Source organism: Urocampus carinirostris, chromosome 16 (genome assembly GCF_059441175.1).
Source record: "Urocampus carinirostris isolate Australia breed hairy pipefish chromosome 16, RoL_Ucar_1.0, whole genome shotgun sequence".
Taxonomy (NCBI): Eukaryota; Metazoa; Chordata; class Actinopteri; order Syngnathiformes; family Syngnathidae; genus Urocampus; species Urocampus carinirostris.
Genome location: NC_142364.1, coordinates 30,309,907 through 30,598,264, shown reverse-complemented (window position 1 = coordinate 30,598,264; position 288,358 = coordinate 30,309,907). Strand labels below are relative to the sequence as shown.

Sequence of the window (288,358 nt, the reverse complement as noted above, 5' to 3'; positions counted from 1 at the left end):
CCACCAGAGAGCCTCAACCGGGGTTTGAACTGGACACAGGTGTATCCAATGACCACCTGTGCAGAATTATCCGGAACCCTTTAAAAGGACACCGCATCACTGCAAACTGTCGGGTCATCGGGTCATTTCGTTTTCACCACCACGTCAGGTTTGTTTTCTTTCTGGTTTCTTTGTTACTTTGATCCTTGCATTTTCCATTTCCAGTTTCAGTCATTGTTGTAGTATGAACTTCGTCAAGGTGGTTTTTTCGAATCGAGTTTCTTGTTTGGGCATTTTGTCAGTTGCTTTGTGCCCACTTCTTTGTTTGCCAATTTGATACTGGTTTGTTTCCTGCTACCCCCACATGGGCCAATCATCTTCCGCCAAAATGTAACAGAATGACATCGTTGCCGCTGTTTCGAAATTATGTATATCATTTCCGGCTTTTAGATCCTGTCTTGGTGGTGATGAAAATCTCTTTGATCAAACCTGGTTTCACACCAGGTTTCCTGGCGTTGAGGAGAAAACACTTTGGCTGTGCCTAGCTTCCTCTCCTGGGAGCGAGCAGAGGGCTCCACCCTTGTTTGCTGTCCTAGGGGTGAGGGGAAGGCTCCCCGGCCGTGCCCTTGTTTCCTGTCCTGGCGGCAAGGCGAAGGTTCCTCGGCCACACCTTAGTTTCCTAATAGTGTTTGTGTAGTGTTTGTGTGTACTACTGACTTCCATCCGTCCATCCATCAATTATCTTCACCGCTTATCCTCAGTAGGGTCACGAGGGTGCTGGAGCCCATCCCACCTATCTTCGGGCAGTAGGCATGGGACACCCTGAACTGGTTGCCAGCCAGGGCACACAGGGACAGACAATTCGCTCGCACATTCACACCTAGGGACAATTTGGACCGGCCAATTAACCTAGCATGCATGTTTTTGGAATGTGGGAGGAAACCGGAGTGCCTGGAGGAAACCCACGCAAGCACGGGGAGAACATACAAACTCCGCACAGGAGGTTCGATCTCATGACCTCAGAACTGTGCCGCACACGCACTAACCACTGCGCTGTCGTGCTGCCCTCTACTGACATTATTTTCAAAATATTGTGCAACTGTTGACAAACAATATTTGTATATTTGTTATATTGGTGTTATTTTTTGGGTTTTACTCTCTTTACTTTTGTTCTGAAACACGTTGTAATAGAAATATTTTGTCATACTGTTAACTTTGCATTGTAGTTATTTCATAAACACATTTTCAGTGCCTAAAATCATTGTGCGTGTTTATCTTAATTATAAACTAATTCATTGAGAGTCACTGCAGTGCCTGTTTTCATCTGATTAATAGCGTGATAATCACCAGTGCTCAATTGATCTTTCAGAAAATCTGAAATCCTTGACCATGCTCCATTCAATCCAGCTCTTTGTTTTCCATCATGCACTGTCTTTGTCAGCAGCCATTTCAAAGGAATGATTGCAAACACACTTTCCGTGAAATACGTGATGATATGAGTCATTGAAGGATGTTTTTGGCCGAACAGAACACACAGATGACGATGATAAATCATCTTTTGTGTGTTGTTTTTCCAAACACATGACCTTCATTTGGGACGGATGAATGCGATAACTAAATCTTGATCAACCTGCATGCGCAAACGCAGCTGGAGCGTTTCATCCCAGCATTTTTTTTTGGTTTATATAATCTCATCCAAAAGCGACAGATTCAGCATAGTCAGCAAACGTTGAAGCCCAGCTTGACGTTTGGCATAGGGAGAAAAGATATTGGATTCATAATTGAATTAGTGTGATGGAGGAAGTTTCAGGAAATTATTTAGCAAACGCATTTTGGGTTGCTCCTTTTTCATTATAGAAAAATGTATGTGCATGTGGATGCCAGCTGTGATTTTTCATGATTAAAAGGTCTCTAAAATAGGGCCACATTATAAATAAAAAATAGGGCGGTCATAGTAGAAGCTTAAAAGCAGAACTGTCCAAACTATCGCATCAATGGCTATTTTTGGCCTGTTATCCACTGTATAATAACATTATATTTCAAAATTATGTTTCATAAACTTTGCAGCATTTTCCAGCATGAAAAAAACACTTTTTTCTTTGTAAATGTTTTGTAATATCTTTTATTTAACAGGGGTGGGCAAACTATTTGATTCACATGCCGTATTGGGTTTCAAAAAATTGGGCAAGGGGCTGGGCCAGGAGGGGAAAAAAAGGTCAATTCTATTTATTAGTACCTACCAATACAGTCAGCAAACCGATACTTCAGCAATACATGAGGGGAAAAAATTTTTTTTGACATCGTTGCCGCTGTTTCGAAATTATGTATATCATTTCCGGCCTATTTTTGTAAACATTCTATTCATGCGAAAAATGAATGTCTTTTTAGAATACTAGCAATAGTAAACTGTACATCTCCATTTATAAATAATACATTTCATCAAATTCGTTTTGAAACACATAATTCATATAAAGTAATAAATCATTTCCATTTTTGTGCATTTATCTTTATATTTTGCATTGAAAAACTCAAAATTAAACACAGATATCTCAGAGGTATTTTTTTTCTTTATTAAATCTGCTATACATCTTGATAGATAACATAAATATCTCATATCAAAAGTGAATAAAGAAAAGTTTAGCCAGCTGTTTGAATGTCGTTCACAATGGGGAGAGGAGTGGCACCAAATCTCTCTCTCTCTCTCTCTCTCTCTCTCTCTCTCTCTCTCTCTCTCTCTCTCTCTCTCTCTCTCTCTCTCTCATTCTCGGTCTCTTTTCTTTCTTTTCCCTCTTCGTGGAGGATCTGCAAATAATGCACTTACTTTTACTCAAGTAATTATTAAGATAAAGAAAATGCTTACCAAACAATCAGATTCTCCTGCTTGCCTGTTTGACTCTCCTGCTTGCCTGTTTGACTCTCCTGCTTGTCTGTCTGACTCCCTTGCTTCCTGTCTGACTCTCCTGCTTCCTGTCTGACTCTCCTGCTTCCTGTCTGACTCCTGCTTACCTGTCTGACTCTCTTGATGATCGCCTGTCTGACTCCCCTGATGTTTGCCCGCCAGACTCCCCTGCTGATCGCCCGTCGGACTCCCCTGCTGATCTCCCGTCGGACTCCCCTGCTGATCGCCCGTCGGACTCCCCTGATGATCGCCTGTCTGATTCCCCTGATGATCGCCTGTCTGACTATCCCGGTTGATCGCCTGTCCGACTCCGCTGCCAATCGCCTGTCAGACTCCGCTTTCGATCGCCTGTCCGACTCCGCTGCCGATCGCCTGTCCGACCCGCCCTGCCGAACGCCAAGTGCGACCCGTCCTGCGTGTTTGGAGGAGGGAGCGGGGTTGCCCTTATCAGGAGCGTCGACCCATTCCGAGGTGCGAGGTATTTATTTTTCTTTTTGGGACCTTAGGAGCTGTCCCTTAAAGGGGGGGCTCTGTCATGTCCAGCATGGTCGCCGTGGCGACCGGCGGGCCCCGCCCCCTGGGCACCGGCTGTAGCAGATCGCCTAATTTGCGTGTGTGCTTCTTAAGGGGGGTTTTGGGTATTGCCGGTTGCTGGTTCATTGCGTTTTCTGACTTGAGGAAACCTTTGTTTACACGTTCTGAGTAAAAGCCTGTTTTGTGAGTATTCTTAGTCTGAGTTACTGTTTGCCTGTAAGCCTGTTTTTGTTTTGTTTTGTCCCTGAGTGTTGGACGACTTTTATTTCCTTAATAAAAGTATCTGATCGTTAACGCGAACGAGTTCTCCCTTCCTGCCTCCTGCCTCTGATCCGGTCCGGTCTCGTGACAATTCAGCATTTGATGATTGCATAAATTGTATTCACAAAAAGGAATTGATGGAATAACACAGCTAATTTTTTTGGCCAGCCTTTCGCGAAGTTTCTGTTTTATTTTGGATACCCGTAGCAGCAGGACAGCAGACAATGATCTCAGCTCCCTCTGGGTAAGGCTAATGGTATGTAAAATAAATGCAAAACTCTCAGCCTCAAGTATTTAAAACATACATGCATTTATCATACATATATTATATTGAAATTAAATTGTGGCTGTAAACTTGGGTTTAAGCAGTACCTTTTTTTACTACTACTTTAAGTGATACTCTTGAGGTGCGACAAGGTACAATATATTTTCACTTCTTTTTTAAACTAAATTAATTTTTTTACAAAGGTGCCCTCTGGAATTAGAAATGTTGTTACTCTCTACTGCCATCCCCTGGCTTAAAGTCATGATCACAGCCTCAGTCAGGTACACTAACAAAAAACTGCGATGACGAGCATAAATTCACTCTCCAACCTAACCCCCTGTTCCCACCTTTCTCTCTTCCTGATGTGTTGCACATTCCAGAACAACATTTCTTAATGTAAGAAAAAAGCAGATCGGCTTGTTGGTAAAAATAAATAAATAAATAAATAAATAAATAAATAAATAAATAAATAAATAAATAAATAATATATATATATATATATATATATATATATATATATATATATATATATATATATATATATATATATATATATATATATATATATATATATATATATATATATATATATCCTAAACTATTGAAAATGCTTCATGAAGCTTTATTTTCCCCATGTATTGATGAAGCACACAAACAAAACAACTGCTCCACACCATCTTATTTCATTTCTTCATTTTTCATTTCATTTGACTGTACAGTATATGTGCTCCCTGGAAATGCGGATGACCCACACCGTTTCCTAACGGCTTCATTTAGTTCCAGGCATGGTGTCTGGCTGGGTGCCTTAACCTGGCGGGGCCCTTAGTGGCTGGCAAGCACCACAGCACCAGTCTTATTATTCCCATCCTGCTTTGACTGTGTAATTTGATCAAGTTATTCATAACATTTCAGCCCATGCCTTTCCCCGGAGTTAGCGTGACATTGGTATTTGCAGAGGATAAATGCATTATAGGATGGCCCACTGCTAGGAAATTGAGCATTAATATTTGCTCTTGATATGATGTATATAAACAGACAGATTTGCGGGCCCTTGGCTCCACTATTGGCAGCCCTTGGGGGCAGATTGCTGAATATTTGTCAAGCGTAGGGAGCTCGGGTAATAATAATAACAACCATTCATGTTAGTGCGTTTATTTCCTGCGAAGGAACCCTGCTGCTCTACGTTTCGACAGTTGGCTTGGCGTCGAAGAGGCTGGCAGCTATCAGTGAGATCCCGGTGGCACATCACTCATCACGTTGGGCTAATTTCACTGTGAATGTACGCAGATGCGGGCAGAAGGGGCGAATGCAAATGAAAGCGGCAGCAGGAGAAGAAGAGACCGTTGGGAACGACCTTATAGCAGTCAGGACTCGTTTCAATCAATGAAGTGTTTTTGTTTTTTCTCTGAACAACAAAAAACCTACAAGGCTCTAGCATGCTTCCCTCTTTCAAGGCTTTCAGACTCTGTGAATCGAAGCCAATGTAACAATAAAAGCCAAAATATGGGCGCCATAGAAGATCAAGGCCATGGAAATGCGATGCTACAGAAAACTTCTCGGAATCGGCTAAAAAACTCAGCTTTCTAACCAACTGATGATTTATATCAGCTGAATTGAGGAAGAGAAACCTCCCAAAACATGAAGGCCATGCGGGCCCCCGAGGACGAGGTTTCCTACCTCTCCTTTAGAATCACTGCAAGCCTTGGACTACCATCGCCAACTCGCAAAGTCTTCACAAAGCACACGAGATAATGCTGAGTAAGGAGTTGTGGGAAGTACTTCAGCCATATCTGTACTGTGCTGTGACAAAAAACGATAGTAGACTAGCATTTTATATGACGTAGACCAATGGTAAACTGGAATATTAGAGACGTAACTCATCATACGCACAAATACCGCAAAGTTAGAATTTTCCAAGTGTTTGGGTACATAACATTTTCGTTGTTGATGTTGTACAGTCGGTAAAAGGCTGTTGTAAGGAGGGGCCAAACAACATCTTCTCCCATACTGTAAAGTGAAAACATCGTTAGGTAAGGATGATGTATCCGCGATTCTGCTGTAATTAAATATGACCTCATTAGTAATTTAAATGAGTTAAAACTTCTACCATCCATGTTAACTACATTTAACTAGAGATATTTGTATGTCTATTAAAATAAGGAAAAATACAACACATTTTTAAGACAATTTTCATTTTATTAGGGCTATTTAAAAACATGATTCTTCAAGTGAAATAAGACAATTTAGATTTAAAAAACAAAAACAAAAGACTTTCACAATAATATCACTCATGGACAGAGCAGCTCCGACATGTTTTTATATTTTTTTATATTTGCAAAAAATTCTACAATTCTAATAAACTCATACCTGAAAAGTAGTGCTGCTTCTGAATACTATTGCATTGCTCTGAGCGACCGATGAAATGTGACTTTTTTGGTTTGTTTACTGATCGATAATTGATATAAGGCAGATTAGGGCATAAAAATTATATAAATCTGACAAAATCCTAATTATTACACATACACAAATGGATACATTTCTTCTATCCATATCAAAGTTGAGGATAGGTTATGTTCAAGATATCACTCCTCCAAAGTTTTTGTAATACTTCTTGCACATGACAAAGTTTCATCGCAGAAAAAGAAAAGGCTCATGTAAGTTAAAACGTTCAATTTTGATGAGTGACATTCTGAAAGTTCAAACAGATGTCCTGCAATAATCTGCAATACAAAGAGAATCTGAATTGAAAAAGGAATATTTAAAAAGTAAATCACAAATATTTCTTTAGTCTGGGCCATTAAAAAAGCAAGAAAAGTGATGCATGTGTGACCACAAAACAATCAGATGAAGCATAAAAGGTGGAAGAATTGTGTGTGTTTTAAATTGAGAAACTCAAAACGCATGGAATTATTTTGAAGTTGCAAGGAGAACAGGGTAGAATCAAAATCTCAGATAAGAAATTCCAACCTCTTCTAAAAGTCCCCCTCTAAGCCATTTCTTATTATTATAGCTCCTAAGTTACAAAAACCAGACCTCCCCTAAAGGGTGTGGGATCAAAGAACAGCAACATGATTGGCCAACAGTCACTATGATGTAAACAATGCAAATTAGTCCAAACAACAAACATCAGTGAGGTATCGTAGTCAAAATAATGAACTGGCATCCAATGCTCTTTTGCAGGTGTCCAATACACAAAGACCAAATAAACCTATCAGTGTGCTATGGAGCTTTCCAAAGTATATAAATAGTGCACACAAACAACAATTCTGGCATCTTTTTGTTGTGTGTCATTTGTGATTGGTGGCAGTATACATTTAAATTACAGGGAGCTGACCAACAGGACTGGAGGTACAGTAATTGGCACATGGCAATGCTTTCTAATACTCTCCTCCGTTAAATCCAACAGTAATGTAACTTGACACTGGGTTTAGAGACGCTACACAGCCTTCAGCCATCGGCACTAATGGCTGTGTTGCTCATTAATGTGACAGATATAGCCATAAATGCAGTGTGAGGTCTGCGGCTCCATATTTCCTTCATTACAGCGCCCGGGTCTCAGGAACTATGTAACATCTCATGGGTGAAGCTAAGCATTGTCCAAGGGTCATTACATCCCATCAGATGCCGGCTGCATATCTAACACTTCCCTAATGCGTCCCACTCGACCGCTAACGTTGTTTGGATCAGCGTCAATAAAGCAGAAGCAGGGGTCAAGGAGGTTCAAACTTACCGGCAGGGATATTACCAGGCAGGAGGGAAAGACACTTTTGAGATAGGGGAGGTTTGCAAACAATCTGGCAAGCGTCATTTGGAGGGAACGCGTTTTCATTTCAAGTAAGTGGATTGTCAAAAACACAGATTCCGTGAAGTCATTGAGTTCAGTTTCTTTGTAGAGTAATGCAATATAGACTAAATAGGCTATGCATTTTACACCCAGGCCTCCAGCTACAGTCTGAACTAGTGTTTTTTTCAAGCGAACCGCCGACTCTTGGAAGTGACAATTTTTTTATTTGTAAGGACTCAGGTGTAGAAGAGGTGGTTTGGGCTGACCCTGGCCCCCGCCACACAGACTAGGTGAGAGAGGGGCTGGAGGGGGGGTGCGCAAAGGGCCCCTGCACCGCACAATCATGCGACACGTCTAGCCTGTTTTTGAAATAAAATCGAAGTTAGACAAAAAATTAAAAATAGTCAGCAAGAGAGAAGCCCAACTTGGCCCAAACCGACCCAAATGTTATGACTGACATTTCAGGCCTGGCCTCGGGCTTAAGATTTTACCTCAAGGCTAAAAGTGGTGCTAAAAAACTAATCTGTGACCAAATCAATTTTTCTCCTCCTTACAGCCATTGTTGGTTGACAAAAACTCTATTAAATCAACACAACAATATATTTCCTTGGACGCTCGTTCTATTCAAGTATTAGTGCATTACTGTCTCATAGTTTTTCGAATCAGAGAAGTTTCTTTACGCCTTACTGAAGCCTAATTTCTACCAACTTGGAATCTGAATGGCTAAACCAACAGCTTTATCGCACACTGATGTTACGTTGCACAGCCTTCAGGGTTTTTTGTGAAGGTCACCGGGTAGATTTCTGAGCCTAGCAACAACTAATGAGCACATATCTGGAAACGGCTCCACCAGGGAGACGCAATGAACGGAAGTTGACGGACTAATTTGAATTAACTAGTAAAAAGTTTTGATAGACAATAAACAATTAACATCACGTCATTCAAATTCTTTTCAGGCCAGCAGAGAAGGCCTTGCAGGCCCTAAAATCCCACCACTAATATTATGCACATTTTAGAAGCTGATAACTCAATTATTTATCTTTTCTTTGTAGACTGAACGCATTGAATGTCAAGACTGAGCGACTTGACATTGAAGAAAGAAAATGTATTCTAAAATGCTACTGGAAGTAGGAAAACACAGTAGAAATGCAAAGACAATCTAGGAGGGAATTTAACAAAGATACGCCATTGTTCGAGTAAATTTTGAGGCTGATAGAACTGTTCAGGACTTAAAAAAAGCGTTATACATCGACAAGCCCCACAAAAAATATTGCTGGAAACATTTCAACAAAGTCCAATGAAGTCTAGCCGACAAGCATTAAAAGCACTTATCTTGGTAGGTAACGTCTCTATTGACAATCTTTCATCATACATTGGACAGATGATGTTAAAATGCCTACCTCACAGATAACTTGCCGCAAATACTTTCTTGCTCTACGTTGAAATTATTTCCAGGAGCATAGCGTGCCAGTTTCCCAGCGCACCGATTACACAGAATGAGTGAATCACCTCCTGGTATTTAATTTTTTTTTGGTACGGGTGAGCAAGGCCTGCCGTGTCCACTTCTTCATGTCTATGTGTTTAACAGTATTGACCCTTTGCAAACACGTGAGCTAACCACGTGACGCCACTGTGGTGGAAGGCAGTAAATCGTAGTAAACAGTGGGGGAGGACAGCAAACCGTAAACAACAACAACAAAAACTATACTATTCGACACCATTGGCAATTACTTCAAATGAATATTGCGCAGCTGTCGGATGAGGTAGCTCACCTTGTCGGAAACCACAGAGAGCGTTATTTGGAGAAACAGTTCATTTTGGCATAATAAGCATTATGGTAGAGAACATAACAGTTTTCAATACATGTGGTCAATGCCGGAGAGTCTAATTGGGAAGAGCAGGAGTTATCCTGAAGGGCTGGCACATGTCAATGTCTAGTTTGGGGTGGCTTGATGAGAAAAAAAAAATAATCTAACGTTCCTTGTGCATTCATTTTCTAGTTAGCTATTTGGCCACATTCAGCACAACCTGAACATTGTTCCAGATAGAGTGAGTTTTTTATCATCTGGGGGAATTCTCCCCTCCAAAATTTTAAGTTTGTTTGGCCTACCACCACTCTTCGTTTCTGTAGTGGTAAAATGAACACAGAACAGCACGAATTATATGAGTCAAGTACGATGGAGGGCAGAAATGTGCTAGTAAGAGCCGAAAAAGGTATCACTGCTAGCCATTCAGTCGGAAAAACACAGGAAAAGAGAAATATGAGGTGGGCATCAATCATAAGCTATTGAATAGAAGTGGGTCTAAAGTCTTAATTAAAAAACTTCCACTGAAGTTGCATATCTCATCTCCCACATTCCTCAGCACAGGGGCCCGGATGGAGAACACTCTTGAGCCTGCAGACTTCTTCTTGGCTCTTGGGGTAGCAAGTAGACCGTCATTTTCCGAGCTAAGGCTCCATGCAGGAACATAGGGAGAAATCAAATCAGAGAAATAAGAGGGGGCAAGTTCATGCAAACATTTGTATGTTAGAAGGAAAACCTTAAAGTCACATCTTCAGCGGACCGGGAGACAGTGCAAGTTAACTAATATTGGAGTGATATGGTCAAACTTTTTTGTCTTAGTCAAAAGTCTCGCTGCCGAATTTTGAACCAGTTGCTTACGTTTGTTGCTAGACAAAGCAATACATTACAGTAATCAAGCCGAGAAGTAATAAACGCATGAATTACAATCTCAGCATCTAATTGAGACAGCATTGGGCAAATCTTCATAATAAGATAGAGGTGGAAGAAAGGTTTTTTAGTAATATTTTTCACATGCAAATGAAATGACAGATTAGGATGAATATAAGACGTAGATTTTTGACCGAGTCACTATGGGTCAAAAGGATACAGTAAAATTCAAAATTAGGCTCACATCCTTGCTGGTTAGCACAGCCCACCGCTTAGCAATAAAATCAACATCGTAAAACGTTGTGGATGTATTCTTCTCTCGTTATTGGTATTTGTTTATCTAAAATGTTCATACATGTGCTTTTTGCTGTCCGTCATGGCTCTCATTCTGCCAGGGAAGGGATTGTGACGTCACAATCAATATGTGGTAAAATAATAGGCTTTTGCTAATATACTTTTGTTATGTTTTTCCACATAACATTTAATATTAACGGGTTTTTGCGTAACCAAATACCAGGTGTCTCTCCATTTCACGTGTATGCAATTAAGTGTCTGACACAGTGACAGAGTGACAAATGTTTTTAAATGTTTTTATAGTCTCAGCCACACATAACAGCATCGTTCATAACAGTACTGCTCATTCCGAGTTCTCCTGACTGGGGCCCTGTTTTGCCAAAAATGATTGCCTACTAAAGTTTATTATGTTTTTAATATTGGACACCTACAAAGGAGATTGCATAGAATGACAGTTCATTATTTTGACTCTCATTCCTCATTGTTGTACGTTATTTTGACCGTTGTGCATTGTTTACATACTGTAATGGGCACCTTTGGCCAATCATGTTGTAAATATAAAGACAAAAATTAGAACCCAGTCGATACCCTTAGGGCCATACTCAATGCCAATAAGTTTTTTTCTTTGTCTCTAGCAATATCCTAATTTGCACTTAACCATTTGTATTGGCCTGGATAGGGATGGGCGCCACCAGGCTGTACTTGCCCAAAATAAACCACAGAGTGGTGCCCCTACTATCCTAGTGGTTAAGGGTTCCATCCCCCAACCAACCCCCAGACGTAAAATCATCAGAATGTTCGGACCTTAATTGTCATAGATAAGAAAAAACACATAGACACCACGTTGTGAAAATGTTGCCAAGACTTTTTAGACTTCTCTTTGATCTTATTTAGTTTTTTTTAAACAAAAGCCTCTTACTGATCTGTAAACTAGAACTTCTGCATGTCTACAAAATAGCAGGTCGGTTGGTTTTTGAAGTCATTTGAGAAAAAGGGCCATAAAACTCCATTTAACCAGACTTGTATTTGAAATGTTCATAAAAGTAATTAATTAGAGAGCTACTCAGCAACTGTGGTGTCACATGTCTTTTCTTTAACAATTTCCAGGTTCTTAGTTACAGAATTCCTTAAACACGACATAAAAAAAAGCAGAAAAACATGTAATCACCAAAAACCAGAAGCTTTTTGACCACCGAGCACCTGCCATTCTCGTTGGTTAGAGAGGCTGCACGATTTGGGTTTGCTAGAAAGTGACCTCACAAGTAGAAGCCTGTTGTCCTGGTTCAGCAACACCCTATAAACCAGGTTCCCACATCCTTTGTTTTTGGCTAGCCTTGTTCTCTTGATCTGGTTTCCGTTTTGGTTTCCAAAGGTCTGGAGATTCACCAACTGTAGTTAGGACAAAAAATGAGATTTAAAGCAGGAACAAAGATTGCAATTAGGGCTAACTCAAGTAGCATATGCTCTGGCAATTTGTCATAAAATTGCCTTTTTGGACTTTTTGTCCCCCTCATTTGCTGTGCTTCTATGTTTTTATGAAAAAAAAAAAAGAAATATTGGAGGAAAACAATTTAGACTTCAAAAGCGATTTACATCTAATTTCTCGAGAACTTACCCGATAATTGTCCAAGGTTTACTGGCTGTCAGAAAACAGTAATAAAAAGAAAAAACTGAAAGATGGCCAATGAAGAAGAAAACCAAGGAGAAGACGGTGGCCATGAACAACAACAGATCTTGCTGTTCCTCTGACCAGTGACAAGACTTTTATTATTTTTTTGCAAATCATGATTCAACTTTTTTTAATCTAACATTACAATACCAATTCATTATAATTTGGGGCGTTTTGTAAAAGTTGTGCTATATTCTGTGAAACTGATCTTTCCTTGTTTGTGATTTTTAGTTTATAATTGATTAAAAATTAGAAAGAATTTAGATCCTAGTAATCCAAAATCCTGCGGTCAGATTACAATGAGAGGACACTTCCTTTTCCCCTTCTACCAATCCCACTTAGATGGTGTGGATCAAATTCAGAGACCTGTGTAGCTTTCCTGTGAATTTTAGGGACACAGGTTTCCTTAGGAATGACAGTTGTAGATCCATGTTTCACCCTCAGAGGCAGGGGCCTCTGCTCTTGAATCATCATGCGGAGAGGGCAAGAGCGGGTATTTCAATGACAAAGCACTTATGATACTGTAGATATCGTACCTACATTACGGTTGGCGTGCATAGTCAGGTTACCGGGGGAAATCTCTTAATCAGTCATATAATCATATTTCCATCATTTTATTTGTCTGTCTGTCCATCTATCCTACCGACTGACCGATCAACTTACCTACTAACCTACCTACTAGAAGTTAGATCGGGCCTAAAAAACCCAAACTGCCCCGGACTGGCCCGCGGGTATAAAAGCCGGACCGGCCCGAGCCTGAACAATTAACTAGATTTGAGGGACAGAGCCCGAAGTAAACCCAAATTTTCACATTTTTGCAAGGAGGATAGGTGATTTTGGCAGTCTCTGACACCAAAACCTCCTCCCTTGACCCCACCTACTTTCTGTCTCTGACACTTTCGCCGAACAGCGAATGCCGCACCGTCACAGATTGAACAGTGCGAGCCGGATATGCGTTGAGCATCACATGCGCTGAGCAGCACATGAGCAAAGCAGCACATGCGCCGAACAGCGCTCATCCTGCCCAGATCTTCCATGAAAAAAAGAAACATAAAACAAGTGTTTCCAAAAAAAGGCAGCGAGAGAAAAGCCAGGCATGGCCCAACTGGCCTTAAATTGATAATTGACCTTTTATGGCCGAAACCCAGCCTGAATTTTGGGCCTAAGATCTTACCTCCCCTACCTACCTACCTACCTACCTACCTACCTACCTACCTACCTACCTACCTACCTACCTACCTACCTACCTACCTACCTACCTACCTACCTACCTACCTGCCTACCTGCCTACCCGCCTACCTGCCTACCTACCCACCTACCTACCTCCCTACCTACCTACCTACCTACCTACCTACCTACCTACCTACTTACCTACCTACCTACATTTGATACATGTTAAGAAAAATTAAACTGCGGGCTTAAAAAGCCATTAGAACGAACTAATTCACGTACATTTCTTACATTTTAAGCCTGGTGCACACCTAGTGCCACTCGCAAGGGGAATTTAGCTTTGACCCCTTTGGCTGCGGAATGACAATGGCGCTGTGACACTGCACACCTGAAGCCGTTTCAGTCATTTGATTTTGAATCATGTGACCATTTAAGACAGTAATTACAAAAATGAGCACACAATTACTTCTTGGACAAAATGAAATGTGAATGAGAGATGCTTCTTGTAAGATGACAACAGTGCCAGGGCAACCATATTGTGGAAAATAGTGGCACATTGCAACATAGATGTGTCTTTTATTCATGTCATTGTTGGTTCCTGCAGCAATGGACAGAATTGCATTTACTTGTTAACGTTCCTTGAGGAGTAAATTAAACTTCAGCGTTGTCGCTGATAATAAAAAAAGAGAAGTGTACATCTGTTCAATCAAGAGGATTTGAACTGTGGTTAAAAAGGTTGAACACATTGTGAGTGTGTTTTAAATATTGTATAAAGTACTGTTGAACCTCCTGTTTTGCTCCTGTTATGTATTATATGAATAAAGAGGCCAAAAACAGAATAATTTCTCTGGAGGGGCCTCTTAATTGTTTCCAGACGGACAGACATCACCATGGTTCTTTTTGTATTTAGAGCGCATGTGCAAAAGAGGAGCTTGCCGATTTCGTCGCTGCCACCTTAAAAGATAAGCTTCACCGCATTTAAAGCCGCAGTGTTTAAAATGTGGCAAAAAAGAAGAGGCTTGTTGAACAGTATTCAATTAGAGTGAGCTTCTATTCAATTTGCATGACAGCAATGCAAACGCCCACACATGGTTTTCTTGCATAAATAGGAATTTACTTGCGCTTAACCTTTTTCTTCAGTCGTGTCTCATGAGTGCATCAAATTGATGATTCAAGGTGGAGAGGCGTGTCAAAAGCAGTGAGAGGTACAACATCTTATCGCATGTTGTCTCCCAGGAGATGTCAGCTTTGTTCTGCACTTCTCAGCCTTCATTTTCACAGATAAATAATTCCTTTGACATGTAACACATGGCTGTTATCAGGTATGCCACCCGGAACTTTGCAAACTACAAAGGCAGCAATATTTGTTCAGACATATGAATGAATAGGCAAAATAATGCTTCCTTGGTTACAATTGTCATAGGCAAAAATAAGTAGTTTTAAACAATAGTTTGGATGGGGTGATAACTGTAAAACAGATCATTTTCAACACATTTCCACAGAACAGTAAATTGGGGTAAATTAGCCACTCCTAGTAGTGAAAAAAAACTCAATTAATGTAAAAAAAAAACTTGATTTAAATAATAAACAAAAATACATCAACATTACTAATAGTCGACCCTGACACATTTTTATCTTACCAAATCTGGCCCGCCTTCTGAAAAGTTTCAATACCCCTGCACTACACCACACAGCAAGATCTGGTGATCAACACTTAAATTTCGAACTGTATTTCAAGCATGAAAAATATGTATTCCAATTGGATGCAATAATTATAATCAAACGTCAAAGAATGCATCACATTAGGAAAACCAGCAATCATGCATTACAAACCATAATCCTACAAATTAGACCAGGAATAAAATTTCTAGGGGCAGTGAAGAATATTTGTTCAAGATTCAAGGAGGATTATTATTGTGAAAAGCAGGGCAAAAATTGAGGAGAGAAAAATGGTGAGTTTTGGTCACTTTAAGTTCCCGGAGTTCGTATTTATACTTGTGCTTAGAACTCATTTTAGGTGGCACCACACAATGTAGCGACTCCATCATTTAGAGCTGCTGGTACTGAGTCGAAAATGAAATGCACTCTTTATGACTACGTTTTCAGATACGCTGCAAAGTAGGTTGCTCAGTGTGGTAAAATGGAGATATGCTCGTTTAATAGCTAGCGCAGCTTCATTTCTCTGGCCAAATTATCAAACAGACAAAAAGGAACCAAAATTTAGGTTCGCCTGTTTCCAAATTGAGTGCACTGCCGTCAATCAATACAAATTCGGCCCTGCTTTAAACTATGAATCAATAAATGAAAGAACTTCCTATTCCTATAGTAGTCTTTCAAATAGATGCAAATTATAAGAGAGTGCTACAATCCCTTTCAACCTAATAATAATATTAAACCTTATGACAAAGCTTCACAAAACAGAAAAAAATGACTTGCTCTTATTCAAATCTACATAAGCCATATGTATTAAGTGAGGCACTCTACCAAGAACTCACTCGAAACATTATTTTGTGTATCTTTTTGCCATTTGTTGCTTTACGCACGCAGCAAAGGGGAAGAAGATAGGGGCGGGAGGAGGGACACATTACCTGAAAGATAATGGGCTGAATCCCTTTCTTACTTCTAATGAGAAGCTCGGTTAACAGCCCAAACATCTGTAAAAGTAATTTGCAGTGCATTCTCAATTTCAGGATGCGCTCCCTCATTACCAAGCCCAATTAAACAGAAATTGCTAAGAGTATCGTTTGAAGATTTTCATTAAAAATCTGAGATTATGACATCTGCCACTCATGTTTCATGAATGTTGGAACTAATGTTCAAAATGTGATGATTTTATTAAATTAGGACTAATGTGGAATTTTATGGCTGCAACAAGCTGAGAGATGCTCATCATGTATCGGATGCACACTTCGAGGAGGGGCAATGATAAGTGCAGTACGTTGGTTGAAACTGGTTTTAATCCTTTTCATTCGTAACAATTTTCTTAACATTTGTCATTTATTTTCGCGCACTCTCCCGTTCGTCTTTCAAAGCGGCGCTGCCACGAGCGGCTGCCTTTTCCAGCAGCTGCCCTATTGTTTTATTGTCTGCTCCTATCTTCGGTGTTTTTTCTTCCCGTTTTGACAACTACACTTTGGATCACTTCTATCCTATGGACATGGGTTTAGCGCACAAAAAATGTGTGTATTCAAGGGATTTCAACTCCTTGCCCTGAAGAATTCTCGTGCCGGCGTGATGAAGGGGCCTATCGGGGAAGAGGAGCCGGAGCTAGCGAAGCAGCTAGCGGCGTTATAAGTCTTCGGTACCATCCGTAAGCATGGTAAATGCGAACTCACGACCAAATAAGATCATCGAGTGCTGGTGGAAAACATCGACGCGCACAGGGAGCGCAGTTGCTGTGTTTTGCGGAAACGTGGCTCACGTTTAGCATTCCGGACGCTAACGTGTAGCCACCCGGAGCTACCCGGAGCAATCCGGCTTCAACGCCGCTAAACAGAGACACAAAGCCGGGGGGAATCGGAGAGGAGGCGGACTTGCTAACACGAGGTGGGGTATCCCTGGATTGCACAAAGAAAAGTTTTCCATCTGCCGCAGGGATGTCGAACTTTTGGACTGGCGTGACGTCATCCAATCCGCTACAAGCACCCGACAACATTTTTGAACGGTAGTGTCCATGGTGGAGTTACTCTGCTACTTATTGAATGCTGGTTAAGAATTTTTGTGTTTTCGGATTTCTGATTACATTTGCATTTTCTACATCACATTGGTCAAACTTGTTGCCCCCACATCATTTCATGAGGCCCGTGACAGCTTAATAAATTGATAAAAAGAGTGCTTTAACCAAAAACTACTTTTCCCACAATGCTTGTCAACAACTGTATCTGCCAAATGACGGCCCATTGGCACTACACGTCAGGATATCTGCATAGATGAATGGAATTGTGAAATAAATGAGCCTCTATATATATATATATATATATATATATATATATATATATATATATATATATATATATATATATATATATATATATATATATATATATATATATATATATATATATATATATATATATATATATATATATATATATATATATATATATATATATATATATATATATATATATATGTATGTTTTTTTTTTTTTAGATACAGTGATACGTCTACATACGACATCAATTCGTACCCAGATTGTGCTTGTATCTAGGATTGCTTGTATCTCACACTTTCTGAAAACTGAAAGCAGATTAATTTCCCGGTCCCCAAAAGAATTCAGGTTAACCCTGAATAGCTATAAAAGGAATACTCCTGATAATAAAACTCAGTCAAATAATAATTGAACATAAAGATACAGTAATGAGATAAGTAAGATAATAAAATTACATTAAAGCCCCGGTCTTCCATTTAGTTACATTTTTAAGTTACCACAAGCATTTCAGGGCATCAGTTACATTGATTGTTAAGGGTGGGTGGATCGATCCATAGATCGATATTTTCAAATATGAGCGAGTACTTGATCGGATCAATACTATTGTCTCAAGATGGATACTGTTTTCCTATGATAAAGTTTTTAGTGAGTCATTAGATTATACATACATTCTAACTTTCAAATTTAGTCCAATCTTGGTTTCCCTATATTTGCACTGCAGAGTGTACCGTATTTTCTGTCAAAGGCGGCCCTGACGCAACTTAAAAATGTTCCTTGTGAAATATTTTTTTCCATCTGTAAGGCGCAAGAGATTAAAACAGAAGATAAAAAACAAATTTATTTGTTTATTTATTTATTTATATTTATATTATATTTCATTGAACATACATACGTATTGCACACCTAGGGCATCATGTCAATCTGTTAATAAACAACGGGGTAGACTGCTGGAAGTGTGAATTTCCCTACGGGGATGAATAAAGTATCTATCTATCTATCTATCTATCTATCTATCTATCTATCTATCTATCTATCTATCTATCTATCTATCTATCTATCTATCTATCTATCTATCTATCTATCTATCTATCTATCTATCTATCTATCTATCTATCTATCTATCTATCTATCTATCTATCTATCTATCTATCTATCTATCTATCTATCTATCTATCTATCTATCTATCTATCTATCTATCTATCTATCTATCTATCTATCTATCTATCTATCTATCTATCTATCTATCTATCTATCTATCTATCTATCTATCTATCTATCTATCTATCTATCTATCTATCTATCTATCTATCTATCTATCTATCTTCATTCGTCTCTTTTTCATTCTACCTCCAACGAGCCAACACTCTCTATTTTAGGACCCCTTAGCTGGCCACGGGGCCTTATCACAAAAACAAGACTACAAGTGCAAAAGTTTTGCCCAATAAACAGAAAAGTGCTAAATATTTAAAGTGCAACAAAATGAGACAACATTAACAACCAAATATTAACATGTGAATGAAATAAGATGAAAATGAATAAATAATGCAAAAACATGCCTGGGGGTGTTACAAGCATCCATTCAACATTCATTCATTCACTTCATGCACTCAATTATGTGGGTCTCACACATCTGTTTGGAACAGGAGAACAGATTTATTGGAAACAGGCAAGTGATATTACTGCAGCGATATTACTGCAAGTAAATACCGGGCAACTATGTGAACCAGTAGTAAAGTATTGTGTGGTCTGACGAGAAGAGACGAGTAGTAAATATATGCCAGAGGGCTCCCAGTGGTAGCAGTAGAAAAGCAGCAATGTGTTCCTATCGAAAATAACCCAATCTGGATAAACATGGCGCCGCTCTGACATTGCCTTTAATTTAACATTGGTTTAAGCATTCACACACAGTCTGTGAGTATTTGAGCGTGTGGTGACAAATGGAATTATAACATATGTCCCAAAGTCAAGATCAAACAAAGTTCATCATGCTAGGTTTATGGCAAAACTATTACAAGTAAATCATATTTAATCATAATCATAGCTGCGTATTTGGCCACACTTTTTTGAAAATATAGCATGTTTGATGTGATCAAAAAATAAACATTGACTTAGCATATGCTTGCAAATTATTTAAGTGTAACATGAAATTTATATGCAACAAAATAAATGGTATATTCTATTACAGGGGTGCCAAACTCATTTTAGCTTGGGGACCAAATGATAGGGAAACGATATTCACGGGGCTGGTTGAGTAAATCAATGGCATTAAATGTGTGCCTTAGCTGAAAAGGGTTTGGGGGTTCTTTTTGGAGGCTCAAAATTGAATTAAGATTTAAGGATGTAAGATTTGATTGTAAACGACTATTGAGGGTTTTTCTTCCTCAACGTTCTTGTTCATTTACTAAAGTTTAATCTCTTGTAGTGTTTATCAACTCTGTATTTTGCACATATAAAATAATGTTTGACACATGAGAACTATTGCATATAATGCAACTCAGTGTTTCCCAAACCTTTTGGAGCTAATGCACACCTCTTTTTAAAAAAAATGTCAAGGCACACTGTTCATCAAAAATGTTTAAGAATGCATTTCTATTGGCAGTGTTCTTTTTTTTAAGCTTCAATTAACGGTAGCTTAAATCGACAGTATTATATTTTTCTTATCATTTGTGGTCACCATGGCTCAGGATGTAATAGGAGTAATTCATTTTGGTTAATACATTTGCTCTACATTCAGATTTTGCTATATTTTAACCAGTCTATTGTTAAATAAAACCATTAGGAGCAACTTGAAGCTCTCTGCCAATTTCACACCTCCTCAGTTTGGCTTCCTCCACTGTGAACATCTGCGACAAACACAAATTCAAGCACACATGCTGCTGAATTGGCCCCGGTGCGCTTTTACCAGAAGACACCGTGTCATCTGTCCGTGACTGACAGAACGACAACAGTGTACTGCCTAAACTGGTGGTTCACAGCTGGGTACCTCCTCTTCCACACCTGGACTCCTTCAGCTGCCAGTCCCCACCAAGCGAAGTAAGTACGAAAAAGGCAAATGAGTGGCTAGGCGATGAGCAAGAGAGATTATAAGAAGGGGGATGCTGAGAATGAATTTCTGCCGGACACCTCAAAACGTAGGTTTGTGAGGCAGACTTGCAGCCGCACACCAGAAGACTGAAATTCACACCAGTGAACCATTGGTTTGGAGAGAGAATCAAAGAATGACACCAGAGTTGAGACTAAAAAGTTACAAAATTACTAACAGGTACTGTAGCGCGTACTGACAACATTTTATAACTCTACTGTTGGTACTACACCACAGTTCAAAAGTTTGTGGTTGCAGGAAAATATCTTTATTTTTAAAGGAAAAGCACCCCATACATTGTTGACCTGGTAGTTGACTATTTTATGCAAATTTCTGTTTTTAAATCAATCTATACATAGGTGTATATAGGCCCATTTTCAGCAACCAGCACTCAGATATTTTTCTGGTTCATTGTGTTTGCCAATTGCCAAAATCAATTATGTATGCACGGCTAAAACAGTTAAGTTTGGTTAGAGAAGTTAAAAAACTGACCTTCATTTGAGCTAGTTGAGTATCTGCAGTGTCAATTTTGTATGTGTGATAAAACTTTTAGAAAAAGAGAACTTTCGTGTGAAATTTGTTCTTGGGAGTAATTGCCAAGAAAACGGAAGAAACAGTGTGTACTACTCCCTTCAAGGAACAATACAAACGGCGGATTAGATAGATTAGATAGCGAAGTAGCATGATGACAAGTGCATTAAAGTCTGTAGTGAGAGAAATAGACGCCTTACGGGTCTTCACCTAGGAGCATCATTAAATAGTACCCGGAAAAACCACAGCTGTCTACAGTGAAGAGGTGACTCTGAATTGCTGTCCTTCAAGGAAAAGTGGCAAAGAAAACGTCATATCTGAGACTGGCCGAAGAAAAAATTAAAATGGGCAAAAGAACACATATGTTGAAGAACGTATTTTATAAATAAAGGTGTGATTTGTTCATGGAAAACACAAATTCGTCTGGTCGACAACATTTTTGAACGGTAGTGTCCATGGTGGAGTTACTCTGCTACTTATTGAATGCTGGTTAAGAATTTTTGTGTTTTCGGATTTCTGATTACATTTGCATTTTCTACATCACATTGGTCAAACTTGTTGCCCCCACATCATTTCATGAGGCCCGTGACAGCTTAATAAATTGATAAAAAGAGTGCTTTAACCAAAAACTACTTTTCCCACAATGCTTGTCAACAACTGTATCTGCCAAATGACGGCCCATTGGCACTACACGTCAGGATATCTGCATAGATGAATGGAATTGTGAAATAAATGAGCCTCTATATATATATATATATATATATATATATATATATATATATATATATATATATATATATATATATATATATATATATATATATATATATATATATATATATATATATATATATATATATATATATATATATATATATATATATATATATATATATATATATATATATGTATGTTTTTTTTTTTTTAGATACAGTGATACGTCTACATACGACATCAATTCGTACCCAGATTGTGCTTGTATCTAGGATTGCTTGTATCTCACACTTTCTGAAAACTGAAAGCAGATTAATTTCCCGGTCCCCAAAAGAATTCAGGTTAACCCTGAATAGCTATAAAAGGAATACTCCTGATAATAAAACTCAGTCAAATAATAATTGAACATAAAGATACAGTAATGAGATAAGTAAGATAATAAAATTACATTAAAGCCCCGGTCTTCCATTTAGTTACATTTTTAAGTTACCACAAGCATTTCAGGGCATCAGTTACATTGATTGTTAAGGGTGGGTGGATCGATCCATAGATCGATATTTTCAAATATGAGCGAGTACTTGATCGGATCAATACTATTGTCTCAAGATGGATACTGTTTTCCTATGATAAAGTTTTTAGTGAGTCATTAGATTATACATACATTCTAACTTTCAAATTTAGTCCAATCTTGGTTTCCCTATATTTGCACTGCAGAGTGTACCGTATTTTCTGTCAAAGGCGGCCCTGACGCAACTTAAAAATGTTCCTTGTGAAATATTTTTTTCCATCTGTAAGGCGCAAGAGATTAAAACAGAAGATAAAAAACAAATTTATTTGTTTATTTATTTATTTATATTTATATTATATTTCATTGAACATACATACGTATTGCACACCTAGGGCATCATGTCAATCTGTTAATAAACAACGGGGTAGACTGCTGGAAGTGTGAATTTCCCTACGGGGATGAATAAAGTATCTATCTATCTATCTATCTATCTATCTATCTCTATCTATTGAGGAATCTGGTTTCACAACGAAAATTAATCAATAATTACAAAAAATGGTTACCAAATCGTTTTGTTATAATTATGAATTGCCAAAATTTCTTTACCATATTTTAATCTTTATAAAGGCGCACTGGATTATAAGACAGTTTTTCGAAAGTTCCCCGTGCAAAATTGTTCGGGAAAATGCAGTAATTTAGTTGTCTTATTGACATTGTTATACAGTATTTGTATTTTTGTTACATTGCAGTTCTTTGGTTTGACTCATTTAACTTTAGTTCTGAAACAGTTGTTGCTGTTGAAGTATTCAAATTTGGATACTGTTGTAGGTTTTTACAAGGTAGTGTTTACACTATTTGCACGTTGACTTCATTTGAAAATGCCGTGCAATTGATGGATACATTTGTCAAGCTAACTTTGTTACATTTGTATTTTTGTTACATTGCTGCTCTTTCTGGTTCAACTCTCTTGACTTTTGTTTTGAAATCCCTGTAATATTTGTATAACTTTTTAAAATACTGTTTTAAGTTTGAATTGTTGTTATTTAATGAAATTGTATAGAAATTTAGGCTGTTTTTGTCATAATAATATACTTAATTAAAGGGAGAGGGGTTCAATTATTCAGTAGTGATTCTAAGCGAAAAAAGTATCTGTATAGGATTGGTATCGATCGGTGCTACCTTACATTTACGTGGATCATATCGATGCCAAAAGAATTGCCCAACCCTCCTGAACCCTCTTTAGAAATTAGTTTGACTCCCCTAATCTACATTGCCACATACAACCCTCAATTTTGCTTTTTACTGTCTAAAAAAATTATAAATCTCCAAACATGAGACGATTGAGTCTTGGGAATAATTTGATTGGTTATGGAACACAGTCACCTTGTCAAAAAAGAAAGTTTTTCAGTGACTTGGGTGACCAAAAGCAGCTGCATGTGCGGTGATGTGATGAGCCCTGACCCTTTCGGCATACGCTCGGCGCAGGACTCAGATGCCGCAAATATGACCACCTCACCTAACCTCACATATACAACCTCACATAATACTCACAAAGACACAAACAAGGACACACACTGAGACACACACAAAGAGACACACAAGGACACACACAAAGATACACACATTCTCGTTCTCCTTTTTCTCTGGATGTGCTTGTGACCCAGCTGGGAGCAAAGCCACCCGGACACAGCTCACTGAAGCAAGGAGCAAACCAGCACCTGCTCCTGGCCTGGTGCAGAGTACTGCACGCACATACATACACAGCAACAAACACATTGTCGCACACAGTCGCACACATGCACACGAGCGTGCACTAAATTCCCTGTTCTCATGATATGACCTTCATCCATTTATATTCTCCCTTCCTGTTTTCCTTTTCAATTTGTGGTTTAATTCTCATGGCAAAATTGTATTAGCAATACATGTTATCGCTCATTTTTTTGCTTTCCAAACAACACCTGCAATGGTCAAAATCTGCGGAGTACTAAGCTTTATTTATCTAATCGAAACATGGTTCAATTGTTGTTTCACATGTTACAATGGCAATGAACTGGTCACTGTAACATGTGTCATGCACAATCAAATTACTATTCATCTCTGGTACCGTGACTGAAGATAATATGATAATGATCTCATCTCATCTCATCTCATTAGCTGCACCGCATATCCTCAGTAGGCTCGCGGGGGTGCTGGAGCCCATCCCAGCAATAATCGGCCAGTGGGCACTGTGTATATATATATATATATATATATATATATATATATATATATATATATATATATATATATATATATATATATATATATATATATATATATATATACATATATGTCGCAATCATTGGGCAGGGGACACCCTGAACTGGTTGCCAGCCAATCGCATATATATATATATATATATATATATATATATATATATATATATATATATATATATATATATATATATATATATATATATATATATATATATATATATATATATAAAATGGATTTTATGCATTAAAGTATGTCCCCCCATGAATGAAAAACAGATCGAGTGGAGCCAACCACAATAGTGTAGCTCCAGCTGTGACTTTGTGTTTTTTTTTTTACTAATTAAGGAGCAGATTGCCTGGCCGTGTTATATTGTCAGTTAGTGATGCAAGAAATAGGCTGAGATGGATCTACTGGGTACCCCTATCGTGTTCACTTCCTGTGAACCGCAGGCACTGAAACCACAAACTGAGACAAACAGCAGTCAGCCCAGTGCAAGAAAATAAACACTTGTTGCGAAAAGAATACTTGATATCCTGATATCATAGCCAGGGTTGGGTAGGATTACTTTAACTTGATTACTTTCAATTACTTTTGGATTACTCCAATACCAAATATGCTAATGAAAGACAAAATAAACTAAATATGAATAAAATGACAAAATTTTGTGCAGGCTTGGGGAGTAACGGAATACATGGAACGGCAAAAATGACGTCGGCAAGCTGTTTGGATTTATTTTCATTAGGTTTCTGTCGCATTTCATGTCAGTTTTGCCAGAGATCAAAGAGATCAAAGCCAGGAGAGAAAGCTTACCACGTGTTGTGAGTCATCATTTTATTCATATTTAGTTTATTTTGACTTTTATTTGCACATTTGGTATTGGAGTAATCCAAAAGTCATTGAAAGTAATCAAGTTAAAGTAACCCTACCCAACCCTGAGCATAGCCATATCATTCTTCAAACTTATCTCGAAAGTCAGAAGAAAAGGGTCTCAGTTATTAAATGCAAGGTAATATTCATGGATCAAGGTATCCAAAGATGCTACCCTTGTAAGGGAGGATGCAAAATGTTGGCAATCTACCAACTACATGTAGAAATATATTCAGATTTGTGAGAGATAATGGTATACAGACGATATACAATGAGTGATCCTCCATATCAAATTTTTGAAATGAGTGGTGTAATTTCTATTAGTTCCGAGTCTCTGGCAAGGATCATATAGAAATGACATCTCGAGTGTCATAAATTGGATATACAGGATCATGCATATGTTATTTATCCCATAATTTACTAAGTTACGTTAATTACGAAACGCCAGCTTTGCTTGTATTTGTTTTTGTCATATGTTAATGAGGATATGGTCACAGTATATACTCAAAGAAATTTCATGTAAAGCGGCCGCAGTAGCTTACAAACTTCACGCCAGCTTACGTAGATGGCACTGGTTACCATGACATAAATCTAATTACTGAAAAACATATATAACAAAGTCATTCATTAATTTGAAACAAATCAGACATTTATACACATCAAATACTGGGATCCTTTGCGTACGCCACTCTCGGACAAAGTACATGGCCCCGGTATCACATTCTCTCACTCACAACTAACCGACGCAACAGCAGCTTAAACTTCAATTTAGTAAAAATAAAACACTAATTGTAGAACAAATAACTTTGTTCCGATTCCCATCAATCCTTTGCACGTTGAGTCATTCGTGAGAGAGCCTGCATGCTTTTTTCCATCTCAAACATTTCTCCAGATTAGTTTTTGGCTAAGAAGAAGGGACAAACATCACCCTTACCAATCATTCTGGATACCTCTGATCTACATTACAAGTGCCCCAGACACATCGTCTAACCATTTTGATACAAAAGACTGTACAAGCACGTGAATCCCATGTGCATTGTTTGTGATACAAAGACGGCCGACCCTAACCGACAACCAAGGGTTGTCGTCTGCCTCACGTTCTGATTGGCTGAAAACAAGTAATGTCTAATCCATTAATTAGCCTCCTTTAATATGTCCCCATTTGCAGCAATAGTCAACTAGAAATAATTGAATTTTTATATTAGGCGGAAAGAACAGAAAAAGGAGCCGCCACCCATGGCAAAAATTTGCTCTTTCAGCCAACACTCTATTATAATGAATCACGGCTGCACCAATGTAGTTCACTTTTTGGTGGACGGCAAAAAAGCTGTCATGAACCGGAACAGTAGGAGAACCCAAACGCGAGACGTTTCTCACACAAACTTTTATTTTACGGGAAATGGGGCAGTCATGCACATTAACCCAAACGCCAGTGATTTGGCGATCGTTAGGCGGAAGACATAAATCAGCAGTCTGGCGTGGAATAACAGGTAACCAGCGCCCGACGAGATCAATACCAAATGCACGAGCAGATATCAGACAGATGAGGTCGGTACCGGACAGCATGAGACAGAAAGGATTGATATCAGGTACTGGAGACTGGAGTCCGATAACAAGTAGGACGAGATACCAGACACTGGAGATCGATATCAATCAGAACAAAATAGCCGGGAACGAAACTGGAGATTGATATTAAACAGGAAAAATAGACAGGAACAATACCAGGCAGGACACCAGCAAGAAACAAAACCCACGTCTTGTGGGTGCACAGGTTCGTTGACGGACTGACAAAGGGTGAGTGAGAGCACTGAGCTTAAATAGAAGGGAAGCCAATCTGTCAAGGAGCCGCAGCTGGTGCCACACGGGCGGGGCCGATTGGGCACGATGGCAACTGTGACAAAGCAGCCTGGCGGAGCAAACGTTTTCCACTTTTCCGGTTCATGTTTTGGATTTCATTAGAAATGAAGCTAATTGAGCATCGATTTTGTTTTGTTGTTCCTTCAACAAGCTTTTTACATCTTACTGTATATACTCTCATAGAAGCCAACCCACTGAAACTGCTCTAAAAAACATAAAACAAAAGAAATGAAAGAAAACGTGTACACCATTCTGTAGACGCCGTGAAGTCTTTATACTCCTTGGCTTGTACAATCTTGTGAGGTTGCAAATGAACACGTAGACAAGACACTCCAGGTCCGGTTTGTGTCTGGGCTTCAAACTATTTAAAGATCTCCTTCTCCATTCCTAACTCCAGGCATGGTGTATTGTAAAGATAATTTGAAAAATAAAAATACAAAAATCAGCACACTTTTACCCTAAATTAATTTCATTTCTGGTTAATTTTTTGTTTTATCATAAGCTGTGCCCCCACTCCATGTGCTGCTTACCATTCGCTAGTAGTCACACTTGACCAAACATGCACATATAAACTGACTCCCTGATTACAGTATTTTATTTCATAGTTGTAAATTTCGCATGGATGCTTGGTATACCGTAGGAAGCATACCAATATGAGGAGAAATTCAGCGTCCGGTGCTATGTCCTTGCATTCAGTTGTATTTTGTAGGTAAACATAAACAGCATTCAGAAAGGATCTCTAGAGGATCAAGGAAAATATGTGACAACGTAACAAGCAAGAGCACTCAACAATCAGAGGACATACTAGAAGTACAGAATAGAAATGCATCAGGAAGTAAAATAGTAGTTACTAAATAAAAAAAAATACGCCTTACAGTACTTGTTACTGAGAAAAGTAATTGCGTTCATTTGTAAGGCGTTAGTCCCAGCACTGCAGACAGACATATTTTTACAGCTCAGGGATACATTTTGGTCTTTGTTATTTAGATAACAAAAAAAAAGTGCAATCTTCTTAGCTGTGAGAAGCAGCTACCATTCAATAACTGACCAACCCATGATTGCATGTGCCTCAGTAATAGCGCAATCTTCATTATTTCCTTCTGCTGTATGGTTCAAGTCAGGTCTCTTTTATTTACAAAATCGCAACATCTATTAATACAATGCATTTCGGGCCAACAAAAGAGGTTGGTGACATAAGAGAGTTTAACTAAGACAGTGGGGTAGCAGCCCTTCATCACACAGATGCAAAAAATTAAGCAGAAAATGTCATGGCTGTCCATCATTACACAGGTAAATAAGAAAATGCCTCAACTGTCAATCAATAGAGACACAGAAGGAAACAGGAGATAAATATAATGAAAGTCCATCAGAAGAAGTAACACACATAAACCATAAAAGGAGAGTATGCCCTGTCCATCATGACGGAAAAAGTAAGCAAAAAATTTCACAGCGAGCATTATCAACAAAACAATATGTCAGAACCGTCCGGATTAATTTTTTTCTCAATCAGTCGAGATTTTCAGCTTCGTTAAAGATAATGAATGCGTCTCAGGCTGCTCTTAATACATTCACTGCCCAAAAAAAGGGATTTTGGACCTCTATTGTCGTCGCTAGAAGTCAATGAAATATTGCCTTTAAAAGAATTTCATAGCGAGTTTGCTTAACTATCCTCACTAAACACTTTACCATATACCACAATGGTTACATTACAAAATGTTCCAAGCCTAACTCGGTTTAATGAATGAATGATTAAGTGTGTTGAAATTGCTCAGTCACTTTTGCCCGAGTTCCTTCTCCCTCGGCTATGAGGAGATTAGACCAGGATCATATCCTGCCATGGATAATAATATAAGTCGCCTGAATATATTCTTCCCTTTTAATATGATCTGACAATGAATGGTGGAATAAGACCTGCAATCATTTATCACTAATCAAGTTTATCTCGACTCTAAAAATATACGTAAGGCTTTCTTTAACATATTACTTAATTCCATCTAAACCACATTCTTTGAAGCACATGGTTTTGGGACCTATAGGATAGTGATAAGGGATAGTCTTTTTCCTACTTCCCTTGTTTGAATCAACATCCAGTTGACAATAATTTATACACCAGAGGGGCGGAATGCGGCAGGCTATCACAAAAACAAAACAAGTCAGTGGAAAATTGTCAAAATCCCAACATCACACCAGTCCTTGTCATTGTTCTGCAGGTGGTTTTATAAGACTCAAGGGATCCCTCTCAACAGAAAATCAGAAAACCACTTGGAACAATGTAGAGACTGTTGTCTGAATACAGTAAAATGTCACCCAAAATATTACGCAATCATATGACATTTAAAGGTATATTTGACTATTTCGGTTGGAGTAATAATACATCATGATTAACTATGCATTTGAGTGAAGCATTTACTTATCGTGTGTGTCTGGACCTTTGCCAGAACACTCTGAATTCCAATGAGTGAATTTATCTGCCCATGGTTGAACATAAGAACAATTTGGTAAACTTCCACCTTACTCAGGCTCATCTTTGCACGGAGGTTTATATTTCAGACCACATTCATGTCTTGTGGAATACGGGCCTGTTCTAAAAATCGACCTAATCACGAATTATCAATATCTAAAATGTGATTAAATTGTGCTGCGATTAAAAAAAAATGCATTTACAGTGATGTGAATGGAACACAAAAAGTATAAAAAATATATTAAAACCTAAAAAATATAAAAAATATCAATGTAGCAGAGTTCAATAATCAGAACTCTGACGTGACACGGGGCATAGGCGAGTGCACATGACAATTGATCTTGAGCATCGCGAAGGGGTCAAAATCGGTTTCTACTCACATAAACATTATGAGAAAAGGAATAAACCTTATAATTTTATAATTAACTTGATTAAATTATTGATGATTTAAAAGGATACAACTGGAAAACTCACATAATTATGACTACGCAGTGACACATTTCAATATTCCAACAACACGATTATAAGAAAATATTATTGTGAATGAGAACAGTGTTCCTCACAAATGACAGAATCAGAGCAAGTAAGTTCTTCCAAATGTCAACTAAGGTAACTAAACAAGGTAATAAAAAAATCATCCTGCAACAAAAGCAATAAAAAACAAACCTATTATGACAGTCTGTTTTTTTTATTTTAGGGTCAGCTTTATGCATATCATTTGTGTACCTGCTCTCCCCACTGTGCACCTCACTAACAATTCACACAAGAGACTAAGTGGAATAAGAACTGTTCTTAATGCAACCATATGGTGCACAGCATCAAGTCCTGGACTGTGTTCTACCACTTGGAAAGCTACTTGCCAACATATGTTTTTTTACAGGCCCCTGTAGCGCAGTCTGGTGTAAGCCTACCTGACACCTGATATTCCCAATGACACCTGGGATATAAGGGCAAAAGGCTTAAAATTAGTTTTGGCAGTGTGAATGTCCCACTTTTCTGCTGATTTTGAATTTGAATGAACTAAAATATAATTTCCCGGCTAATTCTAATTCTTAAATTCGAATTTAATATGTAATTATTGTCATTGATGAACATGGTTTACAACAGGTTTTATATCTGTGGGCCATGTTGTGTTCAAAGGTCTGGCAGAGGGGCCGGGAAAGGATGGTGTATGACTATATATATATATATGTATATATATATATATATATATATATATATATATATATATATATATATATATATATATATATATATATATATATATATATATATATATATATATATATATATATATAGTCATGAATCGGGTCGGGAATCAGGAAGTTGGAACTCATTTGCATAGACGATCTGTCACTTTAATTGAGAAAGAAAAGTTGTCCAACACACAAATGGACCAAAAACAAAACAAAGCTTGCTCAAAGGCAGGCAAAATTACAATCTAGGCATTACTCAGATCAAACAGGCATGAACAGGTTTTCAATAAGGGTAAACAATGATCTGGCCAAGGGCAGTTCCAAAGGGCACGTTTAAGTACCCATAGGAGTAATCAGGAAAATGCAGGTCAGTCGGTGTCATGGGGCGGGGCCAGCTGGGCGCCATGACAACCGTGCAGGATATGACATGACGGAGTGCCCGGAGGAAACCCACGCAAGCACGGGGAGAACATGCAAACTCCGCACAGGAAGGTTGGTAGCTGGATTTGAACCCATGACCTGAGAACTGTGCCGCACACGCGCTAACCACTGCACCGCTGTGCTGCCCCGCAGCAAGATTAATTTTCAAAATATAATTTGACAGGGAGCACGGCGGGGCAGTGGTTAGCGCGTGTGCGGCACAGTTCTCAGGTCATGGGAAGCTCCTGCGTGGGTTTGAATCCAGATACCGGCCTTCCTGCGCGGAGTTTGTATGTTTCCCCCGTGCGTGGGTTTCCTCCGGGCACTCTGGTTTCCTCCCACATTCCAAAAACATGCATTTCAGGTGAATTGGCCGGTCCAAATTGTCCCTAGGTGTGAATGAGCGAGCGAGTTGTCTGTCCCTGTGTGCCCTGCGATTGGCTGGCAACCAGTTCAGGGTGTTCCCTGCCCACTGCCCAATGATAACTGGAATGGGCTGCAGCACCGCCGTGACCCTACTGAGGATAAGCGGTGCAGCTAATGAGATGAGATGAGATATAATTTGACAGTACAGAAGTTATTTGTAAAACAAAACAATAGTCTATTAAGAACATTACGTTTATTTGTTAAACAAATGCTTCAGTCTGTTTATAAGGTTAGTTATTTGGTTTTAAGTTCTAACAATATTTAATAAAAAAATAAATAATTTAAATGATCAATAAATCAAGGTTTCAATGCTGCAGATTTTGACTATCCCAGGTGCTTTTTGGAACGCAACCCTTTGCCAAAAAACAAAAGATTAAGTCGTCATGTTTATTTGTATAGCCCTTAATCACAAAGAGTCTTAAAGGGCTGCACAGACCACATAATATTGCAAACCACAGATTACTATTAAACCCTCCCCTGAAACCTATATGAGGGCAAGGAAAAACTCAAAAACCTCAACATAAGGAAAATGAAGAAACCTTGAGAAGGGACCGCACATGTGGTAATCCCCCTTTCAGGATGACAAGGCTGCAAAGGATGTTGCAATAACAAATAATACACAGATATTGTCAACAAAAAATATAGGTTATTCATAAGCTCTAGAGTAGAAGTGTGTTTTAAGCCTAGATTTAAACAGTTCCACTGAGGTTGTATATCAAAACTCAGGGGGAAGAGCATTCCACAACACCGGGGCCCGAATGGAGAATGCTCTCGAACCTGCGGATCTCTTCTTGGCTCTTGGGATCACTAGTAGACCAGCATTTTCAGAGCGAATGCTCCGGACTGGAACACAAGGCGAAATTAAATCTGAAAGATATGAGGGAGCAAGTCCATGCATGATTTTGTATACTACCAACAGAACCTTAAAATCACATCTTAAGCTAACAGGGAGACAATGCAGGATAGCGAAAATCGGGTAATGTGATCAAACTTACTTGTCTCAGTTGAAAGCCTTGCTGCAGCATTTTGTACCAGCTGAAGGCTCTTTTGGACTTTGGACTTTTTTGGATTTTGGACTTCGGGAGGCCAGAGAGTAGTGCATTACAGTAATCAAGACAGGAGGTAACAAACGCATGAATTATAGTCTCCGCATCCGACTGAGAGAGCATAGAGTGAATTTTAGCAATGTTGCGAAGACAGGAAAAAAAGCTGTTCTTGTAATATTCTCAATGTGTATTTTAAAGGACAGATTGGAGTCAAATATGACACCTAAATATTTGACTGAGTCACTCTGGGTGATATTACATTTGTCAATGTTCAAAACAGTTTTTGAGAACAAGTCACGGCATTTAGATTGACCAATAACTAACATTTTGGTCTTTTCAGAGTTAAGGCTCAAGAAGTTGAGTGACATCCATTCTTTATTCTCAGTGAGGCAGGCCTTCAAAGATTTCACTAATAACATAATGTTAACAAAAAGACAATGAACAGCCATAAGGTTCATGTGGGGTTTTGGGGTTAAAGGTTCATGTGTTATTTCTGTAATGTGCGGTAGACTTTTATACTAAGCAGAAGGCAACAAGCAGCTTTCACTCTTAAAAACTGTTAGTGCTGCTTTGAGTTCTGGGAAGGGTTGTGTTAAAAAAAAAACATGGCTGACCTATTAAATAGTTACATATCATGAAAAGTGTCTACTTCCTAAGCTGCAGATCCATTAAAGCAGTTCAACCTGGGTTTACAAGACCCAGGGACTTATAAAGTTCCAGCATGGCCCCCTAATGGCTTTCTGTGTTTAAACGGCATGAGTTGAAACGTTTGGATGTATCTGAAGAATCTGACAAGCTGATTTCTCCGAGGGGAGATGAGAGTCAATTTGTTTGCCCAGTAGGATTAACTGCAGCACTCTGTGATGTGATAGGGACAGTCCAGCTGTCAGTTTCGGTCTAGAAGTCGATTGATGATGCAACAAGAATAACTATTGATGATTCATTAATGGTGCTAGTATTCCTTTGTGACATTACTCCACCATTGTTCTGTGTATTTTTGATGTATTCCAATTATAGTATTTACCACACTATAAGATGCACCTAAAAACCCCCAAATGCGTTATGTTTAGAAGGGGGACTCATATGGTGGGAAGCAGGAACGCTGAAAAAAAGGACGGTATTTATTAAGAAAATCGGGAACAAAGTAACAAACAAAGGGGCACAAGAGAAATGATATGTCCAAACAAAATCAAACCTGAAAAAGTTTAAACCTGTCATGATTACCAATTTGATGCACCTGTGCCCGCTCCTTTGGCGCCAACTGCCTCGGACTCTGATTGGCTCCCTGTCCCTATTTAAATCTATGTCTATCTTTCACCTGTTGTCAGTCCGTCTGCGAACCTCAGTTTACTCTAGGCAAGCTTTTTTCGACCCTGACTCACACCTGTTTTTGCTCCCATCTGTTTCCTGGCTTCAACCCGTTTTTTGATCCTGACCACGTCTACTCTCCTCTCCTGGCTTGGAACTCATTTCTGATCCCAACCATGTTCTTTGCTCTCCTGTCCCGGCTACTGACCCATTTTTTCAGTTCCCGACACCGCCATCGCTCGCCACGGATGTCCCACTTCCGCATTCAGAGCGACCTACTTCCCGCGACCAGCGTTCACCGGATTGTGGGTGCAAACCTTTCTTTTCTTCTTGTCTCTGTTCTGGTCCTGACAAAATCAGAAACAAAGAATGCAACCGGAAACGGAAAATGCAGGGAACAAAGTAGAAAATATACAAGTGGGCACTAAACTACTGACAAAATGTCCAAACAAGAAACGAGACACACAAGAAAACAAACCTGGTGCGGCAGTGGAAATGCAAAGAACAAGGAAACAAACGAAAAGTGGGTGTAAAATAACAAACAACATGTTGAAATCAGAAACAGGAAACAAAATTCATTTCAAAGGTAGCAATGACAGTGGAAATGATAACTTTTTTTTAACTGTCAATCTAATTTAGTTTCTTCCCATCCAAGGTCATTTTGAGCACTGTTGATAAGGTCGATTTATTTTCCATCCTCAAATTATCTGATACGGGGTTGCTTGGAGGATATAAGTCAGGTTGCCAGTAATAACAGTTTAACTGGCTCCCTGTGACTTCAGACTGCAAGGTCTCCTGGTATGTTGGGGAATTTAAATAAAAAAAGGCATGTGACACCCTACACTGATAAAGTTAATATAAAATGAGGGGCCAAGGAGAAGAAATGTATTTGAAGGTCACTCTCCGAAGGTTTATTAACATTTACAACAACAGACATTTATTACTAGCAAAGCGTTTATAGTCAACAGATAAGGTCACTTTCCTTTTTAAGAGATGCAAGCTACTTCTTGGCTACTGAGTTGTGAAAAGAGCTGCCAGTTTTATACACGAGACGTGTTATTGATTCATGTTAACAATATGTTTCTATCATGTTATTACTATCTTGTACAGGGGTCTCAAACTCAACTTCCTTGGGGGCCACTGGACCTAGGGTCTGGTTGAGGTCGGGCCAAGTCAGGTTTTTCCACAGGAAAAGCTGTGATAAATCATTCCATTGTTTTGTAATTTTTTTAATAAAATGGCTAGACAAAACAAGATAATTAAAAAAAAAATCAAGGATTGATATGAAAGTAAATCAGTAATAGATAAAACAGTAATTTGCTTGGGCTGCACTAACATTAAAGGGACAGTGTGTCTCAATGTGTCCACATTCGTTTATTTCATTTCATTATTCTATTTTTCATTAAATTAACAAATTGAGAAATATATTAAATTACTCATGTACTTTACAAGACGTTACGCTCACCTGGAGGAAGCTGAAATAAATGTCTGCCAGCTTGCTGTTGAGGGTATCCCAAAAAACCCTGTGAAAGGCTATGTGGAAAAAATGAGAAGAAAATTGTGAGTTTGATCACTTTGAGTATTGGTAGTGTTGTGTCTTTTTCGGTTGACAACTTTGGTGCTCACGGACCTGTTCTGAAAAAAATCTCACCAATGCTGGGTCATTGTAAATTTATAGTATGTTTTTTTTAAATATTTTTTTGGGGTTTATTCAACTTGAGTTTATTCAACTTTATTAAAAATAATGAATATGGTTGTAACATAGTAATAACATGCTAACTTCTTACTAATAACACGATATGTTGTTATTTTAGAAATGCATATCAAACTGGGTGCCCTTTGCCCTAATCAGTAACAAAAAGTAGCTTTCTGCTTGAAATAGTTAAATATTACACGGGAGCCCTTTAAAGTCGAGTTTTGAGAACTCCTTTTACTTCAAGGTTTAATCCTCCAAATTTTGGGAGAAAGACCAAGGAACGTATCAAAAAATTCTGGATGGCTGCACTTGAATTGCCGTTACCTCGGTAATACTACTTCTACTATTGATTGGCCCAAAAGGACTGCACCAAACCAGAATCCTTGGTCTCTATCGCCCTCTGCCATGAAGCAAGAGAAGTGAGTGCCTCATTCTGCATCTGCAGGCGCTCAGCACAGTAATATGTTACATACTAATTGTATTAATAATATTCATTATTTAATAAGAAAATTCTGAAATTTTGTCAACCAAAATCCAACATCCTGCAGCACAATGAAGATTAACTTTAACACTAAATAAATATAACCATTTAATATGATTTAAGTCTATATTTCCATGAGGACACACAGCCTCACACAGACTGCACGTCATTGGACCAAGAAAAAAAAAATGGTGACAGCCTTTGCTTTTGTGAAGAAATCTCATGAAAATGTAAACTATTTTGAAAGAAATATACAAATGAGCACCAAAATGCAACTATATAGATATCGCCCAAAACATTTTTTTTCCTTTTTTTTGTTTTGTTTTGTTTTTTGTTTGTTTTATATGTTTTATATGGGAGATTATTTGATTTAATTGTGATGTTTTACTGTAAGCTTTCCTGTACACTATGGTTCTCTTTCAGGGATCAAATACTATTGGAGAACAAGTTTGGAAATCCCCCAAAACAATAAGCGGAATGCAACACAATCCTGAAACAGAGAGTGTTAAACCTTTTAAAATTCCCCTATACACATAAAGAATAACCCCAGCGTGTATTTTTAATGTAGTCAAGTAACAGAGTAATAACAGCATATTTATTAAGACTCAAAAACTGAATATTAGATTCAAGGTACAGTAATTCTTCGCTAGGAGCAAAAACATTTTTACTGGCTGATGTATGAAACGTAATACTAAATCTGAGCACGTAGTACAAAACAGACCATGGAGTAGGAAAATCAGACCACACAAACTGAAATTATTGAGTATTTAAATGAACCATAACCGGGAAGTCTACTGCGGTTTTTATCAACCAGTGAATCGGAGCAGAGAAGCCTTGTCTAGTTTGCCTTAAGAAATTGCCCAGTTTTATCTAATTGGTGACAACAAATTGATAATTATTTGCCTACAGAAAAGCTTGCTTTTTTGTTAACTATCCCGGATATCTTCCTGTAGTCAGCATAGTAATTGTAACATTCATTCATATCAGTAGGTGGCAACAGTCCAAATTGTCCCTAGGTATGATTGAGCGTGTGAATGGTTGTATGTCTTCGTGCCCTGCGACTTGCTGGCAACCAGTTCAGGGTGTCCCCTGCCCACTGCCCGGAGATGACTGGGATTGTCTCCAGCACCCCTGTGACCGTAATGAAGCTAAGCGGCGCAGACATTTGATGGATGGATGGATTTATTAATACTGTTCTAAGCAGATGCAATTCTCTTGTCTCATGGCAGAGGGTGGTCCGGCCTCAAACAATAGAATTAGGGTTAGGGTTAGGGTAAGGGTTTTTTTTCTTCTCGTTACATGGACGGTGTATTGATGCTTTTATTTAAAAGGAGCAGCGCAAAGACTTCATTGATAAGTTAAGGTAAAACAATAACATGTTTTTTTCTTTTGATAATATGTGTATTATTTGCCCTCATGTAGGTTTTAGATGAGGGGATGGTGTTATAATAGTCTGTAATAATAATAATAAATAATGGTCTTTGATCTGTGCAGGCCTTTGAGACTCTTTGTAATTAAGGGCTATACAAATAAACATGACTTGACTTGACTTTACTTTTATGCTACAGTTCATATATTGCTTTCTTGCTCTGCCAATCAAATGCTGAATAAGATGTAAGTTTAGTTATTTGTAAATCTGCTTGTGCCGCATGAGACATGAACCATATATCGCTTTAAAAGCATTTTCAACATTTTCTGAAAAAAGTCTGTATTATCGTAAAGAAGGTTGAAAACCACTGATTTCATGCAACCGTCCGCTTTTTAAAATGTTGTTACCTAAAGAGCTCAAAGACAAATTTCCAATTCTATCCTGGATGCTAATGTGGCAGTACTCTTTAGGGACGGACAAACACGTGAGCAACATTGGAATGGATTAAACAAATCTTTGGGTGCCCTCAGACAACAGGATTATCGATCAATATTACAAATATGCTGACTGCATTTCAATAAGGTTCATTTGTCAGATGACTCCGCCCGCTTACAAACTGGCTTGTTAATGGTCGTCGTTTATGCAAGTGTGATGCACTGGTGGGATTCCTGTTCATTAGGGATGTATAGCTGATGTGCGGGTGTGTTTATACAAAGACTATTACAAACTAGATCATTAATTTGTGAAAGTGGGACTATGTGTGTTTAGGCATCAGCGACGTGTATCTTATCATGCATTTATCAATGCTGAGCGGTGGCGTTCAGTGGAGTGAGTTGCCCTTCGGACTTGGTTTTGAAACTTCTCAATCACGTTTGTCTTCTATCTTGGTTCTGGGACCTTTAAATTTGGCTTATTGTGGTTTCACATTTCAGGCTCACTGTTATCAGTTATGCGATATTTCTATTGTGTTTCATTTAAACACAGTGTTGGGACTAACGCGTTACAAAGTACACAATTGCTTTTCTCGGTAAAGAGTACTGTAACGCATTATCAATAAAGATTTGTAATCCAAATGTTGGTACAACATGGTTTGTTACACAGCTAGTTATTAAGAGCAGAACTTTAATTACTATGTCCTCTGATCACTAACAGTCCTTTTTCGCTCACAATGTAACAGAAAAACATCAATCAGGCGTGACTATATTGCCCTACCAAGTACAACCGAATACAGTTACACTGGTGTCATCTCAAGCACAGAGTACAAGGTTGCTGCTCATCCTCTATTCGTGTAGATATTTTCCCTACTGTATATACTGTACATGGTAATGTGGGTGGAAAGTTGTTGGAAGCATTCAAGAGTTTTTTTTTAACAGCAGAGCATGTGTAAGAGTAGGAAGTGAGACAAGTGAGTGTTTCCGGATGTTGACTGGTGTGAGACAGGGGTGTGTGATGTCGCCATGGCTGTTTAATATGTACATGGATGGTGTGGTGAGAGAGGTGAATGCAAGAGTATTTGGCAGAGGTGTAGAGATGATGGATAACAGTGGAACGGTGTGGCAGGTAAGTCAGTTGTTGTTTGCAGATGACACAGTGCTTGTGGCTGATTCTGAGGAAACCTTGAGAAGGTTGGTAATGGAGTTTGGAAGAGTATGTGATAGGCGTGAGTTATGTGTAAATGTTGGCAAGAGTAAGGTGATGAAGTGATCACATGATGGTGTGGGTATGGCGTTAAAAATAAGGTTACATGGATAGGTGCTGGAAGAAGTTGAAAGCTTTAGGTACTTGGGTTGTGATGTGGCTTCAGTTGGTGGAATGGAGTGTGAGTTATTGCACAGAGTGAATCACAAAAGCAAGGTTTTGGGTGCTCTGAGAAGAGTGATGAGTAACAAGAGTATGAGTATGGATGTTAAGAGAGGACTAAATGAGAGTGGGATTGTGCCGACTCTGTTGTATGGTGCAGGGACTTGGAGCCTGAACACATATTTGAGAAGGAAATCAAATGTTTTTGAGATGTGTTTGAGGAGTATGTTAGGAGTGACAAGATTGGATAGATCGAGAAATTAAATTTGAGTAGTAGTGGAACTGAGTGTGTGGATAAGAGAGTACTTGGTTGGTTTGGACACATGGAAAGGATGGATGAGGAGCGAATGTTGAAGAGGATCTACAGAGCAGAAGTAAATCGAAGGAGACAAAGAGATAGGCTGCGATTGACGTGGATGGATGTTGTTATGAGTGCACTGGAGGAAAGAGGTCTGAATGTAGTGGAAGCTAAAGCTCTTGTTGGTGATAGGAATGAGTGGAGAGGTGCTGTGAAAGGATAGTGGGATGTTTGGACACGTTCTAAGGGATGAGCAGGGCACCTGTATGATGCAGCAGGGGTAAACCAATAAAAGCTGTCGGGCCCTGCTGTTGAACAGAAGAGTATGTTGTGTCGCCCTGACCCGAGTGTCATTGCCGCTTTGTTTGTCCTGTTTCATCTGGAGGGACGAAAGTATGATCAACTTGGGTGCCGAGGTGCTTAAGTTGTTTGAGTGTTTGGACATTTGAGTTGGCCATGGTCAAATTCTTTGTGTTTTTTGCTACTTTTTCCTTTTTTCTTTTCTTGTTTTTGTGTATGTGTTTGTCTTGCTGTCGGTCACCCCTCTCGAGGGATATGACCAGGGTAGATAGATATATAGTATACACTCACATCTAAGCCGTAGTTACAAATGAAAGACTGAAATGCTGAAATGAAGGGGTCAGTTTATATGCACATATTTAGTTGTGTTTCAACAAAAGCAAACCTTAGGCAACATTTGGGGAGAAGGCGTGGCTTATACAGGAAGGACGAAATCATTAGGGCAAACGTGAGCACAAAAAGTCGCAGAATTTTGGTGTTTTGATTTGTAAAATGTTTTTGCAATACACTGTTCCGGGAGAAAAAAACCCCGTCTGTATCTACATTTCACAATCAAAAGAATGGGCCTTCAAGGGTGTCCCACCCTGAACTAAAACACATTAAAGGCCTATATTTTTCCCCCACTTAGAATGAGTCCTTTTTCCTTTGAAGTGTCACTTAACAAATGATAATTACAGTGGTTAGCTTACCCAATAACATAAGTAGCATCTAACTCTGTTATTTTCTGCAAAGATCACTGCAGTAAATCACTCTTATAGAGTTTATCTCACGCTTTCTACAATAAATAAATTATATGAGTAACACAGATTAATGACGAGGCATTGGGGACACTTAAGGATATATAACTACACGAAGTGTCATTGGATTTAGTGTTTTTTGTTCTCAGGTCATCAGAACTCCATGTTCCTGTTACATGTTTTATTTACAAAAAAGGAACAGAATATAATCACAAAATAGCTGATGCATACATTATGTTCCACAGTGTTTAATGATTCTGCCGGTTGCATTTGCAAATTTCATTAGTGGCAACATTTTTCTTTCAGTGCTGAGTAGTTGCCTGGCGAATTTGAATATTAGAAGTGAGTATGCATACGCATGCTCTCTATCAGTCCTCTCTTGTTTTCCGTCACGCCACCACGGCGCATCCGCTACCGGGATTAATTCCCACTTTTATTATACTCTCAGTATCTTGTGTGTTTTTGTTTATGATTAGGAGTGCTTCGTTTCAGTTGACATCTTTGCTGTAAGACCCAGGGGAGGATCGTATGATGTGAAGATTGAAGGGATTATATTGCTTCCTAAAATGTCTTATCATATGTGCGTTGCATCTTGTGTTTACTTTTGACATAAGTAGATACTAGTAGGAATACATGATCATCATTTTCGATGACAAAAATTGCTAATGTTCCGACCGATATTTGTACCAATAGACCACGAGGGTTATAGATGACACGGGATTGACACTGAATCGGTTTTTGAAAGACTAGATTAATTCGTTGTATGTTTTATTTTGGTATTGTGTGTTAGTTTATGTTGTCATTAAATTATTTTAATCATGGCCACACACATTCAACAACATGGTACTGAGTAAAAATAGTGTGATGATGAAATAGAAGTTGAAGCTTTTTCATGTGTCGTGTACAAGCCTAGAATAGAATAGAATAGAATAGAATATACCTTTATTGTCATTGCTACAAATGGGCTAACATATTGTGACAACGAAATTGGGCATGACACTCCAGTTTTACACATTCATAGTGAGGTATGAGCAAGAAGATAAAGGAACAGAGAAGATAATGTTATAAGACAAGGGGGATAAGGCTATAGTTATAATTTACATGGTATTTACACAAGAAATGTCGGCATGTGGGATGTTACATACAGGGTTGTCGTGATAACGTTGGTATCATAACGGTTGTGCAATATTGCATTTGGTGCAAAGTCATCATAGTGCAAAAATAGTCAGCATATGCATTGGTGCAAACATAGACATCATAGTGCAGAAACAGGAAATGGTCAGACATTGTGCAATTTGAGCATTAAACGTAGTGCAGTCGGCATGTGCAAGAACAAGACATGAGTAACATTATATTCGTATGAGGTAGTGTTGGCACGAGTTTTCAGTTTTTTTGTGCGGTGTCTGTTTGAGCAGTGAACAAACATAGTGCAGACAGCATGTACGTGAGTACCATTTTACATACGTGTGAGGTAGTTTTTTGCAACAGTTTTCAGTTTTTTGTGCGGTGTCTGTTTAGGGTGGTAATGGCTGTGGGGAAGAAACTGTCTCTGAGTCTGTTCGTTTTTGCTTTGTGTGACCTGTAGCGCTTGCCGGAAGGCAGCAGGTCGAAGAGATGGTGGCCGGGGTGAGAAAAGTCCTTGATGATGTTTTCTGCTCTGCTAAGGTAGCGAGAGCAGGCAATGTCCTCCAGACTGGGCAGAGAGCAGCCGACGATTCTCTGGGCTGTTTTGATGATCCTCTGGAGCTTTTTCCTGTCTGCTGCTGTGCACCCAGCATACCACACCGTGATGCAGTATGTTAGGATGCTCTCCACTGTGGCTTTGTAGAAGGACACCTGCAGCTGCTGTTTTAGGTTATTTTTCCTGAGCAATCTCAGGAAGTGCAGTCGCTGCTGGGCCTTCCCTACCACCGCTCTGGTGTTTGCAGACCAGGAGAGGTCGTCGGAGATGTGCACGCCCAGGAATTTGAACGAGTGGACTCTCTCTACACAGTCTCCCTTTATGATGAGTGGTGCTGGATTCCTGCCATTCCTTCTGAAATCCAGAATCAGTTCTTTTGTTTTTGTGGTGTTCAATATGAGGTGGTTTTCCGAACACCACGTTGAAAGTGACTCAACCTCATCCCTGTATGCCGCCTCGTCCCCTTCAGAGATGAGGCCGATCAAGGTGGTATCGTCAGCGAACTTAATGATAGTGTTTGTGGGGTGGGTCGGTGAGCAGTCGGAGCTGAAGAGGGTGAAAAGCAGGGGGCTCAGTGCACAACCTTGGGGGGAGCCAGTGTTCAGTGTTAGGGTGGGAGAGACGTGGGTACCGAGTTTCACCGACTGTGGGCGGTTGGAGAGGAAGTCCATTATCCAGTGGCAGATGGAGGGAGAGAGTCCTAGGTGTGCAAGTTTCTCCACCAGGATCTCCGGGATAATGGTGTTGAAGGCTGAGCTGAAGTCCAGGAAGAGCATTCTGGCGTAGTTCCCCCGGTGATCCAGGTGTTTCAGCACGGTGTGAAGTGCTGTGTTTATGGCGTCGTCAGTGGAGCGGTTTGCCCTGTAGGCAAACTGGTGGGGGTCCAGTGTGAGTGGCAGGGAGTTTTTGATGTGCCGGGACACTAACCTCTCGAAGCACTTCATGACCACAGGCGTAAGAGCTACAGGCCTGTAGTCGTTGAGGCTTTCCACTGCTGACTTTTTGGGGATGGGAATGATGGTGGCGGTTTTGAGGCAAGGTGGGACGGTCGCCTGTGACAGGGACCGGTTGAAGATGGTGGTGAAGACCCCAGCCAGCGGATTGGAACAGTCCCTGAGTACCCTCCCTGGTACTCCATCCGGGCCAGTTGCCTTCCTGGGGTTTATGGTATTCAGCGCACGCCTAACTTCGTGCTCCTGAAATGTGAGGGAGTTGCTGCTGGTTGTTGGTGGGTGTGATGTGGCTGTTTGTGGCCTACCAGCTTCAAAGCGAGCGAAGAACTGATTAAGGTCCTCAGCTAGTGAAGCCTCAGCCTCAGCCTCAACAGTTGCCAGGTTGTGGCCTCTGAAGTTGGTGATGTGTTGGAGGCCCCACTAGAGATCTAGTGGTCAAGCATCACCGATCTTACTGCCACAACCCGGTTTCGAATCCTGTTGTGCAAATGTTGTCAGCGATAATGTACCACGATTAAACCTCGTTTAGAACGTGCACCCAAATTTTGAGTTTTTGAGGTACAAAAAAGCGCGCCTTGTACAAGAATACATTCGGTAATATAATGTGTGTGTGTGTGTGTGTGTGTGTGTGTTTGTGTGTCTGTGTGTTGCACGTATATATTTCTTGGATATTTTTCCTATTTCTAATTTTCCCATTTTCCCATCTTACTGTATTTCTTTTTGTTCAGAGTAAAATTAGTAAAATCTAGTCCCCAAAATGAACAAAATAATTATTTTTCTCAACTCAAACCCCTAACCCTAAACCTAATGCAACCCTAACATTTTAACCCTGGCACAAAGCCTAATCCTAACCCCCCGACTAGAGGTATGATCAAGCCCGAGTCTGACCCGAAACCCGAGTCGGACCTAAAGTATCAATAATTATGTTCGGGTTTGGACCAGAACAATTTTTTTCTTCAAATAAAAATCTTTATTTTTATCGGTGTTAATGTCCTTACTATGCTTTCTATTTATTTAGTAACTTATTTGATTAAGTCAAAAGAGTGTGATTTTTCATCGAAAACACCATTGCCAGGGTGATCCCAAACCTTAGAATAGTGGTTTACAACCGTAAAACGGTGCTACTTATTAAAATGCTGTTGTTTTGGTGCCACTCTTATTCACATTGTCTTTTTGTGTTGGACTTGCTCCCTCATATATTTCAGATTTAATTTCCTCCTATTTTCCGGTCCAGAGCCTTCGCTCTGAAAATTCTGATCAACTACTGATCCCAAGAGCCAAAAAGAGAGCCGCAGGTGCGAGAGCGTTCCCCTCGGTGTTGTGGAATGCTCTTCCCCTTGAGATTTGATCTGCAACCTCAGTGGAAATGTTTAAATCTAGGCTTAAAACACACTTCTATTATATAGCTTATGAATGACCATTATTTCATGTTGACAATATTTATGTTTTAGATAGATAGATAGATACTTTGTTCATCCCCGCAGGGAAATTCACATTTCCAGCAGCATCCCTGAGCTAAGAACAATACAATAATAAAGCAAAAACAATACAATATACAAATACCCAATGTGACGTGCAAATGCCCACTGTAGCGTGTTATATAGAGTGTCTAGATATTGCTACACAGAATACATATTGCAATAAAAAATACGCTAATATGCAATGTAGGGGGGTGTGGTTTAATGTGGGCCTTTACTCTGCCGGGTAGAGTTAAAGATCCTCATGGCATGAGGAAGAAAAGATCTCTTCAGTCTGTCCGTAGTACAAAACAGTGACAGCAGTCTGTCGCTGAAACTGCTCTTTTGTCTGGCGATAATGCTGTGTAGTGGATGCGATGGATTGTCGATGATTGACCGCAGCTTTTCCAGTGCCCGTCTCTCAGCTACTGTTGTCAGGCTGTCCAGCTCTGTGCCCACAATAGAGCTCGCTTTCCTCGCCAGTTTATTGAGACGAGAGGCATCCTTCTTCATTACGCTGCCTCCCCAACACGCTGCCGCATAGAAGAGGGCGCTTGCCACAACTGTCTTATAGAATATTTTCAGGAGCTTTTTGCAGATGTTGAAGTAGGTCAGCCTTCTGAGGAAGTAAAGTCGGCTTTGGCCTTTCCAACATAGAGCTTCTGTGTTGGCAGTCCAGTCCAGTTTGTTGTCCAGCTGCACAACCAGGTATTTGTAGGTCTGGACAAATTCTACACATTCTCCTTTGATGGTTACAGGAACCGGGTGAGTTCTTGTTCTCCTGAAGTCCACCACCATCTCCCTGGTCTTGGTGGTGTTCAGGTGCAGGTGGTTTGCGTCGCTCCATTGTACAAAGTCCTGAATCAATTTCCTGTACTCCTCCTCCTCCCCACTTCTGATACATCCCACGATTGCAGTGTCATCAGCAAACTTATGCACATGGCAGGACTCAGAGTTGTACTGAAAGTCCGATGTATACAGAGTGAATAGGAACGGAGAGAGCACAGTCCGCTGCGGAGATCCTGTGCTGCTAACCACAGTGTCCGATGTACAGCCCCCCTGTTTCACATACTGGGGTCTGCCTGTCAGGTAGTCCGTAATCCATTCTACAAGGTGTGAGCTAACACCCATCTCTGTCAGTTTCCTACCCAGTAGCAGAGGCTGTATGGTATTGAAGGCACTGGAGAAGTCCAAAAATGTAATCCTCACAGCCCCCTTAGCCCTATCCAGGTGAGAGAGGGATCGGTGTAACATGTAGGCTATAGCATCCTCCACTCCCACCTTCTCCTGGTAAGCAAATTGCAGAGGGTTCATGGCGTGACGGACCTGTTGCCTCAGGTGGTGCAGCAGCAACCGCTCCATGGTTTTCATCTCATGTGATGTCAGGGCGACCGGCCTGAAGTCGTTGAGTTCCTCAGGTCTTGATTTCTTTGGGACTGGGATGATGCAGGATGTTTTCCACAGCTGAGGGACCCTCCCCTTTTCAAGGCTCAGGTTGAAGATGCGCTGTAGAGGGTCTCCCAGCTCAAACGCACAGGCCTTCAGCAGTACTTAGGGGTGAGGATGAGGCGAAGTGGTCAAACCTGTTGAAAAAGTTGTTCAACTGGTTGACTCTCCCCACATCTACAGCCACACCCTGCTTGGTGCTGCAGCCAGTAATTGTTTTCATCCCTTCTTACACCTCCTTCATGCTGTTGTTCTGCAGCTTTTTCTCCAACTTCCTCCTGTACTGCTCCTCTCCTTCCCGGAGCTGGACTCTGAGCTCCCTCTGTACTCGTTTTAGCTCCTGCTGATCACCATCTTTAAAGGCCCTCTTTTTTTGGTTCAGAAGGCACTTGATGTCGCTCGTGATCCAGGGCTTGTTGTTGGCATAGCAGCGTACAGTTTTTATAGGAACAACATTGTCCATATAGAAGTTAATGTAGTCAGTAGTGCAGTTTACCTTCTCCTCAATGTCCCCACTGCTGGACCCTAGCAGGACATCCCAGTCCGTACGTCCAAAGCAGTCTCTCAGAGCCTGCTCTGCCTCGGTGGACCATTTCCTGTCTGTTATTGCAACATCCGTTGCAGCCTGGTCATCTTGGAAAGGGGATTAACTCTTGTGCGGTCCCTTCTCAAGGTTTCCTCATTTTCCTCATGTTGAGGTTTTGAGTTTTTTCTTACCCTCGTCTAGGTTTTAGATCAAGGGATGTTGTAGTCGATAGTTTGCAATAATTTGTGGTCCATGCAGCCCTTTGAAACTCCTTGTGATTAAGTACTATACAAATAAACATGACTTGACTTGACTTGGTGTGCTCCGGGCCATTGTGAAAATAACTTCTTCTGTACTATTTTGTTTTTTAGCGTGTACAGTATGTCTCAAAAGTGAGTACACACCTCACATTTCTGTAGAGATTTCAATTTAATGTTTAATAGAACATCGCTTTTACACAATGAAAAGAAGTCTGTCAACAAAGGCAACGGCTTTCTGGAAATATTTCCTCTGGTCTGATGAGACAAAAATTAATTTGTTTGGTTAAGGGCCCAGTCACACAGCCTTTTGCGTCTGTATTTCGATTTTTTTTTGCCCGTGGTTGCCCGCGGTAGAAAATGCGCAAAATTGGCCAACCCGCTGTTCATCCGTGGTATGCCCGCAAAACAGACGCCGGCGACTGTTCCGCTTCCTCATCGCGTCAGTTCCACGTCATTTCCGCGTGTGGACCATGGGTATAAAAGCTGCCGAGCCGGGCTATAGAAATCATAACCGCTCAAGACACAGTCCTGTGAAGATAAAGATTTCAAGCTATGGCACCGAAGAAGAAGCCAATGTTATTATTGTAATAGTTTTTCATTTTTATTTTATTATCTTGTTATGAAATGAAAAGAAATGTCAAGAAATAAAAATGGATTAAGACGAGGTCACTACGGTGATGGGGATCCATGTTCACCCCTTGACGTCTCGAGCACAACTGACGTGTGCTCGGCAAATCGCGCTGCATATACGCAGAGAAAGGCGTTTGACCGTCACACGCATTACACACGCTAATTCACGTGAGAACACCGCGATACAGGCGCAGAACAAACATGCTATCACCGTGCTCCACCCGCGATTCCCCCTAAAATTTCGCGTCCTACCCGCGTGTAACCACGCCCTGGCTGCGGCCGTAGCACGTCGTTCTGCGTCTGTACTGCGTCATTACCTCGTGTGTACCACGTGTGCCGCCCGCGGTTACCCGTGGTCTAAAGTTTTGAGCAGCGCAAAACTTTTTTGCGTTTGGTTTTAATCAACTGGTTGATTTGCCAACCCATAAAGATGGAAACACGCTAGACTTGATTCTGACTCGAGGAGTTTTAACCTCAAACATTATGGTGTTACCGTGTACTACCGTTATCTCGGATCATTATTTAGTTACATTTGAAGTGCTAGCTAAATGTAGTGTTAAAAAAGCTGTAGGATTTAGCGGACGCAATATAAGCACTGGCACAGTTTCTGAGCTCTTTAAACTCCTTCCTGGAGCAGTTGCGTCCTTTCCTTCATACAATGGCTCGATTGACACACTCATAAATGAGTTCAACACTACCCTGACTAGTGTCCTGGATTCAATAGCGCCCATAAAGCTAAAATCACGTCCTAAAAGACGCACGCCTTGGTTTACTGATGAAACTAGAACCCTTAAACAAGAATGCAGAAAATTGGAAACAAAATGGCACGCTACCAAGCTTGAGGTTTTCCATCAAACCTGGTGTGACAGCTTGTTAAAGTATAAAGCGGCCCTTGCCTCTGCAAAATCGGCCTACCTTTCGAAGGTGATTGCGTCTCAAAAGAACAATCCCAAAGTCCTTTTTGACACTGTAGCATCGCTTACAAGGAAACAGACTATCGCAGATAGTTTGACGCACTCTGCTCATGACTTAATGGTCTTCTTTACTAAGAAGATTCAATGGATACAGGAAGAAATTGCTAAAGAAATTATTAATACCACACATATAAAAGGGCTGAAATCTACTGATGCACGACAGGGTGGCTGTCCAGGGAAATTGTCCAGTTTTAGTGAACTGTCACTTGATGATCTCAAACAGGTGGTGAATGTGGCCAAACCGACAACTTGCCAGTTCGACCCGCTCCCAGGTTCACTTATTAAAAGTCTTTTTGGCGTCCTTGGACCTTCAGTCCTAAATATTTTAAACATATCACTCTCCTCAGGTGTAGTTCCAGTAGCTTTTAAATCCGCCGTTATTAAACCCACACTGAAACGACCCAACCTTGATCCAGAAATCTTAAGTAATTATAGACCCGTGTCAAACCTACCTTTCCTTTCTAAAGTACTTGAAAAAGTAGTGGCACAGTAGTGGCACAGCAGCTAAATGATTTCATATCTGAGAATAACCTTTTTGAATCTATGCAATCAGATCAGTTCAGATCCTACCTCTCAGATAGGACGCACTGTGTTAAATATGGCGAAATGACATCTGAGCCCTTTAATGTTACCTGCGGTGTTTCGCAGGGTTCAGTGCTTGGCCCCCTTCTTTTCAGCATGCTTCCATTAGGTGATATTATTCGCAAGTACAATATCAGCTTCCACTGCTACGCAGACGACACTCAACTATATCTTCCGTTGGAGGAATCTCCCTCACTAAACTGTGGAAATTTGGAGGCCTGCCTCATTGAGATAAAAGAGTGGATGACACTCAATTTCTTGCGTCTTAACTCTGAAAAGACCGAAATGTTAGTCATTGGTCCATCTAAATGCCGCGACTTATTCTCAAAAACTGCTGTGAACATTGACAAATGTCACATCACACAGAGTGACTCAGTTAAAAATTTAGGTGTCATATTTGACCCTGATCTATCCTTTGAAATGCATGTAAAGAAAATTACTAGAACCGCTTTCTTCCATCTTCGTAACATTGCTAAAATCCGTTCAATACTGTCTCAGTCGGATGCGGAAATTATAATTCATGCGTTTGTTACCTCCCGTCTCGATTACTGTAATGCACTACTCTCTGGTCTCCCGAAGTCTAGAATCAAGTCTCTTCAGCTGGTACAAAATGCCGCAGCGAGGCTTTTAACTAGGACAAAAACGTACGATCACTTAACACCGAGTTTGGCTAACCTGCATTGGCTCCCAGTTAGCCTTAGATGTGATTTCAAGGTTCTCTTAGTATTATACAAAATCATACATGGACTTGCTCCCTCTTATTTTTCAGATCTGATTTGCCCCTATGTCCCGGTCCGAAGCCTACAATCTGAGAGTGCCGGTCTACTGGTGATCCCAAGAGCAAAGAAGTGTTCTGCTGGTTCGAGAGCGTTCTCCATCCCGGCACCGGTGCTGTGGAATGCTCTTCCCCCTGAGATCCGATCTGCAACCTCAGTGGAAATGTTTAAATCCAAGCTTAAAACTCACTTCTACTCCATAGCATATAAATAACCTACTCTTCTCGTCGGCTGAAAAATAGTCTGTGTAATATAGTGTAATAATCTGTGAAGCCCTTTGAGACTCTTCGTGATTTAGGGCTATACAAATAAAAATGACTTGACTTGACTTGACTTGAATTTGAGAGTTGCATTTCATTAAGGGGAACACAAACTCAAGTTTGTACTGTGAAAAACTGGAGCAGATAATGACTCCTTCCTTCCAGAACTGGGTCGCAGGTCAGTGTTCCAGCATGACAATGACCTCAAAGAAACCTCTAACCACGGCTTTTGTAAAGGGGCTAAGGGTAGGGGATGACCTGGCCAAGCATTTCTCCAGATCTAAAACCAAGAGAAAACATCTTTGGAGTATCCATCCATCCATCCCTTATCTGTATCGCTTATCCTCAGTAGGGTCGCGGGGGTGCTGGAGCCCATCCCAACTATCTTCGGGCAGTGGGCAGGGGACACCCTGAACTGGTTGATCTTCAGAGCATTATTAAGCAATATGTGGAGAAGCACAAGATCTTCAATATTCCCATGCTCATTCATGAGGAGTGGAAGAGCATTCCAGTGGCAATGCGTGAGGCTCTGGTGAAATCCATGGCAAGGAGAATTAAAGTGGTTCAGCGAAATCATGGTGGCCACACCAAATATTGAATTCGGGAACATTTACTTTAAGGTGTACTCACTTTTGTCACCAGGGGTTTAGCTACTAATGTGTATATTTTAAGTTTTTTGAAAGGAAAATATAAATTGACACTGCTATACAATATAAGCTTTTCACAGACTACCCTTCATTGTGTCAAAGCCATGTTTCTTCAGCGTTGTTCAAATAAACAGTATGATGAAATCTTTGCAGAAATGTGTGGGGTGTAATCACCTTTATGACATAGTGTATTTGAGTTATTAAGATATTTATCACGTCATGTCATAAAACCACATCTGAGCTAAACTCTATTGCATTTGTTATATGTCAATGAGTATGATCAAATCTTGTGCCTAAAAAGGAATGTGTTTTTATTACTGAGTGTTTTAAAAACAATTTGACTGAGTGGTGTATTTATAAACAAATATTAGGTGAAATATAACGTTTACATGTAGATGTCAGCATGTAGATGTATTCATAAATGTGTTTAAGAAAAATATGATAGGTCTCCATTGTCATTATTTTCCTATGGATTGCCAAGGTATCGGATTCAAGACTGTATGGAGAGATACAAATTAAAAAAAAAGTTTTTTTTTCCTCTTGGCCAGGCCTCTTATGCTCAATTTTTTTCAACCCAATGCTGCCTGCAACTCATAAGGTTTGCCCACACCCTCATTTAGGTTCAACTCATGTACCATTTCACCTTTGACCAGTCGCATGGTCTTTACAATGATTACCCCGCAAAACAAACGTTTTATTCACTCTGATCTTTTTTCCCACCAATCTCAGTCATTCTTTCAGGTAACAGTAGAAACAATAATAAATTTGAAAGTTGATTCGGAGAAAAATTTCGTCCCACTGCTTGCTTATGCTAGGTAACTTCATACTTGTATTGACATTCTCGCCGCTCAGACTTATTAATTTTTACTCTTTTTTGATTTTACTTTAGCAGTTTCCGAACTCATGAGATGATGTAGAGCAATGGTTCTAAAATGGAGCTCCGTGTACTCCTGGGGGCAACTTCCGGCTCCTTGTAAAAAATAAATCATATTAGATAGAATTACCACAAATACGGAATCAGGGAGCGCACTTGGTTAAAAGCCGCATACTTAAATGTAAGAACGAAACTCAATTAGGTCTTCGCACCCAATTTTTAACCGCAAGTTTAAACAGATGTAAAAATGAAATGAAATGATCTGCATTTATATAGCACTTTTCAAGTCAATGACTTCCCAAAGCGCTTTACATTGTGCTTCACATTTCCCAACAGCGGTCGTGATCTGTGAAGCCATGTAAGGCGCTAACCTGCTTATTGGGGGTAATTGGGGGTTCAATGTCTTACCCAAGGACACTTCGACATGTAACACGGACAAGCCGGGATTCGAACTGGGATCCCTAAATCCTAAGACGATCGCTCTACCTCCTGAGCTACTGCCGCCCCTGCCACAAATACGGTCAAATGTCCTGTATAACGCACACCCAAACATTGGGTTATTTTTTCAGGTGCATAAAATGTGCATCACACACAGAAATAAGGTAAATAAAAGTTTCTTCATTACGAATTTTGATTATTAATGTAGCTCCCGAAGAAAAAGAGGGATTACTATATCTTCAAAAAAGGGAGAAAAAATAGGGTTGGGGTCTGTGGCTTGAGTTTAAAGCCCCTGGCTTATCCGTAAAGTCATGTCCCTCTCCTCGGCTCTAAACAGAGCTGAGTGTTAAGGTTGAGTAAACTAATAGACTCTTTCAAAATGTGGCTTTAGATTCAATCACCAGGATATAAAACGTAACCAAGGTCCTCTCATGGAGCTAACGAAAGGCAGGCCACGACCCCTGACCTCCTTATTCCAAAGGTCATTACGCTCATGTGAAATTAAGAGCTATTAAGAGAAAAGTTAGTGCTAATGAGGACCCCCTGTTTGGAGGTCCGCGGTTTGCTGGAATGCGGACTCCTCTTGTGCACTGGAGGGAAATCGCCCCAGCTTTGCTCTGATGACACGAGATAAAGTGACAATGCATTATATCTGTCCGATTTCACAAGCTTGGAGGGGAAGGGAGTTCATCTGATATCATTTGACAAACAGCAGCCGATCACTGTGTGATCGGAATGTGACATTTGGTTACCCGTTTTCAGATGGTTACATTGTTATTTGTTTGAGCCTTCAATTGAAATATTGAATAACATAGGTCTGACACTCAATTTACTTGGGGGCTGGCAAAACTAGTATTGATGGGAATTCCAGCCCTATTTAGAAAACCGTTTCTTTCGGCTCGGTTCACTGAAAATCCTCCTAAACTGATCCTTTTTGTTGCTTTAATCGATGAAAGTCCCAATTATTTTGTACAAAGCAACTTGATAATTAATGTTCAATATGTTTTTGTTGTAATCATGTAATCAACTAACTCATGAGGGAAAGGGTTTGATCATAAAATGTTCATGACATTTCCAGGCAAAAAGTATTGGTATTGGATCGGTATTAATCAATACTATCTTGTATTCAATTGGATCGGATCGATACAAAATTTTCCAGTATTGCCCACCCCTACTAAATACGGAGTGTGATTTTATTAAAAAAAAAAAAATGTAATTGGTCTGCCGGATAGTCTTCATTACCTACTCTTTATTCTTTTCCTCCCATTTGCTTTCAACCAAAAATGGATTTCACATGTGCCCTTCCACCTATTATAAATATATAATTGTATTTTTACACTTTTCAAAAATGCAAATAATGTAAATTGTCCTTAAAGGGGCAGTGTGGAATATTTTGTGCCTCCTAATGGTATGAAAAAAACTTTCATTCAGTAAAAAAAAAAACTACAACATTGATTTGAACAATGAGGCAAAAATACATGAAATGTTGCACCAATGTTAATATTTATAAAAAGGTCGGAAATTTTGTTTTTCTTTTACACAGTGGAATCCGCACTGAAGTTGCCGCCATGTTTGTCAGGAATCGTACCGCCACCCTGTGCTATTTATCACTGGCCAACAACACCAGACAACACAGTGCCATCTAATGGTCAAATATTACCCACTGGGGCATTAACAAAGTGATAGTTGTAGTGATGGCAATTCCAGCTCTTTTTAGCAATGTAACTTAAATACTAATACTGTTCAACAGTGTCAACAAGATAACTGAAATACCTCCAGGTACACAATATTTTGAAAATTAAGTCAGAAAGTGCAGATAGTGTAAACAATACAATTAATCTTTACATTATTAAAAATAAAATACTTCTTGCCAGTTGCATTAATTAATGCATACTCATATCGTATTTATTGAATTATTTTGTTGTAGCTGCAAAATGTTATTGTAATAATGACTCAAAATATAGAAATAATATATATATACATATATATATATATATATATATATATATATATATATATATATATATATATATATATATATATATATATATATATATATATATATATATATATATATATATATATATATATATATATATATATACATATAAATATATCCATCCATTATCTGCACACTTATCCTCAGTGGGGGTCGCGGGGGTGCTGGAGCCCATCCCAGCTATCTTCGGGCAGTGGGCAGGGGACACCCTGAACTGGTTGCCAGCCAATTGCAGGGCATACAGGGACAGACAAATCGCTCGCTCATTCACACCTAGGGACAATTTGGACCGGCCAATTAACCTGACATGCATGTTCGTGGAATGTGGGACGAAACCGGAGTGCCCGGAAGAAACCCACGCAAGCACGGGAAGAACATGCAAACTCCACACAGGGGGTTCGATCCCACGAACTCGTGCTGCCCTTATACCAAGCACTACATGGGAATTTTTTTTGCCTGTTTATTGTGATAATCCTTGATGTTACTTCTATATTTTGAGTCATTATTACATGTTTATCCTGAATGCCATTTCTAATCTTTTAACAAAGAAATTGTCACTACGTTGTTGTCAATAACAATAAAGACAATTCAATTCAGTTGATCCTATTTTAGATGACTTCCAAGCAAATCAAATGTGCAAGGATTCCATATGTTTCAACCAAACTACATACTATGATAATAAAACAAGAAAACTGTATCCTTTGGGGCTCTTTTAAGTATCTGTGTTGTGTTTATGTGTGTGTACGTTGTCAATGCAACAGTGTGCTGTTTGGGAGCATATGTGCTTTTGATCTAATTCTCTCCATCTGACAACGCCTTGTTGATGCAAACCCACGACGTTCCATGTGTTGTACTTTTCAAATTTTTATTGTGTGGTTTTGCAAGCTTCGTGTATGGAATTTATCACATAAGTTTGCTACAGAAAACCAAGTGATATTCTTTCATTTTGGTTTGAAACTGCATACGCACATAGAGAGACTGGTAGTGGTAAAATAAGAGTGACAGTTTGTTTGCTTCCTGTCTTTTTTTATAATAAGTTAGTGTGACACATGCTTAGGGATTAGATGTTTGGAATAATTCTGAAAAAAAATTGGTTTAAATTTACGGTATTACCGTAAGTTACAGACTACAGAACGCACCCTGTTAAAAGCTACATGCTCAAATTTAAAACCGAAACTCAACTTTTGTCTTTGTACAAAGCCGCAAGCTTAATTAGCCGTAAAAGTGAACTAATTCACATCCATTTCTTACATTAAATGCTCTGTGCTCACCCTCATCTGTATTGATACGACAGCGACAGGGCAACCTTGCTGTGGAGTGTAATGCCAGATTGTAACACAGATGTTATTTTTTTTTTTTGTTGAAAGTGGCGGTTGCCAACTGTCCAAAATCGTTCCTGACAAAGACAGCGATGATGCAGAAAAAGAAGAGATGCGTGTTTGATAGATAACTTTTACTCTTGGTTAATTTGGATGTAAAAAATGAGGTCATGATTTGTGGGTGAAAAGGTTTAACTATCTAGAGTACTACGGAAATATTCAATAAAGGACTGTCAAACCTCCCGTTATGCTGCTCTTATATATTATATGAATAATGTTGGCATAAACATGGACCAATGTCTCTCAAAATGCGTCATAACGACACAGCGGTGTGTTGTATTTAGAAAGCATGCATTGTGGAAAAGAGCAGCTCGCCGTTTTCCTTGGTGCCCCCAAAGAAAAACGGAAAAATAAGCTGCACCGTATTTAAAGTTGCAGCGTTTCAAATGTAGCAATAAAATAATAGTAATTTGTAGTCTGGAATTTGCGCCTATCATGACTTGGTGACATAGTCAACAACAAGTTTGGGATAGGTTGTGTCAAATTGCACATAGACACAGCGGGCTGTAGATTTTCCAACTTACACTCTTTACTTAAATTATCAATACCTGGCTTAATGTACCTCATATACTGTACTTGCATATACAGTTAAATTAGAACTATAAAGTACAATACAGTAATGCCTCATTTTTTTGCTAGAGTTGCATTCCAAAAAAGGGCCCGGCGATAGTCAAAATCCGCAAATTTAAAATTATTTATTTCATTATTCATTAATTACTCTATTCTACATTTATGTCAAAGGTCAAACCCCATTAAAAGGCTCAAGCATTTGTTTAACAGATGAAAGCATTCTACTTGATAAACATTTTACTTTTTTTTTTATGAATAATTCCTGCAGTCAAATTACAATTTTAAAAATAATCTTGCTGCTTTGTTGTACGATTGATTCCAAAAAGGGGTGGAAATGGGTTCAGCTAACATTTAATTCTTTATTTCAGATGACATTTCCTCGCCGTCATGCGGAAGTTATTGGAAAACGAAAAAATTGGCTTGGAGATCCTTTAACGTTCTTTTAGCATGTGGAGAAGTCCAGTTTTGTTGGCAATAGAAAGCATCTTTCTCTGCTTTTTGGTGCTTATTTCGGTCCAAAGTGTTTTGTTGGCATGATAGCCTTTAGAGAAACCCAAAATTTAAAAATAGTTTTTTCGGTTATACCTATAGTAATGTTTTGCAGTGCACTCAAATGCCTGTGAATTAAAAGCACACATATTTTGAATGTAAACTACTAATATTTAACATCAAATTACAAACACATTTTATTTATTGTAATTGAAATATTTTTTCATGGAGAATTATTGAAAACTATCATCCTTGGTAGCATTAAAAAAATGCTCCTCACGAAATATGGTACAATGCTAGTTTAATGTTTTTTTGTGTTGTTTTTGTCTTTGGCCGTCATTTGAAGGAGCCTTTTTAGACAAATATCTTACCCGTCCCAAGTGAATGAAAGTCAACAACATGTTGAATCGGTTTCCGTTGAACCTTTGAGTGAGTTTATGGCCTGTTGGATAAAGTTAACACGCTGTCTCTATTCAAAGCAAACAAAAACCAGTGATTTAGTCACTTCAGGTCTAGTCAATGAAGGCAGCAGACCATGAAAGCTCTCATCCTATAAACAGCAGACAAGTCAATATTTGCACTGTCCAATTTTTAGTTTGTCCCTTTTTAGAGAGGAACGTTGCCCCGGTTATTGATTTAACGGTAACATCCCGGGACCCTTGTGAAAATTAACAGTTGGAAAACGAATGAATAAAATATATTTTTTCTTTCATCAAGTTTTCTAAAAAAAATCTTGTATACCAGTTTCATTATTCTATTGAAATTGAACTTTCGACTCAAATAAAATGTTCATTTTAAGTACATTTTCCCTATTTAGTAGCGGAAAATAAGACAGATAAGTGTTAAATCTAATAACCATGATAATTTCAAAAAATGTGTTTTGAATAAAAGGGAATTCAGTTTGGTGTACACTCTGCTGCAATGGATTACAATGTATAACCAGATTATTGATTCATTTAAAAGATTATTTTTCGCATTTCGCATTTTATTTCCATGGAACAATATCTAAAGGGACAGTGACAGTATTTGACCACTACATAACACTGTGTTGTGCAGAGCAACCGAAGACGAGTGCTAATTAGCACAAGAAGGAAGTCCCAACTATGGAGACTCAAAGTGACACAACTTCATCAAATCTTTTACAGGGTTTTTGGCTTTAGGGATACCCATAGCTGCAAGATGGCAGACAATCATGCCAGCTCTCCATGTGAGCCTCATTCTATGTTAAAAAAATATATATATATTGACCTACGTGTCTTAAAAACCTGGATGTTTATGTCATAGTTCATGTACTTTTGTGTATTATTCAAATCAATATTGGAAAGGCGCTGAATAATACTAAATAGCCCTTTAATGAAAAAAGTTTTAGGAAACACCGGCCTAATTGACTGATTGTCGCCAGCAACAAAAACTATAAGTAACAATGAAATGAAAGGGAATTCAAAAGTTTGCTTTGCCCCCTATCTGTTTCAATTTTCCCATAGTGGATCCTCAGGCATTAGAGTAAACAGTTGAGGGCGAGCTGAGTGCGCGGGAGGTCAGACATGCTGATTTATGGCCCATGTGATAAATCACCTCCTATTTCTGGGAGGAGGCAAGCATTGGATCCTCCAGTGTTGAGGAACATCTGTGGATTCAGCTGTGGCCTCCATGACCTGAGGCCTGTTGAATTCTCTTCCTCCCGATTGTCATTCATCTCCTACCTATCGGTTTATGTCATCTATCCTTCGCTATTCAATCTTAAATTACTGAAGTAGTCATTTTCTCACATTTTCTTCTCCTTTTTTTGCTCTCATATTACAGCTAAACTTTTTTTTTCCTAGCTCTGTATCGTTTTACGGCGTTTAATCTTACCTGCTCCCAGGTAAACCTTTTCCTCACTATTCATGTGCTCTTCAACCTCCAATACATACTACTCTTAACCTCCATCACTCTTCCTATCATTCTCGTTGATCTTGTCAAACACTATTTTTCATATCAAGGTTGTCAAAGTCAAACAGAAGGAAAGACCGAATAGAAAAATGAAGTAACAAGCTGAGAGCCGGACTGATCGAATGTTGAAAAGTTTTAAAATGACACATATACAGTTAATTTCAGACTGTTTGCAGCTCCACCGCAAGTTGTTTACGTCACGTGTTTAGAGCGCATGCATTGTGGAAAAAAGCTGCTCTGTTTTTCTAGGTGCCGCCATGAAAAAAATGAAAACGAAGTTGCACCGTATTTAAAGTCCCAGTGTTTAATATGTAGCGGCTTGTAGTCCAGAAATTACTTTACACCAATTAACCAGCCACCAGATGGTGCTAAAACTGCACACACGCAATATAAATGCAGCTTGTTGTCCATCTGGTAGATCTGAGTAAGTCAGGAGTGGCACATGTCTGACTGTGATTTGAAGCCAAAGGGCATCACCCTCCTCCCAAACCGCTTTGTATGTTTGTGTGTCACCGAAGCCTATCATTGGATTACAGGTCACACTAATCTAATCGTCCAGCTGCGAGCTCAGCGAGAAGACATTTATGAAATGGACAGCAGCCGAGGCCGAGGCAGCTCCCCGTCTGTCACCGTGTTCCTCCCTGACAAGACGGGCCTGGCCTGACTATGATAGCCCCGCCACTGCCCGATCAAAAATGAAAAAGCTTGGACAGCACCTGTTGAATGGCATCTCTTAACACGTCAATATGTCTGGCAGGTTTCTCATTAAAAAAAAAAATACAGGTCAGCTTGACACCAGGGTAATGGAGTTCAGAAATGTCTCAGAGATAAAGCTGTTATTGGTGTGACATAAAGGACTGGAAGGTGCGAATGACTTCTTGTCTCTTTTCCTTGAAATCATGACAGGAATTGTTGCTGCTTTTTGGTGACCCAGGCATGACCATCAGTATTGGGACTAACGCGTTAGAAACAAACTTTTCCTGGTAAAGACTATTGTAAGTCGTTATTAATAATATGTTGTGACTCTGTCATTACAACATGGTTCAAAACTGCATATTTATGATACTCATCAAATGCAGACCATGAATTTAAGTGCGCTCTGATTGCTGAATGTTTCTGCAATCACACTGTGTCATGCAGCCCTCGATCCTCAAAATCGTTCTTTGACGAGTGGGACAGTTTATAATTACCGACAAAGTACAAATAATTACAGTTATGATGTCACCATCTCAAGCACAAAGTACAGGAGCGTTGAATTTCTCATCATGGAGATATTTTCCCTATCCTATATAATTACAGGTAAACCGCATTTACAACTATGAAATATAACACTGCAAACAGGAAGTTAGCTTATATGCGCATATTGGCCTGTGTGTCACAATTGATGAATTGTGGGAAGCGTGAAGGAAGGGAAGGTGGCTTTTACAGGAACAACAAACCAACAGTAAATCAATTGGACCAGCACGAGCCCGGAATATATAGTAGAAATCTGCTGAATTATTTTTTCAATACACCATGCCTGGAGAACAAGTTATCATCATGGACAGCATACTATGGAGAAAGTGATCTTTGAGTGGTTTGAAGCCCAAGGACAAAATGGATATTGAGGGTCTCGGCTAAGTGTGTTTGCAACCTCTCAAGTCTGCACATACCAAGAAATATGAAGGTTTAATTCCTTACACATTTTCTTCTTTTTATTTTACTATCTGGGTATTTGAAAGCCGTTTTGAAGGGTCTGCATCTATGCAAGTTTATACAGTAATTTGTGACCAGATACTTACACCCAGAGTAGCACAATACTTTTTGGTGTCAGTAATGTAGTGAGGGGCAGGGGCCGGGGTCATCGGTGGAGGGTAACTGAATTACTTTATAAATGAAGTAACTAGCAACTGTAACTAATTACTGTTTTACAATAACACACACAACACCACTGACCCTACATTATTTGTAATCATTTTGTAAAGCCGGGAAACAGAAAGTACATTTTCTCGGCTCAAACAGTTGTGAAGCCTGAGGTGGAAAAAAAAGCTCTTCATTTTTAATACAGAGGCATAGTGCGTGGTTCAAACAACCTCTACAGCGTATACAAAGGCAGTTTGTACCACACTGAAAAGCATTTTGTTTAAATCATCCTTATCTATGCCTGTTATCTGCTTATGGAAACGTTGTGAAGAAGGTCAGCTGATGGGATTTATTTAAATGATGTTTTATAGGCCCTCACTAGCATACTGTCCATGAAAACTACATTATTATTATTATCTCATCATCTCATCTCATCAGCTGCACTGCTTATCCTCAGTAGGGTCGCGGGGATGCTGGAGCCCATCCCAGCAATCATCGGGCAGTGGGCAGGGGACACCCTGGACTGGTTGCCAGCCAATCGCAGGGCACACGGGGACAGACAACTCACTCGCTCAGGCACACCTAGGGACAATTTGGACCGGCCAATTCACCTGAAATGCATGTTTTTGGAATGTGGGAGGAAACCGGAGTGCCCGGAGGAAACCCACGCAAGCACGGGGAGAACATACAAACTCCGCACAGTAAGGCCGGGAGCTGGATTTGAACCCACTCAGGAGGTTCCCACGACCTCAGAACTATGCCGCACACGCGCCAACCACTGCGCCGCCGTGCTGCCCATTATTATTATTATTATTATTATTATTATTATTAATAATATTATTTTCTTTAACCTACCGGACTGTGACGGAAGATTACAGGACTTTTTTAACAACTACTGAATAAATATAGCAAAATACAAATCTACTTCTACTATTACTAACAATAATATTAATACATAATCCAAGTGAAATTTATTCATATGTTCAGCAAAGAATTGTACGCCCCTGTTTATTTTTTTCTTTTCAATCATGTTGCAACAATTATCACATCACAAAATGAACAAATCACTTGAGAAGAAAATGGAATGACGGGTTAAAGCCAAAGTCTAACAAGAGAATTAACGTTGGTCCATAAATTATTCAAACTTGTTTTCATGTCTTACGCAAATATAACAGCCATTTGTATGAAACACAATGTACATTTTACAGTTTCTGAGGGATGTCCCCCCCCCCCCATTCTTCTCCCCCTTATTCTATAACAGGGGTTGCTAAGCTGAGAAATACTTTTTGTGACTGATTCACGTGAAGGGCTGCCAGTTTGAAACGCATTTCTAAAATAGCAACTTATGTTATGACTTTGTTCTTACAATGCTATTTATTTGTTATTACCTGGTTGTAATTATTAGAAGCAGAGTTAAAATAAGCATTGTCAACGGCAGAGATCATGTCAATGATTTCTAATGCCATTTAGATATCAAATTTCCTGGAAAGTCACTATGACACTTTACTGGTGAGCTATTTCAAGAATGAGTCTGTGGGCTACTCCGGTGCTCTCATGGGGCTACCTGCTGCCCTCTTGGTAACAACAATTCAATGTATAAAACATGAGACAAATAGGAATCTCATGTCCATTTTGGATGTGTGTTTAGTTGTTTACGAATTTGTCCAGGTCTCCAATCTTCTTAATCAGCCGTGTTTTCATTGGATGTGGTTGACTTCATTTTGTGCTTTTTATCAGTAGTTTTTTAATTTGACTTTCCTTTTGGCAGTGTATGAAACTCATGACAAAAGGTTCCTGGACACCAGGCCAAACAACTCTGAAAAGTTGCCTGCCCAGCCATAAAGTTGCCTGCCCCATTTTTCACAACTTGAAACACAATAAGACGACTACCGTAAATTCCGGACTATAGAGCGCCCCTGATTATAAGCCGCACCCACCACATTTTAAGAGGAAAACCGATTTTCTACTTACACAAGCCGCACCTGTATATAAGCCGCATGCGCCCACATTAAAAATATGAAACACAAACACAAAATTAACCCAAACCTGACCTTAAGTCCCGCAATTGAAACTGAATGTCCTTCATTTGAGTAAACAGTCCAAAAGTCACAGCCGGCAAAATGAACGGAAAATGATACCGGTACCTAAGGTTTGATGCAGACCTGCAGAGTCCGGGTCCCGTTGAGAGTAATCCAAGGAAAAAAGTGTATATTTCCAAAGATAAGGGTAGGAAAAATATATATCCACTATTGTCCGCAGCGTCCACAAACAGGTCTCACTTTTACCCCACTTCCCATCACCCCGCGTTTTTTCTGCCCCTTCTTTCTCATTCGCCCATGCAAAACATATCAGAATAAGTGTCTCAAATAAATACATTACAAAAATATACAGTTGCAAATACATATTATACATGGTTACACAAATTTACAAAGAAAGACGGTACACCGAGAGAGTTTTCAAAGCTTTATTAATAATAATATAACTTTCATCCCAAACGGTGCCTGTGACAGGGCAGTTAATGGTAGCAACACGCTAGCAACACGCTCACAACACAGTAAACGGGTCTGTTAAAAAAACATACCGTACTTGTAAAAATCACGGTAAACTGTCCTCATCTTCCTCCTTTGAACTGAAGCCATCAAAGTCGTCTTCCTTAGTGTTGGAAAGAAACTTTGTCATATAGACGTTGTCCCACGCTCCCGCAGCCTCACTCGTGCTGTCACTGTCGCTGGAACTCTCATCCACTCCTGATTCTGTGCCCTCCTCCCCGTCATGCAGCAAACCAGCTTTTCGGAACCCGTTGGTGATGGTGGATTTTTTGATGTGCCTTTCTTTTTGCATTTTGCATGATGAGGGTATGTTTACGCTAATTTAATTTAGTCACAAGCCAAGAAGTTACAGTCTTCCTCGGTGCATATATTCCACCGGTCTAAATCTTACCTTTTGTACTTGAGCGCTGCTGGCGGCCGTTAGAAAAATTACATAAATTGGCCGCATCACTAAATATGCCGCAGGTTTGAAAGTTTGGGAAAAAGGTAGCGGCTTATAATCCGGAATTTACGGTAATCGCAAAAAAACCCATTGTTGCAAAGTATTAAGGCTTGATAAGCAGAATATATAAATCTACTTATAACATTAATTCCATGAATATGACATCGCTGTTTTCCATCTGCCATCAGTATGTACCTGTATTGACTCATCTTCATTCATGCAATGTTTGCGTTGCGTCGTCTGCTATAAGCCACGTGAACTCCTCTTTCCAAGATGCCTTTAATGTACCTTTACGTTTTGTAGCGTCATAAATGTTGTTAGCTTCTTTTGAATATTTCTTATGGGGCTGAGGTTTTGGCTCAATTCCTAAACACTTATCCGTTTTTCTTGTGTTCTCTGTGCGTCTACTTTGGAAAATAATATGCAAATGCAGGAGCTTATAACGCACGTGAAAGTCCGGAAGCACAAAGTTATTCTGCAGGCTTCTGATCGGCTGCCGAGTATGCGTATTGCCAAACGAACCAAAATTCCGAAATTTACAAACCGAACGAAAATAACGAAATTGGAATAAAGCAAATGTTTGATTAGAATTTTATTTTTTATTTTTTTTTATTTTATTTTATTTTTTTTCTTGAAAAAGTTGTCTGCCACCCGTTTTGTAAGTTGTATGCCCGACGTAAACGATGCACGGGCAGGTGTTATTTCAGACACTACTTTTGGGCTATTTTAGCATTCGTTTTGATAAGATTTTTGTTGATGTACTTGAGATCACATGTTGTTACAGTATCTAAGTTTTGGGTTTGTGTTGGTATTTCTATATTCCTGTAATGATTGAATAATTGTGATTAGCACATTGCTTAAAATCATCTAGTATATGTTGTAGGATTTGAAGCCTCAATTCCAATTCTTTGCTTTGCTGTTGATTTTCTTTCTGTCGATATGGCTTGATTTCCACTTTGACTTCTTAAATTCTTTCTCCATTCTCACCGTGATGTTCTTTAGTCCCTTCAAATCTCTATTGATTCCTGTCATTAATTTCCACACATTGTCCAGCTCCTTATTTTGTTTCCGTCATCTTATTCTGGATTTTCACCATTCCGTCCATCTTTTGGAATCCTTTTTTTTCCGTTTCATTCATCGTTTCTATCAATGTCAAGAACCGGAACAGGAGGAGGACCCAGATGCGTGACGTTTCTCAGACAAGCTTTATTTTAGGGGAAATGGGGCACGTTAACCCAAACGCCAGTGATTCGGCGATCGTTGGGCTGGAGACATACGGCAGCAGTCTGGTGTGGAACGACAGGATGCCAGAGGCCGACGAGACCGATACCCATTGCACGAGCAGATATCGGACAGATGGGGTCGATACCAGACAGGACGGGACAGACAGGATTGATATCTGGTACTGGAGTCTGATAACAAGCAGGACGAGATGGACGGGAACGCTACCAGACACTGGAGGTCAATATCAAACAGAACAAAAAAGCCGGGAACGAAACTGGAGATCGATGTTAAACAAACCAAACTAGACGGGAACGCTACCAGACACTGGAGATCGATATAAAACAAAACAAAATAGCCGGGAACAAAACTGGAGATCGATTTTAAACGTGACAAAATAGAAGGGAACGATACCAGACAGGAAACACACGCAGGAAACTGGACAGAATCAAAACCCATGTCATGCGGGTGCAGAGGTTCGTTGACGGACTGACAAATGGTGAGTGAGAGCACTGAGCTTAAATAGGATGGAAGCCAATCAGTCAACGAGCCACAGCTGGCAGCAAATGCACGGGGCCAATTGGGCGCCGTGGGAAACAGTGACACACAATTCTTATAATACCGATCTTATCAAGTCCATTTCATCAGCTTTACTAACTTTGGACATTTAACGTTGTTACCTGATATGTAAAGGTGCTGTCCGGATTTTGAAACGTTGATAATATCTGCCCCCATCTTACGGCCTAAAGTTATGATTGCAGCCTCAGGCAGCTCACTCCTTTAAGAACGCGCTTGGATAAACTCTCCTTTTTCATATTTTTGGTGTTGGTGTTTAGACTATATTTTAAACAAGCCTTTTCTTACTTTTTAACTAGAAAAAGGGATAAGCATGAAGTCACTCTCCAGCCCAACTTCTCCCCTTTCCCCTTTCCCGCTTCCAAATGTGTTGTGCATCCCGGAACAGTGTGGTTAAAAGTAAGATAAAAGCATATAGGCGTGTTGAAAATCTATTTTGTATAAAGGTTCTTTAAACTTTATTGGGTAACACGTACATAAAACAGAAAATATTTTACTTTTGACTTTTTAAGGACACCTCAGATGACCCAACTTAACTTTAAGTTTGGTGGAAAACAAACAAAAATTCAAAGTGATGGAACAAAGGAGTGTAGAAGAGCAAATTATCAGAGCAAGTATGAAAAGCGTCTATACTCATGAGACTCCTTTATTAACTGAAAAGAAAAGTCACTAATATTGATTAGAATTCAAGCGACTTTCTTTATTTGTCTCATTCTATTCAAGCCTCTTTGTTAGGGGTAAAGGTTAGCCATGCAGCTTGCACGTTCATTCGGATGGGGTTTTTTTTTTGTCTTCGGGACAAAATCTCCCCTTCCGAGTTCGTGAATTCAAGCTGGATTCATCCATTTTCATTTACTCCCCCTCAAACACAGGAACAAAAGAACAGAACAAAAACTATCGATGATGTCAGGAAATGTGTTGATCAAAATGCAGCACCTGTTTCTGCATGTACTCAATACTAAGACCAATTTTTTTAATGTCCGGAGTATTTTTAACATGACACCCAATGAGAGGAAAATGTGCAGCTGACCCGATGCTTGGCTGCAAAGCGCATGATAACATATGGTGCCCAAGTTGGTAAGCTAAGCAGAGATTTAACAGCTTGGGCGCTACACAGCCCCTGTGGGTCAATGGAAAGGCTAACACATCACAAACGAGTGACTAGAAAAATGATTTGCTCCAAATGCCGATAATCAGGGATGTTTGAATAATTACTTCAAATAAAGAAGTTCAAGATCAGTGTTCAAAGTCAACAACACAAATTAAATATAAAGTGTACAGTTCACCTGAGATATGTTGTAGAATCTAGAATAGTTCTATACAACTTATGAATTTACTAACTGCTGACTAATGAAATTGTTTTAATTACGGCTCTCTGAGCAAGCCTTTTCTCCTGTTAAGTTTTTGCTTCCATCAAGATAGATTTTAACTAGAGCGGGAAAAAGATTTTTTTTTGTAGATAATTTACATCTTTTGATTTTGAACTGAGACAAATTACTCTGATGTTAATTTCCAGGCTGTGGCATCAATTTATATGCTGGAAAGATATTGTAAAGTGGTATACCTATGCACAAATACTTTTTACCAGTGAATGTTTATACCCAAGCTTTTTTCATGTCAAACCTCTTTTATACAGTATAAAAATATTGTTGTATTTGTTCAAAACCTGTGAAACCATTTTTGTATTATATTAATTGCCATGATTTTCCTTGAGGAGAACCGAACCTATTAGTTTATCTCTCTACACAAATAAAGTGCAAAACGAGTCATCTTCTTCCGTGTCACTGAAGTTTATAGTTTGGTATGGTATAATAAGGAGAGAAGATATCATTCAATGGATTTTGAACTTTCAAGGAGAACATGAGAGGACTGTATAAAATAAAACTGATACGAAAATACCAATCTGTTCTAAATGGTCCTCCCCTACGCCCTTTTGTTTTTAGAAAATCTCCTGGATTACAAAAAGCACATCAGCCCCTAAGAGAAAACAAAGAACAGAAACATGATTGGCCAAGAGTGACAAGTTAAACAGTGTACAATACTCAAAATAAGGAACAACAGTGGAATATAAGAGTCAAGGCAGGGAACTGTGCGCAATAATAGTAAAAACTAGACAATTCCCGCGGCAATTGTAAGAGTTGTGATTGATCTGGCAGATGTTGGTAGAGAACCGGTAGCATTGAGGTGTTAGCATTATCAGTTAGCATAAAGTTTTTAACTCAGAGAGATGTATTTGTAATTTTTAACTTGGTTCTGTGGGGGGGACTCCCCCGCTACTGGCAAGTTCATTTCAGATTGGCCCATAATCGTTAGCAACACGGATATGGCTTGTGGAGGTCTAAAAAAAATCACATTCTTGGTAATAACATAGTAATAACACTGTTATTACACTTTAAAAACTTTTAAAATATACATGTTTAAATAGAATAGGCCGTTCGATTTGAATTGGTCCACCCGGAATCCATGGAGCCTATTCATTTTGCTGATTCGTTATCATGTGGCCATTAGCATACATTTCTAGCATGAAGCAGTTAGCATTTAACCAGTAGCATCACTTTTAAGCCTGTAGAAATTAGCATAACTCATTAACATGTATCCATTAGCATAGTTTGTAAATATGAAGTTGTTAAAAAAAAAGCCATCACCGAAATTTTTTTGCATTGAAAAGTTAACATTTAGCTGTTAGCATCACTTTTTAGCATGTAGCATGATTTGTAAATATGAAGTCGTTAAAATATAGCCATTACCAACATTTTTTAACATTAAGCAGTTAGGATTTAGCTAATAGCATCACTTTTTAGCATGTATCCGTTAGCATAACTCATCAACATGTACCCATTATCATAAATTGTAAATATGAACTTGTTAAAATATTTCCATTACCAAAATTTTTTAGCATAAAGAAGTTAGCATTTAGCCGTTAGCATCACTTTTTAGTATGTACCCATTATCATAAATTGTAAATATGAACTCGTTAAAATATTTCCATTACCCAAATTTTTTAGCATAAAGAAGTTAGCATTTAGCCATTAGCATCACTTTTTAATACGTACCCATTAGCATAACTCATTAACATGAATCCATTAGCATAATTTGTAAATATGAAATTGTTACAATATAGCCATTCCCAAAATGTTTGGGCATGAAGAAATTAGCATTGCCCACAGTGTTTACAGCTAGCTTGCGCTAATACTTGGGCTGGCTGTGCCAGCCCAACACCTTGCTAGCGGCGCACATAGCTGTTAGCATCCTCTCTCTAGCATCCACTCTTTGGAATTCACCATTTACCCATGGTTAAAGGTAATGTGGGTCGAGCCACCCTGGACAGTCCCTGCTTAAGTCCCTACTAACCTCTGAAAAAGCCCTTGTTTCCATGACTACCCATAGAAATGAATGGGCCCATGTATTCCGGATGGGAGATTCGCAAAACCCATTATTCCGGAAGGGGCCCCGGTGACTCGTATCGAGAATCTGTATTGTCGCAGGAAAGTCCTGATTCGGCCGGAATTTTTGGTATATGAATCGTTGGGCTACTCCAAAAGCTCTGGGAGGAGAGGCCCGTCAAAATTCGGCGGAAGAAGATAGATATAATGATAACCAGACCTCAGGGGGATTATAATAGTTACAGCACTTGGCAATGCAGTTGTGCCTTGCTGAAGCAATCACAACTAATAACCACTAACACACTCAGCAAACCTCTTTGCAGGTGTCCAATTGCAAAAACAAATTTAATGATTTACTTAATCCCCCCTTTTTTAAGTCCCAAGAAAAATAAATTATTAGGAGTTATTCATGTCTGAAAAAAAGAACAACAAACATTATTTGATTTACTTAACAGCCACAAACTTCTAGCAGACTTTTTAACAACTCTGCCAGCTAACCTTCTGTCTGCCAGGTATATCTTCTCTTTCTCTGGCAGAATGGAAACCATAGCACAAAACAACCTGCCAAATTAACAAACAAGCACAGCAAGCCTTACACCCCAAACAGGGAGATGCAGACATTTCTTCTTGCACCATCTGCCAAAATGTTGGTAAATCCTGAATTCCGCTTTGTATATTCTTGTGGAATACCTGATTTGTCCCAACCTCAGCCATACACTAGCTCCGGCGGCCCCAGAGTAAATTGAGTTTGGACTCGTGTTTCAAACTGCTTAGCCAATATGGTTACTCAACGTTCTACAGTATGTATACTGAGAGAAAAACAATATACTGTATCTACTATATGTTTAAATATGATATATTTTTATCATAATATGGGGGAATAAACCCTCAAAATTAATTAATTTAAATATTTGTCATTGGGGTTTTCAAATGATTAGCTAATGCAGTTACTTAACATTATATACATACTAAAAAGAAAATCATATATGTTAGATTGATATATAATATTAATACTGATATAAAACATATTTAACAATAATAATATAACACTAATAATACTGGAAAAAAGGAAAAATCAATTTTAAGATGATTATTGTGGGTTATTATAAAACAAGTTGTTGTTGTTGGATCCCAGTTCGAATCCCGGCTTGTCCGTGTTACATGCCGAAGTGTCCTTGGGTAAGACACTGAAACCCCAATACCCCCAATAAGCAGGTTAGCGCCTTACATGGCTGCACAGATCACGGCCGCTATTGGGAAATGTGAAGCACAACGTAAAGCGCTTTGGGAAGTCATTGACTTGAAAAGCGCTATATAAATGCAGATCATTTCATTTCATTTTCATTTCATTTTACTGGGGTTGATTTATTTTAGAGTTTAAAACAAAAAGACCAATTCTTAATGATCTTTTTTAACTAAATAACCCTATTTCTAGTATGATTTATAAGACTGCATAAAGTTGCTCCAAATTAAAGCTAAGTATGAGGTCCTGCTCATCTCTGAACAGTGGGAGGACACTTGACACCGTCAACAACAGCCACCAGATGATGAAGGTTGTGCATTTGAGTCAGAGCAGGAGACTTCTCCTGCTACTGGTAACCATGGATCCCAGTACTATATGTTTCATGTTTCATGTGGGGGAGCAAAGCCCTAGGAAGGAAGCCTTGATTACCCTGAAGGTTAAGGGTCATCGGGGAACCGTGATAGCCGCATATGTGTGATCTGGTTATGTAGCGAATTTGCATTTCTGGAAGAAAATAAACATCTGCGTATGACCAATTTCCCATTTGAAATAAAGGGGAATTAATTAAAAATATTGTATTAAAATCTTCACTGATCAGTTGTTGAATTTCATATAAAATTTGTACAAATTCAAAATGTAATTACATTCTTAAATTTGAACATGCAGGCTTTTAAGCAAGTGCGTTCTGTAGTCTAATTTATGCTAAGTAGGGATTGAGACTTGCCAAATATGTCATGGTTGCCATGGCGCACACTTGGCCACGCCCGTGTGTGTCATGGTTGCCATGGTGTCCAATTGGCCCCGCCCGTGTGTGTCACGGTTGCCATGGTGCCCAATTTGCCCCGCCCGTGTGGCGCAGCTGTGGCTCGTGAAAAGATTGACTTTCTGCGTATAAACAGTAAAGCTCAGCGCTTTCTTGCTTCAGTGTCAGCCCGTCAATAAACTTCTGCCCCACAAGACGTGGGTTCTGTCCTGTTTTCCTGTGATATCTGCAGTCCGGTATTGTTCCCGTTTATTTTTGTACTGTTTAATTTTGGGTTCCAATTTTGTTTTCTGTCTATTCTTGTTCTGTCGGTTATTTCGTCCAGTTTTTGTTCCCCTCAAGTTTCTCCTGTTTATTTTCGTTACCCTGATCCGTTATCGATCTCGTCGGTCTCTGGCATCCTGTCCTTCCACGCCAGACTGGCTTCCTAACGTGCATGACTCCCCATTTCCCATAAAATAAAGAGCTTGTGTGAGAACGTCACGTGATTGGGTCATGTATCTGTTCACTTCTGACAAAATGGGAATAAAAACACAATGAGTGTTTTGATTTTTGCAATAATGCTCATCATCATTATTCTTTTTTACCTAGTCAAATTGCGATCTCAAAGATTTTGAAAGTTTCCAAACACATGAACAGTTTGAAAATTCCGGGAAATTACTTCTTAACTCAATGGAGGAAGAGAATAAATATCGGTGTTTTGGCTGTGCTGCGCTGCTGGACTGGCAAAGACAACTGTGATCCATCATGACAACCCACAGCTCATGCCCATCAGTTCAATCTCACACTTCACTGCAGGCTGCCTGCTAATTAGAAGAAGCACAGTTTATCTGCTTTACTTAGGAAGCCATCGCCAACCAGGATGTGCGATCAAAAAAGTCCAGGGATGCTATGGTATATTTTACAGTTTTAACCTTCATCTTTTGTTAGCTTTAAGGCTAAATGTTAGCGGGCCGGTTAATTTGTCACTCTTGCTGTAAAATACATTAAAAAAAATAATAAATCATATTTTTCCCAATTTCTTGGTTACATTGTTAGGCTTCCCTATCCATAAAAATATCTTTTTTTTTGCTGCCAGTTTGTCAATTTCAATTTTCAAATTGGTAAAATAAAGTTTGAGAGAATAATATCAATAAATACAAGTTTTTTTTTTGTTATTTGTTTATTACTGAGGGGTATCATTACACAATTAATAGATATGTATTTATTTTCATTGTAATATTATGAATTTCATTTTCATTAAAAATGCATTCTGATAAATTCAAGAAGCCTTGATGAAATAAATAAATGTTGTATGCATGTAATAAACAAATGTTGTATGCATTTAGAATATAATCAGCAACCCTAACATAAAAAGAGGGTTAATCAATTATAATTATAAATAGAATTAGAATCAGAATTACAATTAGAATTAGAATTGTCTTTATTGTCATTGATATCAACGTTGTACATACCTGTTAACCTCCAGGGCTCCATGCCCTTACAAACTGTCATATAAAATACAAAATAATCCTACACCATATTTTTTTTCAAACGTGTTTATTTATGTAGTTTAACATGTTATACTGTACATGTGTTTCGTTACATCATATATATTGTTAATAAACATTTTGTTGTGAGATCCTGAGTTGCTCGACATGAATGAGGTTTATTATAAAAAAAGTTAAAAATAAGGTAGCTTGGACGTTCACTGTAGAAGGAAAAAATACATGCAAATATGATTAAGTAGAATAGTAGATTTTCCTATTCAAATTATTAATTCATTTTCTGCATTAAATTATTGTTGATAATATACTGATTAAAGGGATAACCACTAACCTGTCTTTTTTTTCATTTCCTCCTTTTATACTTCCTTTATTTTCTTAACTTCTTTATACAACATAATATTTCGTAATATAATGCATCAAAGCAAGTGAGCCATTTGAGAGACGGCTTTCTTTAATGAGTTGAGCCGAAAAAACCCGGTTCTCTAAAAAGAGACGGACTTCCTTTCACTACACAACTACCACGGAATAATGTATGATGGGAAATCCCGGGGCGGCAGACGCATGCGCACAGTAGCATCTAACCGCTCGCTTCGTTTGCAACAAAAAAACAATACCGAGATAGAGGCTACCGCGGTGAACTCGTTTGACTTGATTGATTTGCCGTTTCGTGATAGTCGGTGTATACCGTATGGTACCCATAATTGACAAATTTGCGTTTTCCCGTACAGATATGCTTGTACGTCGTACACATCTTAAAATGCATAATAAACATACTTTGTACAGCAAAAACGTACAGGTTGACAGGTATGGTTGTAGACATGGCACTTCAGGGTAAAACATGTTATAGAATAGAATAGAATAAAATAGAAAAGAATAGAATATACCTTTATTGTCATTGTTACAAAATGGGTTAACATATTGTGACAACGAAATTGTTATATAAAGACTATGAAGACAAAAAAATATAAAAGACTATAAAAATAATTGCAACTTAGGACTTGAAAAACTGGCCTAAGTAATAATTTTAAGAAGAAGAAGAATGCAAGGAAGAAGAATATTGCACCGTAATAATAGTGCAATGAATATGTACAATAATATTGTACAATGTGTCTTTCATTTGTTTTGCTGTATCTGCAATTGTCCACATGCTAAAAAGTGTTATTACAATAAGTCTGAAAAACTGTTGAGGTCTGACGAGTCCACATGTTTTTTTCATTTTTAATAAACACCTTGTTATGTCCAAAGAATTTTGTATCAATGCATGTGTGGTTGGGTAATAGGAATGCTACTGCTAAATTGGGTAACTTTTTCCACAACAAACAGTTGAACCGTACTAGAATTTTACCACATGAAGGAATTTAAATTTCTACACATGCCTGTGTGACATCATTGTGGTCTTCATTATTGGAGCTCTGGAATATTCGCCCGACTTTGTTGATCACTATTCCACACCATTACACACTTCAAAAGCAGCAACTGGATTTTCTGCATCGTTGGCAAAATTGTCACTGTGTCATAATTACTGCACTACCGGTCACTCTGAATTTTAGGACAACACAGCATCATCTGCATAATAGTCTTTGTGTCATAATTACCGCACTGGCCACTTGATTTTGCCCTCGTTTCTTAACGTCATTTGCATTTTTGCACTAATAGTGTCCTTACATTGCTTAATATCCCAAAAGTTAATTACTGATACATTTTATTTATATTTGAAAAAAATAAGACAATTCTGCATCAAAGATTTGGTGTGGTTCATTGATGTTCAGTGAGGTTCATCTTTGGTGAGGCACAGTCTGTCACGACCAGAACCGAATCAGGACCCAAATGCGTAGCGTTAACCACAAGTTTATTGATAGAAAGAGGAAGGGCAGCGCTCGCTGGACGCTGGAAGCAAGCCACTCACACAATCAGATCGTGATCCGAATATGGAAGAGGATCTTCCGAAGCGGTAGATAGCGGTGTCAAGGATGGAAAAAACAGGTCAATAGGAGAGCGAAAAAGTGGTCAGGATCAAAAACGTAAGCCGGGATTAAAGAGCAAACGTGCTCGGGGTCAAAACAGGTCATAACCGGAGACAAACGGGGAGATCAGGAACGGACGGGTGGAAAAACGGGTGCAAAAAGTAGGACTGACGGGAGTCAGAGTCAATGTGCTTGCCTTGTAGAAACAGAGGTTCGCTGGCGGACTGACAACAGGAGAGTGAAAGGACTGGGCTTGAAAAGGACAGGGAATCAATCAGGTAGCCCGCAGCGACTGGTGCCAAATGAGCGGGCACAGGTTATCCAAATCAGTCATCACAGTCAGATTTACAAAAAAAATAACATACATATTTTTAGCTTTTGATTGGCAGAGCAGGAAAGCAATATATGACTATTGGAGCTCCGGAATATTGTCGAGTGAGTTGTCTGTCCCTGTGTGCCCTGCGACTGGCTGGCAATATATGAACTAGCATAAAACAAATAATTTATTGTCTTACGAAATTAGTTTATGCACTGCCTCTTTTGAATAAAAGCATCAAGCATAGGGCATCACCCTGTGGTATGCTGGTAGCATGGCAACGGACAAGAAAAACATACAGAGGGTAATCGATACAGCCCAAAAGATCATTTCTTGCTTTCTGCCCAGTTTAGGATGAGAATGCTGGCTTGTGATACCGTAACAGAACCATTAACATTATAAGACAATTTCCTACCAGGCCATAACCTCTTTGACCTGTTGCCCTCTGGTAGGCACTACAGGTCCCTCACAACAAAGACAAACAGGTAAAGAGACAGCTTCTTTCCCAGGGCCATCACCACCCTAAACCAACGCAAAAAACTGTAAGAAAATATCTTGCGACTTATTTTAGGTTTTTTCTTTTTCAGTAATACGTTACATACTAATTGTATTTAATATTTTCAAAATATATTGTGTAAATTCATTGTTTTCAAAAAAGAAAATCCCCAAAAGTGTGACATTAAATGAGAGAGAAATTTAACACTGACTAGATCTAACCATTTAATATGTGTTTAATTTATATTTAAATTTCAATGATGGCATGTGATGCATGGCCTCATCTGCCTCCCGTGACTGCACGTCCCTGGTGTGGTTCCACATTTTAAAGCAGTTGATCTTCAAAACCAACCCGATTTTATCAAAAAGTGTCAGTTATATTTTTAAACAAATCTTCCTGGAGTTGGATTATTTTTGCGTTGCAGCTACACTGTGGTTGAGATCTTGACCCATCACAAACATGGGCAGATGAGTCAATAGAGACTCAAATTAATTCCTAACAATAATAACAAAATGGGTCAAAACTTTCCTTGTTTTTTTTTTGTGCCAAAAATACCTAACTAAAATATAGAACCAGGTTTAGGCAGGTGTTATATTTTTATTTTGGACATTGGAATTGGATTTTTGTGGTTGTATAAAACAAATTCGGGCAGCATGGCAGCGCAGAGGTCAGCGCGTGTGCGACACAGTTCTGAGGTCTTAGGATCAAACCTTACTTTGCTGAGTTTGCATGTTCTCCCCGTGCTTGCTTGGGTTTCCTCAGGGCACTCCGGTTGCCTTCAACATTCCAAAAAGGTTAATTTGCCGGTCCAAATTATCCCTATGTGTGAATGAGCAAGTGAGTTGTCTGTCCCCGAGTGCCCTGCGACTGGCTGGCAACCAGTTCACTGCCCCAAGATAGCTGGGATGGGCTCCAGCACCCCCGCAACCCTACTGAGGATAAGAGGTGCAAATAATAGGTGGATCCATCTAAAGGCTGATTCATATCTCATTTAAAGTTTTATTTTTGCTTTTCTTACTCTTAAGCAGTACGGATAATGAATGAATGAATGTATAAAACAAATTCAACTGAATTTGATCATACATTGTGTCCGTTTTTTTAATGATTGTCCAGAGCATATATGTCAACTTTGAAGTCCGTTTCGTATTTCCCGGCCCAAAAGGTTTGCTGGTTTTAAACAATTTACCCAATTTTTGTTAGCTGAGGCAAACATGACATGAATGAATGAATGAATGAATTGCCTTTATCAGACAAGAGATTTGATTGATATTTTATTTGTTTCCATGGTTTATCCAAATACAGGGTTACAATTAATTCCTTATGTACGAATTTGTAAAACAATTTGGAAAATAAAAAGGAAAAATATGGGTTGACATTAATTCATTCCCAAGTTTTGCAACCAGAAAATAATTTCCCAACAATCAAAAGGACATGTAGAGATTGGATTTGGACCACATTAGAACACTAAATGGACTTGGCAACTGGGTCCAAAGAGTCACACGCTGCTCCAATTGGACACGGACATATTCTGCATGCCAGAGATAAAATTGTACCAATCTGGTCAAGCTATGCTCTGCATAGTTAACATTCCTCCAGCGGTAATGACGGCACGTTTTGTGTTTCTTTGACGTTACACAGCTACAAAAATCACAGCAAAATCTTAGAAGAGGAAGCTCATAAAGCACCACATGAGGCCTGTGTGGGCTTGTGAGTTTACTCACACTCTATAGCTTTTGTGTGAATGTGTGCGTTTGGATGTTTGTGTTTGCAGGAGGTCATATATACAAAAAGAGTTCAACCAGGTGCCGATCACAGTCACACAAGTGCAGTTTGAACCAGAATATCTCAGACCTCCCACAGTTTTCGCTTCACACCCATCTTGAGGTCCTTCATCCTGTCACCAATTTACTAGGTCTCATTCATCTAAATCAGACTTAGGTAAACACATATTTAAGGCTTTATAATCTAGCTTGCCAAACAAAAATACAAAAATATATTAAATATAACATACAACTACTATATTTCCTGTACTGTTAGGTGCACCAAAAAACCCAATTTTTCCAGAAATTTGTAAGAATGCTTTATTGAACTAAAAATACAAATACATAAAATTGGAAATGCATAATTGCAATGGATTTCTCCTGCACAGAGAGAAGTGTTGGCTACCAAAAATGTTTAAAGAGCCATAATGGATCTGTTTGGAGCTGCAAAAAATAAAGAAACGATTTATAAAAGCATTTATAAGGAGGCCAAAAACACAAAATCATTATAAGTGTTTTTGACAGTTTTGTGCGTTAGTTTATGGTATTTATGGCCCTCGAGAGAAGGCTGTCTCTAAGTCTGTTTTTTTTTCATTGTTTTGAGGGACCTGCAGCGCCTACCGGAGGGTTAAAGCTCAAAGAGGTGGTGCCCAAGGGGGAAATTACTTTTACAATGTTGATAGCTCTGCTACTGTGTCTAGAATAGGCAGAGAGCAGCCAATGATCTTCTGGGCTGTGTTGATTACTCTACGTTTTTTTTCTGTCCGCTGCCGTGCTCCCAGCAAACCACACGTTTACACTATATGCTGGGATGCTATCCACTGTTGCTTTGTAGATGGACACCAGCAGCTTCTGCCCCAGGATGAGAACCCCTTGGAAGAGGAGTCGCTGCTGGGCCTTCCCCACCTAACAAAACACTGCCTTATAATCGGGTGCGCCTTACAGTCCTGAAAATTATTATGCACACGCGTAGAGCCCATCATGTAGCTTGATGATTCCATTCTGTTTTTATATTACATAAAACATCAGGCTCACCTAGACAGAGCTGACATATTGTCGGCCATATTGCTGCTGTACCCCCAAAAATCTCTTGTTTTTTTGTTTATTATATTCATTTTCTTTTTAGCAGTTTTCTTATTTTCTCTCTTTCCTTTATTCTTTTCCTCCACTTTTCCCCATTTTTGACTTATTTTCTTTTCCTTTGTTTTTCATTTTTTTATTGTTTTCTGTTCTTTTTTTCTTTGGTCACTTTAAGTCTCATTGGTTTGTAACCTTCCTTGTGCTATGTAGGACTCGTTTTCGGTTGCACTATATAATACAGCGAAATCTTGTGGTCAAATATTACACACACTGTCTCTTTTCAATCAGGGGTCTCCAACGTGGTGCTCGCGGGCACCAGGTAGCCCCCTAAGAGCACCTTAGTAGCCTGCGGACTGTTTCTGAAAATAGCTCACCAGTGACAGGTCATTGTAGGTTTATGGAAATTTGATTCCTAACTGGCATGATAAATCATTGATAAAATGAGTGTCCGAAAATAATGTTTTAGTGGTTGACTGTGTTCATTCAAACCTGACTTCTAATTATTACAAACTGGTAATGGCCGCTATTTTCATACCTGTCAACCTCCACGGCTCCATGTCCATACAAAATGTTTTATTTTCCCTTATAAAATACAATATAATCTTACACCATATTTTTTTTTTCAAACGTGTTTATTTATGTAGTTTAACATGTTATATTGTACATGTGTTTCGTTACATCATATTTATTGTTAATTAACATGTTTTGGTTAGATACATAAAAAAAAAGTTAAAAAAATAAGTAGCTTGGACGTTCTTTGTAGAAGGAAAAAATACATGCAAATATAATTACGTAGAATAATACATTTTCTTATTCAAATTATTAATTCATTTTCTGCATTAAATTATTGTTGGTAATATACTAATTAAAGGGATAACCACAATTGTCTTTTTTCATTTTCTCCTTTTATACTTCCTTTTTTCTTAACTTCTTTATACAACAATAATGATTCGTAATATAATGCATCAAAGCAAGTGAGTCGTTTGAGAGCCGGCTCTCTCTAATGAGTTGAGGCGAAAAACACGGTTTTCTAAAAAGAGACGGACTTCCTTTCACTACATAACTACCACATGAAATCCGAAGCGGCAGTAGCATCAAACAGCTCGCTTCGCTTGCAACAGAAAAAAAAAAACATACCGAGATAGAGGCTACCGCGGTGAACTCGTTTGACTTGATTGATTTGCCGTTTCGTGATAGTGTATACCTGATGGTACGCATAATTGATTTGCGTTTCTCCGTACAGATTTTCTTGTACGTCGTACATGTCTTAAACCTACTTTGTACGGCAAAACGTACAGGTTGACAGGTATGTATTTTAGAAATCCATTTGAACTGGTAGCCTTCTGCACTAATCTCTGGAAAAAAAGTAACTCTCAGGATAAAAAAAAATTGGTGAACCCTTCTTTAAATGTTAACCTTCTTTTTTTCCTCATTAAGATAAGAAAAAAATAAACCGTGACACAGTGGTTAAAAAACACTGATTTAGTTGACCGTTATTCTACCAGAACATGATTTGAGACCAGCTGGGAAGTTTAATGCTGCAGTTTTGGACATGAGCTCAAGAAGAGAAATGGAGGGATAAACCATTCCCACGTGAGCGAGATGCACGTTTACTTTTCCACGAGGAGTTGGCAATAGCGTCCCGTACAATTGGAAAACGGGAAACTCAATACAGATGAGAAAATATGAGGAGAGTAAAATAGACAGAAAAGGAAACGTGTGACTCATCAGACCGGAGCAGACGTGCAGTCCCATTCAAACACTTTGATTTGTTTCATCTTGGAAGCAGTCTACATTAAGTCAAGTGATCTTTGGATTAGCCTGGAAAACAACACAGATGTCTCCGTGGAAGGCATGCAGGCAACAATATTTTATTTTGAGTTGACACTGCTTATGCAGTATTCTCCCAGGGTCAAATCCACTCATAGATAGATAGATAGATAGATAGATAGATAGATAGATAGATAGATAGATAGATAGATAGATAGATAGATAGATACTTTATTCATCCCCTAAGGGAAATTCACATTTCCAGCAGCATCCCTGAGCTGAGAACAATACAATGATAAAGCCAAAAGAAAACAATATACAAATACCCAGTGTGACGTGCAAATGCCCACTTTAGCATGTTATATAGATTAACTAAATAGTGCTACACAGAACACATAATGCAGTAAGATCCAATGTAGGTGGTGTGGTTAATGTGGGCCTTTACTCTGCCGGGTGGAGTTAAAGAGCCTCATGGCATGAGGAAGAAAAGATCTCTTCAGTCTGTCCGTAGTACAAGACAGTGACAGCAGTCTGTCACTGAAACTGCTCTTCTGTCCGGAGATAATGCTGATAATATAATATATATAATAATAATATATAATAATAATAATAATAATATATATATATATATAATGATATATTGTCTCAAATTCTCGCTTTAGCCTGTATGAGATGAGACTAGATTTGGTAAGTTTTGTTCTTTGGTATAAAAAAGTAACTACTTGTCATTTTTGGTGAAAAAAATAGACTGTTCAGACTAGATAAAACCAGGTCTAACCTTTGGTGCAGGTGATTGAATTTTGATAGAATTCATCAAGTCACACACAAACAAATTCAATGTTTGATGGTCAGATTTTGTTGTTTTTTCTTTTAGAAATATGACAAGAGAAAGAGACAACACAATAAAGATTGTAGAAAAACAATGCATATAATGAATGATCATAATAATTTTGGTCATCTAAAGGCTGATTTATATCTCATTTAAAAGTTTTGTTGCTGTTCATACTCTTAAGTTTCACCTTTTTCGCCAGTTAGACCGCTTGTAAACAACGTCCAGAATGACCAGACTTATTTTAGTAACTTTTCATTCAGACAGAGGCAATAAACGTTACCCTTATAAGGTACATGTAAAACTAAAAACAAACTACAAAAAGGTGACGTTTGTGTGCTAACTACAGACTTATGCTGAGCTCAGCCAAGACATGCTAACAACAATTCAAACAAGAGTACGTAATTTTGCGTAAAGCTTTACCATAAACAAACATCTTTACTGTATTTGAGTAATCTTCAAGTAATCACAATAAGTTTCATACTTGGGGACAATTATTGTCCAATGCAACAAGAAAAAATGCAATGAAGATTTGAAAGTTGGCTGGTGCTGCTGTCAATGTTCTTCCTCTTTGTTCCTCCTTCTCTTCAGCAATAAACAACTAACATGTTAACCCCTAAAAGGAACTCCAAGGCTATTCTATATCTTTCTCAAATGCAGAAAAGTTTTAAAAATATAAGTGTGAAAATGTTGTTTTGGATATTTATTTTATATCGGAATATTTCTCAGATTGGAGTTTTTGTAAAAATGTTTAAATGTGCATGGTAATTTGAATAGGTTCTTGATCGAATTGCTGATAGTGAGACTATAAGGGTCAGGTTAATTCGTTCTCAATCTGATTTATTTTTCAACCCAAAATAATTATTTATATCAATAAACATGTGATGAAAAACGTTTAACAGAGGTAGTTCACCGTTTAGATATAACATATATCACATTGCCGATACTAGCCTTATTTCAAGTGAGGGGGCTAGGGGGAAGATCCAAATATGAGTATTGTCGATACTAAACAAGAACTTGGATCAGATCCATACTATTGTCTTGGGATTGATACGGTCCTTCCATTTGAACTATCACTTATACAATACAATAATGTTGTGACTGGGTTGTAGGCCTGAACATTCATGATGACTTTCAAGTTTGATCCAATTTTGTTCACACTTTATTTGCATTACTGACTTTGTTTTCAAAGCACTGTGGATTTTAGGGTATTTTAGTTGTCTTGTTTACATTGTTATATCGTTTTTTTATTTGACTCTCTTGACTGTTGTTAATAATAAGTTCTTAAATAAGAGTATTTTATTTTACATATGGTCTGATTTTATTTTCAAAATATTGTGCAATGAAGGGTATTATATTTGTCATGTTGACTTTTCATATTTAATTTTTTTAGGGCGGCAGTAGCTCAGGAGGTAGAGTGCTCGTCTTGGGATCAAGGGATCCCAGTTCGAATCCCGGCTCGTCTAGGTTACATGTCGAAGTGTCCTTGGGTAAGACACTGAACCCCTAACACCCCCAATAAGCAGGTTAGCGCCTTAGATGGCTGCAAGGCCGCTATTGGGAAATGTGGAGCACATTGTAAAGCGCTTTGGGAAGTCATTGACTTGAAAAGCGCTATATAAAATGCAGATCATTTCATTTCATTTCATTTCATTTCATTTATGACATTGTTGCTTTTTTGCTTTGACTATCAACTTTTGTTTTGAAGCAGTAGATGTAACAAAAGCATTCTGTTTCATACTGTTGAAGTTTACATTAAAGGTATTCCAATTTAAAACAAAAACATTCAAATTAACTAAAATCAGTAGTTACAAAATGTTATCAGAAACGCGCTACCGAGAAAAGTAATTGCGTTCCAGGAATGCATTCCTTTATAACACGTTAGTCCCAACGCTGATCTTGACACATTATGTACATCATCTGTTGGTCTCATTGATCTGGTAAAGCAATCATAAGGCCATGAGAAACAGTGGTTAGCGCTTCTGCGGTTTGCGCCCGAGACTCGCTGACCCTAATTCATAACGACTCCATTGTCTTGAGTAACACAGACGTGCATGGGGCATAAACGAAGTAGGACATCCACTTTAGCGAGGGAGATGAGGGCGATTATTGCTCATGCAACAGCCGGCCCTATTGAGCCGGGTGATGGGCACCCAGCAAACACCCCGCCACAAAAGAATCACGCATGCCAGCTCATCATGTGTCATTGCCGCACGCTCACCATCGCTCAATTTATGCGTTTACGTGACACGCGCTCGTCTGCGAGCACACGAAGGCTTGCTAACACCCAAACAGACACAATGAGGAGTGCGGTTTACTGTAAACAAAGCCCACAGGGGTGATCGAGATGGCTTGGGGGTCAGCTCAGGACTTTTTTTTTGTTTCTGCAGTTTAAATTAATCCAGGCTGTTTGGGGTAAGCTGGTTCCATGCAAGACAACCTGGTACACGTTTGTGTTCACAGGCAATTACAAAAATGATCACCTTCTTTTTTGGGGGTAGTAGAAAATAATATCACTGGGCTACTAATGCCGAATGTTTTAATCTAAATGCAAATATCTCAGAAATTTCTTGATGGATTCTAATTCAACTAAATTCACTTCATTTTAGTTTAATTAGTTATATTTAGAAAAGAAAGTACAAATATGTGTTGGTTCTAGGACAGATTTTCTTAAATGTTTAATATGTAATAAACTCAGACTACCCAATTTTGTGTTTTTCACACTTATATTTCTTAAATGATTTGTCCAATCTCTGTTATCCTTTGCCCATATTAATCTCTTCTTTTTGGTGCCTGGTATCAGATATGGCTTCATCTTTTTTTTTGACACTGGTGTTTTGCGGGTACCATTTATCCAGGCTGCTGGTTAAGGACCTGTAAGGCATCTTTTTCTCAAACTACAGACTCTAAACTACTTGTCATCATGCAACAGATCTTCCTACTCTTGTTAAAGCCTGTTTGTGCTGTGCTTATTTCAGTTTCTTGCACGGAATAACCTTAATTTCTTGAAACAAGAATAGAATAGAACAAATTAGCTATAAAATTAATGTTCAATTATATCCTTTTGACTTATTATAATATAAACTGTAGTCCTAGAGGGACAGTGTGTATTTGACCACTAGATGTCACTGCATTGTGTCGTGCTAAAAAACACCAGGAAGAATACAAACTACGGACACTCAAAGTGACCAAACTGTACTATTTTTCTTTACTTTTGTGCCTAGCTCTTCACCAGATTTTTGGGTACCAGTAGCAGGAAGATTGCTGACAATTATGTCAGCCTCTCAAAATGAGGCTCATGTTATGTTAAAAAAATGCAAATGTCTCAAACTACAAGTATTTTGAAAAATGCAAGTTTGTATGTTGTTGTTGTTGTTGTTGTGTTTTGATGTCGATGTTTGTGTAGTTTTGCTTAATATGTAAATAGTGTTTTTTTTCTTTTCGCACTTGAGACAATGTCCCCTTAATTAGGTAGGATATTTCATTTATTTGAGTATATTCCAAATGTTATCTATATGATGGCTCATTTGCACATTTTAATGATTATTTGTTTTTTCTACTACATTATTTTTGCACGGTACATACATTTATCTGCAAATGGAACAAGAATTTTTCAGTGTATCGTAAACATAATTCTTACCCCGAGAGCAGTAAATCTTACTCTTTTTCAGAATAAGTTTTCTTATTTTCTCAGATATTTTGGTTGTTTTTTTTTTCATTAACTTGGGAAAATAATTCTGAACATAAGAAAATTGTCCAATCAGAGTGTCCGTTTTTATACCGCTTGTCCGGATTACTGTTAAGCGTGAGCTAATTTGGATGGGCAATGGGACACGCCCTGGATTTGTTACCACCAGTGGGATTCACACTCACATTCGCATCTATTAGCGGTTAAATTAACAGACAAGCTTCTGGAATGTGAGAAGACATTGGAATCCCTGGAAAAAGTCCACACAAGCCCCGTAGGGGGCGATGGCTTAGAGATGGTCTCCAAAAAAGACCCTAAAAAGTGCATGTTTAACCACAAAATTTGGTTCATCGTTAATCATTCAAAACCAAACACATTTTTGCTGTTGGGTTCTTGTTACAATTTACTTAGTTGTGTGCCTTCACTCACCAAAAAACAGTGAGCACAAAACAGCCAAGCACTAACTAAATACTGTAAATCAGGAGTCGGCAACCGAAAATGAAGAGCCATAATAGTCCGGAACCACAATTAAAAAAGGCATATATGCCTTTTTTTAACCAAAGTAAAGGGAGTCATACATAAGCTACTCATTTTATCTTTTTTAAACATTTTACAGCCTTGAAAAATGTTAAGAAAGTTTATGTTTGTCCTCCTGCAGGAACTGGATTCAAAAACATGTATTTCCTTGCCTCTTTTTTTTTTCCAAGCATTTTGGGAAATAAATAAATAAATAAATAAATAAACTCCAGGTAGCCACGAGAGAGACACTATGGTGCTTCATGTGGCACTAGAGCCGCAAGTAGCTGACCATTGCTTAAAAATGATAAATAACGCAACAATACTTTATCAATTATTCGATGAACCCAACTTTTTTAGTTGAAGTACAAAACACACCAAACAGCGTTTGTTTTCCAAATAAATAAACAAAATTGAATACTCATAAAATAGTTAAGTTACAACAGACAAAAATGATGTAGGTAAATCTGGTGTGGAAGTAATTTACCGGTAAAGTAATAATGTATAGGTGTAACCCTCACATAGTTGTACTTGTAAAAATGACTTGTAGCAAAGCATACTCTATATTTAATCGTGTATAATGCGCACCCCTAATTTTTTAAAATTAAAATTCTCGTATACATTTTTAAAAAATCTTTTCTCAGGTCATGAAAGCATTATAAAAGACAAACATTGTTAAATGTGGTAATTATTAAATTAATTTATTGACAATGTAAACTACGAACACAATACAAATATAAAATTCACAATGTATTTATTGTCCTTTAAAATAAAATTCATCATCAGATACACCAAAGAGGTTTTTTCCCGTCGTGTGCTTTTTTTACATGTATTCATACCATTCAAGGCGACTCTTCATTCTCTAACATTCATCTCTGGTACCATAACTAAAATGGTGTGATAAAATCCAATGTTTTTTCATTTGCCTTCTGACCCCGATTCGATTCCCTTTGCATCCAATGATTTTTGATTGTGGTCAGAGATATTTTTCATCTGATCAATCATTGTACACGTATAGTACTGTAAAACCTTGTGTAAAAAAATAAGCAAACTATACAGGTAAATACAGTGCTTCTGTGAAAGTAAACAGATTTTCTACTCACATGTATTATTTCACACACATTTTTGCGTTTTTAGTTCTTTCTTTTTCAGATTCAGAATTGATAGATTAGCAACCCAACTCGGGGTGTTATTTTGGCACAAAATAACAAAGCCATTTGGGTCAGGTCGACCCAAGGAGTGTGCAGTCTATTTTGATCTAATTAATTGAAGAACTCTGTGACCAGACTGTTTTCAGAGTGAGCTGGACCGAGGTCAGATCCTGCCATATGTGGAAATCAATGTATAAATAATTACCAACAAACATATGCCGGGCAGCACAGCGGGGCAGTGGTTAGCGTGTGTGCGGCACAGTACTGAGGTCATGAGAATCGAACCTCCTGTGTGGAGTTTGCATGTTCTCCCCGTGCTTGCGTGGCGCTCCCCCGGGCACTCCAGTTTCCTCCCACATTCCAAAAACATGCATGTTAGGTTAATTGGCCGGTCCAAATTGTCCCTAGGTGTGAATGAGCGAGCGAGTTGTCTGTCCCTGTGGGCCCCGCGACTTGCTGGCAACCAATTCAGGGTGTCCCCTGCCCACTGCTCGAAGATAGCTGGGATGGGCTACAGCACCTCCGCGACCCTACTAAGGATAAGCGGTGCAGACAACTGATGGATGGAAATATATGCCAATATTACACACAAAAAAATCACATAGTCCCTACGATTTATTACATGAATGCAATTCATTTATCTATCCCTGCAGTTTGTCATTTATTATGTAATTTATTTATTTCAGTATTTATTTTGTCACAATATAATGTTATTAAAATGTGGAGGCGGGTCGAACTGGCAGAGCTTTTTACCGATTGGTTAATTGACGAGCATGCCGACTAACTGCAAAAGCAGCAGATTCGTTCACCACTGATCAAAAAAAAATAGATGAAAAGCTTGAAAAGCTAAGACAACTGCACAAGCTCCTCATTTCATTTATATCTTGTTGTGCACGACACGACAAAATACATGAAAAAATAAATGATAAAATACAGATCAATTTACACGACAAAATGTGTAACTAAATGCTTGGATATTTGAAGACATTTCAATTTATAATCATGATATTTATTCATGTGTTAATTTATATATATATCCATCCATCCATCTATTTTATGTACCGCTTATCCTCAGTAGGGTCGCGGGGGTCCTGGAACCCACCCCAGCTATCTTCAGGAGTGGGCAGGGTACACCCTGACCAGCCAGTCGCACACAGGGACAAACAACTCACTTGCTAATTCACACCTAGGGACAATTCGGACCGGCCAATTAACCTGACATGCATGTTTTCAAATGTGGGACAAAACCGGAGTGCCCAAAGGAAACCCACACAAGCAAGGGGAGAACATGCAAACTCCGCACAGGAGGTTTGATCTTATGACCTCAGAACTGTGACGCATACGCGCTCTCCACTGCGCCGCCGTGCTGCCCCTATATATATGTCCCCTGCCCACTGCCCAATGATTGCTGGGATGGGCTCCAGGACCCCCGCGACCCTACTGAGGATAAGCGGTGCAGCTAATGAGATGAGACAATGATATATATATATATATATATATATATATATATATATATATATAAATATATATATATATATATATACATATATACATATATACAAAAATAAACATATTCAGTAATTTATTTATTTATTTTCAATTTATTTATAAATATGGTCCTTCGTACAAACCACTTTTCCTCTTTGCAGCATGTCTTTAACTCCTCCTCGTCACAAAATCATTATTTATTCCACTTTTGGTTGAGGCGATTGAATTCATGCGACTCGAGGCACCTCGCTCTTTATGATGATGTTGTTTCTATGGTGACCACAGCGCGGCGCATTGAGTCGCAAAAAACATCTGCGTGACAGACGCTTTTTCACACTGAAGACAGACCTGCAAAAAAAAAAAATGTTCGGCAGATCGAGTTGTATTTCGCAAAAACGCAAACATCTATTAGTTTACGTGGCACAAATACAAGTAAAATCAAATAGAACTTGTGATATAGAGTGCATCAACTCCCAAACAACTAGAAACATGTTATTTAGAAACACAAACAGCATCTAATCTCCCTGTAAAATGAGGCTGTCAGAAGTTGTGTGATCAGTTGGGCTATATGAGCTGCAAGGATATTGTTCTTGTAAGCCAGGGTTGTAAAACTTATTTCTGCCAGGGGGTAGAAAAACACATCAGGGGGGCAGACTACTAAATTAATGGCATAAAAAGTGTACCTTAGCTGTTAGGCTGGGGGTCTTTTTGGAAGTTCACAATTAAGCGATTATATTGTAAAATTATTGAGGGCTTTTTTTACAGCACCATTTTTTACCTAAATATTGAAACGCCACTGTTAGATTTCATATCTGTCAGAACCAGAACAGGAGGAGGACCCAGATGCGGAGCGTTTACTCACAAGCTTATTGAGATATAGAGGAAAACAAATGCCAGCGATCTGGTGCTCGCTGGACGAGGGAAGCAAGCTGCTCATTGGATCGTAACGTGATCGGAATGCGGAAGTGGATCTCCCGGAGCGGGAGATCGTAGCGTGGTCAAACAGGCAAAACGTCTCGATAGCTGGAGTGGAAGTTCAGAGCGTGGTCGGTGGTCAAAAACGGTTTGTTAGCCGGAGCCAAACGGGGAATCAGGAACAGACGAGTGGTATACGGTTGAAAACGGGACTGACGGGAGCCAGAGTCAAAGTGCTTGCCTTGCGTATGCAGAGGTTCGCTGACGGACTGACCGGGAGAGACTGGCGTACTTGGTACAAATAGGAGGGGAATTAATCAGGCAACAAGCAACAGCGGGCACAGGTGAGGGCAATGAGTAATCATGACAATATCTTTATAGAAAGTACACAAAACTTCTTTAAATTCCTTTAAACACACATAGGTTCTATTTTTGTAAATTGTAATTTGTAAATTTTGTATTTTTTATATTGTCTTAAAGAATGCGTCTGTGACTTTTATATCAAGTGATATAACAACGGGATTGGTTTAGTCAACGGTCTCTGATTGATAAACTGTAGTCAGGAAATAAGACTTTGGGAGTGGCAATCAACTTTGGCAAGATCCAGTGAACATCTTTTAAAACGCAAGTCATTGTTTGACAGTCATTTTTCTCTCGTGCTTCTCTCAGCACTGTCTCTCGGGCCATATCAAACCATGTGGCCTGGTCGACTGAAAAACACACGGTGAGCATGCAGGCTAACCACGAACCGACAACAAAAGCGGTAGCCAAAAAACACACTGTGGGCAGCCAATGAACACGAACCGGAAGCAAGCTAGTCGGGGAGCTAATCGGACAAAATTATACCAACCACGACAAACTAAAAGCTACAATCGCCTACCTAAGAGGAGGCATAAGACAACACGGAATGTAAGCTGCAATGGCGACAGGTGAGCAAGCCCGACGCAGCCTTTGAGAAAGAAGCATGCAATTCTGTCAAAACAGCCAAGAGGCCCACGGCGAAAAGGTAAGCAAATTTCCAATTTTTCCAAACAGAAATGCACAGTATGCAATCGCTGTTTAATACAGTCGCTGTCTGTTTCAGAGCTGGCCTTAGATGTTGTGTTAATGAGATTTGCCATTTTGCAAGTGTTGTGTTCCTTCAATGACGTCGCGGCTCTAGAAGAAACACGGCAGATGGGTCAACTTTGAGACTTAATTTCTGAGTTCACTGGTGCATGGAATATTTTGAAACATATAGAGACCCCTCGCTACTCCGTACATTGGTTATCGCAGGTTTACTTCTTTGTGGATTTTAAATTGAATTGCCTTTATTGTCATTGTCAATGTACGGTGCATTGTGGTGTGAGCAGACAGCAAACAGAGGACAGCAAATGCTATCTAGGGGGCTGAGTAGGCAGGGCTTTATGGGTTGGGTGAGTGTGACTGTGTGTGTGACTGTGATAGGTTGGTGTATGCTGCCAGTCAAAGAGTAGGGCAGGGGCTCTATTTAATGGGTCATCCAAAACAAACAGCAACAGCTAGCTTTTAGCAGCATCTTGTTACATTGAGAATAAATTAAATCAAATCAGACTCTGAAGATAGTCAGAAAAGCCTAAAAATGATGATCACTCTCGGGCACTCTGTGATTATTATTGGGTTCAGGAAGCAACTAAAGCAATGGCGGGAGAGAAGGAAATAGCCAGGCTGTAGGTCTGGCTTACTGCAACGGCTAGGCTAACAACTCTCCTAAGCCATCCCTGCCGAGCCTGTATCTCATCATAGCCAGATCCATTATGCACAGAAAGAATGACCTGGGGTTAAAACTCAGGGGAAACAGCTACATTTGGGACAGTTGTATTTTAACGCAGACCTGGCTCAAATTTTGGACAACCGATGCTAGCGTGCAGGTAGCCAGCTGCTCTTTAAATCGCTTCCTTTGACTCAAAGGAGAAGCCCTCCAAATATGTTGTCCTTTTTTATAATGACCATACACTGCAGTACTGTTTTTTTGTATATATAAAGTGGACATTTTGTTACAGTTTTATGTTTTCAGTCGGTACGGATGTTATCTTAAGGCAAGTTTGACCCGTGGGCATTTTAATGAATGTGCAATGCTACTTTGCGGATTTTCATTTTTCGTGGGCGTTCTGTTCCCCATTAACCACAATAACCGAGGGCTTAGTGTATTTGCCTAATTTGGGGAGGAACATTGCACGTTCTGTGCCTAAGTGCAACAAAATTCTGTTTGGGAATACATTTAAAAACGGTGTAAGGGTGGACACTTTTTGCAGCGGGCTACGGCTGGTACGACAGTGAGCTAGGAGAGGGAGTACAGGGGTGGGTGTGTTGGTTGTGGGGGTTGGCTTGCTCCGGGGGAGCATGGCTGCAAGATTCAAGGCGCACACTCGTTCCGTTTGCCCTCGGTCACTAACGCCGCTTCTCCCGCTTTCGATCCCGGCACACAGTGCTTGGACGTTCCGGTGCTAAGCCCACCCGCGTGTCCAGTACACGATCGTAGCGGGAATTGTTTTCAATCGGCATCGCTTTCCGGACGAGGAACTCAATCGAGAGGAAACCATCGTAAGGACTTTATTCGAAGCCACGAGCTCTACCGGCTGGGACTTTTATTGTGTTTTGACGTCATTTTTCACGCTCAGTGCCTCTTTCCCAGTGAATTTTGTTTAGAGTTTCTGTTATCTGGATTTCTCTTGAGTTTGAGTGAGGACAATTTATAAACTAACTTCTGAAAAAAAGACACCACTTGATTTATCAGAAGCTTTACACCGAACCTTTCAGCTCGTCGGTTTGTTTTATAACAAACATGCTTCAAGTGGGAATGCTGTTCTTTTTCGTCTTCGTTTTGGGGGTCTGCGTGGACGCTCAAGACCCGGCTTCCAAGGTGGTCTCGGACCGCTACGCCGTCTTCTGGAACCGCACCAACCCTAGGTATGAGCTTCATCTGCTTACTGCGATTTCAAAGTTAAACTACTGCCTGGTCCTCAATAAAACTAACTTACAACAACTCAAAAGAAGTCTCTCAAGACGAAACATGCGAATAAACCCTTGATACCTATGCTTTTACCCACCCGTATCGATCCATTAATCATTTCCCAATCACTGCCATCCTTGAAAAGTGAGTAATGTATTATTGACAGCTTGCTCACAATTTGTCTTATCTACCCGTAAAGACCCTTTTTTTGTCCATTTTGCTTTTCCCCGATTCAAATTTAAAAGTTTAAAGACGCGCAACTGCAGAAAACTTACGCAAGTTGACAGTAGAGTAATAATGTCAACTTATCTATCTATCTATCTATCTATCTATCTATCTATCTATCTATCTATCTATCTATCTATCTATCTATCTACAAAATAAATAACGCAATTTTTAGATTTTTTTTTTTTTTAAAAGAAGGTAACAAATAATCATCATAATCTTTGAAATTATAATTTCCATGACAATATATAAGACACGTGAACATAGTTTCAGAACGTTAGCTATTTTTAATTTATCATTATGGATCATTACTGAATGCCAACTATTGTGTAGTCATCAATACCAATGGGGATACTCATACCATTAGTAGATATTAGCTTCCCTCTGATATATTCAACAAAAACTTTTGACACTTTATTCTTTTGTCACTTCCCTACTATGACCGCATACATACGTTCGCTGTTGTTTATTTTAAAGAACACATGTCTGTCAGCTTATACATTTTCCTCATATTTTATCAGATTTTTTTTATCATATCAAATTGTGTATGCCGTATAAAAATTGTATATGTCTCTGCTAATTTGGCTCCAATTCGGATGGTCTCGGTCACTCGAAGCAGACGACAACGTCTTCACAGATTGCTGTGAGTAAATATGAGCCATGTTGTGTTTGTAAGGTTTATCATAGCCTAATAAGGGGAACTGCAATCATTGAGGAAGGAATTGGCTGAGGTTGACAGGAATGAGAGCATGAAGTGTTTTTAAAGAACAAGTACCAGATCTGATAAGATCTTCCGTCATCCTCCCTTGACACATATTGACAGGATGTTGGAGACACAAATGCAAATGTATTGGAAGATCAAAGGTAGCCGTCGGGCTGCTCAAAGGCAGATTAGATATCAGGGGCTGATAACAGCTCTCGGTTCCCCTCCCTGTCTCTCGTCCCTTCTCTTGGCCTTCAAACTGTTCCCAAGTCTGTTTTACACCCCCTTGCCCCAACTGCCTTTACCCCCCTCAACCCGTCTGAAGGAGCAGACAATAAAGGAGGATTTTAGCAATGGCCAAGACCCAGCATGACGTTGGGTCTGGTGAGAGATTCACACATGCTGAGGTCACACACTTTGCCAGTAACCAGGCAAGTCCAGGTTAAGCAGCTCGGAGGGGACCCGTTGTCAGGGTCAAAACCGGGGCAGTACCGCCAAACGCGGGTGTGGGAGGCCCTGTGACGGTTTCGGCACGGCACCCCACTTGGGCTTTGTCCCGGTCGAACGGCGGCGAAATAAATGAGTAACTCTAAATGACTGCGCCTTCTTTTCTCATTCATGACTTTAATGGAAAGCCGACCCGAGCTGCATTAATGTAAGCGGCGTTCTTAAAGGCCCGGTTCCCTTCTGACCTTCTGTATTCCACGCATGCTTGCGTCGCTCGTAACCCCGCTGCTTGATGTAACTGGCACGGCTGGAGAACTGAGAACCTGCTGCGTTTCAAGTCCCAGCTTGGTTCCTGCCGCCGCCTTTTGCTATCTCCATCGAGTATTTGTCTAAAGCGACGAGCATCCCAAACAGCGGTCCATACTCAGCCATTCATGAAAATCCCAACAGGAGCTCTTGAATTGTTGGGAAGCGACTTGAGACGGATGAAAATATATTTTTTTGTTGTGTTATATGGCCAAAAGAAACTCTTTCATTGTACTTTTGATCAGGGCTGCAACTAACGACTACTGTAATTGTCGACTAGTCTCTGACTATTAGTCAAAAAATCATATAGTCATTATTTTTATTCTTAAATTTAGCATGGAATTTGATTTTTGTGGCAATTAATAGTAAACATAAGAAAAATTGGTACAATGAAAAATAAACCTTTTGATAGACAAACTGCGGATCTAAAACCAATTAGGCACGGTGCTTGGTCAATAAAGGCATATATATGAAAATCTATAAATAACCATCTGTCCACTTTGAGGGTAAGGGAAATAAATAATAAATAAAAATCAGGTAAACATTTGTTATCCCTTAAACCAGACCTGGGCAAATTACGGCCCGCGGGCCACATCCGGCCCTTTGTACGTCCCTGTCCGGCCCGCGTAAGACCAATCATAAACACCATAAATAAAAAAAAAAAATTAAACTTTTATTTTGAAATTTTATTTTGACTACATATACACGTCATAGACGTAGCGCCTTCACGCGCGTATTCACTTGAGTGAGTGAAGGTGATACTGTTCGCCAGGGTACCCTCAAGATGTCGGCACACCCCAAGAAAAGAAAAGTTGATAACGAATGCCGTATTTTCAACAAGACATGGGCTGCCAAATATTTCTTTACAGAAATTAAAGGTAAAGCAGTGTGCTTAGTCTGTGGTACACAGGTTGCTGTGTTTAAAGAATATAATTTGAATCGCCACTACACGACCAAGCATGAAGATGAATACAGAAACCTGTCTGGTGAAGAGCGTGCAAGGGAGTCTGATGCATTGCTAGCAAAACTACAAACCCAACAAGGATTTTTCACTAAACTTCACACTTCCAGAGATGCAGCCGTCAGGACAAGTTATGTAATTTCTCATAAAATCGCCAGAAAAAGTAGGGCATTTTCCGACGAAGAGTTTATTAAGGAGTGTTTATTGGACTCTGCTGAGCTGATGTGCCCAGAAAAAAAGGGCGCGTTTGAGAACGTTTCACTCTCCCGACGCACTGTAACGAGGCGGATTGAGGAAATCACGGGAAATTTAGAGCTTCAGCTGAGGAAAAGAGCGGCGGACTTTGACTTTTTTTCTCTGGCTTTGAATGAGAGCTGCGATGTACGTGACACCGCCCAGCTGCTCATCTTCTTACGTGGGATAACCGCAGACTTTCAAATCACGGAGGAGTTGGCATCCTTGCAGTCAATAAAAGGGACAACCACAGGTAATGACTTGTTCAGAGAGGTAAATGCATGTATGGATGTATGGACATGTTAGAACTGAAATGGAACAAGCTTGCAGGTGTGACAACAGATGGTTGTCCAAATCTGGCCGGGAAAAATGTTGGACTTTTAAAGAGAATGCAGGATAAAGTGACAGAAATGAACCCTGATCAGAAATTGACATTTTTGCATTGTATCATACATCAGGAAGTGTTGTGTAAGACAGTGTTAAAAATGAAACATGTTGTTGATTCTGTCACTAAAATAGTTAACTTCATCAGAGCGAGAGCTTTAAATCACAGACAGTTTGTTGCTTTGTTGGAGGAAAATGAGGCTGAATATGGTGACATAAGCTATCACTGCACTGTTAGGTGGCTCAGCCTTGGCAAAATTCTGAAAAGTGTCTGGGACCTGAGAAACCAGATTCAGGAGTTCTGTGTTCAGAAAGGTCATGACGTCTCAGAACTTTCAGATGAAGACTGGTTGGCAGACCTCGGATTCACTGTGGATGTGACCGCACTAATGAACGAACTTAATGTCAAACTGCAGAGCAAGGGCCTTTTTGTGCATGAGATGTACAGTGCAGTGAAGGCTTTTATGAGAAAACTGTAGCTTCTCTCAAGCCAAGTGAAGGACAACATTCTGACCCACTTGCCAACACTTAAGGAAGCAAAAAGATCAGGCGATCACCTCCAAAAGTACTCAACCATGTTAGAAACATTGCATGCAGAGTTTTCAAGGCGATTTCAAAACTCTTGAGAGTGAAATGCACATGGTCTCTTCTCCCTTCAACTGCAGTGTGGATGATGCCCCAAGTGAAGTTCAGATGGAACTCATAGATCTGCAGTCTGACACACTTTTGGCAGATCACTTCAAGTCAGTCTCACTGCTGGATTTTTACTCCCTCAAAGAGGAGAACTTTCCACACCTGAGGAAGCATGCTCAGAGGATCCTAGTCCTCTTTGGATCTACCTATCATTGTGAACAGACATTCTCAGTTATGAAGTTTAATAAATCCAAACATAGATCCTCTATGACTGTTGACCACCTCTCAGCTGTCCTTCGCATAGCCACTTCAGACATTCCGCCAGATTCCAATGCCCTTGTTCAAGCCCAGAACAGACTGGATTATTCTCACTGAAGAGGTAACATGAGGTGGAGAACGTTACAAGTTATTGTTTGTGGAAATTAAAAAGTTAAAAATAAATTGCACTGGTTCAATGATTGTTTTTCTTATTTAACCAATACACCACAATTTCACATAGCCTAATATAAATATTTACAGAGTGCTATATTCTTCTGATTATCAGCATCAGCTATTCAAAATATTTAATTTGAGCATTTTACAATGAAAGAAAGTTGGTGGCCCTCTGACACAATTCAGGTTTCTCATGCGGCCCCTGATAAAAATTAATTGCCCACCCCTGCCTTAAACCAAGAACATGCACTTTATCAGTAGTATAACGGTCAATAAAATACATGTGATGTCCATTTAGGTAAGTAAATTCAGTGGTCGACGCAGTCTGAAACAAACAAAATTTAATGATATTCAGCAGTTGTAAATCAGTATTAAAGCTTACAGTATTAAACACTTGACGTTTGTAATTTGTAATGTTTGAACATCTCATGTTTGTTCTTCGAACTGCATGCATTTAATTTCAAAAGCTTTTGTCAGGCACAACCTGGCATAATGCTCACGCTCTCTCTCTAGCGAAATATATGTGTATTAAATGAACAATGCATATCATCGAAACCATATTGGCTTGAATGTTACTTGATTCTTACCGAGGCGAGTCAGACTCAATTTCATCCAACGGGCTCTTTGAATGTTTTTGTGCCACCGATCTATTGCCCTGATGCCCAAGGTATTCTTTGCAAACTTTGAAAGTATTTCTTTCTTTCTAAAATGCTTCCAAGTTTTGGTGCACATAGTTGATATTGATTCCACCATTTCCATATGTTTTACATTACCGATTGAGACAGAGACACTATTGCGCATTACAGACTCTCAGCAGAGATTATATTTATGTAGAGATCCCTTTCTCTGTTGGAAAAACGTGTCTGGCGAAATAAGTCGACAAGTAAATTAATGACACTTGACACTTTTTCTTTTATTGATTTTTGTCGAGAATGTCGACTAATGATTGCAGCCCTACCTACTTTCAATCGAAACAGATTTAAGCTTGTGATGCTTTGATATGCTGAACCATCGCTTATTTCATGTTGCTGATAAGATCCTGCCATGCACGACTCAGCATGCAGAAAAGGAATTTACCTAAGGATGAATCAGCTTTGCCCATCGCTTGACAAAGCTTCAACAATGTCAATAGAGCACGTAAAATTGTAGGACTTTCGGTCACAATGCAACTTTTGTCTGGGTTTCGATGCAAAACGAGTGAAATTTACACTTATTTGAGTTTGCAGAACAGGTCGCTCAAGTCCGGGTGCGAAACGAGAGCAAGATTTTCAAGTGTTTGCCATTGTTTACTCCCATCAGAGTTGATTTGCCGTTCGAGGAATGCCGCGTGCATTGAGTGGACCGGTGCTCTGGTTCGATGCGAGTTGCTATGCAGATTTAACAAACCTAGAGACGGGCTCTTCTGCTGATCTTAGAATGTGGAATGCCAAGAATAGCTCCTGTTAAAAAGCAATTATGAGAATTTCTACTTTAGGCTAAAAACGTAAAATTATATAATTTTACCCCTCCCCCCCTTTTTTACATAATATTAGGTCAAATAATTTCCTTTCTAAATTTCGTTTTCCATTGATTTCAAACATAATTTAAAGAGCATACCCAAAATAATATCTATAGAAAACAACAACGTCTTTTTTAACAATACTTTTTGGCTGCACAACATCTAGTGGTCAAACAATACACTTTGTCCCTTATAAGTGCCCTTATTAGGGCAGTGGGCCTCAAACTATAATCGTGAGGGCAGAAAATGTTGCCCTGGTTGCGAGTTTGAGACCCCTGCTGTAGACTTTTGTAAAGAGTTATCAATGAGTGGTCACCCGTAAGAGGAAATTAGAAAGCTTCCTGCTGCACACTAGAGAAGGTCTCTTGGCTGCTGTAGGATTCCAGGTCAAACAGCCCATCCCAATCGTTAATATTTGTTCTTCTAAAACGGAACAATACAGATGACAAAAAAGGCAAACATTTTTGTCCAAACAGCCCCAAAAAATCATTAGTTGCTCATGCAGCAAGCGTCTTTCTCTGCCGACGGATCACAGAGAGCCGTAGGATCAAAAACGCGTCTTCGATATCTGACCTAAAAAGCGCCTTTTTTTTATCCATCGAACATTTTGTCCAAGTTCCATTCGTCAAATTAACTTCCCATTGTTAGAATTTGCTCCAAAGACATAAACATCTCAATCAAAGCGATGAAAATGAAAAAAAAAGTGTTGCGTTTTGCAGCGAGAATGTTCATGTGAGAAAAATGAGTCGCAGATGTTCCCTTGTGTCAGTGTCGCCGTCTGTTTCAGTCACGCGGTGACGGGAGGAATTGTGTGAGTCGGGTATTTACTACTGCTCTGACAAGGAGCCATTAGCGTTTACCCCGCTCGGCTGATATTTAGCCACATTATTTAGACCCACCTGAGTTTGTGAGGTGCTCACAAAGGCAAGGCCGTGGTCGGCAACCACCAGGTCGTAGGTCGTTTGGTACCGGGCTGCACAGGATTGATTGACTGATTGAAATCTTTCTTTTTTTTTCCACTGGTCATTATATACAAGGTTTCAAAAGTTGAAAATCAAGAGCTATGATTAACAGTTGTCAGAACAGATAGTATCTTAGTCCTGTCTCTTTGACAACCAAAACACCTTTCACTTTATTCTTGTCATGTATTCAGATTTTTGCAACAAAGCGTTTTAAGTATCATAAATCACATCTTATCATCTCACAAGATAAATGATCCATCCGTTATCTGCACCGCTTATCCTCAGTAAGGTCGCAGGGGTGCTGTAGCCTATCCCAGGTATCTTCGGGCAGTGGGCAGGGGACACCCTGAACCTGTTGCCAGCCAGTCGCCTAGGGACAATTTGGACTGGCCAGACAGCCTGACATGCATTGTTTTTGGAATGTGGGAGGAAACCGGCACGCCCGGAGAAAACCCACGCAAGCACGGGGAGAACATGCAAACTACCCACAGGAAGGTTCAATATCCTGACCTCAGAACTGTGCCGCGCACGCGCTAACCACTGCGCTGTTGTGCTGCAAGAGAAATAATCATAAATGTAAAATCTCAATCAGCATAATTTCTTTTTCTCATAATATAAACTCTTTGCCTTTTCTTTTTGCTTGCAGTTTCGTTTTACGTTAAAACACTTCAAGTTTTATGAGGTTTTATAGAGGTACATTTTAGCATACAAGCAAGGATCAGCTGACAAATACTAATGACCACTTTTGTTCAACATTGGATGCACCGGGAATTGATCCGAAATCGCGACAGCGAGGGCGCTGTTGATGACAAAAGAAAAGGCAATTGATTTTATCTTATCATCACACTATCTTTACTCGCATTATTTTGCCTTTTTTATCTTGAAGATGTATTTGATTAGTCAATCGTTTTACAAAGTTGTTTTGGCTGAATTTATTCCCATAATGTTTTATGACAACGTGGCACTGTAATGGAGAAATATGCGAATGAGTACAGCTAAAACAATGTACAACGATTGACCATTCGCTTGCGCCTTTAGGATAAAAATGACAAGACAACATAAAAATAGTGTGAGGATGAGATAAAATCATTTGCCCTTTCCCATGTCATCCTTAGTGGTCTAGAGATAACACAGTGGATTGGGGCTTATTATCATTATTGTCATTACAGACGCTCCCCTACTTACAAACATTACAAAACAGTAGATAGGATAGATTTTTTCGGGATGTCGAAAAATATCCGGACATTGCTGTAAGTTAAAATTTTGTATTGTGTGAACCTTTTTCCGATTAGAAGACAGTACTGTAGTGCTTCTTCCTGCCGCGTGGCGCTGTAAACGCTTTTGTTCAGCCTCCTTTTCCCACAGAGGAGGACTTCTTGAAGCGCAAGTCCCAAAAGTAAGTAAAAATTCACTTTATTTATCTTTATAGAGCATATCATTTTATTAAATGTTTATTTTTTTTAGAACAAAACTATACAGGTTACTTATACAAGCCTTAAACATACTTGTATAAACCTTAAACATACAAAATATAGCACTGAAGCAACTTACGAACAAATTCAACTTACGAACGACTGTCCGGAACCTAACTTGTTCGTACGTCGGACAGCGTCTGTATTATCATTGTTATCATTACTAATATAATTAGTGGGCCAGGCCGCGAGAATATTGTCAGACATAAAACCGTTCTGGTTCGCCGACCTCTGGCCTAATGTGTTGATTTGTTGTTGAGAGGTGGGATAAAGCGGGGGAATCTGGAGCCGGGTTCCGTTCCTAATCTCTCTGGATGTTTGTGTCTTCGACGCTATGGTAACTGATACCCGCTCTCATCAAAGAAGCTCATTGGGCGGGACTAACAAGGTGACAGCTGGGGAGGGAAGGTATCCCACTATTCTGCCAGAGAACCGTCACCCCTGGGATTTTTCCTTTAATCCGTGACAATAGTTGTCCAAAGCTTTCCGGAGCAGATCCAATCCAGATCACCAATTATCATCTTTTCCGTGGCACGTTTTTATGTTTGATTAGTGCACTTATGTACCCAAACCACCTCCAAACGCATCCTGTTTATTCCAACTGTAAGTCTTGAGGTTTGTGTTTACCGTAAATATCGGACTACAGATCCCACCAGATTAAAAGCCTGGGGCCTAAAAAGCCATAAAAGTGAAGTAATTCACGTCCATTTCTTACGATTTAAACCCACCGCACACCTGGTGCCAACTACTATTGGAATTTGGCACGGCCGCCTTTGGCTGCAGAACACTAACTGCTCTGTGCCCCTGCACACCTTACGCCATTTTCAGCGGTGTTGTTTTTTAGTTCTGCCCTGAGTTGTTTACGTCACGTGCTTGCGGGTCATGCAACAATTGAAGATAGTGAGTACAAAGACGAGCACATCATGTATTTACTACTGCGCCGAAAGAAGATAGATAGATAGATAGATAGATAGATACTTTATTCATCCGCCCTATATTCCTAGATGACAGCGCTAGAGCAACCATAATGTGGAGAATAGTGCCAGTTTGCGTTGTGTTATTGTCATTGGTGGTAGCCGCAGATATGGACCAAATTGCATTCGCTTGTTATCATTCCTCGAGGATTGAAGGAAAATCCAATGACCGGACATTGTTTCATATGACATGGAAAGAAGTGAATCGTTTTTGATAGATAACATTCTGCTTTTCAATTTGTATGTACAAATTAAGGACTTGATTTGTGGGTGAAAATTTAAATATTATGAATACGTTGTGAATGTGCTCGTGTTATTTATTATTTGAATAATATCGGCAAAAACATGCAATCGCTTCTCTCAAAGGGCGTCATAAATGTATCCAGACATCATCGCAGTGTTTTGTATTTAGAACAAGTGTTTAAAACGTACCAAAAATATATTGGCTCCTAGTTCAGTATTTACGGCATTTGTCTGGGAGCTAATACCCCTGTGATGAGAGCACCTCAATATGCCACGGGTTCACTTTTCCTCTATTTGTTTTCTCTTTTTAATCTTCACTTAAAGGAACAATGCTCCACATTTTACAGGGTGACAGACTGATATTGTGAGTTGGCTCGTTTGCATTGTGTCGAGTATTTACCCTCGCGTCCCCCTTTTTGGCCTTTCCTCGGCTCCCCGCCGTTTGGTTCCGCTCGGATTAAAAACGGACACAAAAAGGCAACCGCGTCCAAATATTGACTGGGTCTCAGGACCGAACCTCTCTCCCAGGGCTAGCACAGTTTTCTTGAAAGACTGGTATTGTTGTTTCAGTGGCCTGTAACTGCCGTTTCAGAGAGCAGAGTGGGAATGTGTTATCTGAGGTTGTGGGGGGGAATTACAACAACAAGACAACATGGTTAGAGGGGAGAGAAGTTTTCTTGGAAGAAGCCAGAGGCTACACGATACGGGGGTCTCAGGGTGTTTATAGCTATGTTGGGTGAGTTACTGAAAAGTTACAGTTACTAGTTACTTGATTTCAAAAGGTTTTGCTTTTTGGTCGCGTTGAGTCTCCGGATTTGTATTTTCCCTTGAGCTTTTTAGCACTCATTTTCAGTTGTACAATACAGTACAACACAACGACATTTAGTGGTCATATATTACACACTGTCCTTTTAATATCAGTGGATTCCTTTATCACTGATTGATTTTTACGTTTTTTTTTTTACTTTTAGATCTCATTCTGTATAAGAAAATTTATAAAATATAGAAAACAGTGGAATGGTTTTATTAAGCTTTTCTTGTTGAAAACTCGATTTGGCCCAGCGTCACCCAGACTCTCGTTCTGGTGGCCCCCAAGTAAATTGAGTTTGAGACCACTGCTTTATAAGGACACTTTGGACAGAACACGTTCCCGTGCCATTTGTATTTCCAATGCTTTGCCAGGTTTGTTTTATTTTGTTTTGGGTTTCTTGTTCGAACATTTTGTTAGTAAGTTAGTGTTCACTTGTTAGATTGCCAACTGCATTTTCCATTTCAGATTCAATTTTTGTTTCCTGTTCAGACGTTGCCACGTTTGATTTTCTTAGGACATGTATTTGTTTTCTGCCCCCTCGTTTGTTTGTCACTTTGTTTCTGGTTTTGTTAGAAAATGCCATCCTCATTTTGAGCACTTCTAACTTAGTTCCTGCTTTCCTCCCCATATGCGTCCACACTCCTACTTGAGTGGCCTCACAGTGGAAGTGTCAGTCTCACAAGGAAGATCAAACACATCGGAATGAATGTGATTTCCTGCCCAGGGGGCTTAGAAAGTATTCATAAGTGCACCTTCTAAAGGATAAAGTGTATTCTTTTTATTTTAATCCAGGGTTATCTTCCGTTTTATTAACTTAGTGAAGCACCATTAATACGCCTCACTGGACTCGGTTGGTGTAGGCCCCCAAATTAAAAATATCACATCCCACTCATGAGCTTCAGTCGAAGAGACTTCAATAACCGACCTGCGAAACAAAATTGGTCACAGGTTTTATCAAGGACTGAAAGATGTTTCTAACAGGAATGTTTTGTACACCTTTCTTCATACTGATACTGATATTCAAATACTGAAAAATGATATAAAATATAGAGGGTAATTAACACCCGGTAGAAGATCATTGGCTGCTCTTTTTCAAGTCGGGAGGACATTGCCGGCTTCTATCACAAGAATCGATACACTTAAATACATTGTATCACCACCATTTCTGATCTTTGACCATCCCTAGTTTTAATATGGGATCATAGTCCAGACAGGACGTAGTACAGGGTTCTCCAAATTGGTGCCATTGGGCACACGTGTGAAGGACAGCTAAAGACCCGCAGACCTGTTCCAAAAATTGCTCACCAGTGCTTGGTCATTGGGATTTTCTGGCAAAATTATTTTTTGGGGTCATTGAATGAGTCCACCAAACCATACTACCAATAATTAACCTAGTAATAACATAGTTACAACAGAGTAATAACATATTGTCATTTTAAAAATGAATATAAACCCTTTGCACTAATTAGTACCAAAAAGTAGCTCTTAGCTTGAAAGGGGTTGGATACCCCCTGAACTAGAACAATTACAGTTGGACCTTGCAACTTCGCGGTTCCACGTTTACGGGTTCAGAGCTTCGCGGGTCTAAAAAATAATAATAATTAAATAAAAATAAAAAAAAATTAAGCATTTTTGAAGGGGCGTTGCTACTTCGTGGTTCCACTTTCGTGGGTTCAGAGCTTTGCAGGTCTAAAAAAAAAAAATAATAGAATCAAATAATTAAAAAAAAAAAAAAAAAAAAAAAAAAAAAATATATATATATATATATATATATATATATATATATATATATATATAAATTTTTGTAAGCATTTTTGACGGGGCGTCGCTGTTTCGTGGTTCCACGTTCGCGGGTTCAGAGCTTTGCAGGTCTAAAAAATTATAATAATAAAATGAAATAATGAAAAAAAAAAATCTTTTTTTTTAAGCATTTTTGAAGGGGCGTCGCTACTTCGCAGATTTTCACTTTTTGCGGGTGGTTTTTGTCCCCATTAACCGCGATAACCGAGGGATTACTGTATAAGGTAGATCTCAACATTTTTTGCAAGTCCCAGAAAGTGTGGAGTCATTGTGAATGATGACTGAATAAATAAATAACTTTCAAACACTTTGTCTGTGTACCAATGCAAGTAAAACCTCAATAAGATTTCAGTTCAAACTATAACTGGAGGCACACCTAAAAATGTTGGCGTGGGCCACAAATTAGCACCAGAGGGTATCGTTTGGTGTTTATCGGTGTTAATAAATAAACTATTTTCTTGTTTTTTTGGATTACTCTTCTAAGCACTTTATGTGTTTTTGCTTTTTGTTTGTTTTTATATGTTTTTTTCTCTCTCTCCAATGCTTGAGTCTGGTAAACAAATATAGTCAAAGAAGGAAAGTATTTATAATGTCTTAAAACCGTAAGAATATTACTTGGAATCACTGATGTTCTCTTCCAAAATAACTACATTTATTTTTTATTTTCATGGTTTAACTTCAGTTTTGACCTGCGTTGGCATGCATGCACCTTGACATCACCTTTTCTCTGGTTTGCGATTAGCATTACTTGGTTATCCCAATTTTCATGTGTGTACACCGATAGGAAACACATTTGGCTGGGCTGGGTCTATGCCAGGCCTTGGCGAAATGAGTTTGCTGGGCAGCTTTTTCACCGCCAAGGAGGTTAAATGACTGATTTGGGAAAGATTGTCCACGTGTTGGTCCATGCTAGTAGCAAGTCAAGCGTGTCGCTAGCTAGTATCACTAGCCTTCAACATTCTACAATTTATTTCTAGTCCTTTAGTGATGTAAATGCTTTTAGCTAACCTTTACAAGTGCTCTCCTATTGTCAGTTTTGCTGTTGAACGGGTTCCTAAAAAGTGTAAAATCCAAGTGAGAAAGTAATGGTTTACAGTTACTTCATTTCAAAATTAACTCAGATTACTGACACAAAAAAGTAGTGTGTTACTCCGAAAATATCTTTCTAGTCACAATTTACTCCTCTGGTCCCGTTCCTCACATGGTTAGTCTGTCCCTTGCCATAATTGTATTTGATTTTCTTTTAAGTTTAACCATTGTGTTCCTGCTTTCCCCACCGTATGCGTCCACAGTCCTACTAGCGTGTTCTCGAGTAGTGATGCATCTAAGCACGTGCGGTGTGGAAATGCAGCGGCGAAATGTGTTACCCAAGTAAAAGTACAGTTACTTCAGAGTAATATGATTCAAGGAAAAGTAAAAATTAGTCATCCAAAAAATTAGTTGAGTGAAAGTAAGTGCATGCTGTGCAGATCCTCCACAAAGAAAAAAAAACAAAAAAAAAACAAAACGACGATAGACAACCCAGACCCGGCCCGCCTAAATGATTGGCCATAGATCTTGGCCCTGTACACTCAATCAAATATGCGCATATAAACTGACCCCCTTAGTTAATTTCATATATATTTTTAAATCGGCTTGGATATGAGTATATACTGTAGTTCTCATATTCTCTGCTTGAGACGACGCCACCATAACTGTATTCAGTCAACCCAAGAGTATTCAGCAATTCGAGGACACGGTCATTCATGATCTGCATTGAATCAGAATCGCAAATACGTAGTAACGCAACATTTGTAGTGACGACAGTTGATTTACAGTTATCATTACAGAGAAAAGTAATTGGGTTCCTTCGTAACGCCTTATTTACAACACTGATAGTAAGTGTAGCTTTGTAGCACAATAGCTTCTTCCTAAGAACATGGTGTAGCTAAGACAATAGTCTCTATATTTACTTGGCTGGAATTACACACCAGATGACTTAAAGTGTTCTATTTGAAGAGTCTGATTTGTAACTCCTTGCAGAGCAGCTATCAATGGTCCTGCCGAGACGCCCGTCATTCCTCATGTTCTCGCTGACCCTGCCTGCGGAGAGGGACGACCCCGGCCCTATTTTTTTTTTTTTACGCTCTGACTAATAAGGCGAGGCCCTCGGGGGCCCAGCTTTGATTGACAGCCACTAGTGATGAGAGGTTACTATCATGCGTGGCATGGGTGTTGGAGTACTTTTTGGGTCTCTTTGACAGGATATTTTACTGGTTAAACTGTTTTGTAATTGAACAAAAGCTTTTGTTTAAAATAGTACATCATTTTAAAATCATAAGCTGTAGGGGCAAATTACGGCCCGTGAGACACATGCTGCCCGGCAGGCTTTTTCATCCGGCCTGCCGAATGAAAATGGTCAAAGTATAATGATAATTTATATAAAAGTAAATAAAGTAGTACTTATAAAAACAATGCAGTTTTTTGTTGGTATCAGTTTTGGCCCCAATGTTCTTTTGTGCGTCAAATACGAATTCTTAATACAGGAATACAACTGAAATACTACAAAATTACTTCATCACTAATTTTCTAATTTGGTGCTTAAAACAGAGACCTGATATATATTTTTTCGCTTTCATTCTGAAAACAAAATACTACAGAACTACTACAAAAATACTACGGCAGAAATACTACCCAAATCTTACTACAGAAACAGTACAAAAATACTACTACTTGTACAGAAATACTAACAAATCATACTCCAAAGAATCTACATATACACAATACAGTAATACTACAAAACTAAATATTAAATTGACACATGGACCTATTATATTATTTAGCTTTAATTTTGAAACAAATACTACAGAATTACAACAAAAATACTAATACAGCAATACTGTAACACAGAAATACTACTACAGAAATATTACAAAATTACTACGCCTCTAAATTTCCAATTTAGTCCTTAAAACAGGGACCTAATGCATTTTTTTGCTTTCATTGGGAAAACAAAAAAACTACAGAAATACTACAAAAATACTGCCACTAAAATACTACACAAATGTTTCTACAGAAATACTAATAAAACCATACTCAAAAAATACTACAAGAACACAATACTGTATTACCACAAAACTAAGTATCAGAATTGTTTCCTATAACAGGGACCTAATTACTGTTTTCTTTAATGTTGAAACAAACACTACAGAAATACTAGAAAATACTACTATGGAGATACAAAAAAAAATCTTACTACAGAAATACTATAAAAAATACTATTACGGATTTACTGAAAAATCTTCCTACAGAAACACTACCAAAAAAACGCTCCAGAAATATTACAAAAATATTACTATGGAAATACTACAATATCCTGCTACAGAAATACTTTTAATGAAACACTGCAAATATCCTACAACAGAAATACTATAAAACTCATTCATTCATTATCTGCACCGTTTATCCTCAATAGGGTCGCGGCGATGCCGGAGCCCATCTCAGCCGTCTTTGGGCAGTGAGCAGGGGATACCCTGAACTGGTTGCCAGCCCGTCGCAGTACTATAAAACTCATACTCCATAAATACTACAACATTACACAAAAAGTAATACTACAAAACTAAATATCAAATTTAGTGCTTAAAAACAGGGACGTGATATTTTGCTTGCATTCTGAAAAAAAAGGATACTACAAAAACTACTACAGTAATACTATACTATAGAAACATTCCTACAGAAAATTCCTAAGGATGTACCACTACGTAAATACGACAAAAATATGTCTAAAATGAAACTACAAAAATACTACTAGAGAAATGCTGCAAAAATATATCTACAAAAATAATACAATGGAAATACTTAAATTCTATTAGACAAATACTACAAAAATAAAACTACAGCAATAGTACAAAATCTAAAGTTAAAAAGTGTGACCTTATATCTTATTATGCTTTAAATGTAATAGTTTCAAAACCAATTTGATGCAAATTAATCTTATCAAAAACAAGTACAGAAAGAAATATAACATGTAGATCTCTGCATGTATATTTAACCAAATGAGGCCCACCACTCAAAAGATTTGCCCAACACTGATCTAAACTATTAGTTACCTGCAAATGGAAAGTGACATCATGGCAAATGTGTGAAGTTCCTTGACCTTTTCTGATGTGCGAATGCGCCCCTTATAGTCTGTAGAGATTCACAGCTAAAGATAAAAAATGTCTGCGCCACAATAAGAGCATTGCCGATCTACAGCAAAACTGATAATCTCATTTGTCTCTGTAAGAATTTAACAAAATCATTTATTGGCAAAACTGGACATTTCTATTAATTTATATTACTCCTTGCTGTTCACTGAAAATGACACTGGTAACAACCAATCACAGCTATCTTGATTTTGGATACAGAGTCGTGATTGGTTACTGCATGAGGCCTGAGCAAATGTGATGTAACATTATATGATGGCATGTGTTAAAGTAGCTTCGATATTGCTGCCTTTTCACACACCACAAAAAAAATTACAAAATAGATTATTAAATTATGATTTTGATGTTCCTGTATAAACAGTATAACAAGTTTTTATTTTACTATACTAAAAATATGAAAAGGATTTTTTTTAAATTAGTATTTAACTTTAACTAGAATTAATTAGATATTATATTAGAATTATTTCATCCTTAAAAGAAGCAAAAGTACCTGCTATCCACTATACAAGATAATTAGAGAAAAGTATTAGAGAAATATGCCCTGTGACTGGCTGGGTGTCACCTGCACACTGCCCAAAGATAGCTGGGATGGGCTCCAACACTCTCGCGACCCTACTCAGGATAAGCGGTGCAGATAATGGATGGATGGATGGATTAGAGAAATATATTCAAAGTGTTAAAACTTATCGTCGAATTAAAAAAACCTTAGTTTGTTTTCATGATTTGATACATCTTTTCGTTATTTTTCCATAGAAATATATTTTAGATATACAGTATCTGATAATGAATACGACTTTAAAATACATAAAATAAATACGTTGATATTGTGTTAATAGTTGTCAATAAATGATTTTAATAATGGCTGCATGTGTTCAGCAATATCTGTCAATTTTAATGCTTAGTTTGAGCTGAGAAAAAGTCTAACGAAATTGTTTACCGGTTTTTCAATAAAAATTTAGGGGGTGCGCCTTATACACAAAAATATCCGGTATTTCCTCCACACCCTTTTCCATGCCACATACAATGTGATTATGGTATGTTTTTCGATTGACCAACAATTGCACAAATAGTAGTATACTGTACAACCTCGTGTAGTAATGCACATGTATAAACACTGTATGCGTTTACTACCTTATCTACCATATTTTTGCAGTGTATACGGCGCAGCAGGTTACAGGGTACACTTTTAAATTTCCAGCCAATTCAGGGGTTTTACATGTGTATTATATTCCGGAAAATACGGTGCATGCACTGTTTTCTTACAGTAAGAAAGAAAATGTACTTTTTTATTTTTAAAGGAATTTCCCAAAGAGGTCTCCCAAGTGCCCCAAGTGTTATGATAAGACATTGTGTGCTCTCAGCTTTGTTGTGTTTGATATGCGCCCCAGTCAATGGATTAAAGGGAGGCCTAATCTCAGTTTCACTCTACTGCACAGAGATTCACTTTTCTGCTTTCGGAATTCTCCTTTTTTCTTTTTCTTTGCGTGTGTGAATGTTGCTTAAATGCGAGTGCTGAAATGGCATCCCCTGTGTCTTTGTAGCCACCGGTGAGGGTATTAGCAAAGAGGCTCTAAAGGGCTTAAGAGGTCAGACCTCCTTTTGTGCAGGGACACAAAACACTTCCTGCGGGACCCTTCACCCCTCCGTGTTCCTCCTTCAGAAAGCAAGCTCCTGCCTGACCATTCACATTAATCAGTTTTACCTCCTAATGACGCTGCATAATCTCTCAAAAAGTGCTTCCTGAAGTAAGTCGCTAACTGTTAGCGTGAGCGTAGCGGACGACGAGGCGCTCCGTCAGCCTCAATTTTAAGTTTCTAAAGTGGCAAAAAGTTCAGAAAGTTTTAAAAATGTTTGAAAAATCAAATTGGTCAGTACCAGTGTTATGATGTTGTGTTTAACTGTCATAGTATTTATTTTATCATCAAAGTGTAATAACTAAACATTATTATAGTTTCCGAACAGAAAAGCGCACCTAGTTCTGCAAGTGCGCCCTATAATCCCGTGCACTTTATGTACCGGAAAATACGATTGTATTGTATAGTAAATACTTTTATCGGAAATGCATACCTGTCAACCTCCACGGCTCCATGCCCTTACAAACTCGTATTTTCCCTTACAAAATAAAAAATAATCTTACACCATATTTTCTTTTCGGAATGATGCATGATGGGAAATCCCCAGGCGGCAGACGCATGCACACAGTAGCATCAAACCGCTCGCTTCGTTTGCAACAAAAAAAAAAACGATACAGAGATAGAGGATACCGCGGCGAACTCGTTTGACTTGATTGATTTGCCGTTTCGTGATAGTCGGTGTATACCGGATGGTACCCATAATTGTCAAATTTGCGTTTTTTCCGTACAGATTTTCTTGTTAGTTGTACACGTCTTAAAATGTATAATAAACGTACTTTGTACGGCAAAAACGTACAGGTTGACAGATATGGAAATGCATGGTTACAATGAAATAATTTGGTAACTGTTCTGCCCTTTTGTGGGTAACATATTTATTGTTTGTTGCTCAAAGTTCGCTTGCACATTCTAAACAAGGTTTTACGGTAGTTCATTACCATATTTGGCAATAAATGATCAGTTGAAAAATATCGTTGACTGCATTTGCACATTTGATGCAACATTGCTATACTCTTACAGAAATACTCCAAAAATATTATTACAGAAATACTCCTACAGAAAGGCTACAAAACTACAACGACAGTAATACTACAATATTGTGACTCAAATACTACAAAACTAAATATCAAAAATGGTCAAAGTATCATGACAATTTATACAGAAGTAAATAAAGTAATACTAATAGAAACAATGTAGTTTTTTTTTTGTGCCAGCTTTGGCTCCGTTGTCCTTTTTTGTGCATACAATGCTAATACCTAATTCAGGAATACAACTTTAATAACACAAAATTACTAGATAACTAATTTTCCAATTTAGTGCTTAAAACAGGGACCTGATATATATATTTTTCCTTTCATTCTGAAAACAAAAGGCTACAGAAACACTACAAAAATCCGACTAAGGAAATACTACACAAATCTTACTACAAAAATACTACAAAATACCTACTACATGTACAGACATACTAACAAAATCATAATCCAAAAATTCTACAAATAGACATTACAGTAATACTACAAAACTAAATATCAGATTTGTTGCTTAAAACAGGGACCTTCTCTATTATTTTGCTTGAATTCCGAGTTTCAAAACCAATTTGATAGATCAAATCTATCTAAAAACTAATACAATTATCAAAAAAACGTTAATGTGTGCATGTTTATTTATTCATAAATGAGAAAAATTAAATAGGTCTCCGGGCCTGGGGCCCTGGCCACATTTTTTAATTCAATGCTTTCCCTGTATACACAAGTATGGCCCCCCATCTACTAGACAATACGTTCACATTTGGGAACCGCAAGAAAATAAATAAAAACTTCAGGCCTTTAAAATGTTTCTTTTATATATTTAGGAATTTATAGAATATATTTTGGGGATTTATTTAAATTTGAGCATGTAGATGTTCTCATGGCTTTTATTTTGAAAATACACTAAAATGGTTTCTTGAGTAGGCCTACTGTATTTATTCGTGAGTAACGCGCACCCCTACTTTTTTGTAAAAAAAATCTTTATAAGACAAACATTGTTGAATACGTGCGGCCATGATTAAAATCATTTATTGACAACATTAATTAAGAACACAATACCAACGTAAAATGTACAATGTTTTTATTTAATGTCCATCAAAGTCTGATTCATCATCAGATACAAAGTGTCTTTTCCTTTGTCATGTTTTAATTATATCTTCTAGGTCGACTTTTCTTCATTCTTTAACATTCGTCTCTGGTTGGTTGGTTGGTTGGATCCCTTAACCACTCGAGTCGTAGGGGTACCATTTTCTGTCGTGTGTCTTAGGCAAGTACAGCCTGGTGGAACCCATCCATCTCCAGACCAAAATGAGATACAAACTGATGGCTTTTCAGATATCATCTATACCTCCGCTGTTTTAGCAGGAAAGATGCGGCTTCTTTACCAGGGTGACCAGGGTTCGATTCCCGTTGCATCCAGTGTTTTGCGATTGTGTTCAGCGATGCTTTTTGACTGATCAATCATTTCATGAATACAGTAATATACTACCTCATTTATAATGCGAATCTTTTTTAGTTTAATATAATCTGCGTAATACACGAACAAATACAGTATGTATTTCACACAAAGAAAAATCAACCTGATTTGGACCGATTCACTTTTATTAAACTGGGTTTCCTTCTCAAAACAGTGAACTACATTCAAATATGAATTGTCTCATCTCTCATCTCATCTCATCAGCTGCACCGCTTATCCTCAGTAGGGTCGCGGGGATGCTGGAGCCCATCCCAGCAATCATCGGGCAGTGGGCAGGGGACACCCTGGACTGGTTGCCAGCCAATCGCAGGGCACACGGGGACAGACAACTCACTCGCTCAGTCTCACCTAGGGACAATTTGGACCGGCCAATTCACCTGAAATGCATGTTTTTGGAATGTGGGAGGAAACCGGAGTGCCCGGAGGAAACCCACGCAAGCACGGGAAGAACATACAAACTCCGCACAGTAAGGCCGGGAGCTGGATTTGAACCCACTCAGGAGGTTCCCACGACCTCAGAACTGTGCCGCACACGCGCTAACCACTGCGCCGCCGTGCTGCCCAATAGATGAGATGAGATGAGAATATTAATTGTAATAGATTAAAAACTGCATTCAGATTATTGTGTTTGTAAGGTTAGGAAGCAACATCCCTTTTTCCATCTGTCTCAGTGGGCGGCCATTTTGAAATTATCTGTCAAGAGAAAATGACGGCCATTTTGAAGCTTTCAGTGGCCAAAAGAGTGCTTCCTTTTTTTAAATGTTTTGACTTTGCGGAACATTTTGTGTGGGGACGTCGCCTCCTAGAGGATTTCTGCTCACTCGGTGCTTTGGGACTTCTGCAATATTTAAAAAGCTGTTTCTGATCACACTTAAGAGCTAGCGAAAATGTTCTTCACACGCAACCGAAAAAAAAATCCCGGTCAGCGGGATTGAATTGGTATTTTATTGTTAATCGACTTAAAGCAACTGTTCGGTTGATCAACCTTCAGATTGTTTGTGGCAACTTTGAACAAATCAGACCTCTCCTTTTTGCCTTTCTTTTTTGCTACACTGTGCTGTGAAGCGCCTAGCCAAGGCCACCATTTTCTGAATATGACTCCATTTTGTCTTAAAGGAAGAAAAGTGGGTTACGAAGCTTAAGTACTGACATGAGCAGTTTTAGATACAACTCTCAAGTATTGCCACTTTAAGTTATGTATGAAAACTGTTATTTGGAAAAGTACTGCAAATCTGTCCTTTTAAATGTAATTTTTATACATACATATAGATACACTTTAACGCTTTTATGTTTGATTTAAATAACCATCAAAATATTTTTTTTTAAGCTAAAATCCATTTAGTTGAGACAAATTGGTTTAGTTAAAAGGTAAAGGCTATAAGTTTGGTTCACATTCCCCTCAAAAAGTCAAACTAAGTTTAATCATATAACAATTATCAACAACATTACTACTAATACTACTATCACTACTACTACAACTAATACAACCACTATTTAGACTTCTATTACTACTACTACTACTGTTTTGACTACTACTTTTACGATCACTACTATGACTACTACTACTACTACTACTCTTATTTAATTTTACTCCTAATCCCATTATTATATTAGATTAGTTGAGATTAATTGGTTTAGTATAAAGGGCTATGAGTTTGGTTATCATTTCCCCCAGAAACGAGCAGTTTAATCATACAACAGTAATTATGCAACAATATCACTGCTACTACTACTACTACTACTACTAAAACTACTATTATTAAAACTACTACTATAACAACGATGACAACAACATTATTATTATTATTGTTATTATTAGAGAGCGCCTAATCCTAAACAACCAGATCACCTGTGATATCGATGAAAAGACATTGTCACACCATTTTTTTAGTCACAGTACCAGAGACCAGAGAAAACAGAAAGTTGTCCTGAAAGATATAAATAAACGCAAAAAAAAGTATGATGAGGGAAAAGACAGTTTAAAACTAAAAAGGAAAATATACTTTGCAAATAGAACAATATCTTTATTTGTTATACATGAGATCCATGTCTTTTGTCCGATCTGTTACTGCAAAAATTTTTTTGCTGATATTTGAGCCGAAACCTCCACGCTCACATCAGCAGTTGCAGCGGCACGAGGGCCGGCACTACGAGCGCTCTCGTCCATGATCCCCTTTTATGTCTTGGCCCCATCAGGGCCCGGAGTTATTCTTGTGCATAATTGATGGAGGAGTTAGAATAGCAGAAGTAATGCGATGAGAGGGTGCAGCCAAGCGAAGCGAGGGATCGCGTGCGTGGGGCCGCAAACATTGCAGGGGACGAGAGGAGGGCATCTGGCCGAGCGGGCCAAACGTAAAACGTGTCATGGGCCCCAGCCAACCGCGGCCGTCCCTCTTCTGCCAATGGCAAGCCGACAGAGTACTACGGCCTCGAGAGAGAGCCATTCACTACTGTTGGGTGTGTTACTGAAAAAAAAAAACAGATTACTGATATCAGCTATTACGAAAGTAAATATGTAGTTACAAATTACGCTATGTACTCTCATTGACTGCTTTAAAACAGCTTTATGAAATGAAATGATCTGTATTTATATAGCGCTTTTTAAGTCAAGACTTCCCAAAGCGCTTTACAGTGTGCTTCATATTTCCCAATACGAAATGAAATGATCTGCATTTATATAGCGCTTTTCAAGTCAATCACTTCCCAAAGCGCTTTACATTGTGCTTCACATTTCCCAATAGCGGCCGTGATCTGTGCAGCCATGTAAGGCGCTAACCTGCTTATTGGGGGTATTGGTGGTTCAGTGTCTTACCCAAGGACACTTCGACATGTAACACGGACAAGCCGGGATTTGAACTGGGATCCCTTAATCCTAAAACGATCGCTCTACCTTCTGAGCTACTGCTGCCCCCATTAGCGGCCGTGCAGCCATTTAAGGCGCTAACCTGCTTATTGGGGGTATTAGGGGTTCAGTGTCTTACCCAAGGATACTTTGACATGTAACACGGAGGAGCCGGGATTCGAACTGCGATCTCTTGATCCCAAGACGAGTGCTCTACCTCCTGAGCCACTGCCCCCTTTATGGTAAATGAAATGGAACAAAATGTTTACACAAACTTGTGGAAGCAATGGAGCCTTCATATAGCTTGGCGTGTGCAATCTTGAGAGCTTGCAAACTAACAGTTGAGTCACACCATATCTGTTGTGTCTTTTGCCTTCAAACCACTCGAATATTTCCTTCTCGATTTCCGGGCAATGAATGGAATATAGCAAAAATTATTTTACAAATAAAAAGAACTAAATTCAACACTCTTTTACCGTATATTCTGTGTTCATGTTTGTCCCATTGCTTTCGTTGTACCTTTATAAGCCACGCCCCCTTGCTACGCGCTGCCATCCATTTGCTACTGATAACCCACAATTAAATCTGTGCATGTATACTGCAGGGTTCATACGGCTGCTGGGAATACTTGAAAATGCTTAATTTTATTGTTGTGATCTTCCTTGAATTTTTGGTGAAGTGCTTGTTAATTCTGAAAATTGTTGCCATTTTTCTTAACAAGTCTGCTTAAAATTGATGCCCTAACTGCTCTCTGGTGGCTTTGTGTTACTATTGCATTTCTTCTTCTCTTGTGATTAACGGCAGCTGTCATTAGCTTGTATGCGATTGTCTTTTAAAGCTTCATCGGCCCTAAAGGTCACGCTTAAGAGGATATGTGCATGCTACACCTAAACAGGGCACCATAAATTGCACCATAAAATGTGTATTAGTGCAAGGATTAGGTATTAATTATGGACATTTGTTATTGGTCATGAAAAAAAATAATATATCGTTTCCCAATGGAAAATTGTCATGGGAATAACATCCTGCAATTGAAAACGTAAGCTTACTACTAGGAGATATTTGTCTTAAAAACATTTACAAATGTACTGTTTGGATCCACAAATATATTCACGATTTACTCAAAATCTAAAAATGACATGTTTTGATAAATGAACGTACAAGATTAAAAATCACATATTTAAATCACAGATATATTTGTGGCTCTGCAAAATGCATGAATCACACTGGATTTGGCCATGAAAAAGGTGTATGAAACCTGAAACAGAACCCCTGATTTCAATATGTTATAATTGTAAATACGGATTGGATGCGAGTATATACAGTAGGACAAATATCAGAATGTCAGATATTACGTGTCCTCATACTTTGTGCTTGAGACAGTGCCACAGTTACTGTATTCATTTTTCTTTGGAGCTAATGATAAACATCCCAGCCTTACCCTGTTGATGTGTTTAGCGTTGTGTTGCTGGTGGAATCACGGTTGTAAACTACTACATTGGAAGAGAGGGAACTGCTATGAACAGAAAGCATTGTCTTTCATGTTCTGCTTTTATAGGTAACTGAGTAACGTTCCATGTTGTAACGACAACTAAGTTCCAAAATGACATTTACGTCACAGAGAAAAGGAAATGCGTTTTTAGGAATGCGTTCCTTTGTAAAACATTACTCCCAACACTGCCTTTCCCGCTCTTGTAGTAAAACTAGATTTTTAAGACCAAATGACCCCGAGGAAGTTTTTCAGCAAGAAAATACCTCGTTTTTGGAGTGCAAGGTGACGGGGCGGATATGTCCCCGTTCACAAAGGGATGCTAATAGTTGGACAAGCCTTTATTGTCTGTTTGACAAAAGAGACAATGTCACAGAGACTGGACCTGATCCTAGTAGAGGATGATGAGCCGGGGGTGACGGGTTTCAGTTTCTGCTCACTTTACAGAAAACATTTGTTTGGAGTCTTTCAGAAAATGTAACAGAGCAACGAAGCAAGGAAACAAACTGAATTCCCCTTTGACCAGGACTTAGAATTCTATTGGCACGTATCAAATTAGTTGTTAAAACACTAACAAGGAATGTTTAAAGAAGCATTTTCCTACAAGAATCAGAATTAGAATTGGAATTGTCTTTATTGTCATTTATAACCGCCATGTGAACAATGTTTGGAACAAGATTAGAGGTAACATTCCTTGATAAACATGTAATGAAATACTTAGAACAATAAAATCAAAAGACTGTCAGGGTAAATAGGCAAAAATATTTCCAAGGTAGTGCTTCAACAAATGCTTGAATGATATGAAGTGGTTAAATATTAAATATTTTGGGTCCTTTTCTGGAAAAAATATCATTCTGATGAATTTATTTTTCGTAATTTCAAGTTCCACCCCAAAATGTATTCCCCAAATGTGTCTAATTACTCATTGCTAACAAAAACGACATTCATAGTTGAAAAAGTGCATAAAGCATTAACAGTGGTTAAGCACTAAATATCTTAGTTGATTTTCGTGAAAAAAAAAAATCCTATTTATTATCCTTAGTAATTTCAAGTTTAAAAAAGGGAATCCACTCCAAAATGGGTTCACTGAATATGTCTTATTACTCATTGTTTTAAAAACAACATGTTATGTTAAACAAAAGTTTTAAAAATAATTATAGTGGTGTAGTAGTAAATATTTTAGGACATATTCAGGAAAAAAAGACATTTTTATAAATTGTTATTAGTAATTTCAAAGTAAAAAATATCCCCCCTAAAATATATATATTATATTTATTGTTATTAATAATAGAAACATGGTTGGTTAAGTTAAATACATGCTAATTTACAATATAACTTACAATGAATTTGATTAAATAAAATAAAAAAAAAAAGAAGGATGAATTAAAATGATCATTTTTGCACAGAAGTCAATTGACAATTACACTTGGAAAATGATTTATCAGTATTCGAGTCATTACAACTACCTAGTAAAAAAAATATGACACAAATATTGGAAACATTAAGAAAAATCTATGGGTTTTTTTCCATGCATTTTTTTCTTAAAGTTAAAGTTCTTATCTAATCGGTTTTACAGAACTATGATAACCTCTCATGCTAAACCTCCTCGACACGATGCATGGTGCGATAATCACTGCTGTAGAATTAAATGTCGGATTAAAAAGTCAGAGAAATCCTGGAAATTAATCCTAATCATATTCTGGCACACTATTGATTTTGAAACAAATACATAAACATATTATCCATCAAATGAATTTTCTGAATGCTATTTTTTCTTTAACAGTGAAATTTAGGAAATGATTGTTTAGTATGTTAAAAAAACTTGTAAGGCGATCAAAAAGATCCCCCAGCAATACATACATGTATAAAAGTCATGATTGTGATTTGAAAAAAATTAATAATAATAATGCAGGGACACATTATCATCAAATGGGTATTCTGAATACTATTTTTACTTAAATTGTGAAATCTAGGGAATGACTGTGTAATATAGTGTAAAAAGGAATTGGATGATCCCAAGCAAAAGATAAATGTTGAAAAGTAATAATTGTTATTTTTAAAAACAGAACAAAAACAACATATACATATGTTGCAATGAATGGTGTTGTGGGTAGTAGTTAACATAACAAATAAAACCCAAAATATAATCAATAACCAAATAACTGAAATTTGACATTCCAATCAATTTATATTTTAAAGTTATTTTTAGGGTAACCGCTAACAATACCACCACCACCATCACTCCCATACAACCATAAAATTGTATGTAGCAAAAGATGCTGAATAAAAGAGGAAGTTATCATTGCAATGCATAAAAGTACAACTTTTACCTTATTTTGGGATATCTGCTAACAGCGACCCCTAACATAAAACTATAATATTTTGTAGCAAAATATATGGAAAAATAAAGACTTGTATTTGTATTTTTTTTTATGATTGGTGTAAGTTGTTTTTACTATTGGCAAACATAAAAGTACAAATTTTATATTATGGTTGAAGTAAGAGCCAGCAGAGGAACCCCTCTCCCACCAGCATTTACATGAAACCATAATGGCGTGTACGTATGGAGCACAATATACAGCATGATCAATAAATAGCTTTTGTATTTTTTTTAATGATTGCCGCAAATACAAATTGAAAATGTCCGACTTACCCCACTGGACATAACTAGAAGTGTTCTTTTTTATTATTTTATTTTATTTTAATGATGTTGAGTTTAGAGTACACATTACATGCAGTTAAGAAAAAATAATTATTATTTTCTTTGCAGAACAATTCTCAGTGCAAATTAAATATAGAATATAATGATACTTTGGGAAGGATTTTGCGTCCAGAGTAGCTGCTGTCCGAAGTCTTTAAAAAAGACCAAAAATCTGACTTGTCCAGCAGAGCATTTAGAGGTCACTGGACCTTGACTGGGCCTCTGAAGGTCATAAAAGCAAACTCATAAAAATGTTTTATTTGTTTCCTGAGCATGCTGGCTGCTCTGCTTCCCATCACTCGTCTTTTCCTTTCTGGCCCGCTGCTCGGATTTCCATCTCGGAATCTCCCGTGGAAGGCAAAACAAAAAGCTGGACTAGCAGATTTGACATATCACTTTCTGCCTTCCTTTAGCATGAATGCTAGATTTAAAAGATGTCATTATATAGAAAAAACAGGAACCAATAAAAGTATGTGGTTTTATTTAGGAAATATTTTTATTCAATAAAAGACATTCTTCTCTATGACCTGATGCACTTTAAAAATATATTGATTACCCACTTGTAAAATAAAATGTAAGAATACAAAACAATAAAATATAATTTATAAATGAAGAAAAAAAATAAATAAAAATAAATATATATATATATATATATATATATATATATATATATATATATATATAAAATCACATTTCTCGGACTATAAGGTGCACCATCAAAATATTCCTCTGGAAGCTATTTATTTAATCTATAAGCCACACCTTACTATAAGATGTGTAAAATTAAAATAACATAACAGAATAAAAATATTTCACAGAACATAAACATTAGGATATGGGATTTTCACAACTAAATTTGACTAAATTATTCCTTTATTGTATTTGAATAATGCAGCATCCAGTGTAACTGATTTATACTTTATTTTTTAAGTTAAATGAATATGATTTTTTTTTAATTTGTCATTCATTTATGTACTTTTTTAAACTATGAATAGTAATATTTTCCAATTTATTTATGTCTTTGGTTTTTATTCTATCCATTTGTATTTGGGGTTCTGGATTGTTGGGTGAAGAGAAAGGAGATTTGTTTGAATGTTTTTATACTCCTCTTCTAGTAGAAATGATTTGTCTGGAAATACATTTTAATTTGATTTGATATTTGATTTTGAGAAAAGTAAAGAAAAAAAAACATATTAGTCAAGCAAATCAGTTAAATCAACGTACCAATAATTATACTTAAATGAGTAAATATATATGCTAAAGTAGATGGCAGTAATTTTATTTTTTTTATTTGGATTCTGCTATACTTAACTATACCATAACTCTATACTAAATGATCATTCATGATTAGGAAAATGAAAATAATGCGAATATTGAGAACTTTATACATATTTATTATTATTTTTATAACAGATTTTTTTCATTGCCACATTTTTTTTCTGCATGCCTGGTCAATGATTTGAAAAAACCTCGACTCAGTGCCTCAGGTTTAAATTCTGTCACAATCCTTCAGTTTCATTAATTCAATCCCGCTGTTTTACGGGCTTTACCAAAGGACAAATCGATAGACTGTAAAGATCCTTGGAGTTTTTTGGTGCATTTCACGCTGTCCTTCCAGGATTGGTGCAAGAGAGGTCTTGACACTTGATACGTTGCCTGAAGAAAATGCTGTAGCTTAGACGTCACGCCTGTTTAGCGTACAGCGAGGCGTGTAGCAAGTCTGCCCGGCAACCCGATTTTGTGCGGTGGGATACTCCATTTGACACATTTTTGCGCTAACAACTCACATTTCTTGTTATAATCACATTTATAACGCAAATTTTATTTGGAAAGAAGAAAAACAATATATAGAGTACGGCGAGGCTTTGAGGTAAGTCTGCCCAGCAACTCCACTTTTTGCAATAGGGTACGTCATTTGACACACTTATAAGCTCAAATAATTTATCCACAATTCACATTTTTATGTTGTAATCACATTTAGAACCTATATTATGTTTCAAAAGCAGAAAAACAACATTTAGCGTCCTGCAAGCCCAAGTCTGCCCAGCAACATGACTGTACAGTGGGGTCCACCGTTTGACACACTTTTGCGCTCACATACTGTATTTACAATACATGTGTGTATGTTGTATGTTAAAATTCTGGATGGATCCAAATGCAGGGAAGCATAAGCAGAGACTGGGATGCTCTACAAAGGAGGATGTTTTAATAACATATCACAGGAACAAAGTAACAAACAAATGTCCCCAAAAAACTGTCCAAATTAAAAAAACAAAAAAACAAACCTCATGGAGGAAATGTCAACCAGTATGTAACTGGAAAACAATAACAATGGTAACCAGGATTGAATGTGAAAACTGATTATTGACAACCAGTCTCTATAAAGCAGGGGTGGGCAAACTACACCCCGGGGACCACATGTGGCCCGCCAGGCATTTTCCCTTGGCCCGCCAAACGGAATAGATAGATAGATACTTTATCCATCCCTGTAGGTAAATTCACAATGGCCAAAATATAATTTATTGACCTACGAGTAATTAAAAATCAAGGCACATCAATACGATAGTTAATGTATTTTACATCTATATATATATATATATATATATATATATATATATATATATATATATATTTTTTTTTTTTTTAAATGAAACACATTTTTTTACCACGAGGAGACACTAAATGATACACACTTTCCTTTAAATGCAGCCGTAGCTGCACTTATGTATTAATCTATCACTGATAAATTTATTATTGTATGAATTATTCTTGTTATATTTTTAGTTCTTATTTTCTGTAGCTGATTAAAAAACTGATATTTGAAAACAGTGGAAAGGTTTTATCCCAAGTTTTTTGTGGAAACCCGATTTGGCCCAACCCTACCTAGACCCTAGCCCCCGCAGCCCCCAGGTTTATTGAGTTTGAGACTCATGGTTTACAACAATATCATGCAGGTTTATGTGGTGCCTCATGTACAAAAAAAACCCCTAAAAGTATTCTCTTTTAAAAGCTAGAATCGTGTATCGTTATCCCCCAAATTCCCTCTCTTAAATAAAGGGTGTGGGGGTGGAGGAGGGCAGCATCCCCTCCAAAAATCACCAATCAGCATTCAGCAAACAGCCCTAAAAGAACCAATGAGCCGTAAAGCAGCTGCACCGTCATTGGCCCGCTGAGAACGGATCACCAGAATTATGCCAGAAACGCCGGGGAAGAAATAACCCACACTTTCCTTCTACGGGCTTGTAACTTTTTTTTTTCTGGTTAATTTGTAACTCGTATGATCTGTGCGCGCATCCTGCCAAGGACTTTAGAAGGTTAAAAGAAGCTGCTCTTCCTTTTTATGTAAATGTGTCGTAGTATTCCCTGAGTACTCCAAATTCCTGCATGTCTGGTGTTGAGCACTAGCGCATTTACACACACACACACTCAAAATATTATTACTGAGCGTTTTCTTCATGTTTTTTTTTTGCAATATTTAAAATTTTACTGTTACATTTTTCTCTCAAAATTGTTTTTGTAGATAGATTGAAAAATTGTCAATTAGTGCAGATACTAAAAATCAATGTCCTCTTCATAATAACGCTAGTAATTCCAAAATGGTACCTAAATTAAAGTTGATAGACTGCAGTGAATATTGACTCCACACACTTGTTAAATGCAATTTACTTGTTCCATCGTGTGACCACCATATTTATTAGTGTATAATTCAAGGTGTGTACCATGCGCCACGAATTTTGGAATTATGATCGGTATAAAATGTTGTTTCACTTTTTTGGGCTCGAATAAGGCATTGTAGGTAACAAACGTTTTTGAATATGTGCGGCCATGATGAAAATCATTAATTGACAACGTAAGCAATGCCAAAATAATTTTTTTTATATTTAGTTCATGTCCTTCAATGTCTGCTTCATCATTACATACACATAAGTGTTGTTTCCCTTTTCGTGCCTTTTTTGTTTTATTTATATGGTTCAGGACAACTTTCTGTTTTTTCCATTCTCTAACATTTGTCTATGGTACTGTGAATAAAAATAGTATCATAATGAGATAAAATCTAAAGTTGTTTGTCTGGCACAGTAAATTTCCATACATATTATAATCATGGATAATAAGAGATATTTTCTTTACACATGTATTCACAATCAGTCGCAGAAAATATTTCCATTTTGGCTTCGAATGTGTTAACTGGTTGATTTTAACAGTTGAGTGAATTCAGTTTTACACCGGAACCAACTCACCTCACTATAAAAATGCAACACTGCCCTCTAAAGGCCAAGGAGAGCATTAGTTTTCCTTTCTTCTTTTTTTCATACATTTTTATAGAAATGACTTTGAGACTCACTTCTTTTTCTGCCACAATAAGAAATGTATGACCTAAGGTAAAATACAAACTCCGGAGACGCAAATGACCAAATCGCACCAGAGGAAATGCTTGTAATATTAGAGATTTTGTACTCAATTTCACAAATAGCATGAGATTATGAACAGAAAATTTCAACCAAATAAAAAAAAGAAAAGCATTATACTGTGCATGAAAAAAACGTATTTTAAGTCCAAAAGTCAAATGGTAGGAATCCGACACAGGCACAGTTGCAGTCACATTTTCAAAGTGTAATGTGGCGTGCATGTCGTCTTGTGGCCTCGCCCGCCATCCACTTGCAGACTGCTTCTGATCAGATCTTGAAAATTCACTGTGCTATGAATAAAAGAGCGAAATCCTGACTGAGTCCCAGCCAACTCACACTAGCAAGTCAACCTTTTTTTTTTATAAGATTGTTTTTCTCTATTTTCAAGTCTATTATTTGAAATTACTTCTGCCAGCAAACGGATTCAAGCTGCATAGCTAACACAGGGCACCAGTGTTGAGCATGTCAATGAAAAACATAATCGGTTCTTGTTACTAGCTACTTTATTTTATATGTATCTCAGCAAATAATTGTACAAATAAAAAGATCAAGATTCAGCACATATGACATAAATTCTGTACTTACGTTTGCCCATTGATTTCCTGTTGGTTTGTTGTTCTTGTGTATGCCCCGCCCCTCCCCTACGTACTGCCTACCAAATATGTGCATATCAACTGACCCCCAAATTTGATTTAAATGTACTATACAGTTGGGATTCTGCTTAGATGCAAGTAAAGAAGATATCTCCATGAGGAGAAATTCAGTGCTCTCATACTAACTGCTTAAATGGTGCTGCCATAAATATTTAGTTAGATTTTGTAGGTAAATATAAACATACCCACCCTTCAATAGCTGTAAGGGTTGTACGTAACATAGTGAGTGCCGAAGGAATAACCAGTAGTGAAAACGGCAATTCGTAACCTGCATTTAGTATGTAGAGGAATAACGCACCATGTAGTAATGACAGTGAAGTACCATATTTTATTAATATTGCGACAAAAGTAAAAAGGAAATGTTCCTTGTTCATTGAGAACTTGCATATCTACCTTTTTTGATACAGGGGTTATATGGGTGCTTGAATGTAATGTTTTTTTAAGGATTGGAAAGTACTTTTAATTTCAGGTGAAGTGCTTGTAAATGCTTGGAATGGTTGCCATGTTTCACAACAAGTCTGCTTAAAAATAGTACAATCCTCTCAGTTGGCTTCATTTTGCCATTGCATTTCTTTTTCTCTCGTGATTAACAGAAGTTGGCGTTTGTTTGTCTGGCATTGACCTATGAAGTGTCATAGCCCCCTATGGGTCACGCCCAAGAGGACAGTTGCATGCTACACCTAAACAGGGCACTGTGAAATGTGTATTACGTTTCGACAATGGACGTTTATTATGGACAATGCAAGAAATGAAGGTAGTGTTTCCCAGTGGTGAAATGAAATGAAATGAAATGAAATGATCTGCATTTTATATAGCGCTTTTCAAGTCAATGACTTCCCAAAGCGCTTTACAATGTGCTCCACATTTCCCAATAGCGGCCTTGCAGCCATGTAAGGCGCTAACCTGCTTATTGGGGGTTTTAGGGGTTCAGTGTCTTACCCAAGGACACTTCGACATGTAACACGGACGAGCCGGGATTCGAACTGGGATCCCTTGATCCCAAGACGAGCGCTCTACCTCCTGAGCTATTGCCGCCCCTATAGAAGATTAGCTGGAGAGCAACGAGCCACAAGCATGTTGGAAAGCCAATGAAAATGTCGATACACCTGACCCGTTGTAGCGAGCCGATGCAGCCGCAGCCAACAGAGGGCGCCGCATTTTACCAATGTTATAAGTCTTAGGTTTAATTGGGAGAACTTCCTTCATCTAAAAATGTAAGCTGCATACTACTGCTATTTTACCCAACACCTACATTATATGGGATAGAGTTGTCTCAAAAATATTAACACATGTATTGTTTCACATCCAAAAATATACGATGTACCCCAAATCTAAACATATTGATAGAATCTTGATGAATGCACACCTAAGATTAAAAATCAAATATATTTTGTGGTACTGGAGAAATGAAAAAATTAGAGTTGAAAGTGTACGAACCCTGTTTATAAGATTGTATTTTCTTTTTTTTCTGCGAGTGGTTTATTTATTTTTATTTTATTTGAATATTTCTGGCAGCAAGCTGTTTAAAGCTCACAGGACACACACTCGACATATACGAAACTATCTTAAACACTTTGGGCGGACCCGAACATGCCATTAGCGCAGAGAAGAAACACATGGACTTGTGAGCAGGGTGTCGTATGTTGATCTTGTAAGTCAGCTGTTTGATCATAAATTGCGATTAATCAACCGTGAGACAGTCGGAATTAAGGGTGGCTTTTCATGTCGCGATCGAGTGCAGCCTGAGCCGTCTGGCCGTCCTGAAACGCTTGAGCCGAGCAGACAAAAACAGGGGAGGCTGGTGGCGGCCTGCACCTGGAATGTGGCAGGGTTCAGTCTGCCTTTTCTTGACAACAAAGCTTTTTTAACCCCATTTGAATAATTGTGTAATAGACTGAGAAAAATAATATCACATGTGGGCAATTGGTACATTCTAGAACAAGGGTGGGTAAACTATTGGGAGTCTTGAGCCACATTTGTTTCAAATAATCGACCAGCAGCCTGGGCCTGGACACCTTTCCCATTTTCTCTTTTGCAATCATGCACACACACATATATATATGTACAGATGTCTGCATGTTACATGTTTTTATGTTTGTTTATAATAGAGTAGTTTCATCAAATTGGTTTTAAAACACTCAAAATTTAAGCAAAATAATATATTAGGTCCCTGTCAGTGTTGTATTTGTACGTCTGTATTATTTTTGTAGCACAGTCCCTGGTTTGAGACCGGGTGGAAACATTTATTGGCCTCGAGACTGATGGGTGCCTGCAAGCTGAACTTTCTCAAGACACACCACAGGAAATGTTGCCCCTAGGTCCCTAGTGGTTTAGGGAAAACCATATAAAATCCAGATGTTGAATACTGAAGAAGCTTCTTTCTTAAACTGCTAGCAAATATAAAAACTTAGGTTCCTCCCTTCAAACATAAAATTTACAAGGTTAAAAATGTTGCCAGTTTTCACCCTGCCATCTTGTATTTGATCAATTTCAACCAGTCACTGTTAGTCTCGTATGAACCTTTGAATGTATTGCTAGAATTTCAAACTTATCCATGAAACCTTCGCTACACCTGAACTTGTTTTATTATCTATTTTTCTGCAAGTGTGATGAAATGGCATCTACTGTTAACGCCAGTGCTTGAAAATAAGGCAGACTCACCCTAAAAAGCAGATCCAAAGCATATACCGTTTCCTCCCCACCAATCTCGCCTCCCTCCCTTTGTCCCGTATCCGATCAAGGCCGCCCCGTGAATTCTTGTTACGTCGCCGTTCTCACTAGAGGCACGTGAAAAAAAAGTAAATACAAGCTAAATCACTCCTTTGTGCCTCAGTTGAAACAACCTTTCTCCGACCTGACGATTTTTGCAGAGCATAATGTGAAAAGGTTTTGCAGGGGTGGAGCCACACCCACTTCGTTGTCTCCAGCCGGGTCCCCTCCGTCTCTTACCGAGGGGGGGTTGAAAAAACATCCTTGCTGTAAACACGTTTTTTGGCTTCCTACATTTTTATACGGTGCTAATTGGGCACTTGCTCCTAAGTTAATCTTTTCTTTCTTGGTTGTCCAGATAATGCATGTTCCATACAGCTGCTCTCCAATTAGGACTCCTTTTAATGGCACTTTAAGGATTCCGTACAAGAAATGTCCGAATTAGAAGTTTTCCCACATTGCACAATCTCAAATTAGAATTTACCTACAGTTAGCTGTTTCTTAAAGGCCAACAACCCAGAACAACCTTTTGGGTCCCCTTGTAGTTTTATGTGACACTTTGCAAACACATTTTGAGAGGCAAGTGGAGGAGAGCGGGGGAAAGGGAAATCTTGCATATTTTCACATAATAGTGCCAGTTTAAATAATAGATAACACATTTGCAAACATTATGAACGCATAATTACAGATTTTTGAATTTCATTTTTTTTATTCATCAGATTTGCAATGGATGAAATGTTCTAAATGATAAAAAGTAATGTGTGTCTTTCCAACTTTGTGTCACAAAAGATTAACTCTACACCTTGAGCAGCAACTGGGGTCTGAAACTTATGGCACTTGGCCATTTGCGGCCCTCTTAAGACAGTAGTTTAGGGCTCCTGCAATAATATGGAAGCATAGTGCTAGCAGGGCCCGCGCAAGTTCAAATGCTAGCTCTGTGGTCATTGGTCAAAATATACACGCTAATGATTGAGATCGATGTACAGTACATCTGCCTAGCAAGATGATTGGGTGGCTACTTCCTGGTTTGACCAACCGCAGTGCCCATACAAAACAGTCTATAAGTTTCAACAAATTAACCGATCATCTTTTGTAAACCGATTACAACATATATCATTGAAATTGAAATAAATGAGGGGCTGTCGGAGTATCCAAAGAGTTAATCAATGCTGTTGAACTGAACCTTCGACGACATTTAACATCTAACGTCTGAAATCTAACACGTAACTTTCGGTGAATTTCTGCTTTTGAAAACCCGATTTGGCGTAACCTCACTCAAATACTAGTTCTGGTGGCCTGCAATAAATTAATGCCAGAACCCTGGTTTAGAAAAACGCCTTGATGTCATTTAAAAAATCAGCCCTTAATACACATCTGTGAAATTTCAGATCTTATTTTTTATTTATTTATTTGATTTGATTTAAACAATAAATTTACAAAAGTTTTACAATAGTGTTAGTTGACCATTTAGTATTCATTTATCTAAGTCAATTGCTTCATAATTTTATTTTTAAATACAAACAACCCGAAAGTTTGATTAAGAGAGGGCAGGAGCTCTGGGCACCACTTAGTGTCTATCTTTATGACCCACTGCTATGTAAAATTCATCTTTTTCATGAAAACTACTTTCCAGTTTTGACAATCTTATAATTTAGTAGACACTCCAAATAAGACCAGAATACATCGATGGATTCAAAGAAAAAACGTTTTTTTTTACCACTAATGGTCACTAAATAGGGTGGCGAATTCCTTTCAAATAAAAAAATGAAATTTCGGGTTTACTTTGGGCTCCGCCCTGCAAATCAAGTTAATTGGTCGGGCTCGGGCTAGGTAGGGCCTCAATACCTGCTGGCCAGGGTTGGATCGCGCGAGATTTTTTTAGTCCCAATCTTACCTCTGCTATGGATCCCTCACTGATATCCCCGCCCCCTCCATCTTTCCATCATGTCCCACTTAGTGTTTAGCATTTTAGCCCAGCTAAACTTTCATGGGAAATGCTGGTTTCTTATGTGGAGGAAAGAACTATTAATGGATTAAGTGGCCGCTGTTTCCCACCGGAGGGCCGGGCCTCTAGCTTACCCCAGTTTATTCACACCCAAGCGCCCGCCCCCTTAATCTGAATGCTGGCTTTACAGGCATGGCCGGCGTAGATCGAATTTACAGCCCGGTCCTCCGCCACAAACTTGGCTTTCCTGCCCCTCTTCACCCCATTCGTGTCAGCGGGCCTTAAGCATTCTTCTTGAGCTTTTTAAGTGTGTTCACTTTGGACGGTGATGAAAGGAGAAGGGGGAACATGGGATCCTAAATCACTTAATGAGGGGAGACAGGCAACGCTTTTGTCCGGCTTGTTCTTTAGTTGCGTCCAGCCAAAGGCCTCTAACGGGCTCTGACACTTGGCTCTGCTGCAGACCGAAGTGTGTGCGTGCTTGCTCGTGTGAATTTATGTTGGTGAATTGCCAGCATCCCTTCAGCTGTCGGCTTCCGCGTCCATCCAATTTTTGCTCCGCCTTTCAACATTTATTCGCATTTCCTAACTACATCATCTTATTTGTTTGGTCTCCAGGCAGCAGGAAGCATATTTGCGATTGTGATGTGGGTTAAGTGGGAAAAAGCTGCACGATGTGTATGTAAAAGAAGAAAGCGTCGCTCCCTGCAGGTGTTTGAACTTGGCCTGTAGATCACATGTGAGTATGAGGGAAAAACCATAGGGGAATGTGTCTGAAAACACACACTGTTGATTCATTCCTAATATACCGTACAAAATATTTTAACCTATAGTTACAGCACAGTGTTTTGAAAATATTTATATCCTTTGAACATTAATAATTCATTATTATATTAAATATATGTATTTCCCTGTTCTAACTCATTAGCAGATACTTATGTATATACAGAGAAAAAAAACATAGTAATCTGCTGCTACTGTTACCCAAGATATAATCAGCATGTTTGGCAAGAGAGGGCTTGACATACGGCGTTTGCGCCTATTGAGCATTTATGAAATTGTTCACGTATTCTACATGCTTTGAAATTTGTCATTCAGATTTGCTAGAATACATTTTATAATATTCAACATTAATCATTTAATTTAATTTGCCTTGACCAAGTACTTTATGTGAGTTTTACCTCTTAAAAGATATCGATTCTTTTGAAACACCTTCGACTCATTGAAAACAAAGTAGTTTTACTCTGTTATATTTGTACAAAATAAGAAGTCATTATATTTTAAAGTTTTGTTCTATACATTACGTTTATAGATTAGTTAAAACTCAAAATAAGGAGAGAATACATCACTTTTACACACTAACGGATCAGCCATGCAAGGCAACTACCTGCTATCGGGGGCATCAGGGATTCAGCGTCTTGCCCAAGGAGACTTCGACATATAACTCAGAGAAGCTGGGAAGAAGCTGGGAATCGAACCTGCGACCTCATGATCCCAAGACGAGCGCTCTACCTCATGAGCTAATGCCGCCCTAAAAAGCAAAAAGCAGATCTACCCTAGGGTCAGGAGATAAAAAAAAAACAGCAATATTATCGCAAGATAGCGACAATGATGTAAACAGTGAATAATAGTAAAAATAACAAACTAGCATCCTTTGCAATCTCTTTTGCAGGAATTCAGTATTTAAAATTGAAGCAAGCACATTATACCTATCAACAATTTTTTTTGTGCATGATTGAATTCCTTGGAGGATGCCTCACAGTTTAAGGGTCTTTAGTTCAATCCCAGCTGCTATCCTCTATGCGGAGTTTCTTCCCATGCTTCAGTGGATTTCCTCCGGGCACTGTGCTTTCCTACCATAGACCAAATAGTCAATTGCCGTTTCAAAATTGTCCCTAGGAATGAGTGTGTTATGAAACCAGTCAAGGGTGTCTCCTGCCCATTGCCTAAAGTCAGCTGGCATGGGCTCTAGCGCTCCTGTGAACTCAGGATAAGTGACTGGAACATTCATTAACGAATTCCGTGATTCCAAAATGTATTGATCTTTTTGTGTCCATGTTTAAAATCTGTATTTCTTAACTTGAAAGTCAGGAGGGTTGAAATCTTTTGGAGGTGAGCTTTGCAGTAAACTTTCCACCCCAAACCCCAATTGTGAGACATTTCTCACCCTTGGCTTACTTCATCATCACATTAGCCATAGGGCTGCAACTAATGACTTTTAATAGTCCGACTAGTCACAGAAAATTAAAACGATTAGTCAAAAAATACGATAATAATTAAATGTTTTCCGTAAAACTTAGCATGAAGTTTAATTAAATATGTGGCAAATGATAAAAAACACAAGACATATGGGGACAATGAAAATTCCATTCTTTTTCAAACATACAATTCGTACAACAATTTAACAAAAATTCTAAATCCAAAACTTAAAATCTAAAACACAATAAGTGAAATAGTGGAGACATGAGATGCAATGCTCGAGATGCTATTGTGCATGCGCGGTTCTTAGCAGAGATCATAGAATCTATAATATGAATCACGTAGAGATGCACCTCTCTATTGGAAAATGTGTCCGGCGACACTGTTTAATTGTTGCAGCCTTAATTAGCGATTTGCTCTTCCTCATCCAGCCGTCCTGTGCTGCTTACAAATCTCCAGCCATGCGGTGGGTGACTAGCTCTGTCCACGCCAGAGTAGATTTACCTGAATCTCTTCTGAATCGCGCTCTGACTCCTTCCTTGACAACCCTGCCCGGGCTACACATCTGCACTAAGATTCCGCTTTTGGATTTGTGGCTTATACGACCCCGTCGGCTAACCTCTTCTCTCTCTCTCTGTCCCACATACACATATTTGACACGCACGTTTCACACAATCCTACATGCGCAACTACAGACTGGCTGTAATATGTGTTCAATTACTAGTGTTGGGACTAACATGCTGAAAAAGAATGTGTTCCCGGAACGCAGTTATTTTTTTTGGTAACGAGTCCTGTAACGTGTTATTATTAAATTTGTTACTGCACATGGTGTGTTACTGCGTTATACCACTACCTGTAAATGCAGATAATGATTTAAAGTGTTTTGTGACTGCTGAATACACCTGCACCGCTCACATTTTCACTCTTTATCCGCCAGCAACATTATTTGAGGGGGTGGGCATGCTTATATTGACTACAATGTGCAACTATGTACAGTTATGGTGGAGCCATCTCATGCACAGAGCACATGGTAGTGAATTTTGCCTCCTGGAGATATTCTCCATACCGCATATACTCATATGTAATCCGAAATTACAACTATTAAATATAATACTCAAATCAATGGGTCAGTTCATATGAACATGTTTGGTTGTGTGTCACCATTAGCAAATAGGAGGCAGCCTGTTAGAAAGTGCGCCTGGCTTATACAGGAACAACAAATCAACTCAATTAGCGATGCAAACGTGAGCACAGAATTTGCAGTAGAGGTGTTCTGATTTTTGGTCTTTTTATATTTTTGCAATACACCATGCCTGAAAAAAGAACATCTGGTACAGTGGTCCCTCAGTGGGTGGGTGACTGGCGCGCATGGTACAGAGTTTCAGGGTTCAATTCCAGCTACCGCTCCCTCCCTGTGCGAAGTTTGCATGTTCTCCCCGTGCTTGTGGGCGTTTCCTCAGGGCACTCCGGTTTCCTCCCACATTCCAAAAACATGCCTGTCAGGTTAATTACCAGGTCCAGATTGTTCCTAGGTGTGAAGGAGTGAGTGAGTTGTCTGTCTCTGTGTGCCCTGGGACTGGCTGGTAACCAGTTATGGGTGTCCTCTGCCCACTGCCTGAAGATAGCTGGGATGGTCTCCAGCATCTCCGCGACCTTGTGAAGAAAAGCGAAATGGAAAGTGGATGGATGGATTGATCTTTGAGTGGTTAAAAGCCCAGAGACAAAATGGATACAGAGTGTATTGGCTAAGTGTTAGTAAAATTGTACAAGCCAAGAAATATTAAGGGAACACTCCTTCCATAAGTTGGTCTACCCATTTTATTTTATTTCTTTTGTTATGGGGCTATTTGAAAGCAGTTATTTTAAAGTTTTCTGGGGTCGGCTTGTATGCGTGTGTACAGTAATCCGTTGTTTTTCATGGGGGTTTCTTATCAAAAAGGACTTGCGATAGTCAAAATGCGCAAAGTAGATTTGTTTTTAATTCTTTTATTAAATACTCTATTATAGATCCCCCCCCAAAAAAACACTATGTACAGGCTCAAGGAGTTTTTTTACCAAATAAATTTAGGAGGTAAATACTACACAAATAGATTTTTAAGTAAATTCAAAACACTTCATAGTAGTTTTATCTTCAATATAATAGAATCCATATCATATTCATTCTCTGCTGTATATTTGGTCATGCTTAACATGTGTAGACAAACCTTAACAGTCTTCCTCTGTGGTTTGAAATAACGAGTGTCATCCGCATTTGCAGAGCATTATCGCCATTTAATGTTAAGGAGTGTCTTTGACTTTTACTTATTTTTTTTAATTTTATTAGCAGCATTTTACCAAGTCAAAGTTTGTGACCCACTGAAAACAGGCCTGCGACCCACTTTTGGGTCTGACCCAGCAGTTGAGAAACACTGCTCTAAAGCCAAGATTTATACAGCACTCTGGATTTAGCGTTGCTGCGACCACTTGTTTGCTGTGAGACCTCACTGTTCTTTTCTTCTGGCTAAAGTCGTCTTCCTTTCAGGGTTGTCTAAAACAAGAAGAATGCAACAGAGTTCCCATGGTAAATCACGTTCCTGTTAACATTTGAAGCATCCCTTTGAATGCTAAACGACAGCAGCACTGAATTAAAAAACTATTTGGGACGCCCGTCGACATTGCTCGTCTTAAAAGGGAGCGCCTAAGAAAAGCGAGGTTGCATATTAATCCTTCCAGATGTTTGCCAGATGTAAATTATTGAAGGACATTTTGAATAGATGTTTAATTGCGGATGTTCGAACCATTCTGATGAGAATCCAGTGGCTATTTTGTTTTTATATATTTTCAGTTTTAGAATATATCTTCAATATATGCCATTAATCATCAGGAGTGCCCAAATCATTTCAGCTTGGGGCCACATGGTAGAAAAAGAGGAAATTAATGTAATAATAAATGTGCCTTAGCTTGAATGTTTTTTCTGAGGATTACAATTAATTTATGATACAGGGGTGTAAGATTTGATTATAAAACACTTTTTTTTCCAAATATACTTAGATTTAATGTTCTGTAGTGTATGTCAACTGTGTATTTCTTAAAAAAGAAAAGAAAAACAACAATTAAATTATTTTAAAATTTCCACTACAGTTTATATAACCCAGGAAACTCATGCAGACTAAAAGGTGACAGAAAATTATACACAAACTCTTCTTTAAATGATTTATTGATTTGACAATGTTTTTGCATTTGTTTTAATTTTTTATGCTAATGTTCACCTGGCGGCACGGCAGCTGAGTTGTTCTGAGGTCATGTGTTAAAATCCAGCTACCAGCCTTCCTTTGCGGAGTTTGCACGTTCTCCCCATGGTGCTTGGGTTTCCTCCGGACACTCCGGTTTCCTCCTACATTCCAAAAACATGCTTGTTTTTGGCCGCTCCAAATTGTCCCTAGGTGTGGATGAGCGAGTGTGTTGTCTGTCTCTGCGATTGGCTGGCAACCAGTTCAGGGTGTTCCCTTCCCACTGTCCGAAGATAGCTGGGATGGGCTCCTACATCCCCGTGACCCTACTGAGAATAAGCGGTGCAGAAAATAAATTAATTGATGATTGATTATTCGACTATGAGAACATCGCTGTTAGATTTCATATATTTTATAATAAGGAGCTAACGCTTATTTAAACATGTGCAAGGGCACCCAGTTGCAATTTTTTTAATTTTGCATTTTTCGTTTCGCCTTAAACGGCGCGTTCGTGAATTTTATTATTTCAGTTGTTAAATACGTGCGGCCATGATTATTAGCATTTATTGACAAAGTAAACCATCAACACAATGCCAACATAAACTTTACAATACAATTATTTAGTGTCGCATTCTTATCTGGTACCATGACAAAAATAGTGATAATGAAAAAGAAACCCTAATGCATTTACAGAAGTTCATTTTTCAAATTTGAAAATCCGCTGCGTACAGTACATAGACAAAATTGCGTTTCACTCTTGAATATGAGCATGCGTCTTTTAATCAGGTTGCTCGGAATTTACCGTTATTATCTACATCATAGCCTTGGGTGTTTTGAGTCATGCACTGCCCCAGATGTATCTGAGGTCTGACAGGGTACCATTTATGGGCCGTCCTACTATCATCAACGTAGCAATGTTTTTTTTAAGTGTTTTAGCAATACAATTAAGTTGAGGTAAATAGACAACACATATGTAAGGATGTGGGGTCTGTTTTGAGCACTAAGATATCCAGTCTTGTGAGTTTTTGGCAGACATTTAATCATTCCGTAGACACGTTTATTTAGTCAAATATCCTTTAATAGAGCATAAGTGAGTGCAGACTTAATGGGTAGTAATCTTAACCATGTGAAGGAGGTCTCACTTGTATAGTTGAGTGGAAAGGAGTATTAAAAGTCAAGGTCATCCTACTCTGCCTCCCAAGCAGTGTCAAGATGACATAAGAATCCCCAGCTCAAAACCAGACAATTAATAGACTGCTTTTAGAAATGGTGTCTAGATGCTGTAAGCTGCCTAACATGAGATCTGCTGTCTCGTTTAGCTCTCCGAGTACAAAAATTTTCCAGGTTGTTTTTTGGAGTACGGGTTTTCTTCCTTACATGAGACAAATGGTTATCAGTAGCAGTAAAGCTTCCTGATTTGACTCAGATACACCACCTTCATCATCTGGTCGCCCTTGTTTTTTGGCAAAATGTCATCCCACTCTTCAGAGATGAGCCGTGTTTTGCAAATGTCCTGTTTGAATTTCAATACACGCTGTTTTGAAACCCAATAGTCATATTTTTAGGATAGTTTTATATTCAGTAATACCACAATTACTCTTTTTTTTAAATTCATCTTTGATGATTGAAATGGTGGAAGGGGTAAAATTGTAGCTATTTCTCAAGATGATATGTAGTGTAATTTTAAGATTTAATTAAAAATATATTTTATATTTGCCTTGAATCTTGAATTTGTTTTGTTTTTATAGCGTTTGCACCAATACCCTTTTGTAGTTTTCACATAATGTTGCTCATATGATCACAAGGCCGTTATTATTAGTTGTAGTAAAATAGGTTTAGTCTTCCCCAAAATGTATACGATTAATTGAGTAGGCCTAAAACAAATTGCTATACATTTATTTTTAGGTATCAATCAGAAAAAAAGACACTGATCGTGGTAATGGTTTCTTACACCAGTTAGAAAACAACTTCTATGTTCTACATCCTTTTTATTGTTTACATTTTCAAATTTCCAGAAAATCTCAATTACAATGCTCGTAGGTTAAGATATTTGAATTGTAACACGAGGCTCACCTTTAAAGGTGATATCATTCTCTGCCATCTTGCTGCTAAACTGCCTTTATTTTTCTTCCTTTTTTGTTTTCCATTTATTTCTTTTTCTTATCTTTCTTATATTTTTTCTTGCTTTTTCTGCTTTCTTTTTGCTTCGCTTTTTATTATTTTCTTTCTCTTTTAATATTTTCTTCCTGCTTTTTTATTATGTTCCTTTTCTATTTTGTTCTTTCTTGTCTTTGTTTTTTCATTTTTCGTACCTTCTTTCATTTTTTCCCTTTTCCTCTTCTCATCCTTCACTTTTTGCTTTGTTTTTCTTCTTTTCTTCATTTTCATAGTGTTTCCATTTTAACTAGAAGTGATACGTTTTGGTCACTTTGAGTAGTTTGATGTAGTTTGTATTCTTCCACATGCTTTTTAGTGCTTCTTTTTGGGTGTACAGCGGCATACAGTGGTCAAATCTTGCACATTGTCCCTTTAAGTTTTTCATTATGCATATGGATTCACATTTGGACAGACGATACACCAAAACATGTATTTTGTCCACACTTTGTGGAGGCTTTAAATGGGCAACTGCAAAGCGCGTGAGTCCATGAGAAAGCTACCACAGGAAAGGTGCCGTCTGCCCAGCAAAGAAAATGTTTCTGACACCGAAGAAAAAAAAAAAAAAAAAACTTGGTTAAAAAAAAAAATCAGTCTGAGCTCATAGCAGCACTGTTGGTTATCATGAGGGAGCATAACCTTTGTGACATTGAGTGGATTTTACCCACAAGATGGTGTTTTACCCACATATGCAACTTGACCAGCTTTCTCTAAAGGGACACGTTGTATTATTCAGTTTCAGTTTTAAAAAAACACCATTAGTTAAAAAGTAAATGTGCTTTTTTTTCTTAAATGCTCATAGTTTAGAATTTGGCATTTATTTTCCACAATATGAGCCTCACTAATATAATATTAGAACCATTACTTTATTTAGAGCCGGGGTCTCTAGCCTGGTGCTCCCTGAGGACAGCTGAGGTGCCCGCAGACCTGTTCTGAAAATACCCCCCAGTGCTTGTTCATTGTGATTTTTTTTTTCCCAGTAAAATGATTTTTTTTTGTTTTATTGTGGTTGACCGAGTAAAAATAACCCTACTCGCTACTTATCATTCTACTTCTTTCTTTCTCTTTTTCTTGCTTTCTTGCTTTCTTGCTTACTTTCTTGCTTTTTCCTTTTCTTTTTTCTTTGGTTTTCTCTATTTTTATTCTTTGTTTTTACATCTTGATTCTTTCTTTTATTTTTATTTTCCTTCATTTTCAGTTTTTTCTCCTTTTTTCTTTTTCCATTTGGTATATAATATATTCAATAAGGATTTGTATTTATTAATTTGATTACATTTGATTACATTCTAATTGCCATATATAGCACACAAATTAACAAAAAAAAAAACACGAGAATAAAAATGGTTTAGTTTGATCACTTTAAGTTTCTATAGTTTGCATTCTTCGTTGTGCTTTTTAGCTGCACTACAAAATACAGCAACATCCATTGGTCAAACAGTACACACTGTCCCTTTGATGATGTCATTATTTCAGGAGAATAAATACAAAGGCACGTTCCATTCATGAGGTTTTTGATTTTTAGAAATATGATAATATTCTCTTTTTTTATATGGATACATCTTAAGTAATGGTGGCACTACACAATACAGTGACATTTAGTGCTCAAATAATACACACTGTCCCTTTAATTCAGAAGAAATTTGTGGCTGTGTGAGTGTAGAAGTGGTGGATGTGGCACTGCTTTTTATTGGACCGTACTTTTCTTAGGGGAACTTGTAAAGGATAAAAAAAAAAACATGTGAAATATAGATATGTTTTTTGGGGTGGGGGTAGGTTGTCTTTTGTGATCCTAAAAAACGTACAGCGTCTTATCAACACTTAGTAAAAGTTCTTGAGAAAATGCGGTTCTTTTTAAATCGCGCACTGAACCGCAGTCACAGAGCTGGAGGTCAGAATCCGTCTCTTTTTTACAGTCTTTCTCTTCAATGCTTTGCTTTCTGATCTTCAGCCAAACATGTGATTCCCCTTAAACAGCAGTAGGTCACTTTTAAACCAGCAGACACTACATGCATGTTTGTTTTATTGACTGTATATGTTAAGTGTCTATTTACTGAGGGATAATGTGGATAATAGATACTTTAAAGCTAGGGTGTCAAATTAATTTTCACTGAGGGCCACATCAGCGTAATGGCTGTCCTCAATGAGCTAGTTGTACCGTATTTACCGCACAATAAGGCACACCCCCCAAAGTAGTCTTTTGTGATACAATTTTCACATATGAGGTGCACTGGACTAGAGAAGCATGGAATTAAAAATACAATAAGAGCCAGGGTTGTATAAAAATAATTAGATACATTTAATTTAAACTAATTTGTTTCATAGAACATAAACTCACAATATAAGATCTGGTTTCACCCCGAAAATGAATTTTAATAACAAACACCTAACATGTTAATCACAAAAAGGAATTCAAAGACCACTATATATGTTACGTAAAGGCAGAGCAGTTTCTGTATGCAACCAAAAGAAAAGAGAACGTCATATTGTGCAACATGTTACGATAAACAACATTTTTCATACTTATTAATTGTTGAAATTTTTTAGTTTTAGATCATATTTATAGCATTCCTTTCAAATGTATTCAAAAGCATTGTAATGGTTTTAATTGGCAATTCTGGCCACATGTGTTAGCACTTCAACCTAAAAGACGGCACAGAGCTAAGGTAAGGAAGGTAAGCAGTACGCAGTTTGGAATGATTAAATCAATTTTAAAAAAGGTCTAAAAATGATAGCAACGACTTTTAAAAGATAAACTGACCAGACCTAAAATATTCGTAAATGTCTGTCCTTTTTGTGTCCTCTGGAATACAGCGAAAAAGCAGAAGTAAAGGGGCAGAAGGAGTTTTCAAAAGTTGTAAATTTCTCTACATCAGAAATCTAAACCGATTTTTGTCCACTAATGCATTAACATGAATGGACTCTCACTGCATTCTGACAAGAACGTAAACATCTAGGAACTGCCATTTCCTGCTCATTATGTTTTGGTGCCTTGATGTGGACCGCTCCTCATCTCCTGACCTCCTCTTTTCTCCGTGCTTACCACAAAAGCTTCCGATGTTGCTCATATGATCGTCACAAACAACTCCTGACCACCTCCCCCATGACACAAACCCAATTGTCATTGTCTAAATGTCACCCTGCAAACAAAACACTTGTTCACACAAAGCCGGACAAAAACTCTGCATCCTTTATTCACACTGTGACTGTCGCACACTTCAATAAACAGTCCGAATTACTATAAAAATGAGGGAAAAAAACAGCTTGTTTTATTGCTTTAGTCGGGGTGGGGGGCATTGGTTAAACTAAAAAGGGTATCATGGCGATCCCCCACATTTTAGGTGTCCTATAGGGCTCATAGGACTGCCTATACTACAGTATAGGCAGTGTTTATCAGCCATTGTGCCATGGAAAAATGAGTAAATATATACTAAACTTCAGCAAAACTAGGTAAAATATTAATGTGGTGCATTACCTATTGTGTTGTCTTCTCGACATGTATTACAGGTATACTACAGCTAAATATTTTTTGTAATTAATTTGGTTTGGAGTTGATATACAGTACGCTGCAAAAATTTTTTTAAATAGTTATGCTCATTTTAAATATATTCTTGTTTTACTGGGAGTAATTGTAAAAATATAGTGCTTCTTTTTTTCCCATGATTTTTGTTCATTTCTATTTTAGGCTTCATTGTCTGTTTTTTTTTTCAAATTAGACATTCAATGAATAATAAGTACATATATTTAAATATTGACATTTTATGAAATAATTTTAATTTAAGAAATTCAAAACATGATTTCGTTCATTTTAAATATTACGGAACACACTCATGAATGAAAAAATATCTTCTTTTATTTACCTACATTGTTTGTCTTTAATTCAAACATTAAAAAATATTGAATAAATATATTTTGATATGTATACCTAAAATAAAATAATATTAAATATAAATTGGCTTATTTTACTGCAAATGTATTTTTTAATTTATTTTTGCCAAGGAAAAAGTGTTACAAATTTTGTTTTGTTTTTTCATTCATTTTTTTTCCCACAAATTTCAACTTAAGTTACCATAACAATTTAAATGTTGAAATATATTCATAATATTATCAATTTTTAACACATTTGAATGTTATAACTACTAATGCATTACGTTTAAAATAACTTTAAAGGGGCAATTTATATTATTTAGTGCCTCCTAATGATAAAAAAACCAAAAGTATTCACCTTAAATTGTTAATTCAAATAATTAACAGAAATACCCTTTTATTTAAACAGGCACAAAAAATACTTATTGGTTGATGTATTTAAATACATAAAATGAGCCTCGCTTAGTGAAAACTGACATAATTTTTTGCCATCTTGCTGCTACTGGAACACAAACAAGCGCAAAAACCGGAAGAAAAGAAAAGGCTTGGTCACTTTGAGTTTCTGCAGTATGTACTCTTACTCCTGCTTTTAGAACTTGGTTTTGGTTGTATGTACAACACATTACAGCAATATTTAGTGTTTAAATATTGTACATATTGTATAAAATGTTAACATTTTTGAAAGGCAGTGTGCCTAGATATTTATTCAATGAAAAAAAAATGTGCCTCGGCTCAAAAAAGGTTGAGAAACACTGCTTTAGGGAATGTGATATGGCGAGTGATTTGCAATTGGAGGCCAAGAAAAGCCCCTTTGTATGGCTAATTATCGCGTAGACAGCCACGTCACTTTCTGTAATTTCTCCGTGCCCAACTCTTGACGGAGCTCTATTGTTAAGCGGGTCTAAATACCCCTATGAGTAAGACCTTCATGAATGTGCACGTTACTAGCTACTTAATTTAAAAAGTAATCTAGTTACTCCCAGGGAAACTGACACCCTAAAGTAGCACGTTACTCTCAAAGTAACTAATTACAAATGATCGTATATAGTCACATAGAAGCCGAGTCCATAAAACTGTTTTAAAATAGACACATGATAAAAGAAACAGAACAGAACGCTAAAGCGAACCTGCGGAAAGAGTAATGCCTTCATATTGGTTGGCTTGCGCAATCTTGAGAGCTTGCAAATGAACACTTAGCCAAACACTCTATCCATTTTGTCTCTGGGCTTCAAACCACTTTAAAATCGCCTCCATTTTTGGGTACAGTCCAAGACTGTTCCTGTCCCTGTATAAGTCACGCCTCCTCCCTACAATTTGCTACCTGTGACAAACAACCAAATATGCACATATAAACTTGAGTATTTTATAGTTGTAAATTTGCCTAGGATGTGAGTATATAGGGTAGGGAGATTATCTCCATGAGGATAAAATCACCGACCTCGTACTCTGCTATAGACAGCGCCACCATAACTGTATTAAGCTATATTTTTAAGTCAATGTAAACATGACCATCCTCTAAAAAATGTTGCTGGCAGAGTAGTGACAATAGTAAAATTACATGTTTTTATTAATAACGCATTACAGTACTCTGTACAGAGTAAAGTACTGTATTTTCCGCACTATAAGGTGCACTGTCATATAAGGAACACCCCCCAAAAAAGTTTAATCTTATATGTATCATTTACAAGGCATACTGGATTACATGGCACATCAAACTAAAACTACAGTAATAGTTACTGTACATATTCGTGTCTTACAGCTGCACATATTATATACTGTCGCTGACCAAAATCGCAAGCCAATATACGCACTAGGAATTGAACCTGAATCCTGGTCGTGAGACTGACACAACCTGATCATTAGATGACTAGTGATACAGTTATCTCATTATCACACTATTTTTGCTCACGGTGCTAGAAACAAATGTTAGAAGGGAGTAAACATATAGTTGTCCTGAAAGATACAGATAAGCAAAACAAACCACGATGGGGGAAACAACTCTTTGGAATATCTGATAAAGAATGGGAATTTGCATTTATTTATGTCGTTCAGGACGACTTTCTGTTTTCTATATATTTTAAGATTCGTTAATGGCACTGTGAGTTAAAATAGTGTGATAATGAGATAAAATATAATACATTTTCATCTGTATCATTGGTGGTCAGGTGGATAAGTGTCAGCGCTATGAACCCTGCGACTTGGCCTTCAATTCTGTTGCCTTTAATTATTTGCATATTGGCTGGTGATGTATTTCAATTGATTATTCATAGCACACATACAGTAGTATGCTGTAAAACTTCGTTTAGTAACACACATATGTGAAGACTGTATGGGTTTCCAATCTTATCTACCGTATTTTGCAGTATACAAGGTGTATCAGGTTTTAAAGTGCATTTTCACATTTTGGGCCAATTTGGGATTTTTAGGTGCGTCTTATAGTCCAGAAAACACGGTAATTGCATTCCAGTAATTTGGTACAAAGGAATGCGTTAGTCCCTTAGAACACTGTTCGTGGGGCCTCTATTGTTAAGCAAGTCTGAATGCTGCTGTGAGTAAGACCTTCACGTTATTAGTAACACGCGTTGGGTCTGGTCTGGCACAAACCAATCTCGGATGTTCTTGATTTAAAGCGGCAAGTTCCAACGGCACCCAGATCGGATGACACGGATGCTCGGTGCGTTGCGGGAGTCGAGTTCCGTCTGGCTGTTGACTTTGTGCCCTTTAATAGCTCGCATGTAGTTTCGGATCAACAGTTTGTCAGGACAGCTTTTATCTTGTAACTCAGTTGTCGGAGGTTACGTGAGAGTATCGCCTCGTTTCCACCGACCCATCTGTTTCTAGGACTTCAATTATATTAAGGACAGAGTGGTGGAATGAGTTCAGTCATTGAAGGTAATTCATTTACTGCCGGGCCAATCGGATCTTTGGCGTAGATAGTTGTCAACGGTAGTGATTGATTCATTCCGGGCTCGTCGCCAAATTTTTGGTTTCTTTCTGTTGACTAAGTGTGCACACTGGTCACTGCCATAACTGGCATGCAAATCATGTCATACTCAATATAAAATAATAGCATTTTTTTCAGTAGTTACAAGAAATATGAGTGTTTAAGCCAGGGCTGATGCTAAAGCTGCGTAATAGAATTTTTCATGTCACTACGTAATCATTGTGACGTTCAACAGAAAATATATGTTGTCATAGCATTTAGATTTGAAATTACATTTGATAATTATCACACCTTTTTTTTAGAGGTGGGCAAACCTTTTAAGTCTGCTTTGGGTTAAAAAATTTAGCAGAGGGGCCAGGAGTAAAAAAAAATAGATTTAATTTTTTTTATATGTGCCTATAGTCTCAGCTGATACATTGGCAATAATAGACATTAGCAATAATAATAATAGACAAATTCTTAAAATAGACAAAATATTTTCTTATTTTATAAACATGTATTCATTTTTCCTGCATTTATTCATTTTTAAACTGTATTTCTTATGTTTACTTGTCCCAATATTTGTTTCATTAATGTGTTAACCTTTGTTGTCCTCTATAACATCTGCCCGGGATGCCGAACATTGCAACACTATATAAAAAACTCATTACTTAATCATTTTCAAACATGTCTAAAATCAAATCTCTGAATTTGTTTAACAAGTCTTTGATCTTTTCAACGTGAAGATAATGAATCTCAAAGACAATAACTAAGAGCCCCAACAATCGTTTAAGCCAGAAATGAACAAAGCCACCAAACATGATCTCCTGACAAAGCTAATTCTTCCGTGTATTTTATTTACTGTGTCACGTTTGATGATTTCATAAAACATGTGAAAGAATGCCTGAGATCCATTTCACCTAACGTTTCTCTCCCCCCCGCAGTTGCTTAAAACATTGAAGTTCATTATGAGCCTCATTTTTATTGTGAACGATGGTTTCAAAACAAGGTGTGAACAGCGTTCTTATGTAAAAATGTAATTAAGTGCTACCAAACCAGAAGGACACAGAGGTTTTCACTTTTAGTTATGCGACGTGGAAACAGTTATAACCTTGGGAATTGCGATGCCATTATTCGTTCTCTATTCCGTTTTATCGATGTGAATCTTTAACGTCATTGAAATCTGCAAACATTCTTCATGCACATCGTTGATCATTCGTCATATTTTCTTAACTTGGGCCAGCCATACGCTTGAAAAAAAATAACGTGGAAGAAGGCATATGTCACACTGGAATGTGTTTTCTAATAGATTTCATTGGCTTAGAAGACAGAAAAAATCCTATTGACATTTAATCTCGGCCACCTTAAAAGTAAATAAGTAGCTAGTGGTAATAACACGATATTGAACTCTTGCCATAAATGCGTTAAAATAGTGAATTTTATCTCAGAGTCAGATGCACTAATGAAAAGAGCCAGTCTTAGCTCGCAAGCCATATGTTTCCGACCCCGCATTTGACACTTTTAAACAAAAAACAAGTTTTGGGGAGGTTCCTCAACAGTTGCTCTTTCAACAAAGCACTTGGAGCGAAAACTGTTCAAAGATTAACTTTGGCTGGAGAGAATGTTTTCTGGAGAGTCGGCCATGTTTGCGCAGATGAAAGCACTGACTGAACCGGATTTGCTTGCGCTGAATGAATAACGTGACTCGTTGAGAGGCTAAATTCCCACTAAGACGACAGCCCGAGGTTCTATAAAATATCAAAACAATTTTTTTAGTTAATTTCCCCCTCCGAAAATAATTTACCTCACAGGCTGTGCACAGGGTCCTTTGTAAAAGATAACGATGAACATTTATTTTTAAATAATAAAACAAGAAATTGAAATAATGATAATTCAATAAAATATTTGTAAAAACAAAGTAATTCATAATACATGAACACATTTATTGATTGTAAAAAATAAATGTAACCTCCATAAATAATAAATGTACACAACTAGTTTATTGATAAAATGAAAATTGTAATGAATAAAACGAATTAATAAAAAAATAATACATGTAACGATTTAAAAAAAAAAATGTATTTGAAATACAATTGTTTATATTATATAAGTTACAAATAACCATTTAATCATAATGTTAATAAGACAATTGTTATAAACCGATTATTTTCTCTTTATTTAATAATAAGGGATTTTGAGTCAGGGCAGCACAGCAGCGTTGTGGTTAGCACGTGTGCACCACAGTTCTAAGGTCATTGTCAGAACCAGAACAGGTGGTAGACCCAAACGCGTAACGTTTCACACAAAGCTTTATTGGAGAATCGAGGAAGTCAAGTGCGGGCAAACAAACAACAGCGATTCGGTGCTCGTTGGGCAGGAGGAGCAAGGAGCTCACGGGATCGGAGCGTGGTCGGAATGCGGAAACGAGTGGAATTGCCGGGACGGGCGGTCGGAGCAGGGTCGGTGTGCAAAAACGGGTCAAGTAGCCGGAGCGGGAGATCAGAGCGTGGTCGGTGGGCAAAGACGGGTCAAGTAGCCAGAGCGGGAGATCAGAGCATGGTCGGTGGGCGAAAACGGGTCAAGTAGCCGGAGCGGAAGATCGGAGCGTGGTTGGTGGGCAAAGACTGGTCAAGTAGCCAGAGCGGGAGATCAGAGCATGGTCGGTGGGCGAAAACGGGTCAAGTAGCCGGAGCGGGAGATCAGGAAGTCAGGGACAGACGAGAAGGATACAGTTGACGACTGGACCTACGGGAGCCAGAGTCAAATAGTGCTTGCCTTGGGTATGCGGAGGTTTGCTGACGGACTGACAAGGAGTGAATGGAGTACTGAGTTTAATTAGGAGCGGAACCAATCAGGCAATGAGCAGCAGCTGGCGCCAAACGAGCGGGCACAGGTGAGGGCGATGAGTAATCATGACAGTCATGGGATTAAATCCAGCTACCAGCCTACCTCTGTGTGGTTTGCATATTCTCCCCGTGCTTGTGTGGGTTTCCTTCCTCTTTTTTTTGGTATTTAAATATACAGTTATCAAATATAATTGTTTTAGTATTACGAATCTGTTAACGAAACAAAAATGATGAATGTATATGATACTTCAAAAGAATTAAAGAAAATGAGTAAGGCGAATAACCAAAGTAAAATATATAAATATTTTTATTTATTCGCTGAATATAAAGGGTATTTAAAAAAATAGATATACATTGAATATTATTAAAGTATTATCATAATAAATGCATATTTTCCTATACTAACTCATGAGCATATAATTTGTATAAAAAAGGCAGTAAGCTGCTGGAGACTACCCAAAATATGCTTCAGTGTGTTTGCAGGAGCTGAATTACCGACTTAATTTATATGAGGTGTCTCAGGCGGTGCGCCTATTGAACATTTGTGACACTATCTGTATAATCCACATGCTTCTAAATTTCTCATTCAGATTTCGAAGAATACTTCTTATGATATTCAACATTAATACCTTTTAATTGCATTTGCCTTAATCGAGTACTTTCTGAGATTCATACCCGGTGTAATACATTACAATTTTACAAATAACTTGTATTTATTAATAATTTCTGATAAATATTTTAAATTTTTAATCACAAGTATAATAATAACAACAGAACGTATCAAAATGTGTTTTACATACACTGAATTATTCTATGGAAAATTGAGTATGATAAAGACACAGTTGGAGATAACCTCAAGTGTGCTATCTGTTTTGTGGAAGATTTGCTTTAGGTGTCTGAGTGAGTGTGTTAGCTGCTTTATCAGCACACAGATGCAGCACTTTATCCGGATGTCTCTGCTATGCATCCCCCCAACACAAGGACATTCTTCGGCACATGTGGCAGATGATAGGAGATGCTCACAAACAGTTCGATACGGTCACACGCGACACCCCATTAAAAGCATAGCAGTCGGATCCAGCCAGACAGCCAGTATTGACTGGATAGAAAACTGGTCAATATCGGATATTTGTTTGGGTCGGCGCATTGTGGTCAGACCGATATAGCAACCTCTAAGGTCAAGTGGTTAGAGATTCATTCCAAACATAAATAGGATTGTTCTGGGGAGGATTGCACTTTTTTACTGGAACGGTGCGACTAACGATTATTTTGTAGCCGCCTTGTCACTTACTATGGAAACTCGTGACGCTCCCCTACTTACGACCATTTGACATACAAAAAACGGTACATATGAAAGCAACAATAGGGATGTCAAAAATGATCCGGACATTGCTGTAAGTTAGATTTTGTATTGTGCGCACCTTTTTCCGAGTACAAGATAGTACTGAAGTGCTTTTTTCCACCGCGTGGCACTGTGAGTGGTCACCCAGCATCCACCCCGAAGAAGAAATACACTCCCTCTTTATAGTTCGTGTGTAAACATTCTGTACTGTATCTCCAGCGCGCTAAGAACTTTGACATTTGTATTGTTTAATATCTTGTGCCTCCATTTAATATGGTTGGTGTAAATTGTAAAGAGGAGGCGAGCCATTTCTTTTGAAATGAAAGTGGAATAAGAAAGCTTGATACGGTTGAGAAAATTGTTGGATTGCTTTTTTTCGGCCACTTTTTACCTCAGAGGATGACGTCACCTAACTCTTGAAGCTCATCTTCCAAAAGTAAGGTCAACTTAACTTTATTTATCTTTTATAGAGCATATAATGTTATCAAATGTTTGTTTTAGTACAAAACAATACAGGTTACTTATACAAGCCTTAAACATACTTACATAAACCTTAAAGATACATTCCATACATGATTGATTTATGCTAAGTTAACGGGTGGCAACTGGATTTACTTCAACTGCCAGAATGATATTTTTTAACTTAAATGCCGAATCATACGCTTTTCTTCTGGTAAATTCCATGTTGATATACAATAACAGAGCTTCCGATTAATAATTCGATATAATCTCTAAATGGCTCATTCATTTAATTTTATGTTTTTCGCGCCATGAAAAAAAGGAATAAGCCGCACCGCTGTTAAGCGCTTGTAGTTGGTTATTTACGGTATTTTATACGCACTGATATACTCAACATGGCTTATAAGATTATGATTCATGTCTATTCGAGACGCCCTTCCTTTTTACATCGAGGCTCGTAAAAATGCTTTTTTTCACCACGGTGACCGAACGACTTCGCTTGGATGGACAACCCAGAGAAGAGATGTGATTAATGAGGGTGCGGATGAAACATTGCTGTTTCCATAAGCACAGAGATTTGTTTCTCCACTTGACATGTTTCTGGGTCTAATTTCATTTCAAAAGTGGGTCGTTGCCAGACTTGATGTCATTTCAATGATGTGGTCAGTGTCATGTTTATATTGAGAAATGGATCCTTATTGTCATTAGTCAGGATTAACTCTGAGCTGATGTCCATCTCTTGACTTCCTGGTTTTGAGGGTTGCAGAGTTGTTTATCTTTCTGATGTCTTCTCAAGCCAATTATTTTGTTTCTATAGTATACCTAATCATGAAACGCACCCAATACATTTGTGAAGGAATATTAAACATAGATAAGGCGCATCTGACTATATTACGCAGTTTCCCACATTGTTCCATTAGATATTCACAAAAAGATGGTACACCAAATGTGGTTAACATTTTATTTCCAAAAAGTGCCTTTAGAGTGGCTGTAGCGCCAATCACTGCAGTAATGTGTAAGTGCTATTAACAAACTCACATTTTATATCGTTAATATCATCTTATATATCTTGTTACTGTTTATGTATGCTCAATTTCCATTTGACTGTGTTTTTAGTGATCAGGAGGATGTATTTTATTGGTATTTAGGCTTAACTTTTGGGAGGCGGAAAACTGATTAAGTGATTTTCACGTATTTCTTCTGGGGGAAATTCATAGAAATTCTAGATACGAGGTTGATCCGGAATTAATTAATCCCGTGTTTAGTGGGGCCACTGTATTCTTAAAATAAGTTTCGTAAACCATTGAGGCACGATTTAGATAATGAAAAATCTAAATGAATTTCAGATATATATATTTTTGAAGCTGATGAAGGGCTACTTTTTTGATAAGCATTTCTAAAATAACACGTTATTACTGTTATTACCAGGTTGTAATTTGTAGAGGTCAAAATAGGCTCAGTCAACCAATAAGCTTCATGCCAGTTATACATCAAATTTCCTGAAAAATGTCACAATGACCCATGCTATAATTTCAGAACCAGTCAGGGGTTCTTTGGAGGCTACCCTGTGCCTGCGGGCACCACGTTGGAAACCCCTGCTGTACAAAGACTTGAAATCAAAACATTTTTTTTATCATCCAATTCATCAAATAATCTCGAAAATAATTGTAAAACCCTACATATCATTGCTAATAAAAGAAATCTTTGTGTTGTGGCAACTGCAATTACTGTTGGATATCTGCTTGTAGGTTTCACCTGTAGCTTACTCCACAAAAAAATAAAAGAAATAACATTAAATGGAAAAAAAAACCCACTATTTTTTTTAAATGTTTTTTTTGAAAGGACCGGGAGTCAACAACAAGTAGCTTTTTTGTGCTTCTTAGTGGCTATCCATCCATCCATCCATTCTCTGCACCGCTTATCCTCTGTAGGGTCACGGGGGTGCTGGAGCCCATCCCAGCTATCTTCAGGCAGTGGGCAGGAGACACCCTGAACTGGTTGCCAGGGCACACAAGGACGGACAATTTGCTCGCTCATCCACACCTAGGGACAATTTGTACCGGCCAATTAACTGAACATGTATGTTTTTGGAATGTGGGAGGAAACCAGAGTGCCTGGAGGAAACCCACGCAAGTGCGTGGAGAACATGAGGTTTGATCTCATGACCTCAGAACTGTGCCGCACACGCGCTAACCACTGCGTCGCCGTGCTGCCCCTCTAGTGGCTAATATACATATATACAGTATATATTTATACGGTATGTGTTACCTTCCTTATAGGGCTTTCATAAATTATTCTTTATGGCACCAAACATTTATTTTTTGGTCCAATACGGGTTTTTCAACATTTTGGGTTGCTCAAACCAGGAATAGTTCCTTTGAATGTAATTAAATGTAACAAACATACCATTTTTTACCACTAGTGTCAAGAAACCTGACAACAATGCATTGTAAACAGGCAGTTAGACTACACAACTTTGCACAATGTTTCAAACAAACTCTTTACTATGGTTCGTATCAAATACACACAACTCCCGGCTGTTTGAGCCATTAGTTCACATGGTCAAAGAGTCAAGAGACATCTGTGCCCCATTCTTCACAACTCGCGAACCCCAACACACCCCCACCCTCCAAGAACTCTGCATTTGCTGCACTCAGATCTCTGTTTTGCACGGAGTAACCTACGCTATCTATTGATTAATTAGAGTACACATTCATCACAGGCTCATCAAATTGCCACACAAGCAGTACAAAGACAAATAGGTGCATATTGATGGAGACGGGCCATGTGCCAGCAGACTGCATGCTCATTAGTCGGAAGCAGACAGTGAAAAAAAGATAGAAGCAAGAGGGAAACCCTAACCCCGTGGGAGACATTTCCTGTCTCTGTAGCTGTGTTTGAAATCAAGGCCACCCTTAAACTTTGACAAAGGTGATGATTTGAGAATGTAAAAAGTGACTTGTCCTGAATAGATTAGATCTAAGATTTACATAGTATTATATTTTCCAGACTGCAAGGCGCACTTAATAACCCCAATTTGGCCTGAAGTTTGAAAGTGTGGCTTATAAGCCGCTATATTCTGAAAAATGTGGAATTGCCAATGAGGCTTTACCGTAAATTATCGTATCTATTTTGATTGTATATCATCAGATTTAGTGCTTAAACAAAGAGACTGTTTTACTTTGCATTCGATGTGTTTCAAAACCCAATTGATTGAATGGGCTATTTAAAGACATAAATTAACATATAAATATCAAACATACTGTCACGGCTGCCAATTGGCCCCACCCGTTTAGCGCCAGCTGCGGCTCGTTGTCTGATTGGCTTCCCTCCTATTTAAGCTCAGTGCTCTCTTTCACCCTTCGTCAGTCTGTCAACAGACCTCCGCACCCGCAAGACTTGTGTTTTGACTCTGTCCGGTTTCCTGCTTGTGTTTCCTGTCCGGTATCGTTCCCGTCTATTTTGTCCTGTTTATTATCGTTCTTCAGTGTCTGGTATCATTCCCGTCTATTTTGTCCTGTTTGATTTTGATCTCCAGTGTCTGGTATCGTTACCCTCTATCTCGTCCTGCTTGCATGACTGCTAACTACTACGGTTTTGCCGTAATGAGTATGGTTTTCTTGAACCCACTACGGTGTTACGGTTGGGTCACAAAAAATATGTTTTTTTTTTTTTTTTTTTATAAGTCTTCGGTGCCTTCCGTACACTTTGGATTACTTTCTATCCTATTGTTATGGGTTTTAACGCACAAAAATACGTTTATCCGAGGAATCAACTCCTTGCCCTGAAGAATTCTCGCGCCGGCAAGATGAGGGGGCCCTATCGTGGATGCAGTGCCGGAGCTAAGGCTAAGCGGCTAGCGGCGTTATAAGTATTCTGTACCGTCCGTAATCATGGTAACTCTCTACCAAATAAGACCGACGAACTGGCTGTGCTGGTGAAAAACGTCAAAGCGTACAGGGAGTGCAGTTTGCCGTGTTTTACGGAAACGTGGCTTTTGCACTAGTGGCAGTTTTTTTTATAGCTTGCCACTCCTTGCACATTTGATCTCTGCACTATTGTTACTTACAGTGTTATTACTTACAGTGTTATTGTTTACAATATAATGGTACTGTGTACCTGACTTGTTAACCTGACTGCCCATCTTGCACATCTGGTTAGCGTCTCTTCTTGCACTATCGGCACTATGGTAAATAACACAATACAGCTTTATTTATATCTGTACACTGAAGGACACTGAGGGAAACTGTGGGAGTCAGATCCATCGACATTTCGTTCTGTATACACGTGTACTAGAATGACAATAAAGTAGATCTGAATCTGAATCTGAATCTGAATCTGAATCTGTCTAGCATCTCGGACGCTAACGTGGAGCTACCTGGAGCAACCGGTAGCTACCGGTGATAACCTCCTTTCCGATTCCCGGCTTAGCGTGTGACGTCATTTACTCTGCTAAACGGAACTCTGGAAAACGAAAATACATCGAAGGTAATTGACTATGCAATGTATTTAAAATTATTATTTTTATTTCATATCGAAACTGATCAAAATAAATTATATAATTATTAACTCACACATATATTTGAATATCTCAAATAAAAAGTTTCCAAATTAAACTGAAAACCAACACTGAATAATATTACTCCAATGATAAAAAAAAAATAGATGTTTTGTTTCTTATTGTATCAAATATTGAAAAGAAAAGAAAACTATGATGGTTTTATATGACATTGTTATATTAAATACATTATTGAGCTTTAAAAAACTTTCATTCGATCACCGGGTTACACATCTGGGTCCTCCTCCTGTTCCGGTTCTTGACACATACATGTCAATGTCAGCATGTTCATTTAATCGCAGATGCAAATTATTGTTGCCATTGTAAAAGTAATTGTCTCCATTTTTGTGATTTATCCTTTTTTATTTTTTTGCATGAATGTAGTGTTTACAATTTAAAAAAAAAATTAAAGGCTAAGAATTGATATGTGTCTTTTTGAAACAGTGGCAACTGGATGAGAAGATGTATAGGCCTACAATACATACAAATATTACACAGTGTCCCATTAGTACATTGAATAGAATTGTTTTAATTGTCATTGATAACATCATGGTGAATAATTATATGCAAGGAGCTTAGACATGCCACTCCGGGGTAAACATGTAACAAGGAAAACAAGATAAAAGACGGGATAAAAAGATAAAAATATGAACCACACAGTACTTAAAGACTGGTCTAAGTTATAATAATGAAAAAAAAAAATGCTTCATAACAATAGTTCAATAAAAAGTAGTGCAACTTTAACATTTATTAGCAACATAAATTCCCTAAAATGTCGCAAGATATGTATTTTACAGTTTTGCACGCTTGTTTAGTGTGGTGATGGGCCCTTGATAAAAAAACGTTTGAACCCTGTTTGTCTTTGAGATAATACCAGTTTTTGATCTATGCTAAAGTTAATATTTTGCTTTTTTGCTCCGCTAATCAAATGGTTATTAAGATCTACGTTCATTTATTTAAATCGGACTCACCGCATGTCACTGGCTGCAGGTTCAATATCACTATTTCTTTCCCACAATCAGTCTTTTGCAAATCAAATATAACAAATTCAATATACCGCTATGACATGCGTATGCTTTCACTCACTGTGTGTGTGCTTATGTGCGTGTAGAACTGAGTCTGGAAGTAAATCCCCAGCAGGCAGGGGCAAGTTGTACAATGTGGCGATGTGTCAGGAATTACTCATCTGTATTTGAAGAAGGGATTATGAGGGATGAGAGGCCTACATCCAGGCAGAACATGAAGACGGGAAGAACCCGCAGAAGAGAGAGAGTCCATTTCCTATCTACAGACGTTTTGTCCGCCTGTCTCTTTTCCTCCTTTGTTCTGTGGCAACATTGAGCCAGCTTTTATCCTAAGTGCCTCTCCATACAGTACTTTCATACATTTTCGGGAGGGAAGACCACATCACCCGCTCCCCTTCTCACCTGCCCAAACACTCTGCTTGTCTGGCTTTTTGTACATATACACTAACATTCAAAAGTTTGTGGTCGCTTAGAAAAGAAAGAGATGAAAAGAAATTCCAATGAAGATAACATGAAACTAATCAGAAACACAACCATAATATTGTTAATGTGGCAAATGACTTTTAGCTGCAAAAATCTGGTGTTAATGCAATATTGACATTGGCGTACAAAGGCCAAAATCCAGCAACCAGCGCTCCAGTGTAGTACATGTTTTTTGAAAGCTATTCGATGATAAGAAAACCCTCACACTGCTGTAAAGGGACCGCGACTAATCGTTGCAGTCCTATGTGAGATTCAAGCTCACTCAAACCTGTCAGACCAAAAATCAAGAGGACAGATGAAAAACAAATGGAATTTATCTGGCACACAAAAAACACAGAGATAAGTTTATCGGACCTCAGTGGCAGACGTTCCTGAGACAGTGGCTTAACTCCCCTCAACGGTCTCTTTTCCCCCCCTTCTCCACTACCTGCCGTTTAATCAGAGGAATTTGAAGATGAAGGAGGAAACTGTAGAGGATTTCGGCGCTGACAGGCCGGCACTTTAGGCCGACACCTTCACTTGAGTCCATGCAGATTAGAACCCAATTTGAGGCCCTCCTCTGTGACTCACATCACTCCTCACCATTTCTTTCAGTACCTCAAACCAGGCTCCGATCTTTGCTCGTAGGAGTGCAGCACGACTTATCTTAACTGTCACACAAAAATGGGAAAAAAAATACTGCCTAGTATTTTGGTGATTTTCTACTGAATAGAAACTGGGGTTGACAGTTTTCGGCTTAAGTTATGGAGGGTTCAGCGATTTTATAGGAAGCCAGAAGTCTCTAAAATATACTAGTAATGATGTCCTCCTTCGGAGGAAAAGTTTCTGCAATATTTATTTGAAAGTTTTTTTTTTTATTTAGTGGAAAAGTGTGCAGAAAGTATTTTAAAGAAATTGATAGGCAGATTTGACTCTCCTGACAACTGAGCAAGTCTCAAAGTGTCATCTTGTTAATGCTACAATTATATACGATTATGTCCTCCATGTGGGACATTTGCAAAACATCAGTGTATCAAAATCAATAAAGAATAATTTAAGTTACTGTACATACTTGCATAAACATTGCTTATAAACCGACCCCCCTAAAACTGCTTTAAAATAGTCACGTACTAAAAGAAATATGTACCCAAAATCATAATGAAACGTGTAGCTGAACAACAACAATAATTGAAATGTGTGGATGAGAAACATTAATATACAGTAACCCCTCGTTAATTGTGGGGGCTACGTCCTAAAAAGAACCCTTGATACGAAAAACCTTTTTTTTCTTTTTTACAACTATTATACGATTAAAAGCTTTTTTATACACATAAACCAAAGGAAAGCCTTGGTTTGACTATTAAAATACTGTGTACATTTTTATTTATTTATTTATTTTTACATATAACTAGTGTATTGTCAAAAATAATAAGCTGGGAGACTGTTTAGCCAATTAAAATGCAGAACACATTGCTCGGTGCTATCAGGACCAGAATGGAGACAGGACCCACATGCGTGCGTTTCTCTTAGTTTTATTGGGAAGAAGGGAAAGGATAGTACACACGATCTGTAAGTTGCTGGTTGCGGGGAGCAGGCTGCTCGGACGCGGAAGTGGTATTTCCGTGGCGAGCGATGGCGGTGTCGAGAGTGGAAAAAAACATCAGTAGCTGGGACGGGGGAGCAAAATCGAAGTCGAGATCAGAAAACGGGTCTGAGCCAGGAAACAGACGGGAATCAGAACAGGACAGAGTCAGGGTCGAAAAGCTTGCCTAGCGTAAGCTGAGGTTCGCAGACGGACTGACAACCGGTGACAGGGAGACAGGGGTATAAAAAGTGACAGGTAGCCAATCGGCGTCCGAGGCAGTTGGCGCCAAAGGAACAGGCTCAGGTGCCTCACATCGTAATCATGACAGGTGCAGATCCATGATGTAGCAAAACCATGAAAAGCAAACCGCGTTATAGTCAGAGATTACTGTACCAATAATAAAGATTACAAAATAAAAATTAATCATTTTTAAACAATTTATTGTACCTTTAAGCTGCGCTCTAATGGCAGACACTCGTACACCAATTTCGTATTTTGGAAACGTTTCCCGGAGAAACAGGACCCACTTGCGTTGCGTTTCTCACAAGTTTTATTGGAATAAAGAGAAAGGGTTGCGCCCACGATCCGGTGATTGCTGGACACGGGAAGCAGGTCGCTCTGAACGCGGAAGTGGATCTTCTGTGGCGAGAAATGGCGGTTTCGGGAACGGAAAAATGGGTCAGTAGCCGGGACAGGAGAGCAAAAACGTGGTCGGGGTCGTAAGCGAGTCGTAAGCCAGAAAAGGAGAGTATACGTGGTCGGGGACAAAAAGAGGTTGAAATCCGGGACGGGAGAGTAGACGTGGTCAGGATCAAAAACGGGTGGAAGCCGGGGGACAGACGGGAGCAAAAAAACAGGTGCCAGTCACGGCCGAAAAAGGCTTGCCTAATGTTAACTGAGGTTCGCAGACGGACTGACAACAGGGAACTGACAGGACAGGGTTTAAATACTGACAGGGAGCCAATCAGAACCCGCGGCAGCTGATTTACATCAGTAATCATGACACAAGTGAAAGTAAATCATCATGAGGAATAAAAACACTTTAATAATCTTACATCCCTGAATCATAATGTATTTGTGAGCCTCCAAAACTACCCTTTGCGCTCCAGCTAAGGCACACGTTTTAACCATTACATAACTAGTTTGCCCTCCGTGAGAATGGTTTATCTACCATGTGGCCCCGGGCTAAAATGGGTTTGACACACCTGATACAGAATAATGCAACACGTTTAGATCTAAGAAAACTGTGTCTACTAACAATTGTTTAATCTTGATTTTAGGAATGAGTACAGCCTGTTATACTCATCCCCATCAGTATAATCCGATTGACTTTTGGCTGCGTTGGCCAGTCGACCAGAGTGCCGGCTCTCTACTATCTTAATCCCCCAAATCAACAATGGAGCCAAGTCACACTTTTTAACTCGTCAAGGACTCTTTGGTTCATGTTTGTGTCAGAACGACTCCCTTCTGCGCTTTGAAACCACTTGGGCCCATTTCAAAACTCATCCACGGGATTATAATGCAATAGTGGCGTGTCCGCCATCAGCGCCACCCACTTAGCACGACAGCAGATGTGCCTATCAGCCGTTGCCCAGTCAGAATCTATGACTTGTCATTTTAGCCTAGCGAGCCCTCTAAGTGCTTGACCACCCCGTCGCGTCGCTCCATTTATGGTTTTGAGTAGTTCTGTCGTGACGTGAGGCCCCAGGGCCCAGTCAGCAGTGCCCGAGAAGGTTTTTAGAGCTCAAGCTAGCGAGTGATTGAATGCAGCCCTTGTTTGAAGTGAGAGTGGCACACTCAAAGAATGATGTTAGATATGCGATGGTGTGCGTCCTGACATAGCCAAGAGATTTGTGTTTCTGTTACTCGCGAGCACGTTTTTAACTTGATGTGTAGGCACAAGTCTTTGTTTGGCCTGTAACAAAAAATCCATAAAATTGCTTAAAATTTATTATGAAAAGTGTTGGTAACACATTTTATTATTTATGTGTTGTGTCGTGTGATTTATGGGCCACTCTACGTGTTAATTTAATGCAAATAACAGGGTTCATACGGGTGCTTGAAATGCTTGAATGTTAATGTTCGTTTTTCAAGGATTGAAAAGTTCTTGAATTTTGGAAGAAGGGTTTGTAAATGCTTAAAATTGTTGCCGTGTTTCACAACAAGTATGCTTAAAAATGAAGCTGACACTGCTCTCTAGTAGCTTCACTTTGCCAGTGCTTTTCTTCCTTCGTGATTAATGGCACGTGGCTTAAGTTTGTATGTCTTTGTCCTATGAAGTGTCATTGCCCAAGAGGACAAGTGCATGCTACACTAACACAGGGCACTATTAAATGTGTACTTTTGCATTGATTATGTGTCAATTATACGCATTTATTATGGGCCATGCCAAAAAGATAAAGCTATCGTTTTCCCAGGGGTAAAATTGTAACTGGAACTTCTGCAACTGAAAATGTATCCTACATATTACCTTTATGTCTGAAACAGATTCAGACATTTATTGTTCAGATCCACACATATATTGGGCATTTAATCAAGATCTAAAAATGATATGTCTTGATAAATGCAAGATTAAAAATTGCATGTATATCTGGTAGCACTGAATGCTAACAACCTAGCCTGTGTATTTTTCTTTTACCAGAGCAAAATTCCCACAGTTATAAGGATATATATAAAGTTTAGTGTTTCTGGCTAGCGATATATGGGGATATTTTGTAAACAGACACTGTGCAGAAACAAATCTCACTTTCAAAGTGGGGAGAAAACAACTACAGTTTTAGTCGCTTGTCATGTAAACTGATTATTTGGATTGTACAGAAATCTGAATTCTGATTTCAATCAAACTATTTCCTGTATGTAAACATACCATCCATCCATCCAAATATTATCTGCACGGGTCAGGGGGTGGCGGGGGGTTCTGGAGCCTATTCCAGCTATCTTCGGGCATGTTTTTGGAATGTGGGAGGAAATCGCAGTGACCGTAGGAAACCCACGCAAGCATGGGGAGAACATGCAAACTCCACACAGGACGGTTGGTACCTAGATTTAAACGCGGATGCGCTAACCATTAAACTCTTGTGCTGCCCAGTAAACAAACCAGTGACGTAAAATGTTTTAGAATTGTCTTCACTATATATTTAAACATGGCATTCCAGGATTAACTCTTAATAGAGACATAAAAGAGAAAATATGATAAAAACAATTTACAGAAACAAATATTTGGTGGATAAAATGACTCATTTGCACTTATCTGCATGTACTCATTTGGATTCCACTGTGCCCATCTTGTGATTTTAGTCACATGCTAAGATAATGAAATGCGGACATGTGAGATAATGAGAAAGCTTTCATCAAAAATCAATTTATCACCTAATGTTCCTGCTGGTGGGTCTTTTTGAAAACACTTTACTCAACCAGATATCTGGCTTCCACATACATTTTGGAGAATACTGTTTTCTATGAGCAAATTTACCAATTGAAGTACAAAATAATTGTATAAATATAATGTTTTATGATTCACATTTGTAAAATTAGTTAGGCTACTTAGTTTTCTACATTTAACACAACAGATCAATATTTTAAATGCCAATGCTAAACATTTTAGGTTTACTAATGTGCAAAATTTTCTTTCAACTGCAATAGTTTAAAGGGACAGTGTGTATTATTTAATAATCATTCATTTTAAAAACAATATTTGATTTAAATAATAAGAATGCATTTACTGTCATATAGGCATGCTTTTTTTAAATGCTTGATGTTAAGAAATAAGCTTTTATTTCACATAACATGAGCCTAACCAAAAGGGAGCTGACATAATTGTCATGCTGCTATGGGTGCCCCCAAAAAAACTCAAAAAGGTTGAGGTAAAAATGAGAAGTAAAATTATGTTTTTCGGTCACAGTCTGCTTTCTTTCTTGTGCTTTTTAGTACTGTTTTTCGGTTTCACTACACAATACAGCAACATCTAGTGGTCAAAAAATATACACACTGTCTCTTTCAAAAGGACATTTTAATGTTTTTTTTTTACCTTGATTTTGTAAAAAAGAAAAACATCTTAAAGATGGGATTTGGAACTTGAATTTTTGCTACTCTCTGCTGCCATTTACTGGCTTAAAGTCACGATTGCTTATTCCCCAAGTACTAATAAACTTGAAACTCGGGCCTTTTCTTACTTTTACTATATTAAGGCTACACTAACAAAAAAAAATGGGAAGAAGCATGAAATAATTTCTTCTAACCCCTCTTTTTTCTAATGTGTAGTGAGGCCCGGAACAGCAGAGCTAAAAGTAAGATAAAAGCAGATAGGCGCAGTATAATTTCTTTTTAATCTCTTTTAATTCATTTGGGGCAGCGCGGCGGCGCGGTGGTTAGCGCGTGTGCGGCACAGTTCTGAGGTCTTGGGTTCAAATCCAGCCACCAACCTTCCTGTGCGGAGTTTGCATGTTCTCCCCGTGCTTGCGTGGGTTTCCTTCGGGCACTCCAGTTTCCTCCCACATCCCAAAAACATGCGTGTCAGGTTAATTGGCCGGTCAAAATTGTCCCTAGGTGTGAATCAGCGAGCGAATTGTCTGTCCCTGTGTGCCCTGCGACTGGCTGGCAACCAGTTCAGGGTGTCCCCTGCCCACTGCCCGGAGATGGCTGGGATGAGCTCCAGCACCCCCGCGACCCTACTGAGGATAAGCGGTGCAGATAATGGATGAATGAATGGATGGATGGATAATTCAGTTGGGCATTGATAGCACATACTTAACAGAGAAAAGAAATTGTGCTTTTAACTTTTTGAAGACACTTCAAACCAAGCAACACACCCCACCTTTAAACTTGAACATTCTGCACCAGTCGTATTGGTATATTTTATAAATACCCTGATGTCTATAAGCTATTAATTATTATGTATTTATATGTATATATATATATATATATATATATATATAAAAACCGACAGTGTGAATTATTTACTGCCTCCTAGTGGTTTAAAAATAAGCAGAAATACACAGTCTTCATGTATCTATCATCAAATATATCTGTTATTAAATACTTGTCTGTTAAGAACTTTGCATTTATTTTACATAACATGAGCCTTACCTAGCGGGAGCTGGTATGATTGTCCTCTGTCTTCCTCCTACGGCTACGCAAAAAATGGCAAAAGGCTGGGTAAAAAAATAAGTAATGAGAAAAAAAAACTGCCGTTAGGTCACTTTGAGTCTAAGTAGTTTGTATTCTTCCTTGTTCTTTGTACCACTGGTTTTCACTTGCACTACACCGAAAGCAACATCTAGTGGTTAAATATTACACAGTCCCCTTTTTAAGAAACGTTCCATTTGAGAAGGCTTTAGGACAGGGGTTCAAGCACCATCTATCTGTACACACCAGTGGTCATAAAACACATCCTTGTCTATATTTGAAAGAATGCTCCTAAAATTCCAGAAAATGTATGATATGCTCCAGCGACAGAATCATAATGGTGAAACAACACAGACATCTGATTTTCCTTAAATGTGTTTTCTGTATTCCTAAATGACACGGAACACAGCTGGAGTGTGACCCGTCCATGAGGTCTGAGCTCACTTCCTTCGCTCTTTGGGCCAACTGGGCTTTAAAAGTTCATACAGAAATCCAATACAAATGACTTAATGTGTAAGCATGTTGTCAAAAATAAAAAAAACATGTATGGGAGGAGGAAAAAACAGATACAGTGTTTCCCATCGAATTGTACGAGGCCCTAGTGGGTGGACAGTCTAGGGCAGGAGTCTGGAGACATGCTCCCCTGGAAGAAAATTTTAAATTCCAACGTGAAAATCAGGTGCATTTTAGAGCAAAATCAAAAAACTAGATCTATGATGATATTCACTCATAAAAACACTAGTTATGAAAGGCAATGCCACGGCAAACACAGCATTGTAATCAAGACAGGCGTTTAATGCAAAAAACATTTGCTCATCATCTAATTAGACTAAAAAAAAACAGTGTTATTCTGATGCCAGTGATGTACTATTTTAAGGTCTTGTATCAGCAAGTAAACAGACCAAATCACCAATATGAATTTAATTAAATTACATCCGATTCTGTAAATTATAGTATTTCATTTCAGTACCACTGCTTTGACCAGAGGCTGGTTCTTCTTCGATGGTATACAGGAGGTTATTGTTAACGCACAACCTATGAACAAAATTTAGGGCCAGTGTCTACCAAATAATTTTACTGTTCTGAGCAATTGTTTCTAATTGCTTGCAATGGCAGTGTCGCTGTTTTTCGCTCTGCTGAAAACGATGGCAATGCATCGAGGCGCAATGCTGCACGCTAGCATCGGGTAACCTAAAGTTGAACCAGGTTTCTGTGATGATTAAAATACAAGTCACAAAAGTAGTTCTTACGAGTTATAGCTACAAGTCATCCATTATGGGTAATAGATCTGCGGTTGGAGATTTTGAGGCTCAACTCTGTGGCTTAAGAGTTGTTAGCCTGTAGCAGCAGGCCAAAATTGCAGCCTCGGTGTCTCCTTCTCTGCGCCGCTGCCTCGCCGGCGCCCTCGACCCGATAACAATCCACAAAGCACCTGCGAGTGATCACCATTTCTATGCACTTGTCTGACTTTCCTCAGAGTCCGATTAATTTAATGAATTTATTTTCATCGTATGGAGCCCTTAATGCTACTAGCTGTAACCATGCTTTTTAGTTTATTTTGGGTGAACACATTGCCTTGTGCGCCTGCCCCGTCCCGCTGTTTGACTGACAGTATACACCAGCCTATTACAGTCGGGCACACAGACAGTCACGCCCATCCAACCCACAATGCCCTCTTTAACCTACACCTGCCTCAGCATTTGCTGTGTGCTGTCTGCTCTGGAAATAATTCACAATACGTTTATATCAAAGGCAATAAAGACAATTAAATTCAAAATCCGCAAAGCAGTGAACCACCGATCACCGAAGCACAAACTAGCGAGGGGTCTCTGTACAACTTTATGAGACCAACACACAAACAAAAGCAAACAAGAACAGGTTTTAACAATTGTCTTTGCTCTTGTGTTCAGACACTTCAACACACAACTGCACAGCCTTGTCCCACACTGTGGTCAGTCCTATCACCTGTGTGTACACACAAATGTGAACAGTTTGCTTTACCTGACTGATGACGATTTGGCCCACCAAAGCTTTGTTGAGGCGGATTAACAGTCCTCGCGCTCGGGTTACGCTCAGGGTCGGACTCGGCAAGTGCCTGACGATAAAGAAAAGAAAAACAAAGAAAGAAAAGTGACGCTCTGTGACCTAGGGGCGTTAAACTGAGACCTCTCTCAACTGAAATTACCTAGCTTTTTTTTTTGTACCTAGGGCTACATCAGTAAGCTCAATGCTGCCTTCTAATAGATTGATGTCACCTATAAATGTCACTGTAATTGTCACTGTAATAATGTAAAATAGATGTAACTACTAAAGTACAGTATTTTCCAGACTATAAGGCCCACCTAAAAAACCCAACTTGGCCAGATATTTAAAAGTGCACCTTATAATTCAGCGCCCCTTATATACCAGAAAATCTGGTGATAACGATCGTAAATGCAAAATTACAATTAAGTAACACTGCATATGGAAACTGCTCTGCAATTGAGAAACATACAGAGTGGTGTACAAGTGCCCTCTTGTGGTTAACATGTTAATTATTTTTTGTTTAAAGAGAACAAAGAATAGTGCAGAACTTTGACGGCAGCTCAGACGCCAACATTCAAATTGTTATCTTTTGTTGTTGGTTTGAATAATAACAGTCCAAAAATATGAAACGTCTTGCAATTACTTGAATGAAGATTTTGTGAAAGGTAATGTTCAGTGCAAAATGACAAACTAGTGTTTGGAATGTCCAATGATACTGCATATATTGACTGTTCTGCCTTTGAGAAACTAAATGAGTGGTCTTTCAGTGTACCCTTGTGATTTACATGTTAAATTTGTGTTTTTAATTTTAGTGGTGAAACCAGATGTCCTTATGCTTATGAAATAAGTTATTCAAATTTGAATACATGTATATTTTATCCAAACCTAGCTGTACTGTCGTTTTGATCACCTGCACCTCATAGTCCAGTGTGCCTTATAAATACTAGGTTGGGGTTGCACCTTCATAATCTGGTGCATCTCACAGTCCAGGAAATTCAGGAACTCTAAATGTATTAAACATTTATGTGACAAACATTACAGTTCAATTGAAAAATGTCACTACGCATATGTAATACTGTATGTTATTAATGAAATACAGGGATACCTGAAAATACATACAAGCTACTTAAGCTATGAAAAATTTTAGATATGAGATGTCTTTTGAGTAAAAATTGTGCCTGACATATGAGAAAAAAATTCAAGTCCGAGAATTTCCTGACTTTACTCCTAAAGACCGAGGCTTTAGTTTTATTATCACCTTATTTGTTATTTTTGTATTTTGAATATGTTTTTAATGATCGGGAAGATGGGTTTTATCACTCTTTAGGGTTGACTTGGCTGCTTTTGGGAGGCCAGGAACAAATTATTCGATTTTCAGTTATTGTGTGTTTGGAAAATTTGCTGAAGATCCGAACAATTATAGATACGAGCGCAATCCGGGAATGAATTGATATCAGTGTTTGAGAAATCCATTTATTTCTCTATTCCACTTATCGATACAGATATGCTGGTGAGTCGTGGTGTTGTGCCGTCACTGTGGATATCATAGTTCACAGGCATTGTGGGAAATGCGGTTTTTGGTGGAATCACTCTTTTAATCCATTTAATAATAATAATAATATGATAGACGTCCAGACATTTTAAGCTTCCACAAGCTACATAAAATGATTTATGGCATGATTTGACACATGTGATCTAAGATTAAATGTTTTGAATAGAGAAATGTCTAATTTGTTTAACCTCGGAAGCAATCAGGAGAACAAATACATGTTTGCTCCAGTATGCGATAATAATGGCATCGAGCCAGATGCTGAAAGCTTGTGAGTCTGTGTAATTGGCTGTTGTTTGCAGGCTAAACGCTATCTGAGAAGTGTTGATCCTCTCAAGTGTTTTATGTGTGTTTCAGCACAGTGAGCGCTGAGTGCAGTTTTTGTGTGCTGTGTGTCTCTTGTGTGTTTCTGAGCTCGTGGGTGCTGATTGATCCAGGCCCCAAGTGTTTTCAACAACGGCTTTCGGGCCCTTGTATATTTTATGCGCGTATTGAAGTCACTTTTTGTAGAGCCTACTCACCAATACTACTGTTTTTCTCTCCTAAAAAATACATACTGAATTTAAAAAATATATGCTGCTTTTTCAAATTTAAACAACAAGAAGTCTTCACCAGAGACCAATGCTAGGTTCACTCTGCAGAGTTTAATGCTCAATTTACGATTATTTGGGTGAAATACGATCTTTTTCTGAGATCGTTCACATTTCCACCTAAATGTGACCTGTCCCGTAGCTGCAGAAGGGGACACATGAGGTCACCTGCAATGCGCTCAGTGGTTGCGTAAGTACTCATGGATGTTCATGGCAGAGCGTAACTATTTTAAAGTCATTGTGCTACCAGAGGCAGAGCATATTTAACTTCGTTAAATTAAAAACCTCGATTTCCCTCCATTGAATGCTCTCCATGTTCTCGTCCGCCATGGTTGTTATGTTGTCCGCTTCCTCCCGCTGCGATAAATGTATAATAATGACGTGCATGTCCCAATTACATCTAATTACACTAAAAATAATTAGTGTTCCTTTACTAATGCTATACCATCACTGAATCACCGATATGAGTTTTAAATTTAAATTAAATGTAATAATCATCCCGGTTATTTTATAAATTACAGTTTTCAATAACAGTACTGCTGCTCTTGTGAATGCTGCATCCATCCATCCATCCATCCATTATCCGCACCGCGTGCTGCAATGACAGACAAAATACACACTGTAACTTTAAGATATCTTGTTCCTGCCAGCCATGTTATAATGTATCCATAGCCGTCATTTGCAGTGAACGAATTTATGTCCAGTTTAGTAATTGCAGCACTTCTTTGGACAAACGACTCGGCTAATTTGTTCTAATTTTTGCACGCATCAAACCTGCGGTCCGTTTGATCACCGGATGCCCCCCATCCCTTACTCCCGCCTCTTTGGGTTTCGATGCAACGAGAGGACGGATGTACATTAAGGGCCACAGTACTTAAAGTCATAAAAAATAATGATAGCTGATGATTGTGAGCAGCCACATTCCAAGCAGCGCTTAAGTCCATTATGTGAGGACTCAGCGAGAGTGCTCATTTCTTTTTACAGCCGTTCTAATGATTATGGATGAAAAAGTATCGTGCGCGAGATGACGCCGCTTCTTCCGAAAAGTAATAATGGCGGTCAAACAGCATCGAGAACAGAGAAGTGCGCATAGTGGTAGTAAACGTGCACATAGAAAGAGGGAGGGTGTGCGTCCAGCATTAAGAAGGGCTAAAATGGTTGGCTGTCATTGGAAAAATGGACGGGTGGCGAGTCAAAGGGAGTGATGGTTTTATGAAATGAGCAGATAAAGGAGAAAGATGACAGGTCCACACTACTTCTCTCCTTTTGCTTCCCCTGGGGCAGCAGATGAGAGATGAGCATTTGTCCACTGCAAGGCTGGATATTCTTCTCAACCTTACCTTCACTGTATGTCAATCTGAAATATATATATATATATATATATATATTTTTTTTTTCTTTCTTCATTTATTATAAATGGCTAGTGTTATTGCTTGACTAACATAATATCAGTTGGATCTTCAGACTTCTTACTGGAGTATGAACTTCTTACTTACTTCTTACGCACATAAACATTGATACACTTTATTTTTTTTCTCCATAAAGGTTGGGTGCGTCGTTTGAGGTGTCCCTAAAAAAGTTTAAAGTTAAGTTTTTTCTATATTAAGTATTAATCCATGTTAACAATGTCCAACTGAGTTCAAAGAACCCTTATGCCTCATTTTGCACTCTGATTATCTGGTTTTATCTTACTTTTAGCAAAGCTGTTCAGTGCGGAACACACTTGGTAGGAGCAATGGGGGGCTTGGGGGCAGTGCTAGGGACTGACATCATGCTCATAACTACTGTTTTGTCTTTTTCATTTGTTAGTGTAACATGAAAATGGTGAGAGTAAGAAAAGAGCTGCCTCAAGAAAAGTCCAAACACACACCCCAAACCTCAAGAAAGATGAAAAAGAAGAGTTTATTCTTGCACATCTATGACATGCACATACTCGCACGCCCATCATGAACAAGCTTGACAGAGGCCGCAATAATGGCACCAGTCAGAGCTCCTTTAAAGGGAGACTTTATAATATTTAACTGCTAGATATGCTACCGAAACAAGTGCTCCAGAGCACAGGGAATATTATAAACCACGGAGACGCAAAGTCACAAAATCACATTTTTCTTCAATTTTTTTTCCCCAGCCTTTCACAAATTAGCTTTTTTTTTTAAAGTTACACTCAAAGTAAGGAGAGGAAACATCAATGGATTCTGAACCAGCAAGGAGAACAGGAGAGAGTCCAAACCCTAGCGAAGACAATCCAATATGTTCTAAATGCCCTCCTGTTAGCCCTTTTTAAAATGAAATATTCTAGATTACAAAAGCAGATCTGCCCTAAAGAGTGTGGGTATCAAAGAACAGCAACATAGTGATGATGATAAAAAAAAGTGCATAAAAGTCAAAATAACAATGACGTTTAATGTTCAAAATAACTAACTGGCATAATTTGCAATCACTATTAAAAAGAGAATAACCTTATCAGTACCCTTAGCAGGAAGATAGTGGACAGTAATGTCAGCTCCCTATTGGTGAGATGAATTTATGTTGAATAAACGCACATTTTCTGAACTAAGAGTGCATGTTTGTATTACAGTTCATTCAGTATTTTTTACTTACTATTTAAATAAATAATGATTTTTTTTTTTTTAAATTGTAATAAAGTTGTTGTTTTTCCAGTATGAGGCGATAAACAATACATGATGTTCCTTTACAGAGACAGAACCCAGATCTTTTAACCGAAACAACTACACTCTCTAAGACTGTTTAACCAATCAGAATGCAAAATACAAATTTAATCTGTAAAGCAATTAGACAGTGAGATTACTGTAGTTTGTAAAACATAGACTATTATCAATGTATTGGATTTTTTTGGGGGGGGATTTTAAATTAACTATAAAAATATCAGACAACCAGTATTAGTTTTAAAATGAATTGAATATGTTTTCTGATAATGCCGATTAAAGTAATATAGAATTTTTCTGATTTAGACCAGAGGTTTCAAACTCATTTCAAGTCTCGGGGCACACGATAGAACGAACATTCTCTCGGGCCCGCACAAGTTGATAAGAGAGAAAGAAAGGAAGAGAGAAATAAATAAGAGAAAGAGAAGAAGGGAATTAGAGAGGATGGGACAAAGAATGAGAGAAAGAGAGAGAGAAAAAAAAATAAGAGAGAGAAAGAGGACACGAAAAAAATAAGAGATGAAAAGAGAAATAGTGAGAGAGGGGGAAAGAAAGAGAAAGAAGGAAATCCAAAGAGAAATAGAAAGAGAGAAAGAGAGAACAAGGGAAAGAGAGAAGGGAAAGGAAGAGAGAGAAAAGGAAGAAAGAGCAAAAGAAGGTAAAAAGACAGAGAGAGAAAAAAGAGTGAGAAAAAAGGGAGGGAGAGAGAAACAAAGGGAGAGAGAGAGAGAGAGAGAGAGAGGGAGAGAAATACAAGTACAGCGTCTTTGTGAGAGGCACCTGGCTTTGGCAACATCAAGTGGACATATTTCAACCTGCATCTTGTTTTTCTCTTGCGCTACTCTGTGCGTTATCTCGCGGGCAGGATTTAATCTCTTAACGGGACTGATCTGGGCCGCCTGTTTGAGCCCCTCATTTAGACACATGAAAGAATATAGTCGTACAACACACGCTGACTGGCGCAGGTGTGAACTGCAAACTACCTTAGCCAATAAATGAAGCGCAGGGTTAAATGAGGCGGCACGCCGACTAATTATCGCAGTCTGTTTCCCTCAAACCGGCAAATAACAATAGTTGGTTGAAGAAATTCACTGCCGAAAAATGACTTCTGAGAGGATAGAAAAAACTTGCCGACTAAGGCGTTTTATGAAAGAGATACACACGTGTTGTATCGCGCTGCATGTGTCTTATAAGTGATGGTTATCGACCTAATATGAGGCCATATATCATCGCTACTTTCATCACTTCTTTATGACCGTTTCCAGCAACACATCTGCTTGTAAATCCTTGAGACTCACTTGAATCTGCTGACATGTTTCCTTCCTTTTCATGGCCAAACGTTTCGGATCCGACTCGTCACGGTGAGAAATCGGTTAAGGTCCAGGGTTAGTGGTACACTCCAGTAAGGGTAGGCAGATCAATTTGAATAGTGAATGAGTGCTTGGGTTTGTTTGCTATTAGTGACTTGGCATTGATACTGTTTTCCCATTTAACTATAACCATAATTGATATAATAATGGGTTCTTGCATTATAACCTTCTAATTGCATCCAATTGTGTTTACACTCTACGCTACTGACTTTGTTTAAATGTTGTGTAATGAAAATGAACAATTGCTGGGGATTGATTCATATGTGTGTGTGTATGCACATATGGATATATATACTGGTATATATATATAAAATAATAATAATAATAATAATAATTTCCTTTGTATTGTCATTCTTTTCGGGATATACTTGTGAATGTGTATGTCCATGTATATGTATATATATATATAATATATATATATATATATATATATATATATATATATATATATATATATATATGTGAAAGTATACATACGGGATTGTATGAGATTGTATACATGTAGGATTCTAATGTTTATATGCATGTATGTACAAATATTTATTTGTTTTGGTTTTATAAAGGGGTGAGAGCTAATAAGTTATGCTTCTTCTCATTCCTTACTGAATATGTCTTTTGTTTTCTATTACTTTGTTTTGTGGTTTATGTAGCTGTCTTATTTTTAGTTTTTACCATTTTTACATGATTTAATTTCCCTGAATTTTTGGACAATGATCAGGAAGCCTTGCACTGCTTGTGATGCATATTCAGAATAGATAAACGACAACAACAACAACAATGTCAGGACCAGAACGAAGACAGGACCCACTTGTGTGCGTTTCTGTCACTTAGACACGGAAGCGCTATTTCCGTGGCGAGCGAAGGCAGTGTCGATAGCGAGGAAAAACAGATCGATGGCCGTATTGCATTGTATTGTTTACAGGGGAGGAAAAACGTAGTCAAGTTTAAGAAAAGGGGTCGGAGCCGGGAATCAAACAGGAATCGGGACAGGAGAGAGTCAGGATCGAAAGGGCTTGCCTAGCGTGAGCTGAGGTTGGCAGACGAACTGACAACCAGTAACAGGAAGACGGGGGTTTAAAAAGTGACAGGTAGCCAATCAGCGTCCGAGGCAGTTGGCGCCTAAGGAGCAGGCTCAGGTGCCTCGCATCAGAAATCACGACAAACAAGGTAATACAGTTGTGTTGTTGACATTGTGAAACAGTATTTTTTTTTTCATACATCGCTGTGTTTTTGGGGGGGTTTAACTCTCTTACCTTTTGTTGTGAATCGGTCGTTTAGTAAAAGTGTTTTATTTTTTATTGTGTTAAATGTTTTTTAATGCATTTATAACACTATTTACACTTACTGACTTTATTTAAACACATATTATGCCAAGGAAGGTATTGTAGTTGTCATGTTGACACGATTATACTTGTATTTTAGTAACAGTGCTGTTTTTTTGGTTGTTTTTTATGGGGGGGGTAACTCTCTTGACATTTGTTCTAAATAGGTCATTTAGTCAAAGTGTTTTAATTTTTTCTTGTGTCGCAGTTTTTTAAAAAATGTATTCATCACAATATTTACACTTTCTGACTTTTAAAAAAGATATATTATGCCAAGGAAGGTATTATAGTTGTTATAGTGACATGTTTATACTTGTATCTTAATTATATTGCTGCTTTTGGGGGGTTTAACTCTCTTGACTTTTGTTCTGAATTGGTTGTTTAATAGTATTTTCTTTTTTTAGTTAGTAGTACATTATTTGCACTTTCTAACTTTATTTTCAAAACATTGTGCAAAGAAAGGTATTTTCGTTTGTATTTTAGTTATATTGCCCCTTTTTTGGTTTAACTCTTGACTTTTGTTCTAAATTAGATGTTCAGTAGAAGTGTTTTATTATTTATAGTGTTTATTTGCATCGTATTGTTTACACTATTGGCATTTTCTGACTTCATTTAAATAATTGTGTGCAAAGGAATTTATTATAGTTGTCATCTTGACACATATTTGTATTTTCGTTACATTGCTCCTTTTTTTTAGTCCGACTCTTGACTTTTCTTCTGAAATAGTTTTTAGTAGAAGCATTCTATTTTGTAATGTAGTACTGTTAAAGTTTGCATTGTAGTAGTCGGTACATTTTGCAAATGAAAATCATAAACTATTGTTTGCAACGGAAATCGAACCTAGGTCATGGCGGTAAAAACGCCTAAATTAAAAGTACATTACAATTGCCTAAAATATTTTAGCTCTGTTATTAACAATTAGAAAAAAACTCAGGGAATATATTATTCACTGAACATGACATTTCTAAGAATTCAGATATCGATCTACGCTATCCTGTGTTTACTTGTTATCGGATCGATAGCAAAATTCGCAGTATTGCCCATCCCTACACTCTGGCGATAATGGTCAAGGGTTGTGGTAGTAAGAGGTGTGGCGCGTCTTCGTTTCCATCATTTTTTCTGCATTTTACGTCGAATGTGAGTGACTAGCGTCTAGCAGCTGGTGTTCAAACTTTTGACAGTCGCCCAGATCAGATGAGGAATTCTCTCGATCTCTTTCCTGCCTCTGCAAATAATTCTAGGTAATTGGCTCTATTTCTGTCAGGCAGGTTTATATTGAGCCAAGTATGCTGATTAAAATAAATCCCAATGGCTAAACAGAATGAAATATGCTCCATATAAACACCTAAACAAGTTTTTTCCTGAGTTTATAGATTGCCAGGCGCTTTGGGGCCGCATCCGCCAAACTGGATTGGTGGTAAACTCCACCTGTGTTGTTTGGCAACAGTTCAGCATTTTAACTCAATTTCATGTATGCATATATTATTTAATAAGTATTTTCACAACTATTAGGAGCACTTAAAACAGCGTTTCAAACATGAGGCCTGTTGGCCGGATCAGGACCGCCAAGTGATTGAATCTTGCCCCGCGAGACAAAGCTGAGAGACGTGCAAGTGCAGAAGGAGCTGCAGTTTTAAATAGTTCCACTTAATTGTCACCAAAGCCACACACCCACTCTCTTTGTGTCTCTCTTTCTTTCTGTCCTTATTTACTTTTCTCTTTCATTCTGTATTTCTTTCTCTCTGTCTCTCTTTCTTTCTTTCTTTCTCTTTTTCTTTCTTTTTCCCTTTTTCTTTCTCTTTTTTCTTTTTCTTTTTCCCGTTTTTCTTTCTTTCGTTCTGTCTTACTTACTTTCTTTGTCTCTCTCTCTTTCTCTGTCTTTCTTTCCTTCTTTCTTCCTTGTTTTACTTTTCTTTCTTTCTTTCATTCATGTTCTTTCTTTCTTTCATGCTCACTTTCTTTCTTTCATTCTCACTTTCTTGCTTGCCCTCTTTCTGTTCTTTCTCTCTCCTTATCTCCCTTCTTATCTTACGTCCTTCCTTTCTTTTTAATCTACTAGTGCGGTCCCTGAGTTTTTTTCCTACCTTGTGACCTAAAGTATTAGAATATTTTCAAAATGTTCGGCGTTCCCTATGGTGCAAGGGCGCCTTCTGTGTAAGATGTTGGTATTGGCGGATGTAGTGGAGGACACCATGAGAACATTGAAGTGGAAAGGTGGTTGATTGTATGGGAAAGGACAGCTATGTTTGGCAACAATTGAGATATTTTGACAGTGCACTAAAAAGACAAAAACAATTTCTGAAGAAAAATAACCTCATGCTTTTTCGTAATTGAACAAAAGGCACGCCAGCTGTCCCCACAACCTGATTTACTATTTTACATCAAGGCTGACCTATGTCAATAATTAATAATGACAAATATTTCTTAATAAGTGCAGCCAGATTCTCATCAATCTGAAATGAGCTAAGATTAAAAGAACTTCAAATCAAGATAGTGTTTACTTCGGGGGAAGTACTAATGGTCGAGTACTCCCAATCAACGAGTCACATGAATTACATTTGACACATTTCTTACCAAGCTCTGACCGTGTGTATGTGGAAGAGTTAGCTATTAGAGGCCGTTTGAGGAATTAATCAAACTTGCTGTCACATATAACAAAATACTCTCACACATACATAACTATACTCTCAGGGAGACATAGTGATACTCATGCTTAAACACTACTATACCCTCTCATAACACTACTATACTCACCCATACTATTATTTTCTCATACACACACACTGTAAGATACATCATACCGTCATGAACACGAACTGGATCAGGACCCAAACACGTGACGTTACTCACACAAGCCTTTTATTTTACGGGAAATGAGGAATCATAGAATATAATAGAATAGAATATACCTTTATTATCATTGTTACAAAATGGGTTAAACATATTGTGGCAACGAAATTGGACGCTGCACTCCAGTTTCACATTTTACTGTGAAAAAAAAAAAATTAAAAAATATAGAAAGATAATTAACGCAATATTTACACAAGAAAGTGTGGGCATGTAAAGGCAGCAGTCTGGCGTGAAAGGCCGACCAGCTTGATACCAATTGCCCGAGTTTATATCAGACAGATGTGGTCGATGACGGACTGGACGGGACAGACAGGATAGATAATGAAACAGGATATAGAAAATAAACAGGACAAATTAGACTGGAGCGAAAACTGGAAAAAATCATAAACAGGACAAAAATAGACGGAAACAAAACTGGAAACCGAAATTCAAGACAGGACAAAATAAACGGGAACAATACCGGAAAGGAAATACCAGCAGGAACAGGACCGAGTGGAAAGCCACGTCTTGTGGGGCAGAAGTTCATTTACGGAATGACAAAGGAAAAATGAGAGCATCGAGCTTAAATAGACAGAAAGCCAATCTGTTAATGAGCCGCAGCTGGTGCCACACGGGCCAATTGGGTGCCAAGGCAACCGTGACACATACTCTCTTATAGTCTCTTACAGACACAATCATACTTATGCACAAAAACTACTACACTCCCATTCATAATACGATACTGTAATTCACACTACTATACTCTCTGACACATACTACTCGACTCTCATCAATCTATACTGCACTCACTCACTCATAATACTCTACTCTCGTACACCCTCTACTATTGTTGTTCACTGCACATGCTCTAACTGTCATGACCCAGGTTTGATTACCAATGCATCCAATGTTTTTACATTGTGGTCTGCCATATTTTCGACTCATCAATCATTGCACAAATACAAATAAATACAAATATGCCGAATCCTAACCAGTAAAACACTGCATATGAAAATGTTTTTGGATTTGATCTCATTATCGCATTAATGGAGACAACAGAATGGAGACAACAAGAAGTCCCGAAAGATATGAATACACGCAAAAAAAGCAAAGTTAAACAACTCTGGGTTATCTGATAACGAATCTGACGTTGAAGGACATCAAATAAATACATTGTAAAAAAAATGGTATTCTGATTTCTAATAAAAAATTAGGAGTATGTGTTAAACAAATGTGCCAGGTATACACATATAAATACTATATTTATTTGACTCTATTTTACGTGGCAGTAGTTATTTATGTATACGATAATTTGTCGTAAATTGCCTCACCTTGTTTCAGATACATAAATGCCTGTTGCTCTACTAGGCTTTATGTTGAAGTGTGTGTAAATGATCCCGCGTTACGGGACGTCTCTTGAGCCCACTTTATGTTGCGTCACACTGGGATTTCATTTCGTATGCATTGAATTCTCCCCGCAAACAGCCACGGAGTTCCTTCTGCGCATTGGGGAATTTTCCACTGAAGCCCCGTTACCGGCCTTGAACCCGCATACCTTAGCGGGCGTGAATGCAAAATACACCTTTTAAAAATCTCAAGTACAATTCCGAGCCGCGTCTCAACTTTTTATCGGTATGCGCAGATCAGAGGCGGAATCCCATTTGCTGAATGACGGACGAAACTTCGACAGATGCCCCGTTCGGTTCTTTGAGGTTCGACAGGGGCCGATTGAGCGGACCAGGTGGTGCTACCGCTCGATGCCGGCATGCGCTGTAATTCTATGTTTAGCTTTTACACGATGTCGCATGAGCCGTTTTTCTGAGCCCGCTGTGGGAGTTGAAAGCAAAGCCACTAAGTGGGCAATAGATACCGTAAATTCCGGATAACAGAGCGCACCTGAATAAAAGATGAATGGTTCGAATCAAGAACAAAACTCAATTTTGTCTATGTAAAAGCCGTACCTGATTTTAAGCCGCATATATATTTTTTTAAATACGGTGCAATGGACTATATGGATCCTGTTGACATGTTTATATTTGTATTTTAGGAACATTGCTGCTTTTTTTATTTAACTCTTAACTTTTGTTCTAAATTAGATGTTCAGTAGAAGTGTTTTATTATTTATAGTGCATTTTTTTTGCATTGTATTGTTTACACTTTTTGCACTTTCTAACTTTATTTTCAAAACATTGTGGAAAGGAAGGTATTCTAGTTGTCATTTTGACATTTTTACATTTGTATTTTAGTTACATTGCCTCTATTTTGGTTTAACTCTTGACTTTTGTTCTAAATTAGATGTTCAGTAAAGGTTTTTTATTCAAACTTCAGTGAGAGCGACCGTAACCGTTGCACATTTTTTGCACCAGGGGTCTCCAACATTGTGCCCGTGGGGACTACGGTGCCCCTTAAGAGCACTTGATCAGTTCTGAAAATAGCTCACCAGTGCACGATCATTGTGGTTACTTTCAATAATTAACCTTGTTGAAAACATAGTAACAACATAGTAATAACATGATACAATGCATATCAAACTATAAGTGCCCTTTGTGCTAATTAGTAAGTAGCATTCTGCTTGATAAAGGTTGGAGGCTCCTGTTATACTCATATATATATATATATATATATATATATATATATATATATATAAGTTGGTGAAACGATTTATCAGTCGATACAGTTTTCAGATGAAAATCATAAATTATTGTTTGAGAAAATCTAACCTAGGTCATGGCGGTGAGAACGCCTAAACCTAACCAGCAGACCCGTATTCATAAAGATAAACGCGACACACAGGCAGACATAGGCAGGAAAGTGGTGGGGTGACTGTTAAGCCAATCACAAAGCAGAACAAAATGCACGATAAAAACACGCAAATTAGCAAAAAGTAAACCGTGGTACAGCGAGGGATTACTGTACTGTCAAACTTCCCGTTTTGCTCCTGTTATGTATTTTCAGGGGTCTCCAACGTGGTGTCCGCTGGCACAAGAGTGCCCCCTCTGGAAACCTGATGTGCCCGTGTACCTGTTCAGAAAATAGCTCACCAGTACTGGGTCATAGTGATTATGTGGTAAAATTACTTTTTAAGTTTTTGATTGAGTTTATCTAACCCTGATTCATATTATTAACTTAGTAACAACATAGTTAATACATGCTAAGTTATTTTAGATGCATATAAAACTGTGCCGTTTACGCTTCTTTGTGACAAAAAGTAGCTTTGAGTTTGAAAAAGGTTGGAGACCCTTGTTATATGATTTATTTTGGCAAAAATCTGGACTAAATTCTCTTGAAGGGCATCATACATTTTTCATGACATTCCCACAGGGTTTTGCATTTAAAGCGCATGTGTTGTGAATAGGAAGAGCTCGCCCGTTTTTTTTTCCGTACCGTCACGTAAAGAAATGGATTGCAGTCACGTAAAGAAAAGGATTAACCGTCATGTATATAAATAGTAGCAAAAAATATTTTTTCAGGAATTTACAGGAATTTTTGGAGTAAGTGGTGCTAAACATGCCTTTTAGGGTCTTTAGGGTCTTAAGCATGTTTTCACCAATATGACCCCTGGTCTGCTTAAAGGCCCTCGAGGGGGCGATTGAGAGAAAGCCAGCATATGGACAGGGTTTAAGTTTTTCCAGAACCTTCCAGGCGAGTTTTGTTCGATTTCAAAGACAGTCTCGGTGGCCTCCTTTTATCACATTCAGCACCAGTTCCATTAACCTACTGATGCCCTTACCTGCCTCGGTTAAGCAAGTGGCCCTCAGCACGCATGAAGTAGCCGACTCCCTGCGGAACACTGCGGCCGTGTTGCCTTGCCGCCCGCTATGAGACATGTTTCGATAATAAGATTTATTCAAATCTTCGATTTGTTTACTTTGTTTTTTGCTTTTTTTCATGATTATTATTTTGCCACCTGCTGTCCAAAATAAAACTGGCATGTATATAAATGCATATGGCACATGCACTCTTGGTGTCATTTTGAACATCAGAAATGTTTACACCACCTTGGATTTTTTTTTTATGTTCTTTGGTGGGCCGGATCAGTAAAAGAATATCAACTGCAACTGTTTAGCATTGATTTTCAGTAGGATGCTTTATCATTCAGTTTACATTAATAACATACCCTATAAATTATCATAACAGATGACAAGGGATCTTTTCTAAACACAACACATGTATTCACAAACTATGGGCGGAAATGATTTTGATGTTTGGCGTTGAATGTCGTGACTTTTTATTTCAACAGTTGAGTGAATGCAGTTTTACGCCTGAACCAACACACCAATGCATGCGTCAAATCCATGCAGCCTCAATGGAACTGTTAAAATCTAGGCTTAAAACACACTTATATTCTCTATTTTATGAATGACCTATATTTCGGGTTGACAATATCTGTGTATTATTTGTTTGTGCAACATCTTTTGCAGCCTTGTCATCCTGGAAGGGGGATTACCTCATGCTGTACGAATCCATGCGAGTTTCATTTCAGACTAACAATGCCCTATAGTGGCCAGAGAGAAAATTTGATTAGCATTCATTTAGAAAATTTTAACTTTCGATAGAATTTACCTAAGGTCTCACTCACTTCTTTTTTTGTCATATTTAGAAAGTCACGGTGAGACGGATTACATTATCGGCAGGATGTACAGACTAAGATTGGGAAAAAAAGGAAGGTTTTTTTAGAACATTATTATACTAACTTAAATCTCATAAATCCAGTCCAAGGTAACATACATACACACACACACACGCACACACCTCCAGGGATAATTAGGAGTCCCAGTGATATCACCCAATGACCAATGACTATGATAGTGTTTCTTCATTTTGATTATGCTGAGGCTTTTGAGTTTTTCCTTGCCCTCATGCAGGTTTTTGATCAGTGGATGCTGTAATGCTTGTCTATACAGCCCTTTTAGGCTTCCTGTGAATAATGGCTTTACATATAAACAGGACTTGGCGAAAGTGAATGTGAAGAAAGTCAACTACAAAAAAACAAAAATGTACTAGTTTTAAAACGTTACGTCTTACAGGGTTATGGATTCCCACGTTGAGTGCATATTACTCAACTAAAACAGCTCGCCTGCTCTTTGAAGTGTGTGAGACCTCACTCGTGGATAAATGCTAGTGTTAAAATGTGGGTGACTGTGTGTGTCTGCCACTGTGTGTTGGTTTGTGTGTTGCAGTGGCATTTTTGCCTTCTTGTCATGGTCGGGTGATTGACTCCAGACGTTGCGGGTTCCTGTATTTTGCCGTCGTCCCTTCCCCCTATGGTTGCAGGATTAGAATGTGGAGGCTTTTGGGGGGCATCATGAGGGAGGGCCCGATCTCCCTGGGGTGCAGTAAAGTGATAGGGCAGGCCGGGGAGCTCGGATGGCCCCTGGGGAGAAAGGTCAGGGGGCCCGGGTCTGCACGGCGGTGATCAGGGCCATGCTCGTCAAACACACTTCAGGTGTGAACTACTGAGTGTGTTTGTGGGGGTGAATGTATGTCAGACTAAATGTGGGCCTTGTTTTCGACTTAGCTCACATTTTTATGCTATCTCTACACTGGTTCAGCTCAATTCCCGGATTTATTCGGTAATTTATTCTTTATTTTCTTTGTAACCTAAAAAAGAACCCTTAAATTTTGGGTGCATGTTATACACGAACACGATCTAACCGTATTTGTGCAGTGATTGAAAAACATCGCTGACCACAATACCAAAACATCAGATGCAATGGGAACCTAACCCAGGCTGTGGCGGTGACCACGCTGAATCCTAACCGCTGGACCACCAGTGATACAGATGACATCGAAAAAGGCACAACATTTTATCTCATCATCGCACTACTTTTAGTCACGGTACCAGAGACGAAAGAAGGATTGAATATAACTTATTGCCATTGTAACATGAAAATGCACAACAAAAGTAATATTCATGTCTGGTACCCCGAATAAAAATAGTGAGATGGATCAGATTAAGTGTAATGCTTTTTTGTATGTCATCTATTGTCTATCTTCGGTGCCCTGACTCCTGTGACCTAGGTTCGATTTCCATTGCATTTAACCACAAAGTTTAAGCTGAGAAAAAGTGAAGAACATGTCATTCCGGGTGGACGTCATACACAAATGAATACGTCAAATTGAAGAAATTGTGTAATTAGCATCATTAGGTCTTTGATGTGCGTGTATGTAAAAATGTCAATTAAGTTAGTCCATCAGTTAACTTTGTTACAGTAATCCCTCGTTTTTCGCGTGGTTTGCTTTCTTCTAAAGGACCCGCGTTTGTCAAAATCTGCGAAGTAGAAACATTTATTTACTTATTAAATACTTTACATACATTGAAACCAAAGAACAAACCCTATTTACAGGCTCAATCATTTGATTAAAAAATAAAAGTAGTGTACTTAAGAAACATTTTTGTTTTGTTTTTTGTTTTTGCAAAAATCTCCTGTACTGTCAAACTACATAGTTTTTTAAAATACTCTTGCTTCTATATTGATATTTTGTTGCCATCAGCTGGATGTTATTGGAAACGTGGCGCAAAAATGCTTTTACCTTCCTTTAGCATGTGGAAAAGTATACCTTTGTCGGCGATAGAAAGCATCTTCCTCTGCCTATTGGCGCTTTTGTCAGTTAAGAGCATTTCGATAATATAAAAGATTTCCAAAATAATATCGATTTGCTCGTACTTAATGTGAGTTTGTTAAGCTATATTATGTACGTGTACAATTTAGACCACAGCGTTATTGACACACAGGCAGACACAGGAAGGCGTTGTGGTTCAATATGTATACTTATGTGAAAGAATTTGTATAGTTTTTTTTTTTTTTGTCGAAAAACATTTTATTTTCTTGTTATGTATTTCGCAACGTTATTGACGCCCAGGTGAAGAAGTGGAGAAACTGTTTAACCAAAATGCACGAAGCAAATCAGTGTTTCTGACATTGGGAGTTTAAATAGTGTCATAAATTAGATAAGGTCTAATGCCTCTTCGTGTGTCATTTGTACCACTGATGATCTAGTGGTAAAGTGTAAGCGCCCTCATCCGCACAACCTGTGTTCAAATCTCTGCATGAAACAATGATTGTCAACGATACTGTAAAATCTTGTGTAGTAACACACATCTATAAATAATGTATGCATTTCTAATCTTGTGTCGCTCCAGGTTATAAGGCGCACTTTTAAATTTCTGGCCAATTTGAGGTTTTTGGGTGTGCCTTATAGTCCCCAAAACAATAAAAAATAAAAGCATTCAATGTTGTTAACCAAGAACAAAATTAGCAGCGATTTAACGTGCTAGCGAATGGAGGTCGACCCATTATGCAGTTCACCTTCCATTCTTCAACGGCTGTGACAGACGGTGACGAGGTCAGTCCATCAAGCTGACCAATCACGGGCTCTCAAACTGACTAATGGACTGTCACTAACCTTTGACCTCCGCTCACAGTCTTGGGTGTCAGATCGATATCAGCTTGCCGAGCTTTAAGCTCCGTCTTAGAGGTCGTTTTCTGCTAAGAACAATAGCATTCATAACGCTAACGCTGCTTTTAGCGATCGCAAGCGGCGAGTGATGATGGGATATTATTAATGGGGTTATTCTAACAGGACTTCGTGTGGGCCTCCCAGAGTTATGTTGGCATTATGGGGCATGTTCTTGTATGACGGGTTCGGACGCTCAAGTATGACGGCTATGCAGCTCCGAAGCGGAAGCTTCCTTTGATCCAAACGTAAATGGTGTCATGGCAACCGTGACATGCATCGTTGATACAGAAGAGGGTTTATGACTCTGGATTGCGGACCCTTGCGGTTTTACACCAGCTGAAGGGCAGAACCCTGTTGTGTTAGTGTGTATGTGGACGTTGACTGACAGCAAGCCCATGCTGCTATTGTGGCTTTGACCTTGTGCCATTTTGTAAACATCGTCAGTAATTACACCTAAGCAGACAGTATTTAAAGAATGCAATAATTAAATAAAAAATATGATTAGTGAACTTTGATCACACATTCCAGCAGACACTCATTTGAGATTTCAACTCTTCAGTGGTCATTCATACCAAGCGCTTATACCATCAGTATCTAGATGAAAAATTGAAGGGGAAAAAAAGAAAAATGAATGTCTTATTACTAATCCAGCAAATGTTCTTTGGTCAATGTGTATTATTTTACCACTAGTAGTGCAACCAAAAACAAGTGCAAAAAAGCACAAGAAAGAATACAAACTAACGTGACACGGTTATTTTTCCCCACGTTTTTGCAAAACAGAAAAAGAAAAAAAGAAAAGAACATATGGGAAAAATGAGAATTTAATAATGAACAAAAACTATGGAAAAAGTTAGGATGAAAGGAAAGGGGAAGAGGAAAAACAGGAAAAAATATTTTAAGAGAAACGAATGAGAACAAACTTAATTGAAATAAAAGAAAGGAGCAAAAAGAACACAAGAAGCATGAAGAAAAGGTGAAAATCTGGAAAAAAAGAAAGGAAATAATAGAGAATCAAAGAGGGAAAAATAGAAATGAAAAAAATGGGGGAATAGAAAAACAGAAAGAAAGAAAACAGGGATGGAAAAGAAAGAGAAAAGAAGAAAAATAAGACTTTTTTTTTTTTTAACCTTTGGGGCATGATGCTGGACAATCATGTTACCTCCCTCTTGGGGAGGATAATGTAACGTTAAATAAGCTCAGGTATCTTGAAAAATGCAAGTGTTTTTGCTCATCATACAAATTAAATGTTTTTCACAATTACAAGTTTCCAAATAATACACAACTGTCCCAATAAAATGTTAATATATTTTTTTCAAATTGATTTAAGAAATAGCATATTTCCAAACAAACGGACAGTCAAATCAATTTGAAAAAAGGAACATTGTGATGTGTAGAGTAAGCTTTTTGGGGGGCATTTTTCACATCGAGGGTAACCTATCATATTTTAACGCCTTCTTCCAATTTTAGGTGGGCAGACACACAAACAAACTGACAAAAAACAAACAGATATGCATACCTAAATCTCAAAAGGAATCATGAGCACCGCTTTGCTCAAGGGTGATGAAAAAATAGACAACTGAATGTTAGAGAACTCTACGGAGCCTTAGATATCACAAACTATAAAACACACACACTGTAGCCAGCTGTATTGAAAGAAGGAAAAAACGATTTGCACAGTGAGGACCGCCATCTTCCATAAACAGAGAACACTTGCACATTATTTTTGCCTGTTACTGCTCTCAATTGTACTATTCCGAGGTATCGGAGGTGCCTTCCCACAAGGAGCAATGTGTTTTCAATCTGAGACCAATTCTTCATCTCCTTGGCTTTGTTCCCAGCACACAGAGGAGAAAAAAAAACAACAGATGACTGTCTGTACCACCAGAGTCAAAGTCAAGGCCCGTGGGCCAGATATACCCCATGAGAAGGTATTCTACGGCCCCTGGGATGATCTTGATCCTTTATAGTATAAATACAGTTGTATAGTATAGTACAGGGGTCTCCAACATGATGCCCGAGGGTTAGGTCCGGGGTTCTCCACAACAGCTGAGCTGCTCGCGAACTTGTTCGAAAAAGTGCTGGGTCATTGTGATTTTCTAGTAAAATCATCTTATTTTGTGGTCGACCGAATCTATTCAACCCTACTTCAAGCAAGTAACATGGTAGTAACAACATAATAATAACATGATATCAAATGGGGTGTCCTTTGCGCTAATAAGTAACCAAAAGTAGATTTCAACTTGAAAAATAAATATATATAAATATATATACATGCAGACATCTATATGTTATGTCTTTTTATATTTATTTTTGATAAGATAACTTTTATCATAATGGTTTTAAAATCCTTACAATTGAAGCAAATAATATAGTACGTCCCTGTTTTAAGCACCTAATTTGAAAATTAGTTTTGAAGTATTTCTGCAGTTATATCTTATAGTATTTCTGCAGTATGATTGTTGTAGTATTTCTGGAGTAAGGTTCTTGTAGTTTTTCTTTAGTCGTTTTTTTGTAGTATTTCTGTGTTGTGATTTTTGTAGTTTTCACTAGCTTTAGGTGTTGGTTGCTGCATCTAGCACAACAGTATCAGCTAGGATTAGCAGCTTCTTTCTTTTGATTTGTCTCTTTGAGCCTACTGAAAATTACTGACAGAGCCATGATAAAATATGGATTTTATTTACATTGCAATGTATTTTTTGAGTTTTCAGTAGCTCCACTAGACCAGTGTTTTTCAACCAGCGTGTCGGGGCACACTAGTGTGGCGTGAGACCTTGTCTTGTATGCTGCTGGAATTTGCCCAATTTTATCTTTCCAAAAAAATCAGGCCATTATTCAGTATTTTTGCTATCTTCAGACGAGGAACTGTAAAAGTCATCCATATCAGTAGGTGGCAGTAGATTTTTGTATACATTTAATATACTAATTATCTGCTCATGAGGTAGCACAGTACATTTAATAACTTAATTTGTTTAACACAGTGGTTCAAGATTGCACTGTAAAAATAAAAACATAAATAAAGCACACCATTCTTTTTTATTTTTAGTATTATTTTCTTCTTTTTATATACTAATTATCTGCTTATGAGATAGTATAGTGAAATATTTGACATAACTTCTTTTTCAAACATTTTCGACGGACGGTGTGCCACGGAACTTTTTTATAAATAAAAGTGTACCTTGGTTCAAAAAGGGTTGAAAAACACTGCACTAGACTATAGGCAGCATTGGAAAAATTGTCAACATTAAAGTCAACTGTTTTATTAGGAACTCTTTCCACTTGACTTTGACACCACTGATCTATACAAACTCTATTTTCCCATTTTATTGCCTTCAAGCCCAAGTCTGACTGCATTCCTTGACGAGAAACTAAACTGGGGTTTTTAAGGGTAATTGTTCTATCTTCGTTATTCATTATCCATTATCCGTTATCGGTCAGTTCATAATACGCTACAAAGCCTAGGAGCCGGGACACTTACTCTCAGCCAAAAGGCCAAGCTAAGGTCCTAGCCCTAAAGCCTTGCTGCGATCATTGCGAATGCACCGTTCCCGGAGGTACTGCAATGCCGGGCCGATGCGTGGAGTGGACAGAGCAAGCTCTTATTCCATCTCCGGATTGCAAAAAACAAAGATCATGGCAAAGGCCAAGCTAAGGACTGACATAGCATCAAAGCCACAGTCCAAAAACAACAAGGCCAAACTAAGGACCTAGCATCAAGGCCAAATTAAGGTCCTAGCAGGGCCAAATTAAGGTCCTAGCAAGGCGAGAAACTAAACTGTTTAATTGTGCGTGCGTGTGTGTGTGTGTAAAAAAAAACATCATTGGGAAGAGCTAGTCGGTCTTATCTCATGATTACACTATGTTTAGTCACGGTTGAAGATACAAATGTAAGAGAATTTAAAAGACAGAAAGTGATTAAGAATGGTTATAACATTATGTTTTCTTTTTTAACTCAAACTACCGGTAAGCATTGTGGGTGACAAACATTGAATCTATGCGTGAACATGATTATTTAATCCCTGGACGACTAAATCACTTCCCACAATGCCTTTCCCTTCATTTAGTTCAGAATCTCACATGGGCTTCAAAAGCAATTCAATACTCTTGCGGCATTAGCTCAGAAGGTAGAGCGCTCATCTTGGGATCAAGAGGTCACAGGTTCGATTCCCGGCGCCTCTGTGTTATATGTCGAAGTGTCCTTGGGCAACACACTGAATCCCTTATGCCCCCAATAGCAGGTAGTTGCCTTGCATGGCTGACGCTGCTATCGGTCAGTTAGTGTGTAAAAGGGAAACGTGTGAAGCACAGTGTAAAGCGCTTTGGGAGGTCTTAATTGACTTGAAAGCGCTATACAAATGAAGACCATTTACATTCACTGCATTTCAGTGGTCCCTTAAATTTTCTTTAACATGGACCACTTTAATGTCTGTCAATATTTTCACAGCCTGGTCCAATAATAACATCAACAATTTGGCCCTGTGACTGAAAATAACGTGATGATGACATAAAACTGTGTTGTCTGTATTCATAGCAGTCTCGTGGATCATTATCCCCATGGCAAACCGGTTTTAATTTTCGTTGCGCCCACTTTGACTATTGTGATCACCAATATATTGTGACTGATTAATCAATGCATAAATATGGTATTTATTTTTAGTGCAACCCTACCCCATCTTTAGTTTTAATTATATGCGCCTTATAGTCGGGTGCGCCTTACATAACAGAAAATTTGATAGATGGATGGATACTTTATTCATCCCCGCAGGGAAATTCACATTTCCAGCAGCATCCCTGCGCTGACAACAATACAATAATAAAGCAAAAAGAATACAATATACATATACCCAATGTGACGTGCATACCCAATGTGCATATCACAAAAGACGCACTCTTGGAGGGCTCCGTAAAGTGCGGAAAATACGGCAATGAGCAAACTCAGTCATAATGCTGTAGATTTTCTTGTAGCAAATGCTACGACATGTGTAGGGAGGAAAGTGGGTGGCTAGACTGCTTGTTGGAAACCCCAAACCCTGCGGGCATATTGGCTGACCTCATTTTGTGACATCATGTCCCAACCTTTGCCTCCCTACCCCTGATTGTGAAGACCTCTGTCCAGTGCAAAGGTGGGAAAACTATGGTCCGGCGGCCATATATGGCCTGTCAGGCGTTTCAATCCGGCCTGCCAAACAAAAATAGTTGAAATATCTAACAATAATAATAAAAGGAATTAATGAATTTAAATGAATATGTAAGTAAAATACATAATTCAATAAAAAAAATGCTATTGGAATACATAACAAAGTACATACTCAAATATTTTAAAAACATGTGTAATGAAGACGTACTCTCTGAGTGACTGTCCACAACTAAAGGTAAATGTTGAAAAAGGACTACCAAGAAAAATATGTTGTTTTGCTACTACTCCTACCCCTAGTGTCCCAGTGTTTTTTTTCTATACATTTTTAAAATTTTGTCCATCAAGATATTTATAAAATTTCACTCGATGACAAACACTCTTGAACTAGCCCAATTGCATTTTAAGTTTATCAACGCAAAGGATCAAAAGATGCGCTTAAAAGTTACAATATCACTTTGGTGTAATTACTTTTGAATGAAAGCTTTTATTTCCAAATAAATCTAGATTTTCAAAACCGACTGAATGCAATGGGTGTGGAGCTGCAATTTGTGCATTGACAAATTAATTTTGGACTTCCTTCTAAGCATTAAAGGTTTTCTTTACACAAGATGTTCTCCAGCATCATAAACCACATTTATTGCATGATAAATCAAAAGCAAATATGTTCTTTCCGATGCCTCCCTCCATTTCTCTTTATTGGTTACCTTTCCAAAAATTCCCTTGTCCCTCGTTATTTTCTCTCCGTCTCTTTACGACTTCCCATCATCAAATGATGAAGCAAGATCCAAACATAAAACATACGTACATGCAAACATAAAAACACAATAAGTATCATATTGCGGGAAGGTTGGCAGTCCATATTAAATAACATTACTGCATAAAAACTTGGGGAATTGTGAAAAATATAGTCATGTAAAAAATCATTCTCAAATTAAAATGTCATGACAAGTATCACGGTCTGTGTAGTCGACATTACATCTGACTTAAGTGTGCCAAAAGTAATGTTTTTTTCAAAAATAATTTCTTGTACATTGCGAACCCCCAAAGCCATTACCACCCTAAAAATTATTTAATTTATTTTTGCTCTTTAAGTCTTTTCTACATGTTTACTTTTGTGTTATGTCTGATCTCGTTGCATACAATGGTTCATTACGTTGTTATCTTGGACATTAAAGACAATACAATTATAATAAAAATGAAAATAAATATCAATATATATAAATAAAACATGAGAAAAGTATTTTAGAATTTCACTCTATTTTTTGTAAGTCTTTAGAAAAAAATAAAGTATAAAAAACAATAATGATTCCAGTAAAGATGAGATTTTTTAGGACATTATAATGGCTGGACAATTAATACAAATTATTTTAATAATCAATTTCACACAGTTAATTCATGGGAGGCAGTTGAGGATGCGCGACCCCTGTCATAATGGGAATTTAACAATAAAATATATTAAATGTTTACAATTATTTAATGTTAAAGTTCTTTCTCATTAATCTTTACAATTTTTGGATGTTGTTTTTCGAATTTGGAAAATGTTCATATTATATTAAGATGATAAGCAATGCAACTAGTATGGAACTTTTTACTGTGCTGAGCATATGTAGATGCAACGTGAGGCATGCAATTCTCTTGCCTCATGGCAGAGGGCAATAGTAAACTTAAGATTCAGATTCGGCGCACACCTTAGCCACGAACGATAGAATTAGTGACAGCATTAACAAGCTGACAGCTAGTCAGGCGATCCAGTATTTTGTTTTCATTGAATGGACCTTATTTTTCATCATTGAGCATGACCTATCTGTTGATGATTTTATTCAAAAGGAGCTACTTTCATAAGTCATGGTAAGACAAAAATGTTTTGTCTAGTCGACATACTTCTTACTTACTCTTACAATTAAATGATTAATTAAATTAGGGTTAATGTATTTGTTAATTTGATTTAGCCTCCCTAGACATGAACCTCAACTCACTTCACTGAAAATATATCAATTTCAATCACTGTAAAACAAGTAAGAATTTGCTGAGTTTCTTGAAACCGATTTTTCAGATGTGCTACTTCGAAGAAGGCAATGATTTACAAATTATTAAATCCTTACACTTTTAATACTTGCCAATATTGCCATTATAGTTACTTCCCTATCAAATACACACAAACTTAATATTGTTTGTTTTTTTCTTGATTGGGTCTGCAATGCCTTAAAGGTGCCAGACCAACACAACAGATGGGGCTAAAGAAAGCAAACAAGGTAGGGAGTTGACGGAAAAAGGGGATTATCTGCAGTTGTGTGGCTTGCTAAGAGCTTCAGTTACAGATTCATTGATAAGCCCCTTTTACGGGCTAAGTCTTTCAACCAATAAGGAATCATTAAACCCCATGACAAAAGGATTTAGGATTTGAGGATCTTTTGTTTAAAGAAGATTCATTATGATGCAAAAGTGGTGAAATGTGCTGTTTTTTCTAAATTTAAGATTTGCCTTTTTTTTTCAGCACTTAAAACAAAATTGTAATACTCTTACCTGTAAAACAAACCGTTTAGGAACACTATCGAATTAAAATATTTGTTGATTTGTTCATGCTTAGTGTGGGACAGGGGTGAGCAAAATTGTGGCCCACGGGCCACTTGCGACCAATCAGGTTTTTTCATCCGGAGCCGCAAAACAAAATTGTTAAAAATATAATGATAATAGGCATAAAAATGTATAAAAGGTATTACTAATGAACATTAGGTTTTCTTTGGGGTGACGCTCTTGTCCCCAGTGTCCTCAACATTCAAATAGCTGGCTATATGTTCCTTTACCTGCCATATTTAGTCATGTTTTTATTTTATTAACAAGTTATTTTGAGTTTTTCAATGCATATTATCAAATCCATTGTTCTAAAAAGTGAAGTAATTTATCTCTTTGCTTTAATTCTGAACGTTGCAAAATCAATTTGATTAATTGTTTAATTGTGGAAAATCAAATGTAACACATACTTGTAATTGCACTTTGTTTGTTTATTCATGGATTTGCTATTCTAAAAGATAAATCTCAATTTTTGTCATTTTTTTTTTTTTATTTGTTTTTTTTCCTCTTGTCCCCTTTGCTAATTTTTTAGACCAATGTGGCCTCAAACTCAAAATCCTTGGTGTGGAAAGTCTAAAAGCAAAGATACCTTGGCAAATATAAACTAGTAACGGGGATCAAAAGTTAAAAGGGATCTTACTACTCTGAAAACATACGAATACCGGGTAAGATAAGTTAAGATTTAATCTTTTACTATCAATGGATTGACTTTTAGGACAGATTTCTATCCTTCCCGTCTTACTGTACCGTTCAGTTTGGGGTCGCTTTGAAATGTTCTTATTTTTGAAGGCAAAGCACTTTTTTACAATGAAGATAACATTAAACTAATAGGAGGTACACCCGGAATGTTGCTTTGAGCTCGTCAAGTTTCTGGAGCATCACATTTGTGGATGTGATTAAACTTTCTTCATGGCCAAAAAAAAAAGTTTCGTGAGAAACCTGATGGTCTATCTTTGTTCTAAGAAATGAAGGCTATTCCATGCGAGACATTGCCAAGAAATGTCAAGATCTGCTGCAACAGTGTGTACTGCTCCCTTTAACAGCACAAGCAGAGTAGAAAGAGAAGTGGGAGGTTGCACAACCAAGCAAAATGCCTAGTACATGAGAGTCTCTGGTTAAATAGTACCCACAAAACACCACTGTCAACATTTATTGTGTAAAGATACAGGCCTTTAAGGCTAAGAGCCAAAAAACAAAAAAAAGCCATATCTGAGACGAGCCAACCAGAGGTAGTGATTACTTTGGGCAAAAGAACGGACAACTCTTTCGAAAAAAAAAAAGTGCCTTTTTCATGGAAAACAAATACTTGTTTGGGTGGCCCCAAACTTTTGAATAACTGTGACTTTTGCAATGATTTCTATTCTCGCATGTCTTAAATGTGTTTATCTTTCAGTTAATTGAAATCTCGGTGTATTATATTTCTGCCAACGGTTCACTTTTACATCTGCATTTGATGACCCGGGAGGGAAACAGGCACGGTAGGGGGTGCCGGATGCTCTAAGGGCAAAAGATAGTTGACATCAAAGCAGACGTCGGCAGAAGAAACCTCCGATCAGCTTCTTCCGTAATTGAAACCAAAGGACAATAAAAGCTTAAAATGTTGTCTATTTAAAGATATCTTAGTTCAGGATGTACTTAAGGAGTTTTGCCGTATTTTATTTCGGTTGTTGAAAAGCGTCTTCGAGCCATCATCTGGTCAACATGTGGGGTGGCGTCTCGTGCATGATGTTGTTTCATATATTTTGTGTGCTTAGTGCAATACACCTTAAATCAAGGGTGGTGTACAATTTCTGAATGCAAATTTAGACTGATTAAGGAAGGAATGTTTGTGGAATTTGAGTTCTTTTGTTCTTGTGTCGACTGATAAATCCATCTAAATACGTTAAAAGGACATTATGTATTTTATAGCGCATACAAGTGGTAAAAAGCAATATAGATTTGAATAGTAAGCCCAAACTGTCGTGTAAATGTGCTTTTTTTCTTCTTTTGAATACTCCTAAGTCAAGAAATGTGTGTTTATTTTACATTACATTGGATTCACCTAGAGGGAGCTAAGACAATTGTCCACCATCTTGCTGCTAAAGGGTACCCCTAAAACCCTGAGCAAAAAAGTGAGAAGATAAATTGTGCGGTTTGGTCACTGAGTCTCCGTTGTTTGATCCTTCCTCGTTTTCGGTTGTACTACACAGCACAACGACGTCGAGTGGTCAAATATTACACCGTGTCTTTTTAATAGATAATATTTCCACTAAGTTGGTAGACTTGGTGAATTGTGATTTTTTTTTTTCAGCCAAGTAACGCTTACATGCAAAGAACCATACCAGTTTTCGAATATTGAAAAAGATACATAAAATATTCAGAGTTATTAAAATTTGTAATTTCTTTTTTAACCATTTGGAAATAAAATAATACAAATTTGCAACAAATAATGGTGTTCAATGCAAAAATTACAGTCAAAGATTTCAGCTGTCAAATTTAAATGATGGACCTGACAAGATTGTCTGCCATCTTGCTGTTGCAGGTTCCCTAAAGATCCAAAAACTTTATGCTTGCGTGTTTTTAATAATGCATGCAAGTAAAATTGTGTAGTTTAGACACTTGAGTTTTTGTAGTTTGTATTATTTTTTGTTTTATGTAGCACTTGTTTTTGGTTGCACTCAGTGACATTTAGTGACACAGTGTCTTTTTAATCAACTAGCAGATAATTCTGCTCAATTTCAATGGTAAAAATCTTGTTTATTTCAGGGTCTGTACTTTAAGAAATAATCGTTATAATACACAAGACCTATATCGTATTTTTTCTTTTTTTAATAAGTTAAATAAGTTTGATAAATGAAATGAAATGATTTGCATTTATTTAGCGCTTTTCAAGTCAATGACTTCCCAAAGCGCTTTACAATGTGCTCCACATTTCCCAATAACGGCCTTGCAGCCATGTAAGGCGCTAACCTGCTTATTGGGGGTATTAGGGGTTCAGTGTCTTACCCAAGGACACTTCGACTTGTAACACGGACGAGCCGGGATTCGAACTGGGATCCCTTGATCCCAAGACGAGCGCGCTACCTCCTGAGCTAATGCCTAAAACGAGCAACATATCTGATTACAAAACTGGTTTATCAGTGTACATATGATTAAAATCACCAAGTTGAAACTTTCTTAGGAGTCAAAGTGAATATATGTTCTAGAAATGAAAATATGCGTTCAACCTATTGAAAAATTATTAACCTTCTGAATGCAACATTTAGTATTTTTACATTAGTTCTATGTTACTGAACTAGTCACATGATTTAATAATCACTTTTGCAGTGTGAGACAATTTTACAAATCATCTGTAGTTTACTATGCCAGTTTATGGAAAATTCCAAAATACGCTTTTTGTATGAAAACTACAAAAATCCAGAAAAAAACGGTGTTTATTTTTGTATTGACAATGTTGATTGGTCCTTGCATTTTCATTGTGTATTACTGCCATTTGCTGGAAACTTGTGGTGACAGCAGGTTTGGTGAGCAGTTTTTTTTTGTGAAAACTACTTAAAATCGCGCTCTTAAATGGTCCTACGAAAACAAAGAGATCACAAATTGAAAATTGTCTTTCTACATTCTGAAATATAATTTTCAAAGTTTGCTTTAAAAAAATTAAAAATTCCTTTTTATATAAAATATTATGTACCCACTCAAACCGAATTGTTTTACTTTTCAATCAAATGTTCCTTGAAATCAAAAACTATCCTACGTGCAGTTTGAGGGTCAGCTTGGTTTTGTAACAGAATGCATACATTTGTTGCGGATCAGAAGTCACACAAAAGAATCGGCGGCCGAATGAAACGTTTTGACTCCCGTCTCGAAACAAATCATTCTGTGGCACCCGCAGCTAAGGTCAGTCTTTGCGCTGGCCCCGGACTTCCTCCCATTATGGTTCATCTTGCTATTTGATGGTGATAAAAGTCTACGACTCTCACTGGGAAAGCATTTTTGCAGTGCTTTTTCAAAACTGAAGATAAATCAGGTCTTTTATGTATTTATTGTTTTTTACTGTTTCCTCGTTTTCTCGTCATATCTTCTTTGTGTCTCGTAAGGTATCTGTAGTCTTATTTCCGTGTTGTATTTAGTCTTTGGCGCATTACTGGAAAAAACGGTGATTAGTTGTCGTTCCTCGCTACTTCATTTCAAAAGTAACTCAGTAACCTCCCAGATTACTGACACTAAAAAGCAGCGTGTTACTCAGAAAGTAACTATCTATTAGCAAATTACTGCATATCATTGCATAGAAGCAGACTTCATATTCCGTGGCTTGTGCAATGAGATCTTGCAAACTAACCATAACACTAGCTGAGACACTTAAAAGATCTCTGGGTACTGTCCAACAATTTTTTCGTTCTTTCTCCAGTTATTGTGTATTGTAAAAACAATTTTACATATAGAAAGACCAAAATTCAGTACACATTTACCTTAAAGTCTGTGCTCACGTTTGCGCTATTGATTTCCTGTTTGTTTGTTTATTCTTTATAAGCCACACCCCATCCTAATGCCATATCTACTATTCGCTACTGGTGACACAAAACCAAATATGTGATTGTAAGCAGACCCTGGCTTTCACAATTTTTTTATAGTTATAAGTTCAGCTTAGTTGAAAGTATATACGGTAGAAAGAGCATCTCCATGAGGAGAAAATCAGCACTCTCCAACTCTGTCCTTGAGACCACGCCTCCATAACCTTATTCCTTTGTACTTTGTATGTAAGAATAAACATGCCCGCCCTACAAATAAATATGCTAACATCAGCAATACACAAGTATTCAACATTCAGGAAACAATGTATTCATGATGTGCTTTTAATACTGACGCAGTAAGAATTTTGTAGTAAGGGCCCGGTCACACAGCCTTTCACAGGCGTATCGAGGCTGAATCACGGCCAGAAATTTCTGCCCGTGAAGCAGACGCTGTTGGACGCTTTGAGATCGAGATACAGCCATGCTTTACACGCGGCAGGAAATTCACACGCGGTTGGCCGCGCGAAAAAGTTTCGCGCTGCTCAAAACTTTAGACCACGGGTAACCGCGGGCGGCACACGTGGTACACACGAGGTATTGACGCGGTACAGACGTGGAACGGCCGCGTCCAGGGCGTGGTTACACGCGGGTAGGACGCGAAATTTTAGCGGGTAATCGCGGGTGGAGCACGGTCATAGCACGTTTGTTCTGCGCCTGTATCCCGGTGTTATCATGTGAATTAGTGTGTGTAACGCATGTGACGGTCAAACGCCTTTCTCCGCGTATATACAGCGCGATTTGCCGAGCACACGTCAGTTGTGCTCGAGACGTCAAGGGGTGAACATGGATCCCCGTCACCATAGTGACCTCGTCTTAATCCATTTTTATTTCTTGACATTTCTTTTCATTTCATAACAAGATAATAAAATAAAAATGAAAAGCTATTACAATAATAACATACTGGCTTCTTCTTCGGTGCCATAGCTTGACGGGACTGTGTCTTGAGCGGTTATGATTTCTACAGCCCGGTGTTATGCCGAGAAATGCATCCCTGCCGAGATTTGCATCCCCTAGCTACTATCACCACTTTGACCTGGTTTTATCTCACTTTTATATCACTTTTCCGGAATGTGATGGCACACATAGAACCAAAACCACTTCGTCTTGCATTTGTTGGGAATGTAATACAACTTAAACCATTCCGTCTTTGTATTTGTTGTGAATGTAATCGAACGGTGATGCACACCGTATATAAATCACTTTTGAGCAGGTAACGTGTTTATTTTGCCTTTTTCTATTCAAATCGCTCGTATTGAAACTGTTATGCACTCTACCGTAAAGCTTATTTCAGCATAGCACTTCTCAAAAGTGATTTATATACGGTGTGCTTTACCGTTCGATTACATTCAGAACAAATACAAAAACGAAATGGTTTAAGTTGTATTACATTCCCAACAAATGCAAGACAAAGTGGTTTTGGTTTTATGTTCGCCATTACATGCCCAAAAAGTGATATAAAAGTGAGATAAAACCAGGTCAAAGTGGTTATAGTAGCGAGGGGATGCAAATCTCGGCAGGGGTGCATTTCTCGGCATAACACCGGCTCGGCAGCTTTTATACCCGTGGTCCACACGCGGAAAGGACGTGGAATGGACGCGATGAGGAAGCGGAACAGTCGCTGGCGTCTGTTTTGCGGGCATACCACAGATAAACAGAGGGTTAGCCAATTTTGCGCATTTTCTACCGCGGGCAACCACGGGCAAAAAAAAAATCGCAAAATTTTACCCGCGATTCAGACGCAAATGGCTGTGTGACCGGGCCCTAACAACGATAGAATTACAAAATGTTCTTGATAATGCATTACAGTACACGTTATCAAAAGAAAGTAATTACGTCCCATGAGCACGTTCCTTTGTAACACGTTAGTCCAGACACTGGTTGTGGGATACGATCTTTTTGCTTTCACTTTCTGCTTAATGCAAAAGTTTTGTCAAAATTGAAGAGAACATTTATTTGCTGCTTCCAGAATATTCTGCGTGGCAAAATCTTTTAGTGTTTAACACAAAACACCACACAATAGGTTTATGTTTGCTTGCAAGACAGAACAATGGCCCGGGCCGTTTGAGTTAGGTGCTCATAACCACATTTGTATGCAAGGGAAGTGAGAATTGTTCACTCAAGACTGTTTTATGGAAGCTTGTTGAAATTAAGAATAAACACTTTCCCCACTCCAGACGCAATCTTGGTGTTAAGTGCTAAGATCTGCAAAATGTATCGTTCGTTAGGTCAACGTTCTGCAGTTTGCATCGGGTTTGATAGACAGCTGCTGACACTAGCAAAGTAGATGCTAACATTCACACGAAAGGATAAGGCAATACCATCCAGTGCCTCTGGCTAGGGTCATGATACTGTGGAGCCGCTTGAAACCCGCTAGTCAAAATATAAGCAAACTGTCCTGAAACTGTGGATGGGAGGTTTCTTCTGCCCAGAGCAGAACTCTCTGAGATGATGGAGAAAACAAGGTTATTGGTTTCTTGTTGCCAAATTCCAATTAGTGTGAGATCAAAATATATATGATTTTATTCACAGTGCCACAAAATACTATAAATTAGTTTGACGGTTTATTTAAGTCAGAGGTGGGCAAACATTTTGATGCCGTGGGCCATATTGGATTTGAAAAAATGCCAAAAATAATGTATATATTTAAATATTTACATGCTGCCCCTGGGCCAGTGAATACGCAGTAATAACGTGTCCTACCATAACTATGCAGATGACACTCAGATTTACATCTCCCTGACAGCAGGTGAACATGGTCCCGTGAATTCACTCTGTCATTGCCCCCAACAGATCACTCTGTGGATGCAAAACAACTCCCTCCAGCTAAACTCAGACAAGACTGAAGTCATTGTCTTTGGCGCACAAAAAACAGAAAGTGTCATCAGTCATCTGGAATGACTTAGTTTAAAAGCTAAAAATCAGGTTAGAAATCTCGGGGTAATAATGGACTCAGGCCTAAATTTAACAGCCACATTAAATCCATAACATCATCGGCCTTTAACCATCTCAAAAACATTGCCAGAATCAAATGTTTACTGTCCAAACCAGACTTAGAGAAACTTATTCATGCATTTATCTCTAGCAGGTTAGACAACTGTAACGGCCTTCTGACTGGACTTTCTAAACGAGCTGTAAGACAGCTGCAGAACATCCAGAACGCTGCTGCTCGGGTCTTGACTAGAACCAGGAAGTACGACCATATTAGTCCTGTGCTCAGGTCTCTGCACTGGCAGTTCTTTATAGCTTGCCACTCCTTGCACATTTGCTCTCTGCACTATTGTACTTACAGCGTTACTGTTACAGTGTTAATGTTACTGTTTACCTGACTTGTTAACCTGAATGCCCATTTTGCACATCTGGTTAGCTACTCCTCTTGCACTATCGGCACTATGGTATGGTAAGATACTATACGTAGCCATAATACAATATAACTTTTACTTATATCTGTACATTCGAGGAAACTGTGCGGGTCAGATGTATCGACATTTCGTTCTGTATACACGTGTACTAGAATGACAATAAAGTAGATCTGAATCTGAATCTGAATCTGTCGCTCAGAGAATAGACTTTAAAACAGCTCTGCTGGTGTATAAGTCTCTTCATGGTCTAGCACCAAAGTACATCTGTGACATGTTGGTCCCACATGAACCATCTCGGACCCTGAGAACCTCAGGGACCGGCCTTCTGCTGGTGCCCAGATCCAGGACTAAACAGGGTTAAGCACCGTTTCAGTTCCATGCAGCTAAACTCTGGAATAGTCTTCCTGATGACGTCAGACAGGCGTCTACTCTGACAGTGTTTAAATCCAAGCTGAAAACAGCTCTGTTCAACTGTGCATACAACTGAAAGGGTTCTATCTACACTTTTCACTTTTACTTTATTTTTATTTATTGATTTTATCATGTTTTATCTGTGGTTTTAATGTATTTTAAAAAACACATTTTAAATTTTCAATGTATTTTCTTCTATGTTTTAATTGTAATTGTGTGTTTTTAACCTGTCTCTTTGCCATTTCTGTAAAGCACTTTGAATTGCCTTGTGTATGAATTGTGCTCTACAAATAAACTTGCCTTACCTATATATAGATAGATTTTTTTGGGTGTAGTTGTATCTACTGATAGACCTGAACCCTAACCCTTGGCAATATATGAGGGGAAAAGATAGTGTCAATTTTTCCTCATGTTGTCGCTGCCATTTCGAAAAGACACATCTGTATTTTAGTTTTTTGAAAGTTCCTATCACATAATCGACATCCGGGAGACACGGGTAAGGCGGATCTATCAGTTGAGCGTCAGTTTCACTATTGTGATTGGTGTTCAAAAATGGCGACCAAACTCTAGTTTGGCTGTTGTTAAACGTTCCAGGCTAAGTTACCACAACAAATGTTCACTGATGTACAAACAAGACACAGGGGTAGTAGAGAGAATCGTGTGGTGTAGGGGTTAAGGTTCAAATAAGGCAAACTCTTGGACTCATTTCAGCCGGCCAACAGCGTACTATCATTAGCGAGACGTTTTAGCGTGCCTGGGGGAAGCATTACATTAAATATGCACTCTTTTTGGCCAGGCTTTTAGGGACAATCAGGGCTTTCTTTGAGGCTCATTTCAACAGGGAATGGGCGCCATATTTTTTGCCTAGAGTTTATCGCACGCACCCAGAATCTCTGAAGGGCGCATTGCAAATGATGTCCTCGTTTTGTACTCCACTCTCTAGGTAACGGTATTTACAAAAAAATTGTCAAATTATTAAAAAAAAACATCTTACACATCCCTCCTTCATTTGAACACCAAACAAAATTAGTTCACAAGTGACAATATCCAACTGCGTCTGGTAGACCCATTCAATATGGCTGACAGTTTACATTCGGGGATGTGCATGACGTCACGCAAAAATTATCTATGGTCTGGAAAATACTGTATATAAATGTTCAAAAAGTGAAAAATGATATAATCATAATTTAATGGTAGAAAATATTATACAAAACATTAAACAAGTACATAGTGTTACATAATAATTGGTAAGATATGGATTGAAGCACGGGTTTCCAACCTGATGCCCTCTAAGGACAGCTGAGGTTCCCGCATGCCTGTTCTAAGAACACATCACTAGTGCTGGGTCATTGTGATTTTCTATTAAAATTATTTTTTTGTGGTTGATTGAGTCAACTTAACCCTACTCCCTACTTCTCTAATCTTCACTTTATTAGTGTTTGTGTCTAACTTTTTCTTTCACAGTTTCTTTCTTTCTTTCTTGTTCCCCTCTCTTTCTTTCTCATTTCTCTCTCTCTTTTCCTCTCTCTCTCTCTCTTCTTATTTCTCTTTTTCTTTCCCTCTATCCCTCTTTTTCACTGACTTTCACTCTTTCTTTTTCTCTCCTTCTCTTTCTCTATCTTTCACGTTCACTTTCTTCTCTTTTATATATCTTTTTACTCTCTTTGTCTTTCTTTTTTATCTCTCCATTTTTCTCTTTGTCCCTCTCTTCCTCTCCCTATTTCTCCCTCTCACTCACTTAATTTTTCTTTCAATCACTATTTTTTGCCTATCTCTATGTTTTCATTCTCTCCGTCTTTCTTTTTTCTTTCTACTTCCAATAATTACATTGGCAATAACACAGTAACAACATTGTAGGGAGTACGAGATAAGTTGTTATTTTACAAATGCATATGCAGCCCGGGTGCCCTTTGCACAAAAAAAAAGTAGCAAAAAGTAGCTCTCAGCTCGAAAAAGGTTGGAGTCCCCGGATTTAAGCAACCACCAAAACATAAAGAGGTGCCAGGGTGCCAAGCCAAAAGAGCTGGTTCTCTAAAAAGAGCTGGAATTCCTATCACTTTACTCGCAGAATAGTCAGCGAATGTCTGTCTGCTTGTTCACTCGAAGTCATTGGTGAACAAAGAAAAATCACCGTTTGTTCACTCCTTGCTTCATTTACATGAATAACATATCACTCCATGAAGGGATCTTTGAACTCAAGTTCACCAAATACTTTTTTTGAAACAAAATATTCGCAAACAACACACACACACTCTTCTGTGGCTACTAATCTTGCAGATCTTGTACAATCTGTGTTGCGGCTACCTGATACCCCGAATGCCTTCCCCGAATGCTACCAGCGTCTCATATGACCCCAACATGTCGGCACCAACATGTCAGCTGCAACAGCTGTGTATTGAATTTTTTTCTATTCTTCAATCTCACCTGGTTCTAGATCAGCTTCCGTTTTTTCAATAGCACACAAGGCTGAGCACAAATGTAGCTTTAGTGGTTAGCTTTTGGATTGTCGAGCATTGTTTTAGGAGTCGCTTTAGGGGGCGACTAGCACCAGATTAGCAATTAGAATTAGCAGCTTATTTTAATTTCAAACATTTCATCAGGTCAGACATCAAGTTGTAGTAAAATGTCTGAATAGGACCTCCGTCCATTTGAATTTGACACCCCTGATCTACATTGGTAGGTCTAGTTTTGGAATTTGTAGTTTATACAACTAAAAAAAATTCTGTCAACGTTATTGACGCACGGCTACAATAGTGGTGAGACTGTTTAATCTATTGGATTGCACTAAGCACATCAGTATTTCTGGCACGTTTGTACATATTTTGATCGGTTCAAAGGTTTTTTAATTACATCTCAGTTAAGTATTTTGGTGAAAGACTTTCTGTTTTCTGTCTTTTGCATCGTTATTGACGAATAGGTGAAGAAGTGAAGAGACTGTCTAATCCAAATTCACTGTGCAAATCCGTGTTTCTGGCACCGTGAGTAGAAGTAGTGAGATAATGAAATAACCTCTAATGCCTTTTAGGATGTCATCTCTAATACTGATGGTCTTTTGAAAAAGATTCAGTGCCCTCACCGCTATGACCTTTGTTGAAATCCTTACATACAATGCATTGATTATCCATTGATAAATCATTTGTTCAAATAAGGAAGTATAATGTAATGTTGTTTAGTAATGCGCACCTATACTTCATGAATTTCAAATCTCATCCACCGTTTTCTACAGTATATAAAGTGCACAATCAAATGTTTGGACAATTTGGGGTTTTTGGTGCTCCTCACAGTCCGGAAACACGGTACTGAGTTATTTTTCGCCTCCAATGTCCATCCAGTTAAATGCATGGGCACAGTCGTGGGCTTGTTCCCACTCCTCATGATTTCTGTGTCAGTGAACAGTGGCGTATTCAAGCATGTCAGTGATACTGATCCAAGGCCCATTAGCAGCTATAGTGCCACAAGCAGCCCGCTCCAGCCCTAATCGCCATCCGCTAAAGGCCTCAAATATACTAGCTTAGATGGCGCCTCTGGGAATATACGTTACCAATCATTTTCGTCTCAAATGAATACCTGTCTTATCCCTTCTGAATTTTTCCCTCTCTATCTTTTATACCACACAATTTTGGGGGGCGTATTTAAGCGCTAACACATGCCTTATTTTCCCAAACTTTTGTACAAGTTATCTTTCTAGCTAATGAAAATCACATTGTTGAAAGGGATTTTCTCCGATCGTATGCTAAGTAGACAATTAACCCAGGATGGAGGAGGTTTGTGGTATATTGCTAAAAGCTTTTAGTGGAGACCTCCCAAAAAGTTGGGTTGATATCGTAAACACTACTTGACGTAGTCTGGACAGATACTTAAAACACATATCTTAAACACAAGGCCCGCGGGCCACATTCGGCCACTGAGAAGGTTTTCTTCGGCCACTGAGATCATCTTGATTCATTGTTGTATCATACACCAGGATTTCTATACTTTACTGTGGCAAATCAGGTTCAGAGAAAATAAGATTTTAAAAAACTACAAATATTTTGAGAATCAATCAGTAATAAATAAATCCATGATTTGCATGAGCTGGAATTAAAGGGACAATGTGTATTATTTAGTGCCTCCTATTAATATTCACTTGTTGAAATACATTAACATTAATTCAAACGATAATCAATAACATTAACTATCATATAAATGTGCATTTTTTAATGTAATCAAAGATTGAGAAATTGGGATTTATTTTTTATAAAGCCAGAGGCTCACCTAGACGGAGCTGCTGCGAGTTCCCCCAAAAAACAATAACCTGTTTTTTTTTCTCCCTTTCTATCTTTTTTTCCTTGTTTTTCTCTTGTTCTTTTGATTTGTTTGCTCTTTTTATTTATTTGGCCTTTTTCTTTTGTTTTTTTTACATATAATTTTCTCTTTTCCCGTCTCTTATTTATTATTTCTGTCACGGTCGCCTTGGTGACCAGTCTGCCCCCCCCCCTGGGCAACAGCCGAAAGCAGTTCCACTAATGGTGGGTCTGTATTTAAGGCTGCATGGTGGGCTCTGCGGTTGCGGGTTCATTAATACTCATTATTCACAATCCCGGTCTGTTATGCCTTGTCCTGTTTTAGTCTGTTATGCTTTGTCCTGTTTTAGTCTGTTATGCCTTGTCCTGTTGAGTTCGTGCCGGAGGAACTCTGTATTGTTCTGTTTTGCCCCGGAGTATTGGGCGACTTTTATTTTGTAGAATAAAACTTATGGATCGTCAACGCATTTGAGTTCTCCCTTCATGCCTCCTGCCTCCGTTCTGGTCCGGTCCCCTTCCACGCCACCACGCTCTCGTGACAGAATGAACCCGCCAACAAATAGAACTCAGCGAACGATCCCAGCGCGACTTGGGAGAGCTGGAGAGCGCAGTTCGGCAGTCGCCTACTGAGTTGGCCTTCCCTGCCCGTTCGAACCACGGCCCCGCCCGTCGTGGCCCTTGCTGTGCCTCGAATGGGGTCCCGGGAAGAATTGACGCCTGCCTGTTCGACTCTCATGCCTGCCTGCCCGACTCCCGTGCCGATTGCCTGCTATTCCGTCTCCCCTGCGTGCCAGCCCGACTCCGACTCTGCTGCCCGTCGGGTCGACTCCGACTCCGCTGCCCGTCGGGCCGACTCCGACTCCGCTGCCTGCCAGCCCGACTCCGCTCCTCCTGTTTTGCCGGTTCTGATTTTGACTCTCATGTCTTGTCTGTTCTGATTTTGACTCTCTCATGTCTTGTCTGTTCTGATTTTGACTCTCTTATGTCTTGTCTGTTTTGATTTTGACTCTCTTATGTTTTGTCTGTTTTGATTTTGACCCTCTCATGTCTTGCCTGTTCTGATTCCGCCTGTCCTGTCTGAATCGCCACTTCTGAACCTGAACCCCTGAGCCTGACTCTTCTGAATCTGACCCCCCTGAGTGCGACTCTTCTGAATCTGACCCCCCCTGAGTGCGACTCTTCTGAATCTGACCCCCCTGAGTACGACTCTTCTGCATCGGCCTGACCTGAGTGCGACTCTTCTGCATCGGCCTGACCTGAGTGCGACTCTTCTGCATCGGCCTGACCTGAGTGCGACTCTTCTGCATCGGCCTGACCTGAGTGCGACTCTTCTGCATCGGCCTGACCTGAGTGCGACTCTTCTGCATCGGCCTGACCTGAGTGCGACTCTTCTGCATCGGCTTGACCTGAGTGCGACTCTTCTGCATTGGCCTGACCTGAGTGCGACTCTTCTGCATCGGCCTGCCCTGAGTGCGACTCTTCTGCATCGGCCTGCCCTGAGTGCGACTCTTCTGCATCGGCCTGTCCTGAGTGCGACTCTTCTGCATCGGCCTGTCCTGAGTGCGACTCTTCTGCATCGGCCTGTCCTGAGTGCGACTCTTCTGCATCGGCCTGTCCTGTTTATCTGTCCTGTTCTCGTCGGTTCTGCCTGTCTGTCCTGTTCTCGTCGGTTCTGCCTGTCTGTCATCCCCTGTCCAGTTGGCCACCAGACCCCCCCTGCCGAGCGCCGATTCCGATCCGCCCGACACAGATGGCGCCTGCCTCTCCCCGTTCCTGCGTGTTCGGAGGAGGGAGCGGGGTTGCCCCAATCGTGAGCGTCGAACCATTCCGGGGCGTGAGGTTGTAATTTTTTCTTTTTTGGGACCTCGGGAGCTGTCCCTTAAGAGGGGGGCTCTGTCACGGTCGCCTTGGTGACCAGTCTGCCCCCCCCCCTGGGCAACAGCTGAAAGCAGTTCCACTAATGGTGGGTCTGTATTTAAGGCTGCATGGTGGGCTCTGCGGTTGCGGGTTCATTAATACTCATTATTCACAATCCCGGTCTGTTATGCCTTGTCCTGTTTTAGTCTGTTATGCTTTGTCCTGTTTTAGTCTGTTATGCCTTGTCCTGTTGAGTTCGTGCCGGAGGAACTCTGTATTGTTCTGTTTTGCCCCGGAGTATTGGGCGACTTTTATTTTGTAGAATAAAACTTATGGATCGTCAACGCATTTGAGTTCTCCCTTCATGCCTCCTGCCTCCGTTCTGGTCCGGTCCCCTTCCACGCCACCACGCTCTCGTGACAATTTCTCCCTTTCTTTTTTTCTTTTTTAGTGCTTTTTTCATTCTTGTTTCCCCTCTTTCTTTTCTATTTTTCTTTCTTTTATCATCTATTCTTTTTCTTTTTTCCTTTTTCCCTGCTCATTAATTTTTCTCATTTTAATTATCTTCTCTAATAAAATTAATAAGATGCGTTTTGTTCACTTTGAGTCTGTTGGTCAGTTGATACACAAGGTCCCTTTAGATTTCATATTTGGCCGGGGGACTTAAGCTACCCTCCTGAGGGCCCCAATTGGCCCACTGGGCTGTGAGTTTGAGACCCCTGCTTTAAAGGGTTTAGTCCATACCCATTACTGCCTTAGCTTAGCATAGCATAGCAAAACTTAGCATAGACTTCTAGTGCAGTATGCAATGCTTATAACACCATCTTCAACTTTTACTCACAATTTTCTTATTTTGTTTGTTTTTCCTTCAGGTTTTACCGGGGCGATTACCACATCGATGTTTGCATAAATGACTACCTGGACGTCTACTGTCCACATTACATCAGCCCCGTGCCAGACGAGCGTGCCGAGCGCTACGTGCTCTACATGGTAAACTATGACGGCTACAGTTCTTGTGACCACACCGCCAAAGGCTTCAAGCGCTGGGAGTGCAACAGGCCTTTGTCTTCGAACGGACCGCTCAAGTTTTCCGAAAAGTTCCAGCTCTTCACACCCTTCTCATTAGGCTTCGAGTTCCGCCCGGGCAGAGAGTACTACTACATCTGTGAGTATGGCGATTAGAGGACACAATTATACGATCTATGCAGGTTTTTAACTGACTTTTAATGTACGTAGCCTTGCCTAGTTCAGGGAATGTTCCCATTTTTCCTTGGGCAGCAAGCTTGAACGAAGACTGAGTCAGATAAAGCAGGGTATCATTCAGGTCCAGATTCAGATTCAAGTTCAAATGCACCGCTTTTTTGTTATCATGCGTAAAACCGGTTTGTTGTAAAGAAAGACTTGGGACGGGTGAGTACCGATACCATGTTATTGTATCAGGGCCAATACAAGTTGTTTTCTTTTTTTTTTTCATGTGTCGGTACTCATGATGGTGTCGATATTAGTATTGAGCATTACACCTTTAGTAACCTGAATTTAAAGGAATGGTAAATAACCATTTTACAGGCTTTTCATATTGCAACCAAGGATGGGTGTGTACCAATCCTACGTTACTTTATCAATGCCGATGCCAGCAATTTTTGGTCTTGCTACTTATGAAGGTAGCCGATATCAGTTCTGGCCATTTAACGGTTAGTAACCTAATATCAAAGGTATGGCGAATTGGCATTAAACCATTTTGTTGTGAAGAAACTAGGGATGGGTGATTATCGATACCATGTTATGGTATCAGACCGAGATAAGCATTTTTAGGTATCAATTCTCATGAAAGTATCAGTTATTGGCCATTTACCTATTAGTAATCTATAATCAAAAGATATGGTGAATTGCCATTGAACTATTTATTTGTGTAGAAACTAGGGATGAGTGATTACCGATAAAATGTTATGGTATCAGTGCCAATGGCATTTTTAAGTAATGGTAGGATTTCGATTCAGTATTGACCGCGGTGGCGTCCCTTCTCATTTTAAATATTGAGTGAGATACCATGTAGTGATTGGAATTCCAGCTCTTTTTCAAGAACTGGCTATTTTGGCTCGGCTCACTAAAGAAAGCTGGCTCCTTCGAATCCATTTATTACCGATTACTTCGTAACATTATGCACAAGACGACTTAATAATCGTTTTAAATGGACAGTGTGTATTATTTAGCGTCTGAGTAGAAAAGCTTTCATTTATTAAAAACAAAAGAATATTGATTTGATTTGTAATGAAAAATACATGAACTCTCATCCATCCATCCATTATCTACAGTACTAATCCTCAGTAGGGTTGCGGGGGTGCTGGAGCCCATCCCAGCTATATTCAGACAGTGGGCAGGGGACACCCTGAACTGGTTGCCAGACAGTCGCAGGGCACACAGGGACAGACATTTCGCTCGCTCATTCACACCTAGGGGCAATTTGGACTGGCCATTTAACCTGACATAAATGTTTTTGGAATGTGGGAGTAAACCGGATTGCCCGGAGGAAACCCACGCAAGCAAGGGGAGAACATCCAAACGCCGCACAGGAAGGCTGGTAGCTGGATTTAAGCCTGTATATTCGTGAACTGTGCCACAGATGCGCTAACTACTCAGCTGCCGTGACACCAATTATCGTACAATTGTGCTCTTTAAAAATACTCTAAAGTCTAAAATTGACATGAGGCTCACCTAGAGGGAGCTGATATGGTTGTCCGCCATGTCGCTGCTACGTAAACCCCCAAATACCTTGTGAAAGTAAAATATATTTTTTAAATACTGAAGTAATTTTGCGTCCCAGTAGTTGGCATTCCCTCCTTTTATAACTTGTTTTGCAGTTGCACTACACAATACAGCGACATCTAGTGATCCCTTTCTATAAAATTCTATCAAATACAATAATAGATTTTGTTATGTTAAAAAAATAATCAGGAAACACTTTTAGTAATTGCACATTTATGTAATAGTTTATGCTTTTTCTTCATTAAATATATATATATATATATATATATATATATATATATATATATATATATATATTTATATTTTTTTTTAGATAGTTTTTTTTACCACTAAGAGGTGCCAATACAAACTGTCCCTTTTAAGTAATTTTTGCTGTTGTTGAATATTATTGTCATTATACAGAGTAGAACAAAATTGGAGGGCATCTCCTTTCAGTGCTAGTAAAACAAATTAAAAAAGGTACAAATATGCAAAAAAGCATTAAAAACATGAAAAAATAATTATATGGATGATATATACTATTCTGTGTATGCGCATACTGTATTCACAGTGGCAGCTGTACAGTATATTGTGCTCATGGACGCTGTTGATCAGAAGTATTAATATTAAGAATGATCAAACTATTTTATTCTGATATCCTCAACCAACCTTCCTTCATCCTATATCTTAAAGAAAAAATACTTCAAATGTTTGGTTTTTGCACTCAAGTATGTTTTGCTGCTGCCTGGCCGACATTGGCTTTTTTTCACCTTGTGAGAAGATTCAAGAAAAACAAGCAGCTGGAAACCTTATTTTGTTTTGTTTTCATGAGTGATGTCACTGCCCTGCAGGGACAGAACTGAGGAACTAAACCAGATACACTAGCTCCCTTAGGCAGATTCCAGGTGTTTAGATAACATTTAAAGTTGTTTTTTTTTTTTTTTTTTTTTTTTTTTAAGTCAAAGAACCAATAGTCAATTGTTTAAATTTGGGGTGTTTTTTGCAGGATTTTGGTATAGTCATATATTAGATGATTTAATTCCTGACTTCTCATTTGAACGAAACCATATTGTTGTCTGAGTTTTTTATTGTTTTATGTAGAAGTGAAATTTTCTGAAGCCTTTGCTTCAACTTTTGTTATTTACAGCAGTGTTTATAAATCCTTTTTAAGCTAAAAAGTCTCGGCACTGTGTTTTGTCAAAAATATTTATTAACTGAACTGCAACTTATTAAGAACGTTTGTATTCGTGTATAACCGCTAAGCTCTTTCCACACTTGTGGTTGATAAGTGGAGCTGACCTAAAATGAAAACATTGAATGTAACGGGAATCAAACCCATTAAGTGTGCATCATTAGTGTTGCAGTTTAATTTGTATAAGTAGAAGAGCTTGTCTAGTATTTTTTCAAAATACTTTGTTTTCTCCATTCTATAACAATCGTTGGTGAAGAAGTAAAAAGACTGTATAAGCTATCGGACAGTATTATCAATCTAATCCAGTGTGTATAAGGCGCACTCTCAAATAGTGGCCAATTTGGGTTTTTAGGTGTGCCTTATAGTCGGAAAAATACGGTATATGCAAGCTATTGCGACCAGATATTATGTCCTGTAAAGAAAATGAGAAAAATGATTGTGACACATGTCGAAAATCACAGTGGCACAGAAGCAGATAGCAAACGCAGACTGTATGACTGCTTCACCGTACGCTAGTTATGCTAATTGAATATGCATTAAAGTATGTTTTAGCAGCTGGTGCTGTTGGCCCCCGGCGCCAACTCTTCTGAACAAAGCATAACAATAGCTGATGGCACCACGTCCCCTAAGAGGGGCGGTTGGGGTCATTTCTGCCCACCTCAAATAGACAGATATTCCTTTATCCTCCTCTGCAGCGGTGCTTCTCAAACAGTGTGGCGCAACCTCCTGGGGGGCGGGGGGCTCGAGGATCCATCGGCCGGTGCGTTTAAACTTATGGATTTTTGATTTATTTTATACTGATTAGATTGCAATTGCTTTTCCAGTACATTAGAGGGCAGTGGCGATCTCATTGGCAGAGTGTGCGCTCATTCGAGAATAACTTCTGTTTGCATTGAGCATTTGTGTTTTGCACACTGCACATAGTACAGAATATGAATAGTAGAGACCAAGTGTAGCAGTGACTCCATAACAAAAAAATATTAACGATATTATTGATTTTTGACGAAGGGTGCAATACATCACAATCACGCTGATTAGCCACTTGTGTATGTATGTCATTGATTTTTTTTTTTTTTTTTTGTTAAATCCATGGTGTGTGGCGCAGGTTGTTTTAGGTTTATAAATGTAGAAACTCCTTTGTTGTCTGACAGCCATCCTACCTGGAAGGGCAAAGGGTTTTGACTGCTAAGCTAACGCATAAACTAGCATATTGTTGTTGTCCCTTCAGCTTGTGTGTATCGATTGCAATTGACGAATTTTAACGGACTTTAATTGAAAGTAATAGGATTTTTTTAAGCGTGTTACCTTACATCACATTGATGTAACAACTAGCGCGTCTTACTAGCTCCATCCGTATTGCACAGAACTCTTCTAACATGGCTTGCGTTTTTCAGCAAAAGCGTGCAATGGACTGAAGTAAAAAAAAAAAAAGATAGATAAAGCAAGGCATTACCTGCCTTTCCCCTATTTCACGTGTTAATTTCCTTATTTATAAGTGGATATCGCTCACTCATTTATAAAGCTTGCCCCTCCCTCTTGAAAAATAAAAAATAAAAAAAATCAGTATAAAATGTTGTTTCACCTTTTTCATCTCAAACCAAGCGTTGTAAGTGACAAATGTTGATTACGCGCGGCCATGATTAAAATCATTCATTGACAACGCAAACTATGAACACAATACTATAAATCAAATTTACAATGTATTTATCTAATGTCTTTCAAAGTCTGATTCATTGTCAGATACACAAAAGAGTCATTTACCTTGTAAAGCTTTTTTGTTTTTATTTATACATATCAGAATAGTTTCTGTGTTTTTCAATTTCTAACTTTCGTCTCTGGCACTATGAGTAAAATAGTGTAATAATGAGATACAATCTCATTGCGCTCGTCCAAATCAATGGTAATCTAGTGGTTAGGATTCTGCGCTCTCACTGCAGTGACCCGGGTTGGATTCCTGTTGCAGCATATAATTGTGGTTGTGATCAGCGATATTTATTGATTGTCATTGCACAAATACAGTAATGTAAAACCTTGTATATAACACACACCCAAACCTTTTTATAAGTCAAAATGAATGCGCCATATTCACGAATAAATATGGTGTTTCTAGTTGTCTTCCAAGGGGACGCATGACAGAATGTAATTGAGAAACACTGCTCTATGCCGATTGTTGCGGTCCTCAGGCAGGGAGGGAAACGGGGCGGGGTCACGTCGAATAGACGACACCTGCTGTCGGCTACCGACCGTCTGGCTGGCGAACACAAAGGCCGAGAAGAATGGCCGGCCGGTCCGTCCAGGTCAAAGTTCACCAAGACGACGACAAAGTCATTGCTGCAGCTTCTCCAGGACCCAAAGGGCGACATGTTTTTTTTACAGATCCATAGCAGAGCAGGGGAAGCCTGATCCTAATCTCGGGGGATAGAAATCCAATTTTCAGAGGAGACAGTTGAGAGTCTGGCTTTCCCCACGTGAGAGAGATGACTGACTCCCAGTAAAGCCCCCAACGCTTCAAACGGCGCTTGTATACAGATCCACGTCGATAATGATTGTTGGCTTGTGGGGTAAAACCTGCAAACGGCCCCCGACATAAAGCGATCATTGCACATCTGATCCCAAAGTATTTAGACCAGGGTCGGGCTAATTTCCTATACAAATACATCTTACATGTCTGAATGCTTTATTCTCTGAAACAGAAATAGCGATCATGTGACTGCAACCCATGTTCAGACACAAACACACTAAATATGAAAATACTTTCCACTGTTTGCAGGTCCATGGAAATATACATTCATTTTTCTAATTTATTCATTTACTTCTTCATTTATTTGTTTATTAATTGACTTATTTTATATTTTATGTATTTATTTATTTACATACTCGTTTATTTGTATTTTATTTACTTATTAATTTACTTATCTATTGACCTTATATCTTCTAAATTATTTTTTACTTATTTATTCACTTAGTTATTATTTTTTTTGCCTATGTATTCTCTTATTTATTTACCTAATTAGTTATTAAATTATTTTTTGCCTATTTATTTAATTCTTTACCTAATTATTTATTTAATTATTTTTTCCTTATTTACCTTTTTTACTTCTGCATTGATTGATTTATTTATTGATTTAATTACTTCTTATATTATTCCATTCTTTACAGCAAAACCTAAAACACAGCAAAAAGGTAGAACGACTGTTTACAGTAAATGCACAAACTGATATAATTTCAATCAGTGACAAGCTCATGATTCATTAAAAATAAATATAAATTAGGTGAGCATATTTGCAAAAATCCATATATGCAATAGTTATTGCCACTTAAAACTGTTCTTGCAAGCCACTGCGGTTAGCCTGATCGAAAATTCTTGTTTGACATTTTTAATTTATACAGCAATATCTTGCCATAACGGGGTTTACTTTTCACAGATTCTTTACTTGAATGTTTTGCATTGTTCTGCATTCTGATTGGCTAAACAGTCTCCCTGGTTATTATTTTTTAAAGATACTTGTAGCTATTCGTAAAAAAAAAAAAAAACTCTGTAAGTAACATTAATCCAGATGATATTTTGCTGCCATCATGTTGACGTTATTAGAAAACAGTAGCGTAAAATTGCTTTTAACTTTGTAAATTTAACGGTCCTGTAAATTCGCCTAAAATCCCAATCCAAGTTGTTTTACATACGTCTACAACTAAGACACAAAATGTGACGGACACATTGACAGACACCAGCAGAAAAGGGCAAAGGGCAACTATTCAGCCAAATGAAATGCCGAACTCAAGGCACCATGAAAATTTGCGAAGTAGCAAAACTGCAAAAGTAAACCGCGATAAAGCAAGCGATTACTTTACATAAAAATGAATTGTGAGTGAAAAACATTAAGGCGAAAATAATAAATCTAGGGGCAGTCTAAACATAATGGTTCTTACATGACAACTGAGAATGAAGTCGCACGAAAAAAAGAAAATGAAAAAAATCAGTGTGTTAAGGTCTGACATATGACACCACACGGTGCGTAATTGCACCCACAGTCATCGTTGTTGAGAAGAAACAAGAGCAGCTGTGTGTTTCTCACACTTTCTGCTCAGGTTTATTTCCTGGCATTGCTAAAGTAAGTGCTTTGGCCTTTTTAGAATTCAAAAACATGACAGCAGCCTCGGTTGTTGTTGATGAAAGTTGGAAACACGAAGAAAAATAGCAACAAAATTGATTCCATTTCATTTTTGACTTTTTCGAATCTGATATGTCATTTTCAAGGCATGTTTATTCGGGGTTTGTCTTTTTAAATGATTTTTCAAAGGAACACTGTTTAGTATGTATTTAGATGTTGCTGTATTGTGTGGTGCAATTGAAAACAAGAGCTACCAAGTGCAAGGAGGGATATAAACTACAGACTCAAAATGACCAAACGGAACCATTTTTCTTATTTTCTTGCCCAGCATTTCACAAAATTTTTGTTTTTTTGTTGGGGTTACCCATAGCAGAAAGATGGCAAAAAACATATCAATTCAATCTAGGTGAGCCTCATGTTACGTGAAAGAAATACAAATTTCACTGGCTAAAATTCTTTTTTCAAATGCACAATTGTAGGATTGAATTTTTCGTTAATATTTAAATATATATAAATATGATATGTATTATATATCGACTTAATATTGGCTATACGGATACTATTGTCTTGACCTGATGTTTGTTTTGTTTTTTTTGCTTATTATTTATCAATATTTTGGGGGGTTTTTTAACACTAGAAATCACTGAATAAAGCACAATGTCCATGAATTCATCTTGTTGTTGTCGCTGGCTAAAAATGATGCTCATTTGAAGTGATTTTATCTATAAAAGATGCAGTAAAATAAAAAAATATCTTAATAAACATTGTTATGTCAGCAAAACAGGACCTAATAATTCACATTTACATGTTGTATACCTATAATGTTTTTATTTACACGCTTTTGCCTTTTTTTCATATTAAATGAAGTCTGTTTACCACTAGGAGGCCCTGATAAAGACACAATGCCCCTTTAAAATGTTTGTATAATTACTGCTTTTGATTTAAAACATTGGTCGAATAAACCTTTCACAATGAATTTGGTGTGGACTACATGTTCTTGAGATTGACAGTTTTTACATTAGTCCAAGACAACAATGTCGTAGATTTTGTTATTGGATCTCGGTTGACATGGATAGACGTGGCGTGATTGACATTTTTTTCTCCCACGTTTATATCCTGCCCCCCCCACGTACCCTCACACATACACTTCCTGACATCCAATATGCAACTCAGGCCAAGTTTACGATGACTTTTCATCTCCTCTCACGGGCCTACAGCATCTGATATTGTACTTTTGAAATAAGAGTCTCCGTCACGGAAAGAGTTGAAACACTGAGATTTACCGTTGGCTCCGAATACGTCACACGGAGCTCAGGGACCAGCCAGTGGCAAATATCAACAAACGCCCTTATGTGTAGGGAGCGTCTGAAAATACAGGATTTGAAGCATGCGAAACCAGGATAAAAAAAAAGAGGGAAAATATGGCCTTATTTTATTTAATGTAATATTTGTTTCGTAAATTAGGTCAAAGGAGAATTGAAGATAAAGATACTGAAAATGTGTCTGACAATAGTGAAGACAAAGTCTCGTCATGTTCATTAATATAGCCCTTAATCACAAGCAGTCTCAAAGGGCTGTACAGAAAATACACAGAGCTAATAGAATATCCAGTTGACAGCTTGAGGTCAACATCATTCATAAGCTATAGAATATGAGTGTTTTAAGCCTAGATATAAACAATTCCACCATGGGTTCAGATCTCAGAGGGCAGAGCATTCCACAGCACTGGAGCATGCTTTTGTACCTGCGGATTTCTTCTTGGCTCTCCGGATATCTAATGGACCAGCATTTTCTGAGCGAAAACTTAGGGTCAAATTAAATCTGAAAGATATGAGGGGGGCAAGTCCATGCATACTTTTAAAGCAAAAGTGTAAGGCATGCACAGTGGTCATAAAAAAAATACGGTGAATTTTGTATGCTCGAATTTATGAATCAAACTCATTTTTATCTTTATATAAGCCGCCATAGATTTTAAGCTGCAGGCTTCAAAAACGAAAATAGTAATCTAAGTCACATACATGTCTTACATTTTAAACATGGTGCACACCTGATGCCCTTCTCAGTTATGTCATTTTTTAAATTTTGCTTCGATTTGTTTACGTGTTTTCGGATTATGTGACCATTCAAGATGGGGATAACAAAGACAAGCACACATTTACTACTGCAGCGGAAAAAACACAAATGAGGGCTGCGTTGTGTAAAATGTAATCTTTCTAGACAACAGTGCCAGGCCAACCAATGGTAAAAAGTATTGCCAGATTGCAACACAGACATTTCTATTGTGTTGTTGTCATTGATGGTTGCTGCAATAATTGACCAAATTGCATTCTCTTATTATCGTTTCTCAAGGATTAAAGGAAACTTCAGTGACTTGGCCTTGAGGCCGATGATACGAAAAGCAACTGTTGCTTTTTTTGATTTATAATTTTCCCTGCTGTTCATTTCATATATCTGTATATAGGACTCAATTTGTGGGTCAAGTCGAGAGAAAAATAACAAATTTGTATTCATTTGACATAAGATGAAGCTCACTTCGAGGGAGCTGACATGATTGTTGGCCATTTTGCTGCTACGGGTACCCACAAAAACTGTTTTGGTATTTTTTCACTTTGTTTTTTCTTACATGTTTTAATTGCCTTTTCTTTTTTTCTTTAAAAAAAAAAAAATGTTTTCTTCTTTTTTTTCCTTAACTTATTTTTCCTTTTTTTGGGGATTTGATTTGATTTGATCCTTTTTTCTTTTCCTCATCTATTGTTTTCTCTCTATTCTTTTCATTCCTTTTGTTTTTAATTTTGTATTCTTCCTTTTACTTTCTCTTTTTCCATTTTTTCTTTACATCTTTTTTCTTGTGGTTTTCTGTCTCTTTTTTTTCATTTTTTGTTGTTGTTCCCCTTGTGCTTTTTTGCGTTTATTTTCCAGGATGACCTTCTGTTTCCTCAATGCTCTAACATGCGACCCCACTAACATTAAAAACTGTGATAATGAGATCAAATCAAATGCCTTTTCGTATGTCATCCAAATCACTAGTGGTTTAGTGGTAAGGATTCAGTAATTTCACTGCCAGGTTCGATTTCTGTTGCATGCAATATTTTCCGATCGCATTCAGCAATTATTTTTCTGATCAATCATTGCATAAATAAAGTCATATACTACAGTAAAACCTTGTGTGTAACACACACCCAAACTTTGAAAGTTTTTTTAGGTTAAAAAAATGTGCGTTTTACTCAAATAAATGAGGTACTTGTTGCGTATTTGAAGGTGAGCGTAACGAAATGAGGAAGGCATATGTCATTGAGTCGCTTCATGGGAATGCGTGTGAAGTCTTTTGCACCAGGACGAGGGAAGGAAGTTGAGAAACAGAGATAAAGCTCCTCAGGGCTTAAATATTTTGAAGGAGATAAAGTTGAATTCCTTCCCCTGAAATAACATCGACCTTGTCAGCTTTTTTCATGACTTGACAAAGTCTATCATTGCCGTTTATTGAAAAAAAGATATTTTAGAAAAATGCAAAACAGATGTTTAATGAAAAAGATGTACATAGTACTCAATTGGAAGTCAGCACAAATGTTTATTTTACCTTAAAAGGACAGTGTGTAATATTTAGTTGTTCCTAGTGGTGCAAAAGACATTGATTCTAATAATAGGCAAAATTACATGAGATATCATGTCAATGTTTATTTTTATAAATAAGCATAGGTTGAGAAATCTGTTTATCTGTCACGATTGACATGACGCCTAATTGGCCCCGCCCGTGTGGCGCCAGCTGCCGCTCGTTGACGGATTGGCTTTCCGTCTATTTAAACTCAATGCTCTCACTCTTCCTTGGTCAGTCCGTCAACGAACCTCTGCCCCGCAAGAGGTGGGTTTTGACCCGGTCCTGTTTCCTGTTGGCATTTCCTGTTCGGTATGGTTCCCGTTTATTTTGTCCTGTTTAATATCGGTTTCCAGATTCGTTCCTGTCTACTTTGTCCTGTTTAGTTTCAATATCCTGTTTTGATATTAATCCTCTCTTTCCCATTTTTCAATATCGGTTTCCAGTTTTGTTCCCGTCTAGTTTGTCCTGTTTAATTTTAATATCCTGTTTTGATATCAATCCTGTCCGTCCTGTACGATATCTGCTCGGGCAATTGGTAGCGATCTCGTCGGCCTCTGGCTTTCTATCATCCCACGCCAGACCGCTGCCTAACATGCATGACTCACGTAAAATAAAAGGCTTGTGTGAGAAACATCACGCATTTGGGTGCTGATCCTGTTCTGATTCTTGACAATATGTTTTACATACCTAGTTGTCGCCACCACTTTTGTCTGGCATCTTGCTGCTATGCTTTGCTCATGTGGCACTGTTTTTTATTCGCATTATACAAACTATTGCATGGATTTGCTCCCTCATATCTTTCATATTTATTTTCCTTCTATGTTTTGGTCTGGAGCTTTCGCTCTGAAAATACTAGTCTGCTAGTGATCCCAAGAGCCAAGAAGAGAACCATTGGTTAGAGAACATTCTCCGTTCGGGCCCCGGTGCTGTGGAATGCTCTGCGCTCTGAGATTCTGCAACCTCAGTCGAACTGTTTAAATCTAGGCTTAAAACACACGTATATTCTATAGCATATGAATAACCTATATTTTATGTTGACAATATCAATGTGTATTATTTATCATTGCAACATCCATTGCAGCCTGCTCATTCTGGAAGTGGGATTACCTCATTTGCCGTCCCTTCTTGAGGTTTCTTCATTTTTCTCATTTTGAGGTTTTTGAGTATTTCCTTGCCCTCATGCAGGTTTTAGATCAGGGGTAGTGTAATAATAGTCTGTAGTTTGCCATATTATGGGGTCTGTGCAGCCCTTTGAGACTCCTTGTGATTGGGGGTATAGAAAAAACATGACAGCTGAATTTTAAGTCGATATATTTTTAGTCAAAAAGTGTGCTTTGGCTCGAGAATGGTATTAAACACTGCCTTATTTGACTTAATTTATTTGCAAGATGCTTTTTCATCAAAGTTGTTCAAAAACTGGTAATGTTCCAGTAATTTGTATGTGTTATTACTAATTTATTATTTCTGATTATTATTGTTTTAATTATCTATTTTTTCCCCCTTTAGCTTCCCTCACTGACGCCAAAGGAAGAAGGAGCTGCCTCCGACTGAAGGTCTTTGTTCGGCCCCAAAGTAAGTTTTGTATTGTTGGAGCTGCAGATGAGTGACGTGGGATTTTGGGTAATCACGCATCTTCTGTTCTCTTTGTGTTCCAAGACAATTGCGTGCGAAATTCCGGCAGCGTACAGGAAGGGATCGACTTTGACGAAAACAGTCACAACAGCCTCGAACCCAGAGGTTGGTGCGATTGTGTAGAAATGTGGTTTTGATCAAGTAATTTCATTAAAATTCAGATCACGCTTTTTACAGTACTGTACAATGAACACGTCTTGTATTTTTAAGACAAAACAAAAATGAAATCATTTACTTTCATTTTTAATTCACCATGAATAAGGATAAAGTAGTAAAGTATGAACTAGCAATTTTCTTCAAAACTTTGGAGTGGCTTAGAAATGTCCTCATTTTTTTAGGAAAAGCACTACTTTTTTTCAATGAAGATAACATTAAACTAACGTGTTATCTGGAGTAAAAGTCACACCCGAAAACAAAAAATTACCAGAAATTCACAGGTTCGCTTTATAATCCAGTGTGCCTTATACATCAGAACAAAGGTCAACCAAATTGTGAATGCATATTCGCAATGAAATGTTATCACTCACAGTAACCATTGATGAATTAATCTATCTTAGTGGTTTAATAATGGTAAATTACTTAACACAACATTAACTGTTTTAATTTTCTGTTATATTTTCAATGCAATCCGAATTCTTACAGCAGTTTTAATCCATGTTATTTATAATCAAGATTTACGGGAGACTGGTTTTGCATGTGTACTTTATCACCAGGTGCACCTTACAATGTACAGCATATAAAAAATGTTTCCAAAAAGTCAAATTTTCATAAGCACGCCTTATAATTCGGTGCGCCATATAGTCCGAAACATGCGTTAATCAGAAATACACCCCAAAAATTGTTAACATAGTAACTGACTATTTCAGATGCAGATATCTGGTTTCTTAACACAATATATACTTAGGTTTATATAACCACATATCCAGCAGCCAGCACTACAGTTTTCTAATACTACATTGTGTTTGCTAAATGTGTTAGATGGCTAAAAAATGCGTATGTTAGCATAGCTGAAAAAGTGACTTTCCTTTGAGCTAGTGGAGTAAATGGAGCATCACAAACTGTCCAAAAAAAGATAACTTTTTATGTGAAACTCGACAGTTTGTTCTAAGAAATGAAGGCTAATCCGTGCGAAAAATGAGCAAGAAACTGAATTTCTCCTACAACGGTGTGTACTACTCCCTTCAGAGAACACCACAGAGTAGGAAGAGAAGAGGCCCCACTGCAAAACCAGAGGAAAAGTATATTCGAATTTCTAGTATGAGAAATAGACTCCTTACGGGTCCTCAACTAGCAGATTGCTTAAATAGTACCAACAAAAAACAACATCAACAACTACAGTGTAATAATGACTCCAAGATGCTGGCCTTCAAGGTAGAGTGGCAGAAAAAAGGCCATATCTGAGACTGGCCAACAAAAAGAATAGATTAATATGGACAAAAGAATACCCTTTTATTTTTTTGGGGGGGTAACTTTTCATTTCTCACACACATTTTGACAGAGGTTTGATTCCTCCATCATACAGCAAAACAAACAAAAAGATATACAATTGACATACTCTTAAATAACGAAAGAAACAACAACAAAAAATGTTAGTAAAATAAATAAAATAAAAAGTGAGGTGTTTAGACATCAAGTAAAAATTGTGTAATAAGCTTCCATCTTTTCTCGAATTGATCGAGTTTCAATTGAAGTCTTGCAATGATTTTTTCTATAATGTACATTTGCTTTAATTTGTCTCTCCATTGTTTTATGTCAGGAGGTTGTGGTTTCAGCCAGGACACTGTGATCATTTTCTTTGCTACCAGATGCATAACCTTTAGTATATATTTATGTTGACTAGTCAATAATTCTTCTGGCAAAATTCCCTAATACATAGGTCACACAGGTCCAACCGCAACTCCCAACCGATACCCTTTTAATTAAAAAAAAGTGTGACTTTCTTATGGAAAACACAAGGTCTGGATGACCCCAAACCTTTGTACAATATTAGATTAATAATAATAATGATGATAATAATAACAAAAAATAATTATATTACTTTGATTATGATTATGACCACAGGATGGAAATACAATCCCTGTGCTGACACATAAGTGAGAGAGTGTGTGTTATATTAATGGTTACTGGTGAAATGGTGGATGGCTAAGTTGTAATTTGGACTCTTCATCAGTAGCGTCACTCTGGGTCACTGGGCGTTCCGGCCACAACACCAAACGCCCTAACCAGGGGTGGCCAGCCACAGGGTGATTAGCCCTAGAGCTCGCGTCAGTCCTAATCCTTTATGAGAGTTGCTTTGTTGGAAAGCACATTTCGCACAAGTATAGTGTAAATCTTTTGAGCATTTTAAAGCATTATTTAGCGCCCCCTAGTGGTTGCGAAGTACTTCATTTATTCACCCAAAAAAATGGAAATGTTAAAAAGTAAGCAAAAATCCCTGAACCATCATATGAATGTCCATTATTTTAAATAGCCGTAGGTCGAGAAATATTACATTTATTTGACATAAAAATTCTTGACAAAATTGAATGACATTTTGTTGCTAAGGTACCCGGAAAAAAAAATTGCGATACATTAGGCAAAAAAAAAAACAGTCTTGGCAATACAACTGTAACTGCCGATGAGCTCCTATGACACACTATTCCCCCTGTGGCAGTGACTGCCTTTGTCTTTTATGCTGACAACCAGTCTGGCACATGAACTCATGCTGTGACTCGCAACACTTCCTATGATTCCACAACGTTTGTGATATTTTAGTTACAACGACATTCAATACTGTAAAACAAAGGTCTCCATCTCCTTTTTTTTTGGGAAGATCATTTTATTTTAATGTTATTGCAGGTAATAGGGACCAAAATCCCCCGCAAAAAGTGAAAATGTGCCAAGTATTGCCGCACCTTCATAAAAGCCCCTAAGGGTCAAACTTAACTCAAGATGACGTTGTCACTGACTGAGTGTATATGACTGTAACAACAAATATGGCGGATTTTAGAGTAACAAAGCGATTTAAAGAGCGGCTGGCTAGCTGCTCACTAGCATCGGGTATCCTTAAATTTAGCCAGGTTTCTGCGATTAAAGTACAACTGTCTCAAATGTAGTTGTTTCCCACAAGTTGTACCTCCAGGTCATCTATTTCATGGGTAATGTTTCTGGCTTTAGTGAGATACAAGCTCGGAAGGTTGGTGGTTGAGAGAGTTCTTAGCCTAGCTGTAGCAGTAGGCCGGACCTGGAGCCTTGCTTTTGCCTCTCTCCAGGCGCCGCGTCAGTTGCTTCCCGAACCCGATAATAATCCATGGAGCACCTGCTTGTTTTGATCATTTATATGCCCTCTTCTGACTCTCCTAAGAGTCCGATTTAATCGGTGAACTTTTTTTCAATGTAACAAGCTGCTAAAAGCTAGCGAGTTTTGATAGCCACTTGTGCTCCTGGCCCGCTGTTTGACTGACAGCATACACTAGCCTATTACGGTCATGCCCACCCAACACACAAATGAATCCCTAAACTGCAACTGTGATAGCATTTGCTGTGTGCTATCTGCTCAGAACACTACGCATCATACGGTGACAATAATGCCTATAAAGACAATTCAATTCAAAATCCGCAAAGCAGTGAACCAGCGATGACCGTAGTACAAAGTAACAAGGGTCTCTATATTTTTTAATTGTAAAATAGTTTCTTGTTTTTGCAGAATTCCAAAATCAATACTTTTTGTCCTATTATTTTTCTTCTTTTTTTTTCTCTTTACATTTTTCTTGTTTTTTTTTCTTTCTCCTTTTTTCCTTCCTTTTTTAAATGTATTGTCTTCGTCTTCATCTTCTTATTAAAGGTAATAAGGTGCGGTCTGATCATTTTGAGTCTCCGTAGTCTGTAATCGTCCTTGTACTTTTTAGCACTGGTTTTGGGTGTCACCACACCATCCAGTGACATTAAGAGTTTAAATAATACACACTGTCGTTTTAATAAAGCATGGTAGCTGCACATTCAAGTGTATCGTACTCAAGGCCACATTAAAATTATGTAAATACCATGGCGACATTTTTCTGTAGTTTCTTATTGTATGGAATATTCATCAGAAAACAGAACAACACACCAAAAACCAAATGTTAAGAAAAAAAATCACACTTCCTCTTCCTTTTGAGGTTACAACACATTTTATAAAATGTTGTGCCTAAAATGTGACATTGTCACGACCAAGCCCACAGGGTAGACCCAAAGAGAGCAATGTGTGGCCAAGGTCAGAAACGAGTCATAAGCCAGTGCGGGAGAGTAGACGTAGTCGGGATAAAGAATGGGTTGTAGCCGGAACGGGAGAGCAGACGTGGTAGGGATCAGAAACAGGTCGTGGCCGAAGACAAATAGGAGCAAAAACAAGACAGGCTTGCCTTGAATAAACAGAGGTTCCCAGGCGGACTGACAACAAGGGATTGACAAGACCGGGGATTAACTAGGGACAGGGAGCCAATCAGAGCCCGCAGCGGTTGGCGCCAAAAGAGCGGGCACAGGTGATTCACATTGGTAATCATGACAGACATATTATATTTTTTGCTTTAATTTTCGCCATATTCAATCAAATTTCATGACATGTACCAGATTAATGCATTGTATCAGAAAACACTTAAAATAAAATTAACCAATTATTATTAAATTTTATCCTAGCCTGGACCCTATGCAAAATTTTAGACCCTAATGTTGCCCGAAATTCAAATAGTTTGCCCACCCCTGGCATAGAGCTTTAAAACAAGCATACACCCCAAGCAAAAACATCTGTGGGGTCTGCGGTTTTTGAGGGATTTTAAAACCTCTAAATACGATACATAAAGGAGAGCAATTACTTCACATAGTTTATATTAAGTACTTCCCCCGAAGGGAAGCAGTCAACCAATAAATCTTGCAAGCCGCTCGTTACAACAAAATTAGAACGCTTGCTTATAATCATAACTACATTTTGTTCTATTTATTTTAAGGTTCACTAAAATAATATTAACAAACACCAATAAGAAGAAGAAACACCAGCCGTTGTTATTATTGGCTGATCATTTTACGTTTTTTGCCCTACTTTACAATTACCTTTTTCTGGACTTTCTTTGCAATATACATTGACCGATCAAAAGTTTGGGGTCACCCAGACAATAGTATGTTTTACATGAAAAGTCACTTTTTGTTTTTAATTAATACAACAAGATGCAAAATAAATAAATAAATACTCTTTTTCTGAGAATACTATTTATATAATACATAACAGGTGCAAAACAGGAGGTTTAACAGTATTGTATATCCAGGACTATAGAACGCACCTAACCAACCCAAAAATGGCCAGAAATTTAAAAGTGTGCCTTAAAATCTCGTGCACATTCTATACCCTATAAAACGTTAGACAAATATGGAATTGCATAGTTTCAATTGGATTATACTGCATACAATAACTGTTCTGCCTTTAAGAAATATATACAGTGGTGTTCAAGTGCCCTCTTGTGGTTAGCATGGTCACTGCAAATCCTCTTTTGTTGTCGCTTCTGGCAATAATTTTCCTTATGTATGAAACGCAATGTTATTACTTGAGTAAAGATTTTTGCTCGTGGTGACAAATTTATATATCTAATTAGCAAGCTAAAAGGACTTTTTTGTTCTTGGTTTTTAGTTTTTTTGTTGTTTGACTGGGACCTTAAAAGGATAATGGTTGAGGCTATTGTCTGAATAAACAGCAACTAAAGAAAGTGGTTCTGTAGTCTGGAATTTACAACACTTTTAGAACATTTTTTCGACCATATTCATTCATGTGTAACGCACACTTGTGTATAACGGCGAACCCTAATTTAAAATATGTATAAAAAAAAATTCACGTGTTCTTAGCTAGAACTAAGCGCTGTTACTGACAAACATTGTTAAATACTTGCCACAATGATAAAATTGTTTATTGACAATATGAACAATGAGCACAATAACAGCATAAAATTTATAATTTATTTATTTAATGTCATTCAAAGTCAGATTCATCATCACATCCACCAAAGATTTCTTCCCCTTGTCATGCTTTCATGTGTTTATTTTCATCTTTCAGGATTACTTTGTTTCCTTCATTCTCTAACATTTGTCTTTGGTACTGTGATTAAAAATAGTATTATACTGAGATAAAATCTAAAGCTGTTTTGTATGTTTATTTATATCACCAGTGGTCTATTAGTTAGGATTTGGTGTTTGTTCGATTTCCTTTGCATTTAATGTTTTGCGATTTTGGTCAGCAATTATTTTTCGACTGATCAATAATTACACAAATACCGTAAAACATTACGTATAACGTGCATCCAAACTCAACTATATTTTTAGTAAAATATTTGCATTATACACGAATATTAACGGTATTATTGTTTGGCGGGCGGGTTTTAAGAGCGTTCCAGACAGTAATTTGCCTATGCCAGCTCTAAGATCTCATTACTTAAGACTCTATCATGATTAATTTTTTATATTTAACGATTATTTTCTCCTCTTTCGCCTTCAGATGACATCAGTCACGAGTCACCGGAGCCTTCCAGGACAGACGTGAACTCTGTCTCCCGCTGCCATTGGTCCATGCTCCTGCTTAGCTCCGCCCTCATCTTCTTGGCAGCCATCTTGTCTTTATAGCGCTCATTCTGAGGAAACTCACAGGAATTGACTGTCTGTCCTAATTGGACCACAGGATGCCCTGTCCTGCAACCCGTCCCCTTTTTATTGAGCACTTTTTTATTACGTGAAAAAAACAAGAACAACACTGAGAATCTCTTTTCGTAAAGAGAAAGGGACCACGAAAAACGTTGTTTTGCCAGCTTAGGTGATGGGTATTCGTGGCTCGGGATTTATTTGTGTTGACGCAAACACACACACTGCAGTGTTCACATTTGTTTCGGAGGTTTAAATGGGGAAGAAGAAAGGACTTTTGGGCTGGTTTGGATCAGGGCCTGGGGGAAGAGTCAAGCCACTCACAATTGAAACCTTCCTCAGGTTCCAAAACTCATTGGTTGAGAGACTGTGAAGGAGCCACTGTTGCAAATATCGTATTTTCCGCACTATAAGGAACACCGGATTATAATGCGCACCCCCCCCAAAAAGAATTCTCTCATATTTTTTATTAATAAGGCACACCGCATGGAATATTGAATACATATGAAAAGGCATTAGAGGTCATCTTATTTTTAATCACAATGCCAGAAACACTGATTTGCACAGTGCATTCGTATAGATCAGGGGTCGGGAACCTTTTTGACTGAGAGAGCCATAAAAGCTCAATTTTTGGAAATTTGTTTCAGTGAGAGCCATATAATATGTTTTAAGACTGAATTCAATTAAATGTGAGCATAAAAAGCTTCTTAATTTATTATTTTAAATAATGTTGTTATAATACTCACCATTAATGCGACTTCTGGTGCTACATGGATTTGCTGATGGTTTTGTAGTTTTGTTGGTACTTGGTGAGTTTAAGCTTCATGCAGGCATTGAGGCTTTCATCCGTTAAACGTGATGGTAGGTTGGACTTGGATGTTTTTGAGATGTGAAAATGACTGCTCACATGAATACGTCGATCCAAACATTGTCAATACACCAATACTCACACGCCTCAATGTGTGGTATGTGACTGGAAGCGCAGTCCAAGTTTTGAGAATCAGCTCGTCTTCGGGTTGAAGTTTGTCCTATTCTGTCCGCATGTACTTGCTCGCCAACTCCGCTTTCTGTCGTGCAGTTCTTTCCAACTCTTCAATCAGTGATTTTAACTTGTTCATCCACATCTTCAATGCAAAGGCAGCATGGCGTGTGTCGAAGTGCCGCTTTACATTCAACCGTTTCATCGATACAATTTTGTCATTGCAAATTAGGCATACCTCTCCACAAAGGCAAATTCTTCGGTCCATTCGTCCTGAAATACAATATTCATCATCTTTTTTTTCGTTTCGCCATCTTCTCTGTCGAAGGGTTAGCTTTGAGCTAATGACCAACAGCCAAGTGCCAAGGGACGCAAAAGGGGGCGTGTACCTGTGCCCCCAGCAACGGCCCAGTATTGGCCAACGTAGGGTATTATCATCCAATTAAAATAATAGACAATTGCTCATGCAACCGGAACTCTGCACAAGACACGAGCAGTAGAAAATCGATGGATGGATTTAAACAAAAGATAATTTTTTTTTAAACCCCAACCTCAGATTTGCGAGCCATTATATTATCATCAAAAGAGACACATCTGGCTCGCGAGCCATAGGTTCCCGACCCCTGGTATAGATTAAACAGTCTCTCTTCACTTCTGTGTCACCTGTGCGCCAATAACAGGTTTAAAATATGTACATCTGTAAAAGAGCTAGTCTGGTATTTCTTTGAAAGACCATCTGTTTTCTGTTTATGTATTTTGCAACATTATTGACGCACAGGTAAAAAAGTGGAGACTGTTTAACCTAGTAGTTCTTAACCTTGTTGCAGTTACCGAACCGTACCAATTTTTTAGGTGCATACACCGAACCCAACTTTTGTGTAAAGTAAAATATAACGTTTTTTTTAATTCATTAAAATGGTTTACCTACTGGTGCACAAAATAAACCGTGAAGAACAAAACTAGCATAGTACATGAACTCACAATAGATAAACTGCAAATCAGTGTGACTTCTGCTATTGCCTTTGAGAGAACAGGTCAGGTATGCAAGGCTTCACCTTGGCAAGTGCTACTCTCATGTCATTTTCACAGCAAAATTTGTTCCTTTTTATTGTTTTCATGTAGAACATCCTCAAAAGAGAGTGCTTGCAAAGATATGTTGTAAGAAATGGTATAGAAAACTCCAGGTTTTTCTTGAGAATAACTGGATACCTTTCCATTGGTTGACATCAGAACGTTTAAAGCGTTGTCTTTTAAACCTGGTTCTGCTAATTTTCAATGATTTTTTCATGGTATTCATCATTTTGGCTTTTGCTGCTTATCATCAAACGTGAATGGCCGTCTCACCCATTCTGGATATGCTGCCCGTGCTGAGAAGTATCCATCGATAGACTTGGCAAGTTTGTTTAGGTGTGTGCCAGATGCGTGTGTCAGTTCCACGGATACAGAAAAAAATCACAAATTCCAGACGCATCGTTGACCTTACACAATTGTCAAGAAGGGGAAATTTTGCAAAGTTATATCGAACATATCTGTTTGACCACTTTGGTGGTAGAGGCTCCGCCGAACCCTTGAAACTAACTCACCGAACCCATAGGGTTTAATCGAACACAGGTCGAGAACCACTGGTTTTAACCTGTCTGAATGCACTTTGCAAAGCAGTGTTTCTGGCATTGTGAGTAAAAATTCTGTGATATTGAGATACACTCTAATGCTTTTTCAAATGCCATCCAAACCACTGGAAGTCTAGTGATAAACTGTTGGCGCCATCACCACGGCGATCCGGGTACGAATCCCGTTGCATACAATGTATTGCGATTTGGGCCTGCTATTACAGATGTTTTTTGCAAAACCTCACCGAGTTAAAAGGCACACTTTTGACTTTCTGGCCAATTTGGGGAAGTTAGGTGCGCCTTATTTTCCGTAAAATATGGTATATAAAGAACATTTAAAGGAGCACTCATCTTTAGTGAAGCAATTTAGTGTTTTTTTTTTAATTTTCCATTTTAATACATTACAAGTGTAGCGGTCAACATGGGTGTACAGTAAAACAATGAAATGTTGGAAACTTTTTTTTATGTCAACATACATTTTATTTATTGTGATTTCTGGTTTGGTCAGCCTGTAGCTCTGATAAAAAAAGGCAATAAATAGAATTTAGAGTTGGGGTTGGTTTCTTAACACATATTTCAAATCATCCAATAATAGTTTGTGCATTTGTTTGAATCTGAATGTTTTTAGTGGTGTTAGCAAAGTCCTGGAATAAGGAAAAAAATGAACTTTGATGTGTTATCAGGGTGTAAACATGTGGAAAATGTGTTGAAATATTTTTAATGAATGTCACAGTTCTTGCATTTTATTTCTCTTGTGTATCACTGACATTACAACACAATAATTGTAAATAGTGGCACATGTCCTATAAAGTTCAGGGATGGTAATTACATAGATAGCAATGGTGAGGTGAGTCTTTGACATATTAAGCGGCACAGATTTTGCGAAAAAACTTTACAATGTAGTGCAGTCCATCAATCACTCGTTTGTTTCCCTAAATCCTAATTGTTACCTTGCTAATTTGGCATATAATACTATAATGCATTAAACTTTATATGAACTCCACTGCATTCATGCACGCACATGGTTATTACTGTTCTGAAATATTAACCACACAGTATTGGAAAACAAAGAAAATTGTTATCTTGTGGTAAACAACAGAAATCCAACTACCTTCAAAATAAGTGTGTCTAAAAAATGGTTTGAGGTCTATTCGTGGTCCAGGCTCTCGCAAACCCCGGGGTATATTAACAAACAATAAAACATGTCTCTGAGGAAAGAAGAGGTTACAACTGCCAAATTTAATAACAAAATTAAAAAAAATAACCTAGCAGTTTCTGCTCCAAAAAGCTAAATAAAAAAACTAGAAAAATATTGTCAAAGGAGAGCAAAAATAATGATAAACTTTTGCATCCAGCAAAAAACAAATGTTATTTTTATACTTATAAATGAATTATATATCTTCTAAAATTTATGAAATAAAGTAATTACCGTATATTCTGCAAAATTGTCGCAAAACACAAAAAGCATTCCCTTCAAACAAAATGATTTTCTTTCAAAATTTTTACTTTTATTTTTTCTTAGTTTACAATTAGTTTCTCACTAGTTATAACATTGAGTGTAACTAAAACAGTTTTTTTATGATACATTCATTAAAAAAATTGCCCGATCACCAAATATTTTTTATTTGATGTTAAACAGCAAAATTACATTTTAGAGGGTGCCTAGCCAAATCTTGAGCGATATTTGATACCAATACTACATTTCGATACGATTAAAAAACAAAATTCCCTCTGCAAAAATATCTTAAAAAGCCAACAATGTCAATATTGCATTTATTTGATGGCAATTTTTAATTACTTTCATTTCGGGGTTTTTTTATGGCCACTGAAATGCTGCTGACACTGGTATTGGCTAATATTCAACTACCGATACTACCCATCCCATGCTGGATTGAAGGCTTTGAGTGAAATAAATACAGCCGGGTAATGTCAATGTGGCCAATGTGGCTTTTAATCTTTTTCTTGGACACAACTTGCACATTCTTTGTCATGCCATGGAGAGAAAGCTATTTTGCCCTGTCCATTTTCATCTGGTCAAATGTTGTTTCACTTAGAGTAAAAGATAAATACAAATAGATTGTGAAAAAAACAGAAGTAACACCACACAGAGTCAGAGCTTGTTTGTATAGAAAAACCTTTTATGTGAGTGAGTTTCTCACTGAGCATTACAAAAGCCAGAAAATATAAAATTTACTTTCCCTTTGTTTCTGTCAGAATTTCCTATTTAATCTTCAAGTGCTGTTAACACGTCTCCATGCATGTTTAAGTTTGATGTTTTTAACACCTCATTCGCCAACTTCTTTGCATTTGCATTGCATGATCTCAAATTGACTTTAGTATCATCCAGTCTTTGTCTTTTGTGGGTGTTTTTTAGGGGAACTTTCGTTCCTCACATCTACCAACAACTTCTAATTTAAACTTCTACTCACCGTAATGATTTTCAACTCCGGCCGTTTGACTATGAGAAAAACAGTTCCCTGGATACTGTGTATCCAAAGATGAGTCTGTTCTAACACACAGCTTCGATAATTTGTTCAACTCCTCTTGACGGGATCATTACGAAAATATTTGCTATAAGAAAACACTACCATTTTATACGTATTTTCTATATAACATACACACAACAAACCTGACATGTGAATTTGTGCAAATGTGGAACTCATATATCAACATGCAGTCAAGAATCACGAAAAAAAGGCCTTAATGAAGACCAGATGGATCTTAAAGAGCCCAAAAAAATCTGTTAGTTTGAAATGGGATCTTCATTGAATGCAGGTCTCGGATTAAAGTTGATCTAGGTGGTTCTAGCTCGCTGTGACATTGTTTCAAAAGTTACTTTGAAAGCCTTTTTTTTTATTATAAGAAATGTGCAATCATGTCACTATTTCTGGTTTATCATCCTCTTTACCTGTGCAGTCCTTTGCTTGATTTTTTTTTTCTACAGAAAGGGTGTTTATTTGTAAATACACGTGTTGAAGCAGCTATGACTAATGAAAACAATCATGGAAAAAAAGATGTAATAAATATTTCTTTGTCATTGTAAGCACAATGTGTGATTTTTGTCTTTCATTGTGTTAGGGTTAGGGGCAGTAGACCTAAGCACAGACACATGAGCTGAATAACAAGAGTTGATTGGGGGAAAGGTAAAAAACAAAGTGCGCATTGCAAGGAAGGGAAAAAAAGGATACACAGAAAACACAGTCCCGGGAAAACCCACGGCAGGCATAATACAGAAAAGACAGGTATCAAGGGGTGAGAAGCATATACAGACAGGAACATCAAAATGGCAAGCACAAATATGACAGCTTCTGCTCTTTGCACCTAAGTTCCCCTCTCCTGATTGGTGTGATTATTGATCAATACGTGCAGTCTTCCAGTCGGTCTGCCTGATGGCGCCCCCTGGAGAAGAGTGTCATGCTGGATGCTAACATTTTTACTGCAAGAAAAGTAAGCAATGCTTTGACATCTTCTGTTATTGGTACAGACCTTAAATGCCCCTCCCTTCAGTAGTCAGGTGATGTGTAATGATCAAAAAGTATGGGGTCTTCCAGTCTGTCTGCATTTTGGCACCCACTGGAGGAGGGTGGAATGCTGTATGCTCACGCATTTCCTGAAAATTCCGGAAAATCTGGAGCACTTGATCCCAAGATCCAAGAAGAGAACCGCAGGTTCGGGAGCAGTTTTCTATTCGGGCCCCTGTGTTGTGGAATGCTCTGCCCCCTGAAATTCGATCTGCAACCTCAGTGGAACTGTTTAAATCTAGGCTTAAAACACACTTCTATTCTATAGCTTGTGAATGACCTATATTTCCCGTTGACAATATCAGTGTATTTTTTGTTATCGCAACATCCATTGTAGCCAGGTCATCCTGGAAGGAGGATTACCTCATGTGCGGTCCCCTCTCAAGGTTTCTTTATTTTCCTTAGGTTTTTGAGTTTTTCCTTGCCGTCATGTAGGTTTTAGATCAGGGTATGGTGTAATAATAGTCTTTATTTTGCAATAAGCTGTGCTCTGTGCCGCCCTTTGAGACTCCTTGTGATTGAGGGCGATACAAATAAACTTGACTTGAACTGATGATCCGCACCCAATACTTTTGTAATTATAAAAATTTATGCCGCACGTGCCCACATTGTAGGAAAAATCCATTTCCAAAAAAGAGGGGAAAACGTATCAAAAAGCGCGCTGCACATGGAAAGAACGGAGAAAAAGATGTTCACAAAACACAATTCGAGAAAACCCACGACTGGCAAAGTGTAGGGAGTCAAGGATTTATCAAAGACTGATATCAAGGGGTCGAGAAACATACGCAGGCAGGCACATAAAAAAAACAAGCAGCAATACAATTGCTTTTGCTGTTGGCACATTCCTTAAATACTCCTTTCCTAATTAAATAAGGTGTGGTGTCAGTATCCAACGGTATTGTGCTCTCCAGTCTGTCTGGCTGTTGGTGCCTCCCAATACTTTTGTCAAGGACATTTTTTTTTTTTTTTCTTTAAAGCCTCAAGTTGATCACATGTCCATATGTCTTGTCTGAAGGTCTCGCTCCATGAAAACAGCAACCTTCACAAAAGAAAGAGATGCCTTAGTATAGCTTTATTCTCCTCCTGATACGTCCCTGACAAGGCACTGGAGGGATACAGTATGAAGTAGCTTGTTCTGTGTTTGAATGTAATTTCAAGTCATCGCAAGGTCAAATGTGACTTTGACAATGTGTCTTTTTCTACAGCAAGTTGTTGCCATCCCTGAGGCCAGATTGATAAGATGTAATCATGGACCGCACTAAGTGGAAGAACATGTGATTTTTGTGGTCAGCAGAAAAACATGAGAATTGAGAAACCTTATATGGGTCAGTAACTGAGCCGAACCGAACAGTACATAAGTGGTAGTGATGTGCAATGCAGTTTTTGTCTGGTGATTTACGAATAAATGAACCAACATCATATTCATCATCTGATTGTCAGAGCAAGAACGCAATACTTAAACTGTAACGTAAAAAAATATATATTTTATTGAATAACCTTAACATATACATGAAGTATATGCACTGTTTCTTTTGAATGAAAGCATCAATAGAAAGGTAATCATCTCATTATTTAAAAAAAAAAAAAAGTCAATGGAATTAGAATAAAATGACTGCATGCCTTGACTTGTTGTTCACTTACTAATACCATCACTGATTCTATTGTTTGGGGCGAGTCAGAATCGTTGGTCTCACTATCACGCTCTCCCATGAGGCATCTGCAGACGCTCAGCACAGTAATGTGTTACATACTAATTCTAATAACAATTGTTGCATAATGTGAAAATTCAGTTATTTTGAAAAAGAAACTTCCAAAATTGGGAAATGAATGAGAATAAACATTTAAAAGTCTTGATTGCAGCATCATTATGTACTTGCATATCTAAGATACGCTCTAATAAACTCTTCTTTTTTACTTAATCATTTTATATCTATACAAACAAAACACTGTGATGACAGGCATAAAGTCACTCTGTAACCTTCCTCTACCCTTCCCCTTTCTGCCTACCTAATCTGTTTCAGCATTTATAAAAATAAGATGAAAGAAGATGGACACAGTGTAAAAAAATCACAAAGGCTCTTTAAACTCAGGTGGGCATTATAAACACTTACTTAATAGAGAAAATCTTATTTTTAAGGACAACTCGAACAACGCACACCACCTTCAAAACCAAATAAGTACAACAAATGTTAAAATATTTGTATTTTTATTCTCTGAACACTTCCTTCATTATTTACACACATTGGCACTAATGATACTATTTATTTACACGAGGTATGTTCAGTTTGTAATGTTAGAGCGAGGACTCTGTCAGTTTATTGTTGTCATGATTACTCACTGCACTCACCTGTGCCCGCTTGTTTGGCGCCAGCTGCTGCTGGTTACCTGATTGGTTCCCCCTCCTATTCAAGCTCAGTGCTCTCACTCACCCTTTGTCAGTCCGTCAGCGAACCTCTGTTTTCACAAGGCAAGCATTTTTAACTCTGACTCCCGTCGGTCCCGTTTTGTCACCCATTTTCCATTTGTCCGGTCCTGATTTCCCCGTTTATCTCCTGCTACGACACGTTTTTTGACCCCTGCCACGTTCTGATATCTTGTCCCAGCTAACGACCTGTTTTTCCGTCTTACTACGCTACGATTTCCCGCTCCGGGTGATTCACTTCCGCGTTCAGAACACTCTCCGATCCCGTGAGCGCCTTGCTTCCTACATCCAGCGAGCACCGGATCGCTGGCGCTGACTTTCCTCTATATTTCAATAAACTTGTGAGTAACATTACGCATCTGGGTCTTCCTTCTGTTCTGGTCCTGACAATTGTACTTTTCTAATGTTAGATAGTTTTGAAAATGTGCATTCACTTTAAATTTTGTTGAACTCAAGAACATGTTGAGTCTGTGTTAAAATATATGAATTTCTGTATTCCATGATGACAGATGAGGCAAAGCCACACCTGCCTCACTGAGGGTTCATCACTCATGTACAGGCACATTAAAAACTGGAGGTGGTTGATACATGGTGGGATGGGAAGTATCTCAACATTCTTCCATTAATTCACCTTTACCTTTCAAACTTTTAACCTGCAGGAAGGCCAGTGAAGCTCTTAGCTCCGCCCGAATCATTTCTATTACTTTGGCCACCCTCAAGTAAGAATGTTTCATGTTGATTGATGGTGGCTTGTGGGAATGTCTTGACCTGGACTTCCCACTGATAGCCGCTCTCTTGTTATCTGCGTATTTGGCCTGTAGAAAAGATATTTCAGACTGACACTTCCCGTTCGCTGTGCTCCGAGCATTGAGCGAGTGACTCGGTGATTGAAGAGGCTGGATGAGAACCAGTTGTGTTGTCCTGACTTTGACGCATTTTTAGGAAGATTACCAGATTTTTGTGTAATTTTATGTCATAAATCATCAGGGAGTAAATGTCTAATCAGTGTGAGCCATGAGGGGTATGCTTAATTTTAACATGTGCCTTTACTTGTGCATTTAAACTCTCCAGATTAGAGGGGCTAAAGGAAGAAACATGCTCACAGCTGAGGATTTGTCACTCAAAGGTCTTGTGCTATGAAATCAGTTTAAAACTGTAAAGTATGCAGATAATCTCGGGATCTTAATCTGACAAAAGTAATTATGCATTCCTTCATGAGTACTGAATTTTAGCCGGAACAGTGCCTAAAACAATTACCATAAATTCCAGGCTACATAGGCACCTTGATAAAAGCCGCATTCTTAAATTTAAATCTGTATTTGTACGAGCCGCACTGGATTTTAAGCCGCAGGCCATAATAATGAACTTGCAAATGTAAATTGACACCCTTTTCTTTTTAAAAATAAAACTTTCATTTCAGAAGTGGAAATCTATATTTTTAATTGGGTCGCAGCTAGTTATTAAGAGGTAGTATGATGGTTCCTGAAGTCAGACTAGTTGAGAGCCACTGATTTATGGCATGTGTTTTTGGATCGTGTGATCATTCAAGATGGCGAGTACAAAGATGAGTGCATATTTACAACTGGAAAAAAAAAATTGGACCCCGTCACGTGGAATGTGTGCTCTTAATTTCTAAACTAAAGCGCCAGGGCAACCATACTGTGGAGAATAGTGCCAAATTGCGGCACAGGCGTGTCTTTTTGTGTTGTTGTCATTGGTCGTATCTGCAGAACAAGACAACATTGCTTTCTCTTGTTATTGTTCTTTTAGAAACAAGGGAAATCTTAACAACCTGGCATTGATGTCAGTGATACAGAAAGAAAAGTGTAGGTTTTTTTTGATAGTTAACCTCCACTGCTGTTCAGTTTGGATGGTAAAATTGAGGACTTGATTTGTGGGTGAAAAAGTTAAAATATTGTGACCACGTTGTAAATATTGAATTAAATACTGCCAAGCCCCTGTTTTGCTCCTGCTATGTATTAAACAAATAATATTGGCAAAAACATGGACTAAATGTGTCACGGTTGCCATGGTGCCCAATTGGCCCCACCCGTGTGGCGCCAGCTGCAGCTTATTAACAGATTGGCTTTCCGTCTTTTTAAACTCAGTGCGCTCTCTCTTACTTTGTCAGTCCGTCAACGAACCTCTGCTCCACAAGACTTGGGTTTTGACTCGGTCCTGTTTTCCTGTTGGTATACCCAGTCCGGTGTTGTTCCCATTTATTTTTGTCCTGTTTATTATTCTCTCCAGTTTTCGTTCCCGTTTTGTTTGTCCTGTTTATTTTTGATATCCTGTTTCATTATCTATCCTGTCTGTCTGTCCTGTCCTGTCCGTATCGACCCCATCTGTCCGATATCAACTCGGGCAATTGGAATCAATCTTGTCGTTTTCTGGCTTCCTGTCTTTCCACGCCAGACCGCTGTCTAACGTGCATGACTCCTCATTTCCCGTAAAATAAAAGTCTAATGTGAGAACGTCACGCGTTTGGGTCCTGATCCTGTTCTGATTCCTGACAAAATTCTTCCCTAGAAAGGCGTCATAAATGTTTCCTGACATCATAAGCCGCACCATCTCATCTCATCTCATCAGCTACACCGCTTATCCTCATTAGGGTCGCGGGGGGGCTGGAGCCCATCCCAGCCATCTCCGGGCAGTGGGCAGGGGACACCCTGAACTGGTTGCCAGCCAATCGCAGGGCACACAGGGACAGACACCTCATTCGCTCATTCAAACCTAGGGACAATTTGGACCGGCCAATTCACCTGAAATGCATGTTTTTGGAATGTGGGAGGAGACTGGAGTGCCCGGAGGAAACCCACGCAAGCACGGGGAGAACATACAAACTCCACACAGGAAGTCTGGAGCTGGATTTGAACCCACGACAGGTTCCCATGACATGAACTGTGCCGCACAAGCGCTAACCACTGCGCCGCCGTGCTGCCCAAGCCGCACTATATACTGTAATATAGTATATAAATTGTAGCAAAAAAGTAGTGGCTTGTCCGGAATTTACGGTTGCTTTGATTGACCATAAAAGACTGGAAGGGGAAAAATAAACAGTAAAAGGTTGTTTTCTGTCAGTCATTTGGTGTGCAAGCACCCGGACAACTTGGTGTGCGGTTCGAGGCAAAAGAGCAGCGATCAAACTCGCCACCTCAGGAGAATTATACAGGGAGCAGGAAGTGCGTTTGCCGTTGTTTGGTCTGTGAGGAGGAAGGAGTGTCGATTGACAAAGCAGCTGCAAGCTAACACTGCTGCCAGACTGCAATGAAATGTCAAACACAGAATTAGGACAAATGAAAAACACTCCTTCTGCACAGTCCATTCTCTGCCTCCCAGCAAGAAAGTCCTGGGTTTAAATCTCAAACTAAGCATTTTTTTATGTTCTCACAGTGCTTAAAAGTGGTTCTCTGTGGGGGCTTCGTGGCACAGTCCAAAACCACAAGCTGTACACATGTGTCAGGTTCGTTAAAGTCGGATTGCTTATAAGTGCTAATAAAAGCAAGTGGGAACAAAATCCTAATGATTGCCTGTAGCATGGGTGGGCAAACCTTTTGAGTTTAAAAAACACGGCGGAGCGAAAATTTTGTATTGTTTTTCAATAGATTTAATCAAAATGGTTTTGAAACAAGCAGAAATAAAAGAAAGTAATATACAATTGGTCCCTCTTTTTAAGCGATAATTCTTATAATGGTTGGTTGGATCCCTTAACCATTTGGGTAGTAGGGGCACCATTTCCTGTGGTGTGTCTTGGGCAATTACAGTCTGGTGGCGCCCATCCCTCTTCAGGCCAACGTTTATCATGCTTTTAATATTGAGCTCCTGCAAGGGTGATGCGAGTTCGCTATTTTGACTGTTATACAGTCTTGACAACATTGTCGCTGTCTGTTATTCATGTTGCTGTTCTTTGATTCCACACCCTTCAGGGCAGATCTTTTTTTTCAACCTAGGAGATTTGATAAAGAAAAACGGTCCAGCAATGGCTTTTGGAACAGATTTGGAATTTGGGTTATGAGGGTTTCCTTGTTCTTCCTATGTGAACTGGGTGAATATATTTCTTAAATAAAATACATGGTAAACAAAATACATGTAGCCAGATAATTGAATGTTGGACTTGAGTGCAATACACATGAATGCATCATGTTTTATTTTTTTACACAAATATTATGATAGTCTGGGCAAAGAAATGAGATGAATAACGGTGCTGTTTGGCCACTCCATAAGTATATCTTCTCTCTTGTGCTATTTAGCAGTTTTTTTTGTTGCTTTATACAATAAAGCGACATATATTGGTCAAATAATACACACTGGCCCTTTAAATTAAATAAGGCCTAGATTATTTAGCTGTAACCACATGAAAAAGTGACGTAAAGCCGTACTTTATCGTTGAAATATATTTAACAGACTGGTAGGTAACCATTCTGACACCCTGTAATTTATAATCCGTCATTTAACTTGATTAATTTTCCTGTCACATCGCTCCTAAGAATGTCTCCTGTGGCTCGTGTTAATTTGATCTCACACAGTGAGCCTCTAGTAAAACATCCACTTCACTTCTCATTGCTTCCAGTTCAAGTTTTTTTTTTTGTTCCTGTCTGCCTCAATTCAGTTGAACGCTTAAACAGATGGAATTTGGCTGAGGCCTTCGCTAAATGAACCGTTTTGGAGAATTAGAGATGATATCAATAACAAAATAATTTGAAGGACTTCTTAAGTAGCTGTGACCTTCGGCATGGGTAGTCCTTAGAAACCGACCTTGAGTTAAAAGCTGTTGTTGGAAATCATGCAAAATAACATTGACTGTCATCAGCGGACTGCCTATGTTATGAATACAGTAATCACTCGCCGTATTGCCGTTTACTTTTCGTGGTTTCACTACTTTGCGTATTTTCATCGTGAATTGTGTTCTTCATTCTGATGGGCTAAACAGTACGCCAGCCCCGTTTTCTCCCTGTGTCTGCCCTCCCGTCAATAACATTGAGGTCTAAATTGTTCACTTTAGAGCTAAAACAGTCCAGCCCGACCAATTAACTCTTTCCAGGACCCAAAATGTTATACTTTTTTTGTGAGGACTCGGGGGGAGGAGAGGTGATTTATGATGTATCTTTTGTCATTAAATCTTAGTTAAAAAAGACTAAATAAACATATACATATTGCATGTTTCTGTGTCTGCAGAGGTTATGTTAACCGTCAATTTTTCATCATTGACCATTTTTTTAAAGAGTTGACTTGGAAAAAATAGGCGGTCCATCATTTTGAGGAGTTGTAAATTGGGCCATAAACCAGAGAAGTCATTACGAATGTAGTGTGGCACTTTGAGAGAGGATTTTTTTTTTTAAATATGTTTGTCTTTTTTCAATACGTACATCTTTTTTGTTTAGTATCCACACATTGTTTTAGTATACATTATTATAAACATATAGAAAACTTTTATTTATAAAAGTGAGCGAGTGAGAAGCCCGCTCCAGAAGTCCTAGAATGTGCACCTCTAGTACATGTACTTAAAAAAGCTGGACAAAACTACATTGCATACACAAATCTTACTTTCATGTCAATGAACCACTTAGGGCCTACAGGAGCACCAAAAGACTGAGGAAGATGCTTTCTATTGCCACATTTGGACTCTTCCACATGCTAAACCTCTGCAGCTTAAGGAAGGTAAAAGCATTTTTTACGCAACATTTTTTTTTCCAATAACGTCCACATGAGGGCCACAAAATATCATCTGAAGTAAAAAAGTGGAAAGTGTCTTGAATCAATAGTGCAATATATCCATCCATCCATCCATTATCTGCACCACTTATCCTCAGTAGGGTCGCAGGGGTGCTGGAGCCCATCTCAGCTGTCTTCAGGCAGTGGGCAGGGGACACCCTGAACTGGTTGCCAGCCAGTCGCAGGGCACACAGGGACAGACAATTTGCTTGCTCATTCACACCTAGGGACAATTTGGACCGGCCAATTAACCTGACATGCATGTTTTTGGAATGTGGGAGGAAACCGGAGTGCCCGGAGGAAACCCACGCTAGCACGGGGAAAACATGCAAACTCCACACAGAAGGTTCGATCTCATGACCTCAGAACTGTGCCACACACGTGCTAACCACTGCTCCACCGTGCTGCCCTAGTGCAATGTATTTATTTAATATTTTTAAAGTTATATTTTGACAGTACACAAATATTTTTAATAAATAAAAACGTTTTAAGTACTGTACTTTTTTTTGTTAATAAATGCTTCAGCCTGGAAATAGGGTTTGTTCTCTGTTTCAATGTATAATACAGTATTTAATCAATGAATGAATAAATAATATACCTAATAGGTTTTGACTATCGTAGGTCTTTTTTGAGCACAAACGTTGAAAAATGAGGAATTACTGAATTCAACTCCCTCATATTTTATAACGGAGACCACACAATGGCCACTATGCCCCGCTGTTAAAATGAAGCCCCATTCCGTTTTATGTGGGCCATGTGCAATTCTACTCAACACTAAATATAAAGACTGAGTGGAGCAAAGCGTATTAATTCTAGAGGAGGTCTGTGAAAGAAGAAAATGCGGACAGGGAGCTAAAGGCCAGTTGAATTGTGAGAATATTTTTTATTCAGACACAAGAGCATTTCTATGTGCATGATACAGCCAATATCTCGTTTTGAAAACAGGCAAAGAACAATCATGGTTTTGAGAAGCACATTGCCAAAGTAGCACTTGATTGCTGGCAACTCCAAAATGTTGAATTTTGCATTTTTGAACTCCAATATGGAAGGCTACAAATGTCAAATTTAAATAAATAGATACAAATAAATGAAAATACAAAGCACAATAGACAAATTAGTCATGAGTAAATAGTGTTATGCCCCCACGATGTCATTTAAACACCAAGTCTGGAAAATTTGGCCTGCTTATGTTTTGTGTACTGTTTTTGACCGCTCTCTCTCACCGTTTTAGACTGCAGGAAACAATATAAAAGCACAAGGCAAACAAAAAATATTCACAGCGGCAGACTTCTAGTGTTATTGTAATACTGAGGACTTGGATGTTCTAAACCTTTTAGAAAAGCATTGTTGATTCTTTACAAAAACAGCAAAAACTGTTATATTCCTCCCTCCACCAGATGGCATAATCCTGTTTTTTAACTGGGCACAGGTGTGTCCAGTCACCACACACCTGTATTGTATATGAATACATTTGGAACATCACACGCCATCAGGTGATTGTCATTTTCATTTCCACCGCCACGCTATGTCACGACCAGAACGGAATCAGGACCCTAATGCATAGTGTTAACCACAAGTTCATTGAATAGAAAGAGGACAAGCAGCGCCCGCGATCCGGTGCTCGCTGGATGTGGGAAGCAAGTCGCTCTCGCAATCGGATTGTGATCCGAATACGGAGGTGGATCTTCCGTAACAGGCGATGGCGGTGTGAGGGACGGAAAAACAGGTCTATAGCCGGGACAGGAGAGCAAAAACGTTGTCAGAAACGGGTCGTAAGCCGGGACGGGAGAGTGGACGTGGCTGGGATAAAAAAACAGGTCATAGCCAGAGACAGACGAGGAGATCAGGGACGGGCACGTGGAAAACCGGGTACAAAAACGGGACAGGCGGAAGTCAGGGTCAAAAATGCTTGCCTTGTATCAACAGATGTTCGCAGACAAACTAACAACAGGAGAGTGACAGGACTGGATTTAAATAGGGACAGGGAGCCAATCAGATAGCCCGCAGCGGCTGCCGCCAAATGAGCGGGCACAGGTGATTCAAATCGGTAATCATGACACGCCAGGTTTGTTTGTGTTTTTTCTGTTTTTTTTTTTGTTCCCTACTTTTTCCATTTGCAGTTTTGGTATTTGCGCAAAAGGTTTGTGCAGTGATTGATCAGTCAAAAATATCACGAACTGCAATCTCAAAATAATGGATAAAACAGGAATCGAACCATGGTCGTGGTGGTGAGAGCGAGTAATCCTAACCACTAAAATATCGGTGATATAAATGACACAAGAAAAGGCATTGCATTTTCTCTCATTATCCGACAAACTTTAGTCACAGAGAAACAAAGGGAGAAAACGGAAAGTCGTCCTAAAAGAAATAAATAAATGGCAAAAAAAAGCACAAGGAAACATCTCCTTGATATATCTAAATGGATTCGATATATACTTTGTAAATTTTATTTTGGTATTGTTTTCAACAACGTTCGTCGCTTACTGTACAATTCTTAGTTTGATCCGGGAAAAAGAACAGAATTGTATACAGATTTTGAATAAAGAATTAGGGTTGCTCATTATACACGAGTGCGCGTTATACACGTATAAGTATCTTTTATTTAGTCTTAATTTATGTATTTCGTGATTTTCAATTTTGGTCCTCCATCGTCAACATCTCTTGTTTGGTTTGTCAGCGATCTCAGAACATGTTACAGTAACCTAACAACAACACAAAAGCAAAGCACCTGGGATTCAGGGGAACTGCCGACAGGTCTTCCTCCCACCCTGGAGGCCTGCACCTGGTGCACAAATACAAACACGCTGTTACTGTAATCATATATGCAACACTCAGACAGGACATAACTGCACACTTTTGCAAATACACAACCAGCCACAGGAGGAAAAACTTTTGCCACAGAAGACACAGCGACATTTCATTATTTTGTTTTTTTTTTGTGCCAATAAAGGAAACCATCTCGGTTTTTTTTCTGCAATCCATTTGTGACATTCTTTCAGTGAGTGACTGGTAATTTGCGGTACCCTTTCTCTTTTGCTCTGTGTTTGACATTCTTCCCACTTTATAAGCCTTTTCTTTGTTAATTAGCTTGTGTGTTTTTATTGGCAGGCCAATTACACTCACTTTACAGTGAGGTGACACCTGAGTGTTTTTCTGAAGCCACAATGCTGCGTTGTACACCAAATAGCTGAGAATCAGGTCAACTCGGACTTATGTTTGCACACATTTACACGGTTTGCTAATGGGATTAGCATACGCCTTCGCTGCAGTGGAAAATTGCAATCAACATTGCAATGCAATTAATTTATTTCCTTTGCTTCTAAATTATTTTATGAAATAGAGAAAACATAATTTATCAACTTTTACATGCTGGACCGTTTTTATTGGTTTGTTTGTTTTTTTGCCTCTACATGAGCTGTCTACGTTCATAAGCCCCTGGTGAGGTCACCCTTAATAAACAGGTTGCTTAGTCAGATCAGGAGGCTTCTCCTGCTACTGGTAACATCGGAATCCAGTACTATCTGTTTCATGTTTAGAGGCAAATCTCTATTAAAAAAAAAAAAAACGCCTGAACAGTAAAAGCACCACCAGGCTTTAAATGCCCAAGACACACAACAGAAAGTGGTACACCCACGACTCTAGCGGTTAAAGGATACATGAAGCGTGAATGTTAGTGCCCTGACAAAGAACAACTAATATACCCCTCAAATTAACAGTAGTGGTCCCCGATTTCCCTCGCCTGAACGCTGGCTAACGGGCCTTCGTTCTGGAGCCATGCCCGGATGCGAGCACCTGATGGCCAGACCAGCAGCCACGGGGTCTGGCCAGGCTCAGCTCAAAGGGACTACGTGGCTTTCCCTTCCCAGGGGCTCACCGCATGCAGGAGGTGCCAAAGGGTCGAGTGCTTCGCCTGGGCAGTAACCAAGGGAGGGGACCTTCAAAGACCTTGTGAATTCCATATCTTCCTGTGAGAAAGCGACCCTGAAGTGGGCTCTCATATCTCTGGGGTTTACGTAACGGGGTGTTTAAAAAGCTCCGGAGCGGCAAGGCCCCAGAGGAGAAATCAGATCCACCCGGAGTTCATTAAAACTCTGGAAGTTGTGGACGTGTCACGGTTGACACCTCTGCAACATCATGGACATCGGGGACAGTACCTCTGGATTGACAGACTGCGGTGGTAGTACCCCTTCTTGAGAAGGAGGACCAGATAGTGTGTTCTAATTAGAGGGGAATCATTAGCCTAACTGGAAAGGTTTTTTTCAGGGGTACTGGAGAGCCGGGTCCGTCTCCAATCTGAAATTCAGAAGGAGTGTGATTTTGTGGGGCTGTGGAAAAATGGCTCAGATCTACAACCTGTACAGGGCTTTCAATGGCGCATAAGATGTACCCATCAAGTCTACACCACTGCTTGATGCCGGAGAGGTGGGATGTGAGGTGGACCTTGAACGATGCTGAAAGCCGCATTCACTCTGACACCAGGTTAACCATTTACTCCACCTTCTAACGGACCTATACACCGGAAGCCAGGTTCCTACTCTCCAATGGGATTGTAAGGTCCTTAGTGCAGAGCCAGACCCATTGCCCAGGGTGGTAGCAAGGTGCAAGAGTATAGGGATACTGTGACATCTTTTTCCCTGCCAGTTCAAAATCAATGTCGTTTTTTATATTGTAAACTTTTATATTTTTATATTGTATATTTATATCTTAAGTAGTACCTGTTTTAATACAATCCTATTAGTTTCTCACTGGAATCAAACATATTCTGGCTCCATACCCAGTTTGATTTTTGGCTACCTTACCAACATCTGTGCCTCAAGAGAAGCCAATTTCCTAATATCACTCCTCGTGTTTCCCCTTATCTACTAACAGACACTCCCTAGTGGCCTGGTGTTGTGTGGGTGCAAAAACAAAATATCCCACAAGGTCAGTGAGACAGGTATTTTTACTTGTGGGATCTTTAGACGAATACAGCATGTGTGCAAGTCTACAATGTATCTTTTAAAACAATTGTTACACAAGTTGCAATAGTTGTCTGGCACTCAGAACTGTTGGCTGTCAAGAATTTCTATTTCTACAGCCCAGTTAGGGGTAATGTTCCATGCATTGACTGTCAAAGCACCATTTGCCTGTATGTTTATTCTGGAGAAGAGGTGGAATTGCCTTACAATTTGTTTATGGAGCGCAATGCGGATTGACTGCTCTTTTGCGCTTCATATGAAACACACAAAGCAGAAAATTGTTCCACAGTATGAGAAGCATCACTCATTGTTATAGGGAGATTGTATTGAATAAATGCCAGCAGTGGTCAAGACCAATGAGTCCAATAGATCATCACGTTGATTTATGGATGCATCTGGGTTTTTTTTTTACATTGGCAAGTCAAAATCAGCTTTTTATGCCTTGCTTGATGATTTCTTTTCAAGCCTTATGTTCCTGCACGGAGTCTGCGCTCGGAAAATGCCGGTCTACTTGTGACTCCGAGAGCCAAGAAGTCTGCAGGCTCGAGAGCGTTCTCCATCCAGGCCCCGGTGTTATGGAATTCCCTGCCTCCGGAGATAAGATCTGCAACCTCAACGGAAGTTTTGAAATCGAGGCTTAAGACACACTTCTATTCCAAAGCTTATAATTGATGCCCACCTCATATTCTGTATTGTCCTGTCTTTTTCCGACTGCCTGCCTGGCTGATACGAAGGAGAAGGACGATTTGAGATGAGTCAGCGGACCAGCGTCTGACCTGAAGCATGTCAACCCCTGCATTTACCAGCTGTCAGAGATGGAAAGCTGCGTCGTGGCCGTCATAGACTTTCTGGACTAGTTTACAGGCTGGGGGCTTGTTGCTGTCATGCACTTTCCGGACATTTTCAACATCTTACCTAGTGTTTACTATTCTGTGTACAGTAATGCTAATTGTGATTCACCCTGGTCGATCCTGGAAGGGGGATTACCACATGTGAGGTCCTTTCTCAAGGTTTCTCTTTTTTCCTCACACTGAGGTTTTTGAGTTGTTCCTTGCCCGCATGCTGGTTTAAGATCAGGTAATTGTGCAATTGTGTAATTGTAATCCTGTGCAGTCCTTTGAGATATTTTTGTGATTAAGGGCTGTATAAATAAATGTGACTTGACTTGACTTGACCTTACAGAGCTCAAGAGTTACAAAATGTTCCAATTTGCTCTTTCTGCACAGTTGAGTCGAATCGTTGAGGACAAATGAACTCATTCCTGGAACACGATTACTTTTCTCAATGTTCCCTCTAATTTTCCACGGGTCTGAGCGTTCACAAAAAGTTGGAGAGCAACGCTTGAAACAACAGTGAGCAACAGCAATCCCAAGTGCGGCAACTAAATCATTATCAAACATGTCCAAAACTTGACATCAAGTTACATTTTCCTGAGTTTCCGGCAATGCAAAAAAAAAGATCACTTTTGAATGAATTGACTAATGTATTATTGCAAAAGTTTTACGGCCTACAAACGTCATTTGTTTTTACAACAATTCTTTCACAAGATTTTCTTTTTCTTTTTCCTGGTATCTTTTGACGCATGATATTAACATTTTTGGGGGCTTATTTAGTCGGTTGTAAGATACAGAACTGTACTTAATCACATGTTTTAGTGGAAGTACAATGTTGGCAACAAGATTGACTTGATATAATTGGAAATTATTTTTTCTGTGTTTTTTTCTACTCTTTTTTTAATTCCTTTAAAAAAATCTCATTGTGTTTATTTTTTCCGAGCTATTACTTTTATCTTTTTGTTCTCTATTTACTTCTTTTTTTCTGGCTTTTTTCTGAAATTTTCCTTCTTTTTTTCTCTTCCTTTTGTTTCTTTTTTTCTCAGCTTTTCACTACTTTTTCATTTTGGTATCTTTTTCTTTTTTGTTCTATTCCCCCCTTCCTTTAAGCCATTTTGTGCATACTTTTACTTAATATTTGGTCATGTTGAGATTAAAGAAGCAAAAACAACATGAAGAGCCGTTTAGGACCCGAAGGAGCCGGTTCCTTTTAGTGAGCCGAGCCGAAGAAGTCGGTTCTCGACATACTCTACTAACTTTACTTAACTTCGTTCGACTGCAAAATACCGCATTTAGTACACAACGTCAGGGGAACCCGTGTATTTTTACCTTCATGCACTGTAACTTTGACTAAAGTCGCTTCTTAATAAGTAATTTTGAGCCTTCATTTCTGTGCGCTGGCTAGATTTTCTTGTGCGCCGAAAATGTGCGAGCAGTGCGCAATTGCGCACGCGCGCAGCTTAGAGGGAACACTGGTAACGAGTACTCAATATTAATAAAATAATGTAATTTTACTGTCCTCACTAATGGGTGCATTACTACGCTACTTTACAAATCCAGGTCATTACTTTTGGTTTATTCTAGTTGTTCCGTAATCTTGCTTTACTTATACAGGAGATCAAAATTAGAGAACAACTTTTAAAACATTTAATAATTCTGAAAGAAATAATGTCTTCACTGCTCAACCGTTTAAGGAAATATTGTTGTGTCTGTACAATTCTACTACAACACTTGGATAAAATGGATAAGGCATTTCAAGAAAAAAACCTGTTCTTTGCCAAAGATGCGATGATCAAAACGAGAGAACGCTTTAAAGTGTCCGCACCTTAACAGTGCTTATCCACCCCTATTTAACTGGCATTCTAACAGCCAGTTTCACTGACTTTGCTGGTGGGCCTCCAGCAGCAGGTTGTCCAGATGAAAACGAAAGGGATAACTCTATCAGTCGTAGTAAGACAAGTTTATCGCTCCAAATCTGTGATATCCAGAATATTGAATTCCTACAAAACTACAAACTCATTCTAGTCACCCAAGAGTGCTGGGCGTCCACGGAAGACAAATGCAACAGAGGATAGGTCACTGCGGAGGATGTGAATGCTTAATCGTTTCCACACTGCAGCCGGACTGTCTCGCCGGTTTAGCGCTGAACATGGTAAGAATCTGTTTCACTGTTTAAGAACATTTGGACTGAAGGCCCACACTGCATTGACCAATCCTCTCATCAGCAAAAAAAAAGCTAGACTGAGCTTTGCTGAAGGAGAAGTGGTCCAGAGTTCACTTCGAGGATCAACACAAATTTAATTTATTTTGGTTTGATGGAAAGTGTTGTGTTCTGTAACACATTGAAGAAAGACTAAACACAAAGTGTATAGTCAAATCAGTAAAAGGTGGAGGAGGAAGTTTCATGGTTTGGGGCATGTTTTCTGCAGCAGGAGTTGGCCCTCTTGTATAGCTACATGGCCGAGTGAATGCATATGTGTATGTAAACCTTCTTCAACAGCGCATGGTTTCTTACTTGCGTCGATCACCCAATCAGCCTGCAGTCTTCATGCAGGACAATGCTCAATGTCACACAGCAAAACGGGTAAATAATTGCTTGGAGGTGAAAACATTGAATTAATGGCATGGCCTGAGCAGAGTCCTGATCGCAACCCAATAGACCTCTGGAAAATCCTTGATTACAAAGTTATGGTCGAGACATACATTACGATCTCCAAACTGTGGCGGAGGCTGGAAGAAGAATGGACCAAAATCACACCAGAGCAGTGTGAGAGACTAGTGCAATCCTGCGGACGCTGATGTCATTCACAGCAGAGGGCTGTACACTGCTTACTAATTGCTGACTGTTGTAACCTTCAGAATTTTTTTTTCCATGCCAAAGTCATTGTTCTTCTCAAATTTTGATCAGCAATTTTCTGAAAGAAATATTTTTTGTACAATACCTTTGGTCATTTTATGAAAAAAAGTGTTGTCGTTCCTTGAAATAGACACAGTTAAATGTAATTTAACTGCGGAAGGGCGAAGATGGTGTTATTTCAAATTTATTCAATTTCTTATCGGTTGTTCTCTAATTTTGATCTCCAGTTTACATTTCCCATTCATCCTTTTATCCTGGAGAGTGTTTATATCAACCAGCAAATACAACTGAATAGTTATGAACTGCTGTCTTAAGCAAAGAGCACGCGAACGCTGAATTCATGGAGATATTCTCCCTACGTTTTATACTAGCATTTAAGCCAAATTTACAACTATAAAATAAAATAGTGAAAGCAGGGTGTCTGCCTATATGTGCACACTTGGTTGTGTGTCACAAGTAGCGAATGGTCGGGAGCGCGTGAGGCGGAGGGCTTGTCTTATGCAGCAACAACGAGAAATCAATGGGTAATACGTGTGCATAGATTTTATGGTAAAATTTTGCTGACTTTTGTTCATTTTGGGGAAAATTATTTTTGCAAAACCCCTTGCCTGGAGAAAAAAAAGAACAGTCCCCAAAAATAAAAAGTATTTTGGAGTGGTTTTAAGATCAGAGACAAAATGTATATGGAGTTTCTTGGCTGTTTTTTGTAAGCTCTCAAGATTTCACAAGCCAAGAAATGTGAAAGTGTTACTGCTTCTACAGTTTGGTATGCAAGTGTTCTTCTTTTTCTTTTATTCTGTCAGTATTTTAAAGCATTGTTGGGGAGTCAGGTTTTTGCTCGTGTATACGGTAATTTGTAACAAGGAACTAGTGACGTTCAGAATACTTTAGATAGTGTTTGGTGTCAGAAATCTGGGGGATAGCTGAACTACTTTTTATATGGAGTGACTAATATCAGTAACTAATTACCCGGTAACATGGTCAACACTGTGCATGGAGGCATTTTTTTCCATTGGTATGTCAAAATCAACCTTTTGTGCCTAGCTCGGTCATTATTTTTTCTTTGCAAACCTCACAGCAACTTGGAGATGCAAAATGTTCCAGTTTTCTCATTTCGTACTGCTGAGGCAATTCGCAGATTGCGATTCCAAACCCAGGAAAGAAATGGAGGGAATACTTGTCCGAGATTAGGTCGCGTCGTCAAACAAATTACCCTGAAAAAACAAAGTGTGGCCAATTCCTGGACCCGGATGAGGTGCGTTCAGACAGGGAGGAATGATGTCAGCACTTGAATAGCGAATTAGGGCAGAGAGGTTTCAAAGCCGGGTTTGTACGGACGCTTGAAATCCCTGAAGATGCTTGAATTTGAATGTTGTGTTTCCAAAGATTTAAGGATTGGGTGAAAGGCGTTTAAATGGTTAAAATTATTGCCATGTTTCATAACAAGTCTCCCTTAAAATGGGGGTGACTCTACTCGCTGTTGGCCTTGCTTTGCCATTTCATGTCTTCTTCCCTTTCAATTAATGGAACTTGGCATTAATTTGTATGGTATTTGTCGTGCGGCATGCCAAGAGGACAGGTGCATGCTGCACCGAAATATGGCAATATGAAATGTTTATTAGTGCAAGAATTACGTATAAATAATGGACATTTATTATAGGCCATGCAAAAAATTGAGGTGCGCTTCCCCTGTGGTAAATTGTAAAAGAAATTGTGAACTTCCTGCCCCAGATAATGTAAGCTACATTTGCTGTCAATTTTTACTCAACACCTATTTGTGGGGAGATTTGTCTCGAAAATATTTTCACATTTATATATCGCCCACAAATGTATTAACGACTTACTCAAGATCTAAAAAGTATATGTCTTGATAAATGCCAGCTCAAGATTAATAATCTCATATCTAAATCACAAATATATTTGTGAAAAATTCTTTAAAATACATGATTCCAACCGGACTTCTTCTTTCAATGGTACTGGAGACATTGGAAAATATGCTGAAAGTCCTTAAAAAGTGCTTAAATTTGGGCACAAAAGAGTGGACCAAAAAACTTGCTCATCTGTGTCAAATCTTCAAACCACAAATTTAAATATGAGTTTAACTAGGATTATCTTTCTTCTTTTTCCTTGCCTTATCCCTGATTAATCAGGGGCTGGCTCCCGTACACATTCATACGACTTTGGACAGTAAATGATGCTACAATAGTACTAGTTTCACAACACCTGATGTTGGGAGTCATTAGGTGACTAAACACACCGATTCTAAACCCTGTTGCGGAGCACCAAGTGGGGAGGCAACGGGTACCAATGTTGTTAATCTTAGGCCGATGCTCGAACCAGGGACCTCCAAGTCTAGAGGCGAGTGCCCTACCTCAAGGCCACCAAACTTTTTCTGCCCATTTTCTTTAAAACCCTCGTATTTTTCGAAAAAATGAATGTCATAGTTTTCACACTTGTTAGACTACATCATATGCACCTTTTTCTTCCCATCTTTGTTACTTTATTTTATGTTGAGGAATGTCTTTTCACACGAAAGTTCTCTTTTTCTAGTAACTCTGAGATTTTAATAACACGAATGTGAGGCTCCAAATCCTAGAATAGCTCAAATGAAGATCAGTTTTATAGCTTCTCTAAGAAGTCTTTTTCAACTTTTTTCAGCAGTGCTAACATCATCGCAAAAGGGTTTTCTAATCGCTCCTTAGATTTGTAGCTCAATTACCAAACACAATATACTGATAGAACACTGGAGTACTGGTTGCTGTAAATGGGCCTCTATACACTTATGTAAATATTGTCTTAAAACCAGACTTTTGCAGCTAAAATAGTCATTTACTACGTTAACAAAGTATGAGGTGTACCGTATTTCTGATTAGTTTAATGTTATCTTCATTGAAAATAGACGAGCTTTTCTTTAAAAGTATTAATACATTGCATAGCAAGCCCAGACTTTGTAACGATAGTGTAAGCCAGCCAGTCCAAGTAAATGATATATGTGTCTATCTTTGTCAAGACAAAGATATAATGAGATCCTTCCAGTCAGCCAATGAGAGCCCCCCTCCCCGCCAAAAACATCCAGGGGCAGCTGCAGGTCAAACCTCTCTGAGTGATTTATGTTCTTCCTTATCGGCCATAATGAGTGTTCTTACAATTAGATGGAAAAACGCTATCAGAGCCAAGCACCATGTCATCGTGGACCCTCTTGGAAAAAAGACTCTGTAATGACAAGGGTGAGCGCTGAGTTTGTGTTTTGATAGGCAGAAATCGGAGTTCAGCGTGCCGTGGCCGAGGTTTGTTACACAAACTCTGGAGTGCACCTTTCACCTTGTTATTGTCACGAATCTACATAATTTCTTTCGGGGGTTTTTTCGCCCAAACATGCTGCTGCATACTTGTAATTTCCTTCAGTCACACTTTTGACCAACCGCTTACAGTTGTTTGTTGTTTTTGAACCTGGAACTTGTTCTGTCAGACAACAAGGAATAAAAATACAGAGGCAAAGGTGCCTCATTGCACCTATGCCTGCTCGTTTGGCGCCAGCTGCTGCTGGTTACCTGATTGGTTTCCCCTCCTATTTAAGCTCAGCGCTCTCACTCACCTTTGTCAGTCCGTCAGCAAACCTCTGCTGAAGCACTTTGACTCCCGTTGGTCCTGTATTTTCATCTGTCTACCACTCGTCTGTTCCTGATTCCCCGTTTATCTCCGGCTACGACCCTTTTTTGACCAGCGACCCCGTTCTGATCTACCGTCCCGGCTAACGACCTGTTTTTGACCACTGACCCCGTTGTGATCGCCCGCTCCGCCTATCAACACGTTTTTCTCATTTGACCACGCTACAATATCCTGCACCGGGAGATCCACTTCCGAATTCCGAACACGCTCCGATCCCGTGAGAGGCTTGCTTCCCTCATCCAGCGAGCATCGGATCGCTGGCGTTTGCTTTTCCTCTATATCTCAATAAACTTGTGGGTAAACGTGACGCATCCGGGTCCTCTTCCTGTTCTGGTCCTGACAGAAGGTAACTTAAATTAACACTCACACAAATACTGATTTCTTTGTGGACGCAAAATAAAAAAACAAATTTATTTGAGCGTTTTGCGTCATTGTGTGCTCAAGCTCAGTCAGTTTTATTTGTTTATGGAACATTGTGTATCATTAAGCACTTGTTACTGTTAAAAAAATAATTTTCAGCAAAATACATCAACTATCATATACACATCCATTTTTTAAAAAGTACTCATAGGTCTATAAATGTGTTTTTTTTATAACAATTCCCCTTATTATAAATGTGTGTCTATTTTTTTGCAATTCCTCTTATTAAGCGAGAATAATCCTTACAAACAAAATACAGCACCTATTCACTCATTAAAAGACAGACTACTGGTATGTCGAATAAAAACAAAAGATAATTTGTGCGAACAGGTTTTTGATTAACAAATATAAACTTGATCTAGGATAACATTTGCTATTGTACCATGACAATTGCTACAATAATGTTGTCATCTGTTGCAAGTGACCGAGACTATCCAGGTTGGAGACAATTTGGCAAAACGACTTTGGTCCAACAAAAAAACTGGTTTTAAAAAATGTATTTAAATTTTTTTTTCCCATATGCAAAATTGTTATACGGCGTGAACAATTCGAAATGGTCAAAAAGCGTAGAAAATCCTCGTAAAGCGTATAAATTAGATAGATATAAGTTGACAGGTGTGTAGCTAACATAATCTCCAACATTTTGCTGCTACGGGGACCCAAAAACCTCAAAAATGTTGGGCAAAAAAGGTGCAATGGTGCGCTTTTGTCATGGAGTCTCAGTAGTTCGTGATCTTACTTGTGCTTTTTACCACTTGTTTTTCGGTTTCATTCCACCTTACAAGGACTAGTGGTCCAGTAATATAAACTGACTCCATAAGTGAAGCAGCTCCTCATTTCTGCTGAATGCTGTTTTTTTTTATGTGGAGTAAGGTTTCTACTTAACTTAACCATTAAGAAATATCAAACATGTTTTGGTTTGCACGTATCAGATGTTAGATAATACAAGAGAAGGAGCTTGCATGCTGTTCTGATTAACCAAACAGTCCGTGTTTTTAGAAGACTTTTAATCATGCCATTGTTGGCATGTGACTAAAATGGTGTTTTCAGTACCCACCAAACCAGGCGTCGGCAAGCCAAACTGTTAAAATAGCCATATTGTACAAAAAAACAGCAACATATATGTTTTGTCCCGCAAAAAAATAAATGCTTTATATGAGCCTAATGTGGAAGGCAACACATGTATGTATATACTGTATATTTGTTTGGAAGTATAAAATGCATGGCACTGTTATATCACTGCCACGATCAGGAAGAAAACACATGCTATCACCTTCTGCTGAGAGAAAATTGGTCAGAGGGGTGAAGATTGAACCGAGAACCACCAAAAAGCAGATCTGCCAAGAACTAAAAGCTGCTGGAACACAGTCACTAAGAAGCGCCAACGAGCAGCATGCAGCTCCAGAGCTGCTTGTTGCTGAAACCCTGTACCAGTCAATGACTGAGAGGTCACAAATTGTCTACTGCTGCCATGGTATTATGCAGGATATTGATATCGAACAGAAACTTGTCAAGCTTTGTTTTAAACCTGAAACCAAACTGATTTATTAATTTTAAAACATAGCTGCTGTGATTTGCGATAGAACCTTAACAAATGAAGCAGGTAACTCACAGTAATCAAAGAATTATTGTATTTAACCAAAAATATGCTCAATAAAATAACAAAGTAACATTCAAAACTGTCTGGTTCATAAAATAATACAACAAACCTCAGAAAGCAGGATAACTATAAATGTTATGATGGAAAAACGAAGTTGGAAATGACCCAACACTGAATTCTGTCCCAAAATGTCCTTATGAAGGGTGAGGCTAATAAAGGACAAATGTGTGGTGATCGAACCAGTCTAAATTACAAACTAATTGGGCACCCTCTGGTGGAAGGGGGCTCAACATACCCTAACAATAGCCGAGCTTTTTAGACTACATCATATTGGTCTGTGGTCATTGGAGCCAAGATAATTATTTTGAATAGGTTTTATGGCTGTTCTATCATTAATCTGCCACCAATCTGCTGTAGTGAGTCCTGTATGCAGTAAATGATTAATATCAAATAGACACATCCAAGTTCCCTGGCCAGGCCTTTGCACTCTGTAAATACAATACCTTAATACTTCGGTGTTGTGTTTCTCAATGCTTAATGTGATTTAAATATGCTGAATGTCACTTTTTATGAAATACGGCGTTAGAGTTATGTGAGTTCGAAGAGACGATCACTCCCTTAAAACTAATAATTCACATACATTTAAAATATGTTGTAAGTACATCACCATAGTATTGTAATTTTAAATCCCCCAATGTTCAATTGTGTTGTTGTTTCAGTAAAAAAGGAAAATCCAGCGTTTAATGAGAATGTTATTACATATACTGTATATCCATGATGAATTACTTTGATCTTATTTTCTTAAAGCACTGCTAGAAAGTAAACTTTATTACCCTTCACCCACTTTTGAATATTTTTGAAAAGTTGATACAGACGTATGTATATGTTGCACAAATTATTGATAATGGTAATTTTGGCCAGGAGCATTAATCATCCGGTTGTCTTGAACTCTATTCCCTGAACTTGTGGCCACTGCTGCCCTTGATAGTCAGAAAGCAATTGTTCCTTGTTTAATAAGGATGGCAAACATTTGGCCGCATTAATCATTGTACTGGGCAGTCAGTGATGTCTCTGCATGCAATTTTCCAGTTTCAGTTGACAAAGACTTTTTAAAGTCAGTTAATGAAGCCAGTAGAAGAAGAAAAACAAGAGAAAATAGACCATTTAAAGTATTAAGCGTGTGTATATATATATATATATATATATATATATATATATATATATATATATATGTATATATATATGTATTGCGTTTTGTTTAGGTTGTATTGGTTGGTTCTGAATTTATTATAGAACGTAAGAATTAAAGTTTCAAGTTGTTTTTGCCATATACATTACCAGTATCATTGCTGTGACCAACACTATCAGGCATTTAATTTTAAATTAGATGGGCGGTACCACCTCCCTGGGGGCAGTGGTAACATCTGGGGAGGCGGTGAGGAAGAAGAAGGCAGTAGGGTGGCACTAGGCGGGCAGCAGTCCGAAGTCGAAGTCAGAAGTTTGAACGTAGTGCAGTTGTGAAACCGCAAAGCACTGCGTTTTTTTTCAAGGTTTTGTAGTGAGTGAGGGAGTTTTGGCCAACCACAATTGTTACTGTTCGAGTTTTAAAAGCGCAGACCAATCAGAGGCAAGGTTTAATAACAGCACAAGCCAATAAAAGCAATTCAAAGTTTGCAAGCACCACACTATGCCACACCCACCGTGTGACCTCATTGAGTGTCATGGCGGACTCCGTAAACATAGTCCCAGAGTCAACAAACGAAAAAGAAACAAAGTTTGCACCGAAAAAGGTTGGTACACCACTTGTTTGGAACTATTTTGGTTTTGACGAAGCGGACGTGGAACAGAAGAAAACACCCGTTGCAGAATTTTACTTTTGCATAGTCGCTAGATCCAAAGGAAACAAGTAATTTGTACCAGCACCTTAAAAATTAGCACGGCATTTAAAAAGGATTACAAGTAAAAGACGAAGAAGTTGCATCTGCAAGTGGGCTGAGAGGTAAATAAACCTCCATCAAAGCGGCATTTGCGACCTTCACGCCGTACGTTAAAAGTTTGCAGAGGCACAAATAAATAACCAATGCTGTGACTCTAGCTAAAAATGTCCAATAGTGTCCAACCCCAAAACTGCAGTATCGATTAGTGGTAACAGTTTTAATTTATGCAAGTTAATAAGTGAAATATTATAGTAATAGTAATAAAAAGTTGTAGCAGTAGTGTTAATAAGTTAGCAGAAATGGCCGGTTTGAATTAATACTGGGCGCTAGTAAAACACTGGGGTGCCAAGGGGGCGCCAGCCGGCAAAAGTTTGGGAACCATTGATTTACATCTTCTCCTTCCTGACATGTTACACTGCAAAAACTCATGTTTAAAAAGGAAACTACAGAAAACTAATATTTCCACACAAACCTTTATTTTTCTGTTGGGACATCATTTTTCTCCTTTTTTCAAATTACTAAATTTGCCATATTTTTAATGTTGTCTTTATCCAACTATACACTAAATTTGTAATTGTAGTCTAATTTATCAAATCAAATTGAATCTAATTACACTTGAATCTTGTTTTACTGTATTTCCCCCCCCAATTTTCTCTTCGACAATGCTTAGGGTCAAGTTTAAAATTGGTCATAATAATACAACTTAAAATTATATTAAAAAAAAATATATATATATTGTTCTGGGAAGCACAGCGGCGCATTGGTTAGCGCGTGTGCGGCACAGTTCTGAGGTCATGGGTTCCAATCCAGCTACCGGACTCCCTGTTTGTATGTTCTCCCCGTGCTTGCGTGGGTTTCCTCCGGGCACTCCAGTTTCCTCCCACATTCCAAAAACATGCATTTCAGGTGAATTGGTCGGTCCAAATTGTCCCTAGGCGTGAATGAGCGAGCGAGTTGTCTGTCCCCGTGTGCCCTGCGATTGGCTGGCAACCGGTCCAGGGTGTCCCCTGCCACTGCCCGAAGATAGCTGGGATGGGCTCCAGCACACCCACGACCCTACTGAGGATAAGCGGCGCAGATAACGGATGGATGGATAGATATATTGTTCTTGAGAGAAAGCTATTTCATTCTTTTTATTTTAGTATGTATTTTATATACAGATATTTTTTCTTAACTATCTTATTTCATTATTTCATCTATATTTTAAATTAGTTTGTGTTAGTATAATGTTACAATAGTAAAATTAATTGGAAAAATAGGCCACCAAAAGAACATGTTTTGTTTTGTTTTGCAGCATATCACCACTGCTATCAAAAATACAATTTTTTAAAGCTAAAAAGAAACAGGTATGTAGAAGCCAATTATGCTGAGCCTAATCTGAAAAATGTTTGCTACTGTGTGCGAGCAAGTCCTTCTAAGCATGTTTGGAATCTGATTTGCTAAAAAAACAGGCTCAGTGCCTATTAAGTTTGGGACAAATAAGCCACCACTACTGTTCCTAAAGGCCCTGGGCAGATTAAAAACTGATGTCTGATTGGACAAAAACAAATCTTAACCTAAAATCCAGACTCAATGAAAATAGCAGAAAAGACTACAATAAAATGAAATGGAGAGCCGAGAACGTGCCCCAATACCTGTGAAAAAAATATGTAGATTGCTTATGTATAGAAAAAACTTTAATATCTTTTTTCTTGACCTATTTTGGAAATATGTTGCTGTTAAATGTCCACTATCTACTTTTCTGCACTATTGTTCTGATGTACTTACACATTAGACCAGTCTCCAAGCACTACCATAAAAATATTTTCTTATTTATCCTGCCGTTCCTTTTATTTTACGTTTGAGTCTCTATCATGAGTTTATCCAGGAGTGCTACATCTAATCCCACTGTCAACAATTTTCGGTAAGAGGTTATCTGACATGATTACTCATTACACTCACCTGTGGCCACTAGTTTGGCGCCAACTGCTGCTAGTTGCCTTATTGATCCCGCTCCTATTTATACCCAGTACTCTAGTCACTCCGGGTCAGTCCGTCAGCTAACCCTTGTTTACACAAGGCAAGCATTTTGTCACTCGTTTCCACTAGTTTATTCCGTTTGTCTCCGGCTACGACCCGTTTTTTGAACCCGACCACATTCTGATCTCCCGTCCCGGCTAACGACCCGTTTTTTGACCCCAACCACGTTCTGAACTCTCTTCCCGGCTAACGACCTGTGTTTCCCGTCCACCACGCTACGATCTCCCGCTCCGGAAGACCCACTTCCAGATTCAGAACACGCTCCTATCCAGTGAGCGGCTTGTTTCCCTCGTCCAGCGAGCACCGGATCATTGGCGCTGATTTTCCTCTATATCTCAATAAACTTGTGAGTAACGTTACGCATCTGGGTCCTCCTTCTGTTCTGGTCTTGATATTATCAAAGACAATAAGTACAATTCAAATTTCTATTCAATTTTAAAATATTTATTTGTCTAGGATTCGAGTTACAATTATAAAAAAATGTTTCCCAAACTATTTTCATTAAATAGTTTATTTTTCGACAAATAACAAATGAAATGTAATATTTACATGTAGATACCCGAATTTAAATGTATTCATAAATGCAAATGCGAAGAATTGGATAGGTCCACAAGATCCTTTTTCTCTTGAAGGATTTTATACATTTGACTATAAAAGATTTTGTACGGTCAAATACAAATTAAAGTTAACGCAAAAGATATCACTGGCGAGGCTGTGGTGCGAGGTCAGGGCAACCTACTGGAGAATATTGTTTACAGGAATGGCAGGAACGGGATGTAAGGCTGATGAGATAGTTAGCACATCCGACGACGCAGAAAGGCCCTGATGACGGAGGACGGCAGGCAATGTTTTGAGAAACGTTCTGCTGTTTTGAGTTTTCCAGACATCGAGGCGAGGTGGCGGAGCCCACGTGGGGCTTCCCTGGCACGCCAATGGGAGGAGCCGGGACACCATCTTGCGGAAAGACGTGGGCCGATAGAAAAAAGGCTGGAGAACTTTAGAGGAGGCTTGACAGCGACTCAGACGACACTATTTCGTCTAATTCGGCCGATTTTGATGCAGTTCACTTAGTTAAATTGTTAAAGAAATTAAATCTTCCCCCGTGTGAAAATGTCAGCTTTCTCTTGTTCATTTTTTCCGTCAAGAAACGAGCGCGCATTGTTGGGTGAATGTAGGTTGTGTTTAGTTAATGGAGTCAGATAACTAATTCGAAAGATTTGGTAAACAATACATTTTGCGGCTAGTTGCTCTCCAGCTGATCTTCTATTTATTACCGTTCTCTCGTCTTTTTTGCTTTCTTTTTTGGACACATGCGTAGCCAAAAATACTTACAGTAGGGACGAACTTATTCGGTTAGGTGGGCGTCTAAATTTCGACTTTTCAGGCACTTTTTACACCGCCTATGATATACCAAACGAACTTCAAAGAGATCCGGCATCCTTGTGGACAACTATTCCTCCTAAACGACGACAACGGCGCCGTAAAGACAGAAAATGTGTGAAGCGCGCGAAGTCGAGTGAGCAAGAAGGACGCGAGGATGCGACTAATTCCACCATTCATTCCTCGCCGGACAACCAACGCTTTAAACTCAACGCTCACGAACGACGGCCCTAACGGCGATATCTTGTGACAAGACTACAAAGACTTCAGCTAAGTCAAATGATTCAGCAAAGCTAAAATTTGGTCTTTTAAATATTAGATCGCTTGCTCCTAAAGCTTTACTTGTTGATAACATTATTCGTGATTATAAACTTAACTGTAGATAGATAGCTTGCTTCACCCCCAGACTATGCGAGTAGCCATGTAGCACGCATGTTGAAAAAGGGTGGCGGTGTGGCGCTCATTTCTGAAAAAACGCTCAAATTTAATCCTCGTACCTCTAATAATTACAAGGCGTTTGAGGCTCTTGTGATGCGGTCCTCTCTATTGTCAATTTATGTAATAACTATCTATCGCGCACCTGGGCCATACACAACTTTCTTAGACGAATTTGCTGAACTTTTGTCTGAACTAGTAACCTATGCAGACAAAATTATAATTATGGGGGACTTTAACATTCATATGAACTCCCCACTTAGTTCACTTACTATTGCGTTTCGGTCTCTAATTGATGCATTTGGTTTTAATCAACTGGTTGATTTGCCAACCCATAAAGATGGAAACACGCTAGACTTGGTTCTGACTCGAGGAGTTTTAACCGCAAACATTATGGTGTTACCGTGTACTACCGTTATCTTGGATCATTATTTAGTTACATTTGAGGTGTTAGCTAAATGTAGTGTTAAAAAAGCTGAAGGATTTAGCGGACGCAATATAAGCACTGGCACAGTTTCTGAGCTCTTTGAACTCCTTCCTGGAGCAGTTGCGTTCTTTCCTTCATACAATGGCTCGATTGACTCACTCATGAATGAGTTCAATACTACCCTGACTAGTGTCCTGGATTCAATAGCGCCCATAAAGCTTAAATCACGTCCTAAAAGACGCACGCCTTGGTTTACTGATGAAACTAGAACCCTTAAACAAGAATGCAGGAAATTGGAAAGAAAATGGCGCGCTACCAAGCTTGAGGTTTTCCATCAAACCTGGTGTGACAGCTTGTTAAAATCGGCCTACCTGTCGAAGGTGATTGCGTCTCAAAAGAACAATCCCAAAGTCCTTTTTGACACTGTAGCATCGCTTACAAGGCAACAGACTATCGCAGATAATTCGACGCACTCTGCTCATGACTTAATGGTCTTCTTTACTAAGAAGATTCAATGCATACAGGGTGAAATTGTTAAAGACATTATTAATACCACACATATTAAAGGGCTGAAATCTACAGATGCACGACTGGGTGGCTGTCCAGGAAAATTGTCCAGTTTTAGTGAACTGTCACTTGATGATCTCAAGCAGGTGGTGAATGCGGCCAAACCGACAACTTGCCAGTTCGACCCGCTCCCAGGTTCACTTATTAAAAGTCTTTTTGGAGTCCTTGGACCTTCAGTTCTAAATATTATAAACATATCACTCTCCTCAGGTGTAGTTCCAGCAGCTTTTAAGTCCGCCGTTATTAAACCCACACTGAAACGACCCAACCTTGATCCAGAAATCTTAAGTAATTATAGACCTGTGTCAAACCTACCTTTCCTTTCTAAAGTACTTGAAAAAGTAGTGGCACAGCAGCTGAATGATTTCATATCCGAGAATAACCTTTTTGAATCTATGCAATCAGGATTCAGGGCTAACCACTCAACTGAGACAGCTCTGATCAAGGTAACAAATGATCTCCTACTGGCAATGGATTCTGGCGCTTCATCACTTTTGCTGCTGCTGGATCTTAGTGCAGCTTTTGACACAGTGCACCACAATTTCCTACTAGAACGGTTGGAAAAATTGATTGGTCTCTCAGGAACCGTCCTCTCGTGGTTCAGATCCTACCTCTTAGATAGGACCCACTGTGTTAAATATGGCGAAATGACATCTGAGCCCTTTAATGTTACCTGTGGTGTTCCGCAGGGTTCAGTGCTTGGCCCCCTTCTTTTCAGCATTAACATGCTTCCATTAGGTGATATTATTCGCAAGTACAATATCAGCTTCCACTGGTACACAGACGACACTCAACTATATCTTCCGTTGGAGGAATCTCCCACACTAAACTGTGGAAATTTGGAGGCCTGCCTCATTGAGATAAAAGAGTGGATGTCACTCAATTTCTTGCGTCTTAACTCTGAAAAGACCGAAATGTTAGTCATTGGTCCATCTAAATGCCGTGACTTATTCTCAAAAACTGCTGTGAACATTGACAAATGTCACATCACACAGAATAGAATAGAATAGAATATACCTTTATTGTCATTGTTACAAAATGGGTTAACATATTGTGACAACGGAATTGGGCATGACACTCCGGTTTTACACATTCACAGTGAGGTATGAGCCAAGAAGATAAAGGAACAGAGAAGATAAGGTTATAAAACAAGGGGGATAAGGCTATAGTTATAATTTACATGGTATTTACACAAGAAATGTCGGCATGTGGGATGTTACATACAGTGTTGTCGTGATACCGTTGGTATCGTAAGGGTTGTGCAATATTGCATTTGGTGCAAAGTCATCATAGTGCAAAAAATAGTCATCATATGCATTGGTGCAAACATAGACATCATAGTGCAGAAAAAGGAAATGGTCAGACATTGTGCAAGGTGAGCAGTAAACGTAGTGCAGTCGACATGTGCAAGAACATAGACATGAGTACCATTATGTTCGTATGAGGTAGTGTTGGCACGAGTTTTCATTTTTTTTTGTGCGGTGTCTGTTTTGAGCAGTGAACAAACATAGTGCAGACAGCATGTACGTGAGTACCATTTTACATTCGTGTGAGGTAGTTTTTTGCAACAGTTTTCAGTTTTTTTGTGCGGTGTCTGTTTAGGGTGGTAATGGCTGTGGGGAAGAAACTGTCTCTGAGTCTGTTTGTTTTTGCTTTGTGTGACCTGTAGCGCTTGCCGGAAGGCAGCAGGTCGAAGAGGTGGTTGCCCGGGTGAGAAAAGTCCTTGATGATGTTTTCTGCTCTGCTGAGGTAGCGAGAGCAGGCAATGTCCTCCAGACTGGGCAGAGAGCAGCCGACGATTCTCTGGGCTGTTTTGATGATCCTCTGGAGCTTTTTCCTGTCTGCTGCTGTGCACCCAGCATACCACACCGTGATGCAGTATGTTAGGATGCTCTCCACTGTGGCTTTGTAGAAGAACACCTGCAGCTGCTGTTTTAGGTTATTTTTCCTGAGCAATCTCAGGAAGTGCAGTCGCTGCTGGGCCTTCCCTACCACCGCTCTGGTGTTTGCAGACCAGGAGAGGTCGTCGGAGATGTGCACACCCATAAATTTGAAAGAGTGGACTCTCTCTACACAGTCTCCTTTTATGGTGAGTGGTGCTGGATTCCTGCCATTCCTTCTGAAATCCAGAATCAGTTCTTTTGTTTTTGTGGTGTTCAATATGAGGTGGTTTTCCGAACACCACGTTGAAAGTGACTCCACCTCATCCCTGTATGCCGCCTCGTCCCCTTCAGAGATGAGGCCGATCAAGGTGGTATCGTCAGCGAACTTAATTATAGTGTTTGTGGGGTGGGTCGGTGAGCAGTCGGAGCTGTAGAGGGTGAAAAGCAGGGGGCTCAGTGCACAACCTTGGGGGGAGCAGTGTTCAGTGTTAGGGTGGGAGAGACGTGGGTACCGAGTTTCACCGACTGTGGGCGGTTGGAGAGTAAGTCCATTATCCAGTGGCAGATGGAGGGAGAGAGTCCTAGGTGTGCAAGTTTCTCCACCAGGATCTCCGGGATAATGGTGTTGAAGGCTGAGCTGAAGTCCAGAAAGAGCATTCTGACGTAGCTCCCCCGGTGGTCCAGGTGTTTCAGCACGGTGTGAAGTGCTGTGTTTATGGCGTCGTCAGTGGAGCGGTTTGCCCTGTAGGCAAACTGGTGGGGGTCCAGTGTGAGTGGCAGGGAGTTTTTGATGTGCCGGGACACTAACCTCTCGAAGCACTTCATGACCACAGGCGTAAGAGCTACAGGCCTGTAGTCGTTGAGGCTTTCCACTGCTGACTTTTTGGGGATGGGAATGATGGTGGAGGTTTTGAGGCAAGGTGGGACGGTCGCCTGTGACAGGGACCGGTTGAAGATGGTGGTGAAGACCCCAGCCAGCGGATCGGAACAGTCCCTGAGTACCCTCCCTGGTACTCCATCCGGGCCAGTTGCCTTCCTGGGGTTTATGGTATTCAGCGCACGCCTAACTTCGTGCTCCTGAAATGTGAGGGAGTTGCTGCTGGTTGTTGGTGGGTGTGATGTGGCTGTTTGTGGCCTTCCAGCTTCAAAGCGAGCGAAGAACTGATTAAGGTCCTCAGCTAGTGAAGCCTCAGCCTCAACAGTTGCCAGGTTGTGGCCTCTGAAGTTGGTGATGTGTTGAAGGCCCTGCCACATCCTCCTCAGGTCATTTCCAGCGAAGAGGTGCTCGATCCTCCTTGTGTAGGCTGCTTTTGCTTTCTTGATGCCTCTCTTCAGGTCAGCCCTGGCCACCCCGTAAAGAGCCTTGTCTCCAGACCTGAAGGCGGTGTTGCGGTGTTTGAGGAGGGTGCGCACCTCGCTGGACATCCATGGTTTTTGATTTGGGTAGTTTTTGATTTTTTTATATACCGTGACTTCATCCGTGCAGTAATGGATGTAGGATAAAACAGTGTCAGTGAATTTCTGGAGGTCATGGTGTTCAAATACCTCCCAGCAAGTTTTATCAAAACAGTCCTGCAGCTTGGAGAGGGCTCCCTCAGGCCACGTTTGTATTGTCCTCGTTACAGGTTTTGTTTTCCTTCGGATGGGGGTGTATGAGGGGGTAAGGGATAGGCATAGGTGATCGGAATTTACTAGGTGGGGGAGGGGGGAAGCTTTGTATGCGTTTTTGATGTTGCTGTAAACGCGGTCCAAAGTTTTTTCACCCCTTGTTGCACAGTTCACATGTTGAAAGAATTTTGGAAGAACAGTCCTTAAACATGCCTTATTAAAGTCGCCAGCGATAATGAAAGCTCCGTCGGGGTGTGCAAGCTGTTGTTTGTTTATGGCAGCGAGCAGGAGGTTTAGCGCTGTGCTAGCGTTAGCATCCGGAGGAATGTAAACAGCTATCACAATGAGCACAGTTAGCTCTCGCGGTATATAGAATGGTCTACACCAGGGGTGGGCAATTAATTTTTATCAGGGGCCGCATGAGAAACCTGAATTGTGTCAGAGGGCCACCAACTTTCTTTCATTGTAAAATGCTCAAATTAAATATTTTGAATAGCTGATGCTGATAATCAGAAGAATATAGCACTCTGTAAATATTTATATTAGGCTATGTGAAATTGTGGTGTATTGGTTAAATAAGAAAAACAATCATTGAACCAGTGCAATTTATTTTTAACTTGTTAATTTCCACAAACAATAACTTGTAACGTTCTCCACCTCATGTTACCTCTTCAGTGAGAATAATCCAGTCTGTTCTGGGCTTGAACAAGGGCATTGGAATCTGGCGGAATGTCTGAAGTGGCTATGCGAAGGACAGCTGAGAGGTGGTCAACAGTCATAGAGGATCTATGTTTGGATTTATTAAACTTCATAACTGAGAATGTCTGTTCACAATGATAGGTAGATCCAAAGAGGACTAGGATCCTCTGAGCATGCTTCCTCAGGTGTGGAAAGTTCTCCTCTTTGAGGGAGTAAAAATCCAGCAGTGAGACTGACTTGAAGTGATCTGCCAAAAGTGTGTCAGACTGCAGATCTATGAGTTCCATCTGAACTTCACTTGGGGCATCATCCACACTGCAGTTGAAGGGAGAAGAGACCATGTGCATTTCACTCTCAAGAGTTTTGAAATCGCCTTGAAAACTCTGCATGCAATGTTTCTAACATGGTTGAGTACTTTTGGAGGTGATCGCCTGATCTTTTGGCTTCCTTAAGTGTTGGCAAGTGGGTCAGAATGTTGTCCTTCACTTGGCTTGAGAGAAGCTACAGTTTTCTCATAAAAGCCTTCACTGCACTGTACATCTCATGCACAAAAAGGCCCTTGCTCTGCAGTTTGACATTAAGTTCGTTCATTAGTGCGGTCACATCCACAGTGAATCCGAGGTCTGCCAACCAGTCTTCATCTGAAAGTTCTGAGACGTCATGACCTTTCTGAACACAGAACTCCTGAATCTGGTTTCTCAGGTCCCAGACACTTTTCAGAATTTTGCCAAGGCTGAGCCACCTAACAGTGCAGTGATAGCTTATGTCACCATATTCAGCCTCATTTTCCTCCAACAAAGCAACAAACTGTCTGTGATTTAAAGCTCTCGCTCTGATGAAGTTAACTATTTTAGTGACAGAATCAACAACATGTTTCATTTTTAACACTGTCTTACACAACACTTCCTGATGTATGATACAATGCAAAAATGTCAATTTCTGATCAGGGTTCATTTCTGTCACTTTATCCTGCATTCTCTTTAAAAGTCCAACATTTTTCCCGGCCAGATTTGGACAACCATCTGTTGTCACACCTGCAAGCTTGTTCCATTTCAGTTCTAACATGTCCATACATCCATACATGCATTTACCTCTCTGAACAAGTCATTACCTGTGGTTGTCCCTTTTATTGACTGCAAGGATGCCAACTCCTCCGTGATTTGAAAGTCTGCGGTTATCCCACGTAAGAAGATGAGCAGCTGGGCGGTGTCACGTACATCGCAGCTCTCATTCAAAGCCAGAGAAAAAAAGTCAAAGTCCGCCGCTCTTTTCCTCAGCTGAAGCTCTAAATTTCCCGTGATTTCCTCAATCCGCCTCGTTACAGTGCGTCGGGAGAGTGAAACGTTCTCAAACGCGCCCTTTTTTTCTGGGCACATCAGCTCAGCAGAGTCCAATAAACACTCCTTAATAAACTCTTCGTCGGAAAATGCCCTACTTTTTCTGGCGATTTTATGAGAAATTACATAACTTGTCCTGACGGCTGCATCTCTGGAAGTGTGAAGTTTAGTGAAAAATCCTTGTTGGGTTTGTAGTTTTGCTAGCAATGCATCAGACTCCCTTGCACGCTCTTCACCAGACAGGTTTCTGTATTCATCTTCATGCTTGGTCGTGTAGTGGCGATTCAAATTATATTCTTTAAACACAGCAACCTGTGTACCACAGACTAAGCACACTGCTTTACCTTTAATTTCTGTAAAGAAATATTTGGCAGCCCATGTCTTGTTGAAAATACGGCATTCGTTATCAACTTTTCTTTTCTTGGGGTGTGCCGACATCTTGAGGGTACCCTGGCGAACAGTATCACCTTCACTCACTCAAGTGAATACGCGCGTGAAGGCGCTACGTCTATGACGTGTATATGTAGTCAAAATAAAATTTCAAAATAAAAGTTTAATTTTTTTTTTTTATTTATGGTGTTTATGATTGGTCTTACGCGGGCCGGACAGGGACGTACAAAGGGCCGGATGTGGCCCGCGGGCCGTAATTTGCCCAGGTCTGGTCTACACGATACCGCCAGAAACTCTAGATCGGGCGAGCAGTGTGCATCAATAATTCTGCTGTTATTGCACCACGTATTATGTACGTAAATGCATAGTCCCCCACCTCATTTTTTGCCGGAGTCTTCGTTGCGGTCGTATCGGTGTAGCGTGCGTCCTGCTAGCTGAACTGCAGCGTCGGGGATCCGCGGGTCAAGCCATGACTCCGTGATCACAAAAATATTGCAATTCCGTACGAAGCTGTTGGTAGCTATCCGCAGCTCAAGCTCACTGATTTTGTGTACGATGGATCTGGCGTTGGTCGGGAAGATACTCGGAAGCGCTTCTCGGTGTGGTCGCCTTTTTAGCTTCTCCGCTAAGCCTCCCCGAGAGCCTCGTTTTTGTTTACGTTCCCTCCGCCGTCTCCGTCGCTTGTTGGGCGGGCAGGTAACCCAGGGAGATCCCGGTGGTCTTCGTATGTCCTTTGGGATGTTGTTGTTGGTGTTGTAATCGTGAAATGAGTCGAAATCTAATCTTAGACCCAGGTTAATAAGTTCCTGGCGACTTAAGGTGATAGTTGCCGAACAGGTATTTATCAAAGAAAAGATGAGAGATAAGAGAACACTTAAAGTAAAAAGATTTTCTGGAGAGACACGTGAAGCCGCTGCGTATAGTCGCGCCGCCATGTTGAAAAAGAGTGACTCAGTTAAAAATTTAGGTGTCATATTTGACCCTGATCTATCCTTTGAAACGCATGTAAAGACAATTACTAGAATCGCTTTCTTCCATCTTCGTAACATTGCTAAAATCCGTTCAATACTGTCTCAGTCGGATGCGGAAATTATAATTCATGCGTTTGTTACCTCCCGTATCGATTACTGTAATGCACTACTCTCTGGTCTCCCGAAGTCTAGAATCAAGTCTCTTCAGCTGGTACAAAATGCCGCAGCAAGTGGCAAGCGGAAGCGCTGTGACCGGGGAAGGAAACGAGGTTGTCGGGCCGGGCTAACGGCTCGGATGAAGGCTAAACCCTTCAAAACGCCTCTACCATCCATTTTCCTATCCAACGTCCGCTCCCTGGACAACAAACTGGACCATTTACAAGTGGAATTTACATCGAACCGCGAATTGACGAACTGTTGTGCTTTAATTCTGACGGAGACATGGCTAAACTCATCTATCCCGAATGACGCTGTTAGCATTGTGGGGCTAACTGCTTTCCGCGCTGATAGAAGCGGCGAGCTCACCGGCAAAAGCAAGGGGGGCGGTCTATGCATTTATACCAACAACAACTGGTGTAAAAATGCGAAGATAATCTCGAAACACTGCTCACGAGACATTGAACTTTTGACGGTGATCTGCAGACCCTTCTACCTACCGAGGGAGTTTAGCGCGACCATCATTACTGCCGTGTACGTGCCCCCCAGCGCTAATACGAAGGAGGCAATGGACGTTCTCTACCGAACTGTGAGTGAACTGCAGCATGCTTACTCCGAGTGCATTTTTATTGCGGCGGGGGACTTTAACCAGGCCAATATGAAAACAGTTCTCCCGCATTTCCATCAGCATGTAAACTTTGCTACAAGAGGTAGGAACACATTAGACCTGGCCTACACAAACATCAAAGGTGCATATAAAGCAGCCCCCCGCCCCCACCTTGGCTCATCAGATCACCTTTCTATTATGCTAATTCCAGCATACAAGCCCCTGCTGACCAGAGAAAAACCTACAGTGAAGCAAGTGAGGGTGTGGTCTGAGGGGGCAATGGAGGCACTACAGGACTGCTTTGATTGCACTGATTGGGACATGTTTAAATCGGCTGCCACAACAACAAAATAAATATAGATGAGTACGCCATTTCTGTGTCAGCCTACATCAGTAAATGCGCAGAAGACGTCAGCAATAACAAAACTATATGCACCCGTGCCAATCAGAAGCCCTGGATGACTGCTGAAATACGAAAACAACTAAAAGTACGGAACCTTGCCTTTAGATCTGGTGACAAGGAGGCGCTGTTATCAGCGAGGGCTAACCTGAACCGGGCTATCAGACTAGCAAAGCGAACGCACAGTCAAAAAATCCAGGAACGTTTCCTCAGCACAACCAACACCAGGGATATGTGGAAAGGCATTCAGGCCATCACCAGTTACAAGCCAACCACCGCCCCAGTGCAGAACACTAGCATGGACTTTCTGAATGACCTCAACAAATTCTTTGGAAGGTTCGAGGCACAAAACGGCACCCCTGCAGCGAAAGCGGTTCCGAATCAGGACGAAAGAGCACTCCACCTGGACTCATCTGACGTGAGGAAGACCCTGAGAAGGGTCAACACAAGGAAGGCTCCAGGCCCGGACAACATTCCGGGGCGGGTACTTAGGGAGTGCGCCGATCAGCTGGCTTGTGTACTAACAGACATTTTCAACACCTCGCTAGACCAAGCCAAAGTACCATCATGCTTCAAATTTGCCAACATCATCCCAGTGCCAAAGAAACCCCAGATCTTATCACTCAACGATTACCGGCCCGTTGCACTGACTCCTATCATAATGAAGTGCTTTGAGAGACTGGTTAAAGAGCACATCACCTCCAGTCTCCCCTCCTCATTCGACCCCTTTCAGTTTGCCTACAGGACAAACCGCTCCACCAGGGATGCCATCTCCTCTGCGCTTCACCTGAGCCTGACACATCTAGAGGAGAAGAACACCCATGTGCGGATGCTGTTCCTGGACTTCAGTTCAGCATTCAACACCATCATCCCACAACATCTGGTAGACAAAATGAGACTCCTGGGTTTCAACACCCCCCTGCGGAACTGGCTGCTGGACTTCCTCTGTGACAGACCCCAATCAGTGCGGATAGGTCAGAACAGTTCAGATGTCATCTACCTCAGCACGGGCTCCCCCCAAGGCTGCGTCCTAAGCCCCTTGCTGTTCACCTTGATGACACACGACTGCGTCCCTAGGTCCGCCACAAACCACATCGTGAAGTATGCTGACGACACAACAGTGGTGGGCCTCATCAGGGATGACAACGACCTGGCCTACAGAGAGGAGGTGGAGCAGTTGGTGGGCTGGTGCAGGGACAACAGCCTGGTCCTGAATGTCGACAAAACTAAAGAGATCATTGTCGACTTTAGGAAAAACCAGCCCAACCATGCCCCACTTTGCATCAACAACAAGGCTGTGGAGGTTGTCAGCAGTATCAAGTTCCTAGGGGTGCACATTACAAACAAACTCACCTGGTCCGTGAACACTGCATCACTGGTTAAGAGGGCAGAGTAGCGCCTGTACTTCCTGCGGAGGATGAGGAGAGCCCACCTGCCCCCACCCTCCCTCATTACATTCTACAGGGGCACCATAGAGAGTATCCTGACCAGCTGTATCTCTGTGTGGTGTGGAGGCTGCAGCGCTACCGACTGGGGTAGTGTGAGGAGGGTAACGAGGACAGCAGAGAAAATAATCGGGACTACACTTCCCTCCATTCAGGACATTGGCCAGAAGCACTGCCTATCCCATGCTAAAAACATTACCGGGGACCCCTCTCACCCCTATCATGGACTGTTCACTCTGCTAGCCTCTGGGAAGAGGTACTGCAGTGTGCGGTGCAGGACCACCAGGCTCCGCAATAGTCTAGTCCCCCTGGCCATTAGACTGTTAAATGGTCAATCTAACATATAGTTAACTTAAATCTAAACGGCTGCTAATCTGACTTTTTGCACTACTGGCAGTTTTTTTTTATAGCTTGCCACTCCTTGCACATTGCTCTCTGCACTATTGTAATTACAGCGTCATTGTTACAGTGTTAATGTTACTGTGTACCTGACTTGTTAACCTGACTGCCCATTTTGCACATCTGGTTAGCTACTCTTCTTGCACTATCGGCACTATGGTAAAATACTATACGTAGCCAAAATACAATACAACATTATTTATATCTGTACATTCAAGGAAACTGTGGGGGTCAGATGCATCGACATTTCGTTCTGTATACACGTGTACTAGAATGACAATAAAGTAGATCTGAATCTGAATCTGAATTTAACTAGGACAAAAAAGTACGATCACATAACACCGATTTTGGCTAACCTGCATTGGCTCCCAGTTAGCCTTAGATGTGATTTCAAGGTTCTCTTAGTCAAGTCATTTTTATTTGTATAGCCCTAAATCACGAAGAGTCTCAAAGGGCTTCACAGATTGTTACACTATATTACACAAACTATTTTCAACCGACAAGAGGAGTAGGTTATTCGTATGCAATGGAGTAGAAGTGAGTTTTAAGTTTGGATTTAAACATTTCCACTGAGGTTGCAGATCGAATCTCAGGGGGAAGAGCATTCCACAGCTATAGTACTATACAAAATCATACATGGACTTGCTCCCTCTTATCTTTCAGATCTGATTTGCCCCTATGTCCCGGTCCGAAGCCTACGATCTGAGAGTGCCGGTCTTCTGGTGATCCCAAGAGCAAAGAAGTGTTCTGCTGGTACGAGAGCGTTCTCCATCCGGGCACCGGTGCTGTGGAATGCTCTTCCCCCTGAGATCTGATCTGCAACCTCAGTGGAAATGTTTAAATCTAAGCTTAAAACTCACTTCTACTCCCTAGCATATGAATAACCTACTCTTCTCGTCAACTGAAAAATAGTCTGTGTAATATAGTGTAATAATCTGTGAACCCCTTTGAGACTCTTCGTGATTTAGGGCTATACAAATAAAAATGACTTGACTTGACTTAATATTTAATTCCCAACACTCTTAATGCTTATGTATCGATCTGAGACTATCATAAAACGCAAAAAAATAAAATCAACCTTGTTTTCCCTTGGTCCGGCCCCTCTGCCAAATTTGCTAACCCAATGCGGCACACTACTGAAAACCTTTACCCACCCCTGCTCTAGGCAATCTTGTTGGTGGATTAAGACTAACCACTGTATGACAAAAAACATACTGGAACGCAACAGTCATAAATGAAGCGTTGCCTTTTGAGTTTGTCTTAATCTCTGGAGAAGTAATACTATAATCCAGGTAGACAAGAACAAAATTGCATTACCTTGATGTATGTCGTGTCTTTTGTGGCTCTCACGTGGGGATTTCGACATCCTCCTCTGACTCGAAACTCGAGCTATCAATTACCGAGCGGCAGATATTTGCTCATAACTCAGGTCAGTCTTGCAGCAGCCTCTAGTCAAGCTAATAATGATTTAGCGGACATTTTCTGTCAAAGATGAACACCCGCGGCCTCGTTCTTGACATGGGAAGCTGCTAATTACATCACGGAAAACAGCAAAGAGGCGGCGTGTCGTTACATGCGCGTGCGCGTGCTCGCCATATGGTTTGCTCAGCCGTGGGCGGTAAGACAAAACCATGTCGGGAACTTCCTGGGGAGATGCAGGCGAGTCAACTTTGATCATTTTTAGGCAGGCTGGCTCATCCTAATGAGCTCTAATTCTATTTTGGATCTTAAAAGAAGGATTTTAAATGTGGTGTCGCCATTAAACGACACTTCCTGCAATGCACTTTATTCTCACAGACATAAGGCGCACAGAAAAGTTGTGCGGCGTCCTACCGTGCCCTGCGTCCTTTGTGTGATGTAAAGCGGTGGACGTAGTTTAGGACACAACAACACACTGAAGGGCTTAATACTCAATTCCGATTTTTGGGTGAAATCAGATGTTTTTCCAACTAAATGCGACTTCTATGCGTCTCCTGCGTGAACGCCACCACGGCCCGCCTATGCAGAAGAAGACCTGTGACTTTACACGCAATATATTGTTTGTGGAAGTACTCATGGATGCTAACGCTGTAGCGTATCTAGTAAGTTGAATGTCATATTTCTACTGGAGGTTGAACAGAGTTGTCCCCCTAAATATTGATTAAATCCCAAACCTCACTTTCCCTCCATTGAATACTTTCCGTGTTTTCGTCCACCATGGCGTGTTGATTTCCATGCTACGCGGAAGAACAAGGAAACCGAGCTGCCGCGGGAGAATTGAATATTAATGAATCGCTGGTTTGCAAGTGAAGGAAGCTGAAAAATGAACTCCGACACATTTGTATCGGTGTTTGTAATCGATCATTAAATAAACCTCAACCAAAGCTCCCACTGTATTTACGTATTTATCATACCCACACTTGTGTGTTTGTCTGTGTTACTGTAAGGCGGCCACAGCAGAAGGCAACCGCGCCCTATCGTGTGGTGCGCCTTGTGTATGTTGTCAATATAAAAAAGAACCACCTAAAGAGACGGTGCCTTTTAACACGGTGGACCCTATGGTCATGAAAATACGGTACATATGTAATTTTACTATAAGGTAATCCTTTGCTGTATCGCTATCTACATTTCACGGTTTCGCTACTTTGCGGATTTTCATCGTGCATTGTGCTCTGGATTCAGATTGGCTAAACGGTCCCCCGCTCATTGGCTGCCTGTGTCTGCCTGTGTGTCAATAAAATCTACGTTTTCTTATAAACGTGCAAATCTAAATTTGGTGAAGTGTATTTTCCCGAGTGCTGGCAAGAACTGTCTCGACGATTGCTAAAGAAGACTCTCTGTTTTTAAGCTGGAATCAAGATTTATTCAGAAAACATAGCGCGGGACAAACATTAGGCCTGGACAGACAGAAGAAAAAAGAGCCAGAGCCTCCAAGATGGAAGAAGATAGAGCAACAGGAAGACAGAATTGCCCTCTCAGCTATTCACGATTTTTATCACATGTAGATCAACGTTATGTGTCCGGTCTCAAACACAAGTCCGCCGCAGTGGGTGCCCTCGCACAAAAGTGGTGATAACATTAACATTAACTTCAATAGCATTCTGAATAAAATAATGTTTGTAAATTTTTCATTATGCTGTTTTTATCCCTCTCAGAAGCCAGCCATTTTGACCTTTTCTGTCCACTTAAAAAGACATCTTAGTGGCACTGGGCTCCAATAAGGACCAATCACAGAGTTTCTAGAGAAAAGTCAGGATTGCTTAAACAACACTGATATTATTTTTATTACACAAAAATGCTGCTCACTTAGATTAATTTATTCTCAAAAATGTGTTTTTTGCTTTTGAACTAATACTCTACAAGAATAATATTGTCCACTTCAGAGTAGCAAGATTACTTACATATACTGTAATCTAATCTTTGGATTGACTTCCTCTATAACCAGTGATATGGCAGTTGAGGTTTGTGTCTGGCCAGGCAAATTTGGATTTACAAAAAAAAAATACAACTTATTCAGAAATATATGAACTGTACATTGTAGCTTCTTAGCCTGTTTTGTGTCAAGAACCGGAACAGGAGGAGAACCCAAATGCGTGACGTTTCTCACACAAGCTTTTATTTTACGGGAAATGGGGCAGTCGTGCACGTCAAGATATCGGACAGATGGGGTTGCAGTGTGGCGTGGAATAACAGGAAGCCTGAGGCCGACGAGATCGATACCAAACAGGACGGAACAGACAAGATTGATATCAATACTGGATATCAAAATCAAACGGGACAAACTAGACGGGAACAATACTGGAGACCAATATTAGACAGGATATAACAGACGGGAACAATACCGGACAGGAAAAGCCAACAGGAAACCAGACCAAGTCAAAACTTATGTCTTGTGGGGCAGAGGTTCGTTGACGGACTGACAAAGGGTGAGTGAGAGCACTGAGCTTAAATAGAAGGGAAGCCAATCCGTGAACGAGCCGCAGCTGGCGCCACACGGGCGGGGCCAATTGTGCGCCATATGTGTTTTTTTGGGGTAGCTTTCTAGCATGGTGTTTGTTGACTACGGTAATCGTGTGGTGTATGTATGCATGCTAGCCAGGTTTTATATCATCAGTGAAGTCAATCAATGAATAAAAGGCAATTCAATTTTACCTGATTACACAGAAACCAAAATTGCTGCTGTCAGGTCATCCCCAGGTAGGACGTCACTAGAGGGTAGGACGGTGTAGCAGAACACCAGATCCCTGACTTCCACAGTTCTGCACAATCTCTTGTTTTTTTATCAAAGAGTGTCTTTCTGTGAAGACTTTGGAGATCATGTGTTGTTCCTTCTAATTGTGTTTTTTTCTCCCACTTCGCTCCTCTGTGTGCTCAAAGCAGTGAGGATGCCGTCTAGTAAAACAGCTTCTAAGCCAAACCTGCAACAGGTTACGGGCACAACCTGTCAAAACAAGAGTTACGGCTGCTCCAATGAGATTTGACAAAGCTCAGTAGAAGTCAATCAAGAAAGGTTCCAAGTTAAAAAGAAAAAAGTGTGTTTTTCTTGGGTGTATTTTACAAGCATACACAACAATAAAAGTTTGTGTTCACTCACTGTTTAGGTTATTTAAACAAATATTTCACCCAGTCACTTTGAAAAAATGTAGTCTTTGAGATTTTGTAATTTCGTCAAACAGATGAAAAATTGACGGATAACTAAATGGATAGTAAATAAGTACAAAAATGAATAAATATTGTCTTCTTTGTTTTTTTTTCTTCTATTTTTCATTTGTCTACTTTTACTCTTTTGCCACTTTTTTTTTAATTTTTCCTAATTTTCTTCATCTCGTTCTTCTTGTTCTTCTGCTCCTGCTTTTTTGCCCACCTTTTCTTCTGTTCCAATGTAATCTTATATTTCTTCTTCAGTTCCTCCTTCCTTTACTTCTTCTTCTCCTTCTAAATCTTTTTCTCATTTCTTCCTTATTGCTTTAGTTCTTCTTTTCTATTTCCACTTTATACCCTCTTTTTTCCCCATCTCATTGTTTTCTTTTTTTTCATTCATCTACCTCTACTCTCTTTTTTCTCTTGCTTCTTTTTTTCTCCTTTTCTCTATTTCTACCTTTTCTTAATTCTCCTCCCTTTTTTCTTCTTCATATTATTGTTGTATTTTTTCCGCCCCTCCTTTTGCTTCTACATTCTTCATCTTTTCTCTACTATGTAATCTTCCTCTTTTTAAGTCCCCTTTTTCTTCTCATTTTTCCTTTTCTTTTTCATCTCATTCTTCTTATCATTCTTCTCCTTTTTTGTCTATGGTCTTCTTCTTATTATTGTTTGCTTTCTGTTCTTTTATATATCATCCTCCATTTTCTCCTCGAATGCATCCTTTTTTCTTTTGTTCCTTATTAAGCTATTTATACTGTACTTGTTTTTCTCCTTCCTTTTCTTTATCTTCTTTTCATTTTTCTCATCCATCCTATTCTTGTTGTTCTTTGGCTCCTCATATTTCTTCTATTAATTCTTATGCTTCATCTTCCCCCTTTTCCTCTTTCTTATCTTATTCTTCCTTTGTTTCTTCCTTTTTCTTGTAGCTTTTCTTCTCGTATGTTATGTTCTACTTTTTTCTTTTTCTTCTGCTCCCCCTTCACCTTTTTCTTCCTTTTTCCTTGTCTTCATGTATCCACGGAACCTTTGACAATTTGGAACATTTATCCCTTTTTTTGCTTTGTGGCAAGGTGATTGGTCAGTATCAAAACCTGATTGGCCCATTTAGTTGATTTTAGTGGTTTCCGGTTTGCAACCACTCAGTCCAATTTTTAAGAATAGTCGAACTGCATTTTTTCGTTTTTGAAAGCTAATCATCATTGATTGCGAAACATTCTTGCCCCCGGCCCCTGAAACCGAGGGCAGGCCATTTCCCTGCATCTTTAACCCTGACTACTTAAGTGTGACCCCAGGGGGCAAAAAAACAGATCACACTATCAATGTGTTTATATTGCTTCAACTCAGGTGGATCAATGCTTTGCTTATTGTAAGTGTTGAAAAAAGCTCAAATCAAACACTATTTACCCATATTACAAATATGCTTTTTTACAGTTTAAAAGTGATGGAAGCCATTGAACAAAACCTCTCATGTGCCAGTTCCAATTCTCACAAATTGATTGGTGCAGCATGCATATCATCAATACAGTTCCTTCTTGGTGAAATTGCCCTTGTTATTATTCACTCCATCATCCATGAGAGTGACACAAGTAATGGGATTTACTCTGAGGAATGAGAGAGTCCAGGAAAAATGAGACAATATTCCAACACAGTAATGCGATGCATGTCCCATTTGGACAAACTCGTATTCATTGGGAGAGCTAACTCACAGGTATCAAATTCCTAGTCACTGCGGGCTGAATCTGTCCAATGTCTGTCCTCAAAGGCCCTGACGTAACTTAAAAAAATTGTAATTAAATGTAGCGTATTTTCCGCACTATAAGGCGCACCGGGTTATAGGGCGCACCCCAAAAAAATAGTTTTTGGTCCTATATCTTCCATACATCAAGCGCACCGGATTATAGGGCGCTACAAAGGGAACGTCGACAAAACAGTCAGATAGTTCAGTCAAACTTATTACCCCTTAACATTCCGAAAGCTTGCAAAGAAGCAAATACGTGTCATAGACACGTGCGGATGCGGTGTCCGTACGATGTCACCAAACATTTCTTAGTTTCCATTTTATTTTTTTCTGGCAACTGTGTGGACAGCAAAGTAAGAATTTTATTGTGCAGGGAAACGGGGTTCTTTACTGTACATACGACAATAAACACTTCGAATTGAATTTTGTTTAAAAATAGACTCATTACAGAAACATCAAGATCGTTCTAAAACAAGATACCGGGAAAATATAAATCCGCATAGCTTACCTAAGTTCTCTTGCAGCCTTCACGTTCATTAATGATACGTAACCATGGTCTTCTTACAACCGTGAGTGTAGAAAATCCAGGAGAGTAAAATATTTACAAATACAGAATAGTAAAACATGTTTTCTCTATGCCGTAGTGCAACCCAACCTGTGATTCCCATTCATCTTTTTAGGCCAACTACAGGTTTTGTTTCGCCCCTTTAGCCTATGCGAGCCTGTAAATGATAAAAAGGATCCGCCCCCTTTACCTCCGAATAACTTTAGCCAATAGTGACTGATTCAAATGATGATTGACACATTGGTTGGGAAATGAAACGCCGGTATATAAATCCCAGCATACACCGCGGACGACTTCGCCTTCAGGGGAAAATCTAGTCGGCGGCTGCTTCCTTTAGTTGCAAGACTTTGCGACTTAATATTGATCCATATATAAGGTGCACTGTATTATAAGGCGCATGGTCAGCTTTTGAAAAAAATAAAGGCTTTTAGGTGCGCCTTATAGTGCGGAAAATACGGTAATTGGTATTTTTTTCAAATGTAAATACTCTTTCATTAAAAATAACTTTACATTTATTAATTATTGAATTCTCAAAAGTTACAGTTGTGTTGAAAAATGTCACAATAATATGATATCAATTAAATACAGATGCTCTACTACTTACAACCATTGCACTTACGTAAAACGGTAGATACGAACATGTTTTAGGGATGTCGAAAAATATCCGGACATTGCTTTAAGTTAGATTTCATATTGTGCACCTTTTTCCGAGTAGAGGACAGTACTGTAGTGCTTCTTTTCGCCGCCACCAGCGTGTGGCGCTGTGAGAGTTCACCCAGCATCCACCCCAAATAAGAAATCAGGCTTTTACTTCCTGGTATCTGTGTATACACACTGCACTGTATCTCTAGCACTCCATGAACTTTGACGTTTTTATTGTTTAATATCTTGTGCATCCATTCAATATGGTTGGTGTAAAGTGTAAAGAAGAGGCAAGCTGTTTCATATGAAATGAGAGTAGAATAAGGAAGCTTGCTGCTTTTGAGAAAATGGTTGGATCGCTTATTTTTGGCCACTTTTACCATGGGGGAGGAAGTCGCTTAACTTTCGAAGCTCATCTTCCAAGAAGTTAAACTTGACTTTATTTATTTTTATAAAGATTATTTTATGGAATGTTTATTTTTTAGTACAAAACAATACAGGCTACTTCTACAAACCTTAAACATACATTCCATACAAAATATAGCACCGGAGCAACTTATGAACGAATTTGACTTACCAACGATCTCTTTCATAAGTAGGGCAGTAGTACAGTGATACTCGAGCGGAGAAGTTTTGAGCAAATACGAGTTACGAGAATTTTGCACAAGATACCGGGGCTTTAAAGTATTTTTTACCATCTTCTACCACTAATTAAAGTTTTTTTTGTTAAGTCCAATTACTATTTGAATGTGTTTTAACAATCAGGATGATGTGTTTCGGAGCTATTTTGGGTTGATTTGGATGCTTTTGGGAGGTCGGGAACTAATTAGTTGTTTTTTAGTTATTTCGGACTGAGAAAATGTTCTCAAGATACGAGCAATTCTAGATTCGAGCATGATCCGAACTAATAGTGTGTCAAGGTATCACTGTAGAACAAAACAACAATATTCTTAGGATCATTTATTTCTTAATTCAGTTCAATGGCATCAGTATGGGAATACTGATGTGTAGGCGCTTAGCCGTAGTTTTGCTGGTATCGTAGTTGACAGTCAGCGTTGGGTAATGTAGTTTTTGGTCAAAGCACTCTTTTGACCTGTTTATTGTTAGAGAGTGAAACCTTTTAAGTTCTTGTGGGGCCAGTAAAATGATGTGACCAGCTACAATTGGCCCACGTGCCATGATTTTGGCACTTGTGGCCTAAGTGTAGCAGAAAGAAATAGTAAGACTCCTTTCAACTCTTTTATTGAATGATTGTGTTTGTCAGGCTGTTTCCTGTTACGCGGCCACTCGTTGTCTCTATCGGTTTTATCGACAATAAACACACTTGCTCGTTTGACCCCACGACAGATTCGGTCTCACGCTGATGCCCAGCTCCACCAACCGGGTGTGAGGACGGTAGAGTGCCTGGTGGGAGTGTAGAGTGGGGGTACATTAAAGTAGTGTCGTTCGCGGACGAAATGGCTCTATGAACAACTGCAGCCGGCTCCTTATTGATGGGGAGCAGGCTCCTTACGAAATGCGCGCTCTTTCACTTTCTACCTTTCTTTCTGTCTCTCTCTCTCTCCTTCTCTCTTCTTCTTCTCACTCTCTCTCTTATTCTCTCTTCTTCTCTCTCTCTCTCTCTCTCTCTCTCCCTTCTCTCTCTCTATTTTTCTATTTTCCTCATTTTTTTCTATCTCAATTTTTGTCTCTTTCTCTTTTCCTTTTCCCTCCCTTTGTATCATTCTCTCTTTCCGTCTTTTTATTTATCTTTTATCTTTTTATATATAATTATCTCTCTTTCTTTCTCTTTCTCTATCTCTCCTTCCCCCTCGCTATTTATCTCTCTCTCTGTATCCCTCTCTTTCTTTCTGTTTCCCCATTTATCTATTTTTGTTTCTGTCTATCTCTCTTTCTTCCAATCTCTTTTTCATCTCTTTTTCTTTCTATCTTTGTCTCTTTCTCTCTATTGCCATAGCTTTCTCTCTTCCTCCCTCTTTCTCTTACTCTTGATTTATTTAGTTCTATTTTTTCCCTCAATCACTTTTTCTGTCTCTTTCTTTTGATATCATCTCTTTCAATCTCTCTCTCTCTCTCTCTCTCTGTTTTTGTATTTATCTCTCTTTCTCTTTCTTTCTTTCTCTTTCTCCCTATTTCTCTCAATTTCTCTATTTCTATTTCTCTCACTCAATCTCTTTTTTCTCTCAATCATTTTTTTCAGTGTCTTTCTTTTTCTTGATTGTATTCTCTCTCTCTTTCTCCCTCTCTCTTTAACTCCTAGTTTTCTCTCCCTCTCTTTCCCATTTCCATTTCTTTCCATTTCTCTATCACTTTCTCTCTTCGTCCGTCTTTCTTTCTCTTAATCTCTTGCTATTGGTAAATGGTCTGCATTTATATAACACTTTTCAAGGCACTCAAGGCCTTCAAAAGCGCTTTACAATGTGCTTCACACATACCCAAATGACGCACGTTTGAACAAGGTGGGTAATGGCAGCCATATCGGACAGGTGCAAGTTTACCTCATTATTATTGTGATTGATCTTTTAAATTGTGTCCCTTTTTCTCTCTTTTCTTTCTGTACTTCTTTTTATCTTTCTTTCTCCAATTCTCTCTCTGTCTTTCTCTCTTTTGTTCTCTCTCTCCTTCTCTCTTTCTCACTTTCTCTTGCAGGCGACCAGTCAATATGATTGGCGTCATCGCTGTCTTGTTTTCTTAGTGTAGACAAAGTTGAAATTAAAATTAGGTAAAATTCTCTTCACTCTATACAATGAAGGATATTGCAATCGAATAGAATAGAATACATTTTCAAAATAATTTAATGTGCTGCATAATGTTTCATTATTTTTGGTGATATATGTTTAAAAACAAAAAAAAATAAAGAGCCGTTTGGGAGACAAAAAAAAGCTCTTTTCATAGCCGAGCTGGAAAAAGCCCTTTCTCAAAAAAGCGCCAGGAGTCCCATCACTCTGGCGAAGCACTGACAGAATAATTAGGGTTTTCCTGAGTGATGCTTTATTTTTATATTTATTCCAGAGCATCAGAAAGCCAAACTACCCTCTGACCAGGCCACTGCACACAAACACACACATGCAAGTTATGGTAACACATCATATGCTCCGTGTCCTCCACGACTGCACATACGACTGAAAAAAACAGAGATTTTTGGTTCCCCCTGCTGGAAGCACGGTGTCTCTCTTACTATGCCATAGGAAATGCATATTTTCTTAGTTTTTATTCATTTGTTTATTTTTGCCCAAGATCTCATTGCTTAAACTAAAAAACATCATTACTTGTGTAATTAATAATTATGTTTACAGAAGAGGGGAACAAAATTGAAATGTAATAAGTAACAAATACCGTCTGGCATTCCAGGATAAATACTTGATAAAGACCTGAAAGATAAAAATGAGATAAAGATGAATGTCAAAAGAAATTGGCCATATTTACATGGTAGTAGTTAGAGACTGGCGAAATTTGTAAAAATAGTGCAATGAAAAATAACAAATCGTAAAAATTGTGTAAGGGTCTCAAACTCATGGCCAGGGTGCCAATTGCGAGTCACCAAATGATAGTATGAGGTCCCCCGCTTTTGTAGTAGTGCGTTCCTCCTGGTGGTCGAAAAAAATCCTTCTAAAAAAAACAAAACAATAGTGATTTTAAAATGTATTTAAAATACATGAATTATGATAGAAACTTGCATGTTTTAATATACTCGTTGTCCACCATTTTGCTGCCACAAATACCCCCAAAAACATTACAAAAAAAAATAAGAAAAAAAGTTTGGTCCCTTTTTGTCTGTGTACCTTGTATTATTCCTTGAGATTTATTATCACTCAGTTACGGTTGCACCATACAGCAACATCTAGGGGTCAAATAATACACACGGTCCCTTTATAATGTATGTGCAGGCCACGCAACTTATGGATTCATTCATGACTGATTGATTTATTTTCATATTAATTCTTGATCTTTTCTCTTTTTGAAATATTTTGTGTATATTTAATAAAAAGGGATATTTGAGAACAGTGGAATATTTTTTTAGAGGTTTTCTTGTGGATAACCCGATTTAGCCCAACATCACCCAGACCCTAGCTCTGGTGGTCCCCAAGTAAATTGAGTTAGGAGGTTGAGATAAATCATCTCCTCACAACTAGCATCAAGATTCCTAAAGTTACAATGTGTATTATTTAAACACTAGATGTCGCTGTACTGCGTAGTGCAACTGAAAACAAGTTATAAAAAAGGAAAGTGACTGCGAGGCTTTTTTATCCTTGGCTCCCTGTAGCAGCAAGATGTTTGACAATGGTGTCAACTCTCTCAGCGTGGCTCATGTTATGTAAAATAAATAAAAAATTCTCGACCAACAAATATTTGTAAAATTCACGTTTATATGACAGTTCAAGTTTATTTGCTGATTTTTTTAATCAATATAGTTATTTTCAATGAATGATGTTGCTTTCATACCTAGTAGGTGCTAACTAATACACGCTGCAAGTATGATTATGATTTAGCCTAAATCTAAATGCGATGCAGGATTATTTTTATTTCCATACCGTACAGTCATTCAATAAAGTTCTTCGTTTCCTTCAACTGTGCCTCGGGTCATAACTGTTATCCCAGCCAAGGAAAACAAAAGTATCATATTTTCTTCGGGACATGTCACAACTTGTACTTGTGCCGCTTAACCAGGAGCAAACGGAGGACAGTTCATGATATTACTACAATGTAACTGTAAGAAGTCAAACTGCTAAGAGTTTTTCTTTATCATCTTGTCTCCAATTACATTTACAATGTTTTTTATTTTTGTAGGAATTGAACTCAGACCACAGTGCTTTCTTAACCCTTGTCAAGTATGTATTCTAAATGTCACTGTAGTATTCCCTCAGATCACAACCAACTGATAACTGTGTCTGAATTCAATTGCAAATCCACCACTTAAACCATTACAAATCTTTAAACTATATTACTTCATCGGTTGGGAAGATACACTACAAACTAAATTGGAGCAATTAGAAGTGAATCAGTAGGTGACGGCAGATTACTATTTGTCTTGAAATTTATATTTTAGTGCCCATGCGGTAGGACTGCCATGATTACTCATTACACTCACCTGTGCCTGATCTTTTGGCGCCAGTTCCTGCTGGTTACCTGATTGGTTCCCCGTCCTATCTAAGCTCGGTCCTTTTACTCGCCTGTTGTCAGTACGTCAGCGAACCTGTTTTCACAAGGCAAGCATTTTTTACTCTGACTCCCGTCGGTCCTGTTTTTGTCACCCATTTTCCACTCGTCGGTTCCTGATCTCCCTGTTTGTCTCCTGCTACAACCCGTTTTTTGACCCCGACCACGTTCTGATCTCCCGTCCCGACTAACAACCTGTTTTTTCGTCTAACTACGCTACGATCTCCAGCTGCGGAAGCTCTACTTCTGCATTCAGAACACGGTCTGATCCCGTGAGCGGCTTGCTTCCCGCGTCCAGCGAGCCCTGGATCGCTGGTGCCGACTTTCCTCTTTATTTCAATAAACTTTTGAGTAACGTTACACATCTGGGTCCTCCTTACTGTTATGGTCTTGACAAGTGTAGTATTTTTACTTCTTTGATGAAACTGTTTTCAGCATAACACAGACAAGCATACAAAAGTGCATATAAAAAAAATACAGCGGTAGTTGTTGTTGGTGTGAATGAGCGAGTGAGTTGTCCGTGTCCGTGTGCCCTGAGACTGGCTGGCAATCAGTTCAGGGTGTCCCCTGCCCACTGCCCGAAAATAGTTGGGATGGACTCCAGCACCCCCGCGGCCCTACTGAGGATAAGCGGTGCAGATAATGTATGGATAGATATATAAGTTTAGCTTCAGGTCTGGAGAAAGTGGAAAAAGAGAGTCAGCTGTAGCACCAGCAACAATAAGAAGAACATTGCTTGCCCTCAGTTCTTATCAAATCCAGGGAGCATTCTAGCAAATTTGCATGTTTGGAAACAAACAAGCAGCACTGACCTTTCACTTCAATCATTACAATTTGCATTTTTCATTTTTGTTTTGAGAGATAGTCAACAATGTTCTGCTTGTTTTTTTAAAGGGACAGCGTGCATTAAATGATCAATAGATGTATTGTGTCGTGCAACTAAACATGATTGATAAAAGCACAAGGAAGAATACAAACAAAGGAGAATCTCGATAACAAAACCACACAATTTATCCTCTATTTGTTTTGCCAAGTATTTAACAAAGTTTTTAGTTTTGAGGTACCCGTAGAAGCAGAATGCCAGTCAATTATGCCAGCTCCCACCCGGTGAGGCTCATGCTATGTAAAATAAGTGAAAGTTTTTCAAACTACTGTATGAGTATTTTAAGAAATACACATTAATATGAAACATATTAATACAAACAGAAGGAGGACCCAGACCCGTAACGTTACTCACAAGTTTATTGAAATATAGAGGAAAGGCAGCGCCAGCGATCCGGTGCTCGCTGGACCCAGGAATCGAGCCGCTCACAAGAATGTAGCGTGTTCCGAATGTGAAAGTGGATCTTCCGGAGCGGGAGATCGTAGTGTAGTTAGATGGAAAAACAGGTCGTTAGCCGAGACGGGAGATCAGAACGTGGTCGGGGTCAAAATACAGGTCGTTAGCCGGGACGGGAGATTAAAACGTGGTCGGGGTCAGACAATGGGTCATAGCAGGAGACAAGCGGGGAAATCTGGAACGGACGAGCGGAAAACAGGTGAAAAAAAGGGACCGACGGTAGTCAGAGTAAAAAATGATTGCATTGTGAAAACAGAGGTTTGCTGACGGACTGACAATAGGTGAGTAAAAGGACTGAGCTTAAAAAGCAGTAGCTGGCACCAAACGAGCTGGCACAGGTGAGTGTAATGAGTAATCATGACATTTTGCTTATTTTTCAAATGAATTTAGTAATTTTTAATGAATGAAGTTTTTTTTTTATCACCAAGAGCTGCCAATAATACACACTGTCTTTTTTTAAGAATGAGCCTCGCTACTATAATTAACAGGTATGGATACAATTAGGGTTTCAGTTTTCATGGATACCGAAATCAAATACAAATATCATAATTATTTTAAAAATTTTAAAAGTGCTCATTTGTCGGTATGTTTTCCTGTATATTTCCTAGTGGAATTGTAATATATTTTGAATTTTTACGCTCCCATTTCTAAGCCTAATAGGAGTACACAAATCTCACTGATACAACACTTAAGTACTGATTTAATCTAATTTTAATGTCTGCAAAGACTGTAGCAGATTTAATTGAATTAAATTAAACCAGAATGTGGATAATTTTGCAATCGTGTAATCCTTGACCAAATATTTTACTACTTTTATTTAAACCGATACCGATACAAGTACAAACATATCATACATTTCCTTAAAATAATTTAAAAAATGTTAATTTTCCACTTTCTCTTTTTTACAATAAAAAAAAACATGATTCTTAAGTACTCAGATACCAATACCACAAAAACAATCCGAATAACGATATCATTAGTGTTTTTTTCGCACAAAAAAATGACCTTTTCATCGGGCTGTTGTAAATTTCCCCTAATTTCATATTAGTAGTTTACTAATTGGTTTGAGTTTTAATGCAAATATTTACTGATAATCATGAGTGCAGATATTATAAATGTCTGGATATTATAAATGATAATATTCCTGGTTTTGTTTTTTAATTTTGATACACACACAATAAGAAGCAATATCGGAAAACGGAAATTGTGTCACAATCCTGCACTCTGTTGTTCTATTTCTCTGTATGGTCTCTCTTTCCCAAACTTTCTCCCTCTCTCTCTCTCTCTTTCTCTCTCTCTCTCTCTCTCTTCTTGCTGGGTTCTATATTCATCCTTCATCTGTTTCCACTTGTCTTTTTTTTCCTCCTATCATGACTCATCCTCTTCCCTTCAGAAGTGAACTCACTGGCTTTCCAAACCTTTTGTCCGTCTTTTTGTTAATACTTGTTTGAATCTGGTGTTCTGAATACAGTTTCCTCGCTGCCTGCCTGTCCGTGTACCAAATCCAACTCTAGTAAAGGATAACTGGTTGATTGTACTCATTTGTGCTTCTGCACTGTGATTTTACAACACCCCAATAGTTCCTGACAAAATGACCCTAGAATTGTAATATAACATTGATAACTGCCCCCGAACCCGTTATTTAGTCAAAGTCAAGGTCAAAGTCAGCTTTATTGTCAATCCTGCAGCAAAAACAGAGATCTAAAATTGTGTTTCTCTCGGCCCTCGGTGTCTAGGAAATGAAAAAACACAAGAGCCCTATTCTAGGACACACTACACCACAGGTGTCAAACAGGCGGCCCGCGGGCCAAATCAGGCCCGCTAAGGGTTTGAATCCGGCCCGCGAGACAACACTCAGAGAAGCGCAAGAGAAGAACAAGCTGCAGGTTGAAATATGTCAACTTGCCTCTCACAAAGACACTGTACTTGTATTTATTTCTCTCTCTCTCTCTCTCTCTCTCTCTCTCTTTTTCTCAATCTCTCCCTTTTTTCCCCACCCCTTTTCTCCTACTCTGTCTCTGTCTCTTTCACTCTCTGTGTCTCTCTTTTTCTCTTCCTTTGTTGCTTTTTTTCTCGTTCTCTCTGTGTGTCTTTTAACCTCTTGTTCTCTAACTTCCTTTTTTCCTTTTCTCTCTTTTCTCTTTCTCTCTTCATACCCTTTGTGCTTTCTTTTCTCTTTTCTCTCCTTCTATCTTTCTATTTCTGTTTGAATTTCTTTCTTCCTCTCCCTTTCTTTTCCCCCTCTCTCATGACTTTTTATCTTTTGTTTCTCACGCTCTCTCCCTCTCTCTCTTTCTTTGTCCCGCCCTCTCTCCTTTTCCCCTCCCTCTTTCACTTATTTCTTTATCTCTCTTTTTATTTCTCTTTAATCTATTAGTCCGGCCCCCAACAGAATGTTTGTTCTATCGTGTGGCCCCCGAGTTAAAATGAGTTTGACACCCCTGCACTACACTAAGACACACATGTAGACAGTAAGAGTAAATAGACAATGCACACATAAGTCATAAAGTGCATAGTGGAACCTTGTAAAAAAAAAGTTGAGTTTTACAAAAACTTCTGAGTTGTAAAGCAAATGTACATGATTGTGCAATGAGCAAAGTTAGCTTATTTTGGTCCTAAAGTGTTAAAATGTTAAAGTGATGTAGTTTCCTGGAGGCAGTGTGTGTGTGTCCATTTGTTGGAGAGAGAAAAAATGGGGAGAGGGTGGCTTTGAGGAATAATTCTCATGATAGAATACACAATTAAGGAAGATAAACAAATCTTGATTTGTAGATGTCAGCCATACATGCCTTCAGTTTCTGATTGTACAGAAATACCAGAATAATACCAATGTCGATATCAGTTTCCAACACATATAAACGTGGTCCAAAATCGACTCATATTTTAAGAGTAAGTATCGACTTGCCAATCCCGAATGATAAACATTGTTGTAGCGATGACTTGATAGTACATTGGCTTTAAAGTGTTTTGTATACTTGAATCCCTTGCTACTCTACGCATCGTACCAAGCAGATTTCCCATATTATTATGTCCCCATGTATTGTCCCCATTAAATGCAATAAACACGTGTAAGCATCATTCGTATGTCACAAACCAAAATTAGCAGTGCAAACATTTTTCATATTGTTATTTGTAGTAACAGTCAAACTTTGGACTCAAGAAGGGCCCGATCAGCAACTCACTACTCGCTGAGATATAATACACAGTAGTTTCAAATATATAACATATTTGGTCACATATTTTTGCATTTTAATGTGACCTTACTGTTATGAATAATTCAAAGGGCAGTAAACATTGTCCTTAGAGTCCATGTGATATACCTTTTGGAAGCAGCACATTACTCATCATACCACAGCATTAAATTCATAACTGGGGAAATATTACATGCATCTCTTGAGCATTCCCTTATTTGTGGCTTTGGATGAAGCTTCTCAAGCGTTTAAATTATACACGGCTTCATTAGAACAATGGCCTTCGTTCAGCTTTGCTGGACATATGTATCATAAATGGTCATTAAAATTCATTTAACTGTGCATGACCAACTCTCCAGGGAGGAAAACTAGCAAAGAATGTAAGAGAACTTTGCGAAGGGAAAGTGGCGCCATGATCAAGTTGATGAATCAAATGTATTTCTATTGAGTTTTATATATATATATATATATATATATATATATATATATATATATATATATATATATATATATATATATATATATATATATATATATATATATATATATATATATATATATATATATATATATATACAGGTATATATATATTTATTTTTTAAATGACCACCATCTTTTACAGGCAGTCCGGTAGGTTACCCTGGATGTGAAAAATGTCCCAAAAAAGCAGACTCAGCACTTTTGGTTTTGTTGACTCAGCATTTTTCCCAAAAGGTGAAGGATGCTGCCAAAAAAGGGAAATGCCCACCAAAAATATTTTTTGGGATGCAAAGTCATTCTAGTTCAAAATAGTAGAATATCTTGAAAAAGTTTAAAGTAGGCTGTAAGTGTATTACATGACAGGGGCAATTTTAGGTCTAGAGCTTTGGCGGTGCTGAGCACCCAGTGTCATGATTACCGATGTGATGCACCTGTGCCCGCTCTTTTGGCGCCAACTGCCTTGGACTCTGATTGGCCCCCTGTCCCTATTTAAACCCACTCCTATCTGTCCCCTTTTGTCAGTCCGTCTGCGAACTTCAGTTTACACTAGGTAAGCCTTTTTCGACCCCGACTCCCACCTGGTTTTTGCTTCTGTCTGTTCCCCAGCTTCGACCCGTTTTTTGACCCTGACCTCGTCTACTCCCCTCTTCTGGCTTTCGACTCGTTTCTGACCCCGATCACATTTTTGCCCTCCTGTCCTGGCTACTGCCCCTTTTTTTTTGGTCCCGGCACTGCCATCGCTCGCCACGGAGATCCAGCTTCCGCGTTCAGAGCGACCTGCTTCCCGCGCCCAGCGATCACTGGATCGTGGGTGCAACCCTTTCCTTTTTTTCCAATAAAATTGAAAGAAACGTAACGCAAGTGGGTCCTGTCTCCGTTCTGGTCTTGACACCCAGAGTGTCTGGCTGTTTAAAAACATTATTTTTCATTTAACTTCAAGTGATATAACGTGTAAAATTCAATTATGGTAATTTTTTTACTAAAATATTCTGCCAAAGGCTTTTACTTTGAGGTCACCATCATTGTCTCATTGTGATATCTGTGGGAAGTGGTGAAGGTCATCTCAAGGTCATGGCATGAGGAGCAGTGCCCGCTGAGTGAGGAGCCCCCGAGGGCCGCAGTTCATGTATGATTTGAAGCCCCCCCTTCAAAAACACACCATATTTCATCTGACTGCCTCCGGACGTTCAGGCCTAAACAGACGTTTCAAAAATAATCCTCATCATCATCATACTTGTCAATCAGCAGACTTGAGATTGTTCAGTGTTATTTGAAAAACACAGCAGAAGCCTTTGTCAATAAATTGCACGTAACCTTTGTGACTTTCTCACATTTTGTCGCTTTTTGAAGCCTCCAGTTGTGTCATTTAACATTTGGCGTCTTTTTATGAACATTGTTCAAACACTTTAAGTAAATAGAAATGAAAGATTAACAAGAGCAACAATCTGCCTGCCAAGATTATTTTGAACATTTACTCAAGTAATCCTTTTAGGGAAATTGTTAATTCTAACAAATAAATACAAGAACTAAAACAGGGGTGGCCACATCCTGCCCATGAGGCTTATAATGTATACGACACACACACACACATATACATATATATATATATATATATATATATTTATATATATATATATATATATATATAGATACTGCACATATAATTTATAGATTTTTGCCAGTGTTGTAGCCTTGTGTGTTTACTTCAAAAATACTTCTACAAAATTGACACAAAAATAAGTATCAAACATTGTTCTTTGAAACTGGGACCCAATACATCATGTTGCTTTTATTATGAAAAGAAAACAAATACTACAGAAATACTGCAAAAATGTCACAGACCAGAAACGGACACAGGACCCAATAGCGCTCATTTTCTCAGTTTTTATTGATAAAGAGGGAGAGTAAGGCTTGCTTCCACGATCCGATGGCTGACGGACAAAAGGAGCGAGCGGTGCGGAAGTGGCACTTCCGTGTCTGGCGAGGAGGATCGGAGACAGGCGGGAATAGCAAGTCGTTGGCCGGGAATGGAGATCAAAGGCGGTGTCGAGTTCATAAGCGAGGTCGGTAGCAGGAGGCAGGCAGGTAACGGGGCATAACAGGTCAGGTAACAGGCAGGCAGAATGGGGTGAAGTCAGGTCCGGAAACAGGTTGGCAACAAAGATCAGGCAGAAAAAAGCAGGGCAGGAACGAAGTCGGACGAAAAGGCTTACTGAGCTGGAGGCAACAGTTTGCATAACGATCGGACGGCCAAGGGTTTGAAAAGAGAGTATCAGCCAATCAGCTGTCCGGGCTGTTGGCGCCAATTAAGCTGTCGCAGCTGCGCCCAATCGGAAATTATGACACAAAAATACTCCCACGGTAATACTTTAATACAGAAACAATGCTTCAAAAATACTACTACAGAAATACTATACATTTAATACTACAGAAATACGACTAAACGAATACATCAAAAATACAACTACAGAAATACTACTACAGACCTAAAACGGAATAAAAATCTACAGAAATACTAGAAGAATACTACTTTGGAAATACGATAACAGAAATACGACAAACGTACTACTACAGAAATGCAACTGACAAACTATTAAAGGAAAATGACCAAACATTAGTACAGATATATAACAAAAAACTGAAATACAAGAAAATATACTCCTACAAAAATTATACTACGGTTATACTACAAAAATACTACTACAGAGTGAACATAAAAATTGTACAACAGAAATACTACAAAAACGCTGCGACAGTAATACTGCATTAACACTACTACAGCAATACTACAAAAATAAACAGATGTACTAAAAAACTTCTAAAGTCATACTTAAAAATACTAAATATGTACTGCAAAAATACATCCACAGAAATACACACCAAAAAACCACTACACATATTCAATTACAGTTATACAAGAAAAATATAATTTTCAAATATAGTGCTGAAAACAGAAAGCAATTATCTTGTTTTGCTTTAATTGGGAGTGTTTCAAAACCAATTTGATGAAACTATTCAATTTAAGAATAATATAAAAGATAAATATGATGTGTAGATGTCTGCATGCGTATTTATTCATAAATTAATTTAATAGGTCCGGCCCCTTGGCCAAATTTTTTTAACCCAAAGTAGCCCGTCACTCATAAAGAATTGCCCACCCCTGAACTAAAGCAATCCCCCCAAAAAATTTGGAGGGGTGGCATTACCTTCTTGTAAATGCCATCATGCGGGCTATCAGTTTGGATTTCACGTAGGATTGTGTAAGGCTACTGAAAACTGACGCTCTTAAGATACACGCGACACTATGCTAACATTTTTTAAATTACGCATCCAGTCAAGGCAGACAATTCAATTAACATTCAAAAGATAGTCTTTGCTTCCAGCGCAGCCAAAAAGCAAACCGTTGTTTTGACAGCTGTTCACAAGCACTTGCACTCGCAAACCCGTAAAAGTATGTTTCTTTTTAT

General features: G+C 38.8%; 1 protein-coding gene, 2 long non-coding RNA genes and 3 pseudogenes across 3 annotated transcripts; 2 read left to right on the top strand and 4 right to left on the bottom strand.

Moving 5' to 3' along the window:
- Window positions 1–89,026: 89,026 nt before the first annotated feature.
- LOC148351035 (ephrin-A5b-like) lies at window positions 89,027–227,550 on the top strand. The gene is made up of 6 exons (XM_088355612.1): window positions 89,027–89,173; window positions 90,946–91,095; window positions 202,888–203,180; window positions 215,160–215,225; window positions 215,310–215,390; window positions 221,779–227,550. Exons 2-6 carry the CDS (start codon window positions 90,971–90,973, stop codon window positions 221,901–221,903), a joined length of 690 nt encoding a protein of 229 aa, XP_088211738.1. The 5' UTR covers window positions 89,027–89,173; window positions 90,946–90,970; the 3' UTR covers window positions 221,904–227,550.
- Window positions 94,263–95,070, top strand: LOC148351037 (general transcription factor II-I repeat domain-containing protein 2A-like; annotated as a pseudogene).
- Window positions 183,380–183,499, bottom strand: LOC148351036 (U2 spliceosomal RNA; annotated as a pseudogene).
- A 10,173-nt stretch (window positions 227,551–237,723) lies between the features above and the next one.
- On the bottom strand, window positions 237,724–268,705 carry LOC148351032 (uncharacterized). The gene is made up of 3 exons (XR_015853017.1): window positions 268,477–268,705; window positions 238,891–238,944; window positions 237,724–237,890 (listed from the first exon to the last, which is right to left on the bottom strand). It is a non-coding gene; the product is annotated as an uncharacterized LOC148351032 (long non-coding RNA).
- On the bottom strand, window positions 261,347–262,572 carry LOC148351034 (general transcription factor II-I repeat domain-containing protein 2A-like; annotated as a pseudogene).
- On the bottom strand, window positions 261,347–263,428 carry LOC148351033 (uncharacterized). The gene is made up of 2 exons (XR_015847113.1): window positions 262,566–263,428; window positions 261,347–261,769 (listed from the first exon to the last, which is right to left on the bottom strand). It is a non-coding gene; the product is annotated as an uncharacterized LOC148351033 (long non-coding RNA).
- Window positions 268,706–288,358: the final 19,653 nt, after the last annotated feature.

What these genes read in the sequence shown, in the direction of transcription:
- LOC148351035 (XM_088355612.1), top strand. Translation starts at nt 90,971, where the DNA reads ATGCTTCAAGTGGGAATGCTGTTCTTTTTCGTCTTCGTTTTGGGGGTC. An exon ending in GGTCTTTGTTCGGCCCCAAA is followed by an intron (nt 215,226 to 215,309) that starts GTAAGTTTTGTA and finishes TTGTGTTCCAAG; the next exon opens with ACAATTGCGTGCGAAATTCC. An exon ending in CAACAGCCTCGAACCCAGAG is followed by an intron (nt 215,391 to 221,778) that starts GTTGGTGCGATT and finishes TTTCGCCTTCAG; the next exon opens with ATGACATCAGTCACGAGTCA.